The sequence below is a fragment of the Cuculus canorus genome, chromosome 2 (genome assembly GCF_017976375.1).
Source record: "Cuculus canorus isolate bCucCan1 chromosome 2, bCucCan1.pri, whole genome shotgun sequence".
NCBI lineage: Eukaryota > Metazoa > Chordata > Aves > Cuculiformes > Cuculidae > Cuculus > Cuculus canorus.
Window position 1 is genome coordinate 145,631,027 of NC_071402.1, and position 235,404 is coordinate 145,866,430.

At 39.6% G+C, this 235,404-nt stretch overlaps 1 long non-coding RNA gene across 1 annotated transcript; it reads right to left on the minus strand.

The window, feature by feature from the left end:
• Positions 1-100,028: 100,028 nt before the first annotated feature.
• Positions 100,029-234,766, minus strand: LOC128851450 (uncharacterized). The gene is made up of 3 exons (XR_008448837.1): positions 234,624-234,766; positions 108,886-109,137; positions 100,029-104,589 (listed from the first exon to the last, which is right to left on the minus strand). It is a non-coding gene; the product is annotated as an uncharacterized LOC128851450 (long non-coding RNA).
• Positions 234,767-235,404: the final 638 nt, after the last annotated feature.

The following is a 235,404-nucleotide window of genomic DNA, read 5'->3' on the forward strand; positions in this document are numbered from 1 at the left end:
TTCTATTTCCTTTCAACATGCTTATTTTTCAAAACCTAAACAAAAGAGTAAGACAAATTATTCTGCAGCAGTGTATGAGTTGGCATAGAGTAATGGAAGGAGCCATTATGATCTGTCAGACAACTACTTATTTAGGGACTTTTGAAACCACTGGTAATTGACTTAGTAGAATGAAACAGCTTCTCTGGAACTGATGGAGTCTATTGTTTAAGTACTTAGCACATTTTCTGCAAGTCATTTAAAAAATGCTGTTGACCTCGCTTAAACTATTACAGACATAGAGGGATGGCGAAAGCGTGAGGTGCAATAGAGTTATTTAATGAAGTTTTACTAAACTGACTGCATAAATATAGATTTGAAAACCAAGGTAAGGTGGAGTGGGGGGAGTCGATCACACATCTAAACCGCAGTGGCAAGCACCATCAGTAACAGAGGCAGCTGGAGACTGGAAGAAACAGATTATAATATGTAAGGCGCTCGGCTGTGTCAGCCTGACAGCCTCTCTGTCTGCTCCACAGGACTCCTGTGAAGGTTGCCATGGGCTCAGATCCATGTGCCCCTGATGCATATTCAGTGCCAGACCTCATCTCACTATCCAGAACAGGGCAAGTTGTGCAGACATACAAGAATGACACATGCACACAGGCAGCCACATCAGCTGGATGCTTAGTGACATCCAGGGACCTCGGGGACTCAGTCCCCATAGTCCCTGAAAAGCAGCAAAATCCTGAGAAGACATTTGTAAATCTAAATCTTAAAATCTGGGCACCTTGTCAAAGCGTGCTGAACAGTCTGATTGAAGTGGTTGCTGTTCATGGAGACAGATGTGGTCTTGCTTTAATACTGCTACAGTATGCATGTTGCTTTAAGGAGCTCAGGGTCTCCTCAGTTCTAGTTCTATGGTTAAGACATCCTTCTGGGAGTTGAGAAATAGGAGTCTGAATAATCTCCGTCTGAGAAAGGCACTGAAGAGTCTCCCCCATCTCATACTCTAGTCTCAGAATTCAGGTGCAAAATGTTCTGTCCCTATTGGGAATGGCCTGTAATTCATCTTAGAGAGAAAAAGAGGATCAGTTCCTGGTGTGTCTATTGCTTTGCCTCCTTGGCAAGGCAATGCTGGTAAAGACTGGCTGACACATCCTTTTCTAGGTTTTCTCAGAAAGGATGAAGTACACAAGCCCATTGGGTCCTGGCAAGAATTGATCTATGTGATTTATGCTCCTGTGCTCCCACAACTACTCTGGATGTTTGCAAGGGGTGCAGTGCTATCCAGATTGGCTGTTCTTACTATGCATGTACTGCCCTCTTGGTCTCCATACCTGCTGTGGACAGAGTCAAGATTTCCATACTGCTCTATTGCTGTTCTGACTTGATTGTTAGACACTGGGAAACCTTATTTCTGATCTGATTTTGTGCACAGTAATCCAATTCCACTTGAGCATAATTTCCAGCTAGAAAGAAAGGGTGTATGTAGATTTGAACAGTTCCCGTATCTGCCAAAATGTAGATTAAAATAAAACCTCAAAAAACACACAAAATTTTTGAAGGATTGTAACTTTTTACTTGCAAAATCTTTGTGACTATTGAAATGGTGAAATATTTTAGAAAGATTACTTAGCACATTATGGCTATTTCAAGTTCTGGTGCTAAAAGGAACATCATCTTACCTGAAGCATGAAATTGTTCATGGAGATGCATGTGCTTGCTGAAGATGCTGTCATCTACCACTAAGGAAAACAGAGATCCATCTGTCTTTCTCAAGTTCATAGCGTGGCACTGAGAATAGAAATGAAGAAGTTGAGAGGTCTGAATTTGCTTTTACTGGGCTTGTACAAATCTGAATCACTTTGCTGCCATCAGTGGATACACTGATAGAAGAGAATTACTTAGGTTTCTACCTATGCAAAACAAGACAAATGCCAATCTTGAGCTCTGGCTGCCCTTGACTGTCTTTAAAGAATAACAAATAAAACTGACTGGCTCCAACAATTATCTCCAGATCATGATACCTCAGCCACAACAGAAAAATGACAAAGAATTAATTAGTCCGACCAACAAACTTTGTTGATTGCTAAAAGAGAAATAGCCCTTCACTGTAAGACAATGTCAATGTCACGGGTTAAGCCTTGGATTCTTGAGGTAATGAAAGCAATATTTATGGAAGAGGCTATTTATCAGCTAAAGTCAATAAAGGCCATGGCTAAATTCATAGGAGAAGACAGATAAAATAGTACTGGTTTTATGAGCATCTTGGCAACACTGTGCAGATACATTGTGCTGACACTCTACAGATATATTTACCTACACGGAAGTAAATATACATCTATATCTTAAAATTGGATATAAAGCAAAACAAAGGGGTATTAAGAACATGAAGCTTGAAGACACTGTACTTCTCAAGACTGCATTCTGCCACAAGGAAATCTGTGGAAAGGGATAAAAAAAATAGCTACACTGGGAAGACAAGTCACATTCCTATTTTTGGGGAACAGTCTGAGTGATCCACCCCAAATCTTGCAGAAATAGACTTATCTGATGGGGTATCTATACTATAGCAAGCACCAATGACTGACCATCAAGCATAACCATTCTACTTCAAAGCAACTCCAGGATTCCCTTAGGACGTCAATACCTCCACCTCTGTTAAGGGATCACCAAATGTCTGAAGCAGTGGGTTATGGGGGCATAGTATCACGTTATCCATCTACATTACATTTCTGTCACAAAGTTCATGAGCCACCAGTGCACAATGCTTTGAAACTGCTGTTTGCAGACTAACCTCTCGTCAAAATCTGTTTTGTGGGCATCTTTCTGGAAAATGACCTTTCCTTGCAGGGGGAAAGATGTCCATAAGAGCCATCCACATACAGCTCTTAATTTAAAATCATACAGCTCTTAAGGCATGGTCCTGCCAGTTTTCACTACAGGCTGTTAGGAGCTTTGCCTTCCTGAGATGCTGCTTTTTCTTCTCACTATTCTTGTGATTACCCAGAAATACCAATATGTTCTCATGCTGAAATTGGAACAACTGTGTAAGAGTTGTTTCAAAACAAAGGAGTGAGAATGAAACAGATAGAAGAAAGTAAGAGAGGGGAAAAAGGAAAGAGAGAATAATAAAATTAAAAGGACAATATTTTTTTTCTTGACTTTGGTTTGTTTTGGTTTGTTTGTTTGTTGTACGTACCTGGAAGAAATGATCACTTAAAGAAGAACTTTGTATATAATTGGTGAAGAGTATTGAGGGTCCATCAACCTCTAGCAACATACCAGGCACATTTCAGTTGATTTTAAGCCATAAATTATTTGATTTGGAATGAAATAGTGGATGTTCCTTATGGAATCATCCTCAGATTGGCCAGAATTAATTTGTAAATAAAATATTCATTGAAAGAACTTTGAATAAGGTTTATAGGAAGCATAACTTTCTGTCTTGCCTTCTTTCTTTTGTCATTAAATGCAACCTTGCCAACTATTTTCAGTTAAGTCTTAATGACAAGTATTGGGTGTTTCTCAATTTGCAGGACAAGTGAATGTAAATGTATTTAAATGGTTATGCAAATTAAACCCAACCCTCAGGCTGTCAGAGTTGCAAATGTTGTATTTTGCAGCACAAAAGGCTAAGCACCTCTAGTCTCGGGTGAATTTTTATAGATGTGTATTGAGGCGATACCAGCATTATCTTAAGTGGTGGCACGCTAATGTTGCTCATGACTATTTCTTAGTATTAATTAGGGAAGGAGAAATTAGTTTGGAAAAATCACAAGCATAAGTTGAAGCATTAATTTTCATCTCCATCTTCTATAACTACTCTGGTAAGAGTAATTTTTTTTTTGACTCTGCATTCCACAATTGACTTGTCCTCTGCCCCAAATAGCCCTCTGTTGAAGGGTCCTAGCCAAAAAAGGGATCAGGTCTTGGCTGGCTGCTGATGTTCAATTTTATATGCACTAAGTTATCTGGGGCAAAAAATGTACACGTTGAATGTTACTATGCTGACTTTGCAACATCTGTTACTGTTGGACGAATGGTTTGGTGGGATGAAAATGAAGAGTACAATAGAGTTTGTGTGAAGGAGTGTGCAGCTAAGGGTAAAAGAGAAGCCTTAAATAAGGGTAGGAAGGGACTGGAAGAACCTACATGAGTTAGTGAAAACGATTATTGAATTTGAAATTCCACTAATAGACACAGCTTGTTGCAAACACACAACTTTGTATTTGTTTCAAGACAAAGTGAAAGATATGACAAAAGGACATGGGTTAGTACTCAAAGGCATAGTAGAGGATCTTTGTGGGATAAGGACACTCTCCCTTGGGAGAGATGTATGAAAGAAGTGAAGAGGTAGCAGAAGAAATGGAAAAAACTGGGACATTCTCACATAAACTTACGGTTCTTGCAAAATAAGATTGCTCAACATTTTGAAGTTTCCAACCCTAAAAACAATATGAATAGTAACCATAATAATCTGAATTGGAAAAAAAAAATCTGTCTCAATAGGTGCTAATTAGAAAGCAGCATATTATTTGCTGCCTGCCAAATATTGTCAGAGATATAAGGAATATATTAATCAAATAATCCATTATATCTGTTAATTGTATTAATTCTATGGTTTTATCATATGTGAACTATCAGGCTATAAATTATACAGAAAGCTATAAAAACCTGATTATTTAAGTAGGCTTAGGTGGATGAGAAAATTAGGAATGAGTAAGGTTCCACTCTCTTAAAGCTAACAATCATGTGACTTTAGAAGTGGCTTGACCTTTAAGTTCCAGCTCAGAGTCTTGAATTTTGTTAGTAAGATTTTAAGGTTGCATACGATTAATTAATTTCCATGAATCTATTAAAACTTTGTTAAAATGCTCTGTTGATAGTGGAATATATAAAGGATAAAGGATAAACTTGTTGCCTGTATGTTCTCCACTCAGGTAAAAACCCTAAAGAATCTCCTTTCTCTTGGAGAAATTGTATACGTTCAAATTCTACACATACGAGACAGATTTCTACCCCACCTCCTAAATTTCTTAATGACATGGAAGTTTTAAAAAAGGGAATGTTTAAAAAGGGAATTAATTTAAAAATAAAGGAGAAAACTAGAGTAAATCGAAAAGTAAGTACAAGTATATGGGTAAATTCTGGAACACTTCTCAAACCCAGAAATGGAAATGATGTCTGGGAAAGAAGGCTAGAAAAGACCATAATCCTTTACAAATTAAAACCAAAATCACAAAGGCCATGCCAAAAAGCTCTGGAGAAACTAATTTTAGTGACACAGAAGTTACTTCTCCAAACCTACCAGAACAAGAAAGTTAGTATAGTGCCAAGTTAAGTTAAGAAGTAATATGGATATTTGTGTACTGTATAGTGATTGTAGAAAGGATGACTGAATCTTTCCCATGTCATAGTCATTCTTTAAAGGAAATGAGCCTGAGATGTTTCAGATTGATGCAGCAATTAAAGAGTTTTAGAATAATGTGATAGATTTAAAAGTAACAAAGCAGTAGAACTTAGTAGCATTGTCCCTAGAATTATAAGAAAAGGTAAACACAAAACTGTTGAAGTGCTAATTGACACTTGTGATTATTGTTTACATCTGTGTTATTGTCAGAGGAAAGTAGGTGGGAAACATGGCATCAGACTTTGGAGAAAAGCTCGATTTGTGATTTCCAGAGATAAAGATCGGTAAATCTGATTTCCAGAGAGGAGTAGAAATGAAAAATATTGATTACGAATATATCTATAAAGCAGTGAAGAATATGACATATTTGGGAATAGGCTTTTGATGCAAGCCATAGTTTTATTGTAGTTGAGAAAAGAATAAATGAACATGTGAATATGGCTCATCCAAAGGATGTAATATGTGAGGATTTTCAAAAAGCATTTGACAAAATCTCTTTTAAGGAAACTAAGCACTCATGAGATAACAGAGGAATTTTTCTTATGGATTAATGGGTCATCAATGAAAGTTAGAAACAAATGACATGTTTTTACAATGAAGAAATGGAAAAAAAATTGCAAAATCTTCTTAAGATCAGTACCAGAATGTATGTAATTTCAGCATAGTCTGGATCTGAAGATGAGGATGAATGTATTGTCAGTCACTGCTGAGTCTTTGCATGATATAGACGTTTTTGACATACTCTGTTTTGAAGTTGACTCTGAAGAGCTATAAAAGGATTTCACAGTCATGAACAAATAGAGAATAACTTAACATCTCTATATAAAATTCAATGTCAATGAAAGCAGGGAAGCACGCACAGAAAAAGTAGGTTTTGCTCCAGGTACATGGTTACGGGTTATAAACATATTTTTATGAGATATAATCATTGATAGTTCTTGGAATGCATCAACCTAATACTCAATGACAGTGAAAAAGGTAAGTAGAAGATTAGGCAAAACAAGATTTGTGGAAAATAGTTTCTCTCTTTAAGTTAACTGATTTATGCAATGTTTTGAAAAGGAGTAAAGCTATCAAGAACACTTCAGGAAACCTACCCAAAAGCTGGAAAATCATCCTGCTTATTTAGAGAAATGTTATAGCGGAACAGAAGTTGATAATTATTTAATACCACATAAAGATGGGAATGTATGTTTTGAATTCAGATAGGTATTCCTTTGCTTTTGAAAAATTTCTACCCACCCAGTCATTCCTTGGCTTGAAGATGTGTACTTTCTAATGTACACTAAGATTCTTTATCTGTTTTCCAAAGTTTTTCTCCAAAGGCTGGTTGAAGACAGTCAGCATGTGAGAGTGTGAGAGCGTCTCTAGTCTGTGACTCCCATTTCTGGAATGGGACACCTGGAAACATTCTTTGCAGTCTTACAGCTAACACAAAGAAGAGTGCTGGCCCTGGGGTAGTGAAGCCTTTCACTCTTACATCTTCTTTCTGCTGGTGGTCCACTTAGAAATATTTGTTCTAAAGACGACTGACAACGCAGCTATGATTTTAAACCCTTTTGTTTTCTGTCACAAGCAATTTTCCGTACCATCAGGGCCTTGATGGCAACTACAGGCTGTAGTGTCTTGTCCTCTGGTCCCACCTCAGCCCATCCTGGGGGCACCAGTCCCTGCCTCAGCCATGGGACGACATCCCAAGTCCTGCCACTGTGGAGAAAACCACCCTCCCTGGGGAGCCCCCATGGGCTGATGTCCTGCACAGCCTTGGCTGTCATCACACTGGCTGGGCTGGTGGAGTGCCAGATCCTTCTGATCCTTCCCTGCCTGCTCCAGGGAGCCCCTGCCAATCCCAACCTCTTTCCAGGTGGACCACAGCTCCCTGACACCTATATTTACCTTCTCAGCCATGCATATGAAACAAAGAGAGTCAGAGAAAATGTGGATAATGTTACTACGCTGAGAAAAAAATCACATTCTCCATCCTAAGTGCCACCAGAAGTCTCACAGCAGTAGTGAGCTGTGGATATCTGGACCTGAACCTTATTTAGATGGAGGCAAATAGACAGAACAAAAGGGGCATAAAAGCAGGTTTTTGTTCATAACAGGGGAGTAGGCCCTGTCAGTTTTCTTATTCTGCTGCATAAGAGCATTGTGCCTTGTTGAACAGTACCTTGACTTTACCCAAAAAATGACTATTATTTGTCAAAAAGGACATAGTGATTTCTGTGCAGGAATGTATATTTTTGTGCAGCATTCTGAACTTTTGAAATAATATGTTAATATATAACAACTAATAAACATTTCAACTTGTTAGCAAATCCTGATTCAATCATCCCACCGAGATCACAATAAAAATGAGGAAAAGTAACTGGTGCCACTACACCAGTTTTATAATTGTGTAATGCAAAGTTAAAAAGGTTCCCTAATACACATCAGGATTGACATTCTCTTTCTTTACAGAAATACAGATTCTCATAAACTTTCCTGCTTATTTCACTTTAAGAAGACCAAACTATAGAAAAACACTGACCAATCAAATAGTAGTGCAAAGCACCTAGATGTCATGTTTTGTAAAGAAATATCATGTTGTGTAAATAGAGAGATCATCTAAGCAGGAATATACTGAATTCCACAGTGGGTATCCCACCACAGGTAGCAGAGGAGTAAGATATAAATACTAGGATAAATAATTTCTACTAAAATCTGAATGGCATCCCAAACGTCAGAAATGTATTTTAATTCTGGATTTGGTTTCTAAATACCATTTCTTTAAAATAAAAGACAACTTGGCAACTTGGCTTTCAATGTATTGTGGCCTATTTAATAAATAAACACAGAAATCACTGATTGAAGATATTAAGTTAACGAGTGGAAAAGAGGTTTGACGAATGCCAGGAAATAATTTCACAGCTGAGGCATAGTTCTATCTGTGATTCGAATAATTCATAGAAAATACTCTAAAATGCCAAATATTTTATTCCTGGATAAAGATGACTGTCTTATTGTCTGCTTTATAAGTCAGTTATAGATTATGTCTGCTTTTTAATTCCCACAAGGAAATGACATATTTTCATCCCTTTAAAGATTAATATTCACTTTGACCCTGTACTTTATGAAAATAAATTTAAAATCTTACAGTTCTTGATAGCACTACAGCTCTAAATTTGCTGATTAATATCCATAGGGATATGCAGCTTGGGCTGCAAGCTAGTTAAAATAAAAAAGTGTCCCTTGTTCTTCGGTTGCAGCTCAAAGAATAGCAGGTGGTCACTCTTTACCCTGCTAAAGCAAGGCATTCTGTTAGAGAAAGCTCATTTTGGACCAAAGCTGAATGCCATGCCTGAGTGATTCTGTTCCTAATAAAGCAGCCAAGAGTCTCATTCACATTGTTTCATTTGAATGAAAATTAGCTGCTGGCAATGGCATGTGCAGGAGCCACTATTTTAAAATGGTTCTCCAGGTGTGCTTATTGGTGACTCTCGGACTAAGAATTTGGGAATAATTACTTAATGGGTCCACATTTCCACGTTTGACTTTGTCAGTGAGAGTGAAAGTCAAGCAAATTCGGAGAAGAAAGGAGTAAGGGGGGATGGGGAAGCAATATCCTCTCTCTGTGACAGCTACCTTTACTGCCTGGTGAGCACTACGGAGGTGGTGGGCCTATATATTTTCATTACGAAAGGAAATGTAAATGCTCAGTGTGATACCAGTGAAACTAGACAGGAATGCATGCTCAGAGAGCACAATGTCAATGCAATCACAATGCATACTACTGCGACCACTACCAGATCTTGGACAAAATGTTGAAACAAGCTGAGACGTAAAAGCTATTTTATAGGTAACAGATTTCTCTACATGGACTTCAAAGAATTGTCTTGGAAAAGCTGGTTGCTTTTGCCTGGTAGAGCTTTGCAGACCAAGAGAATTTCACGCTATGTCTCTCAGGTTTGGCTGTAGAACAGGGTCTGGGATGTCTCCTTTCAGGTGTGCAGTATGTCAGAGCTCCTCAGGAAAAGCAACTCACATGCTCTAAATACTTAAGGCCACACGTCTCTAACCGGGCCACACTTCTCTAACAATACAGCAAAATGAAAACTATTGGTGTCTAATTCAGCTTCTCACAGGCTGCCTAAGAAAGCTAAAAATTCCACATGCCTCACAAAGCCAGTTTTTAAATTTGAACTATGAATTTTTTATCTTCTGTAATTTTTTTTCTTGTAGAGAGTGCCATTTAAAATATAAACTTAGGAATGGAAAAAACCTCCTATGATGTTCCTATGATGCTTACATTGTTGTAGTTGGTCAACTACTAAGGGTCTCCCAAGTTATTTACTGTGGGGAAATTGGAAAATGGTAAGAGCCCTAATTTGTGTCCATTCTAGGTACCTATTGTATACAGGTCATCAGAAATGTATTCTGTGGATTCTATCCATGCAAAGTTAAATAAATAGAAAAAATGTTGAAAAATTCAATGCTTCTAGCAAGGAAATGTAATATAACAAATTCCCCTTCATAATAACGAATTCCCCTCCTTTCTCCTCATTTCTCCTAACTTTTATTGCTGAGCAGACATCATATGGTAAGGAATAACCCTTTGGTCAGTTTGGGTCAGCTGTCCTTTCTTCTCCCAAGATCTTGCATACTCCCAACCCGCTGGTGAAGGAGGAATGTTGGAGAGACAGTCTTGATGCTGTGCGAGCACTGGCCAGCAGTAGCCAGAACACTAGTGTGTTATCAACACCTTTCTAGCCACCAATACGAAGCACAGCGCTACAAGGGCTGCTATGGGGAAAATCAATTCCTATCTAAAATTTTCTAAAATAGTTGGAATTTTACTTTAAACAAGGTTTGGTTATTTCTCTCCTTGAAAGATTTTCTTTGTAAACATTTTCTTAATACTAAGTTAATTTTACAGTATTTGACAGTTTGCTGCCATTTAAGAAACACATTATAATCCTAGTTAACGTACTTATAATGGCAAGAACAGCACAATCTAATAAGTCAAGGCAAATAAGGAAACTCATTTGTATTTTTTCTTCTAGTCTAAATCATCAAACAAGATTCGCTTCTCTTTTTTAAATTATTTTTTACTTCAATTTAATAGCAGCAAAAATACTGGAGTCTTTGGTAAAGTAGTTTCTGATCAAATGATGAAAAATGCTATGTGAAAACTAGATATTATTACTAAACCAAGATCAAAAAAAATGACTGGTACAAAGAAACTGTGGATTATTACTCTGTCAAACTTGAAATCTTTCCATTGACTTTCAGTGAAATTCCTTATTATCATTCAAAGTTTACCTGATAACACAGACACATTCTTGGGTTCATACGTTTTAGAACTACTGGAGCGATACACTCCATTTCTCCTGCTCTGATCTGCTGACTCATTCATTTCCTCTCACTAGTGAAGATAAGGGGAAGACTGCTGGGTTAGAGCTTTTACTGTTCCTGTCCTATGCATCTGGCACTCCTTCCTTTAGAGATTAGACTATTTCCAGCTGAGGAGCTTTTAAAATAGCAAATTAAAATCTCTTTTTGCTTGATAAAGCATTTGATTACTGAAACATCAGGATGAGGTATAACCTCTAATGTTTTGGGGTTTTTTTTACTCTAAAGTTTTTTTCCCTCTTCTTTAATATCTTTTTTTTAATTATTATTAGGCCTTGAAAGAAATTAAAATAATTTGTTTCCAGAATATATAGACTGCCAAATTCCTTGATCTTCACTGCTGCTCCCCTTCTGAAGATTTTTGCTTTTGCAATTAGAAATTGAGACATTTTCCTCTCTCATGGGTCTTTGTGGTAACTTAAACGTACACCAGCAATAGAACTTTCGGCAGTGTATATATATTCACAGAGGTTTTAACCTTTGTTGCAGATTAACAACTGACACAAAAAAGCATGACTCTTAAATACCACCCACTGTGAAAACAATTCAAGACCTCTTTAAAAGGATTAGAAGAATTGGGGTTCTTCTAGGGTATTGTTCAGAGGGATGACTCCCAGCAGAAGTTGTTGGGTGGCCAGATCTGCTGGCATACGAGTGACAGGTAGGAAGAAAAGAGCAAGATGCCAAGAGCATAGAATGTAAGATACGACTTGACAGGTGTCTAGGGACTTATTCAGTCTCTGCAGGAGTGGAATCAGGAGAGGGGGAATATGAGTTTTAAAGCTTTCAGTTTCATTGCTTCGCTATGGTGCAAGGCTTTCTGGCAGCTGATGGTGTGAGGTAACTGTTGTTAGGAGTCTGAAGATTCTTTGAGTTGTTTGACCCAAGATCAGTTTTGAGCACTGATGTATTTTTCCTTTTGGATTGGTAATCATAAATTTTGTCATGGCTTTACTGTCAGCATTGGACTGTTTTGATGCCTTGTTCTATAAAACAGAGGAAGCTCATGTTTGGAGTGTGAGAAAGATAATTTCTCTTCCCATGGACACTCTACTGATGGAGACATTAGACCTAGAGTTGACCTGAAGATATCCCCCTCCATGACTTTGCCCTTGGAGATCACATTGATTGGGATTATGCAGAGCAATTCCAGAGCCCCAAAAAGCAGATAGAGCCCTCATTGGAGGATTGTCAAGCAAAAGTTACCCGATTGCAGCAAAAATGTGGTAAAAACTCTAATATCACTATAACATTGGAAGCAAAGAAAAGATTTCTTGCCCATAAGATTTACCAAATCCCCGATTTGTTTTAGACTAGGGATATCTAGGAGGAAAATCCTACCTGCCTCTACTCCATGACTGACATGATACTTGCGAGAAAAATCAGACTGCTTTCATGTGGACATCATCTCTGTGGGGCTAGTTTAATATCTTCGCACCAGAAATGCTACAATATTTCTGCTTCATTTTTGTCTCTGTCATGCTGTGCATAGTAGTGAAGAGACTGGTGACATTTGGGTCATGACTTAGAGGCTGAAAACATGAGTTTCACAGCTATTAAATCCTAGCAGGAGGCACCAGCTTCGGTGTAAATGCAAGAGTTACTTCAAGAATCAAGGCCAGCAGCTTTTCTCAAAACAGCAGTGATGTGGCTTGTGTTAATGAGAGATGGGTGGGTGGGTTGGCCAGCTTTATTTTTTTATTAGCTCCTTCATTTTTTTGTGTAGCTTATTGACAAGGTCATGGTGAGACAAAAATTACAGGTTTTATCTACGCATACACACACATGTATACATATAATACACATATACATATTAAAGCTTCCAGTCAGGGCATGATGTGAAGTCTGAATTTCTTTACCTACCAGATGACTTTTCCACTAGTGTTGGATGAAGTCAGAACAGTTATGTGTATCCATTTGGCTATTCATTGGATATTGTTAAAATGCCTGTAAACCTGAGAGGTGTGCAATGGTCTGCTCACACTCTTTACCCAGACAAAGTCCTCATGGCTTCTCTCCTCTAAGAAATACTTTTTTTTTGCAAGAGTTTATCCTTCTCTGTTTCTCTTGCTCAACTTGAAAACAAGATATTGAGGGTGCTGGGATGAACACCTGACCAGGCTGCTTCCAGTGAACAGATGCAAGTTAGCTTTATCTTTTCTTAGCTTCAGATGGTGTGGTAAAATCCTTGTTCCTGGGTCTGTCTGGTATTGCCACACGGATATACGAAAGTTAATTGAAGCTTGCATTGGCATTTGCTTTACTCATATCTTCACAATTACACTTATCTTCCCTCACGAAAGTGGCTGGGTGATATGGCCTAGGGAAAGGGAATGTGGTTCCTCCTCATCAGGCCTATAAGCATGTTTGGACACAATGTGATGGAGAAACTGCAAAATGCCACTGGCAAAGGAACAGGGAGTGAAGGTTTGTGGCATGGTACTGAGAGAAGCTGTCCAGGCCTTAGAGATGATGAAAATGGAAGAGTTTGTTGCTACTCCATAGGAAAAGACTAGCTTGGAAGCAAGAACGTAGGGGATGAGGGAAGAGGTTGTGAACAAAAAATAATCCAATTCATTTGTCCTTGGTTACTTTGATTTCCTATTTGAAAAGTTGCATTACTATGGTTTTTTTCCCCCCAAATAATAATTAGTTGTTTTGTCTTTTGTCCTTGAGGGTTTCAATATAGAGCAGCGGTCTAGACCCATTTTGACTGTAGCCAGCTTCGCATCCTGTCACTATTCCCAAGCCAGATAAAATTTAAAAACCCCTGGTATTATTATGAGGAATGTATCTTTTTCTTGGATTGCAGGTGTTTGACAGCCATTTGTTTTTCGTTTTTCCAGCAAATAGTGTAACTTGATTCTCAGTTATTTGAGAATTATCTTCAAAATAGCTGGAATAGCTTTCTTGCCTTTGTATATGGGCAAGAAGGTGCAATCTTGATGTATAGGTGCAAACCCACACTACGCTAATTTACATAAACTCTGTCTCTTAAATCTGTTGGAATAATTTTGTTGGTACAGAGAAAAGGATTCCAGCTATTCACTGGAGGAATGTTGAAATGGTTATGTTTTGGGTACCCCGTGATCTATGTTGATTGCTTAGTGATTTTTGGGTGAGGTTTAGAGTGTTTGCTTGGAGTTATGACATACTAACTGGCTTAATTTCTCCCTTGAGAAACTACTTTTTTACTTTGTGCTGTACTGGTGCGGCAGAAATCTGTGCAGAGCTACACTTTATCTTCTGAGCAATAATAAAGCAGCCTGGTAGTGGACGGTTATGGTTTGTGAGGGGTTCTGTCTTCAGAACTTACTCATCTTCTCTGAAAAGAGAAGGTCTCTAAAAAAAACTTGACTTTATGGTGCCTAGGCAAAGCCTGTCTTCTTGGGGTGCCTTTCAGGAAGAATTTATTCCTTGAGCAACAGTGTCGCCCTTCAATTTTGTGTTTGGGAAAGAATAACCTGCTTGGACACAAACCTATGGTCCCATTAAGTCTGAGTATTTCAAAGCTAAAGCTTAGCTGAGGCTCAGCAAACAACATATAAAAATAAACCAGGCTCATTTGTGTAGGTTTTGAGATAAAAAGAGACTCAAGGTTATCAGAGAAGATAGTGGAAATCAGGAGATACTCATTGTTTGAATAATGTATTCTGGGACACAAATTACAAATATCAGTAGGCAGGAACAGCAAAAAAGGTGAAGAATGCATTCAAAGATATATAGACATTATGAGGGCTTAGAACATAATACCATTTTATTTAATTTCTCCATTTCCCCTCTAAGATGATAGCTGAAATGTGATTTGCTATGCATCCATTTTCCGTGCTTTTTCAACATGTTCACTAAATATATAGTTAAGGCATTGCACATACAAAAGCAAGAGAAAAGGAGGAAGCTGAGAAATAAATGGGCAGAAAATAATGTGCAGAAGAGAAACATAACATGAGAAATAATATTAGGTCTTCATAGAAGACAACATATTTAAATTAAAAGAATAGTAAAAATAAAATTACTTCAAGCATTGTAAAATTCCTGATTGAACAATAGACTTTTTTACTGGATAAGCTTTCTGGGCCAGGTTGTGGCTTCCACTGTTCCGCTGTACAGAAAGGATGGTAAAAAGCATCCTCAGCTGGGCAGTTGCTGATTCTCTTGCCATATGGGTGCATCATAACATCCAAGAGATTGTACTAGATGATATACTACAGATGTATTACGAAAAGGAAGCAAGGCCAGCTGTGCAATTCTTCCTCAGGACATCTCAATCCCAGCCCAAACCAGAGTCTCTGGAGGGATGCTAGTTTGTTCCCAGAATCATACTGTATCCCTGTTGGACCCAGCTTTCCAGAGACATTTATATAGCAGGATCCTTCTTGCTCCTCTGCCATATGCTGCTTGGTCAGATTAAAAAATCATATCCTTTATAATGCATTGTAATGGAGAATATTTAAGGAGCCAAAAACATTTAGCTATTTTCTCATAATCAGTCTGCCTAAGCAAAGGAAGGGTTTAATCTGAAAATACAGAGTGGATTTGCAGCTGCTCTTTGCTTCAGCAACACAGCCATTGCGAAGATAAAGTCCCTAAGAAGGGGCAGGTAATCAAGTCATCCTTGCATGCATTCTCAAGCACTTTGTTACGGGCTTAGATTTTCAAGGCAGACCTGTGGCTTGTTGCAAAAGGAATTCTATATCCCACAAGAGGGAATGCATAGAGGCCCTCAAAAGGAACAGGTAATCTCAAATGGAAGCCATACTGACCCTTTAACTAGCAGTGGCATTGCCACACAGCTTGCTAAAATGAAGACTGACAAATTGTCTTAGCAGGATACAGGCTTTCAATTTGCTGCAGTCTCATATCACAGCAATTCCAAGTTACAAGGATGAAACATGCACTTCGCAGCTGTTATGGATGGACCTGTCCAAGGCAGGTGTGGGTTCAGCTGGAGAAAGGGGAGAAATGGGGGCTCCTGAATTTACCATTCATTGGCAGCAGGACCCTTGCACATTCCTTCTCCTGCTCTGGGGAAAGGCCGGGAAAGGGTTTGGAAACCTGAGAGCATTGGGATCTTATAATTAGCATAAGTAATTCTGCCAGGCATTCAAATTCTAGAAAGTGAGCCTCTCCAGGTCTACTTGGAAAAGTTTGCAAACTCTTTTCTGTTTTTCTCTTAGATTCAAGAGGGAAAGCAGGTCTGAAAGCTGCCAGTACTTCTTTATTGGAATCAGCTGTTCTAGCTGCGGCTGAGCCCAGCCATATAAACAAAGAGAGAGGGGAAAAAAAGAAGAATATTGTGAAGACAAACCCAAAAATAACTTGTTTAAAATATACTTCTCTCCTTTTCTTGCTCTGTGCCCTTCAGTTGATTTAACTTAATTAGGATCTATTAGGTTTCACAGACTTTTTTTTTTTTTTTTTAAGCAGACATATAGAAGAGTAAGAGATGTTTTGCAATATTTGGCTTTGGTTTGCTGAGTTTTGTTTGCCAAGATAAGCCTCAAGAGAGACAGCACCTCATTTTCACAAATATCCCAGGAGACAGCAGGTGCTTTCCAAAATGTCCACATTTGCATCTGGTGAGTTCAAATAGCCAAATTTGTCAAAGCAGTACTTACCCACTGAATCAATTATCTAAGATCTTTTCCAGCCATGTCCCAGACTAGCAAATATCATGGAAATGGTCAGCTGTCCAATTGCAATTCCATTTGAAAGCATTGGCTGTGAAATAAAACCTGTTGAAGTTGAAGGAAAGATTCCCACAAATCGTGCCTTATCTTTTTTGCTGCAACATGTGATATTTTCCTCACTATTTACAGGATATTTATAGATGACTAATCAGAAAACTCCCAAGGTTAAGGGGCCAAGATGGAGACTTCCGAAACACTCAGTTTACCAGATATTTGTATCCCTTTCTGAGAGAATGATAGCAATCTGCCCAAAGATGGGAATGTAAACAGTCACTTAATGAAGATGGCTTGCACTGATACTCTCTCTGGTCTGTTCAGGATGCAGAAAATAAAGGTGGATTTGTTGGAGGAGATTGTACTGCAAAAAACCAAGTTCAGATTCATCTCATTTAACCTTCGTCATCCACAGAGCAGACATCTGCAGCCATACTGCTCACGAAGGCTTCCATAAAAGATAAACATATTGACCAGATACCCACTATTAAGGGCAACCTGGGTAACAGTCACTATAAACATAGTAGAGAAATCCTTCTTACAGCCACGGACAGTGGTGGTGAGAATCATGGTTAAGGAGAGCTCTTCTGTGTACAGAGTTAAGGCCAAAGACCCACATACTGGCTTGCAACGTCTGCCAAGCAACACGAGTTTTCTGAAAGCCACGACATTTCCTATTACAAAACGTAGGCGGTCATAAAAAAGAATAAAATGTCTTTGCCTGCCAAAAAAAATGGTCAATGCATTATAAAGAGCTTGGCACGCATCTCTACTGGTTGTGGACGTGTTTTGTAATTCTAACTCCCTCGTTAATCATAATTTTTAATTAACAAACTTTCCCCATATGAAATTTTTGTCTGCTATGGCAAACACCTTTGATTGCCAACAGTCCAAGTACATTCCGTCTGTTTGCCACACATGGACAGGCCAGTGCACAGAAACACCATTCATCAATCGATTTCTGTAGGTGAATTGAGCAATAAACCTTCTGAATCACAAGAAAAGCACTTTTGTCTAGAACAAGACCAGACAATGAATATTTGAGCAGAGCTTTAAATCATAGGTGTAAAAAAAATACAAAAAGAAAGGTTTAAATACCCACTCAGGAGCAAAAAGAGGTGGGTACAATTTTGCACAAATGCAAAGTAGCACTAGTCCCCACTAGCTGGGCTTTGGGATGTTTTAGTAGTGGATGCATGGAGAGCAAAACCCTCTTCACTTGATGCAAGCACCAAGACTCTGAATGCTGAAAAGACAATTCTTCAAACAAGTTTAGAAATGAGACAGCCAACGCCTGCTCTTGTCCATGCCTGCGATAGAGAAGCTGCAACAGTGGTATAGTACACCATAGCATACAGCTGAAATGATCTTGCAGTCAAGGTGAGGACATTTTGTTTATTGAAAGTAGGACTAAAAATCTTTCTTCACAGCAGTGTAAAATGCATATTTTTTTTACACTGCAATTTTACCCTCTAATTCAGTGCAGAGCACCATCATGGGCCTATCTATTCACCTTATCATACCTCACAATATCAGCTGAATGAACTCAGCTAAAGAAAATCCAGACACCCATGATTCCTCTCTAATTCTTGTCATTATCTCTGGTGAAAACCCGTTAGATCTTTCTGGAAAATATAGGTTATGATCTTGTGAGTGTATAAGCTCTTGCTGGACACTGTTGCTGTTTGGCTCAAGGTTACCCAAGTGCTGAGTGACTGTAAACACCAACATGCTTTGAGTTGCCAAGTCTGAAAACGAAGAAATGACACAAGCAGATATTTTTTCTGTCTTCTTTCAGTAGACTTGATCTCCCAACCATTTCCAGTTTGTCAAATGTTTCTTTTTGAGAGGTTTCTTCTGTAAGTTCTTTTCTGCTATAACAGCTGCTGTTCTGGATAGATGTCTTAGGACCCCAGGCGTTTCTTGGTGTGGGATGCACAATCTTTGTGGACGATGCTCATACATGGAAGGGAAAGAAGGGAGAGTTGCCAGGTGATAATGAATCCTTAACAGGGGTGATGTAGGCAGGCTGACTGTACCAGTGTCATACAGGTGATTTGTTGCATAAGACCACAGGTGAGTCCTGTTAAAAATGCCATATGCTGAGTCAGTGTGGCAAAGGGGCACCTTTGCAAAGATTTGCCCTCCATTAACTAGACTGGTGCCACCAGAGCTCTTGCAGGTTTGAAAAAGGGATGTTGCTAATTTAGGAACTGGGGACAGCCCAGGCATCCTCACAAGCATCACAGCTTGGCCAGAGTACTTCCTGTGCCTGAGTCGCCAACTTATCTCCCAAGCAAACATGACCCAGCACTGTCAGATTACAAATGCTTATCTGCAGAGGCTGGTGACTAACTGTGTTTTTACTCTCCTAAAGAAGTTATTTTGGGGTTTGGCAGGGGAACGATCACCAACACAGTTCAGGTCCTGGCCCGTGTTTGCTCTCAGCAGTGCTTAAGGTAGTAGATGAGAAGACTGGTTTTCATCATTGTGACTTCTCCAGGAACCCTGGTGGATATTGCTATGATAAACAGAAGGACTATGGATAACTGAAAACCCTATTTCAGAGTTCAGCAGCCTGGGGAAGTCAGAGTGAGTCTGGGAGGAGTGTACAAAACAGTGAAAACTTTGGAGTCTAAAGGAAATTGTGTGTCTGCCTAAGCCAGATAACAAGTTCGGGAGAAAGGAGGAGAGTTTTGTGTGCAGGTTTGACCACCAGCCTTAACGTGAGAAGGAGACTGGGAAATGAAAATAAGAAGCAAAAGGAAGGTAAAGGAACATTTTCTCACGTCCAACCACAGTAATATAAATAGGAACAACTGTTTGTGTGTTGGCAGGAAGGAACACCTAATGGTTAAGCCGGATCAAGATGCTAAAAAGACTCCTTGCTGACAATGAGTCCTGGTTCCTGAGTATCCTCCTCACTTTTTTCCCTGTCTAATCCAAGTCAGGTGTAGGATCTGCAGCAAAATGTAACTTGAGGTGACCGTTCTGCAGAGTGTACCAGCTTCCTGTTTGAAAGTGGTTGTGGCACCTTCAGCACTGGAATGATGATTAGTATCTTTTATGCACCTCTGTACTCCTCAAAATCCTTGCTCAAGGGCTTCTGGCATCTACCTTGCAATAGGCTTGTAAGACTACATGTTTTCAGCCCTGCTAGCCTTTTGCTTTTCTCCTAATCACTGAGTTTGAAAATCTTTATGAGGCAGTTTGAGGGGATAGATGGGAGACTCGCAGTGATCAGAGAGGTAAAGGCATAGGTGGGGTCCCACAGTTTCCATTACCATAATGTATGTGGAAATGGAAAATGTCCATCTGTGCCAGATTACAATGTTGGTAATGACAGTCTCTGGAACATCATGGGCAGTAGAGACAAGAAGGTGACCAAATAGGCCTATCCTGAAAGGTAGCAAAACAGTAGGGGAATTATTAGGGGAATCACTAAGTGAATCAAAAGGGGACCATGTATAACTGTAATATAAAATACTACATTTTAAAGTGACAAGTTTATTCCTGATTAAACCAGGAGTAAGTTTACTACTATGGTATTGAAGAACTTATTCACATCATTTTCTCTTTCAGATCATTTCCATTTAAATGAACCATTAAACAACTTCCCAGTCAAAGGCCTTAATAAAAGATCATCATAACAGTCATGGTCAGCAGGAACACAAAGGCTAGTAATTAACTAGAGTTTGTTAGTGACCAGAGACAGCAGCTTCTCATTGGAGAGCTGCAGGTGATAGAAATGCTCTAGCAGAAGGGCTCACTCCCTGCCTCTGTGGGTGCAGTGGTGGTGGGGTCTTGCCATGAACCTGATCAATGAATGAACCCAATGTGGTCCAATGGAGGAGAAGTCTAGGCTGGTGTGTTTTGTTTTGGCTTGGATTTTTTCTTCCCCAGAACTATTAGTCAGAACTATTACTGAACTTTAGTCAGTTCAGTCTGCAGCCCCACAAGTGCTTGTCATGCTACCATTGGTCAGGTAGGACAGGTACGGGGATCAACCAGCCACGGGCAGGAGAAAGGATCCAGCACATATAGCATAGTGAGCTCCAGGGGAGGAGTATTTGTTGTGATTTAGCTGAGGTCTGTTAACAGAGTTGTAAACAGTTCTATGGCCAGACACAAAAAACCCAAGGCTAACCCTGTAACTCAGGAACCAAGAGTGGGAGGGAAGAGACAAAGAGGTAGTTGTAGAACATGTTCTAACCTGTCAAAGGGATACAAGGCTCAACTCGATCACTTCACTTAGTGTGAGTGGACATGTGTTGAAATATAGATGTTTTCTCACTCTTGGTCAGAAAATGTGTGTGCCAGCCCACAATGATTTGTCAGCGAAGCATTTGTAGCAAATAAGTTCACTGTGCTTTAGCACCCACCCTACTGGCCTGGCTTGGCCCCCTGTGATTTCTACTTCTTTCCAAAAAGATCAAGTCAATGCTCAAAGGGACCTATTTTTTGTCGGTAGAAGATGTGAAAGCAAAAACGACAGAGACCCTCAACAGTCTTTCAGAAAATGATCTGCAGGATTGCTTTGAACATTGGCAGCGTCCTATGCAGCTGAGTGTCAACTCAGAAGGCAACTACTTTGAAGGTGATAATATTTGATGCTCTTCATTTGTTAAATAAAAACAGTTAAAGGCACAGTTTCAGTGGTTTTGTCGGACCCCATAAAGCCCTCTGCAGTTTACACTCCTTTCCTGCTATTTACCACTCTTTGCTGGCTTAATTTTGTCAACACCAAGGGACTTTATCTGCCAAGAGAAACCAGCCTTGAGGAAGGTGGTTCAGCTGCGAGGTGTCCTCAATGTGAAAAAAACAGGTACAAAATTCGTCAGACTTTTGTTTCCAAGCAATAGATCTTTAGTGTCCTTTCCCCCAGATTAAAGAGACCTTTAATACTGAAAACCTTCACTGCACACAGACTCTAACCCAATCAGGGTGTAATGTTTAAAGGTGCTAATGGCCTGCCATTAAAGGTCACTGTTGTATACACTGCAGACCCTAATTAAAGGGTTTGTAGGGTAAGACAGTCTCTTTTGTCTGACAATTAAAGCTCAGATGTTCCTTTGTATTGCAAAGAGGCACAAGGGGAGGGCTTGATACTCGCCTTTGAGGGTCACAAGTTTCCACCAGTTTTTAGGTGAGGGGCTTTTACGAGGGGACAGGAAGTTCTTGTCGAGATCTTGGATTTAGTGTGAAACCTTAGAAGAGATAAGAAGTCTCAGGCAGTTGCTTTTTGGGCAAAGCAGAGAGGTCTGTGGTCTCGGAGTGGCAGACTGCCATTTGTTATCCCTGTTCCTCGCAGACGTGGGCTGGTGAATGATTTATACTGAACTAATCACATCACAAAACCAGCTAACATAAGCTGCCCGTCTATTATTGCCCCAAACAGGACTCTGATTTACAAAGTACACTATTTCTTGGGAAAAGTTATTATCGATCTACAAAGCAATAACAATATTAACGGTACTGGAAGAAAAAAACCTCACAAAACATTTCAATCTGTCTTCAGATACAGCACCGGCTTTAGACGCAGCTTTAAGGTTTCCCGTTATGGTGGAACTGACAGCGATTATCCTCATTTTAAAAGGCGGAATGCAGAGGGGCTGATTTCTAACTTTTGAAGGCTTAGCGCAAAAAAATGAGGTTTTTATGACTGTGTAGAGAACTTATCCAGATTGATCAAGTCTCAGAGCTGTACAAGGAAAGGCTTTCTCACATGATTTATGAAACTTCCCACTTTTGCTGGGACTTAAGTGCAGAGCTGTACAAAATGATTCTTTAGATAATCTACTGAGTAACTAATCAGGGAAAGATGGATGAACATTGGAGATAAAATACTTCAATATGTTAGCAATCAAAAGAGAGGAAAACAAGAAAAGTAAACTGGAAACTATACAGTCCATGTACTTTACCCGAAAGTTGAGATTATGATCATCTGTTGTCACAAGAACACATTTTAGAAAATCTATTTGACAGCCTAATTTGATCTACTATAGATAAAGTGTGATATTCCAAGGAATTTCTTGTGAATGTTTTTTGGTTTTCACTTATCGTGTAATTTATTTTAAAAGCCTACAATGAGTACAAAACTGTGTGAAACAGATCAAGCAATCCAAGCTCCAAGCCTCTCCTATCTGTCTGCAAAGTAAGAAAAAAAATAGAAGAATAAGCCAATAAGACAAATGCAAGCATCCAACTGAGAAAAACCTTGGAAAAAGGTTTTGAAGGTAGAGCATGCCAGCAGACATCCTCCAGCGAGGCATTCCAGCTCTGTTGCTGCTAAGCTGCTCAGAGACTCTGAATGAAAGTAAACACAGACCTGATTTGCACATTCTAAGTCTCTCTCAACCAACCTTTGCTTTTAGGTGATTTTTACATTTAAATGGTTTTAAAAACAAACCCACTGTGATGATGTCCTAACTTACAGTTTTCTTAGACTGTTATTACCTACCTTCATACTGTTACAAAGGAAAGTCCTGTCCTAAGAGCAACTGAGACTGTAAAAGGATTTGCTGCTATTGAAATGTTGATCTCTCCACTCTCTTCCTCTCACCTGCTCCTAGTTCTAGAGCTGTACTTTCTCCTTTATGCTTACTCTGTCATTTTCCAGATGCGTCCCTGAGCTGATTTAACTCCCTTTAACTCCTAACCTTCTCCCTTTTCTTTATCCATCCTCTTTGAATTAGCCTTCTGCCTGAGTAGTGAGTTAAACCAATCGAGAGAAGGCAAAAGGGTTGTGCATACATATACCATATCTAGCCCTAAATAGGAGGTAGTGTTTCACAGCTGGGAAGGGTGGAGTAGAGTGAGATTTCCCCTTCTTGGTAGCAGTGAATTCTGTCTCAATCTATAAGGCTATCTAGAAATTATTTTAGTGTTAAGAAATGTATGCCACTAACGTCTGGGAAAATAATATGAAATATATAAATTGTGCTTTTACATTTCCAACATTTCTCCCTCACCATTTTGAACTATTCAACACCCCCTTTTCCTCTTTATTCCCCACTTGGTGACCACTGTCTGAATAATCACTTCCATACAAACTGCACACAGTGATTGCCCTGTCTGCTGGGAAAGAGGCAGAGCAAAATACGAAGTTGTCCAAAGCAGGAATTTGAAACTGTTGTTCTCAAGGAGTGATTTGATGGCAAGCTGCGCCATTCCCAAGGCATTGAGCAGATCCTGGTAAAGACCAGGGCTCAGTAAACTGCTGTACTGTTCCTGAGCTGGCTGGCCAAAATTCAGTTTGGGGTTGGTATGTGATTTATGAATTGACATAAAAGCCACACGTCATAAGAGAAAAAGAAATTGAACTGAACTTATCCTAAGCAGAAAATATTTGGAGTTAAAAAGCTGAGGGAGTAGTGGCAGTTGCAGCAAGGAGGAAGAAGTTCTCCTAGTGAAGGTTTCTTTGGCATTAGCTCTCTCTTCCCAGAGGTGGAGGAGCTAACAGCTACTTGAGAAGAATTATTAAAAGGGTGGGGAAAGTGTTCTGCTTTGCCTGTGGTGTTCCTGTCTGTAGGAAATGATGGACCCTAATTATGCAGATTTCCTTCGTGAATCATCTCTCTCCACTTTCTCTTACAGGAAATAATAGAAGGTAGTGGTGTTCATTAAGTATGTTGAGCTGCTATCCTTGGAGACTAAAATCTCCCTGGTATAGTTTGTATGGTATATGCAGCGTGAGCTTTCCACATTAGCATGTTTCAGTTCTCCACAATTCACTCTGGACAGCCACAGGAGAAAAGTGTAATTCAGTGCAAGGAAGCGCATGTATATTACTCCAGGAAAATCCCATCTGCTCCTGGGAAAATGAAAAACTACCAGAAAGCTGCCCACATGACATAGCTCCTTAGCCTGAAGTGAAACTGTCAGTGCTCAAGGTGCTCCATTCTGCATTATTTCCCCCCAGAATCACTGTGTGTGTCTTTGTGTGCGTGTGTATTCAGTTGCCCTGTGATGGTCCCCCTCACATTGTGCCAAGTAGTTTCCTGTCCTGGGATACCTCTGTCTAGGGGGACAGAACCACGGGAACACTTTTCCTTCGAGGACAAACAGCTTTCACCCTCTGATTTGGTTTCTCTTTTGCTCCATCTCTCTTCCTGGTACAGAGACAGAAATGGCCTGGAAGGAGAGGGGAAAGTCTCAGCAACGTAAGGGGTGATAGTGTAAGTGGGCAGCTGTACAAAGCCTGGGCATTGTTTGAGATCTTGGTAAATTTTGCTACTAGTAGGACTGAGGGGAGTTGGACTGCCTCCCCTCTCTTCTCACACATCCCCTGGCCTCTTCCTTCGGGCCTGTGAAATTGTTTCTCTTACAGCTCTGATCGCTAAAAAAGTGGCAGTTAACAATGTCTGTTTTCTGATGTAGAACCACATGCATGAGGTGCAGAGGAGGCTCTGCCGGGTCTGGGTGCTTTTAGAGACACGAACTGCTTGTTCTCTAAAAGCAAATCTCTGGAGTGCACTGTTACATACCATCCTGCTTTTCTATATTTTGACTTGAGAGAAGTGACAGTGGTGACATTTGTGGTCACATTCAAGGCTGAGACTGTGACATATTCACAGGAGGGGAGTAGAACACTGAGAGCTCAGTTTTTCATGAAACCCTAAGTTTCTACTTGGAATCATGGATTTAAAACCTTGGCATGTTTTTGATCTCATAAATTCTGGCATAGCGTACTTACAATATCTAGAGAGAACGTCTGGAATTCAGATTGTTTTATGTAGTGTTTAATATAGTTGAGGTAGATGTGAAGCACTAGGGGACACCATAATTTTCCACATGGAATATTGTTCCAGGATGCTTCTGAAACACCCTGGCTCCATCATCATAATACTACACTTGTTAAATAGAAGACGTTAAATAGAAACAGGTGATCACTCAGTGAGAGCAGGATTGGATGGTACTTTGCATTTATACATTACACCCAAAGTAGTTTATCCTGGTTTAGTGCTGCAAAGACCGTTAGAATACAAGTGTTTGTTATTCAAGTGAGGCTGGCATTAATCCCCAAAGTCAGTGTTATCCATTCCAGGCTGTGGGACTGCATAGTGAACAGATGTGCCAGTGCATACGCACAATCTTAATGTGAAAATACAAACCACTTGTATTTTGTTAGAGCAAGACTCTGGTATTGGCATTCTCCCCTTGCCTTAGACAGAGAGTATTTCTAGATTAAAAGGCATCTGTAAACCGTTTTTGGGGGGGGGGGCAGGAAACATTTTATTGGAGTTACATAACTGTGCAGTATGAATATTCAAGCTACATGTTATTAAAGTACATAACTCCTTTGACATTACTGGGTTATTTCCTCCTCTAAATTTAGTATACGGCAATGCTGATTTGCTGAATAAGGAGCAATATTTTCTTTAAGGATCCCAAGATATTTGTTTTGGTACCCAAATCAGTTTCTGATGACTTCAGTGGAGATTGGGTCAAATTCTTCTGTCTTATTTTTTGTGAAAAAGATAGAACCTCTCTTGGCATTTTTCCTCCCCAATTTAGTGAACATATATCAAAAGCAGACGTCCAAAAAGTGCTGAAGGAAGACTAAATGAGGCGGAGGTAACCTGGAGAGTAGATACTTTTATAATCGCTGTATAGAGTTCGGAGCCAGTTTTCCATCCTGAGCTTATTAGGAGAGAGTTCCCAGAAGACAGAAACCAATTAACTCTTTATTTTGTCAGTGATCATTCTAGGTGTTCTTTAATGGGTATTATTCTTGCTAAATTATGAATGAGCTTTATAGTAAGACAAATGCCATTATCAGAGTTATTTATTCATGGGCTGTCATCTGTAACATCCCCACACTAGTTTTTCTCAAAGTTTAGTATCGATTATTTGCTTTAATCAGATGCATCAAGGGACACTCAAAGAATCAGCAGCTGCAGCTTTGAATATCACTGTCTGGGTTTCTGCCAGGTCTAAGTGAGTACTGAGGCCATGTCAAGCATTAGGTAACAAGGTCAGTAAGTGGGAGCTTACCCTCCTTACATTAGGATAAGTGTCTGTGTGTCCCCCAAACTCTAACTTGACTGATGATTAATCAGTCAATACTGACATGCCCATTACTGTTTTTCCACTTGATTCTGAGATTCCCCTACAGCTCCACAGGGACGATGCTCTGAAGAATTGCTGGGAATGCAGAGGGGTCTTGCTCACCCTAATGGTATTGACTGCTGTTTGCTCTGTCTTGCCAGGTAAAATCTTCTAAGTTGAGAGTAAATATTCTCTGCTCCATGGTAGTGAGGAGGCTCAAACCAAATCTAAAATCAGCATTATATTGGACAAGGCAATCTAAAATGATACAATGTCTATTACCCTTTATATTGCTTACAGGGTGGACAAGAGAAAAACATGGTATCAACATCTTGCTTGGCTCAGTGAGTGCTTACTTCTGTATAGATCTATACATGGCAGAGACTTCGTTATTTTCATTCTTTATTCTCTGACACAAAGATTCAGCTTTACCAGATACTAAATCCAGACACACATAATAAGAAATCTGCCCTCCTTTTTCTTTCTTCATTGATGTATGTGTTGTCCCTGAAACACTCTGGTTTGCAAACATGTGACACAAGGAATGAGAAAGTTAAAAGTCTAGGTCTGACTTAGTTACCATAAACTTCTAAATTCAATGAGGAGGAATCAGAATCTCTGGATGTCAATTTATCTAAGAAGGGCATGTAAGAGGCAACAGAGATGCTTAGATGCTATTATTATTTTTATACTACTAAACCGAGGAAGGCTATCACACAGCCCTGTGCACCAGTGCATGACCATCCATATGGTCAAATTGCCAGCACCACCAGCAGCATCCCATCACTCTCCCAGACAGTGCCCATGCACAGTTCAGGGCTCAGCATGGGCCTGACACATTCCCAATAAATGTATGATATGCGGTCAGCCTGCTTTAGGGGCTGAAAGAATGCAGTTGTGGATGTGAAAAATCAGTCGTTGGGTTTGGTCGCATGTTATTCTCTAATATCCTGTGAACTTCTAGAGGTCTAGAACAAAAGGTGAGCTGAATCCTATGGTAAATACAATTTTCAGTGTTTTGGAGGACAGTATGGCACACCTCTGGTATAGTAGGGAAACAAGTGACTTCTTACTTTGGAGCAGTGTGAAACAATAGTAAAGCCCTGCAACATGCCCTTAGGATGGAAATTTGGTATACTGGGATCAGATTAATAAATTATGACCCAGTCCTTAGATTTTTCAGCAGCACATGGGAAGCCATCCTCTGAGGATAATACTATTATCAGTTACCAGAGCACAAATCTAGAGCAATTTCACTGAAGCCTAAGGAGATAACCTGATGTTAAAGCTACTGGAGACTCAGGCTGACTGACCTCAGAATTTTATCCTTATGCCAGCAAGTGCCTTCCAGACTCAGGAAATCTCAATGAGAAACTTCAAATTCAGCTCCATACTTGGACCTGGTTCATAAAATAGACTATTTCCCTATTTTCCACAGTACACTTGTCTTGCCCAAAATATGAAAGAAAAACCATGTGTCTTCCTGTTTAGATTTATTGTCAGGATAATTATCCCTGTACAAATTATCTGTAACATGGTAATTTTGTAACCCTTTTCTACTGTTGCTGTTGAAGATTTCAAAGTATTTTAGAACCATAGTTTATCACAGCTCATTGTATTTTAGCAGAGCCTGCCCTCCTTATCTTCTTGCTGGAGAAGATTGTAAGAGACAGTGTGTACATATTCCTTTTAAAATGAGATACACAATTCCCTCTTTCCCTCCCCACTAACACACTTTCTGAATTCCAAAGTCCCATCGTTTTGTGCAGACCCATCTGCTTCTATTTTGAGGCAACTATTCTTCTGGCTCTGGAGTGCTGGGTAGCACTCCTGTTAAAGTCTGTCACTGTCTCTGGTTAATCAGCTGGAGAAGCTGCTGCTGCTATCTCTGCAGCATTCGGTGCCCATGACAGCCTGGGGAACAAGAGGGTTGGAAGAGAACCTGTTTCTCCCACATGCTAGTGGAGAACAGATCACCCAGGCGCCAGCCTTTTTTTTCCCCCTGCCTCTGTATATTTCATGTCGTAGCAATAAATAGGCTTGATAGAGACACACAGGAATTTAAGCTGCAGCCAGCAAAAAGGGTCATGTATTAATTTTAAATAATTTAAATTAGAAATATCTGAGGTAAACCTAAGACCTCCTGGGAAAGTGGCAGAGGTGTTTAGGAGGCAGGCTGTGTGGTTAATCGGTACAGTCATTTTTGCTGATTAAAATAACACATATTTAAAAAAGACTATTGTGTACCCTTTGTGTGCACGCACGTAGGAATTTTACAGAAACAAAACTGTACGGTTTTGAGATGGATAAATCATTTCTTTGTCCAGCCTTTCTAGTGAAAGAAAAACACATTTGGGAAAGAAAGCCAAGCTTTGCCATGAGTCACAGGCAGCAGAGCCAAGCGCGGAGGGCATGGAGCAGACCAGGCTGCTGCTGCTCCTAGCTCTCTGCCAGCCTGGTGTGCACGGGCGGCTGCTCCCTTACAGAGCCGGCTGTGTGTCTGTGGCACAGCAGAGCCCATGGTCCGGAGGAAGCCATCTCTGGTTCCAGTTTGCTTAGCAACACCACAGTGTTGAGCCTTGATTTACAGGGGGAGCAGCTGCCTGTGACTCGAGGTGGAGTGGGCTGCTGAAGCCAGTAACCTCAGCCAGAGTTTTGTTCTTCATTCTTTTCATTCAAACTAAAGCCCCTACCTGGATTTCACCTGGGTTCCGGAGGAGATTTGGTTGATCTGAAATTGCACTCTGGTGCACATCCATGACTTTTAGCATCTTCATCCTGAACATAGGCATTTCACAGGCATCTAAAACACTTGAAAACAAGATTTATAGTTCCAAAGCAGGTACACACTGTGAAAAATGTCACCCATAATTCTTCAGCTGTGCCTTTTAAAACTGAATTTTAACTGAGCCTTTTACCTCATCAACCTCAAAACAGAAGCCCTGTATCTGCATCCAAAAGAATTTTCTTACTTTCAGTGGTCATTTTTATTTAATTTTTTTCTGGATGAGAAGCAAAGTTTTTCTGTTTTATTTCACTTTCTGCTTCCTGGGGTTTCTTGGGGCTTAGAATACCTGTATAATGAAGATAACATTTGATGAATCAAGTGTTTGACAACATTTTCGTGCTTGTCAGAAAAGGCATTCAGAGAGCTGTTTTTTTGTAAGACCCAATCTGTACGTTCTACAGCAGTAGCTGAACTTTTCTTTGTAACCTATATAGGATGTCTCTGCCTTCCTTCCTGCGTTCTAATCTCTGGACATATACAGTCGTGAAATGTCATGTATGCCATTTACACCTTTATTCTAAATGAGCTGCAGAAGACAGTCTTATCATAGTGGTGTCATTTTCCTTTCAGAGCTTGAAATGCACTGTGTTAATTGTCAGCCATTACTTATTTATGATTATTGCACCAAATTCACATCTGTTTTTTTCGTGGTTCTGAAATTCTGTTCTGGACCATTACTGTTATTATTACTACTACTGTTATTTATTGCTCTTATAATGCGTGCATATGCAAATCATACTTTTCAAATAAAATTAAGACTCTCTTCTAGTTTTGATATATTTAGGTAGTGCTGAATGAAATCATGGCAATAATAATTTAAATACTCCCACAAACACACCCACACAGAAAGACTGCTGACTGTGAAGTTTGGTCAAAGTGTGGTTAGGGGAAAATTGTCAAGATACAAAGGGATTTATGCATGAATTTATTACTTGCACTAGTGGGAGTTCCACCAATAAATCGCTTGGAATGAATGTGAGCCTACATTCCTCAATGCTAGTAGAGCAGACCTTATCTTCAGCAATCATTTTATTTCCACACTTTAATGTTCCCATTCTATAGTGCAGCTCTCTATAATTTTTCTAAAAGATTTTTTATCAGTCTTGATCAAGTGTGTTAGTTGATAAATGGTTGAGAGGTGCAGACTGCAAGGAAAGATGCAATGAGTCATGCTGTCTCCTAGAAACCAGAGAGCAAATAGCTTTCAACAACTATTTCAGCCTTCCCAAGTACCCTTCATTCCAGTAATCTCTCAAGATGTAATATAGACTTCCACATTACCTGTATGTTCACCTGCCCAGCAAAATTTGGGAAGCAACTGTAGTGAAACAAAGTTTGAGTGGAGTCCTTCAGTACCTACTCAGAGAAATGAGACTGATGGTAAATGAAAGCAAGAGGATAATGACAAAATAGGTAGGGAAAGGAACTATTTCCTCAACAGTTTAGTCCAGCCTGAATGTGGGCTTCTGCAAAAAAAGGCGGTTCAGCTCTTCCCCTCTGCCTTTGACCACACATTCCCTTCCCTTGGGGCAGCGCTAGCTGTCATATCATCAATCACATGAACAAGCTGATTTGTCTGAAAGCGTACAGAAAAAGAAGATATTGTTTTTCTCTGTGTTGCGTGGCTATGCCATTGCTACTGCCAGCAAAAGAGATGCATCAAGAACATAAGGCAGGAAGCGTGGGGAAGAGATTGCTTTAGGCTACAGTGTGGTCTAAGATTGCTCACTGACAAACTACAGTCTCAGCTAGAGTGGTTTATTTTGAAGGAACATCCATTTAATTTTACTAAATAGACAAGTTGAGCCTAGAGGGAGTCCGGGATAACATTATGGACAGTTGAGACTGTCATTGCTGCAAGAACAGTTCCTGGGACCTCCCTTCTTCCCCCATGTGCTGCCTGTGTTACAGACGTATTACACATGATGTAGGACACAATATCAAATATTGCAGAGTGATTCTAGTCAGATGCACAGCTTAGTGAAAAGTCAGAGTCTGCTGCATGACATTCAGTTATTACCCTGAGATATGTACAGGGGAAGGCTGGGAATATGCAAAGACTCCTTAGGCCTGAGACTGGAACAGAGATTGAACCTCACTGAAAAGTCACTCCCAAAAGCCCTTATATTGTCTTCTCCAGCTGCTTGTTCACATCAAATGAGTTTTCCTCCTAGGACTCCAGAGAAATGAATTGGTTTTTTTTTAATTCCCATTTATCAGGCGGGAAAACTAAGGAAAAGAATATAAATAATTTGTCTAAAATAATGGGGTAAATCTTCACAAGTATTAACATCACTGGACCCAAAAGGCTGAGATCCTTGTTTCTATGCTCCGATGATCTGACCATGTCTCTCTAGATCCTGTAGCAATAGTTTCTATGGCAATGACCTACAAGAAAAAAAGCTGTATTTGCATATGCCTTTACTGATCTTGCTTTTCCTTCAAATTCTGTTCGACTAGATTAGTAATAAAGGATAAACATTAGAGGAGCCCTGTGTGGAAATTCTGAAGGAGGGCACCAACTCCCTTCTCCTTTCCTATCCACAGTGTTTCTGAGAGCCCCGGTGTCAGCTCCAAAATTGCAGTGACTCTCATGGGTTCACTGAGCATCTTGAGGTATTCTCTTAATGAAGCAAGTCTGAGAATCATAATACTGCTGACACCTGCCTGTGATCCACTGGTCCCTGAGCTGCTCAGAGGTAAGTGCCTTGCTCAGACAGAGTGCCTTCCTCAGGGGTTCCTGTAAGGGACCCTTCTATAGGGGTCCCCAGTAATGTGGCCAAAATCCTGTGGCATGTTCTTCAAAGGTGAAATTATGAAAATGAACTCATTAAGTGGACAGATGACAGAGGTTGAACTGAACTTTCTTTGTATAAGTTGAGCTTGTGTGCATATTTGATTATAGCTAGTTTACCCTCTCTGGTATGAATGTGTTTTATACTCACAAAACAGTTTTTTTCCTATGCTTTGCCTCAGAGCTTGTTATTAAAATCTATCTGCCTTGCATCCCTACCCAGCCTTTTGTGTGGGAGGTGAAGGGAGTCTTCAGTAGGTTCTTGACACTATGGATGAAGTTGCTATGATATGGCAATCTGGAATCTCATCTCAGGTTTCCAGGACATGGGTAAGCCTGATCTTGAAAGGTCTGGGAGGGTGACCTACTCGTCTTCCCTGAGGATGTTTTGTTTCTCACGGAACCAATCTCTTCTTTCTGTTTGCTCCTACTTTGAGGTCGTAATCCCCTGTTTGTGATACCAGCAGGATTCCCACAGCAACAGATTATGGTGTCACAAGCAGAGATTTATGAAGCCATACGACAGAGAAACAGGAAGAAGGGCTGTGTTGTGAGACAGCCCTGTCTGCAAACTGTTTTTGTAGTAATTGCCCAAGTGGGAGGAAACCCATCTCACAGAAGTTGTATTTTAACCATCTAAGTGACTGGTTATCAACGTGTGACTGGGCATGGATATTCAACAGCAGGTGTTCAGCTTTAAAGCCCATTCATAAGTCCTGACTGAATACACTGAAATCCTATGAGGTGATTTCACAGATGTCACTAGCAAAAGGAAGAGAATTCAATAGTATAGACAACAACTATATCAACTGTCTCTGTAAAATGAAGGGAGACACACTGGATGCCACAGAAGGTCACTCAAGGGATATGCTAAGCAGTGACCATCCCTGAGGTGGCACCACCCCTTTCACAGCCTCAAGCCAAGCAGGGAATTACAGAATCTGCACTTTTTTAGAAATATCATTGGTTCTCTGTGAACAACTCTTTGCCTCTGTCTTGGCTGGGTTGCCTCATTTTGAGCTATACTCAACACCTATTTCAGACACATTCAAGACATAAGGTCTCTAAGACAGAACTCTGTGAGGCTTTCTGCCCCTGTGAGTGACCTGTAGAGCTTTAGGTCTTGTGAGTGGTCAGTCACAACTGGTGATGCTTGGCTTAGCTGAGAAATTCACCCTCTGATCATCTGGATTCAGCTGTCCAGTTGGGTCTAGCTCCTGGCTCACAGAACAGAAAAGCGACTTTGGAGTGCTGTGGGGATGGAAGGGATCTGTTTGCCCATGTACATTTTGGGAACTGCGTGTGTGGGATTTGCTCTATGTTTGTAACTCTTGACTGGTCTACACACTCTTCCCTAACTTACTGTTACTTGTCTTTACCTCAAAGTGACCAGAATTTTGTTTTGAATCTAACTTGCACAGTGACTGGCAGGCATTTGATCTGGCATTTTGCTGAATGCAACCAAACATGACTTGCAGAAGAAGTTCCTCAGCAATGGCAATTGTGCCCTTTTAGTGGGGTTTTAGTCCAAGTTCTGGACTTCAGCTTTCACAGTTGTTTAGTTTTGGGTTGAATTAAAACCAGTAGGAGCATATTTTACAGATCAAAAATCAGACACCATAAAGAATAGCTGAATTTCCACAAGAACATCTGAAATGCAAAAATGACCTTGTCTTGCATATGAGATTTCTACCAGCTCAATACAACTGAGACCTCTGATTTAAAAAAAAAAAAAAAAAAAGTATAACTATTTTTCTTCTAGTTCTTTTCAAGAAAAATGCCCTTATGAAAATCACATTGAAAACTTTAAGTTGATGTCAGGTTGTCTGATTTTTGGAAGACCGTTGCTGATTTTTCTCACTATCACAAACTACAAGAACAGATAAAAAAGGTAGAGTCTTACAAGTCACACAAACTACACCTTTGTGAAAACAGATTTTTTTCTGCTGCAGACATAGGCTGCAATTTTACAGCTACATGAGTCAGTGATGTCACTAGAAGGTCCCAGCATCCTTGTGCATCTGCTGTTCATCATTATCCTCCCACTGCTTTTCCTGTAATGCTGGCAAAAGAATTCATGTGAACTCTCTTATGAACTTGATCAGAGAAATGGTGACATAAAAGCAGGAACAAGCAGCTTACAGTGGTAGGTGCAAGATCACTTTTGTTGGCATGAGTTCTGACTGATTCTGACTTGAAGCGCACATGAAATGACAGTTATATTTGCATATCTGTGTGTTGGCTTAAATTCTCCTCATACTGTTGCTTGTACAGATTATATCTATAGGAAGTAAAAATTTACCCAGAATGTTTTACAGGCCTGTCCAAAATACTAAACCTGGAACCAGACGTGTCTGGATTTCAGTCTCAGACCTTCGCTCCATATCCACTCCAGTTCGGACAACATCTGAACATCCATCATTTACCCTGATGTCAGCCTTTGGCTTTCATACAAGTAGGATAAATGCTGTGTAGGAGAGCTTTCAAAGACTTCGGTGACTGCTGATAGACTTTCAAGATAACTCTGATTAGGATACTTGATTTACTACTTCTTGTTGGAATGATATAGACATTCTGATTATGAACAAGCACCAAACAGCTGTGGCACTGAAAGAAATGGGCAGAAGCAGCAGGCAAAGCCAACACATGGTGCTTGATGTAAGTCCCTAAGACAGTTACCAATATATTCTTCAGTGTCATTCACTTTAAGAAGGTCATTCAAAATGCTATTTAAAAAAAAATACAGAATTAAGTAACAATCACAATGACATTTCTTGAGTTCCTCATGTATTGAAAAATAAGTTGTCATGCTACTTTAGATTTCTGACAGTAAAAAAATTCCTCCCTTAAAGAGTATATTAATTTGTGCTCAGGATTCCAAAGTTCATAGTTACTTTCTTTGCTTGTTAAAACTTGTCTAGTTTCTATGAACTATTGCATACTTAGCCACAGAAGAAAACCTACACGTGTTATAAACTATTATTCTCTAAATATTTTGAATGGAAAATTAATAATGAAAAAAAGAAAATGTGTTTTTTGAACATATTAGACTTACACCCACACTTCCCTCGACTTTTATAGTGGAACTCTATTTACTTCATATATCTCAGCCCACACTAGTGGTTTCTAGGACTTGTGAATTGCTGCCATTTGAGGATGTGAAGCAAATTTACAAATGTGATCAGATCATAATGAGTAGGTAGGTTTCATGGTCTCTGTTTAAGAGCTGTGGGTCCTGAGAAGTTTAAGTGACATTCCCAAGGATACAGAGGAAACTGGTGACAGAGATGAGAAGCCCAGAGTTCCTGACCTCTCTATTCTGCTCACTAATCATAAAACCACATCTTCTGCATATCTCAGAGATTTTACCATTGCTGCTGGGGAACTGGCTCTTCAGAGGTGTCTCTCTACTTCTTTGTTTCTGCAAAATTTCCTATGTAGCAAATATAATCTAACAAAGATTTTAAGGTGAACAGTGAAAGCGTCAGAATTGAATTTACGTCACTTTAGCCTTAGGAAATGCAATGCTTTTTTTTTAATTAAGACAAAGAATTAGGGAGTCATAAGAAACTCCCTTATGCCTCTCTCCTGATTGAAAAGGAAATAAGTGCATTGCCTATGAAAGAAGATCTATTTACACGTGAAAATGCTTGTCTATATTCCAAAGAAATTCCACATACATTCCTATATTTTTCCGAGGTTGTCTTGTATTCAGGTTTAAGAAGTAAGATGCATTTCTTTGGTTTTCATTTCCCACAGTCAGGTGTGATGATTTTTCAGGGCTTTTTGACCCAGATTTTTCCTGCATGATGCTAGAGACCTTGTCTTGGGTCCTTGGTGGTTACTACAGGGAGGGGAAAGAGTCGAAGTTCTCTTTCAAATAAATCCTTTCTTGTTTCGTTGCTACTTGTAATACTATTTTTTCATTCTTCACTAACACATATTGAAATAGATGTAGCAAGTGACACCTCCTAATTAGGTGGGAGAAGCCTCTTGGGATGATGAAGTCCACTCCAACCTCTGTTTAACTCAAGCAGTCAGATTGTGTAATCCTTTCCATAAAGTTAAACCTTTTAAAATTCTTTTTTCAGTCTTGCTAAAAAGTTGATCCATAATTTCATAACTCTAAAGGTTCATTTTAATTTCTCACTGCAGTCACTGTTATTAACTTAGAGCAGTGTGAAAATGCTTGAGCTAATTTTAAACAACGAGTCTTTGAAACAATCTAGCTGGGCAACAATGCAAAGCACAGGCTCTCTTAGTTTGCTTTTCAGCAGATGGAGATATTACATTAACAACAAGTATGATTACATATGACTCAATCTGTAAAGTAAAACTTGGTGCTGAGGAGTCCACATCCGCACTGCAAACATTTTGGGGATTTTAACTACTCTGTTTGACTGAGATTGATCCCATGGATTGAACTCCCGTTCACTAAGCTGGTGAGCTGGAGCTCACCACATATCTTTTATCACATATTCTAGATTAATTTAATCTGAAAAGAATCCATCTGGTGCCTTCTAAAACCATTCTGCAAGGTGAAGCAATTAGGCCAGGAGATCTGCTTCAAAACTGATCTGAATCAAAACATTGATGTAAACACACCTTCTGCTTTCTTAGGCTAAACAAGCCACATGCATCTGTGTGGATACAGACAAACCAAGATCACCCTTGCCATGCTCTGAATGGGCACGATGTGACCCAGCTGTGGTAGGGGAGTGTCGTGATCTGGCTGTTATACTCCAAGGAGAGTTTAAGTTTCTCTCTATCTTCTCACTTTGTCTTGTTCTCTGTCTCCTAAAATGAGATCTGTTCTCTATGCCAAAACAAGAGTAATTTTCCTGGCCTTCAAGAAATTTAATATGACTTTTTGGAACAGGGATAAACAGAACTGGTCATGCTATTGCAGATGAGGCTAGTGTTTAGAGCTTGTAATTTAGATTGTGCAAATGCTGATAGAAACCACTGCATCGGTTACAGGCAGTTCCCAATTCAAGGCTATTTCAGCAATTGTATCAGACAGAAGTTTAGCCATCAGCTACAACTAAGACAGGCAACTAAGGCTGCAGACCTGGAATGAAAGAATCATAGCATTCTGTACTGCAGCTCTCCAATTTACTCTGGGCAGCACCTGGACAAAATTGCATGTATGATTAGAACATATCCATAGTCAAGATCATATCAAATAGCAAGGACATATTTCCTATGAGCTATAACTCTATTAATCTGAAAAATGTTACAGAGGAAAATCTGCTGGGAAAAGCACATAGATCTGCTCTTATATACTCTGCACTACTGGGGCAGATTTTAGAACACTTTTCCCTCCAGCTGCTCAGATCTCAACACTCCTGAAGTTTGAAATGGCCCATTGACAGGCCAATTAGGACTTTGATGGGTGGTTAGATTGATGAAAGCGAATATTTCAGAGTTGCACTTTTTCATAGAGTTTCTGTTGTCTAATGGACCCCCCATCCCTGCCCACATAACCCATTACTTTGCATTTATGTACCACAGGCAGAAAACTTAACTATCAGTAAGGAGAGAAGGCAGATGGGAGAGAATATGCCTAGCTGCAAAATAAAAGATTTAAAGGACAAAGAATAATGGAAAAACTTCTATTTTTGACAGCTATGCTTCTTAAATACATAAAAGACTTAAAAGTTGGAAGGCAGCATACTCCCAAACACTTCACAGTTGCTGTCATTGGGCACTTCATGTCAGAAATATGATTCTGACTGACGTTTGTGGGAGTAGCGTTCACAGGAAGAATGATATTGAACAGTAGCTTTGATTTGGCATATCTATATTATACCATATAGCATACTATAGATATTCTCAAGCCAGTTTCTCATCTGCTTTCAGAACAATGTTGTGTCTTTGATAATTAGCCATACTAAGAATTAGAGTTATTTTATTAGGGTACTGTATTATGTAAATGTAGTTCTTCTGCCTGCAGGATCTGAGCTAGGATGTCACAGGCAAGGTGCTTTTGCTTAGGGTAGGTTTGGGCAACAGCCAAAGGTGTAGTATAGCACTGGAGGTTGTGTACATGTCCTCAGCTGGTGATGCTGCAGAGAATGAGAGATTTATCTGCACAACTTTCTCCACGTCTTTTCTTTCCATTTCTTTTTTCAACATAAGGAGGACCTTTGGTCTCTGGGTGGTTTTACCTAGTTTTGAACTAATTCAAACACTTTGGGTTCAAAAGTTTACCTTAACTTTTATTGGTTTCATGTTCTACCAGGATGAAACTGGGGTAGAAGGGAAAGGAAGGGAAAAGAAGGGAAAGGAAGGGAAAAGAAAGGAAAGGAAAGGAAAGGAAAGGAAAGGAAAGGAAAGGAAAGGAAAGGAAAGGAAAGGAAAGGAAAGGAAAGGAAAGGAAAGGAAAGGAAAGGAAAGGAAAGGAAAGGAAAGGAAAGGAAAGGAAAGGAAAGGAAAGGAAAGGAAAGGAAAGGAAAGAAAAGGAAAGGAAAGGAAAAAAGGAAAAAAGAAAGAAGAGATGAGCAAAAATGTTACAGACTTATGAACAAATGTTAGGATGAGCAGAATGAGAAAAATAATAATAAAATAGGTAGTAGAAAAATAATACAATAAATGCACTCATACGGCCAAGGCGAGGGCCAACCTGGCTTTAAGGACAGTCTGCTCATGCTGTCTTTTTTTCAGCTTGAATTGTGTGTTGCTGTGGGTTATTTCTTTTTTTAATTGAGTAATCGAATCGTTCTGGAAAGAAATGGAGAGGCTAGCAATCTTGCAGCTCTCAGCAAATAGTTTCAGAGTGTCACAAAAATCTCTGTCATTCTTTCTTTGATTTCTAGGCACCTCTTAGAAACTTTATTCCCACACTGGTGGTGGGGTGAGAGCCCAGGACTTACGTGCTCTGTGCTGGACTCTGGCCAGTGGTATTCAAACTACACATACTCTTTGCCAGATCTGCTGAGAACCTGTGATGACAATTTTGGAAGGGCAAGATGTCTCTTGGAGTTCAGGGAATGGGTAGATCATCTGTCACTGTAAGTGTGTATGTGATCTAAATAATTGCTTGGCTTCAGTTTGCAATGCAGGTTGAGATGCTGGTTCATTGCACTGATCTCTGAACCAGGGAATCCATCTAGAGAACCTGGGACATGCCCTGCTTCTGTCCACCATATTTTCACAATCATTTTCTGAATTAGAGTGAAGCTCTTAAAAATAAAAACATTCAGAAGCTTTATAGTTGTTTGTACCATAAAATGAACTAAACTTCCATGACCCCCTGGGTCTCATACAAAGAGCCTTGAAATAAAGTTAGCCTGAGGGATGGGTTAGCTGGGCAGTTGCCCAGCATGCTTAAGAGTAGAGTGCACGACTGAAATTCTAGGTTAATGTTTATCCCCAATCAATTAGCGGTTTGGAAAGGCATGAAATTCTGGCTTGCCCTGGGCGCTGTTTGACTAAAGGCCAGCCGTGGCTGGGAGCCCCAGAAGGTTGCAGATCTTGGCTCTGTGGGAGGCTCGGCTATACAGCCACAAACAAGTTTTCTTCCAAAGACCCTCAGTGCTCTGTTCAAAAGAATTTTTCATCCTTCACCTGTGGCCATGAAAGAGGGTTGACAGATGGGCTGTTGTAACGGGTGATTGTGTAAATAGCATGCATTTAGCAGAAATGCTGAGGGTGTGTATTTACAGGGGACTTATATGGATTTTCACTGTAGATGAGCAGGGTTCCCGGAGAGCCACTGCAGGTCTGCGGCATTAATTCCCTATGCAGACTAAAGTATTTTCTTTTTCTTCATTAGCTTCTGTTGGAAAGTAAATACAGCAATCCAGAGAGACAGGAAAGGAAAAGCTTTCAAATAGCATTTGGTCTGGATATTAATCGTCACTTTTTAATAATCTGATCTCTAAAGCCTCAGGCTTGCAATAACATTTGTACCCATATACAAAGGTTTTGGGTGATTCTACCTCACCCCTCTCCCCCCTTGTATCCCTGTGCAGAATATTCAGGGATATAGTAGACTGAGAAATCAGGAGCAACAGAGTGGAGAGGACTGTCAAGTGTATATTGATACAACAGAAGGAAAGATGAAGTAATGTGTGGGGGTGAGCTATAAAACTGGCTGCAGAGGGTTCGTTGGAACCTGAAAGTTGAAAGGAGAACCTGAGAAACAGCAGAGAAAATTGCAATAAAGAGAAGATGAGAAGAAAGAAAATACATCATTTCAACAAAGCAGTGAGGAGCTGACAGGAGGAAGACGATCCCAAATAAAAATAGGCAGAACTGGAGATGAGGTGAAGTACTAGAGGGGCCAGCCTAAAGGATGCTGATGAAAAAGCAGAAGAGGAAATGAGTGCTGGTCCCTAGGTGACCAAACAGGCACGTTGGGATGGCTGGCTATCCTCTCCAGTGCTGGCTTCGGCAGTCTGTCAGCTGGCAGGGCTGGGAGCTGGCGATATAGCACTGACAGAGGGGTGAGCAACACGTGTTTTCACTGGCAAAGGATAGCTGTTCCCAAGGGACTTCAAAGACTTTTTTTATATATAGAAACAGGTCTGGCCCTCAGGCACAAGGCCAACAAGTGAGAAAAGAGTCAGTACATGTCCATGTTAGTACTCCCTTTTAATGGGGGCCTAGACTCTGTGAAAACTCATGCTCTCAAGTCTGCCTAGAGAACCTCCTGTTTGCTATCAAACAAATTTGGTGTGGCCACTAGAGATAAAAGTGTCCCTCATCTTTTCACCAAATCGTGCTATAAGCTCACATTTCTCTTTCCAGCGCAGGACAACATACTCTACTGTCAGTACTGAACAATTACACCATTGACAGTGAGCAGGGCTATTTTTGGAAGATGAGGAAGTTTGCTGGAATCTATACCAAATATGAATGTGTTCAGCCAGCAGAGAAAGTTAATGCCACCCAACTCAGGTGCATCAGCTTTTCCAAGCCTTTATTGCTAGTATTTTGCACCGCAAAGTGTTGGCTCTGCATCGAATACTTAGAGGCAGTGTTACTTTTCTTCTCATACTGTTGACTGTGCTGACAGCAGGTGCAACCCTGTTTCCTGAGAAGATAGTAGAAGTCACAATGCTTGTAGTGGATCTTTCTTTCTCTCCCCAAAAACAGAAATCATGTGAACTGATGACCTGTTTTTGACTGGATGAGGGATGAGTCATCTCATGAAATTGTCATCAAATTAGTGAATCAGAATATCCAGGTCCTGTAGAGGAAAATGAGCCCAAGGAAGAGATCAGCTTTGGCTGATCCCTCAAGACGAGGTCTAGGATTTTGTTCCTGAGCACTGGATTTCAGTTCTGTTGTAGCTCCCAAATGAAGAAAGAGTGTACCCCTTAGAGATAATTGTTCTTCCATGCAATGTAGTGAGCTCCAAACATATAAATGAGAAGTAGAGTCAGTTTTATTGTTGATTTTTCTTTGCTGATTCCAGTCAATTGTTAATAATCATGTTGTCAGTTTTTTTAAAGAATTGGCACCAAAATTTCATTCATTCCACTTAGAAAGAACCACCACTAACCTATTACAAAACCTGTCATTAACTCACAAAGTCATATTCTTGACATCTGTTAAGTAAAGGTTTATTTTACACTTCAAAAGTCAATCTGCACAGCTGACTAAACTTCTTCAGAACTGTACAGTCTGCTTCTGTCAAATATTTGGGAAAATAAAAGTTGGTTTAAGAAAAATATTTGTTTTAGTTGGAAAACGAGTTGCCTCTTATATGGGAAAACGTGACTTTCCTTAAAAATTCAAGAAAGGAGTGGAAGAAAGAAGATGAAGCATTTCCTATGTTCTCTATCTGATTTTATCAGAGTCAGAAAATGACAGCTGAATCAGTTGTCTGCACATTTCATTTCAAGCTCTGCATTTTAACTATAACATTCTGGAAAGTTGATAGGGGTCAAGCTATGCTCTTGGATAGTTTGCAAAGAAAGTTCTTGAAGGTATTTGATTCAGGGTACCAGTGATTTGCAACAAAGTCTATGATACATGACAATTCTGCCTTCTCTGTTATACTTAGCTATGCCCTTAATTCATAACAAGACATTTTTTTCCTTCGTTCAAACCATAAAAACTGTGCCATAATCAGAGGGAGTAGTACATGTGATTGGTCATCTGAGGTACTCAGATCCAAAATTAACTCCACAACTGTTTCAGTAGTAGTCCCTTAAACCTGAAGATATCCATGATTTCAAGCATAGGGTTCATTTCATCTTATATCGAGCCATTAAAATGAGGTGTCTAATCTAAATGGATGGTTTAGCCTCCTTCTGTAGTCACTGGAGCTAAACAGGTATGTGTGCAAGGTATTGTTTATAAGATAGATAGAGTGACTTGCTCTCTCACAGCAGCTGTTTCTTCACATCCCTTACAGACTGAACCTAGGCACCTTAGAGTAGGCATATTACAAGTTAGTTAACTCAAGTTTTGTGAGATCAATCCTCTCTGGTTATCTTAAATTCCAACTGTAGGCAGACTTGCCAAACAGTTCAAGACCTGTCACTGGCCTAAATCTTGCCATAACTCAGACAGATTCTCCTACAAGGATCAGTGCCTTCTAGAGCAAAAATTAGCAAGCCAAGAAATAGGAATGCAGCAAGTGACATTTTTTCATCAGTGGAAAGAACAACAATCTAGGGCAAAAGTTCTTCTTAAGTCTAGGTAGATTGAGTCTTCATCTCCTGTCTCCTGGAATGTGTCTTTAGCAATAACCTAAGTGAGAAGATGTGGACCCCCTCATTATTCCATCCTGAGGCTTTAAATGGCCAGCTTAAAAACTCAATAAGAAAGAGAGAAACGAAGTACCAAGTAACAGAGGTTGGGCTAGGGAACCCTTTGATTTGTTATAGTTTTTTACTACTATATATTCCTGTGAATGATTTGATCCCTGGGATTTAGAGTCATCTCTTCTCCATTTCATTGTTTAAATGGGTCACATAAAGCAGAAGAACTTCAGTTTAAGAGAACAATAGTTCTTCCCTCCAGAAGTCCCTTAAAGGTGTTCTTACTGCCTGTGATGCCTTAGGCAGTTGGGAAAACAGGGCTTAAATTCATTGGACAGAAAAGGGAATTGAACCGGGAACCCCACACTCTAGATGAGTGACCCAGGTCCTGCAAATTCTGGAGAATACTAACGAGTGATAATAGCATTTCCTTCCCCGGCTGGTTTTTAAAAGAACTCATTATAGAAACACTTTTTTTTTTTTTTTTTACCTAGCTGTCAGAGAATGCAGCAACAGGAGCAACGTATGCCCAGACCCTGAGGATCAAGGAAGGAGGATGTGGAACTCATGCTTCTATTGTCATTTCCTACCATTTAATTTAAGAAACTCTAGTTCAGCTGAGCATATTGTTTTAGGTAGAACTTCTTATGGGATAATCCACCTCAAGGGTTTGGGTACATAGTAAACTTGGACATAAATTAAGTACTAGATGCTACAATGCTCCAAAGTACAATGGTCTCACTGACCTAATCTTAGTATTACAGAACACCAGGGCAACCTAGGTAGTGACTTTCCATCAATTTATTTGGAATTTGATCATATAGTTGTCCTGCGCTAGAATTCACTGCAAATTTTCATACCTACTGCATGTGAACTTTGAGCATCTTCACACAATCATAGAATTGCAGAATGGTCAGAGTTGGAAGGGACCTCTGGGGATCAGCTAGTCCAACCTCACTGCTAGAGTAGGTTCACCTACAGCAGTTTGCATGGGAATGTGTCCACAGTCTTCCTGGGCAGCCTGTTCCAGTGCAATCTTATACTCAAAAAAATTTTTCTTCACGTTCAGGTGGAACTTCTTGTGTTCCAGTTTGTGCCTGTTGCCCCTTGTCCTGTCACTGGATACCACAGAAAAGAGTGCCCCAACCTCTTGACACCTGACCTTTAGATATTTATAAGCTTTAATGAGATTGCCTCTCAGTCTTCTCTTCTCCAGGTGAAACGTTCCCATGTCTCTCAGCTTTTCCTCATAACAGGGATGCTCCAGTCCTCTAATTATCTTCGTGGCCATCTGCTGGACTCTCTCCAGTAGTTCCTTGTCTTTCTTGAGCTGGGAAGCCCAGAACTGGATACAGTACTCCAGCTGCAGCCTCACCAGGGCAGAGTAGATGAGGAGAATCAGCTCCTTCACCCTGCTGACCACATTCCTCCTAATGCACTCCAGGATACCACTGGCTTTCTTGGCCATGGGGGCATAATTTTTATTACATTTAATGTTATTACACTTCAGTCCATTGCAGTTAAGGTCTGGAACACTGATTATTATTTGTGTTGCCTTTATGAGGCTTTGGGGGTAAAAAGTGTTTTATAATAAACAACGGGAATTTTCTTTATCTGCTAGTATAGTATTATCCCTGGAACACAGACTCTGGAGAAATAAAAGTGTTTTGGTTTTAGTGCATCCTTTTATACACTGACCTATGTTATCATAATGTATTTAGCATATTTTTAAAATAGACACGCATACATAGGCTGTAGATCAATAAGTTTTTCTTACATGGGAAGACTGATTTTCTGGAAGCCTAAGGCTTAAATATGACTACCTGCTTGGTTTAATTTGTGATGAAGTGTTTGCACTCTAGCCCGAGTCATTTTGCTTGTGAAGGCAGCCTATTCACAGCAATGGTTGCATTATAGTATATGACAAAAGTCTGAGATAGGTTTAATATAAGTTAGAATCAACTTAATAAAAAATGACCCATGGAATTTCCACAGGGACAGAACATAGTCTTTCAGCAGCTGATGGAATAATTCCTTATGAAATGTTATCAAGTGGGACACTGGAACTTCCAAAAGAGCATAATATATTAAATGTCAATCAACATGAGTTTATGAAAATAGTTCTTGTCAAACCAACCAGATGTCATTCTCTGATGGGATTACAAGGTGGGTTAATAAAGGTAAATAGGACTGACACAATATACGTAGATATATGACAGTCATTCATCTGAGCACCCAGCAAACATTTCTTTAAGAAACTGTAATGACTAAAAATCAACATAGCACACAATGAGTTTATTAGAACTGACTGACTGGTAGGTCTCAAAATGTAGACAGGGAATCATAATTGAGTATGCCTTTTGTGAACCTTGGAAGAGTGAGGAGTTGGGCGGCTATATCTTCTTTATTTTTTGTATCTGTATGGCTATAACTACATTAATGGGTCTACTTCTGTGGTTCACCATCTCATGAAGTTGTCTGCAAACTGAGGAGGAGAGATGAACAATTTGGGGAAAAGTACAGAAATGGTTAAAGGACAAGAAAACAAGAATTGTAAAGTCAATGAATTCAATCTGTTTAGTTTATCAAAGGAAAGACTAAGAGATGATATAATCACAGTTTATAAGTATCTCCATGGAAAATAATTACAGGTTCTTCAATTCAACCAACAAAGACATAATAAGACGCAGTATATGGATATCAAAACTGAAAAAAATCAGATTTAAAGGCATTAGCTTTATAAACAAATCAATTGTACCTCTGGAACAATTTAACAACGATTATGGTGAAACCTCTGTCCCTGGGAATCTGTAACTCAGAATAGAATATATTTCAGAAAGGTTGGATTAGATTAGTACAGTAGTTCCTCACAGTTTTATAATCTAAGAAACACTTGGGTGACTTCACTATTAAGCTTAATTATGTTCAAATGGATACCTGCCATTTGTATCTTTACTCAAAATTGGTAGCATTGATCACAATGCCTCTCTCAGATGAGAAAGTGTTTATATGCTGGTGCAGTTTGTGCGTTGCCATAAAACTTAAACTACTCCTTTAAGTAGTTCAAAATGAAATACAGTCTCTGGCAGCAGCAGGATGTACACAGCTGTAGCACGTGTGCCTGTCATGTCATACCCCTAGCAAACATTCAAATCCTGGCATGCATTTTCCTAACAAAAATAGTTTAGAGTAAGTGGTCAAGCTCCAAGACAGAAAAAATTGCTCAGTCTAGAGTAGAAACTCTGACCAGTGGGGATTTAATGCCCTCTTTAGAGAAACTATCTCAATGACACAAGTCTGTTGGCTTAGTCTATCATTTAACAGTTCTTGGAAGCAGATCAATGGCCTGGCAAAAATTTGGACTACAAGTCATCCAAAGGTAATGCCAAACTACATGCCATGTGATGAGAGGATGCAATCTCCATCTCTGAGAAGAATGGGATTTAAGGCAATATTTTAATCATAGAATCAAAGAATTATATATGTAATCTAATGACTAAGAAAACTGGATTTGAGAGCTTCTTTGCTGGTGCTTCTCCTCTGTGATGGCATTGCGGTTAGCAGCTCTGACATAGGGAATGAAAGGGAGCCTCAACTGTGTGTGCCAATTGGCAGTGCTCATTCCCTCTTCCCCCCATCTGCAGAGCCTCACACCTGGATGCTCCAGCCTGTGCTTTGTTTGCTATACTTCTGCCGTTCTTACTGCTGTCATGTGGTTAAAAGAGAAAACATGTGTGTCACATTTTTTTGAGATTATTCGTGGCCTCTTTGCCACATCCTAATTTACATCACTGCATTTTCCCTCTATATTCTTCCCTGAGTTTCAGTTGGTTGCAGTATTTCTTCATATTTGGTTCCTAATAATACACAACTACCATTAACACGTAGACAAAGAATGCAGATGTTTTCAGAAGAAAGGATTAGCCATTATATGAGTTATAAGGTTAACTCTGGTTTCTCCAAGACATAAATCAATCCGCATTCTTCAGGATATAAATCATACACTAAATGTCTGAGACTTAAAGGAGAAACTTACTTCACCAACATGTTGTTGCATAATTGCTTATTGTGGAAGTTTTACGTCTTCCTCTGAAGCATCTGGTACTGGTACGATTAGTTTGTTCTGGAATGGCAGTTCCTGTGCACCTTTGTGGAGCATTCCTGTGACAGTTGAGCAGCTGCTCAATTCCATCTCATACAGGGCAGCCAGGTGTACCACTGCTTTAAGGCTGTCCCACTATTCAGCATTCTATTCTGCTTCCTATACTTGTCTTAAGGAAGGCTAACTAATCTTATATTTTCACACACTTGTGCTATCTAATGCCTTTTACATTGGCATATACAGCTACCCACAATGTTATTGTAACATAGGAGGAAACTGCTCACAGTCAGGGAATATTTAGAAATCTGGTACTCAAGAAAAAATAGAGAGAAAATGGATTGCTCTCCCAACTAATTTCATATCCTGTTTTATCTCTACTTTACTACAAGGAGAGAGAAGTGTTATAAATCACTATCATGGCAACAGTGACCATCATAATTAATTTTGTATAATGCTTTACATTCCAGTCCTTTGTTTTCAGTAGTTCATAAGTTACTAAAATTTTCACTTATTGATTTTGAATAAGGGAAGCAAATAAATAAATAAATAAACAACAACCCCCCCCAACCTATGCTTTTCTTTATTACTAAACAGTTAAGGTCATTGTTTTCAAATGGCTCTGCGACTCAAATAGATGTGGGTGAACAGCTGTAATTGAAACTGTTGTAGACATTTTGAAGCAGATTTTTATTTTTTTAAGCTTGAAGCATGTAAACAGATCATGCTAGAAATATTGAGCAGTTTTTTCAGGGAATATTTTGGGATAAGTACAATAAGTAATGAAAAACTGCAGGTATCATCCATGTTATCTGTCTAGGATGACTGAGATGACCTAAGGAGTCCTGAGAAATTACTGAATAGTTTAACCACAAGGTTAAACTTCAATACCAATGCATGGGTTATCAGCTCATAAATTAACATTTTCTAGACACAAGCAAGGTGGAAAGACATAAGGTGTGTTCACAGCATTTGAAGACATCTAGTTCTGGACTAATTGTCCCAAACTTTTTAGAGTCAGTGGTAATATAATCAATGCAGTCACTGGAATCCACTCTAATGTAGATACACAAAAGAGGTTGTATGAATTTCTTCCTGAAAGTATTCATCTTTGCTGGCTAAAGGGAGATTGAAGAGAAGATCTTAAGTGTCTACATTAAGATGCCTCAATTTTAGAGACTTGTATTAATTTTGATGCACATTTCTTCCATATTCTTCCTTATAAGATCTCTGGGTAAACATTTTTATTGTGTTCAGTTGCCTCTTCCCTATTTTTCTTTTTTTTAAGCTGGAATCTCTTATAATACATGCTTGAATGTTGTTTGATTCAAACAGGAAGTATTTAAGCTTGGACTAGTCAATACAGCTACAGAAATAATTTAGATCTGTTTTCTGTTTTCACTTAGATGGGATGCTCCATACACTTCAGTAAGGATGCTGATGAAGAAACTTCCATGGTGCTCCTGACATTTCCTCTGATGGATGAATGGGTTCTTGGGAATTACCACAACTAAATTGTAAAAAGATTCCAGAGCATCCCAGTCCAATGGGGTATACTGTAAGGCACACACTGGTGAAGACAGAAATGAAGACATGGCAACATGGTAAGATTTCGTAGACTGACAGCCCTTAGGATGTTCATTGTATTAATTTCCTCACTCAGTCCTTCTCTTCTTTTCTTCATCTCCCTTCTCTTTACCTCTTCCTTTTCTCTCCTGTTCTGCAAGATATTCTATTTAACCTCTCACCATTTCTACGCAAAAAAATTCACAAACCCACAAAAAAATCACCACACAAAAGGTGGAAGTCATATAGTTGTGTGTATTTTCCCTATCCTTTGCCTTGTTTGTCAGCTGAGGCACTATGTACAATAGCTGTGAAGGCTTAATTGTATGAGCATTTCTGTCAGTCTAAGCCAATAATTTCAAGGTTAAGCTTGCTCATTAACCTCACCATTGGGGCAGTGGAAGAACAAATTTCTATGTCTGACAGTATCAGCTTATGCTCTTCCTACTTCCTTGTTTAAAAATAGCCTAGCAAAAATTTGAGGGTCACTTTTCTGATCCGTGTCACTGTGTCACCCAGTCCAGGTCATAGACAGCTATTCCAGCCATCCTGAGGGTGTACACCAGGTACAAGTTGGTTAAACGGGCATTGCCTCAGGGAAATGTCAAAATGACCTGAAAAAGAAAGTAGGCAGTAAGGTAAGAAAATACACTGATGGTACAAAGTTATTCAGATTTGTAGGACAAGGGCAGACTGTGAAGTACTACAAAGGCTGAGTAACTGGGCAATAAAGTGATAGACGAAATGCAATACAGATATATGTAAAGGGATGTACATAAGAAAAAGCAGTCCCAGTTCTACTTTATAAAATGGTCTCTTAGGTGTATTAGGATTTGAAAAGGACTAGAAAAGGACAATAAGAATGATCTCTTTTTTTTTTTTTTTCTGAAATGTTTTCTGCACAAACAGCAATTGCATAGGCTGGAGATCCTCAGTTTGAAAAAGAAACTTAGGGAGAATTTAACCAGGTATAGTTATGGGTGACATGAAGACTGATGGCTCACTTTGCTGAAAAAAAGAACAAGGGCCATCATGTGCATCTATAATGGCCAGGTTCAGAACAAACAAAAAATAGTGATTCTCCACATGTCATGTGATGGACCTGTTGGACAGCTTACCAGAGAATGTTGTGCATGAGATTGGTATGATATCAATAGGCAACTGGACAAATACTTGCAAGAATTGCCCTCTGGAGATTACTAAATAGGAAAAACTCATGTAGATCAGGGAATCCTTGAGCTGAAAATAGTTTCAGATTGAATATGTAAAACATTACATATGCTTGCTCTTATTTGGATTTTTACCTGTGGATACTGATGGACACATGACACTCAGCTAGATGGACTGTTGGCCTAAGCCAGAACAGCTGCATTAGCATTTATCTAACTATGGCCTCATGAGGAGAAATTTTCCCTTTCGATGGGTTTTGTAGTAGTCACTGAACTGGCTGTCATAAAAATATGAAGTCAAGAGATAGTCCTTACCCCAGAAATCTTGTCTTAATGCCAAGATATAACCTGTGTAGAGGCAGATAGAAAGAAGCCTACAAGGAACCAGTTCAGCAAGTTTTTCCACACTCCGCCCCTTACCATGTATATATGTGTAAATAGGAGCCAGAAGATAATTAGTTATTAGAGTGTATGTATAGCTGTGTTTTGCTGAGGAGCTTTTAATGAATTTAACACTTCTAATTTTTTTACTTCATTTTTAAACAACCCTATAAAGAATTTCATACTTTAAGAAATTTGTTGATAAGTTTGGGAATGCACTGAGATGAAAAAGCACACTAACTAAAACTGAATATAAGTCTTTCAGGAAATATATCACCTCCAACTACCCAGTAAGACTCTTTCTGTATTAGTCTCAGAAAGACTATATTGTCAAAGAAATAAACTATGGAAATGATTAAAGAAAGACTATATTCTGGAAGAAATAAACTATGGAAATGATTAAAAACCAATGATGCTTGCCTAAAAAGATTTCTAATTAGATCAATGAATATGAATATGATATGACCTGTGCCAAACTACGTATAATTTCATATGATGAAAAAGGAATGCAAAAATGTATGCCTGTGTTAGCATCCCTGTCTGCATGAGTTTATCTGTTTGCATATATTTAGGCATTATTTTTACACTGACAACGCACATGTGTGAGCACTCATGCCTTCCTACATACGGCTGAACTATCCTCTTTTCAGTTTTCTTTCTCTAAAATTTAATTTGCCTTCTGCTTCCTTCACGTACTTCTTTTTTAAAGCAAAAAAACTTTTCTGTTTTACAAGTCTTATAGGATTTTTTTTCCAGGACATAATCAGCCAAATCATTCCATGCAATTTAAAACCCCCAATATCAAAATAAACGTGAAAGAAACTGAATGGGGAAGGAAAACAGTACTGCAACTTTTGTCCTTTGATCAGCATTTTTTCTGTTCAAGACTTCCTGAGTGGTAAAATAGCTCAGCCACCCATGGAGTCAAGTCAGAGGGCAGAAAATTTTTATATTACTCAGATTTCCTCAAGGGGATGACCATGCTGTGACCTCTTTGCATTCTGTAAAGCTCTGTGACTCAGAGATGTTACGATGCTTCTATTTTAAAGAGTTTCTCCAGTGAACGTTCAGGCCTTCCTCTGTGACACTTTTCAACTCAAGGTGGGTAGAAGCATCTTGCCAGATTTGGTAACCTAAGGTCATTCTTGGACTCCCAGTATCAACATTTGATTAGCTGTAATAGTCTATTCTGCTGTCCAAACCGTGCTTTACTTATTTAACTTGACACACTTGAGTAGTCCCACTCATTTCAAGCTCTGATGTAAATGAATGGCTCTACTTACAGAGTCATCCCATCTGTTTTTTTCTAGTACATGCCTGGTAAGCCTTTTTTAATTAATCTGGGGGAAAAAAAATCCTTTAATGCTTGTAAAACAGCAACATGTTCCTGTTAAAAACAAATGGGAAAAAAAAGATAGCTAGGACGTAGACCACAGATATTTTTTTAAAAAAAGAAAATAAACAATAAAATAGGTGAGCAAATCATTGACATTAAATTTATCCCCATTTCCAAGACATAAGATTAAAGCCTCCTAGGATTAAAATAATATATAAACAAATGTAAATGTGAATCTCAGGATGAGATTTCATTGTGACAAGTGCTGTAAGCTAAAATGAACAATTTTTTTCAGTATTGTCCTGATGTACTTCATTCTGTTGCCTTCTATTTTCATGGGTTTGTTACTTAACAAACGTAGTTACACACATCAAAGAGAACATTTAGAAATACACAGCAGATTTTTCTTACAATAACATATATCTAAACTGTGGGAAGCAGAAGAAACCATTCTCATAGTTTAAGAATTAAGACAATTAATACTGTTTTGCAACTTAATGCAGTGTATAAAAGTGATGACTGGGTAGTTTATGAGGAAATGGAAGTAGATGCTGTACACAGTATATGAATAAACTGAGAAACATTTGATGAATCAACTAATTGTGACACTTTCCCACTTTGCATAGCTGTTTAATGATGTTTGCATTGTAGCTTGGCAAAGGGAGCAGTTAAGGAAAACGACATTCAATATATGGGGAAAAACAGGTGAAGTGGAACAGTAAGAAGTAATCTGCGCATCTCACGTAACATGCATATTCCAAAAGCTATGGTCAGTAGGAGACCATCTCACATCATTCTTTTTCCTGCACTCCAAAGAGGATGAAGAATGCAGGGAGCAAGGGTGGGAGCGCGTGTTTGATTCACAACTCATGTATAGGATGCAAATGCATTTTCTCCTGACTTTCCTGTCAGTCTCTGTTCCGGGGCTCTGTGAATGAGGTCATACACACACATAAAGAGGCAACAGTGTCAATATAATTAAAATAAAAGAAGAAAATTCACCATCTCATGCTCCGAAACTGTGTGAACTTTCCACATCATCTTTGGTAAATTGTTAAAGTACTTAAGAGGTAAATACAATCTCTAGAGTTTTCTAAGATGTGTGGGTTTTAAATAAAAAACAAAGGAAATCAAGAACATGACTTCTAAGCAGCATTACGCATCTGACCAAAACACGACGAGATGTCTAAAAGAAGTAATTCAATGCCAGTAGTAAAATGTTTCCTTAGTAACATAAAAGTTGCAGCAATTCACTGGCCTGAGTAGAGACAGCTACTGCAATTGTATGTATTTTTCTGCAACTCAGGGTATGCGGGACACCTGTACAAGTATGACACAGCACCTAGGAGAGACCCACAGCTTTCTGGAGAGGTCTTTGGAGGCCTTATGGGATACCAAGATTTTCTCACACCACCCTAAGTATCTCCCTTCATGTGTCCACTAAAAGGCTTATCATCTGGTCTCCTACCACTGGTCAGTCATCTCTCCTGTCTCAGTTGACTTAGTCTAGATGAATTTTCCCTCTTTCTATTACAGGAATCCAGATGATTAGGTAGACTAGTCCCTGGCAAGGCTAAATCTAGGGAATGCCAATCCCATTCCCTGTGCTAGAATATTATTCAGAAAGAGTTGCCAAATCTGTATGATAACTTCTGTCTATGCATAGAGTTCATTCATTAGTCATGACTTTACCCATGGTTTATCCGTGGTCCAGCCACTCGTTTGATTGCTTGAACTGAGGAGTGGCCGTCACAAATTTCTGTTGTCTTTTTGTGGCTCTCACAGATAACCTACAAATATTGAAAGGAGAGAGGATCTTGTCCTGACCATCTTTCTGGAGCTGCCCGAAAGTAGTTAAGCCAGTCTTCTAAAGTTAAGTATCAAAATTGATTTATTATTCAGGTACTTAAGCAGACATGGATTTTCAGATTTAATAAATTCAGTCATGCCTCACTTTATTGCTGATCAATGTGGCTAAAAACCACCTAAAGACTCAAGAAATGGACAAAAATGGTTTGCAAAATACGGTTAAGATTAGCATCTCATATCAACTGAAGTTTGCAAGAAAAGAGCATGTTTTCCAGTCAGCTTTGATGGTAGAGCAGAGAAAGAAAATTCTACTTGATGTTTCCTGAGAAGAGAATCACAGATTCTGCTGAATTCTCTTTTATCTATTACTGATTGAATTATCCATTGCAAATAGTGTTTGTTGCTAATTTGGCCATTTTGCAGTTCATGAATCATTCTGGAAACAACCCTGATTTCTACAAACACATTTGTTATTTGTGAGTATTCACTGAACAGTCTTATGTGAACAGATTTCAGCCTATATTTTTGTTCTCAAATTGTTAGTGTTATCTATTCACTATTTGAAGTGTTTGACTGGTCAACCAAATCACATACTATTGTCTGCGCTCCCTGATTGGGTAACTGAAACTTTTAAATATAAGTATCATGAATAGCAAATGATGAATAGCAAATAGGATATAACAAATATTGGATTGTCTGAAATTTCATACAAGAAATACATAATTCATATAACTTTTAGGACTCAAATGATTCCCTGAATACCTGGCAGCTTCCAGAAGATCCTGGAACTATGAGTAATATATATCAGAAATATCAGCAATTATACTATCCGTTTTATTAACATAACATTCAAGAATCAGGACTTCTGTGTCTAACATAATGGCAAAAGTGCATTTATCTGCATTTATGAATGTGTAGAAGAGATTCCTTTTTATTTTCCACCAATATTCTAAATACATTGTTAAAGTATGAATGTATAAATCTAGAACATGACACTTTTCAACCCATAACATGATTTCATTGTATATATCAAAATGGAAGAGAGGAAATGACCAGAGATAGGGAAAGTGCTTTAAACTGAGATTTGATGAGGTAAAAGAAAATAGTGTCAGGCTTCAGGAGCTTCATGAAAGAAGATGTTCCACTAATACCCTTTTCTAATATTGTTTCTAAATTCTTGTTTTCTTTTTGACTTCTGTTTTGTTTTCAATGTCTTGATTATTTTTAATTAAAATATTAACAATGTTTGGATTGCTGTTCATTTATTCTTTATGTCTTTAGACATGAAGTGGTCACATATTTATAAATATCCCCTGGCACAGTGAGATTTAATAACTAACATTATTAATGCTACCAGTATTTTTGAAGGAGAAAAGTTAGATTTAAAAAAAACAAACAACAAAACAAAAACCCCAAAACCAAGTGATAGCTAGTTAGTTAACTAATAATGCTTCTTGGTTTGGATCCAGAATGCCAATGTATTTAATGCCCTGGCGTGGTGGGCAGGAGGATGGAGGATGTTTTGGCTGGTCCAGATGCACCGCAGGTCAGGACTGCCCCTCCACCTCTTCTCCATCTGTCTGCATCATTGCCTTTAACCTCGCCATGCACAAAAATTTCATCAAGGACAGGAATTCTTGAATAAAAGCAGACTGGGCAAAGACAGCAGGGAACCTGTGTTTGTAAGTCTGTTGAGTCCACCAGGGGATCAGCCCACCAAGCAGCTGCAGGAAGCAGGGACCATCTAACATATCCCCTAATGAGATCAGCCAGCAAAAAGTAGTCAGGGTGTCTTATCACTGGTATTTGCAAATGCCAACACAGAAGTTCTTTGAGAGATGTAGCATTGTCCTTTACAGCTTTTTTCTCTTCTTTATCTTTCTACTGCAGCAGTAGCAGCTAGCATTCATTTTTATGCAGAATAAGGGCAATGGCACACCCAAACCCGAGAGGTTCCGGTAAAGTAAGATAAGCCAAGTCTAGCCCACAAATATAACAGATCTGGAAACAGGCTTTGGGACATTTGTGATGACTGGAACCATTACATCTGAAAGATTTGGGGGTAGAGGAGAAGACCTTGAAAGGGAAACAGCAATGGAAAGCTTGACTAGACTCAGACTTCTCTCTCGAGGTCCCCATGAAGTGAGTGGAAAGGGTGTCCCTCTGCTAAATACAGGAAGTTGCATATGCAATATATATATAATCAAAACTGCAGTCTGCTATTTCAATCCCTCATGCAATGTTTGGTTTCTTAGCTGCCTTTGGTCAGATTCAGTCTTGTGTGACAGTAAAACACTTTTCTTTAATTGTATGAAAATAAAACATGGAGCCTAACTAAAGATACAAAGTTTTTTTTTTTCTAATTCTTATATGTAAGCATGACGTACAGTATTGCTGTCACAATATCACAGAATCTTAGAATAATGGAATGGTTTGAGTTGGAAGGGACCTTAAAGATCATCTAATTCCAGCCCCCCTTTCATGGGCAGGGACACCTCCCACAAGATCAGGCTGCTCAAGACCCCATCCAACCTGGCCTTGAACACCTCCAGGAAGGGGGCACCCACAACTTCGCTGGGCAGCCTGTGCCAGTGCCTCACCACCCATATTGTGAAGAATTCCTCCTAAAGTCTAGTCTAAATCTTCCCCTCTCCAAATTATAGCCATGCCCCCTCATCCTGTCACTACATGCCTTTTTAAAAAGTCCTTCCTCAGCTTTCTTATACGCCTCTTTCAGGTACTGGAAGGTCGATTTTTATTAGTTGAAGACTATCAGTTAAAAGTATTGTAGAAGACCAAAGTTGTGTGATTATTAACCCTTTTGGCCCAGCCACTTAGGCAGATGACAGTAGCCTTGTTTTCTGTTTCAAGGAGAAAGGGAAGGAAAACTTCTTGGGTGTGTTCTTTGGTTTATCTTCTTCCCTTTAAAAGACAACACAACACAGCATGTTTCCTGGAGGTCACTAGCTATAAATTGCCACTCTCCTGCTAAGAAATCCTTTCTTTCTACTGATTTCCATGACAAAGCAATGTTTTCTCCATTTTACTTGGCCATGACCATTGCTGCTTCTCTAACTCATGCTTTTATACTCACTTTTTCTGCTGCAATAGCTGTCCATGACTTGCCACACCAGCCTTATATTCCTGCAGTTATAACCACTCAACCTCTCAGACCACAGGTGTAAGGTTTTGATCAAGCCTTGCTGTGTGACCCACTGCCTTGGGGAGTGGCTTCTGTTGTTTCTAGGGATCTCACTAAATGTAGTTTAATTACTCCCTTCCTTAAGGCTGACTGGCTGTTTAGCACGACCATTGCTTAAACTGGTTCAATAATTGTCTGGAGACCAAAGAGTCACTTGAGAGCAGTCACTCATTTTTTCCAGTATAACAATATTATTATTTCCTGGCCTTGCCATATGGGCTACATAGGAATGGGACACAAAGCCAATTAACCGAGACAAAGGTTTAACTCAAAGCAATAACGATAGTGCATTTAGTGTACTTTGGAGCCATGATTATTATTACCAAATTATAAATATTAATAACAGTTAAACACATTGTCAGTGGTGCAGCCATTAAACATCTGCTGCCTCTCTTACATGGTGCTTTTTAGCTGGAGTGAAATATCTACTTTGGGGCATATGCAAGTGAACTAGTATTTGTGACTGAATGTAACTCAAAGTTCTGATGATTTGCTAACGGAATTTTGACTTCAATAAGGATAATGTAACACATATACTTTTCAAGAGTGTCTGTTTTTCCAGACTGTTGATAAAAATTGTTGTTATCAATTAATGTAGAAACAGAAGACAAGATCTACTGATGCTTGCACTGCAGGCTCAGGGCTTTAGGTACAAGGGTTGCACCGACATAGTTTGGGCACAGAACTCCCTCATAGATGCTCCACTGGAATGCAGCTATTACCTTCTCCTCCTTCATACACTGTGGTACCAGGCAGAAATCATATATGTGTTTCAGCATGGCCTAAAAATGAGTTTCTTTCATGAATAATTATCTAATTTTTATCTAATAACTTATAGGAGGGTATCCCAATCTTATCCCAAGTTCTGATTTTCCTGATATCCACCAAGATGTCCCAAGAAAAAATTGTCAGATACAGACTACTCTGAGAGGTATCCTTTATTTGTAATCTTATCCTCAGCAGTGAAGACTATAATTATTTTTTTAATCCCTGAGCACATAAATGAACATGTAACCATGCACTACATTTAGGAAGTTGAACAGCAAGAAAGAAACTTTGTTCTGGCAGACTTTATTTTTTAAGAGTTGCATTTGGTGCTTTTATCACAGGTAAATACACCTTGAGAATATGCCAGAGAAAGAAAGGAAATAAATTCATCTGCTGGATCTTTTTCACAGAATTACTTTGTTCAAAGTCTAAGGCCCAGTGGGGAAGAAATTATTAACTCCCAAGGTCATTTAAACATCAAACTGTACTTCTGGCAAGAAAAAGCCCTCTCAGAAGGAACAACAGATGACACCATTATTTTCAGAGCAAGTGTAATCAGAATTTTGTAAAAGCAGAAAGAAAGCAAACAGGAAAAGAAAGGAGGAAGGAAGAAGGGTGTGAAAAGCACAGCATGTTAATATCTGCATTCCTCCTAATTTTGTCGAAGGCAGAGAACAAAACAGTCTTCAGTCCATAGGCAAGACATTATGTGAACAGATATTGTGTTGGACTGGTTTCAGATCTAGAAAGAACAGTCTATTTTGCTGATCAAGTAAAAGGTTAAGAGGTAGCTTGATCTAAAAGCAAGAGACTCTCTTATAGCAAATTCTTAAATTCAGCAGATGAAGTCCCAATAAGAAAAGACCAAAGACCAGGAAATGTTAGCTAGAGGTGAAACACATTTTTAATACGCAAAGGAAATAGCTACTATAATGACTACAAACTACTAGAAGCTAAAATCTTTATCAAAAAACAATCAAGTGACCATGCACAGTTTTTATACAAAGAACTTAGGGAAGTTTTCTTGATTTGAATTTAAATTCAGCTTGGTTTTGATTCAGCTTTGAATCTCACTGTAACTCAATTCTGCTACAAGCATTATATCTTCGGTGAACCTCCATGGACTTCTGTAGGTAAAAATATTTGGACAACTCTAATATTTTAGTTCTTCATTTACATCAAAATCCTGTGTGGTTAATTCCCCTGCATATTAAAAAAGAAGGCTAAAATTCAATATGCAATATTCATTCAGAGGGTAATTGAATCAATGGTATTAACTGTACAGATGAATTTAGCCACTATAGGATTATGGATAAAAACATATTTAGCAGAACCAATAATATAGCAGTTTAACATATTAAATGACAACTAGCAATTTGACATAAATAAAGCAGAGACAAAAGCAGACCCCAGAAGAAGCAGAAAGTGGCGATTGTTAAGGAAACTGTGCAGTTAAACAAGACTATTGCTACACAACTACACTATACGTTGTCAGCTTAGAACTCAGTTGAAGGCATCACAGTGTAAATGTCAAGTCTAAAAAGAACATTGTACAATTTGGAAATTTGTTGCAGTAGTGTTAAGCAATTTTTCAGAAAAGTAGTGGAGAAGGGTAAGCTGTATTCTGGTGGAGGTAAATGCTTTTAATTTTGAGGGTTTTTTTTTAAATATGTTCTGTTGCTTCTTGCAGTGATTTCTGTTTAGGACACAGGGGACAAAGATCACTTACTCTGCATGAAAGAAAAAAAGGAAAATGAGTGAAGGATTTTGTCTCCAATTTCCCAAATAATTTTTGGTATCCAGGTAAACTGAGCCACTGTTCAACATCCACTACGATTTACAGTTCACATTAGATATTTCTTTATACAGTATTTTGTAGATGCCAACATCTGAAAGCCAAACCCAGCAATGTTTTTGGCTAGAAAATAAGAACTTACCTGTGCATGTATTAGGTTTGGTGGAGCTGTTCCCATGAGTACACATGCGGAACGGCTGGCACACAGCACTTGCTGCTCTTGCTTTGCCTTGGAGTAGAAATTCCTGCACAGTAGGTGTTAAGTGGAAAGTTTAAAAAAAAGGTGCCACACTTTCACTGTGTTAATAAGAAGCATTGCTCTATGGTACCAGCTAAAGGATTTAGCACCACTAAATTCAGTCTGAAAGTAGCTTGAGGATAATCTGATAAAGTTAAATTCACTCAATTTATGAACATTTGCATGTTATTTATTCATATCATTTACATGTGTTTGCCCTGATAACATGAGCCTATGTGAAACAGCCGTCAGCAGCCACCAGAATCTGCTTGTTCACTGTTTTTTGCTGGAAGCCAAAAACAACTGTCCATGCCCCATGAATACATGCAGTTCGTTTATCCCAATTAGAAACTAATTTCAGGCAAGTGCCACTAACCAAGAACAATGTGAGACAGAATGAGAGAAATTATATACAGCAGTGCGGGAAAGGAAGAAATAAGAAATGAATACTGAGAGATCCCATGGAAAGTGGTTTTTTTCCAAGTTACAGATAATGTGTCTTTTTGATATAAGGTTTCTATTATCTGTGCGGACACATCAGCTTCAAATTTTGAATTGAGCTGTGATGTTTGTCTCAGAGTTTGCAAAACTCAGATGAGAATCTTGCATAAAAATGTTTTCCTCCCTCTTTACCTGTAGTCACAGATACTGCAGGAATAGTTCTCTTCACAGCCTGGTACCACGGCTGCTTTCTGCACTTGGCCAGCAAGTTGAAGTGCTAAAAAACTTTAAAGTTTCAGAACTAAATACTGTTTCATTCCAATTTGGACTGAGATTCTGGAAGGGTTCTTCTTCACTTAATGGTTGCTGCTAAGTTGAACCTAATTGTCTATACCCTACTAATCCGTAGTTCTACCAACTATGATTTACCTTTTATTGGTTCTTTTTAACATTGATGGTAGTTTTTCCTACTTCAGTGTCTTAAGTTGTGTCATACATCGAAGAGGTCAAGATCTTCCAGTCACTTATGCAGACATGTAAGCAAAGTGAATGAAGAAGGATGAATTTGATAGATATCACCACTCTGTGATGTGCAAACTTTCCTGTCAGGTCAGAGTGAGTGCTACATCGTTTTCCCTTGTCTTCATTTTGGTTTATAATTTTGCATGAAACGTTTGCAGCAGCAGTGTGGAGTTACGGTACATCACATGGAGACAGAATAAAAGACTTCATTTCACATAATTTAAAAAAATAACTATGAACAGCCATTAATCAGTTCTGATTGAAATGAGTTGCCGTTTCAGGAACACAGTGTCACCCGTGTGTGTTGTAATGGAAGTATTAGATAGTTCAGGTTTCATTACAACACACTCTAGTCTAGCAGATAAGTTATCCAAGATATGACTTAGAGTAACAGTACTTTGGTTAATATTAAAACGTGTACCAAAAGGATATTGAAAACATAACCAACCCTCTAATTTGTATACTATTTGATTGATTCTCTAAACAAAACTGTTTTTTAGTCAGCCAGTTCATTAAAGGAATAAACAGGAGATTCTAATCTGGAAAAGATGTTTAAGTGTAATGACTGTGAGTACAACTCTTACTTTGTTTTTAAAATAACATACTAAGAAATTATGATGTGCCATACTATGACACTGTAAACTAAGTAAATATAAAAAATAATACTAAATAATGTAAAATTTTTATTTTTTATCAGAATACAAATGTTTTGGAATTTTGTTTAGCAGAACATTTGCTATTCTTCTCATTTGAAATGAAAAATAATCAAGATCTCAAAAAAAATTAAAGGTGGATTTCCAAATCCCAATCAAGTCCAGTTATAAAGTATACAAATCCTATTAGAAATAGTGATTATCTTTATGAAAAAAAATAAACAAAATTTTAATAAATTTCTGTTAGCTTTCCAGTGCAAAAAAAGTTTAGACAAATAAGATTATAGCAGGCAAGGTAGTTAATGCTAGACTATCAACAAAGGGAGATTAAACTGTATTGAAGAGATCTTTGAAGGAGTGTCCTGTTTCACCAGCACAGTCTGACTTTCAAATGACACAGACTAAGTAGAAGCTACAGATCACTGCACTTGCTTGTCAATGTTGCCTATGGTGACTAACAATTAGTTTTGGGACTTAAATTTGCAGGAAGAGATAATTATATACAGTAACACTCAAGAAAGCTTGTTTGACAATGACGGTATGAATGAAATACTGAGTATGGTATGAATAGGTACTGAGGCAGAGGTTTTGTCCATGTGTGTCTGTCTGTCCCTTCATACCTTCCTGTTCCTTTCTTCTCTCCCCTTCCCTCTCTCTCTTGCCTTTAGCCTTTCTCTTGTTTTCCCCTTTTTCTAAACATTTTTTTTCATGGTAGGGTGCCTTACAGGCTTTTAGGGTAAGATAACTGGAAAGCAAAGTCAAACACTTCTGTCAGACTAAGTATGCAATTCTACATCAGCTTTACACAACATTTAATAAAGTCACTTGGTCATTTTAAAATATATTTTATATCTTGTAAGTGAGTACCTCACTCATTAGGGTCAGAACTGGGTTGGTCCCTTTTGTTGAACTGATTTATGTGATATCTGTTTTCAGTTATATAATTATTCATATATAATGAATGATGTACATTTCTAAAACAATTATGTATCTCACTACTGACACAGAAATTACTGGTAGCCTATGTTAAAATATGCTTTCTTTTATTATGCATGATGTTTGTATCAAAAACCTTCAGCTGTGTCAGAATTAGGCTCAAACAAAACTTTTTTGTTTTAGGATATTTGTGATCGATACAGTCTGTTTATTAGTGTAGACATACGATACGAAGGTAAAGATAAAGTATTTTATTATTTGCTTGGCTGTTATAAAATAGTCAGAAAAAGAGAAGAGTAGAAATGGGTTTTAAAGGCTGCAGAACTACACCACCATGTTATTCCTAGGAACAGGAATTAGCTTTACCTCTTATTAACAACCTCCAGTGTCCCCTGGCTATCAAATCCTGCCTCTCTAACTTGAGACTTTTCTTTTTAGATGCTGTGGACATCAAAAATAATGAAATAGAAATTGATTTTTATTACTAAGATTTTTGAGGGGGAAGTTCACGTTGCATGAAACTACACTAATACCTTCATTAATTGCTTCTTGTTTACACATCAAGGCCACATTGGAGAACTATTTGCTTTACTTAAAAAAAGTAACATGCAGTGTTGACTGTTCAGATAATATTACCTTCTAAGTTCAATTTCAGATGCATTCTTGCAGGACTGAGCACAGTACTCCAAGCCTCTGGTCTTGTGACCATAAGTTTATGAATGTTTTGCCGTGAGAGTTCTGTTAACCTTGAGGCTATCAAACAGTATTTAAGAAGGAAAAGCACCTGATCACCATTGATCATTTGCCTACTTATGAAGAAGAAATGAGAATATGCTAAGGAATGAACAACAACAGAAATAAAATAATTAACAGCTACTTCATTCCCACACAGCAAAAAATAGATGTCAACTGATCATTTTTTCTTGTCTGCATATACTTTTTGAAGTTACTTTTTTTCAACAGCTATCCCCTTTAGAACATGTTCTACAGTTGTAAATCAGTGCCAGTGAATTAAATTTTGCTCAGGGCATTGTGTACAATTACAATACATTTATTAATGTAGGGAAAATAAACAAGGAAAGAACATTTAACATGACATAAGATCTGACTTATTAACTGATTCAGTATAGATGAATGTCAAGAAAATAATGACAGCCCCAGGATCCATCCAACATATAGTTGTTTGAAAAAGCATTGCAGCAATAGCTTGGAATGTGTTGTTCTTTCATTCTGTTGTTTGTTCTTCCATGTGAGGGAAACAGCTTCACCTAAAAAAAAAAAAGAAAGAAAAGAAGAAACATTTCACTTTAAGTAAAAAATATTGCATAAAAGACAATTGCTATATCAGAGGGTCAGGGTAAAGACAGTGATTAACAGAAAGGAAAGTATGACCAAAGAAAAGAAAGACTTCTTTCTAAAAAAGCAATTGCTGAAGACAAGAAGCCTGAAAAGCCCATTGCCATGGTGCTGGATGTGTTGTTGTTTCTTTCTGACCTCACCTTGTCCAGTCAAGATGACTAAAAGCCTTACTTTGTTATTTACTAGCTTTTAAGCATATAGTTTTTGACAGTCTTCATTACTCTTTAATAAGTTTCTTTTGTAGTGGAACTCACCCTTTAGAAACTCAGTTAAGGAACTGAATTGAAAGTGTCATCTAGAGCAGGTTCATTTTAATTCATTTAAATACATAAAGACATTCTGTTTTGTATTGTGGGATTTTTTAAATCCCTGTGGGCTTACAGGCAGAGGAGTATATAGCCTTATCTCTGAGTGAAAAGTCAGGTTTCAGTTCTCTGCAAACTTTTTCCTGTTCAAATTAGGGCGCCTCAATGTAAGAGCTTGTTAATGTTTCATGTTAGAAGGGATGGTTTTGCCTTGGCAGATTAATCTACCAGCAGGAAAATCTACTTCTGTTGTTCTTAATGCCAAGTTTTAAAGCCTGCTTACTTTGTGGGTGGTGTGATTCAAGAGGAAGCAGAGTAGCCACAGGCATGGGATCAGAGCTTCATCCTTATGCACATGAGCAGGTGTGTGGGTGTGAGAGAAAAGAAGGTGCAAGGGCTCTATCCTTCCTCCTTGCACCCAAACAACTCTCCTTGGCGCCCCGGGGCACTGCATTAGTTTCAGACTGAATACACTGTACCAGTATGGTTCCCCTCTGTTTTGACAGGGTTGGGAAGCTTGAAAAACCTGCAAATGTGTTCCTGGGTTGGAAATGAAAGGAGAGGGAGGAAGACGTGTGCAGGTATGAGCCATATAGCCCTAAGAATTGCTTCACAGAAGAACAGCTGCACAAAGCTCCAGAAGCTAAACAGTTTCCCAGGAAACCAATGTCACAGCCAACCCCACACAGTGAATTAGGTCTTTTCCCCTGCACCCCTATGTGGAAAGAGCTGTCAAATTAAAATCATAGAACTATGGAATCACAGAATCACTAGGTTGGAAAAGACCACCATGATCATTGAGTCCAACCATTCCTATCAACCACTAAGCCATGTTCCTGAGCACCTCATCTACCAGTCTTTTAAATACCTCCAAGGATGATGACTCAACCACCTCTCTGGGCAGCCTCTGCCAGTGCCCAATGACCCCTTCTGTGAAAAAACTTTTTCTGATGTCCAGCCTGAACCTCCCCTGGTGGAGCTTGAGGCCATTCCCCCTTGTCCTGTCCTCTGTCACTTGGGAGAAGAGGCCACCTCCCTCCTCTCTACAACCTCCTTTCAGGTAGTTGTAGAAAGCAATAAGGTCTCCCCTCAGCCTCCTCTTTTCAAGGCTAAACAACCCCAGTTCCCTCAGCCCCTCCTCATAGGACTTGTTCTCCAGCCCCCTCACCAGCTTCATTGCTCTTCTCTGGACACACTCCAGAACCTCAACATCCTTCTTGCAGCGAGGGGCCAGACCTGAACACAAGATTCAAGGTGCAGTCTCACCAGTGCCAAATCCAGGGGCAGAATAACCTCCCTGGACCTGCTGGTCACACCGTTTCTGATACAAGCCAAGATGCCACTGGTCTTCTTGGCCACCTGGGCACACTGCTGGCTAATGTTCAGCCGGTTGTCAACCAACGCCCCCAGGTCCTTCTCCTCCAGGCAGCTTTCCAGGCACTTTTCCCCTAGTCTGTAGCACTGCATAGGGTTGTTGTGCCCCAAGTGCAGGACCCAGCATTTGGCCTTGTTGAACCTCATGTCATTGGTCTCAGCCCAGTGGTGCAGCCTGTTCAGATCCCTTTGCAGAGCCTCCCTACCCTCCAGCAGATCAACACTTCCACCCAGCTTAGTGTCATCCGCAAACTTACTTAGGGTGCATTCGATCCCCTCATCCAGGTCATTGATAAAGACATTGAACAGGGCTGGACCCAGCACTGACCCCTGGGGGAAACCACTTGTAACTGGCCTCCAACTGGAGTTAACTCCATTTACTACCACTCTCTGGGCCCGGCCATCCAACCCGTTTTCCACCCAGGAGTGTGTGCCCCTGTCCAGGCCAGGAGCAGACAGTTTCCTAAGCAAAATGAGTGCTTTTGTACACATTGATGCTAATGGTTAGTGTAGACAACAACAGCTGTGACATGAGCCATGTTGACCTGTGGGGTGGGAGTCGGTAGTCTTCTCCCTGGTGGGTTTTCCAATAGGTGCAAAGATCAAAGGAGACAACTTAGTGTATGAATATTTGCAGGCCTGGTCAGCCATCGATACAACCAGGCAAATCCCATGGATGCCAACAGGAATCATAGCATCTTCACCTATCACAGACAAAATCAGCTTTCATTTGGACCTGGATTTTGAAGTTTTAACTATGTAATACAGTGTGGACAAAATTTTAAATGAGGTCCAGTGCCTTTACTCATCAGAGTCCACTCTGAGAGGTGACCCTGTGCTGCTGCAGCCACTGTGCCAGCTGCCCTCAGCCTTGCCAGTCTAAAGGCACCTGGCATGCCTCTAGGCATGTTGCAGCACAGAAACAGAGACAGTCTTTCACACCATAATACTTTACTTTTACCTTGCCTTAAGATTACTAGAGACAAACACTACGTACCTTGTAGAGTGCTTGGTTTGGCAGTTTAATGATTCCCATTTGGGGATTCTGATTAGAAATCACAAACATGTATGTTGATATTTCTACCAATGATGCTCAGGAATAGGACAGAGATGCTTTGGTGAGGTGTGAGATCCAGTAGCCTATTTGCTCTAAGAAAAAGTTATAAAATTCCATTTATGGCTTTGGCAAGAGAAAACGTCAAAGTCAGAATACAGTCTTTACTGTTTGCCTTAGATCACAATTTTCTGTTATTTAGCAAAGCAAAGCAGGACAAAATTGGAATATCTGAGAGTAAAACTTGTGTTCTGGTTGCCTTTGCATGGCCTGTAACCACATAACTATATTGCTTTTGTACTTGGTTCTCTCCAACTGGTTTTCTCAAGAAGCAGTTTCTCTGAAAAATATTGATACAGGGACACAGGGAGGACAGCAGAGAACCTGTTTGGTGTGTCCTTCTCCATCAGCCTGCGCTGTGAGCCATTCTGCTGCTCACTGGATGATGTTTTTCTCACCTCTGCCATCCTCCTCTGCTTACTCTAACTTCCATCCCTGCACCTGCTACCACAGGATATTGCCATCTATGGCTTTCCAGCACTTCATGTTCTGATGAATAGTTGGCTTCTTCTTGCTTCAGAGAAAGTCGCCAACTCTTGCTGAAATTTCTCTCAAAGTCCAGAACAGAAGAGAAAGTGTCTTTATTTATCTTAATGGGCTCTGAAGATTAATGCTGCAGACAGCCAGGTGCCTCATCTCCTCAGGCTGATTTCTGCCTTAGGTTTCATGACTTCTGGCTGGCAAAGGAGAATTTCTCCCAGGGTGCTCAGATCTGTAACATATGATGCTCTTGGCTAACTGCAATACTTGTATTATGAGATCTTATAGGACAACAAACTGTCCCGTGTCTTATATAGATATAAATTGCAAACTCTCTCAGTAGAGTTCCACAGTGATTGAGTAAAATGAACATACTTTAAAGCAACAGAGCCTTCCATAGCAATAAGCTTAGATATTAATCTGAAATTAAAAACTAACAAATGAACATCAAATAAATAAATAAATAGACCCAATGCAAAAAAAAGCCAAACTCTTTCAGACACGCTCCATGACTTAGTTACTCTAAGTCCTTTTTTTCTGGTGAACTTGCAGGTTGCTATGCTAATACTACACAGCATTCCTTTAAGGCTTAAGCATGTACATCTTAAAAGCTGATAACATTTTTTCCCATTAGAAAGGCTTAAGTCCTTTTGTGATATGCTCAGGCATCACGTTTCGTGAATTCGGTTCTCAAGCCAAGTAAAGTCAGATGTCCTAGTACCACAAATCTTAATGAGTGAACTTTTGCCTCACCAAAGCCTGGAAGATAAGAAGAGACGAATACTTTAACATAAAGGCAAACATTTGCTTCAACATGTAAATGTAGTTGTTCAGACTGTAAATTAAATTCAATTAAGTTTAGAGTAGTATCTTAAGCCTTCTCCTAATTATAGTTGTGAGTTTCAACTCGTTAAACTCAGGTAGTACTTTTATGAAGAGGGAATCTGCCAGGAAACTGCCCATTACACAGGCTGATTATCTTGGTTCCATTAAAAAATCACCAAAACTTTGAGACCTGCCAAGATACTCCACAAGAGAAGGAAAAAGGTGAAGAGAGAACCAAGAGTCCTTTTGCCAACCATAGCAAAACAAGATGAGCTGCAGAAAGGAATTTGTATTTGCTGGGTATGCAAAACCTATAGCTGTGCATCCAAGAATATCTTTATTCGGCGTCTGGTTGACTACTGTGCTCAAAAGCCAGTTACTTGCAGTCATCCCCCTTGACAAATGCCCTGGGACTGGCTGATGTCTCTGTGGCATCCACACTCAAAAGAGAAATCTCATGTGAAAAAAACTAAACCTTTCAGCAATTTAAGACCAAATAAATGCTCCCTTTTGTGACAAGTACTAGCCTTGCCAAAACTTCAAGGTTTTATTTGGGAATCATCTGACCTAAAATCAAAATGGAAACCATGTCAGTGAGCAGGAAAAGAAGAAGGGAAGCACGGTAAAAATACCTGGATCAAGGGAAGAAACAGCATAAGAAATATTACAGAGGAAAATGCAGTCAAAATAACATGAAGAGGTAATGGGGGAGTCCCAAAGTCTGGAGGAAAGTATGAATTGGGAGCCTACAGGTTCCCTAATCAAGTGAGAAAATAGCATAAAGAGGAAAGAAACTGAAGATTTATCAAGTTTCTGGCATGAAGGAGAAAGAAAGAGGCATTACAGGCAACCAGAGAAGTAAAAATCAACAGGAGGTTGACACGTCAGGAGAGAGACAGGGAAGACTGCAGCCTTTGGAGACTAAGCCAAGAACACAGCTTACTGAAGCTACAAAATGTGCAACTCAGTGTTTTTATAGAGGGACTAGCTAGTGTTGGCACAAGACAGCAAGTGTTAGCACTGGAAGACAGAAGTGCTCACTGTGTGACAGTGACAAAGTCCCACGCAGCCCTGTGAAAGTATGTCTAAGCTGCGTAAAACCAAGGAGCTATCTTTGAGCTAGTTAGCCATGCCTCAGAAGCAGTCTGTGCATGTTAACATTGCTTTAATTAATTTAACCAGGCTAATACTCCTAATTTGTTGGAGGTATCTGTAAACTACACTTTGCAGGGCTAAGCAGACTCAGTGTATCCTTGTTAGAGTCACTACAGAGACAGCAAAAGAGATCAGTCCTTTCCAAAAACATTCATACCCTTAATTTTCCTACTGCTTGTCCTTGGTCAGTGATTATGAACAGCAGAGCAATAGGCACCAAGCAGAAACTGCCAGCAAGCTGAGGCTGCTGAATAACTGCCCCCTCTTAATTACTGCCAAAGCTAACAACCATGGCTATGTTCATCCCAGGTGGTCTCTCTTTAAGGAAATACTCTTTCACTCTCCTTCTCCCATTCTTAAAAAACATCTAGTTGTGTAATAGAAAAAAGTTGCCCTGATGCTTGCCTACTATCTGCAGCAGACAAAAAATGCTGCTTACATGATATTTGTGTTGTGTTTTCCTGGTGCTCTAAACTTTCTGTCGAGCTTGAACTCCTGCCAGCATATTAGCATAGCAACTTGCTCTCTTCACGACATTCAGCAAGCGGTTTTGTCTCCTGAAAGACTTGGGCTGCAACCCAGGGAGAATTTTACATCATGAAGGAATGGAAAGTTGGTTACAGCAGGAGTAGCAAAAGCTACACACCTCCTTTCCTCTGACCGCAGACTAACCCAGCACGCTGTCTCTATAGTCTGGGTACGTGATATTATAACTGTGATCATGTGGAACCCAATTCTTCCTACAGGGAGGGGATTGTATCAGGTTTTATGGATAAGAGACTATTCATGTGTCTCTTGTGGGCTTGCTGCTGCATGCATGGTTTTAATATACTCATGCTTACGTGACTGACTTTACATACATTGTCGAGTAGAAGAACTAAGGACCAGACATCCTTGAAAAAGTGGGAAGCCAGGCTGGTACATCTTCCTCTGTAGCAATCAAGGCTGCTTTCTTTCCAAATCACCATCACATGATGGGGAGGGAATGTTTTCCCAGGAGAAAAGTGAGGTTTGGGGCAGGGCACAACCTAGATAAATTAGCCTAGCAACCTGCACTTGGTTTGCGGGGTGTAGGTTGAACAATTCTGATCTGTACAAGCGCTGTGAGAACCAAACACCACTGAAACCAATAGAAAGGTTTTCATTGGCTTTAGTGAACATTGGATCAAGGCTTTAAATTGTAGATAGGCAAACACGAAAACAGGAGACCACTGTGGGTTGTTGATGCAGTGAATATTAACACCGTTGGAATAGAAACAACCACAAGGTAGCCTGAGGCTCCACCACCATTGCAAAGTGAGTGGCTTTTATTTGTTCCCTACCTCAGTGGAGTTACTCTAAATCACTGCGAAAACCTCACCAGTGCTCTTTTCTCAGGAAGGTTTCAGTGTAGGTGCTTTTAGAATTGGGCACAGTGTGTTCACCATGCAGATTGTACCAGGAGTCAGATGCGAAGAAACTTTAGAAGTTGTGCCAGAATGCAAAAGAAAGGAAAGCATCGTCATAACACAGATAGTCTGGACAAAGTTTAATTCACTGTTCCCAAGAAAGATAGATTCCTCTTCCCAAAGTTGGTTTCCAGTCTCCTAGGCTCATTATGAAATCGTTGGCAGAGCTCCTTCGGCACACATTGTGCCTGTGACACCTGCTGCTGCATCACTTTAGGCAGTTTATCACTCTGTCCCTTCCTTTAATCAAAAGCTAGTGACAAGTTAGTGATGATTTTAGCACCACCATTTGTTGGGGATGGCATGTTAATTTATGGGGATTTTTTAATTTATATTTTTTAAAAATTAAAGTGACTTGTTGCTAAGCAGTAGGTCTTGTAAATTAATAATAAACCAATAAGAAATAAAGTAATAATAATAACATAGCACTGGCTTGAAAAATGCAGTGCAGTACATCAACAATAATGATGAAAAGTGGACATGATCTCCTAGTGGATTATTCTGGGCCAGAATACATCATCACAACTGGGGAACTTTTCTTAGAAGACTCAGGCCTCGCACATGTGAACCCATCAAGCTCAGAAAAAAACAAAAACCTGTGTAACTCCACAGATTTACCTTGGAGTGATCTTGTCCACATTTGTAATAATACAGGACACCTGCTTTTCAGTGCTGTGCTTCCTTCTTTGTTGTGTTTTCAAATACCCAGCCAGGTCACAGGCACTGCGTGACTTCTTTCAGGCTTATACCTTGAGTCTTACTTTTTCAACCAGACACTCACAGCTGTGGGCAGGTAGCTTAAAGCCTGAAGTTTCAGCCATTAAGAACTTGAAGGACTGTTTTCAAGTCCTGCTGTACACTGGGTGCAGTATGATAGAGTCCAGTCTTCTACTTCCTTTGGCGTATGTAGTCCCACCTAATTTGCAAGACTTTCTGGCCCACACTTCTCTGTCTACATAAAAAGCTAACATTAATCTGGTTTAAATAAATAAGATAAAACTCCCATCCATCTTAATAGTCTGTTCCTTCCCTTATGTTCACTGTGTAAGAGCAAAATTGCAAGCTTCACCCAAGGCTGATGGTAATAAATCTCCAGAAGGGCAGGACCTTCCATTATGCATAGAAAGATGACTTTAATTTAAAAAAAAAAATCAATACATTATTTTCAATCATTAGAATCTTGTGCTAGTTGCAAAATCAATCCTTTTTTTATTAAAGTCCTTACATTCCCAGTAAAATATTCTATGACCTAGAATCCCCATTATGAAAGAGCTGGTCTATGCTCTCAGGAAGCCAGCAACTTGCATTATAATCAAAGATTTTGCATGGTAAATGAGAGCCTGAGTTTTAACTCCTGGAATACCTTTTGAAGGAGTACTGGATTTGTAAATTGGATCGCCTTCAGGAAGACTCTGTGTGTGGGCAGTTGCTTATGAGGAAAATTGGACTTAGGGCATGTAATTAAGATGTTCGCAGTCCATAACTGAAAGTCATTTAATGCCTCTTGGCAAAGTCTATCATAACAAAGAAACCAGATTCCTCATAGGAAAAGGTACAACCTGACCAGATTTACTCTGATCAGGCATGCATAGTGATGAAAAAGAAAGGAAAGGAGTAAATTGTCAAGAATTTGGTTTGCAACAGAGTTTTGGTTTGTTCTTATCTCTACTGAAAGTGACAGCTCTATTTAGTTTTGAATAATTACTCTGCAAGTTGGATTAAATTTTCTTTTCTCCCTCGGTTTAATGTTGCAGCAGAGACAATGTATATTATACACTGGTATAACACATGCCTTTTAGAAAAATCCCTGGCAACATGAAATTCCCATAGGTACTGTGCTCACAAAGCATTAGCATAATGATGTTAGAGAGAGATCTTTGCTCTTATAGAAAAGGTTTATCTCTGTCAAGGGCTTATATGTAGACTGCTGCAAACACTATGGAAATGAAAATCCAAACTGAGACACAATAAAATTCTGTTAGCATTGAGTAAAAGTAGAGTTTGAAAATGAGAAATGAAATTTCTGACACTAGAATAGCCATATTTTTACTATGGAAAGCACAACTAAAGAAAGCACCAGAAAATAGAGATGGAAATTAAGTGCCAGTGCCATATAAGTATGGGACACTTTAAGGCCTAATTCAAATCCTTCTGAAGCCAGTGTTATGTCTAACAGGTCTAATAGCAATAATAATAGTAATAATGGTTGTTCTCCATAATTAAGGATGATTATGAAGCACTTAGGGTAATGCAGCTATTTACTTTCACCACCCTTGTATTTGCTTCTGTGAGAATAGATTCAACTGTGATGAACAGCTAAGGTTGTACATGTTCAGTTTTGATGACTGGAAAGTGCTAATTGATTCTCCTTGAGTTTTCTTCCTTGAGGCTTTTTGGCCTCCATGTCATTAACCATTTTGCCTCATAGGCTGAGTTGTATAATCATACATCAGGTATCTTGATCTAAAGACTTTTCCTCCACTTATTGAGAAAGATCTTGCAAACATTAAAGGATGTTTTCCGCACGCCCTTCAAACTATATTTTATCTGTTCTTTTGCCACAAGCAAGCAAGGTCTCCTCCAAGGCTCAAGAGCATCCACACTGCCCACCTTCCCAGCTCTGCACTGACCAAGACTGAAGAGACCTACAGCATGAGTGGCTGCTTAGAGGATAAAGTCCTGGGTCTCTTATCTGGCCATGCCTAGATGCCAGGCAGAACCATCCTGTTCTCGAATACATCTGTGCCAACACAGATCTTGTAAAGAATTGTAGGCATTATGACAGTCTCATAAAAAACTATGCTAAGAAGAAATCACAAACTAAACATAAGAGTAAGTCTAGAGGACACAGAGGACTGTTGCCAGCCAAGAGCAAAAAACCAAGATGAAAGCATCTTGAAAAGGATTATTTTTTTTTTTCCTCTTTGGATGAATGATATTTCCATGTTCCCAGTAGACTGGCATGAGCCTTGGTGTGTGTGATAAAAGTGACCACTGCAGGAAGAGGGTCAGGAAGAGGAAGATTGATAGATCACTTGCAGATTAGTACAATGAATGACATTTTAAGCTATTGAACCACCAGCATACATCTAAAGACATTGTCCTGGTCTGAAACAAATGTCATCTCCTGAGTACTCAGGGAAGAGATAGGGACATTCTTCCACAATCAGTGGTATACCCCCATTAGTTCCTCATTAATAATGGATTTCCAACAGGAAAGTCAAGTGGTTTACAAGGAAAGTTTGCTCTGTCTCCAAGCTACATGGAAAATTTTTGGTTCCTTGGTTTATGCATTGAGGACTTCCCACAGTGTCCAGTAAGAGGCAAGGCTCTAAGCAAGCAGGTTCTCTTGCTCTCAACTCTCTCACAGATCAGCCAGTTCTACTTCTTTCTGTGAGTTGTTGTTCATAGAAGTGAGGAGAGATATAGGCTTGAGTGACTGTGAAATATTTCTTTACTTTGTAGTAACACAAGGTTTTGAAGAATAAAATTAATGGTAACAGTATTTAAAGCATGTAAACTTCTTCTAAAATACAAACAAGAAGTTATAAAAACAATAAAAAGAAAAAAAATCTTAGCTGAGCTTTCTTGATGAACTTCAGGAGTTTGTGGCTTTTGTTTCTGAGAAGAAAGGCCCTGAGAAAAGGTGCCTAGAAGTGTGGAAGCCCTGATCCAGACTTACGATGCCATAGCCTCCATTCTCATTCCTTTTATCCTTAAAATGTCCTTTTAGCAACTGTGACAAAGTAAGCCTTGAGAAGTAGCCCTATATCTTAATCCAAAGTATATTATATTCATAAACAATTTCCATCTTCCCCTCTTCTTCTTTTTAAGACAGAATAATGTATTACTAAAAGTAGGATTTCTGCTTTCTGGTTGAAAACATTAGTAGTGAGAAAATAAATAGTTCCCTTCATTATCAAAGTCTGAGAGGAATGCAAAGAGAGAAGCAGCAGCAAACATAAGACCTATTTCCAAGGTGTTCTGGAATAATGGATCAGCCTCTGACCTTCAGACACAAGTCAGAAAATCTAGACTTTGGTCTACAAAAGCTCTTAAGTACCGGCATAACTTTGGGCAGGTGAGTAGTCTCTTCACTTGAGATCAGTACGTGGTTAGGTGCTTTTCTGGACCCTGGCTTTTAAAAGGAGTGTAAGGAACAGTTATGTATTTTGTTTTGTGGGAAGGAAGGAAGGAAGGAAGGAAGGAAGGAAGGAAGGAAGGAAGGAAGGAAGGAAGGAAGGAAGGAAGGAAGGAAGGAAGGAAGGAAGGAAGGAAGGAAGGAGGGAAGGAAGGAGGGAAGGAGGGAAGGAGGGAAGGAAGGAAGGAGGGAAGGAAGGAAGGAAGGAGGGAAGGAAGGAAGGAAGGAAGGAAGGAAGGAAGGAAGGAAGGAAGGAAGGAAGGAAGGAAGGAAGGAAGGAAGGAAGGAAGGAAGGAAGGAAGGAAGGAAACCTAGCTTAGGTTAGAAAACAACAAATCCAAACAGAGCTTCACAGAAGATGATAAAAATCCTGATTAAGACCAAAGAGAAATTAAGATCTATAACACACTGCAGAAAGAATTTGGCACCTGTTGGCCTTATATTTTATAAATATATATGATATATATATTATATGGCCACTCTTATGAGAGAAAAGGAATGCTCATTGAGAACTTATTGGACAACAAGATGGGGACCAGTGGGGTAAAGCCCCTCCCACTGTAGGGGAGGATCTCGTTTGTGACCACCTGAGGAACCTGAACATGTATAAGTCTATGGGACCTGATGAGATGCATCCCAGAGTCCTGAGGAAATTGGCTGATGTGATTGCCAAGACAGTCTCCACGTTATTTGAAAAGTTATGTCAGTCAGGAAAAGTCCCTGGTGACTGGAAAAAGGCTAACATTGTCCCCATTTTTGAAATGAGTAGAAAAGATGACCCTCGGAACTACAGACCTGTCAGCTTCACCTGTGTACCTTGGAAGATCTTGGAACAGATTGTGCTAGAAGCTATGCTAAAGCACATGGAGGACAGGGAGGTGACTAATGGCAGCAAGCATGGCTTGACCAGGGGCTAGTCCTGTCTGACCAGCCTAGTGGCTTTCTATGATGGGATAACCACATCAGTGGACACGGGAAAACCAATGGATGTAATCTATCTGGACTTCTGTAAAGCCTTTGACACAGTCCCTCACAGTATCCTTCTCTCTAAACCAGAGAAATACGGATTCAATGGGTAGACTGTTGGGTGGATAAGAAACTGGTTGGATGGTAGCATTCAGAGAGTAGTGGTCAATGGCTCTAAGTCTATATGGACATCCATGACAAGTGGTGTCCCTCAGAGGTCCGTACTGGGACCATATCTTCATCAAGGATATAGACAGTGAGATTGAGTGCACCCTCTGCAAGTTTGCAGATAACATCAATCTAAGTGGTGCAGTTGCCACACTGGAAGGGCAGGATGTCACCCAGAAGGACCTGAACAAGCTGGAGAAGTGGGCCTATGCAAATCTCATGAGGTTCAATGAGGCCAAGTGCAAGGTCCTACACCTGGGTCAGGGCAATCCACAGTTTCAATACAGGATGGTGGATAATGTGATCAAGCGTAGCCCTGTGGAGAAGGACTTGGGGGTGCTGGTTGATGAAAAGCTTGACATAAGCGGGCAATGTGTTCTTGCAGCCCAGAAGGCCAACCGTATCCTGGGCTGCATCAAAAGAAGCGTGGCCAGCAGGTCAAAGGAAGTGATTCTGCCCCTCCATTCCACTCTCGTGAGACCTCACCTGGAGTATTGTGTTCTGGAATACTCAACATAAGAAGGATATGGAGCTGTTGGAACAGGTCCAGAGGAGGGCTACAAAGATGATCAGAGGGCTGGAACACCTTCCCTAGAAGGGCAGGCTGAGAGAGTTGTTGTTGTTCAGCCTGGAGAAGAGAAGGCTCCGGGGAGACCTTATAGTGACCTTCCAGTACCTTCGAGGAGGCCTGCAAGAAAGCTGGGAGGGACTTTTTATAAAGGCATGTAGTGACAGGATGAGGGGGGTTGGCTATAAATTGGAGAGGGGAAGATTTAGACTAGACTTTAGAAGGAAGGTCTTCACAATGAGGGTGATGAGGAACTGGAGCAAGTTGCCCAGGGAAGCTGTGAATCGGATGGAGCCTTGGGCAGCCTGGTGTAGTGGGATATGTCCCTACCCATGACGGGGAGGGTGGAATTAGATTATTTTTAAGGTCTCTTCCAACTCAAACCATTCTATGATTCTATAAACTTGGAGTTTCAAGACTATGTGGGATCATTTTTATTCACATGCCTTCCTTAGTTTCCCTGCTTCCTTAGCCTCCCTAACAGAAATCCTGTCCCTTATTGTCTTCAGATGAGACAATTAAATGAGGTCCTTCGGACAAAACAATCTGAACGCATTAAAATAGAAAATCTGAGTTTATTCTTTTTTAAATTGAACAGGTTAGGGATGCTTAGCTCATATGCCCAACACATATGAGCAGCGAATTGGTCCACTGGAAGCAGAGACGGCCATGCACAAACTGCCTGTAGATATGGATGCAGGAATTTCATGTTATACAGTTAATTAGGCAGCAACAGGGGACATTCCCAGGCACTGAAGCTTGATAATTTATACTATGAAATTGTTAGGATGATGCCTGGCATGTTTTTGGCAACAGTACAAGCACCTCCGCTAACACACTGCCAAGCAATTCCCAGGAACAGTATGGGGAAGGAATTCTTCTCCATAGGCAGTTTGCATTCAGCCACGCTGTTCTGGGGGGCAAGCTACTTCAATAGTACAGATGCAGGCTGTTCTGCATCAGCTTGCCTCAGTGCAGGCAAATGTTCCTGGGCGTGCTTAATTTACTAATACAGATGTAGCCATAGTCCTATTCATGGGCACAGTGCTGATCCAGTTGACTTATTAGTCTATTAAAATCTAGATAGTGCTTGATTCATTGTAAGCAAAATAAATACTTGGAAATGCAGTAGAGGTGAAACCAGCAGGAGCCTGGGAAAAAAATGCAGCTGCAGGAGGATCTGCTTTGAGAATAAACAGTAATAAAAATAGACTGGCTATAGATGTAAGGTCACCTAAGGAAACAAAATGAGAATGTGTTGAGCTGGCACAAGAAAACAATTATGTTAGCGAGCTCTAGAATTAATGAAGTCTGGTCTGCTACCATTTATGTTGCTCTGTTGATTGACTTTGTTTTTTGAAGAGATTTGACTAAATGTTATTTCTATGTTAGATATGTTTTCATAAGATCTCTCTTCTGCTTGGATTCTCTTAAGTTGGACCACAAGCACTTACAATGTTCCTTTTCCTCGGTCAAATCACTTGGATCTTCCTGTATGTTTTGTTTTATTGAAACTTGTAGGGACTTGGTTATCTTTGGGACCTCTTCTCTATCAAAATCAGTCAACAGGTTCAACACTTAGGAGAGTATGAGCCCAAGAGCTGACTGTAAAACTTCATTTCTATAGGACATGGAGCTGCAGATCCATGGCGCATTAGGACATTGTTTACGCACTTAGTACAGGAACAAAGAGACAACGTAAAAACTCAAGTGGAGAATATGTCAAAACCAATACATGACAATTTTATCTAACACCATTCCTTAATACTTTTCTTGTTTAAGTTAGGACAATTAACTAACTTCAAACCACTATTTCCTTATATTCTAATTCATTAACTCCTAGGAGAAGCAACCACACTATTCAAAACATCCCTCTGAATACACCACTGCAGCCTTGAAAAGATTTATTTTCAGCAACACCAGAAAAATAAAAAGATCTGGAAAAAATAATAAAAAATGGATTAAAGTGAACAGAAATAATTTATCAACTGCAGACATACAGGAATGGAAAAAGATGACTACAGATGCTACAAAAGATTCCTTAAAAAATCAAGGAATAAAAGAAAAGGGAATCAAGCACAACTGCTTTACACTAACAATACATCTGTGTGTGTTTGTCATACAAGAAGGTATTACACAATATAATGTAAGGCAGACTGCTGCAAGGGAAACATGCATCATTTTTTTTAAGATCAGATATCTAACTGGGCTGAATTCCTCTCATTTACACTGTGTGAATCGGGAATAGCTTAGTCTGATTTCACTGTTTCAAAACCTGAAGAAGTAGGAAGAAAATCACTGTGTTATTTATTTACAGGTCACTTAACAAGTTTGTGCTTCTATGCAGGAAATGTGCAAGAGGACAACAGACTCAAGAAGTGTCTCTTGGGACAGATGTACATTTTACTTCCTCAAGCTGCTCTAGTACTACTCTGTATATGCTTTTCTAAAATAAGTCCCGTTTCCTTATATTAATTTCTATTTCTGCTGCTTAATTTTTCCCAACATTAGCTTTCCCATTTGTACTGGGGTAAGAATGACATGCCTGTCAGAGTACCGTTGTCCATTATTGTTTTACATAGATAAGTAAACTGCTTATCTGAGGCTACTCAGAGAGTTATTAGAGGAGCTTAAAGTCAAATTTAGGCTTTGTGCTTAAGCAAGTAGACCCAACCTGACTTTAGTAGCATTTCTCTCAACTAAGGAGTTAAAATTCTGGTTCTTGACAAATAGACTGTTCCCTTTGTAGGCATGTGTCACTTCACTTCTGCAGTCTCAGCTTTTTCTGCTTTAAGGCTGAATTATAATATAATTAACAGGGATGTTTATGTGGCCTTTTGATGAAATGAAGCACAAAATTACATATCAAGAAGCCTCAGCTGAAGGTTGGGGAACCTAAATACTCTCTCCATTCCTCAGACAGAGGCCTGGGTTGCAATAATTCTTTTGGGCTTATAGTCAGCCTAGTCAGCCTTGTCTGTGGGAATGAGCAGGAGCATCTTCACTATCTTGAGGGAAGGCCTGTGTTGAGGTAGCAACGTATTGGCCCTATGTGTACAAGATCACAGTATTTCTCAACCTGTGTAACAGATTTGGTCAAGCTTAAGATGATACAGGCTCAGTGGTTCTCCCAAATCCATGTACTTTTCTTCCCTTAACTCCCCTCTCATCTGTACACACAGTTGTTTCTCTACACTATGACCCTGCCACTATGGACTAGAGGTACAGAGGGCGAGAAAAACTAGAAGTCCTCCTACAGCAGTGTCCTATTTCAGTCAGTCAGTTTAACTCACTGATCTGGCAGAAAACTATTCACTGTTTTCTGCTGGGTTAGCTTCCCATCAATTTCAAGGTTGTGCAGCCAGTTTATTTCAGGTCAAACTAGCAACAGATCAACCAAAGGGGAAACAGAGGGATGACCTGGAGGAGAACAGAGCTGACCCTTGGGTGGTAGCAAGTTAGCAGACAGAGGAGGCTGCCTCAGTGGAGGGACTCACTCACTCAGGTCTCCTCATCAGTGAGAGTGAGTCTGGTGTCACGCAGAAGGTAGAGAGATGCAAATAGTGACAGCAGCAGGAAGATAGTGAGGAGAAGGAGGGAAATCTCATGAAGATAAAAATAAGACAGATGAACTGGAAGGAAGAAGGACGCCAAGGGGAAACAGATTGAGAGTTGCAGGAGTTCAGTGCCAGCAGATGTTAAAAATCAGATGGGCTGAGGGAGCTCCATAGGGAAATGAAGGTTGGAAGGAAAATGCATAGGAGAATGGCAGGAACCCAGAGGGAATTGCTGCCAGGTTAGAAAAGAGACCAGGTTGCACTGACAGGCTTCTTTTAAGCTGCTTTTCTCCAATTCTGTCAGTCTGATTTGTTTATTTTGCTCCTGCAATTCTCAAGTGCTGCGAGGTTTAAAACAGAGAAAAAGGATAAGATTGTGACAGACCCACATGTTTGACCCTCAGCTCAGGATATATGCAGCTAAAAGCTGTTACATCTGTGCATCTATCACTTTACAGGTATTTCATTACTTGTGAACAGATATCCTGTATATCATTTCCAAAATACCAGTGAGCACTTAACCCTGGTAAAACAATAGCTGAAGAACTAAACAGGCTCTTCAGTAACTCCTGAATGCATAAGACAGCATAAATGGCAGCTGCAGAGCAGCCCGCAGACACTCTATACAACAGTAAAACCAGAAGGAAAGGAATTTAATTTGTTTTTGAAACATCGAGGCTGGTGCAATGCATATTTAGGGAGAGGAAATGTACTTCCTTGCCTTTGTTTGACTGACAAATATACAGATTGTGCACCATGGAAGCTCACTGATAATCTTCTCTCACGCACTGTAGAGGCTGAAAACCTCCTCTACTTTGAGATTTTCCTACCACTAAATTCCATATGGGTTTGCATGATAATAAGGTTGAATAGCTTATGTTCCATGCTTGAACCAGGCAGATTTGAGTGAAAAGAGCTATGGAATCCAAACATTTTGGAAGAATGAATCAGGTAGCAATTTTTTTCCTGTTTTCAAACACAAATTTATAATTTTTACTATAAACTAAAATTTATCAACTATCTGGAAGTATTTACCCCTCATTCTAAGAGACACTCATTACGTTGCCACAATAAAATTGTGCCAAAATGAAACTCACCTTTAAACCTTCTTCAGAATAAAAAGAGAGAGAGATGTTAATTTGTTCTTTCTTTCTTTCTTTCGGGCTCATCTTTATTCTTGGGTCTTAAAACGGAACAAATTATATGATTCTGGATTTCTGTTACAAGTTGGATTGTAGTATCACGAGAGGGCTTTATGCACAGAACTTCTGAGATTAGCTGTGTTAACTACATTTTTCAGGCTAAGAAAGCTGTGACAAGAGAGGTCATTTAAAATGACATTAAAATCAGTGGTAAAAAAGTTAAACTGTTACTTTTATTTGAAAAAAAGGAAAAAAATCAATTAGTGTAATTGTAAGCCCATCGTAATAAAATGGGTAGTGTGGAATTTTTTTCCCTGTTGTGAAGAATCTGTGGGCAGATACCCTTGGTCAGATGTGGAATTAAATTCAAATTCTGCTTTAAGATCAGAAGCACTGAGAAATGTCCAGGATCAAACAAGTTATGCTCTTCAACTCCCCTCAAACTTACACATTCTTAAAAGCAAGGCTGAAACTAACCGTCCTCTTAAGCTCATTTACAGGGCAGATATAAAACATACAGATACTAATTTTAACACCACTGGAGGTAAATCATGATCAAGTACATCTTTCATGAGGAGTTTCTCTAATGAATTGATCACAAACATATTTTTATTCCTCGGCAGTCTGTATCTCTTGTGCCCTTTACATGAATCTCAGATTCTATCACTTCTGTGCTTTTGAACTAGTGCTCAAAAGGTTATTCGCGTTCTGGAAGTGATATCAGTAACAAATGAGCCAAATTTACTGTATCTCAATTGAAAACCAAACTTTGATGAATTTTGGATTCAAAAGATAAGGTGTCTTTTTTTGTGATTTTCATTCTGGAACAAAATTAAAACCAAGGATCCTTCTCCATCAAAAGAAAAATACTTGTCAAGGATACGGTTGTTCTCATGGATAAGACAATAAAGAGATCTTACTTTGCCAAAAATTCTTTAAATGCCCTTGAAAAAGGCCATAAAAGTATCCAAGCCTTGGTCTTCTATTGCTAATGTAAGGATGATATTACTTTATTTCTCCTATTCTTAACCTTTATGGCCTATTCTGAATATAAATCATCAAGAAGTGGGAATTGCCTTGTGAAATCAAACACATGAAATGCAGTACCTTCCCTCTGGCAGTCACTAAGAGCAGATCTTCAGAAGGCAGAGGCAGATACTCCAGGGAAAACAGTGGTAGCATAATCTACCCTTATGAAAGATTCGCTCTAATCCCTAGAAATTAGAGGTTGACCTAAACCATGAAGGATGAATTTTTTTATCCAGACAAATTTATTTTAGCTATTACAAGCCATTCTCATTATTCATATCCATACCAAATCCTTTTCTAAATGCTGCTAAATAATGTGAGAATGCATTCTGCTGGATGATCCTTAATGTCTCTTTGAATTACATCCATGCTATGGGGTATAATTTTGGCTGGGACTTCTGGTTATTCACATAGAGATAAATAATTGTAGGGAAGCAAATGCGTACAGGAAGGAGAAAAAAAGAGTTTGTTCATATAGTTTTAAACTTCCTTTCTTTTTTTTACCGGCAAGTATTTAGTCATGAAAGAAAATGTTGATTTGTGCATTTTGAAGTGGAGTTCTTTGCTAAACTATATCAAACAAATGAGTTGGCGCTTTTATATCCTCTTTCTAATTTGAGATGACTCTGAGGCGGCTTTGTTTTCAGAAAAATAGGAAGTTTGGGGATTCCTTTCCTCTACATTTGATATTTTTTTGGTTTATAAAACAGGTTGGATGAAGCATATGACACACCATCTCCCTGTGCGATTTTGCTCTGCCTTCATTTGGTCTGGGCAAGCACTTAGGGTCAGTGCAAGGACCTAGGGTTGGTGCCAGGACCCCTAATTATTCATCCTCCACCTGGGACTGCAGCTTGGGCATCTTCCTGGGTACGAACTCAAAGTGAGAAGGGCAAGTCTAACCTTTTCTCTCCCTCAGACAGGTTAAGCAAATTGAAGCCTTGTTTTCTTTCAAGAATTGAGTCTTTTCAAACAGCTCCATACATGTGTAAAGTCTGCTTGGGGGTTTTTTGCCTCCTGTCCCCCTGGAAGGAGCCTGGAGCAGGTTCACCCACTGGCAAATGCAGCTGGCACCCACACGCCAGCAGAGCCCTTGGCCCCTGTGGCTCAGTGCCACGGTGGCTTTTGCAGCCCCTCTACACAGCACTATAGGGGGGCTGTGCTGTCACGTGCTGAGATGAGGAAAAGCAATTTTAATCCACAGCATCAGGCTTACAAAATAAATCGCTCTGCACCACTGCAGATAATTTGCAGGGTATTAAACGGAATCCTTTTAACAGGAAACGCTCGTATTCAAGAAAAGGGCAGCAAAGTGAGGCTGTTGGACTGCCGGAATTGCCAGCCTTGCTTACCAGTACCACAGGGCAAGGATAAACGTTAAATGGATTCAGCGATCAAAATGAAGGCCATGTGAAAGCATCCCTGAAAAAAGGACAGTTTCTCAAACCCTTTTCCTATTGAGCATTCATCCAGATCCCAATTTATTCTTCATTACACTCTCTGGAAAAAGGCTGTCTGGAAGAGACGTAGTAGCCTGAGTGTTGGTGCTGCTCAGTCAGCTTCAACCACATCCCTTTCCCCAGTTTACCTGGGCTGTCTGCTTCCCGTTGGCAGTACAGCAGACTGGAAAATGGCACTCTTCCTCCGCACAGTCAGGGTGAAGTGGAGGGAGTTGCCACCATTAAGGGAAACAATGGGGTAAACCCAGGTCTGCCAGGGCTCCTTGCTGCAACCCAAGGGCACTGAAGGACAGAGAGGAAGGAAAATTGCCCTGGGAAGGGTAGTTGGCACTTTTCCATGGTGATATTGAATTAATCTGCTTCATTAAATGAGGTGAAGTGCTTAAATATTCAAGAGTCAGAGGAAAAGAGGGGAGGAGAGATGATATATTGCAAAAGCAGAATTGTCTGGGTTGGAAAGGCACCCCTGGAATCAAGAGCAGAGTGCTCAGGACCACATCCAGGGCTCCTTACCTAGCTTGCCCTCAATGCAATCTCTGCCAGTATCAGAGGTGGCTTTAAACTGTAAGTGCTGGGTAGTTGTTGCACTGTGCTGAGTGAGTATAAATCTTCCAAGACCTGGGTCATCTATGCTTACATGGACCTCGGTGACTGTTCTGCGAAAACATTCTGGAGCACATCTGGTCTGTTAAGGACAGAGCAGTGCCATTGCCTCCATCAGAAGCCTGGTAAGGCTACAAAGTAGGGCCAAGAAGGGAAAACCTTTCCAGAATGATATTTCAAAATAAGCTTTCTGTTTTGGCTTGGCGTAGTGCTAAACATTAACAATTCTTATGGTTTGTTCAACATGCTGCACATAACCACTATTACAAACACTTATTTTTATTTTGTTTCTATCAATGTTATAATATTATCCACAATCCAAACATGCAAAAGGAAGAGCAGTGTTGAAAATAAATTGTTGAGACATTTTAAATTCCCTCAATGTCAGTTTTAATGAAATTGACACAATTATGTAACAGGTGAAGATTTGGATGAAGATTCTTTTGTTAAAAAGTGCTCAGCAAATCATAGTTCTATTTTAATCCTGAGTGGGAAAAATCTCCCTCAAAGGATGTAGTTGCATTTCCATTAAAATCTTAAAATCCAATCTTATGTTCTTTGGTTAGGCTAAATTCACTCATGTTTCATTTGGATTTCTTCCTGAATGAAACATGCAAGATCTAAGCTCAGCTTCATTGTTTGAAAAGAGTTAACAAAAGTATAAGTACAGGTGGGTGCAGCAGCACTCTCTCATATGAGAAAAAGAAATAAAATACTTTAGTGAATGCCTTTCCCATGTGAGTTAAAAGGAAGATATATGTAAAACTGCTTTCAGTATGCAAACTCATAAATTCAAAAGGAGATTGTTAAGGATCTGAGCAGCCTTCACACATACTGACTTCAATAAAAATTGAAAATAGTTAAGTAAAACGCTGTCATGACCTTAAATACACTTTTTTAAAACTCCCTTAGGTTAAATTCTGTGTACAGCTCAGGACATTCTACACGAGATGTGGAACTGGGTCTGTGCTGCTGGCATCCTACTGCAAAGGGCTGTCTAGCAGAGCTAAACAACATCATGTAAAGAGACCCTGGGTTAGCTCCAGTGTTCAGTTTTTAGGGGAAAAACAGCCATACAGCCTCTGCCCTGTATCTTTCCAATCTGTTTTTGCAGCTATTCATAGAGTAGCCAATTCACAGTGGTAGAAATCAGCAATATTAGACTAATGCCTGTGTAAAGGGTAAGATAAACCACATCTTTTTATATGCTTTACTGCAAGCTCTCTGTGCACAGTTTACGTGCAACATAAGCGGTTAAAGATCCTTAGAGAAAACATCTTTGTCATCTAGCTACTTTGCTAGGAGATAAGGTTACTAAGACAAATAGGACAATACCAGCCATACAACATTAAGGATATGAATCTCAATGGCTTTAGCAAACTTAAGCAAATCCTTTTCAGCAGTCTGACACCATAAATGAAGTGTTTGAGATGGTATCTCCAGCATTAGAAAGAGCAACCCTGACACATACTTTGATTAGAGAAGCTGACATTTCTGTTAAAGTTCATCAAGTCACAGAATCCTCTTAACATATGGTCAAAGATTACAATGTTCTCTTCTGAAAAAGGTGAGTGTGATTGTAGATCTCACAACTTTCAAAGTCAGAACCAAAACTTATTGGGCCTCCTTCACTTTTTTATTCTCAGCAAAACAAAGATGGGTAGAGAGATAAAATAACAAAGAAGGATAATGATAACAATAAATCCCGCATATGCTTTGAAGACGTAAAGTAGACAAAAAAGTACTATAAATGTTGCTATTATACAAATATTATGATACTGAAATTGCTGAGATAGAAGCTGAAGAATATTTTGTTTGATATTATCACTATTCTGGTTAGATGACAAACAAGCCTCAAACTTAGAAATGGGACTCAAGCCATAGTGTGAGATTCAACAAACAATTTTGCCTAAAGCTCAGATTACCTCTATTCATATCTTGTGATTACAAGGTCCAAAGAAATGCCTGCAAATTTAGAACATATGGAGAAGCTAGGCTAGAAATCCTGCCACAACAGAGCCTCCTGAAAGGCTGCAGTGTTGCTGGGTTGTGACTGGATCAGTATACCATCAGATTAATCTTCACAGGACTGGATTAAACCAAAAAGTAGAACATGAACTCTTTTATGTAAACATGTAAAAGGATGTAGTTTTTTGTCAGTTCAAGCTCTGAGTAAAGGATCTGGTCAGTTTTTATTTATTCAAAGCAATTTACCCAGTAATCTCGTTTTGCTCTTTATCTACCTAACATAAAAAAAGACCCCTGTAGGAAAGAAAAAGAAGCATTAACTATCCCATAAACAGTATGTATTTATGTGGGGCTTGGAAATGGTACAGCTCGAAGAGGAGAATGCTCCATTTACGCTATCCACTAGCAGGTTTTGAAAGCTCTCTGTATAGCTGCACATCCTAAAGCATGAGAATAAGGACCGATATTCAGAATTGTTTAGAAGGTTTACGGCTGCTTTCATTGAAATAAATGTAGTGGAAACAACAGAATCTGGAAACGGTGTGAAGGCTATAAAGTTTGCATAAAAAAAACGCTCTGAAGGTGTGCCAATAGAACAATTGTTTGATGTTGCATTACAAATCCATCTCTTTTTTTTCTTTTTCTTTTGTTTGTTTTAAGATTCAGTTTATCCAATGGCTTTTTCATTTAAAGAACAAAAAGTAGGAATTATTTCCTGAGATGAAACTTTCAAAGAAATACTAAAAATCTAATTAAGATTAGATGTCAGTCTGAGATGTGGCTGGCTTTTTTATTGGGATTTACCTATGTTCTTTGCCATCTCAGCTGTACTATCAAAATTACTTCTCACAATGTTTTCATTTCAGGACCAGATGGAACCTGGAAATACAAACCCTTAAAAACCAGGGGAAAAAGCACACTGAAATGAAAGATTTCTGATCATTTCAGATTTAGAAAAAAAGTCTGGCCTCTTTTATGATGACTTAAAACCACTGTGTTCGTTAGGACATAGGATTTGGAGGAGGACTGCTCTGGTAGTCCCATAATGGAGCCAAAGCTCCATTGCACAAATGGGTTTTTTTCATCTTAAGCCCTTGGCATATTCCAGCAAATTTTCTTAAGCAGATGCTGTAAATACTAACCAGAAAGGCACCTGCCATTTTGCCTCTGTTCTTTCTGTATCCCAGTGTTTATCTCAGTGTAAGTGTTTTCAGTGGTAAACTTAAGGTTGCATCCCAGACGATGCAGAAATGAGAGCCAAAAGGGCAAAGAACCTCTTCTCCTTTCCCTTGTGCACTCACTCCTTTAACAAAAAAGCAAAGTATCATCATTCAAAGGAAACAAAAGCTGCCTGTACCTTACTCTGAGTAACAACTAACTGCCTGCAAAAACGTGAAATGGAATGATAACATCTTTTGATCATCACACCACAAAGCATAAAATACCCTTTATTCCCAGTAATTTATTACCTTTGTATTTTTTTTTGGAAACAAGTGTTATTACTGGTGAAAGATCCTAGATTGGCACCCCTTCAAAGAAAGTTTTCAACACAGGAGTCATGGCTCACCCCCTCATTTCCCCTCCCAGACTCTGACGCCAGTCACCCCAGTGGTTTTTCTGATGCAACTACTTACAGGGAAGGGTCACGATGAGGATTTAACACTCAGCCTTGGCTGACTTGTTCCTTGGATAACCAAAGAATGTCATCCAAAACCCATGGACTTACCTTTCTAAAGTTCTTCACAGAACATGACATCTCTGAAGGGTTTTATAAAAAATCTTCAGTTGTCCCTGAAAATTGGGGTTAATGACAATACTTGAACTTTTCTCCTAGAAATATTTGGTGTCATATCGATTTTGGCTCTTTAAATTATTTTTATAAGTTCAGATGTTGAATGCTATTGCTAAGTCAGAGCCATGGTTAAGAGGGCTCTGGAGGGTCAGCAGCTGAAGGTTGGAATCCCAGAACTGCTTCTTTGTGCACTGGGGAATACTGGGGATCAAAAGAGACTGTCAACTAGTCCCCATTCTTCAGTATCTGGGATGGACATTTTGAATGGAATAAGGATGCAGCCACAGAGGATTGCTGGAGCACAAAGGGAATGCAAACGCAAGACACGTTTGTGGGAGGGGTCACTGCATGAAGCATTCAGCTTCTTTTCATCAGCATTTGGCTTTAATTCCAAATAGCATTTTGCCTCCATAGTAATCTCCTTATGGTGATTCCTAAGCATTTTTCATATGACATGCAATGCAGTTAATCACGTGTTCTGAAGGCTTTGATTTTAACCTCTTATTTCTACCAAAGATCTGTGGGGCATCCTTGGCAAAGGCTATCTGGCTGATATACCACAAGCAGATCAAATATCTTTCTAGAGATGTCTGTTGCAAATGGACTGTAATCCTAAAGTTGATGAAGACACAAGAATCTTTCCCTCGACTTCTTAGAGCTTTGGACGAGGTCCATAATACAATTACAGCTTCCAGTCCTCAGATGCCATTTCATACTAACATATACAGGAAACATAACTCCCTCCATTAATTTTGTACATACAGGTGAATGCAAGCAATAAAATTGAGTAGAAATGGAAAAATTATTTCCAAGAACCACGCAAAAAGGCCTTGGACCATGTGCTTTGCTCACAGAAATGTGGCCAGTATTGGAGTGACCCCAGCACTGAATTTTATGGTGCCTTATGCTGAAGGGGATTTTCAAGAGCAAGGTAAAGAAGGTTAGAATAATGGGTCAAAGTGTTATTCAGAGGAAACTCCTCCTGACTCAATGGGAGGTTCCCTTGAGAAAGGGTTCAAGGTTTGGCTCATAAACCCTGCATGTAGAGTTAGCAAAAAAAAAAAAAAAGATTTTTCCTTTTCAGACTGGAGGAAAATGTCTTTTTCTCTTACTAACAAACTATACATACGGACCTTGTTAATTACTGGGACTTCCATAGCATTTATCTGTTCACCAGCATATTTATTTCCCCTAACATCTAATGTATCATTGACCTTTAATACAGTACCAACATTAAACAAACAAACCAATAAAATAACTTGGTTACCAAAACTTATGAATTTTTCTTGTATTGTTGAAATACTTTCTTTGCAATCTCACTCATTTCCTGTCAGGAAAGTTTGGCACTTAGTTTTCAGTACATAAACAAGCCCAGGAGCTGGCCTAAACCAGACATTTTGCACGGCTAACTGCAGAAGATGCTTTAGAGTGAAGAAATTACAATTGTCCCCAAAGGACCTAATCTCTTTTTGTGTATCCTATATCTCTCTACTTGGCTTTTTAAAAAACTCTCTTCATTCTTCTGGACAAACAGCCAAACAAAAGCAATGATGAAGCTTACTATTTTGTGCCGCATTTCTAATGAAATGTTCAGTTTACTCTAAAGAGTTTCTTGATACGCATGTGATTTTTCCTCATGCAAATGAGATGCACCAGTATTGTCCCTCTTTTGCAGATAGGGAAACGAGGTCATAGTTCCAGCTTTATTTGGGAACATATGCATTAGTTCCAGTAGTGAGAAAACCCCTATGTGGAGAACTGTCATCTCCAAATTAAATTTGGCCATTAGCAGAACATTGAATCTGTGTTTTGGGCGGATTTGTGGTAGGTCTTGCAGAGACAACTTGTGAACCTCTGCTCCACAGCACAACATCTTGTCCTTGCGGAAGTGCCTATGCCAGTGTCTGAGCTTGAGTCAAAAAAACCAAAGAATTTTGCTCCAATAGCTTTATTCTTGAGCCTTCACACAGAATAATCTTTTTGTCCCATGTAAACTTTTATCTTTAATTGCCTATTTGTGACCCTTATCCATTTACATGCTATCCTTTGTGTGAAATAATTCTGCCTTTAACTTCTATTTTGCACCTCAGACCAACAGTTTTAAGGCATCCCCCTTTTCTTTGCTTTCTGAGTTATTCTTTAAGTGATGCGAGTTTAGTGCTGATACTGCATTAGTGATCAGTCAAACTTTGCCAAGAGCACACACAAAATAAATAAATAAATAAACCCTCTGGTATATTTTGATATGCCTCTGAAAGGAGGAAAATTCCTTTCACATGGCCTCTTGTCCCTAGAAATCTAAAAGTTTCTTTGTCTTGGCAAATGGCCAAGCAGCACCACGATGTACCATTTTTCTTGGCCAGTGTTTTTAGGCCTTTTGAAACCAGACCAAGTGTTCACATGGTATTTCTTCATTTAACAGCTGCAAGACAGTGATCGCAGCTGCGTGTTCCATGAAACACAGCTTCCATCTATAGTCAGGGACACTGTGTTTTTGGTTTTCTGAGATAGCTGACTAAATAAATTCAAAGTCAGGTTTTATACAAGCAGTGTTGAAACTTCCTATGAAGCCATTTTACTCTACCTATAAACCTTAGTGCTCTAGAAAGCAGATACAGAGGGGCATTTGCAGAGTGAGTGTGTGTATGCATGCTAATTTTCTATGTGTGCAGAACGAAATTAGCATCTCCCTAAGTGAATGCCATGCAAGTGGACTGAAGCTGAACATCTGTAGCCCACCTGGCAAAAATCTTTGCAAGCCCACACTACTTGGTGCCTCCCCTCAACCCAATTCAAGTCCCTTGAGGTTATAGACTTGGCAGCCTGTTTAAATTGACCCTGTTTGGAGTGGTCCCTTACATAATTTTATTTAACTGTTAACTAGACTATTTGTGAGACTGGTCCAATTTACTTGCTGACAAATTGCAATGATGCTTGTAAAAAGGGGAAAAAGGGAATCAGGAAGAAAATGTCAAAACTTGGTTCATGTGTAAGGCAAAGTCAGCCAGGAAATACTTATGGTGGGTCCTGAATGATCAGGCATTCTGGAACTGGAAAGGAGGAACAAATGTTTCCCTGTCTGTTTATGAGGGAGTTTTGTGGTATTCAAGTGACGAGTGGCGAGGGGTTTGTGAGATTAAGATATCTGAAACTAAGCCTGGCAGGATGGAAAGATTCTACCCATGCTTAAGAGACCATGCATCCGTGCAGTAAAATGTGCTCCTTTAAGACTGTAATAATAATAATAGTAACAACAACAACAACAACAGCAACAACAACAACAGCAACAACAACTAGTCTTTGGTGGTTTCAACATGACCTAAGAGTGGAACAAACCCAATTTAAAAGCCACAGTAGGACTAGTACCTCATAATATTGAGGAAAAATTCCCAAGGGGTTTAATGGCTTTGCCAAGTCTAGAGGATCGGGGCACTGGTCAGTTAGGTGAATGTGGCTCCGTGCTAGATTTACTTAGATACAAGGAAGTGTGTTAGGTTTTTTATCTGTTTGTTTAGGAATTGCAATGACCACATTGTGAAAACAGGATTCCTGCCCAAGAGGTCGCCTAATCTGCACACAATAAGAAACAGATAGGTGGGACAAACTGACAAAGACAGTGTAAGGTAACAGCTACAGTTAGCAAAGTAATCACACTTCTCCCTTTCTCCATTTTTTTTAATCTATTTTATTCTTGTAGAACTAGCAGTGGCTCAGGGCTCGCAAGCAATTGAAGTGTGGTTCCTCTACTGGAGACAAACCTGGGAAAAACAGGGTGATGGGATTGTGCAGGCAAGAAGATGGAGTGTGAGCTCTGCTCCGCTGTGCAAGGCAAAGCCCTGCCAGTGACAGGCAAGGCAGCTGAAAGAGCCGTTGAGGGGGGTTCCCTGAGGAACTGAGCAGAGCAGTCGCTGCAGACCACCCCAGCTTTGGCTGTGACAGCAGGGCCTGGGGAGCAGCTAATGTTTCCTGCCTCTGAAACTCTCCTAGAGTTCCCCTTCCTTTAGGGTCTCTGAGGTGTGTGTCTGATGGCTTTCAGCCACAAAAAGATCTAGGCAAGCGGCTCGTTGGGTCAAGAGGAATGGCCACCCTTGTAGCAAAAATGAAGCTCATCTGTGTTTATTGAATTTTTGCGGTGTGTTGTTTTTACTGAGGAGAAGCCATCTCACCCTGTCTGCTCTCCCAGCACAAGACACAGCAGACTTCTTTGGGCCCTCCCACAAACACTCAGTACACCACTCTGTCAGTTGTTTTTCCACTTATGCCTTTGCAATCTTGTCTTATGCTGTAATGGCAAATTAATGTTTAAAAGCAACAGACTGATAAAATTAAAGGAAAAAGGATTACACTTTCTACTAAAGATTTACTTACAAAATACATCCAAAGGTTTACTAGCATGTTCATAGATGTTTAAGAAGGGTGTAAGCTGTCCAGTGGATCAACCGGTTGCTTTTATCCATGGTTCATCACTAACAAGAGTACCCCATATGAGCATGTGTACATCCAACTGTAGCATAGAACCTTGTGCCTAGTATGTGTTCAGATATTATTAATAATTTATTAACCCTTTACAAACCACTTAGATGTGAAGTCTTTCTCTAAAGTGGAAAAGGGAACTGATCAGACAGGGGCTTGTCAAAGTGGCTATTAGGCAACAGACTTCCTTTCTGAAAAATCACATTAATGAACTCACACATGCATTTAGGTAAATTCTGCTCTGTTTTTATCTGGAGATTCCTTTTGTGAATTCAATTTCTTCTTTGGCTTTTTCCGTATTTACTCAAAAAAATATTTGAAGTCTCTAGGGGATTCGGGCTGTATTCTCTGTGAAAAGTTTTTCTACCTATATAATCCGCTAATTCACCAATCCTACATGGCCTGATTTCCTCATGACATACCAGAAACTATGCACATGCACTCAGGGCTGTAATGATTTCCTCATGTAAGGCTGCTAATATATTTGCGGTTGATATGTGCCACTCTACAACAATCCTGAGGGAAAAACATGTTTGTAAGCTGGATGAGTTGGCTTTGTTTGAAGTTCTGTAACCACGAACCAACTGAATCTGTTATGGTTTTATAGAATCACAAAATAGTTTAGGTTGGAAGGAACCTTTAAAGATGATTTAGTTTCAACACCACCCACCACGGGCAGGGTTATCTTTCACCGTTTCAGGCTGCTGAAAGCTCCATCCAAGCTGACTTTGAACACTTCCAAGGACGAAGAATTCACGGCTTCTCAGGGTATCCTGTTCCAGTGTCTCACCATCGTCACAGCAAAGAATTTCTTCCTTGCATCTAGTCTAAATCTACCCTTTTTGAACTTCAAAACAGTTACCTATTGCCCTATCATTCCATGTCCCAGTAAAAAGCCTCTCTCCATCTTTCTTATGAGCTCTTTTAAATATTGAAAGGCCATAATAAGGTGTCCCCAGAGCCTTCTCTTCCCCAGGTGGAAAACTCACAACTCTCTCAGACTTTCTTCATAGGAAAAGCATTCCATCCCTCTGACCATTTCTGTGGCCCTCCTCTGGACCTGCTCTAACAAGTCCATGACTTTCTAGACATCACAGAAGTTGTAGGTATGTCTGCCAGTGGCCAAGGCTTTGGTTTCATCATCCACACCGAACTCAGGGGGGCTGTAATTCTTCCAATCCTCATAGACTCTGACAGAAGGACTTTGTGCTCAGGCAGCATGCCATGGCCTGCCAATGGCGGGGAAGGGATAAGCACACATGATTTACAGTAACTTTTAATGGAATTCACTTGATGGCTTAAAAGCTTTCTGTATAATAATATTAGTTCCCACTGACCCCTAAACAAGCTTTTTTCTAGTTAAAAAACACAAGCACATGAACTGGAAGGCAGCAAAGGGATTTGGTTTGACAACAGAGGTTGAGTTGCACAACTGAAAGGTATTGCTGGCAGCTTGCTCAGGGGATCTACTATGAAGATTTCATAAATCTAAAATAAAGCTCCTGCTTCTACGTTGAGTCCTTCACTACTTCTATGCTACTGAATGGTCCTTTGAAAGCAAAGATATTGATATAGTCTATGCTGCAGGAAAATCAATGAAACTTTAATTAAATAAAACCAGAGCCACTGACACTGGTAGCACTTTTGGAGGGAGCAACAGGACATTTTATGGTTCTTCTGCAACTGGGCTTATTATTTAAAAAAAAAAAAAAAAAAATCAATAGCTTCTTCAGAGCTATTGGGATGGAGAATAAGGACCATCCTATAATTTTGAGTTGACATCTTAGTGAGCTTCAGTGCATTTAGAGAGGAATAGCATGGCACATGTTCTTCAGGGGTGTGAGGGGTTTTGACAGAAGGAATTTTTTAGATTTTTAGATCCATCTTCAGCACAGTCTCTGAACTTCCTTAAAAAGTTTGTGCTGCCATCCTATACTGTTCATCAGTTTTATTTTTCCCAGGCCTAACTGTGAAAAAGCAGCAATGTGAAGGTAGTGGAGTCTGCGAAGTAGCAAAGAAGTAGGTTGTACAGCAAAAATGCCCACCTGAGTCACGCATATATAGAAATAATGGATATGCAACTGAAGGTCCTACATTGTATCATGCAAAACTCGTCTAGAATTAGTTTATTCAAATTCTCAGGTACAATTGTTCAGAAGTCTTTCAAGTAAACATAAAACTACATTCAAAATGCTTATGTGCATAAAATATTAAAAATGCCTGTATGTATAAAAAGTTTATAGCTAAGAGTTTCGTCACAAAAGTTACCTGGTGTTAAATTAATCAATTTCCCTGAAAATGTGTTGTAAAAATAAAGGATTATGTCTTTTACATATTAACACTATGTCATTTTCTGAGAAGCAAAAGGGTGACATATAGAGGAAACATCCAAAATGGAAACCCAGGAAACCCTTACGTGTAAAAAATAAGTTTCCATTTATTCCCTGAAATTCCTAGAAAAATTCCACATCAGCGTTTCCTCTTTCTAGGGGAAATGTTTTTAAACATAAAATATTTCTTCACAAAATGGCAAATAAAAGATGCCTTTGTACACAAATTCACTATAGTCATTGCAGATTTTAATTTGAATTTTTTCAAGTGACCAAGGACTTTGTTAATAAAGAGAAATAATTTTGATTTATAGTCCTTGTACTTCATGGTATTATGATCATCATTTGTAATAGAAGAAAAATAATTCAATTAATCTGAAAATGGCAAGGAGTTTTACACAACAAATGCCATATATCATCTACAACATTATGAGTATACAAGCAGGATTCTTTGAATCTGTAGTCATTGTTCCCATTTCTGATCTTATGGAAATGTGTGGAAAAGGAATAAAGGGAAGAGAAATTTATATATCTAACAAGCAGAAGAGGATCTCTTTTCCCCCTTAAATGAGCAGTTGTATCCAGATTTTGTGAGTGGTCGATACTGGCTGGCCACCAGGTACCCACCAAGCTGTTCCACCATTCCTCCTTCTTAATAGGACAGGGAAAGAAAATTAAGAGAAAAAGCTTTTGGGTTGAGAGTGGGTTGAGATAAGGACTGGCAGGTCACCTATGAACTACTGTCATGGGCAAAACAGACTCAAGGTAGGGAATTTTATTTAAATTATTGCCAATGAAACAGAGTAGCAATAATGAAGAACACATCTAAAACCACCTTCTCCCACCCCTCCCTTTTTCCCAGGCTCAGTTTCACTCCAAATTCTTGTACCTCCTTTCCGAGTGGAGCTGGGTGATGGGTAATGGAGGTTGTGGTCAGTTCATAATGCATCTCTGGTGCTCTTTCCTCCTCATGCTCATCCCTACTCCATTGTGGGGACACTGCCATGCGATAGTCATTCACAAACTGCTCCAATGTGGGTCATTCACATGGACTGCTGTTCTTCAAGAACTGCTCCAGCATGTGTCCTTTCCATGGACAGTACTTCAAGAGCTGACTGCTCCAGTATCAGTTCCCTGTGAGGTCACTGGTCCTTCCAGAAAATCTGCTCTGCCTGAGCTCTTTTCCATGGGCTGCAGTTTCTGTCAGGAACTTGCTCCTTCTTCTCCTGGGCTCTCTGTAAGATTCCTTCAGAACACATAGACCTGCTCTGATGCACAGTCCTCCACAGGGTATCTGCTCCTCTGTGGACTTCCATATTCTGCAGGCAGATAACCTGGACCATCATGGCTTTCTCCATGGACTGCAAAGAAACTCTGCTCTAGGGTCTGCAGCACCTCCTCCCCCTCCTTCTTCACCCCTGCAGCACCTCCTCCCCCTCCTGGTTTATGCTTCTTCTTGGTGTGCGAGGTAGTTTTATTAACATATTCTCTCTCCTTTCTCATAGCTGTTGTGCAGTGGTTTTTACCCCTTCTTAAACATGTCATCACAGAGGTGATACCAACATCACCAAGGCTCAGCTTTGGCCAGTAGTGGGTCGATCTTAGAGCAGGCTGGAGATGGCTCTGCCTTCTGGTGTGTTCTCATAGAAGCCACCCTGCAGCTTTCCCGCTACAAGAACCTTGTCACAGAAACCCGATACAGATATATACACAAATTTAAAGGTATATACTGTTGGGGGAATGAAAGAAGACACTGTTTTACGTTGAAGACTATTTAATATTGTTTAAGATACAAGAAAGTACGAGTGTTTATTTTAAACCTGAGCAGGTTTTCTGCTACTTTGATAGTTATTTCAAAAATGTGAACAGGGAAATCATCAACAATGACAGCAGCTCTTCACCACGTCTTTATTCTATAGGTTCCATAACAGGGGAAGAACAGAGACTGCAGGGTATAAGCCTTTGTTCTAAATCAGTTTTGTATTTATTTTGGAATGATGGACAGTTCCCTAGCTTTTAGCAAGGAAGGGGTCTTTAATCTTAAACACCAAGTATCATAATGAAAGACAGAAGGAGAGTAGTGTGGCACTTCCAGATAAACTTACTTATGCTTTATTCAGATCCATTTATTCTGAATATGTTTAGAGCTACTGTTCTCTTTTCCAAATTATCACAACATTCTGTGAAGAGTTGCTCTATAGGGCTTATTTCAAATGCAAGGACAAAGAACAGGAGCCACCTGTTGAGAGATGGGTCCGTGCAGCCATTTCTAGGATAGGGACTAGCTTCTTGAGTGTTGCTTTTTGTGGAAGTAACCTCAAGGGCAGAATTTATATAAGAATCCATTAGGGACAGACACAATTGGATCTATCCTAGCATATAATGACTTTCTGGGCCACATGTCACTTTGCTTTGCATCTTGCAGGCAATTTGTGAATGGCAGTTGGTGAGACAAGATCTGCTATATATATTTTTTCCTGTAGAATATTGAACACGACACAATAAAGTCTGATTTTAATCTCAAGATAAATAATAAAAAATAACATAGAAAAGCTGTTAGTAAATACTGTAAAAGGAAGTACTCAAAGGCACTTTCTGATAGTGTAGTTATTTATAAACCTCTGCTTTCCACATGCTAAAAGACTCATTAAGGATAGGGATTCTGGATAAGAGCAATAGAGTGCATTGTGCAGTGGATAGCATGAAGTAAATACTCAATAGGCACTGGAGAGTCCTTGTTCAGGGACCAAGCTCGGGAAGTGATGTAAACTGTTCACAGAGCACTTAATTTGATTCTATCGGAGATTTATTTCAGCATGTGATTGATGGAAACTGACTAAGTGGTAGTGTGGCAGAAGTACAAAAGCTATTGAACTATTAATGTTATTTATAAGGACAGGACTAACTGTGATAAGCAAGAACCAATGTGAAATGTTGGTTTGCTTATTTGGACTGAAAACCCTTCTTTTGTGGGTATCCAGCACAATTGCACAGGCTTACCAGAAGCTAAAGACAAGTGCAGACTTACTGGAGTCAGCATAGGCACAACTCTACACTGTACAGTGGACCGGGAAGCAGGTTAGGGCTGAGAGTTTTTACAACAGATTTTGAAAGGATGTTGGTTAAAAAGAAAACACATAAACACAAAGGCTCTAAGCTTCCTTGGATTCAGAAAATGTTGTTCTTCATCTCTGACCTGTCAGCTTCACTGGGCTTTGCCAATTCACCTCTCTTGTTAAGGACAGCAGAAACAGATAAGCAAGTGGAGCAGCAATCAGTATTCTTTGTATTTGACAACTATTTCATCTCCCAGAGAAATCACCCCTTCCTTGGGTCCACACTTCCTGAGTGCTTGGAAATCATGAGAATATAAATACATGCCAATCAAGTGGTTAGTATAATGGCTTATTGTGAAATTATATTTAAACATCAAACTACATTGATTGGGCAATTTCCTATCTAGTTATTCTTTAATTACCACTTCCCTGAACATGCCGTTTAGGAATGCCTCATGTAGAAAGCAGTCTGCAATGTTTTATTCTCTTTAGATCTAATTTATTCAAAATATTCCAACTCCTGCTTATTGGTCAATATATGGCAGGCTCCTGGGCCAGCAACAGCAACCTAAATTGGTGAGTGATTGACCAGCCACAGAACCCAAGGAGGAATATAGATAATTGATCTGTAAATATTTGTATGAAATAATTCAAGAACCTCTTGCTCGTGTTTTACTGCATGACCTCAGTCTCTAACTAATTTAATACCTTTTCACTGAACTCAAGTAGAGGGATCAGACACACTAGCATTCCACTACAAGAATTCCCGTGATACCATTTAACTTGTAGGAGGAAGGAAGGGTTAAAGTCACAGGTGGCCTTGCATTTCTTGGGAAAGGTACTACTTCACGACAAGTCTCCTCAGCAACTAAGCAACACCAACCACTGTGTCAATCAAATTGTAGTGAGTAGAAGTCTGTCCAAACATCTGCCTTTCTTGTCTGGTTACCCTGGATATTCTGCTTGGATTTTGCTGCATAGAAACACTTGACATGAAAGAGCTTGCTCGCTTCACAGGGAAAAGCACAGCAGCTTCTGGGACTTGTGTCTTATTTGCTTTAGCCAGACAGTCATCTGCATGACAGAGAACAATTTTTAATTTGATGCTGGTGCACTGATTAACAGTGCAGGTCCCTTTATAGATATCTGTTTCTTAGGCTTGCCAATCAGCAAGACTAAGCAGTGAGCTTGCAGCAATTTGCTTATAAAGAGTGAGTGGGTGACAGCCTCTTATCAGCTAATGTTAGCATATTATCTACTAGAAGAAAAATAAAACTAAATATTTTGTCTCCTAAGAGTCAAAGTAGGAAAGAACAGGAAGAATGTGTGGCATTTCTACCCAGTGCATCAGGCAGCCATTTCCCAGATAATAATTAGGCCTCTTTCCTTTATTGACATTGTAGGCTGGATTGTTACAGAAAATAAAGTATTTGAAGTAATTCGATATCCATGATCAGCTTTCAAGTTTACTCAAAGTTCATAGAGGCCAAGGAGGGTTTTGTCTTAACAGAGCTTTGAATCAGGAGTTATTTTACTCCATGACATCTCCACTCTTCAATTAGCTGCAATATTTAAGTGATTTTTTCTTATGAGAACAAGCTTTCTGACAGTTCTTGTGGGTCACCAGGTTAAAATAACATCTAAATATCTTCCAACTGGCTATATCCTAATGCTGACCAGAAACAGGACATATAGAGATAATTTTTATTTTCATACAAATTTTTACAGTATTTTTTTTAGAAGCATCCACACAAAAAAATATTTGGTTTGTAGTTTAGGCCCAACGTTATCTCATCTGTCATTACAAGTACAAAACCCCAAGGATCTCTGTAAGTTAAGTAAGATGTTTATGGTAGAAAGATCTCTAAACAGTTCAGGTGAACATAGAAGTAGTACTGCCCCTCCAGCAGGCCCATATGTCTAGATCCCAGACACCAGCTGAAACACAGTCGTCCATTGGCCATGTCTGTTCTATCAGAAGAACAAAATGATAACTAGGCAAAAGCACTATGATTATACTCTTTCTTTTCCTTTCTGATTGTTGGCTTTATCTGGGTTATCAACCGGCTTCAGTGGGGCTATGCAGTAACTGAGTTGAGCTCAGATTCCCCACTGTTGCATTGCGATGGACATGTCCAGCCCTGCCCACATCCAACACATCCAGTATATGAGCATGGGTATGAATGCTACCAGCACTAAACCTGCCTGGACTTAGCCAGAGCAGCCCCAGTATCTCATCGGGATAGCCCTGACAGGCAGGCTTGGTGAGGGCTGGAACTGATGTCTGTGAGACAGTGTGGACATTTGGTGGCTGTCTGTTCTGAGCAATTAATAACCGCTGTGCATAGGATCAAGACCTGCCCTATGGCGCCTTTGCTCACTGCTACTGGTTCCCTGGTGCTGCTTGGACCTGCACAACAGCAAGAATGGGTGGTGCCATTCACTGGTACCATCCAGGATATCTTTCCTGCAGGTGGGTGGAGGAGGGAACCTGGCTTTGTGAAAGAAGCACTCTTCCTTGTTTTGTATCCTGCTCCTGTGGCTCAAGATAACCCCTATTACTGTTTATGTACACACATAAAGTAAAACCTCATTGCATGGTGTCTGAAACATTGGTTTGATGCTAGTTTTTCTTGTCTGGTCCACATATTAGTTTGATCAGGTGTATTTCCCCCTTCCAATCAGACCATCTTGAATGTCTGTTACAGCGATAAAATGTCTCATGCTCAACCAGAAACTGCCGTGTTTCCATTGTGATTACAGTGAAGCTGAGTCATAGTGGTATTCAAAAAAGAAAAAAAAAAAGAAAAGTCAAAAAAAAAAAGTCATGTCTTTAACATTTCAGAAAAAACAGGAATGTGATTTAGAAAAGTGAATTGTAACAATACAAGAAGTCAAAAATAGGTATTTCACCGAGCTTCTTAATCTGAGATCTCTACTCAAAGTAAAATTCTAAGATTTTCAGACTCACATGATTTGACAGGCATGCCATGATACTTAAATAATAAGTATCTGGAGGAATATGAGAGACAGATGATTGAATTATCCTAGGCCTTTAAGATTGCTATCATTTATATTTTTATGAAAACTGTACATTATTTTCTTCAGGTCTTGGACTCTGTGTGTTGTTAGTTGGAAGTTGCGGCTGCTGCCCCTATCTTTGCTTTTTAATAATTCTAATTGGTAAGGCAATAACATAGGGAAGATGGAATGAGCTATGCAAGTGCAAAGCACAAGCCAGGCTCATTGATTTTAGTGGAAATTAAGGCCTACATCTATATTTTATGCTTATATAGCACATTCCATCTTCCACACTTTTCCATTTAGGGGATAACATCATCGCTGGAGAGAACACACCACATTCACTTCTGTATTATTTAGTCATGTAATGTGATAGTGATAAGATCAAGATGTTTGGCACTAAAATCCCAACTGTTTCAGCAAGTGCTTCATGGTTGCTTGGGGTGTCATATCTGTTAACAAGCTTGTTCATCATCTTTGCTTTTTCCTTGTGGAACAGGTAATGAGTGGTAATTTGTGTATCTCTTTCTCTAGTCATCCACTGCCCTGTTGCAGAAACAGTTGATCTTCACTGGATAAGAGTAAATCTTTCCTTGATCTGGGTGTTTTTTCTTTTGGATTTGGTTCTTTGGGTTGTAGTTGTTTTGGGTTTGGGTTTTTTTCCCCTTCTACAGATTAAAATCTACAGATTAATTCACGTAGATTTTTATGCAGAGCTGCAAAACCTGAGACAAAGAACTGTCTGGGTCACGACAACTTGAAAGGTCCTGTCTAAAACAGACTAATATCATTACAGACTACTCACTTTACCAGTCTCTTCTTCCATTTTTCTATCTCTAAACATGGGACAATCTAACATTTATGTTCATTGTAGTAACATTAGGAAATGTTTATGTCACAACACTGTTACTAGCATAACATTGTTTACGCCTGCAAATGTTGATTAAGGACACTGAAATTATCTGGATGATAGCAGTAAGGTAAAAAAGGAAATGAAAATGAGCCTTTAATTACTCTCTCAGTGTGTAAAGGAACACAGATAAGGCCATTCCCAAACACAAGCTATAAACAGGACATCACCCAGTGAGTACAATCTTGTCACATATTTTCTCTCTGGGGATTGCACCTCAGCAAAACCTCATCTTTGTTGCCTGCTGCTGCAGGCTACTAGCCTGGAACCAAATTCTCAAACATAATGAAAAGTATAAAGACAAAGAAAGTTAATGGCTGCAACAGCTCATATGGGTCTCAATTCCACAGATTGGGTGACCTTGTATAGAGCTGATTTCATTACACACAATGGCATGCTACAGCTTCAATTACATGGGTGCTGCTGTGTTACTGCTTTGCCTACTGACACTAAGATATTGCCTGGATAAATATTACCTCCTGAAGGACTGCACTGAGTCAACTGCATGCACTAAGCTAAGAGTGATGAAAATTTCTTCTGGATGAGACAAGTTAACGTTGCTCTTGCTGACTCGAACAGTGAGTGTCCCTAGTGATTCATTTAGTAGAAATGCTGCTTTTGTCTAAAAGTGAGTAACTGTTCCCCTGCTTAGAAGTCACAACCTCTGCTCACTGCTTCTCCTATTTTGGTTGGTGTCTACCTCAGCTTGCTGTGATGCTAGAACATCAACCCATGTGTGTCTTGTCCTCACTGAGAAAGTCTGTCACAGACTACATGACATGCCAAATTCCAGCCACTGTCTTCACTTTCATTCACTTCTTGACAAATTTGAATTCTCAGAAAAGTCAAGAAATCGTACTTAATCTGAAAAGCTGTGGAAAACTGTGACACAGTATCTATGATGCCTGCAAGGGTCTTGAAAAATTTTATATTTATTTCACTGAGTATTTTAAAACTTGTCAGTTCACCACTGTTTCCTTTACAAACTGGGATTTTGTCCCCATCTCCTACTTCTATGTTTTTCACCTTTGAGTGCCTTGCAAGTGCATACCAGCAGTGTACATATAACACATAGAATCACAGAATCATAGAACAATTTTGGTTGGAAGGGACCTTAAAGATCCACTAGTTCCAACCCCCCTGTCATGGGCAGGGACACCACACACTATGTCAGGCTGCTCAACACTCCATCCAACCTGTCCTCGAACACTTCCAGGGAGGGGGCATCCACAGCTTCCCTGGGCAACTTGTTCCAGTGCCTCGGTACCCTCATTGTGAAGAAGTTCTTCCTAATTTCTAGTCTAAATCTTCCCCTCTCCTATTTATAGCAATTCCCCCTAGTCCTAACATTACATGCCCTTGTAAAAAGTTCCTCCACAGCTTTCTTGTAGGCCCCCTTACAGTAACTGGAAGGTCACTATAAGGCCTCCTTGGAGCCTTCTCTTCTCCAGGCTGAACAACCCCCACTCTCTCAGCCTGTTCTTGTATGGGAGGTGCTCCAGCCCTCTGATCGTCTTTGTGGCCCTCCTCTGGCCATATGATTTGTGCAGTGCAGATGCAGTAGTACGCAGTGCAGATGAGAAAGTAGCTTTAAGTAAGTACCAAGTATTTCATTCAGAGTCTGCCTGCATCAACTTTTTCCCTCATGGATCTCAGGAAGAACAGAGGAGAGCAAGAGGTTTGTCATGGGCTCTCCATTACTTTCCTACTCAAATTTCTAGATACTACTCTAGACCTCTGCCAGAATTATTGTTTCTAGTTCTTTGTGCTAAGTCTAGGATGATTGCAATCTGTCACAGGATTAATAGTCTCTAGCCCCATTAAATATATACCACTCATCTATGTAGATTTCAGCAGCATACCTATTGGAGCCGGTAATTGAAGCCGGTTAACATTCCTCAGTTCTCATGCCCCTAACCCTTCCTGGGATTCTGCAGCTGCAACTATGCCAGTCCAGTAAACTGAGTAACGTCAGGGCATGCCCCAAGCACTGGCACACCACCACCTGTACAGTAAAACTATAAACAAAGTATGCGACATGTCTTTGGGCCAGGCAATCCAGTACTTTTCCAGACAACTAGTAGACATGGATCATTACAGGCTAGAGACGGTCTTCAACTTGTGGCTTAGACATAACTGCCCTGCCTAAGAGTTAGAGAAAGGTTAGGTAGACATGGACTGTGCTACATCTGTGCTACAGATGGGCACATGTCAGTGTTTTAGTTCAGATCAGGCACATGTATTAGAAGCTGATTTCCTGATTGGTTCCCAGTTCCTCACAGCCATATCTTGAATAAAATAAATGGTTCAAGTATTCTCTGTCACCCTGGGAGTATTTCACCAGGAAATAAAATTATTCTAAATGTGCTACTGTATTGTAATACCCAAGCTACTATATAAGGTAGATAAAATGAAATAAAGTAGTAGTGTTTAAAAAAAGTGTATATGAGTCTTGATGTACCTTTGAACTTTGGAGGTGACCTTCATTACCACACTGGACTTTGAGGCTTGAATGTAACATTAGATATTTCTTTTCCCTCATGTTCCTCTAGCAGTAGTATCCTGTGTAAGATGGTTTAGATTGTAAAGGGGCCATCTAAAGACTCAAAGGTAAATTTACTAAATTTTAGTGCCCAAAACACACTGGGACTTATCCACAAGGAAAAGCTATCCTAGAATCATAGAACAGAATCATAGAACCATTAAGGTTGGAAAAGACTTCTACGATCATCAACTCCAATCATTAGCTCAGGCCTAGAAACTGTGTCCTGAAGTGCCATGTCTACACGTTCTTTGAACATGTCCAGGGATGGTGGCTGTACTACTTCCTGCGCCACAGCCTGGTCCAATGTTTCACTACTCTTTCAGTGAAGTAATTTCTCCAAATATTCAATCTCATCCCAACTGGTGCAACTTGAAGCCATTTCCTAGATTTGAGGCCTTGCCCTAGATTAGTTCTGCAGAAGATGCAACAAGATCAGCATAAAACATCATGGAATAGCTGGACCATAATTCTCTCTTGGCCACAAAAACCGGGCAGGCTTATAAGGCGATTTTGCAATGATATTATGGTCCTAGTTGGTATTCTGGTACTATAGCAATCTTTCCTCTAGTCATGTATTTGAGCAATCTACTGCTTATAGGAAAATTTCTTAGGAGACTTGTAAATGGGATGTCTTCTCCAGATGATATTTACAACTTGCCCATTTAGCTGAAGTCCGATGCAATATCTGTGAGGATGTAAATCTTTTTCATTAAAATGTTGCTTCTGTATTTTGCAAAATGGACAACAGCAGCCCTAAATTCAGATATCAACTGATTGAAAAAGGAAGCTTTTTTGGAGGAAGACTTGAGTAATGAATATCTACCAAAAGCTTTGGTTAATTTTATGGACACACATCATGTTTTTCCAATGCACAGCGTAGCTAAAAAATTAATTCAAAAGCACATCTTGGGGAGAACATCGCAGGACTTTCCACGATGATCTAAGTGGACATTAAGATCAATGAGATTGTGCCAAATGCTCTGTGACAGATGATGTCCATCTTCCACATATCTACAGTTCTCCTTTTGCCACTCCTCATGTGCCTTCACAAAGCTGATAAGCCATCTGAATGGGTGTATGGAAAAAACAATTAGAAGATGAGAGATATTTAATCTAACAGAACTAGAAAAAGGTTGCCTTTAAGTTGTTTACAAAACAAGGGGTTTTTTGTATTGTGCAAGGTTTAGATACCTTCTTGGTATACTCTGTACTCTGAGAAATTATCACTTAGCTCAAACTCTGGATCATACTTACATGAAACTATGAGAAATCTTGCTCTGGCTGTCCATCTGCCCAGCAGATGGACATGATAGATCTGACTTTTTTTTTTTCCCTGTCCTCCTCTTTCCCCAAATCTAGTTGGCAGATCTTGTAATTTTCTGAGCTGACCCTTCCAAGGGCTTGATATTGAACCTACCATCTGGCCAGTAATGAGGCCAGCTGGACACTAACACCAAGACTCAGTTCCAGATTCACATTCTCTTCATCTGACTCCTTTCCCACCTGTTTGATCTTGCTCCGTTTTGACCCAGTGGACATCATGTAATGCAAATTCACATAAAGTTCTTAGCCAACCTTTTCATTTCTGGGTACACTTCATGATGGCAGGCCTATTGTTTTCCTGTCCCCTCAGGCAACATTTTATTGTTGGATGCGGACCATATTGGATGCCAAAACCAGAAAATCTTGATGAAACTACTGTCACTGCTAATAAGCAGCAATAACTTCCAGTTGCAGCAATAGGTTCAGATAAATAACTAGATCGTTCCCCTTGGAATTTAATTGAACCACTTCTCTAACTCATGTGTTTGATTGATGTGACAGTGTACACAAGTTCTTAATTCATAAGAAGCAAACAATTTTGTGTTGTTAAATTAGAGATCATCCTCTAGGACAATCAGAACAATTGTATCTGACAAAGGATCTTGGTACACTGCATGCTATTGGATCCACCTAGATTGTTAAGTGTGGCAGCTGACTGTCAAAGACGTTTTTATTCTACTTAAGCTTCCTATGGGACCCCACCATGTCTGCCTCTGTCATGTCACTACTATCAATGAAACGGGAGTTAGAGAATCTAGGTGTGAATGGACACAAACAACTGACCATATAGACAAGAGGAGTGAGTTTCTCTGTAAGAGAAGGTAAGCCAGGAGCTGAGCGCAGAAGCAAAGCTAGTAGGGAACAGATCTCACTAGGCCAGCCACGCAGTGCTCCAGCAATATGAACAGGGCATATCCAGGGACAGAAGCTAGCTTCAGCTTAGAGTCAAGATTGCCAAACAAGTCTGTAGTGTTGAAGTCAAGCCAGGAGGCCAAGTCTGCTTGTCAGGGTCAGAATTTACATCAATGGTGTTTTGGCCAGGCATAGGCATAGCTGAAAAAAGGACCAAGGCTTCTGTGCAATATGCCTAATGGTTCCTGCCAAAACACAGAGGGTGAGAAAAATAAGATCTACTATCCTTTGTAAGTTTAGTTTTAGTAATGTGATAGCACAGAGGTCTCACTTTCAAGTAAATAAATAAAAATATGAAGTGGTTATACTTTTTCATGAACATACTGAAATGCGTCTCCTTTATTGCTCCACGGACAAGTGTTTGTGTTTATTAACATGATTTTGCAGACATTTTATCCATGAGAGACTGTAAAGTCTGTGTCCATGCTGTGATGGTTTCCCTGCTCCTATCCAATAACATGTCAGTGCCATATCTTCACAGAAGAAAAAGATCATTCCCCCCAAGGGGAGAATCTTGTTTAACATCTGTTCTATGTCTTCTGCAGCTCCTGTTGCTGCCTCTAACACAGATAAAGCCACTCTCAAGTGTAAAGACCCATTTTGAAAATGATCAGTTTCTTGCCAGCTGTTAAATAAAGTAGAGTACAAGGACAATCCTTCACATGTCCATGGAGATAAGTTAACGATACTATGCTAATTAGGTGTGTGTTGTCCCTATTTAGCAAGCCTTACTGTGCATATACCAAGGTCTGCTCACCCTGAGTCCTCTGAAGCCTTTTGTGTCAGACCATTGATTTATGCTGTTGTTGTTGCCTTAGAAAGCACAGAAGGGTTCATATTGCCAGGGATGTGGGATCAATCCTGTAATTACAGTCCATTAGCAGGGAAGCTACTGTTAGGGCTCTCTTACATTAGAAATAGACCATCATTTCTGAAACTGTCTAAAACAATGAAGTCCATGAAAATAGCTCCCAGTTGTGAGTAAGAGGCTTGTACAATCAGCTGGAGAAGCAATTGCATTGGAGCTCAGGTCAGCATTGAGGAGAGATGGTCCTTGTCTCAGTGCATTAAAGATTATACACTATGGCTATGGCAGGTCCCCTTAATTTCAGAGTGATAGTCAAGGCTGCATTTGAAAGCAATCTGCCTCCAGGTTCTTTTCTCCAGAAAGATTTCCCATCCTATTTCTACTTAGTGCTTTGCACCCAGTCTTCTGCTTTGTCTGGGAGAACTTCAAGGAATTGCTTTCAGATTCACCATTCAGTTTCTTATAGACAGTTCCAGGCCCTACCCAACTCCATCTGTGACTTGAGTGTTGAACCAATGCAAAACCCTTCATCTCTCCTCCTACCCAAATCTCTCTTTATGAATTCACTGTTGGTATTTCCAACTATTTAATTCCAAAAGCTAAGTATGGCTGTAGCTGAATGTGATTCTCTGCATGGTCACATTGTCAAGATTCAACTGCTGTTCTGAAGTGTAATATACTTCTTCTATTACCTTTGTGAGAACAGGTGCCAGCCATCTGACACAGGGTGATGGGTATTTGCAAGCTCAAACAACCAGGTTATTAAAATATTGTTAAAAGAAAACACTGGCTGTCAGCTGTAAACTTGGCTGCCACTGTCTGCCCTGCATCACCAGACACTCACAATGCTAAATTGGAGATATTTCTTTCGGTAAATTATATAGCTCTAATTATATCAGTTCTAATCTCCGCAGTCAACAACTACCAAGCATCTGCATTTTCTTTGTTCTGCTACAGCTCAGCCCAGAGAAACAGCAGATTGAAGACCTGTATTGTTGTTTCCTAAGGCTCCAAACCGTGTTAACAAGCTAACAGTACTATCATGTCCTGCATTTGTCAGATTTGGCCTTTTTCATACCACCTTCTATCCCATGTATTGACTGAAATGCAACACCATTTCTGTGAATATATGTTCAGCATTGCCTTCACCACCTCCTTTTCTCTCATTGCTGAACAACAAAAGAAAGTCTCATAGGGAAAAATCTAAAGATCATTAATAATGCCTTCTTCCCTAGATCCCCTTTTACCCTGCATAACCATTTAACCGTGGTTCCATTTATCTGTTCTGACCAATCCATCTTTTCTTCTGCCCGTTCCCTGTCCAAGTGTCAGCAGTCCCAGGTACAGTAATACTTAAGCCCCCCAGGCTAGGTGGGCCTTAGTAATGTATTTTCTGTTGCTGGAACAGTTTATGCTAATGAATCTCCCTGGACTGCAGCCCAAAGACTGCACATAAAAGAACTGAAATCAGCACTCCCTAGTCTGTAATTCTTAGCTTAGTCTCTACACAGTATCGTAATCTTTCTGGGCAGTTCTTCTAAAGGAAGGGCAATCTCAATCAATGACTTATGGCTTTTTTTCTCTTTCAGCTAGGTCAGCAAGCATCCTTAGCCAACAAAGTGTTTAACCCCTTAGCAGCAAGGATTGCACTGGGTGACATTTCCCTGGCTCTTCTACAAGAACAATGTCAATGATCATTAAGATCATCATTAATGATCATCTGCTTAAAAAACTCAATAATGTAGATTTCTTGGCATGCAGGTACAGCTCAGACCTTTGGGAAACTCAGATCCACTTGAAGAACGTTATCCTTATAACCTCCCAGTAATATATACACAGATAGATTTAGGGAACCTTGGAATTAGCAACCTGAGCCTGTTTCAGTCTGTGCATTGAATGGTATGTGAGCAGTACCTTTTGGAGTACAAGTTTCTTGAAGCATTGTATGGTACTTACAGCAGCTCCTTTCTTTGCCCTATATGTTGCACTTCGTACTTCAAGAGTTTCTTTCCCTGGTCATGGAATATCTAATCAACAACCAGGAAGATGTTCTTCTGTCAAGTTAGCAAATATTAATTTTCTTGCTTCTGTCACCCTCTGTGTAAAATGCTGCCCAGTTACATTAATAACATCTTAATAATTGCATTTTATTCCTCTCCCAAGATGCCATTCTTGTCCCAAGTGACCTTCTCAATTCTCAAGGTAGTTTTTTTTTAAAAAGAAAAATCTACACAAAATATGAGAGACAGTTAATATTAAAGAAGAGCATCAAATATTCTATATTGTTGCATATAGATTTAAGGGCTCTTTTATACCACCTGTCTGAGCAGCAGAAGAGAACCAAGCAACTGTGCTGCATGCAGGTTCATAAAATCAGGGGAAAGACGTGCTGAGTTGCAGTGGAGGCTGGGACTCAGAAAAGACTCTCCATTCTAAAGCTGGACCAACAACCATCTTTTCCATTAGATGACTGCACGATGCTTTGCTGTACAGGTGCTTTGCTGTCCTGTGGTCATGGTGTATCTGCTGTCCCAGGCACCAGGATAGGAGATGACATGGGTGTAGAAATCCTAGCAGGTAAAAAAAAAATGTGATCAAGGCTGAGCAGGTTGATGCTGTGTGACAGTGGGCAATGACCTGGGTCTGAGAGGGCATTAGGGTATTAAATCCAGCCCTCAATAGACAGAGTTGGTCCATATCTTGGGGACCTGTCCTGCACTCTACACTCTTCACAGCAGGATGGGCACAAAGGGAAAAGGATTTACTTCTCCAGGCACAGAATTACTTCTCTGGGCACAGAACAAAACTGAGCACTTCTGCTTCACCTTCTGATGCGCTCCTGACTCTTGCTGTGCTATGTGGGTGACAGAGCCAACACAAACTAGCCCTGAGGACCTATGCATGTTCATCTGCTACATTGGGTCACAGGAAAGTGAGTGAGGAGCCTGAAATGTTTGCACGGCAAGCCTGTACTATAGAGCCTGGGCTGCCTCTGCTGCACCAGCATAACAGAAGTTGTAGCCATCACTTCACGTAGGTGCTGCTATAAGCTCCCTTCAGGTCTGGGGGCTTTTCAGTGAGCTCTGGTATAGCATGTGTGAAACAGATTGCAGTGTTGCAGCCAAATACCCGCTTTCAACCAAGAAAAAGGACAATTTTGAATCCCTCAGGCATGAGCAGAAATTTTCAAAAGTAAGTTATAGCAATCATGGGAGAATCTTTGCTAATATTCCTCTTCACTGGCTGCTGCACAAGCATAGAGGCAGCCCCATTCTAAAGTGCTTCCTCTCCAAGAGAAAATACAATAAACAGTTACAAAAAGCTATCTAGGAATAACAAGGAAACAGCTAGAGAACTGGTTAGCCCAACAAACACTAGTTTCAGCACAGCAGCAGCCTGCCAATTGTCACATCTTTTGCAGTCATCACAGCAAGAGAGGATTTTTTAAATGGATTTGGAGGAGGGGCAGCAACCACAGAGGTGCTTGTTTGAAAATTGAGAAAGGGAAGGAAGGTAAAAACTCAGTAACTATTGAAGTCCAGAATGACATTATGGATGGTCTTGGCTTTTGTTTTTGAGACTGAACTGGCTTGGTTTGCCCCAGGGTTTTTTAGGTGGGGAAAGACAGAATCTTTTCTATTACGTGAAAATACACAAGCCCACATGCACACATACACACGCAAAACATCCTGTTTTCCTTGTTAACACGCTTTCATTGCCTGCACCTCAGAGCTTTTGTTATGGTTACATTTGGTTCTCATTTATCTGTACTGCTTCCCCTTATGCCTCTGTTTCACATCCCTTTATTGTTTGCCTGAGGCTTCTTTTAAGCCTCTCTCTTCACAGTACCATGGAGGCCTTGTGGCAGTCTTTTTCCTCTTTCCCTCATAGAATAGTTTCTATCTATCTTTTCAGCATTCCTAGCATTTGTTCTTATTTTAAGCTTTCATTTTTCTATTATTGTTTTTTCCCCCCACTATTTCTCCCTGTCACTCTGCTTCTGCCTCTTTTTCTATCATGTTCTTCTCCCCTGCATTAAGCATGCCCTTTACCTTTATTTGTCCTCTAGATCAATTTCAGTCTGTCTTCCTCCTTGCGCCCTTCCTCCCTTCTGTTTTTTTCATTCCTCTTCTCTCTTTTTGATCCTTTTTTACATGTTCTTCTTTCCCTGGAGAGTCTGTTGGCATTTTAGGAGCACTTTGGTGTAGAATATTTGTTTATTGTAGGACCAAAGTCCACCTTGACAAAGAAGATATCTCCACTGACTTCAGTGGGTCTTCCTGAGTGCTGCAACTTGTAGGATTCATTTTCTTCCAGGAATTGATTTTCTAAAGGCTTTGATTACAAGGAGAATTATTTACATATTAAACATGTTTGTGGCCAGTATTTGAACTCAGTGTACTACATTGTGATCACTTAGGTCACAACAAACGTCTTTTTTCCTGCTATTTATTTCTTATTAAAAACACATGAAATTATGTTGAAGAAACATTGCCTAAGCTGAGGAGCAGTTGAGAGATCCTTTCTGTTTTAAGAGAGCAAACTTTCTCGACAGAAGCGATGCTACACCAGCTCCGTGTTTGTGAATCAGTAGATGCCGTCAATGTGAAAGAAACCATTTTAATGTTAGCATTTGGGATATTCTAGATTATGCCTGTCTTGATGCTCTGCCTTCACCTTCACAGTGTGAAAACATTGGGACACCTGAGTGTTATTCCATCAACCAGAAAATTGTAAACCACTTCCAAAGACACTGTTTATGTATTTTCATATGTTCTGCATTTTAAATATTTTATTTCTTGTTACCTATTTCTGTTACGTTTCTTTTTTCACTACTGAGGAGAAGTACAGATCCAGAATAGGGTAGGTGGACTGAATATGTGGGAAGCAGTCATGGTGATCTTAATGTGAAAGGTCAGAAATGCTCTGTATTAGCTGTATGAGTTTTATGGGTTGTAAAAGGAACCATCAAATTCAAGTCAGGTTCCTTGAACTGCAGGAATTATGCCTTTTCCCCATTGTTAAACAAAATGAAAAACATGAAAAAAATATACATGTAGAACAGTCAGAGGAGTTATTTAGTTTGATATGTTTTTAATTAAATCCTAGCACTTGATGCGAGTCTCCTTCCTGCATGAAGAAATACATCAGGAAATTTTTCAGTGCCATCATGCTCTGGTTAAGTTCCTGCCTATTTCTGACTGGTAGTCTATTTCCCTATTAAAAAATGTCCATCATCTTTTCCTTCTTGCTACTTTCATGGTGTTATTTCTTCCCAGCATCTTTTCTTTTTCAGCCACAACCAGACAAATTACTTCTCACACATACATGTTTCCCTCTTCCACTTTCATCTCGTGTTGTAGGAACCATTTCCTCTTCCACTGCCATTATCTCAAATGGGCTTCTCCATATTAGTGACTCTTTCATCTCCTTTCAAACATCTAGAACACCATTGAGTCTCTCCCTTCAATAGCTTGCTTAGGCCCTCTGTCACTTTTAAATTTAAATTATAGTTTAAATTATAGCCTCATTGTGTAAGCACTTGGGAGCTATCATTTGCACAGATGACTACAATAAGGCAGACTTGTTCTGTCTTATAAAGCAGTCAAAGTGCACAGGTTGCAGACTGGTTTAGTCCATATCTTAGCCTGATTGTAAAAAAAACATAAAAGAAAGGTGACTTGGAAGAGGAAATCTGAGTCAGTGACCTGCTACCTGTGGGAAGGGTGCTGCTGGTGCAGAACCACCCCCGCCTTGCTTTTGACATCACAACAAATTATCTCACCATTTAAAGCTCAGTTTTCATGGCCTGCCTCTATAGCCAAATCAGAAAACCAGGCACCAGATCTGAGTTGGCAAATAATCTGTGAAATTCCTTACACCAATGATATAGATTAGGATAGCCCATTTAAAAGCCTTGTGTGCCTAAAATTTAGTGAGATGGATCTGGAACACAGCCCCTTGTCGATGATAATTTAGAAGAGGTCACTAAAATACCTACTGGATTTCATTCTCCACAAAGACCATGTCAAAACCACAGCAGCGGCTTCAATGTGAGAGCACGCACGTGAGCTGCAGGTTATCTGCATGAGTGATGAGTGAAACTAATCTATGCAGAGCAGGACCTTCGCACCACTGGAGTCCAGTAAACATCTAACAATGGCCACAGCCTAACACATTTCCTGCAGAACTATCTTTAGGTGTTGTGCCTGTGCCTGAGCTCTGCAGCAGCAATGCCTCAAGTCACTGCATTCCTGAGTCCCGGAAATCTCTAGCACAGCACTCTGCTATGCCTTTCTTGCCTGAGTCTTCCTCTGAACTCTGTTATGGCTCTTACAGGCAGAAATGAGTCCAAAGCATAATTGTGTGAAGTTGCGAGAACAGGTAAGAACACATCTTATTTACCCATCAGACAGGCTCAAAATTAAAATCTGGTATAACAGACAACTATTCTCAGATCTAGCTGTAAATGGTAAATAAATCCAGCTTGTAATTTAATGATCCTTGTGTTTGCAACCAGCAGTGAAAACTGCCTGGGGAACAAAAGCTGAAATTGTATGTGGAAGACAGAATGAAGTCATTGGCAATCATATACAGAAAGCACCTGGATTTTATCATTCTGACCTGGAGATACATACAGTTGTGTTAGTTCTGGCCTGAAATCCCCCAGTTTGTGAGGGCTGGGCTTTAGGATCAGTCTGCTGGATATTAGATCTGTGCTGCTGCTCATTTCATGTTCATACCTCACATTAGACACCCTACACTGCACAGAGGCACCGTTACATTACCCCTCCAGTCCCTCTTGCTCCCTCCTCCCACAGCTCAGACTGAAATCATCTTCTTTCCTTAGAATTCATTTCAAAACAGATTCATGTGGTGCCTGCTATTCCCCAACAAACAAATGAATTAGCTGCTGTGATTTGGAAATTTGCATGATGCACTGTACTTAAAAACTGTTAGCTGTGAACTTATTAATTGAAAACCACAGGACGATAATAAGTGTGTCCTTCAGTCTGAACATGAATCTCTTGTTATAATGAATTTGTAAAGCAATAAAGATGTGTTTTTCAAGGAAAACAACACTGCCTCAGGGCAGTTAAGGTCATGCCTTGCAGGAAAAAGAAGTGCTTTCAGGGAGGGGAGCACTGGGTCCCCCCTGCCAAAGCCATGGCACCCTGGCTGCAGGGCACGGGCAAGGCACAGGGGTGCCGAGGGGCAGCCACACTAGTTCTGCCTCTCCTGCTCTTCTCCAACAATTCTGCCTTCACCTGCAGGATGTTTCCCTCCACCCTTTCCCTACAGCTAAGGTGCAGGGAGATGGCTTTTGCCTCCCTCCCACACAGCTTCCCTGCTTCTCCCTCCACTGGCAGCCCTACGCATGGGCCAGAAGAAATGATTTAGCCCTCATGTAAGGTCGCCATTCAACTGATTCATTTTTTCTTGCAGAATATTATTCCTATTGATTTATTTGCTCTGGTTTGGCCATACGTACTCACATGGGTTTCCTTGCACCTTGTATTTATTACAGAGAAACTGTTTCTCCCCTCTTTCCCTAAGAAAATTCTTAAGCAAATGTGATGCAAAGACTAAAGACTAGCAAGCCTATGTTTTCTTTACTGTGTATATGTGAGATAGCTGCCATATATAACTAGTTCTCCATAAATATTTTCATGCCTAATAGGTGAAGTTCGGGCCCATGACCACATTGACTCACAATCTGCAATTGCAAGTCTGCTCCGGAAAATTGTACCATATATGTTCAATATTGTAACATATGGTTTCATACCCATTAGGATTCTGAAACAGGAAAGAGTTAGTCAAACCATCATACCAAATATTTGGTATGAATTCTGGTAGAATAATCCATTGCTTTGTTTTCTGTATTTTTCCTTTTTCTCTGTTTTCCTTCATTTATTTAGAAGGAAAGAAAGAGACTGCCTCTAGTGCCTGAATTTTAATTCTGTGCTGCATTGTCCTTGGGTAGAACTGAGTGTTTCTAAGAGGCATAACACATTGTACAGCAAAACCATGAATGTAGTGCCAGTGCATGAATGTAATGCCAGGATTCATTGCTGCTTTCCTTATCAACAGCTGTTATATAGTATTTTTAAAATATATTGACAATACTAATATTTATTCTAACTTGAAAATTATGACCCTCGGAAAAATACAAAACAACTGTCAAAGAACCATAGCATTTGTGGGATTTAATTCAAACACCTATTTGTATTTCTATTGTTCCCAATGACAATAGTAAACTACTACTGCATTGCACTGCTAAAATGCATTGCAAAGCCAGGGATTTGTTTTTTTCAGAAACATATCCTAGCCATGTGAACTTGATGCCAACGTTGGCTCTGAAAGGCAACACATATACATTGCAAAAAATATTGTCTTGTGAAAGATCCCATTTATGGGGTAGAACAAGGGCATGAGACAAGGAACTAAAACTTTTATAGGCAGAAATAGCTGAGAAAAATATAGCTCAATTTAGAAATAGAGATTTGCTTTATGTGCCTTATAAAAAGGATTTTCGTGCCCTACCTTCAGCCTTTTCTCATTTACCTGGTGTTTGTCAATGCAACATTTCGCACCACTGTGATTTTTGATCTAGTGTTAATGTACATGAATGACTGCAGTGGTCCAGCCAGCAAAGCCAGGTCTGCAGGGAGTTCAGCAGATGCGCTTCAGCCAGGGATCCTTCTTCAAAGGGGACTCCAGGTCACTGGATTCTTGCTATTAATAATATCACAGCCATCATTTTTACTTATTTTCAGCGAAGTAAAATGAAATCAGAATAACATTTCTGGCTAGTTAAAACATTCTTTTCCAGCCTCTTAATTTTGTATCCTTTAGACATTTTGCATCTTGTATCAAAACCACAAACTTGGTATTTGAAAGCTCACTCGCTTTCACTAATCTTTCACGAAGAGGAATTATGATATTTTTTGCTCTTAAATGTAGAAGAGAGTGTCTGCAACAGATCTAGCCACAGGGTAAAAACACTACAGCTCAAAAGCTGCTGTAGAAAAAATTGATTTCAACATGTAGTCTATCAACTAATTCTAAGAACATTAGAAAGAAACAAGCTCACATATACTGTCAATATATTATAAAAACCCAACCAAAAGAAATCAGGAGCATGGTGATCAAATTTCTGAGAAAAAGTGTACTAGTCTCTCCATAAAATTTTCATTCTTGTTAACAGGCACTGCTATTTGTCCAAAGGACAATGTTTAAAAAAGCATAATTTAACCAGAATGGCAGGAAAATTATTTGAGCTCACTAAATGAATGCACATGGCTAAAAGATGAAAAAATTAAGCTTGACATTAAAGATACATCAGAAGTTAAAGGGCAAGAAGATCTAATAAATCAAAAGAATATTTTTATATCAGGAAAAGCACAAAAATCTCTTCCATGTCACAGAAGCATGGCCTTTGTTATGATTTTCTATTTATTTTAAACTAAGTAATATCTTACAGTTATCTCATAGAGCTCATAGAAAATTGGCAAAAGTAGACTTGTGGACAAGAAGATGGACTGCCAAACTCTTAAGACATCTTTATTAGATGATCCTTAATGCCTGATTCTAGATAGTTAATGCAAATTAAAGAACGTCTTAATGAAATGGGAAGGCAAGTCAGGCAATGAATAGATGAAGAAAGAACTTGGAAGGACACTGTCCTCGATCCAGATTAAAACAGCAAAGATTAAAATAATGTCTCTTGTTGAGGCAGTTTACACCATCAGCATTATCCTATTTTACCATTCCAGTTGGCCTATCTAGTTATGTATTTATATATCACTAATATGTACCAACACTTTTAAGAGGCTAAAAAAGAAAGAAAATCACCAGGAAATATAAAAAGAGAACAATCAAAGCAAAGAGTCAAAATGTGGCCCTTACACATCCAGCTCTCAGTCAAGCTGCAAGGGATTATTCTTTTAATACAAAGACATAGAAATATTAGCTTTTGCATCTATCAAAACCACCTATCAAAACCACCTTCTCACATTACATCCCTTCCAACTCCAGTATTGTTAGAAAGTGTGTCTTAATGATAGGCCTTCTTAAAAACTTCTTGAGTGATATAAGGAAAACAACTAACTAAACAGAAAGGAACCAAATTCAATTAAAAAAATCCTTCTCAGCTCATTTAACATGTCAGAAATAAATGGCTGCAGCATGACCAATGTCCCCTTGGATTAATCTGGCTATACAGGCAGGGCTGTAATGCTCACTTTATGAATCAAATTTTGAAGCTGCAATTTAATCCTTGGTAGGAAAGAAGCTGTAATGTTTTGCCCTTAGAAACATTAAGGACATACCCTTTAGTCCTGGCACACCAAAGGCTGTAACCAAACAAGACACGGAGGAGATGGACACGAGCATCACGTGTTCTTCAGTGCTGAAGAGCAAGCGAAAAAAGACCTCTTTGTCCCACTTGGACAGACTGCCACTGACAACTCCTTAACTTAACTACATTAACATCAGACTGAATGTCTGCTGCAGCTAAACATTTCCCTGACTTGGGTGTGCAATCCGCTGGCTGTGTCTGTAAGCAAGGCCACAGCAAGCTGTGGGTACAGATCTCCCCAACCCCAGAGACACTGGGGAAATTATGCATGTGTGCATCTTCTTGCAGCTGGGCTGAGGCACTAAGGCTGATTTATCATTTCACAACTATTTGCACAGTAGAAGTCACCAGGTGCAAACTAAGCAAATTGTGTGAGAGCATGTGTGTGTGTCACCAGCGAAGAAGCAATTGAAATTGCAGAGAAAACCTATGCCACCATCCTACTCATCATAGCTGTTTTAAAATCACTGTTCTACATTAGTATCAAGAGGTCTCCTTGGAAGCATGAATCATGTACTCTTTGCGACTTGTGGGCTTCCTTTCTTCTGAATCACAGCAAGTTTACCATGTGGGAGAGCATACCCCTCCCTATGGGGGCCAAAAAAGGGTGAGGGAAGGAGAAAAATGGCTTAGATTAAGAGAAGAAGTCTCTGAAAACAGACAAAGAGGTCAGCAACTTTCATTCCCTTTTTCTTTCCTTCCAAAATTTAAGAAGGTAAATAAAGGAATTTCAGTGCATCCACTAAAGAGAGTTTACAAATTTCACCCCACATTCTCCACAGAGGGCACTGTGCTTTTGAATACAGAAACCATCCTCTGATTCTCTCTCAGATCAGCTTTGCAAATCCTTGTTAGTTGCATATTTATCTTCCAACAATAAGTAGCAATAGGTGGAAAAAAAAGCAAGGAGTTCTGCTTTGTTTAACCTGAGAATTACAATATGCTTATCCAAATTTTACCTACATCCTCCTACAAATATGTGAACCTCCAGGCATGGGAAATATTTAGACACCTACTACTGAAATTAATGGGAGCTGTAAGCATGAAGTTCCCAGGTCAATCAGGTATCGTAAGTCTGCAAAATTATGTTGAAAATCTCCCAAGAACAATTTTTCTCACTCATCGTATTTACTACTTCCCAACAGGTAGGTAATATTTGAAGCCCAGGCTTGCTTGTGGTATGCTGATATCCTGTTTTTTTATGAGAAAGAACCGGAAGACAGGGCAGGGTATTAGATGGGATGGGGGGAGGGAGGAGGAGAAGAATCTTTAAAAGTAACTGAAAAGAGTCAGCATCTTAAAATGCTTGATTTGGGATTGTCTCAAGATTCTGGGTAGATTTTCAGTTGTTTGTAATTTTCAACCCAAGAGATTAAGCACTCCTTATTAAAAGGGAGGTTTCTCTGGAAAGTGCAAGCAAAATGGCTTCTCAGACCCCTTCTCATAATGTAAAGCACATGGGCATGCTGCTAAGCTCATGCACTCCCTTTCTGCATTCAACGGTTCTCCTTGCAGATGCATGAATTTTGGGAAAGAATGAGGACTACAGCTTTCAGCCTAGTAGGATCAAGACAGCTTTTTACATGCTCTAAATCAAGAGAAGAAGGTTCTTTTCCATTTAAGTACTCCCTTCAGGAAAAATGGCTTTAGGATGACTTCTGCATTTTCTAAAGCTTAAGATGATCCCTTGGAGAAAAAGGGTACAGTTATAAGGAAGAATAAGTACTGTGAAACAGTTTGCTGTGAAGGTCCTTAGCAGATGAGGGAAACTGGCTGGTTTACATGTAATTCTGCTGTGCTTGGCTTATGGCTTTGGTTGCACTTCTCAAAATAGAGACAAATCTGTGGTTTGATTGAGTGCTTCCAACACCGAACAAATACTGCAAGATATAGAAGGGCACACACGTTTTAGTGCAATGAAAATACATCCAATTGCGCTAAATACTTTCTTTGTGGTCCTCCTCCACAAACAGTCATGGGAATCTTTCTCCCCCACCAAAACAAAAATGATACATTCATTGCAGTATGAATGTATCATACTGATGACAGATGATACATACAACTGATGACAGAGCTGAGCGCATATGGACCACACAACTCATAGTTATGATGACGGACCTGTGCTTCCTCTGGGCAAGGAAGCAAGTTTGTGGTTTGCTAGTTGTTTGGTGAGATGCCACCAAGTGAACCAGGCAAAGGTTGTTGGTGCAAAGGTGCCTGGAGCTACAAAGCCAGAGTTAGTCTATAGTAACTCTCTCCTCCCATTCTGTCCCTTGGCCTCAGGGCACCAAATGCAGTCCCCCAAATGTAACATCTTATGCAGATAGACAATTCAAAATGTGTTGCATCTTTTTATGAGCCTGTGTTGGACATCTTGAACACCGTTTATTGAACCCAAAAGTTGAGACAAGCCTATGTTTCTCCTGTAGAAAACTTGGGCACTGACCCAGCAGCCGAAATTCAAACCCTGGAATTTGTGGCCATGGAAATAAACCACAATCTTTCCAAATGCCACTACTGCATGTCCTCAAGGGCTGTGTAGCATTTCCCATACTACTTGCTGCAGAGGCTGTGTGGGTTAGAAATGGCTTCGGGAAAATCAGACAGTTGCCTTGTAGTTACAACATTCTCCCCAGGTACGTTCCTGTGCTGCTGACTAACATTAGGAGACCATGCAGGAGCAGCTGTCTCTCCCTTATTGCCCTTAACATGTCCACTAGAGCCACTTGAACTCAAACAGTTGTCAATAGAGAGCTTCAAACAAGCTTTCATGTGCCCCTGCCCTCTGAGCCTTAGAAGTCGTGCCCAAACAGTAGCTACAGAGAAAGAGAGATGCCTAAAGCAATCTTTCTGCTTTTGCGTCATGTGGATTTGGAGCACAGTTAATTCATGGGCAATTGTAACCTGTCTGAATTATCAGCTGAGGTAATCGGCTGAGAATTCCCATAAGGCTCCCTTCTTTTATCCGTTGAGAGGTTTATTTCTCAAAAAGCCTTCTACAACAGCAATGATGGCTATGAACTCTTCACCAACCCAGTCCCCTAACCAAGGTGTCTTAAGAACGAATGGGGCTCTTTGTATTCCTTACATCTGAAGGACATCAAGAGTCTGACTTTCAGTGTGGGTACAAAGTGACTTGTTATTGCATGAGCACAGTGAGATCAGTTCTTCTTATAACACATAGTTAAGCTATGGAAGGCAGAGTGGCAGAATGTTGTGGGTGACAGAAGTTTCTGGGTTTAAAAAAGATTTTTAGAAAAGTGCTTAAAATGCAACATCAAGGCCCATCAAAAAGGGAGAAAACTTCTTTGTCTAGGACATGCAAATTGTATGCCTTGACATACAGATTGATGGAGAGTGGAAAAATATACCAGGGAAGTATCACTGTATCCTCAGCTTTGCCTAACATTTTCATCTCTGTTGGCCATCAGCCTCTGGCCATTTTTGGTAACATACTGAGTAAGACAGACATTTAATTTGAGTTTTTTGTAATCATTCTCAAGTTCTTTCTCTTTTGACTAGCATTGTACAGCAGGAGGGAATGTGATACAGCGGGAGCCTTCCAAACAGACAGCCTGGGTTATGGGACCAAGTCATAAGAAAGGACTAATCCGTTTTGAAAAGCTGCTATTCAAGAAGGAGAAAGTATTCCTGCCATTAGGCCAAACTCTTCTTAGATTTTCAGGTTGTATATAGAGGTGGGCATGAGTCAAAATCCCAGGTCTGAACAGCCCAAAGCTGAGATTTGAGATTTCGTGGGTTTATGGCGTATGTAATCATTTTCTCATAGTGCCTTCAGGAAGGCTTGCTAGAGAGTAGGATTTTAATTTTCTTTCAGCACAGCTCCAAAAATGCATCTGACAGTGTGTAAATTAGCTGATGTATCTCACCCTTCAGCTCCACTGTCCATTACATTCGCCTCATGGGCTAGAAAATTTCTGCTGGAGAACCACCATATCTTGTTGAGCCAGAGATGCTATGCTAATGTACAGATACACTGGATGTAATAAGCTCCAGTTTTCACATGCTAAAAATTCTAGAAATACTTGTAAGGGTGCATAACAATGTATATAAGTAGAAAAGTGTGGGAAGGCCAGGCACATCGGGCAAGTGGACGTAAGAAAGAAAGTGGTTTCTACCTATTAAATGTGAGATCCATGGGAGGTCCGAACAAATATTTCTGATTTTCTGACACATAAAGGTAGGCTCCAGTTTCCCATGTTAGAGATGAGTTTAATAAAGTGAATAGTAGAGCCGGATTAATTATATTTTCATCTGTAGGTATTGTACCAGCTGGAAATGCCATCTGATAAAGGGTCTGATTCAGCTACGAACCTTTCTTGAAAGGGCATAATAGAATAAAAGCTATCTTCAAAGGACAGTGCTGTATTTATGTACTGAAATTAGAAAGGAGATAGATACTTCTGTCTTTGCTAGTTTATGCCACATTTCTCCAGCAATCCAGCAGCTTGGCTTGGTGTGAACAACGTCCTGGTTTTGTGTCTCAGGGTCAGTGGCCCTGCCTGTGATTCATGGAGCCTTTTTAAAAAATGTAATAAGCTAACTGTGCGAGTTACCAGATCTTAATTCTGCACAAGGAGATGAGCCTTGTTCTCAGGGAGAGAAGAGACTCTTTTGAAGCTAAGGAAATAAAAGGCAGTGAAGTGTCTTTTCATTCTAGTCTAGCAAAGCTCAGTGTTAGCACACTCAGACCTAGGTGGAATATCTACCTTTGACAGTCTTGGGACATCAGCAAAATTAAAACTCTGAGCACAGAGGGTTTTTCTTTTAATTGGGCTGACTGCCTCCATTAACAAATTGAAAACAGACTGAATGTAAATGTAAACAAAAACCTGCATGTAGAACCTCTGGTACTGTACAAATAGACACCAAGCAAACTTCTCAGCATAAATGCTCTTTCTGCACTACCCCCTGCACTCTTTTTACATATATACAAATATATAAAGAGAACCACGTATTTTCATTTGCCTTTTTTTAACCTTTGAAAGCATGGGCTTTTATCCCCATCAGACTATTTATAATGATGCTCTAGGTTTGGTTGCATGTCCCCTTTGGCTTTTCTCCTGAAGCAGAGAAACATTTGCACAGAGCACACCAGGTGTTACTTTCATATCCTCAGACATACTGGAATATATTAACACAAACACTAAATCAAAACACAGAAAAATTAATGATCACTGCTAGGCTAGAGAAACCAAACTCCTTATTACCAAACAAGACTTGTGTGTATTGTTTCTGTTATCTTACTTACTAGGTTATTGTAAAATCAGATACCAATAGCTAATTAGCTGTTCTAATTATTGGTTTGAGTTTGCATTAATTATGCTGAAATGCCCAACTCTCTCTTGCTTTAATCAATATAATATGTCAAAAGGTTGCTTGGGGTTGTAAGATAATGAGATAACTAACACAGTATCCTGCACACTTCATTATTATAGGCTTCAGCCAAAAGAAATATCAGTATTTCGAAATTATCCTCACTTAAAGCATGCAGTCTGAAGCCTACTGCTTATCAAGCAATTGTTCATCAACCCTGTTTCTAATAATACAAGCATCAAATAAAATGTTGACAGAATAATGTAAATAGTTGTGTCTTCTCCGAAACCCTCAAATTCCTGAACAATACAAACTGCACCATTATTTCAATGTGTGGATTTAATCTTTGTCTGGTTTGGCCTCTTGAGAGGAACATGTAATCCCCTAAGGGCACAATTTTGGCCAAAACTAACTCTCATTCAAACATGACTCTACTACAATCCAAGTCACTTCCAGGGGACTATAACCTGCCCTTGCTTGTAAAACTAGTACTTTAAAGCAAGGGTTACTTCTATAAGCAACATGGTCATTTACAAATTAAGTAAATTCTTTAATTTGCTCAAAAGCTGACAGCTCTCTCTCACTTTTATCTGCTACCTTAAAGCCCTTAATTATGAGCGGATTGAAATTATTTTAGTATAAAATACAATTTTATGTAGTAATAACATAAGTGAAGGATAAGAATCAAGAAAAATATCACTGCAGTAGAAGAGGTGGAAACAAGCCTGGTGAAAGTGATCTTTATAGCTCATATATTTATACATGATAATGTTCATAGTGTTATGCAACACTAGCTCTTCAGCTGTACAAATAAGACAACTAATTCATGCCAAATCCTCCCAAATTACTTAAATATCCAAAGGGTTATTTCAGTGGAACTTGGGCATCTAGGTCCAGAAGAATGATTCTCAGAATGCATTATTTACTTGCATCCGTGCCAATAATGTTCCCTAAGAGACAAAGGCTTTGCAGGTGTTCAAAATCCCTTCCACTTTGGCCAGTGTTAGCAGTCTGTCATTTAGGCCATGCTTAAACACATTCTAGGTCTACTGTTAAGCATTTCCTAACTAGATTCTAAAAGGGGATGATCCCATTGCCGTGTACTGATCACACACTGGAAGAACCATTTTTTTACACATAGTGTAGAGACACTTGATTATTGGTGTAATCTGTTAAGAATAATATGAAATTATGGTGCAACTAGGCTGGGACAGGGGCAGGAGGGAAAGGATGAAGAATGTCTGTTTTGGTGAGAGAAAGGTTCATTTAGTTGTGAAACAGAGGACTTGGCTACAACCGACTAGAGTCCTACTGTCTTTCCCTTGCCATTCCTGTTCGTTCATTCATCTTGTAAACTCTCAGTCAGCATCTGTCTGCTTTGAACACTGGAAGGATCCCATCCATGTCCCAGCAGGAACAGAAGTCCAACTTGATCTTTGGACTCCACACAAAGAACCAAATACTTATGGTAGTTGTGGTCACAGAAAACATGTAAAACAGTTCGGTGCAATCCTAATTGAACTCTAGATTCTGACTGATCCTTTGTCATCAGAAGAAACCAAGGACCAACATGCGAGTCCAGATCAAAATTGCACTCCTGCTACGTATTAACTTAGGGCAAGGTTTTCCTCATATTTTTCTTATGCTATTAATCCATTAAAATGAGAAGAACATGGGAAGAAAGGTGGAAATAAGGACCCACATTTAAAATTGTAATTGGATTCTTCCAGTGACATAGAGCATCTTGTTTACAAAATAATCAATGATGCCTTTGCTTTTAGAATGAATAGAGATTGAAGGTATACAGAACCTCATAGGAAGATCAAGGGGTGAGATATGGTTGGCAGCAGAACTGAAAAAAAACTTGTCTTTTAAAAGAGTACAATCAAAATAATTTCCACATAACACCTTCAGCTGTGACTGTGAAAAGCAACAGTCTGGATTCATTCTTTCTCTATTGAAAACCTGCAGATAGTTATGGCAAACTATGGAAGAGCACAAACATAAGAATTAAGAACTGGATGCCCTGAGAAGGCCTGGGTCTTTTCTTGAAAGGAGCTGAGAACACTTTTGAAATAAACACATTAATTAGTGCTTTGTCATGAGGCTCATAGAGGGGGGTGGGTGGCAGATGTCAGAAACACACAGACATCTCCCAAGTGAGGAGGAAGAGATATTAAAAAAGAAAAACAGTTGAGGGTTATAATCTGACAGGTAATCAAGAAATTGGAATGTCTGAAGAATGACTGAACTTCGAGGCCAGATGGGATCCAGCATGCTGGAAAAATATGACATTCAGAGACATGGGGGAAAGAGTAATAAATTCAGTGCCCTGCAGATTTATAATGTACATCCATAATGGCAGCACCTGTGTATGCAAGAGTACTGTATGTATCCATTTCATCATTTATGACTTCTGAGAGCCTGGCAAATCTACTGTGCTTTTATTTTTGTTTCCAGCCAAAAAACTTACATTATTTCTAATTTTTAAAGTTGCCTTTCTTCCTCAGCTCCTCATCATTTCACTCTGCACTTCATTGCTCTCATCCTTTGTCCTGACTGCCACTTCACATCTGAACAGCAAATGAATCAACTTACTGCTTTGTTGGTCGACAAAGTGAACAAAATCGGTCCTAACACTTATCATTATCCCCCTCCCCAAGTCACAGCCTTCCATGGCGAAACGTTCCCATTCAGATTGTTTGCCATGGTAGCCAGATTAATTCTTTGTTCTTAAATACACAAATAATTTCCTTTTGTTTGATGAACGACACCTTTGCATATTTCAATAAAAAGGCCTGGTGTCTTTGGAGCACATTTGCAGGATATATATGTTATAATTGTGGCATTAAAATCAATATAGAATAAAACAAAGGAAACTTGTTGCATACCATGCAGCATATGCAAGGTTGAATGCTTCTGAGATATGGAATGAGGATGAGGAATTTGCAGCCAGTGTAAGATCAGAAATTCATACTGTGCTGGCCAGTGCTGATAAGAAAGCATGATCTCTTTTGCTTTTTTGTTGGAGAGGAGACACAAAATCCAGGATTCTCAATACAGAGCACTTTCAGTGGTTCTCTGAAAAAGTTACAGTTTTACCTCAATTCAGATAGTCCATTTGCAGAATAATGCTATACATTGCTAGTGAAGAATCTAATTTTGCAGGAAGGGTTTTGACTTTTTGGGGTATTTTTTCCAGTAAGGAGCTTGAGACAGGATGTCCTGCCAGAGAGATGCTAGCTGTGGGGTGACTGGATGAGAAAATGTTATACAATTGCAGGCACAAGGTCTGGTTGTATTTTTGTCTTTTTTAATTCAACAGACAGAGCCTTTTTGTTACCCCAGTATTGTGCACCTTTCTGAAAACCAGCCAGGGAGGTAGTGTGGGTCCTCAGCTTGAAAAAGGAGGACACTCGCTCCATCCTGCTCCAGAAGCTGCTGGAGAAGAAGCAGGAGCCAGTGCCAACGGAGTGTGGGAGCTGTACCCAACACAGTGCGGTGCCCAACAGCAGCCCGACGCTCAACTCAGACAATGTGGCCCTAGACACATCTGTGCAAAGACATCTTCACTTATAATGGAGCTACAACACTGCCTGCTACTTAGCCAGCTCTGTTTAAAGAGGCTGGATCCAGTACTAAAGCCAGGCTGATGGTGTAGAATTGGATCTCTAAAGTATTTGTTTAGCTACTTAATACCTGTTGTAGTTAGATGGTACCATCTTTGAGGAGTTACATCTTCAATCACGATCACTTGATAAAGAATCTCCATATCATCATGACAATTATTTAATAGTCAGTTTTCATACATCTCAGTGCCTCACACTTATCTGTGCAGGATTCCCAAATGACAGGAAATTCTTACCACTGTTCAGAAATGTAGTACTAGATCATATTGGGGAACTACAGGCCTGTCAGTCTCACCTCAGTGCCAGGGAAAGTCATGGAACAGGTAATCTTGAGTGCTATCATGAAGCACACGCAAGAGAACCGGGTGATCAGGCCCAGTCAACATGGGTTTACAAAAGGCAGATCTTGCCAAACTAACCTGATCACCTTCTATGACAAAATCACTCAACTACTGGATGCGGGAAAGGCTGTGGATGTAGTCTTCTTGGACTTCAGTAAAGCCTTTGACACAGTTTCTCACAGCATTCTGCTTCAGAAACTGTCAGCCTCTGGCCTGGACAGGCGCACACTCTCCTGGGTTGAAAACTGGTTGGATGGCCCTGCCCGGAGAGTGGTGGTCAATGGAGTTAACTCCAGCTGGAGGCCAGTCACAAGTGGAGTTCCTCAGGGCTCAGTACTGGGTCCAGCTCTGTTCAATGTCTTTATCAATGACCTGGATGAAGGCATCGAGTGCACCCTTAGCAAGTTTGCAGATGACACTAAGCTGGGAGGAAGTGTCGACCTGCTGGAGGGTAGGGAGGCTCTGCAAAGGGATCTGAACAGGCTGGACTGCTGGGCCGAGACCAATGGGATGAGGTTTAACAAGGCCAAATGCCAGGTCCTGCACTTGGGGCACAACAACCCTATGCAGCACTACAGACTGGGGGAAGAATGGCTGGAGAGCTGCACAGAAGAGAAGGACCTGGGGGTGCTGGTTGACAGCCGACTGAACATGAGCCAGCAGTGTGCCCAGGTGGCCAAGAAGGCCAACGGCATCTTGGCTTGTATCAGAAATGGGGTCACCAGCAGGTCCAGGGAGGTTATTCTCCCTCTGTACTCAGCACTGGTGAGACCGCATCTCGAGTACTGTGTTCAGTTCTGGGCCCCTCACCACAAGAAGGATGTTGAGGCTCTGGAGCGTGTCCAGAGAAGAGCAACAAAGCTGGTGAGGGGGCTGGAGAACAAGTCTTATGAGGAGCGGCTGAGAGAGCTGGGGTTGTTTAGCCTTGAGAAGAGGAGGCTGAGGGGAGACCTTATTACTCTCTACAACTACCTGAAAGGAGGTTGTGGAGAGGAGGGAGCTGGCCTCTTCTCCCAAGTGACAGGGGACAGGACTAGAGGGAATGGCCTGAAGCTCCGTCAGGGGAGGTTCAGGTTGGATATCAGAAAAAAATTCTTCACAGTAAGAGTCATTGGGTACTGGAACAGGCTGCCCAGGGAGGTGGTCGAGTCGCCTTCCCTGGAGGTGTTTAAGGAACGGGTGGATGAAGTACTTAGGGACATGGTTTAGGGAGTGTTAGGAATGGTTGGACTCGATGATCCAATGGGTCCTTTCCAACCTTGTGATTCTGTGATTCTGTGATTCTGTGATTCTGTGATATAGTTGGTTAAGTCCATTGTCTAAATTCATACAGGAAACCTGCATCTGAGCCAGGGTTTAGAGCCTGTCTCCTTAGTCCAAGTACAGTGCACTAGACAGACTATCTTTCTCCTCTGGAAGGGTGACTAGAAAGCCTCTGAAGAAAGAAACATGCAGCAGCAAGAAAAAAATTAAAATCTAGTCAGAGTCAGGCTTAGGGATATTATGACATAATTATGAAAAGTCAGCATGAATTCACAAAAGAAAGCTTGTACTTAACAATCCACTGGTGGGATTTATCCAGGGTAGATAATAAAAATAACTGATAACAGGAATCTATGCATTCTGCTTAACTAGATTTTTACATAGAAAAGTCAGGCTCTTTGTCTTATATGTTTGATTTTGGGGAGTGAAGGAATGCAAAAGAAATCACCCTTTAACATCTGCCTATGACAGCTCTCCACTAGAAACTACAAAGTCTTCTCTCTCACATAAAGGAGATGGGGATGAGAAGACAGCTTTAAACATCTGGTAGCTTCAAAACATGATCCAAAACATAGAAGAGAGGGAGTTGCTCGTGGGACCATTCATACTGGGACTCATCAAGGAGACACAAGCACTGCTTGTGGTCCCAGAGCACATTCCAGATCAGCCTCTGTGCATCATGGGCAGTTTGCCCTTGGCTGGGGAGGTACCTGCAGCTGCAGGAGGACTGGAGGAGCCTGTCCATGCTGTGAGGTCATGCAAGAAGAAATCAAAAGGGCCAGAGTGCAAGAAGATCTTAATCTGGATTCTGAGGTAAAGAACAATAAAAAATGAATTTCTATGAACTTATCAGCAGCAAAAGAAAGGGAGAAACTTAGTGAAATTTGATGAGGGAAATGATGAATTGCTTAATGCCTTGTTTGCTTCAGCCTTTAATAGTAAGACTAGTTGTTTTATAGGTACTCAGCCCCCTGGAAGAGCGATTGGGTGAGTTTGCAGACAACACTAAGGTGTGTGGGAGTGTTGATCTGCTTGAGGGTAGAAAGGCTTTACAGAGGGATCTGAACAGGCTAGATAGATGGGTCAAGGCCAACTGTATGGGGCTCAGCAAGGCAGTGTGTTGGGTGCTGCACTTGGGCCAAAACAATCCCATGCAAGACAACAGGCTGGAAAGATGCCCTGCAGAAAAGGACCTGGGGCCTTTGGTCAACAGCCAACTGAACATGAGCCAGCAGTGTGCTCAGGTGGCCAAGAAGGCCAATAGCATCCTGGCTTTTATCAGAAGTAGTGTGGCCAGCAGAAGGAGGAAAGTGATTGTTTCCCTGTACTCAGTGATGGTGATGCTGCATCTTGAATACCATGTTTAGCTTTGTGCCCCTTAGTACATGAAAGACACTGATCTGCTAGAGTGTGTTCAAAGAAAGGCAACGAGGCTGGCGAAGGGTCTAGAGAACAGGTCTTATGAGGAGCAGCTGAGGGAACTGGCTTTTAGTTCAGAAGGCTGAGGGGAGACATCGCTCTCTGCAACTACCTGAAAGGAGGCTGTAGTGAGTTGGGTATTGGTCTCTTCTCCCAAGTAACAAGTAATAGGACAAGAGGAAATGACCTCAAGTTGTACCAGTGGAGGTTTAGTCTAGATATTAGAAAATATTTCTTCACTGAAACTGTTGTCAAGCGCTAGAACAAGCTCCCCAGGGAAGTGATTGGGTCTTCATCCCTGGAGGTATTAAAAGACAGAGAGATGTGGTGCTTAGGGATGTGATTTAGTGGTGGACTTGGCAGTGTTAGGCTTATGTTTGGCCTGGATGATCTATAAAGTCTTTTCTAACCTAAATGATTCTGTGATTCTGGAAAAAACAATGTCTTCCCAGTCTCCCCTTTCTTCCTATTCTTTTTCCCTAAATTTGCAGTCTCAGCCTTCTCGGGATGTCTGATTTCAGTAAGTTATGAACTAGTCTGAATATTTTTATAAGAGGTAACTATGAATTCTAACAGTTTAACATGTGAGGATGTGACTAAAAGAGAGTCACAAGGCTTAGTGTGAGGATCAATTTTCTTCACTTTATATATCAGTGACCTGGAAGAAATAAGATGCAGTAAGTATATATCAGTGACCTGGAAGAAATAAGATGCAGTAAGTGGATTACGTTTGGTGATGATATAAAGTGAAGGAGCAGTCAAAACAAAGAAGGAGGGCAACAAAATTCAGAATGTATGGTGTAGGACCTGGATACACATAAGCAGCTTATAAGTTTCAAAGTATGTAAGGTAATGAGTCTGGGAACGAAAAACAAGAAGAAAGAATATCCACTCAATAGCCACATGTTACGAGACATGCAGTATATAGGGTTAGTGGCGGATAAAGCTCTAACATAATAAGCAAAAGTGCTGAACAGCAGCAAGAAAGTGGAAGAAAAATCTCTAAACTGTAAGATAGAGAAAGGTAACTGTAAAGCACACACACAAAAATCACTCAAATCCTGCAAATGAGGCTGGTTTTATGACAAAATATTGCATATTTCTAACCAGCTATGAAAAATATGTTGTTGAAAAAAACCTGGTAGAATAGGCCTCTGCCAGAAACTGACAGCTGCTGAAATATCTTGATTATCCAGGGACTGGAGATGAAATGCAGGTTTGTATGGCTGAGGATAGAAGATTAAAAGGAAACCTTGCTGCAGTACATGCAATCCTAAGGGGAAAAGACAGGAGAGATAATACAAGGCTCTCAGAGCTGGTGACACCAGCAAGGGCAGGGAGGAATGGCCGTCAGTGGAGAGCAGGCATCAGCAAGGCTGGACAAGACTTCCCTGCATGGGGAACAAATTACACAACAGACCGAGGGCAATAACAGGGACAATAACAACATAGATAGTTTGATGTGTGTTTACAGGGCAGAACCAGTTACAGGGTACAACTCTAACCTCTGAAAGGGGTCAGTCACATGCTCGCATGGTTGCTCTCCCATACCGATGCTCTCATGCTTTTTGGGCTTTACCAGTATCCAGCAGAGATGAATAAGGATCTTTCTGCCAACCACAGCAAGGGCTGGATTGGATCCCACATGGAAAGTAGACTTTCTGTCGCTCTGTTTTTCCTTACAGCAGCCACTAATTAGCTTGCTCACTTGTACCCATTTGTTGGTCCTTCTGTGGTGCTGGGACCGGGGTAGGTGCCTGCAGCCACTTTGGGAACTCACTGCCCTGACTACCCCCAGTGCTCGTCTTTCTTTTCCTCTCTGTGTGATCTGTGCTTGCAGCTCATTTATTACAGCTATTAAGTTCTCTTGTTCCCTGCTCCCCTGGTTGCTGGCAGCTATCCCCTCCTCAGGTCTTCCCCTGCCACAGGAGCAACCATGTCCCCACCTGCCCTCCCCTGCAGGTGCCTGAGGATGACCCAGACCGAGTCTGCCCCTTTTTGCTCTACTGGCAGTTCACTGGCATTTCTCTGGTCTCATAGCCCCTGCTGGGTAATTGCCCTCTCTAAATGGGACCTTCTGGGCCATCTCTGACACATGCTTGGGTGACTCTTGAAGTCTGTTGCCACCTGCCTCCAAAGCTGCTACTGTGTTAATGCCATACCATTTGATTTGCTGGCCCAGGGTGAGGCAGGCTAGAAGGGTAAATTCATGCATACTCCCTCACTCGCTGCTTCCAAAGAGGAAAACCCTGCTACACAGATCTCATGATTTTTTGGTCCTAGCAGAATTTTCTGAGCCCACAGTGTCTGAGTGGTTTGGGAAATTCCATAGTTTTCCTCTCAAACTTGAAATAAATGTTAACTGAGTGGTGAAAAGCAAACCAATGACCACATCGGTCAGAACAGATTCATACTAACAATATTCAACCTTGCCTCATCACCCTGAGTTTCTTATTTGTATCAAAACCTTTTAGATTCAAATTCTTTAGCTGATACTCCATGATCAGTTTTGCTTTCCTAAGTGTTGATAATAATTCCAAGCCAACAGGTCTGTCCTGCAGTGTGAAAGCCCATCCATAGTTCTCACCATGACCAGCCCAGTCAAATCAAGCCTTCCCACTGGCTTGCAGAGAGCCCTCAGAAATTCAACAGTGTACTACACAATGCGAAATTGAGCACAGAGGGAGTCCTAGTACATAGAGAAGATCAGGCACAGACCCAGTTTTTTCCCTTCCAGCATATTCTGAGTCAGTCTGAATGCGTCACAAACCACAGAGTCACAAACTGTATTTCATTAGCAATAATACTACATTAAATGGAATAATGTGTGACCTTCCCTATGACAGATAAAGCTAGAAATAGCTTTAGTGGGACACAAGTCGTGTCCCTCAGGGGTCCATACTGGGACCAGTGCTGTTTAATATCTTCATCAAGGATATAGACAGTGAGATTGAGTGCAGCCTCAGCAAGTTTGCAGATGACACAAGCTGAGCGGTGCTGTTGCCACAGCGGAAGGACAGGATGTCACCCAGAAGGACCTGGGCAGGCTGGAGAAGTGGGCCTGTGACCTCATGAGGTTCGACAAGGACAAGTGCAAGGTCCTATGCCTGGGTCTGTGGAATCCGCAGTTTCAATACAGGATGGGGGTAATGTGGTTGAACACAGCCCTGTGGAGAAGGACTTGGGGTGCTCGTTGAGGAGAAACTTGACATGACCTGACAATGCGTCAGACAATTGCAGCCCAGAAGGCCAACCACATCCTGGGCTTCAAAACAAGTGTAGCCAACATGTTGAGGGATGTGATTCTGCCCCTCTGTTCCTCTCTTGTGAGATCCCACCTGGAGTATTGTGTCCAGTTCTGGAATCCTCAATGTAAGAAGGATCCTCAACAAAGATGATCAGAGATTTGGAGCACCTTCCATATGAGGACAGGCTGAGAGAGTTGGTGTTGTTCAGCCTGGAGAAGGCTGTGAGGACACATTATAGTGACCTTCTGCTTACTGAAGGGGGCCAACAAGAAGGTTGGGAAGGGACTTTTTACAAGGACATGTAGTGGTAGGACTAGGGGGAATAGCTATCAACTGGAGAAGGAAAGATTTAGACTAGAGATAAGGAGGAAATTCTTCACAATGAGGGTGGTTAGACACCGGAACAGGTTGCCCAGGGAAGCTGTGGGTGCTCCCTCCCTGGAAGCGGGCCTTGAGCGGCCTGATGTAGTGGGAGGTGTCCCTGCCCATGGCACCGGGTTTGGAATTAGATGATCCTTAAGGCCCCTTCTAACTCAAAACATTCTATTTGGAAATAGTCCTTCAACATTCTATTTGGAAATAGCAAATTCCCTAGGGGGTATATATGATTAAAGTATGACAAATTTATAATGTTTTTGCTTTTGACAGATATTTGGAAGAAGCTGGGAGCTGGTCTATTACCACTCTCTCTAAGTAGAACTCCACTTTTACTTTTTCCATCAGCAAACTTGCTGATAAGCCAGAAAAGATCAGAGAAATATATACATTTGGGAGAAGATTGTACATTATTATTGGGTCTTTGTTCCAAGCAATTTCTGCATGCTAGTGATCAAGGTGAGCCTCCCATAATGCACCTACTAGTAAGCAGGTATTAAAAGAGTCTTTCTAGGCATTTCTCTTTGAGACATCAAACTCTAAGATGAAAAGATGACCCAGGCATTTGCCAACTGTCACAGACAATGGTGTACTGTGATTAAAGCTATATATGTTACCTGGACAAAACTGCATCAAAGTGATAATTAGGGAACATGAATCCTTGACTGGCCGCCTCTGAGGCTAATATGCTTTCATTTGTGTTAAAAATCCTTGCTGATGCGGAGATTCAGTGTGAACTAAAAAGATATATTTATATAATGGACAGTATTACTGCACTCCAACATATTTTCTCTGATATATTCTCTTTATGTAGAGAAACAAAATTTGTGTTTATCTCACAGTGCCAAGACATCCAATTAAAGAGTCTTGTCCTAGAAAATCACCTGTAAAATGAAAGAAAATTGGCCTGATTCATTTATTCCTGATGATAGGTACTTAACTACTAGTTTTCAGAGGCTTCTAATCCTATAATATTCCCAAAAGGCTTGCTGTAATTGGGATAGACTGTACTTATATGAAGAAGAAGGCAAAAACATCACTCACATTGTACATGAATATAGATGCTTTTAAAAATACTATCTGCTTTACTAAGGCAAGCAATTGACGGGTAACAGATCAAGGAGTACCTAGAACAAATACATGTATATTGGTGATAAAGCAGGCAAGATACAGAACATGCTATATGTTAGGGATGCTGCCTGGTTGGCAGCACCATGCGGTCTGAATGCTCCTCTAGTTGTGGAGAGTCTGTCAGGATTAGAGCAGTGCCTCTTCTTGCCTTTATCTCCAAAACTGACACATAACCAGCAGTGGTACAACAAATCAAGTCAGGCTGAAGTGGGGGGGGTGGGCATTATTCCTGCACAAGAAAACAGCATCCAGCTATTCTCCTATTGAGCCAAAAAACTGCATACACGTAAATGTAAAAGAAACCAGACCTATCTATATGAGCCAGATTGGTTTTGATACTCTTTTATCTAAGAAACAACAAAACCCCTTTGTTTCTCAGCTGAGCATGGACCATTTGGAAGCCATATGGACATCTAGGTTTCATTGCATATGCAAAAGACATTTTGCAGTAACAAGTTTACACTCTCAATGCTTCTTCATAGAGTGAGTGTGAGGCTGCAGTGAGAATAAGTCAGGTTTTCTTTAAAGAAGAAAACAAAACTGTAGGACTAATGCTACTAAGTGCATTACATTTAGTGTTCCACTTCATCTGATATAAAAGTAGGCAAGGGTAGAAACGGTCTATTGAAAATGACTGCAAAGGTGCCAGCCCTCCAGAAACTCAGGTGCTTTAATTTATTGCTTACTTGAAGAAGTGATTAGGGTTCTCACTTCTTGGCTAATGCCTCCTAATGGTCACTTTATTCTTGAAAATTGTACAGTACTGTAACAGTTAGACACTAAAGTAATTGTGCGAAAAGTTTTATCAGGAATGGCTTAGTTAAAATCTAAGGAGGAAAAATGCTTTCTCTCAAACTATGAAGGTTTATGCCCTTTTTTTTCTGGAGAGAGGCAGAATGGAATAATTAGTTTCATAGTGTCCAGACAATGCAGGTGATGTGAATGCGTAAGTCAGGCCAAGAGCTGTGACTATGAAAGGCCAATCTTCTGGCCAAACAAAGCTCTGACAATATGACCTCCCAGTTTTTCTTTGGATATTTCTGTTGGAATGCAGAGTTTCTTTCATCCTTTGCAAAAGGTAGATTCAGTTTGTACTTGAGAAAACTAGAGGCAGCATTTTCTGTTATTCATTTTTTTCCATTTACACATACACTGCTTGCGCTGCAGAGGTGTTAGTTAAAGACAAGATGAGTGAACAGCTCTGGAGTACCCAGCCCTGGGAGGATGCACATGGAACTCCCGGAGATGCCAGGACTAGGGGGAGCATGGATCAGACAATGGTTCATCTTTTGTCAACAAAAGCTTAATTGGATTTAAGCTGTACTGTCCTGGCTAAGCATGGAATTATCGCTGAGGAAGGAGTTCAGTACTTAGCCCATCATTTCACTAACAGAAATCTCATTGTAATCAGAAACGCATCATTTCCAGTGTAGGTTTATCAGAAATCTTTGATTTGTCTATTATGGTTGATTCCCTACTTCCACTGATGAAAGAAATGGAGGATTTAACTCCACAGAGTGCTGACTCAGCATCATCAATAACAGAGCTGTTAAAATCAGTTCCTTCTAGCTGAATGATGTTTCATTCACAACTACAGCCTGTTGCGTGAAGATCATTCTGCTTTTAAAAACTTGGCTGTTCTGTACTAAAATCGTCCCAGTATAAACAAGCTGTTCAAACCTGTTATTGGTTTCGTCAATGTGTAAAATCCCTTTTTTTCCACATATTCACAATAATTCAAACTTCGGTGTCAATCACTTTTTCATTCCCAGGAAACAATATTGTACCATGGAATACATTTCATTCCTGTCACGGCACAAAGTGAACTGTTTGAAAAGAATAAATAATACTTAAGGAAATACATTTTGCCTGGATTCTGTAGTATTGCTTTTAAAATTCTATTTAATTTTATTTTCTTGTAGGAGAAATTGTATTTTCTCATACAACTTAATTTTGTGATGCTGCTGTTTGCAGGCAGAAGCTATTTAAGTGGAACATTGCACCTCACTTGTTTAGAGCTTTTAATGAAGAAAAATGTGCAAAAGCATTACTTTGCAAAAACAGATAAGTAAGCATACTGCCTATCAAATGATGTCACCCATGCTTTGCAGACAAAAAATAAATGACTGCATAAGCCTGGTACAAGAATCTGCAATTCACAGAGCATGAAATGTCCTGGGGACTAAGAATCTGTATTCTGCATTTCTTCATACATCTTACTAATTTTCTGTTTGTTTTACTCAACTGCAGAATCTGCAGTGTATTGCAAAACTCTAGCTGCAAGGCCCCTTAAATGTATCTGGGATCAATCCCTAACGAGATATTATCTCATTAAGACTGGCCCAAACCCCAACCTGCTCAGTGATACTTAGATTACTACATTAAGCAGACAGAATACAAAGTCATTAAACCAAGGTACTCAGCACAGAGTATGCATTGCTCTGTAAAGAAAAGAGAGGCGGGAAGGCATTTGCAGCTTAACTGCTCTCATGAACAGCCAGAGGAAAGAAAATCTCTATTAAAACTATTAAGCTACTCTTACCCAGCATCAGTCTGTCGCTAGTTCTCTGTGTTACTCATGGCATCTGGCAGTGTTTTCATTTAAACAGGGTTGCTGTTTGTTTTTCTTACCAGCTCTGCAAACCATATCTGCTTTTGTTTGGGGAAAGTAAGACTATTTGGTGATGCTTCTGACAGAAAGACAATAAGCAGTTTGTATGCATCCCATGTACGTGGGCTCTCTTCTGCGCTGTGCCTGGGTAATGACGCTGTGCTGCAGAGGGGAGAGGCAGCACTGTGGCTGTGCCTTGCAGTAATTCCTGAAATGCTGAAGCCAGGGCACAGGCTGCCCTAAACTCTAGGCTCAGCATCCAAAAAGGTTGCACAGTGACATTTTCTACCAGCCAAAAGTTACCTGGAGTACTGGCTCCCTTGGCTTTTTCCTCTTGTGATCTGACACGTCCCCTGGGTCCAGATATGGGAAAAAGGTGGCTTAGAGCACAACTGGCAAAATCTCAACCCGATATCTTATTTAAAGGAGAGGCTAACCTGCGTTGCGGTAGACAACAGCAACCACATTCTCCTTTAAGGGGCCCTCTCTGTGTGAGAGACATTTCACTTATGAAATGAAGAAATTTAGGCTCCTCTGTTAACAACCAATTATTCTGAGTAATGGGCAAATCATAGCTACAGCTCTAGAGCTCCCTCCCCACCTCACCATGGAGGGACAGTGATGTGAAGCTCATGAATCATGAAGAGAAGTAGGATGCAGAGCAATACATTTGACCATATATATCCTCTAATGCCTTCTAAACACATAGTCGAGTTATCTCTTCCCATGCCTGTCTGAGCAAGAGATGTGACAGCCCCAGAGTGAAAAGAGATAACAGAAAGGGTAGAAAATAAATTAATCCAATTCTAACCATACGAAGGTACGCAAAGCACATAGCAGATCATGAAAAGAAGAGCATTTTGCTTTGTAAATTCAAATCAGAGGAGCAGAGTTTTTCTGCTTTCAAGAACATTGCAACACCGCTCGTCTCCCACAGCACGCTGAAAATCAGCATGAGAGGAGGAAGTAAGGGCCAACACTAAAGCAAAACCTTGCAGCATCCAGGTGCTCAGGAGGGAGAAATTAGCTTTTGTTTATGAAGTTGGTAGTAAAAGCTTTGTAATAAAAATGTTACTCTCTTAAAAAATTGCTAGTTTTCCCATGCCATTATTTCCCAGATTTGTCCTTCCAACATTAAATACATTCCCTAACAAAACTGGACGCTCCAGGCTTTTTGTGGACTATTTTTTATATGTCCTGAAAACTAGGATGTCTGATATAATTCAGACAAGATAACAGTTGTGCTTTAAATAGCACCTCTAATTCTAAAGACTTTCCATTACTATTGTTAATAAGCAAATAATGTACAAATATGTGAAAATTGGAGTATTTTCTTCTTTTTTCTTGTTGAATTTCAGTTGACTAACCTCAGGAAAAAAATAGTGAAGTGTAGCATCATATTTAGAGGTGATCCTTTCCTCATGATCTTCAGAGTGCTTACTTGCAGGTGCAGAATGAAGATCATAGCACTCTCCTGTGCTATATTGTGCTACGGATTGTATCCCTGAACTGCTTGTGGAGATACCAAATATTGTAAGGGAAAAAAACCCTGAGAGTTCTGCCATTATGCTTTTCTGTGATATGCCTATGGAAGAGACCAAGGAATTTTAGCTGTACTGAGGGGAACAATTCAGTTAATCGCTGGTTTGCTCAAAAAAATTCATCTTTCTCCAATCATACGAAGTTCCGTAAAGATTTTCCTTGTGTGTCTACATTATCCACTGCATAGTTTGTGCCAATATTCCTTTGCTGCTTATTTATGAACAGTATGTTTCTAATATTCAATAGTTAACATTTTTTTCCCTAGAAATATTACACACTATTTGCTTCAAAGCAAAGTTTAAGGGCTTGTTTTGATGAAATTGCCTTCCAGGAAACTCATTTGTACACACCTTCTGAAAAAAGGATCAACATGCTCTCATACAGATAATGTTAATGCATTCATAAAGGTGTATATGAGTGTAAATATCTGAACATACAAATAACACTAAAATACTAGAAACTCCAAATCTATCCACCCAACTATTGAAAATTATCTGTGTTTTTGCCTATATCACTAAGCAGGGTGTGTCTCTGTATGTAAGACAGTTTTTCACCAGAAGGGTTTTCCATTGCAGCAGGCTGAGGCCTGGGGAAATTTCCCTGCATTTCATCCAATTTTCCCCACAAGTGTACAAGTGAGATAACTTGACTTAATGATGTCATTTCAGTGCCAGCCTCTTCAGCGGCAATTACCAAAGGGAAAAAAAAAATACTAACAAAAGAATGAATTCTCTGGGTGCTTTTGTTAGTTCTTCATTATTTTCTCTTTGAAAACTATTCTTCCATACTTCATCTTGAGACACCTTTTCTTCTAGCTGAATAGCACTATTGCTTCTGCTGAATACACGGACATGACCACCCACACTTAGAAAAACCTTACCTCTTGCTGAGTTTCTCTGAAGTGGTAGGCAGCAGGGCTCATGCAGCAATAAAACTTCTTGATCACAGGGGAAGGAAATAACGCAAGGCTAGGAATCCTCCTGCTGTTTCCATATGATTTCCTAATTTCAAAATAGGCTGAGAAATAATAGGGGGGCAATATATTGTGAGAGTTTCCTCTGTGCTCTTCTGCAATTACTCACCTAGTCTGTTGCATCTGCAAGGAACTCTATTAAACTGCTGCCCCAAAAGCAGCAGCTTGGCAGTCAGTCCAACAAGTAGGAAAAGTTTATTCTCCATTACTTTGAAAGGAAGTTTTCCTCTTGAACCAAGGAAGTGGAATCACAGGGGGTACTGTCTCTGTCTCTTCTTTTTTTCTGTCTCCTCGACAGGAACAAGATCTTGACTCAGAGCATGTGAAAGGTTATGGTTGTTTACACTTATCACTCAATTTGGTCCAGTATTAAGGTGAGATCCAGCTGTGATGATTTTGAAACGTGTCCACGCACATGGACAGAACAACATTGGCAGTTTTGGGATTGGGATATGAATACTGAGTGTTCATTTATCACTAAGAATTGTTGCCAGATACTACATTTCAAAGCTGGGATAAGACATTTTGAGTCTGCAGCAGTTAATTTTGCTCTTATACTTCTTTCCCTTCTTGTAAGCCTTTTTCTATAAAGGGTCAACTTGACCATTGACATCTCAGCATAAAAGATCATATTTTTATTTAGTTTCTGGTAGAGTAATAATTTCAGGGATACAAAACGAAAGCTAGGCAGAGTTTGTTTTACATTACAAATACCACAAAGGTAGCCAAGTTACCTAGAAAAATAATGATCTTGCACATCACTTTTTAAAGAAATAGCTAAAATAAAAAGTGTTATAGTACGTATTGATTATGAAAACCAGGGCAAGCTCAGATTTACTCCTTCATCCAGAGGACTGTCAGCTTTACAATGCATTTTGAACAACCAGAGCAAAATGAACCAAGTCCTAAATTACCAGGTCTGTCATACACACATTTGAAATATCTCTGTTCCAATGTACCATTTTCTGCACTTTGGTATAGTGAGCTCTCTCAAGTCACTCCACCAGCCACAAATCACATTTTGGTTGGTTTTAATTTTTTTTTTTTTTTTTTTCACTTCAGAACAGTCTATTAGCATTAGTTGAACAAGCATTTTTTGTGGTTTCCTTTTCCTTTCTGTATCTCTAAATTGTTTAAAGAATAACTAGCTGAAGGAAGTGAATGAAAACTTATGTCATACTGTGTCAGATGATTAAGCATTCTAGAATTTTTATTTCAAAATATAGCAGATTATTGTCCCTTTAGACAATGGATTTTTACTGTGTTACTACCTAATGACAGGGCAAGTGGTCTTTAGAGCTGAAGTAATAGAGGGACACTGCTTTTAAATCCCATGAATTGTCTGGTAGACTTGTTATTTGCTTTTGCCTCTCCCTCCCCAGAGTTTCATAGCCTTTGAACACCTCAGAAGTGCTAATGCTCTACTTCATAGAAAATGTCCTAAATACAAACTCACCTGCTACAACAACAACCTGAGTCCCATTGCTCCCTGGTACCAGTCTTGCTTCGCTATTTATTTTAAGCCTGTTATGAGAGTGGGGAGGCAGCGAAAGGTCAGGAGAATGGTGAATATATGTACTTAGGGAAGTCACAACTGCTAGGAAGTTGAGCTCAGCCATGCCAGCCTCCCCCGCAGCCTCTCCTGGTACTCTGATTTCTCACTCTCTGGGTAGGTTGGACTCTCCCATCGTACATTTGCACAGGCTGAGTCCCATCGTGGGACTGTTGCTCAGCAACAGCAGTGAGAACAATTTGTTTTTGGGCCATTCAGAAGATGATTACATTTGTGGCATGTTCCCCCCCCCCCCCTCTGGTACCTATTCCTGGATATTGTAAATATTCATCTGAGTTTTGCATGTACAGTATTTTCCCCTCTAGGTAGAAGACATACCATCCAAATGAGCTTTTAAGAGTACTTTACTCTGATGCATGCCTACATTTCCTCTCATTCAGTAGATATAATGTTGCACATGAAAGGCCATTGTTGGGCTTCTGGGGATTTTGTTTTGTTTTGTCTATGTCAGATGAATTTCAGCTGGAGCAGGGCCCCCGCTTCATTGCTTTGTTTGAGGCACACAAAACAAGTGAATGTTTTAAATAGTTGTGAACACCTGAATGACTTTAAAGCATTTGAGTAAAAGATTCCGATCTCTAGATTTCCAATTTCCTCCCTAATTGTTTCTTTATCTACACACCTTTCAGCATCCCATTAGAGAAACATTCCCATGCTGCCAACTTAAAAGGATTTATCAATGGACTATAATGCAATATTTAAACTTTGTCATATATTTCCCTGTATTTTCACACACAGAGGTAATTTCTTATGAATCTTCCAGCTTTCTTCCCACTAACACATAGAGAACTCAGTAGCAAGAGTAAATTTCCAGGCTTGTTATCATGACCTACCACCCTTTTGTCAGCGTCTTCCCCTGCTGCCAGGAGAACAGATAAAACACTCCTGATCCCTTTGTCTTTAGGTGCCTCCTTTATGCCCTGCAGACCAGCGTACAGACATCCACCCATCCATACCGTGCTCAGTGAGGCTAGCTTTGATACCGTATTTACAAACACTGCATGCAACCTTCCCGTTATTTCTTTCCCAACGATACAATGGAATACAAGAAGGTTGAGAGAGAAAAGAGGGAGACAAAAATAATTGAGAAATCGAGTATTACCTGCTAAAACACAATATGGATGTTTGTGTGAGTTTGTATTCAGTGACACTAGTTCCCAGCCCACGGAGGCACGTGGGCAGGTTACTAGTTAAATATTTAAGATCAGCAACTCTGTTACTGCACTTTCAGTGAGATATGTGTTTGTGTACTGTACTGATTCAGTCAAGCATAGTTTGTTCTCGGCTGCTGTAGATGTACGACCCGAATCAGGCATCTTAGCACCACTCTTGCTACACCTTTCCTCTCTCAGCTTATTTCTGCCCTTGACTTCCGTCCGCAGGGCGCTTTGTTTGCCTTAGAAATACCCTCGTGCTCTGTGGTCCCAATGGAGAGGCAGATCCAGTGGTCTAGTACGGGGGCTGCAGACATACTGACTGCCGTTTACTGACCACCCAGTGGCCCTGAGCCCTGTGCCACATTGGAGACTCAAGCTAATCCCTCTCCACAGCACAGCACAGATCCTTGTCCGTGCAGGCTTGCCCTGAGACCTCTGACAGGGACCTGCACTGCACAGAAGAGACCTTTTGCATATTGCAGCCTGCGAGACATGTCTATACAATGCTTGAAGCAGGCAGGCACATAATACACACACACACACACACACACACTAAGTCAAACATCACTAGGATAAGCTGTGCTTTAAACTCTCCTTTATGCAAAAAGTGCAAGCACTTACACAACGCTGACCTAAATACCAAATCATATTTTTTCTCACATTCCTCAGTGAAAGCTACATTTAGCCTATAATTGTACATTTTCGTTTCTTAAACATTTTTCTTTTTAAAATGCATGTGAAATGGTAATCAATAAGGTGATCTTCATAAAAATTACTAGATATTGATAGTCAATTCAAACTAGATATTTCCTCATTACTTTGAAGGAATGAATTACCAACTCCTGTTGCAGTGAACTCCTTGATAAAACACACATTTATCCAGGCCCCACAGGGGTCATTACAATGAGATTTACCTCTGTGTGTGTGCATGTCTATATTTAAAAATAACCCCCTCAAATACCTCCTTCGGTCTTTCAGCAGGGAACATATCAAACAGCAACAGCAAATCTCATACACATATCAGTATCATGCTAACATAGTTGAGTTTCACTGAACCTGATGCCAAATTAACTTTTACAGGGCAATTACAAAATCTTATAATCATGCAAATTAGTAGTAAGCAGCTTACATCTTCCAATTAAATTGCCACCTGCTATTCCAAGATCCAAGTTAGCCATGGTGAACTTTTCCTCTTTCTATTTTAAAGAGAGACTCTTAATGCAGAGTTGTCAATGTACGGATTAATCTTGCCAGGGACAGGGTGTCCAGCTTGGAGTGAGCATAGGCAAGTTACTTCAGCAAAAGAAAGAAAAACACGTATCATAGAGTGAAGGGAAAAGGGAATTGACCCTAGAGTTCCTATAAACTGTGAGTGTCCAAGCACATTCCTGAGCTCAGGGTCATATCCTGGCTGCAGCGTAAGCTCTTACCCAGGCACCATCTGTCCCTTCCCTCTTCTCTCTCTCTCCCTCTCCTTCCTTCTATAAAACAGAAGCAGAAAAGCTGTTGCTACCTGGGCCAGGGTTGGCCTCTGACTCCTGGAGATCAGCACAATGTCCCCCAGCACAGTGACTCTCTCTTTGCCTAGTCCACAAACATCCAGATGTCCTGTACAGTCTCCCTCACAGAATGAACATAAGTTTTCTTCCAGCTCCCTACAAGGTAGGCAGTGTGATGAAGTGACCAATGAATGTATTTCACTTTAAGATAAGGCAGTAAGGTGAAGTCATTTAATGGATTTGCAGAAAAAACCCAAGTTTTTAAAAGTCAAAGTCCTAGGTTTAGCACAGCAGAAGTGACATTTTGCATTAGTTATAAAGTACAAATTTTGTAGAAAAAGAGAGATTTTTCTTGCTAAAAGCAGAGAGAAGGATGCACTGCTTGGGCTCCTAAATGAAAAAAAAAGATACCAAAGCATACTGTGGCCTAAAGAAGTAACTATGATGGTACAAATCAAACATCTCAGAAGAAAAGTCAGGCGTGAACTACAGCAGATAATGAGGACCATGGTCAACTCCAGATGATGTTGCAGAATTAAATTCTTTCTTTACCCTCTCCTTTTCTCCTTCTTACCTCCCTGCCCATCAAAGGTTCCCCACACAGTTTGACTTACACAGCTGGGACAGAATCTATGCACATGTAAGGCACTGCTTTCAGTTTCCAAGAGGTCAGTTATCAATGGTTTGTAGCCAGTTCTTAAAAATCGATTTAGATAACATCCATCCTGATGAGATTCATGTGATTTTGACTGAAAGTTGTGCTTGTACTGAGGTACAATTTCTTGAATTTTTGAGAAGTCGTTACTAGCCAGCAGCCCAGGTTCTTCTGAAGGGCAGCTTTCCAGGACAACTTGGCACATCTCCCCAAGTACTGAGCACTCCCTAGGCTGAGCAAGCTTGATGGCTTTTCTGGAGTGACTCCTTACTTATTCATCCCAGTGTAATGTTTATTTGCTGATATGCAGCTCATAAAGTTGCTTGTAACTACAAGGAATTAGGTTTTGCTTTTGTTGTTTTAAGTAAAAACTAAACTTCTGAAGAGAAAAAGAAACAGCTACTGAGCTGTAAAAATGAATTCATTACTTCTGCCACTAACTTCACTGCAGTTGTACATAACCACAGCCATACAGCATAAGTCCAGGACAAAAACCAAAGCATATCCCTGCAGAAGAAAACAGAAACCATACAAGTCTTCATTCAGACTATGAACTCCACTGTCTTCTCTCTTCTGACACATGACAAATGCAGAAACATTAGCGTTTGAGAATTCTCTTTGAATGTTTTAAAACATCTCATTCTCAAGGATTTACCAGTGGGGTTCCAGCATGACAGAGATTTTGATTTGCGGCAGAAAACACGAATTCTTTTGTTGTTGTTATACAACTAGTTTTGATTGAAGAACAGAATACCAAATTAGTATTGGAATTCCTATCTTGCCTTACAGTCCAATACTTCTATGGATGAGCCAATATATTTGCAATCAGTAGCAGTTGTACTTTGTTTACAAGCAGTGTATCAAAGTGCCTTTTTCATACATGGAAACAGGAGAAAGAAAAAAATACAGTTCTTTCACCAGAAAGTTGTGAAAGATTACACAGCTGCAGTGTCTTGACGTTACAAAACTGCCAGTTTAACAAGCAAGATAAACAGTAATGCTGATGTATTTATAGGAGTTTAGACATTTATATTGCTTTTTAAAAGAAATGTAATGAACAAATCCATAAATATGGGCATCATAGGTTTATTGCCATCCTAGTGTAATGGAAGCTTACAATATAAAAATATGCCAATAAGAAATTCCTGTGATAATGGCATTGGCAAGAAGCTCTTTGGGCAGGGACTGCCTTTTTGGAGGGGATGCGTGTGCAGAGTCTAGCACAAGGCAGCAGTCATCTGAATGGGACCTTGAGTTGCCTTGGTACTTAGGGATGTGGTTTAGTAGTGGACTTGGCCGTGTTTGGTTTACAGTTGGACTCAATGACCTTAAAGGTCTTCTCCAACTTAGACAATTTTGATTCTGTGATTCTGAAAATATTAGAAAACAACCAATGAGGGAGCAGACAGCCACAACAGCCTGTGACAGGAAATATGTCATTATCTTGGACCACAAAAATAAGTTTGATTAATGTTTGTTTAATAGCTAGGGCCTAGTCTGAGGATCCTGTATTCATTTCAATAGATTTTGGAGCAGGTCATTGGCCATCACATATGGCAAATGTGCTGGATAAAGCAGCTCAAGTCTATGAACTGCACCACAGGAAAACGAAGAAAGCACAAGGATCTGTGGGCTCAATAGCCTTTAAGGCAATGAGATATTTTCTTATGTAATTTATGAAAAGGTATGCCAAGCAATTAATTAAATTCTTGCTTCTCAGTGTGTGTATCCGAACAGCAATATATTCTGTTCTACCACTGACTGGCAAAAAGAAAGACGTAAAATTTACCACCGAAAAATCATTTCACTGTCCCCAGTCATAGGTAGATGGCAAATGTTTTCATTTTGTAGTGTTGTCATAGTTTACCAAGTGGAGCAACTTTGCCTTTTCCTACAGGCCAAAATGGCTTTACACCATTTCTGTGATAAAGGGAGTGCTGAGATATAACACTGAGCTGTCATCACCGCATTCTCACCCCTTTCCATGTTACGCAGCACTGTTCAAGGGCAAAGCTATTGACTTTCCCACTTGACCATCCTGGGCTTCTACAGTGTAAATGAAAAACACATTAAGGGTTAAATGCAATTCCTCTGCCAAGAACACTTTTCTGACTCGGGACTTCCTTTTGAAAGTCCTAGTTCTGAGAAGAAAGTAGAAGAGAGTATGCTAAATACTTTACTACTTAATTTTGGAAATATCAGGATGATGCTCTCCAAAATAAATACTGGAGAGGTTCTTAAGCAATATGTGCAACGAACTGTAGCTGGAGGCTGGCTCTCAGCCACGGTTGGGTGGTGTTTGGTTCTGGTTTCCCAGCCAACCTCTCATGACTAAGTGTTAAAATGTGGTGTGAAAGAGTGATGAGGGAGGAGTGATGAGGGAGAAGTGATGAGGGAGAAGTTGAGATTACCTCTCTGACACAAATTGCCCTGCTAAGGTCAAGGCAAATATTATTAGAAGGGAAAACCAATTAGAATCCAATACTAAATGTAACCCAGTGACATGAAGTTTCCTTTCAACCTTTGAGCCTTCATTGAGATTGGTGATACCCCTCTTAAAGTGCTCTTGCTCATACTTTGTCTAAACCCACTGCTCCACAGACATAACCTTCTAATTATTATTTTTGACTTCTGAGTCCTTTGATTTCCTATGAAGCTGGTGAAAGCCACTCTCGCTGCAGCTCCTGCCTGGTACAACCTGCACAGCCATGTGATGTGCTCGGTCAGCATTGCCTCCTTTCTGTCACTTCCATCTCTGAACACAAGCCCAGGATCCTTGAGATGCCACGGCTGTTACATCTGTATGGGACTTGCAGATTGCTGTACACCAGTGCACGTGTTTGTTTTCAAAGTCAACAACAAATGTAACATTAAACACCCTTGACTGCTCCACTGAACAGCCTTGTCTGCTTCATGTTGCAAAACAGACCTAATTCTCATTGTAGCTGGTTTGTGATTGAACTAATGGTGCATGCAGAATCATAATTCAGCAAACTGAATTAAATTATCAGTCTTTTACACTCAACTCTCATCACTGCCTATACAAAACCCAAAACAGTGTACTTGCAGGAGGGTAATTTTTTCATGCAGCTTAGAGGGAGGTGGATGGGCAAAGAGGAGGTAGAGATGGCAATTCACAGAAGAGCTGAGGGGCTGGAAATATGCAAATGACAAGTCTAAACAAATCAGCAACCCTCCAAAAGAGAAGCATCAGTGGACTGTAGCAATAATTTCCTCTTGTGGATCCCATTTGTAAGGCACTGTCATTCATTACCCATATAATTTAATAAGGAACATGAATTATTTATTTGAGACTATTTTCCCCTTTTGGGAAGAGGGTCCTCAAGTAGTTCCTGGGTCTTTCTTTTCCATTCTTTTTCCAATAAGAATCTGACTAAGGATCTCAGCATGGCAATAGAATTTTTTCTTTCAACAGAAGGAGACAGACCTAGTATCCTCAGTGCACTCCAAATGGCTTGTACTGTCACGTGGTCCAAATACCTCCATGGGAATGTAGCTTCAGTTTACCTGACTTACTAGATCACGCACCTTCACCTGACCAAGGAAAATTCTTGGCTTTCAGGAACATGCAGAAAGGTGTGTTTATGAAGCTTCTTATTCCTCCCCTGAGGAAGCTGTTTAAAGATTACTGCCAAGATTTTCTTTGTTTGGCTAGGTTTTTTTTCTTGCTTCACAGGAAAGTTCCTATCCTTATAGGATGCACTTTGACTAATCTTTAGGGCCAGAATACATGCCAGAGGATGCACAGCTGACCCATCCCAAATAAGACTGAGACCAGGACAAGCACTAATCTACTGTAGGCTTTGTACAGCAAAGGAGAGTTTTGGTTTATCAGACGTTGTCTACTACACAGAATCAGCTCTAGAATGTGTCTAGCCAATACATCTATTTTTATAGGCTCAAAAAATCATCGGATTTTCTCAGTGAAGGAGTTAGGTTTGAAACTTGGTTGAGTACAGAAACATAAGAAAGAAAGAAAGAAAGATGCCATTCTTCACTCCTACCTCTGCAGTGCCAGCGACAATCTCATTGTTCTTAAATAAACAACAAACACAGCTCCTATACTGATTACAGTTTATTTGTTCCTGGAAAATAATCCTCTTTGTGAAAACTTAATTCACTTCAGATATTCTTTGTTTCTTTTCAATAGGTTTTGGACTGGACCTGAAGCACACTGATCAGTTTTCACTGTAGGAAAGCTGTTATTTGGGAGTGTTGCTGAGACCACAACTGTGTTACTCCAACTTGGAAGGATCAGAAAGCTGGAGACCTGCAAAGCAGGATCAGTTCTGATACTTTCCTACCTGAAAGCTGTTTGTTACTCTTGTTCTTAAAGATCTGTACAGCTGAGCTTTTCACTGACCCAGGAGACTACCTGTTTCTTAACTGTTTGTAGAATTTGAGAGTGTTTCTAAATGCCTGATCCCATATTTTCTTTTAGTAATTCAACCTATTACTTCATGTCCAAAGCACAAGACTATATTAATTTTTCCCAGCACTAGCATTTTACATACCTAGGAGACTGCCGCTGTGTTTTCCTCTCCATTATCTGTTATCCACCCTAGATATCATCTGTTCCTTCAGACAATTTAACAGGCTGAATTTTCTAGATCTCTAATCATTCTTGGTTCCTTTCCTCTGGACTCTTTTCCGTTGCTTACCGTCTCAAGGGGCTCCAGACTGGCAGGTTACTACTGAGTCCAAATAGGGTAGTGTGGAGCAGAAAGACAGCTTGTATATCTCTGCAAAGAAGAAATGGGACAACAGAATGGAATTATCGACCTATGTTCACTTGCTGATCCACTATAATCTCCTGCTCTATTGAACTACCTGCTCTATGCTGTGTATTTTTGCAGATGAGTAGCTGGTGTACCACCCAGTACTTTCACGAGAGAAATAACACACTGGTCCCTAGCCTGTAAGGACTGTCAGGGGCTGCCATGCAGTAAATATTCTTGGAGATTCTTCTGGATTTCTATCATCTGTATAATCTCTATTTCATCATCTGTTAAGGAAAATACCAAGCCAAGAACAGCCTCTGTGGAGCCCTGTTTGAGGCATCCTTCCATTTTTAGCCTGCCCTTGGGATTCAGGTCTGATCAGTATTTTGTTGACCTAGTGCTAATGCCCAGGCAGGAGAGAACAATTTTATATAAAGTTCTGACACAACCTCTATTCTTTTCTGTTTCTATTGTGTCCTCTAATACAACTAATAATAAGGCAATGAAATCATTGCCTCCAGCTGTTTCCCAGTGGAATTTACTGAAAGGGTAGTGAAATGATCTCATTTAAATCGTTTTCTACACAAAGCATTGAACTGTACCAGCCAACACCAACACTGGTTCCAGTGTGGTCATAGTGCAATTTCCTTCACAGTCCTGGGCAGTTTCAGGGAGTTTACAGATGGATGTGGCTTGTTTGGTTCCCTCTAGACTGGAGTACATATGGATCCCAAATGTCAGAAAACGGATCCTCACAGTTTAAATAGTTGTGGATACTCAAATTCCCTTGGAAAGTGACAGTTCTGGAAATAACATTTTCAGTACCAGTAATTTAGTCCCAGAATGGCATTTCCTGGCATGTCCACAGTCTGGATGTGGTTAGCTTGAAAGAGATGCAGAAAAAATATTGAAGTGAAGATACTATTGTGCTCAGAGGTGCCCCATGGGAAAATATCTAGGTTTGTTCTCTCACATTTTAAAGCTCTTCCTTTTTATTTAAGTAGTGGTGAGATTGATACAGGTAATGAAACTCAGGAAGGTTGCATGCTTATATGAAATGTAGGACAGCTATTTGGATGTGTTAAAGCAGCTGAGACAGACAGCTAACACAATCCACTGTGAATATTTTACTTGCTCACTGTGGGAGGATAAGTCTATCTGGACAAAGCTCTTTGGCTTCCAACTCCAGTGGTGGCACACAGCAGGAGCACTGCAAGGGCTTAATTGTCCAGCTAAAGCCCCGTGGTGGCTAAATGTGCTCAGCACTTCGCACTATCAGACAACAGCTGGCAGGAAAAATATTTGAAAGATTTTAAGGATATAATAAATTATGTTTTCCTAAAAAACAAACAGACTTAAAATGCTCCGAAGGACCTGAAACCAGTGTTAATGCCAGGACAGCCAACAACAGCAGTTTGAGAAGCCTGGTTTCCCTGGGATGCTCCTGAGCACCTAAGGAATACCTAGCAGATTCCAGTACTGATGTAAGCAAACATAAGTACAGCAGGTTCAAAATCAGCAAGGTTCTCTCAAAAAGGGCAGAGAAGAAAGAAAACTCTACTAAAATTCCTGCTGATATCAAAGAAAGATCCAAAGAGATTTCTGCCACTTAGCTCATTCTGTACTGTCCCTTTCTATAATGGAGCCAAGAACAGAGATATATGTCAAATATAGACCAGCTGCGCAGAAACACATGCAGATACCAACACTTGATTCACTTTTCTAGGTGATGCTTTGTTCCCAGTAGGACTGGACTGACGCTAGTTCCCAGTAGGACTGGAGCCTGGAATATAATTTTGAATGAAAGATTAGATTTGAATGTGTGTGGAAGAGAAAACAAGAGAAATCTCCTTCATGTGCTACCCAAATTGTTTGTATTTGGACTGACTGATGTGCAGAGCAGATGGCTAAATAATTTCCAAGCTTCCCACAGGAAGCTGAATACTCTGTGTTTGCAGGCATGCACATATATAGATACAGCCCATCTCTATCTACCCTTGAACTTACTGTGAGATGCTTCAGTAGATTTACAGACTGCTCACAGGACATCTTTGCATCCTGGCTACCCATATACAGGAGCCTTCCCTGGGTCTTCTATGCAATAAACAGATCAATGAAATTGTTTACTATACAGAAAATCAAAATATCTCAGTCCAAAAATTGATATATGTTACCTGATATATAGGCTGTGCCAGTCCTAAATGTGATGCTTGCTTTGCTTTAAGTTCATACAAATGTCAGTAGATATTTAACAGATTTAACCTTTTTTTTTTTTTAACTGCATGAAGGAAATGCTTTTCTTCCTTCTCATTTTAAATATTAGCATTGAGTGACATTTCCTCTAATTTGCAAATAAAATATGGCAGTACCATTACTCAATCTGTGCATGAGAAAATGGATGCCTTGCCCTCATTGCAGAAGTAAAGGGTGACTCTTGGATCATCCCAGTAACAAACTATAAAGAGAATATTGCCCTAGTGAAGTAGTTTGCTTACATCTTTCTGGGTTTTTTTCCTATGACTGCTGCTATGACACTGAAAAGGAATGAAACTGGTAAAAATCACTGTTTTCTGTACTCATGTCTCAGTCTGTGATTAGAAGAGGCAGCCAAAACCCAGCATTTTTTTATAGCACAAGAGCCATCTTGCTTATAAATGGGGCCCATTGCATGTGAGATGATTATGTTCTTGGATTTCAGAATTTGGGAAATCCTGCTCTGGATCAATCCTACAGTCTTTTCACAGCAGCAGTTTGTCAACCAGTCCCCCATCCCAGTGCCCACCAAATGTTACAACTGTTTTACAAGAGGCATTTTCATATCTTAAATTCAAACTGCCTTCTTGAGTATTCATGTTGACTCACTTTTTTTTTTGTTATTAGTCTTTGTATATTTTTTTGCAGGTGTTTAACATACATATATATTTTGTGTAATCTTCGAAGAACTGCCTTTAGGTTTAGTACTCATTTTTCCAAACCTGAAGTTCCACGGCTGATTCCATGAACATGATTGCCACAACATGCACTCCAGTTTTAGCTGCTTGAGTTCTTGTAAACTTGTCATTATTAGAGCATCTCCATCTTATAGAAGTGTCATCTTTAGACCTTTTGTTACCTGAACTGTATCCAGTCAGAGAGCACTTCTCCACCCTTTTACACCTCTAGAAACATGCCGTCCGTGTTATAAATATCTATAGAGCTGGAAGGAAGCAATACCAAAATCTCCAAGACAACACACAAAGCTGCAACAAATCAAAGGCAAAACAGCAATGGTTCGATTAGACTTTTAAATAGAATATTAAAATGAGGTTTGTAGTTAAATACAATTGTCTCTGAATTTGGCAGGGAAATCATTAACCAAATGATGTTAAATTTGCACAGATTGTTGAATAAATGAGTAAGACTTGCTTTACATGGCAGCAAACCAGCCAAGAAACATGCATACAAAGAACTGCTAGCAGTTGACATGAGCAAATAAAATTCATGAGGATAAGAGTATTTTTTAAAGATCAGTAACTGAACAGTTACTATTATCATTATCTAGTACTGCACATGGAGCCCTCTTATAGAATCATAGAATCATGAATCACTAGGTTGGAAAAGACTACCAGGATCATCGAGTCCAACCATTCCTACTAATCACTAAGCCGTGTCCCTGAGCATCTCATCCACCTGTCTTTTAGATACCTCTGGGGATGGTGACTCCACCACCTCCATGGGCAGACTCCACCGGTGCCCAATGACCCTTTCTGTGAAATTTTTTTTCCTGATGTCCAGCCTGAACCTCCCCTGGTGGAGCTTGAGGCCATTCCCCCTTGTCCTGTCCCCTGTCACTTTGGAGAAGGGGCCATCTCTCTCTTCTCTACAACCTCCTTTCAGGTAGTTGTAGAGAGCAATAAGGTCTCCCCTCAGCCTCCTCCTCTCAAGGCTAAGCAACCCCAGTTCCCTCAGCCCCTCCTCCTGAGACTTGTTCTCCAGAACAGGGAAGGGTGGTGGGGTACAGGAACATGTTCCTTTGTAATAATCCAAAGTTTCTTGCTTGTTTAAAGAATGGGTGCTCTTAGCTGTATTGAAATTAATCAAAGCTTATAGCTATATATATATATATACAAGTTCAAGACACCTAAAAGCTACCTAATTTTAAATATGTATTTGTCTTGATATTTTGGTATAGATGCTTTCTCTGTCTGATTTCGAAGATCCAGAGAAATCCAGGTATCTGGATGAATGGATGCAAACAATGCAGGGATTTTTCTGAAAAACAGAATAATCCAAACAGTACTTTTGCAGCTCAGTTTATGATTTGGCTTTAGCTACTGCTAGCAATAAATATTCAGAATATTTTTATAAATTGAACTGTGATTTCTTCATCTTAATGAAAAACATTTTTCTAAAATCCATCAACTTCTGGATATTTGCTTCCTGGAGTTATAGTTTAGTATACTGTAAGTGTGTGTGAGAAAGCCAGAATAAACAGCATCACGCTATAACCTTTCTTCCAGAGGTAAAATGTAATTTTAATTAAGACTTAAAAACAGGATTATTTGTTATCATGTATTATATCAGTACTCATTTGATTGACATTGTACTGAAAGCAAAGAAAAAGGAAGTCTTTCATCATAGCATGTCTAGCCTACAACTGAAATGAGATCCCTGAGACCCCAGTTCTCGTCTCTCGTCTCAGCACATAGAGCGCTTACTTATGAGGCAGTCCCAGTCCAGGTCATAATTTCTCAGTCAGAGCATGAAAAAAATTGTATTCAGACCCTCTAGAATTTAGAACCAGCTACAACTCTGCTAATATACCAAACAGGTGAGGAAAGTGAGAGGCACATGGTAGCTTGTGTGGACATAGCAGAACTTCATCCTCCTTGAGACTATTGTTTCATCCTTGCTACCCACAGGGAACCATCTCCATCCCACACTGTTCCCTAAATCCCCATCTGCAAGAGTGATGGCTGGCATGGCAGAAGCAATCTAGTAATTGAACAGTATGCACAGCCGTGGGTGGGCATTTGAGCCTTATTCACTGGTACAGATATGGCTAAAATAGGCAGAAGTGGGAGATGGTGATGACAGATCAGCATGAGCTTAAGTCGAGACCTGACATGAGAGACCAGTGAACGTATGAGCATGCAGTGGTCCATGGAGAAACAGTTTCCATTTGGGAACTGGAAAATCAAAGAGAAGTATGATCTAAATCTGGCATTGGCTGAGGGGAGGGGAAGGAGGAGAGTTCAAGTAACTGAAGGCCAGGCTAGAATTTGGAGGCGGTTGAGATATACAACACAGAAACACGTTTAAAATAACAAAGCAATTCTCAGAAGTGATTTCCCTCTAGTAATTCCAGCAATGAAATAACCACACTGGTCACTGCCTATGATGTGATCTCACTCCCAGAAGTACGGTTCCAGTCTCAAATACCCTCATAAAGTGGTTATGTCATGCGAAGCTTCCAATTTTACATTTGAAATAGTCTCAATGAACAGCCTCTTCATCAACACAGACTAATGAAACATATTGGAGAAAAGACCTTCCCCAGTTATTAATAAAACTAACATAATGCCCCTAGAGGAATTTAAGGAGTTTGGGGTTATATTTAAAGTTATGCTATATTGAAAGGCATTAATATTTCCACTCCACGGACTACAGCACATCTAGTTGCAATCTAGGCTCACAAGTTAACTCACTAAACCAGTTTAACTCCAGTGAGTCCAGTGGAGTTGTGCCATTGATGGATTTGGCCTCCTGATTGTAAAATACAGTCTACGACAGTATGAATGATATGAAGTTTCAGATTCATGTAAATATCAGGCAACAGCAACTATATTCCATTTATTTCAGAGTTCACCTGGGGACTTTGAGAGAGTAGAAGTCCTGTTTCCCTCTGAACAATACTAGGATGATTGTAATATCTTAACATTAAAAAGAAAGAAAAGAGGCACATAAAGTGCTAAACGGTAAAACAGAGAAACGACAAACCATGCTAGGGAAATGGCACACAATGGGCCAAATTTATTGAAGAATACACAATAGTATGAGAATCTGATATTTATTTTCAGTGTTCAGTATGCAGGATACATTTAATATGCTTAAGATGCATTATTCAATCTGCAGCAGCTGTCTCTGTATAGAATTCTGCAGAAGAATAAAAAGGAGCAACATGCAATAAAACAACCACACTAGGCACTTTGCTATGTCCCCTGCTAGCTGTCACAACACTCGTTCCTTCTAGTCAAGTGGAGAACATAGCTGAGATTTTTCCAAATAACAGTGTTAAGTGTTTTACAGAAAAGGAAAGACAAGCAAAGGAGAGTAATCCCTTTGTGTGAAATAATGTGTACCCACCAACATTTCCGCAAAAAGAAATAACTATTTGTTGTTAAACTATCAACTCAAGACAATGAAACATCAAAGATTCAAACCTAAGTGAATTGTTAGGTATTCTCCCATAGAAGCTGGATCCATTTCAGAACTAGATCTGCACTGACACCCTGCTTCTGGAAAACATCATTATACATTTATGTTTTGCCTTCCTGGAACAGGAACGGATGTAAGCCTGAGTCTCTATGACTTAAAGGAGTAAACTATTGTCACATAGACCATAAAAGAAGTAGAAGAAATTGAAAAGATACTGTTGCTTCTGGCTATTTAGTCACTAAATCTGGTCTTTATTGTGTCCACTTTGCATCTGAGGAAGACCAGCATGCTTTCCAATCCTTTATTTCTCTTAATGCCCTCACACTGCCCTATCCATATGACATCTTTGCCATTTGTTCTATTTCTGTCATTAACTTATTAGTTTGTCTCTGTCTCTTCTAGTCTCATTAGATGTATATACTCCTCTGTCCCATTTAAGAGTCAGAAAACAGGAACCAGTGGTGAAAGCAGGTGTCAGATTTTCCAGGTGGCTTTCTTCTGCTCCAGTCACTGTGTTGTTGTGTTTCCCTGTTTTGTCTTTTATGCTCATCCTTGCTAAGGATGTTCTTAAACTGAAACACAGTGCTTGTTTACAGGGAGACATACAGGAAAATTAGATACAGATTAACCAAAGCCATGGAGATGCACTTTTGCAGGTAGCAGTGCAGATGTTGCAGCTCCCAACAGCCCCCAGCTGGTGGTCAGAAACAGTCATCCTGCACGGGGGGTGTTACGGCTGTCTAACCCATCTGAATGCAGACAAGATGGGTTGTCTTGCGTTCCGGAGCATGTTATCCTTCCCAGAGCCTTTGATTCTGGGAGGCACAAAGCCCAGGGTTTTCAGGTCTGAACCTAAGCTTGAAGGTGTCCGCAGGCAGTGGGGATGCAAGTGGACAGAAGCAGGAACCTTCCCAAACAGCTGGGTGCATGGATAGGACCTGGGCTCCTGAAAGGCAGTAGGTATTAAAGATGGATTGTATCCAGGGCTTGTAGCTGAATGCAGCTACTATTGGACCATAGCTGGTGGGATGAATTTACCAATTTCTCCCTCAGCAATGTGAGCTTACTGTGAAGACTTCTGTTGTTCTTCATGGGAACCATACGTTAATGCATGCCAGGTTTCTTTCAGAGGGCAGTCCAAAAGAAACCTCCTTACTTCTTTTGATTTGAGCCAAAAGGAACCATGAAGACAAGAGAGGCCCTGTCCTCCGGGGAAACAACAGAGTATGGTGGGGGACAGGAAAAGGGGTATTTCTGGAGCATGGGATGGGATATTTCTGGAGCACAGGATGAGCATGAGGGACTCTACAAGAGAAGAAAGAGCCTGAAGTATCAAGAAACCATTTAGAAGTGCAAGGATCAGAGGTTCAACAGAAATTACAAAAATATTTTGGTGTAGTAACCGAAATAGACTGTAGATTTTGTCACAACTCAGAACATCACTGAGTTGCTGACATTCAGAGGATCCCTATCAGAATGCCCCTTTCTTGCCAGGACACAGTGCAGGAAGAAGTTCACTTACAAACTCTCAATACACTACGTTTCATTCTAGACTTCCTCCATGGTAAGTTAGTTCCTACAGCTTTTACTCAAATAAAACCTAGTTTTCAAGTTCAAAAATTGCTTTTGGTCTTTTGGGCTGCTTACTGCAAGTTTGTACAGGATGGAAAGCTCTGGTGAACCTATAATGCCTTCACCCATGAGTGTCTTTAGACTGAATTTAGAAGTACACTCAAACCTTTCAGCTGGCAGATGAAGAACAGCAAAGAGCTGAAGGAGTGATCATCTTTAGTCGTCAGAGCTGCCTGCAATGAACGTTTGTCTGTGACCTACATTACTTTCAACTCCTGTGTGGACTTTCTCATTCAGAGATAAAGTCAGAAAGATCAGAGCAGCACCTGGGCACCAGTGCCATGCTCAGGCAGCACAATTAGAGCTTGCTAGCTTCTGGGTATGTCGTACCAAACATCACATCTGCTCCTGCACACACTCCAGCTGGAGTTAGCAGATACACACATGTGGCCAGGGTAGCCCTAGAGCAAGGCATTTCTCAAACTGCTGGCTCACCCCTGGTCACCAGGCACCACATTAAAAATCCGCATAGGCCAAGTAAATTAGAATGAATAATGTCACATCTGTTCTAATGTTGAATTAATGTACCCATACAGTAATTTAGTGCTTAGAGTGTTAGCTAATCCTCTGGCTTTTTGGGTTTTGAGAGTTTTTCTTTCCTTTTGGTTAATTTTGATTAATTGCTTTTTACTTTCAGTTGTTGTGGGCAAAACAAGTGGAATTTGGCATTCTTTATATACTATATATACACATATTTGGAAAAGATGAAATTGTTTCCAGGTCTTTCTGAACGAACATAGATAAAAATCACATTTCTGCAGCATTTTGACTTACGTCTAATGAATTTCATCTGATACATTTTTATAGAGAAAAGCAAAGCCACAGAAAATGCAACATTTCTTTCTTCTACAAATTGGAAGGAAAAAATTACCAGGCTCACTTAGATTTGCTGAAGCTGTAGCTTTTATAACACATAAATGACTGACAGAGTAAAGGGAGACTGCACAAAGTTTCACTGAGTTTCGACAGAAGAACAGATTTATCCCTGGCATAACTCAAGCAAAGTTAAGGGAAGAGTCTGGCTTGGAAACTGAGTGGATTTCTACAATTTATGGTTTACAAATCCACCCTAATCCTTGTCCTTCCTATATGTTATGGGCTACTCACAGGCAATAAGTATCTGTCACATTGCCAAAGAACAGTTGTTTATCTAATTTTAAGTGAGTTCAGGAGTCCTTTTGTTTGTTTTTACGGGAGGTATGATGTATGCAATTACAGGGGCAATAATACGCATGGTTAAAGTGTAAATGCTCTGCAGATCAGACAACAGCAAAACCATCCCTCTTCCACGTGTGCAGCCACCACGGCTCTCACATTCAAGACATTCAATGACATCTCTCAAAAATGTGCAGAAATTTATCTTTACAAAAATTTGTGGCCAAAACAGGTTAAATCATACCCCGTAGTGCCTCTAGTATTAGTGTGGCAGGAAGGGAGACTCAATTTCTACTTAACTATGGGATGATTTATGTCTTGGGAACTCCCTCAACTCTCCTTTTCTTCATTCGGGCTTGAACATTTTGTATTATTATCTGTACTGACTCTTTCTCTGGGTGGAGGACACTGACCTCCTCCCTCACGGGGAGTCTCAATATTTAAGCAATCAGAGGTGGTCCTTTTGAATCAAGCAACAAACTGATTTTGATTGTATTTTTGCACACTCAGTGTACACACTGGATCTTCATCCCCATGACGTGTGATCTGTTTGGCACTCTTTCACTAGAAGTGTACACATCCTGATTTGTCTTGTCTTCACTGACATATTCTCTCCCCCAGGATTTTTAGGGCCTGTAATATTTTCTTCTGATCAGATTCTACTGCTTGATTTATTCTGCAATTTGCTATCATTTCTGATTTAATAGCTCTCTCCCTTGCACCAGCCCTTTTATTTTGTCATTTTTTTTTCTCACCTCTTTACTGTTTGACCTTTCCTAGACCTTACTTAAAAGATGTATATCACCTTTTCTATTTCTATATTGTTCTTGCTGGCCTTTTTCACTAGCCCATCTTTGACTTCATAGTTCACTCAAAAAAGGGGGTTAAGAAAAGTGAGGGTGAGACAAAGCTGAACTGATTTCCATAAGACTTGGTTTTGGCCCACTAGAGTTCAACAATAACTGAATCTTGTTTGGACATCAGTCCTGCAAAACCTGGGAAACTGGAAGAGGCCACAAAATCCTGGAATCCTACCCTAGGAGTACTGTAGTGTGCATAATTATAATCATATTTGCATTCTTTTAATAGTATCCAATCAAATTTTAAGGTTCTTCTGAGTTACACTATACTATATAATACTATGCATTAGACTAGGTGAAGGCGGAAAACATAAGACTTTAAGTAGAAAGTAAGGATGGATGCCAGGGTTTGTCTCACTGTTGAAAAGGAATGGATTTTTACATTCAAAAAATAACCTTCACCCTGAAGAAGTTCCACCACATTTAGGAAATTCCAGTTCTCAGTGTTAGCTGTGCCGACACAGCAGAGCAGCATGAGTGTAGCAGCCTGACGCAAACAAGAAGAGCATTGTGTACAGACGTAACTGGAAAAAAGTTCTGTTGCCATGATGGATTTGTATAGCAACAGCCAAAGATGATAGATTTCACAAGTTGGTCAAGGTTAAATTGGTAAATTATGCAATCAGTTATGGGTTAAATATTAACAGAAGACACTCTCCAATAAGAAGGACAAAGTTGATTACATTCTTGCAAATGACTCCCAGATGTTAAAATGTGCTTTTCAATGAAAATAATTATATGATTTACAAACCTGAGCGCTATGTTAAAGTAATGATAGTGAAAATTACTGAGTTAACAATCTAGGCTCACAGTGATTTTGTCCCTCTAAAGGCAAATAAGAAAACTTATTTTCTCTCACATGTCCTGAGAGCCATTGAAGTGAAAAAATCCAAATTCAACAAATTTCATACTTAATGCATTAACTATAGTATTTTCACTCTAGCCTAAGATGCAGTTACTTTTGCACTTTTTTTTTGACACTGTGATTCATAAGAATTTTTTCTTTTTCTGCGGCTTGTAATGTATATTTTGAAACAGAGGTGAAGGCTTTCAAAGCTCTTTAACTTTGTAAATGCAAACGTTAGCAGCACTGAAGCACTTTTACTGCATACACCTTACCTTCATATTTCTGTGAGAAGCTTGTCTTTGTTTAATATGTCCTTCTTGTTCATTATTTTTTATTTTTCTTTGAAGAACTAACAGCCTCATGGGCCCAAAACCATTCATCCTTCCAGCCATTACCAGTTCATCCTTCACATTCTAGGTACTACTTATAAACTATTAGACTAAAAATAACATTTGGGCTCTTTTGATTCAAAGTCTGTAATTTAGAACTCTTGGGATGATACTCCCGGCTTCAGTACTTGCTTCTTTGCTCTTCCTGTTGGTTCCAAATTAGAGATAAAATTGTCATCTAATCCCACGCTAAGATTTGCAAAAAAATATCAGATTAATGGAGCTTCTGGGAACTGGTAACATCATAACTCCTTCAAAACAGAATTAAAATAGACACATTGCCATTCAATAGCTTCCATGTTAAAGCTGTGAGAATTACTTTTGAACTGCTGGTTAGCTAATTAATAGACTCATAGGTAAATGTTTGCCCAACAGTTAATTCCTTGATTGCTTTTCTTTTTTACTTGTAACAGTTGTATGAATCTCTGAGTGACTTCTCAATAATGAAATTTGCTGGCAAATGTACTTCTTAATTAGATGTCTGAGATACACATACTGATCATATCTCGGATAGGGACCCCACTCTGCCACTGAATACATGCAAAGTTGTGGTGGGTGCTTAGAACTGTTATGGGAAGAATGAGGGAATTAGATTTCTGGAAACACTTATTAATTATTTGTAGTAATTAATGGTCCTATCAATAGTGCAGACCAAATTTCAACTGCACAGCAATCATAAGGCAAAGACTGCCGCACATTTTTTTTGTCTAAAAAGATTTCCTCCTCTTTTTTTTTTGTTTTTGTAGATCATCCTTGATGACTGTTGTTGTGATGGTTTTTAATGCCAAGAATAAGCCAAGCAAAGACAGAGAAATATAAACTGTGTTTTAAAAGATAAAGTTGTTCTTCTCAGAAATGTGGTTTGCTGAGGAAGTGTGCATCTTTCAAATACTTTGTGTTGACCATAGACTAGATAATGTAATTTCAAATATTGAAAAATTATCCAGGTCAGTGCTAGTAACCTCCTGCCATCTTTTTAGCCACTGGAGAAAAGTAGATACTATAAGATAGTGATTCATTGGACTTGGCTTGGTGTTTAAAATGCCTCAGCTTTGGGGGATCTTGAAATAATGTAAGTGTCTCTTTTGAGATGGCTCCTCTTCTTCCCCTTAAATAGGAAAAACATCTGTGAAAATTAGATCACATCATTTTTTTATACCTACATTAGGGAAAAATGACCCAAGATCCCAGCTGGAGCAATGAGGAAGAGGTCTATGCTTCCTGAGAGCTTCAGAGGCCACAGGGATGCCCCTGAGGTCAGGGAGTCTCTGAATCTCCTGGACTGTTATTGGAGAACTAGTGTCTGAGCACAGCCTGAGAGCCCCATGGAGAAATTCCTACTAGCTGAAAACCCCACTGACTTCATCTTGCAGTGAGGAAAATGTTGTATTCAAATTGATGCATTCAAATGAACAGATAATTTAGTGGCAGTGCTTTTGAAGTGGTATCATCCTCACCAATCTTAAAAATCTCGTTAGTTACTTGACAGAACAACTTATATTTTTCTTTAAGTGCTGACAAATATATTTTCCAGCCTAGATCAAAATGATATAATTTTCCCTTGAGTGCACGAATGTTTTATTTATATATATATTTATTTTTTTAAAACCTATCTGATATTTAAGGAGTTTATGAGTTTTGCTTTCGGTTTGTTTTTTTCTTAGTAAAGGTTTCTTTTAATCAAATATGAGTATTAACTATTTATTAGCTATGGTCAAAAATAAACTTTCAAATCTGGAGGGCAAACACATTGTAAATCTCTCATAGTTTAATCCTGGATTATGCAAACACTCAAATACAGGGAAGCTTATTTAAGCGAGAGGAGAAGCAGGCCTGGGAGGGCCTGGGGCAGCACTCCCTCAGCTCCAGTTCCAGACACCTGCAAATCTGGATCTCTGCTTAGGCGATGGGTGCCAAACCTTTTGCAGACCAAGAGCTAAGACAAAAAATACTCAGAGCCCCTGTCTGCAGCACTGGTACCATCACTGGCAGAAGGGCTGAGGTTTTGCTGCAGAACAAGGGAGCATTGCCCCAGGTATTCCCAGTGATACACATATTTGTCTTCCGCTGGATGCCTTCACTCCCTCAACTCAGAACTCTAAAGCGCTTGCCCTTTGCAGCCCACTGCCTCCTGCCTTAATGCACACCACGTTTGTTCCAGAAAAAAAATGGCAGCTTTTGACACTGTATTCTTGCAAAGTATCCATAAAAATGTCTGGGGACACAAATTACTACACTTCCATAAAAAAAGTGGTGAACACCTGTGTTGAAAAACTTGCTGTGCTTCAGAAGAAGGCTTCCTTAACCAGTAACGAAGAGTGTGGAGGCACCACCATGTCAGTGCTCACACAAGGGCTGCAGAAGACTGAGAGCTGCACAGTGATGCCCCTGCTTTTCTTGCTTCCATTTTTGCAGGTTCATTACCTGACTGCTGAATGTTCAGACACACTATAGCAGGGCTCAAGTTCCCGATTTCAAATGACAGAATGTAACTGGTGGTTTTGACTCCTGTTGTTTTGGGCTTAAAATGGGGTACCTTAAAGAGACATGGTTTTCAGAAAGTACAAACAGCACATTTACAGGGTGTCTCAAATCTAACGTTCAAATGCAAAAGTGAACAAAATCTTTGAGTTTTGAAAATTTTGGCTTAAGTGTTTAAGGCTGGCTGTCTCAGATCCATGAAAACATCTGAAAAAGGTATGACTGTTGTTGGCTGTAGTGACTTTCTGTGGATTCAGATGTTTTGCTAGCTTATTTTTAAAATAAGTTAGATTTTTTCTCACCAAAACTTTCAAAGGAGTTTAGAAGAAAGGATGATTAAAACGTTCAAATTTTGTTTACCTTTAAATGGACATAATACTGAAGATTAAATTGTTCATATTTGCCAACAGCAATACAAGAAAGGAAAGCAGAGTGTCATTCTTCATAAATTCATGCTGAAATGAAAAATAAATTTTCAGTGATCCAGGCCATCAAAATGCAGGACAAGAGACTGCCATTGAAAAAAGTGATCTATTAAATTAACATGCTACTAGGTATCATTGTCACTGTATGGGTAGCGTACCTTTCTCACAGCCAGCTCCTTGTGGGTTCAACTCTCATGCTCGGACTTTGGCTCCCATCCAGTGTGCTGAAGTAATAAGCAATGTGTGGCACCTTTAGAGGTGTCATCCTTCAGAGAAAATGTTAAACCTACTGTCCTTCTGACAGGTCTACAGTTGGAAATTAAAGATCCCCCAAGTACCCTTTGAATACAGTGAGTAATAATCCTGGGGCTCTGGCCAAGATTCCCTCTCTCAATAAAAGTATTTGTAATGGATGGGGTATATTTCACAAAATAACAGAAGTCATACAAACCAATGGAAAAGCCTCATTAAAAATATCTTAGTCCCTTTCTGTACTTTTTTTTAACATAGCAAGTCACCTATCAGACTAAGTTTCAATAGCATTTTTAAGCAGCTGCTGTAAATTGCCCATACAGGGACATTCAAAAGCACAAAGAACAACTCCTACTACTCATCTTTGGGAAACAGCTAACTCTCCGCAGACACCTTTGAAAAACTCAACCCAGGTGCAGGGAAGGTCCATGAAGAAAGTTTAACAAGACTGCATTTTAGAACAAACCTTCAGTGCAGAGCACCACAGCAATGCTCACGGCCTGTTAAGTGTGAACATGCTGTGGAACCTGTCAGAACCTTCAGGTGCAGCTCCTGAATACCAAGAGCTGAGAAGCTCATATTTCCAGATGTATTTTTTGCGCAGTTAACCAGGCCAACTGGTATTTGTGTGCAATTAAATCTACTTTTGAGGCATTTTTGACATAGCAGGAATCATAGCAAAGTTATTTAGTGGCAATGGGCACATATCGTGCCAGTGGCATATGTATTTAATTGCAGAACAGATTCTTTACCATCCCTAAATTTTAGCATGTGGATCAAGTGAAGCAAGACATAGCGTGTTCTGAGCTAAATTCTCTATCCTGCGCTAGCTCCGAAATGGTAACCTGAACTAATGTAGTTTCCCATGCCAGGAAACAGTAAACTATTTGGGAAGAGTTAGAACAACATCTCATAACCTGCCCACCTCTCCCATCTCCCAGGTGATTGCCTGTCCACAGCTCCTCTATGAGCAGAGGCTTCCTTTGCCTTTACTGTATGCCACCCAAACTGACAGGGCAGAGCAGAAAAGAGGTGTAGGACCCCAATGTCAAGGGGAGATTTCTTGACACAAATCTTTAAGATAGCCATGCACTGATCACATTAAAGAGAAAGAGCTTTCACCTGTTTCTCTCTCCCCTGTTTTCTAATTGTGATAGACTCCTGGCTCCACATAACAGCTTTGTGATGACACTTCTTGTGAGTCACATGCCCTAATCCGGACACTAAAAATCAGCAATCTGTTTTACAGTCATCCTAAGCTTACTGACAGTGAACAGAAAGAAAGCACGTCTAGGCAACAACTCATCTCCTGAAGGGTACATCTAATTGAGGTCAGAGACACTTGACAGCTGACAAGGACCTCAGACGAACTAATACAACCCTTACATACCCAAATCCTCCCTATTTCAGGTGAGGAGATCCTACTGATGTAGAGTGAGGAAGGTTGGAGCTGCCAAAACACAACAGCCTGCAGTGTGGCACTGGAATTTCCTTTGTGGACTTCATCGTCCTTGTCTTTTACCACTTCTTCTTTATAAACCCAGAATGTACTTTGAAGCCCAAAAGCTTGTGTGTATTACAGAGAAACTGCTGTTTGCGTGTACTGTCAGAATCGTCTAATTTTGTTTTAGGTTTTGTAGTATGTTTCCTTCAGGCAGACAACAAAATGAACTCCCCTGATGGTGTCTTGGCGCAGCAGCAGTTGTACGTAGTACCGGTTAGACGTGTGCCAAAGATTTCCCGTCACTGCCCACTCACTCTCATGACTATATTTTTAATACGGTTTTATAAGATGTGTTTTTGTAGTTTCTTGCTCCTGAATAAGTTTCCCCTCTCTCTGCTCACTAGCCTCTGAAGAAAATGAATGGTAGGAGCAGAAAATGGCTTTTGTCTCCCTTACACCTTTCTCAGTTCAGTTCATTTCTTCTGTTCATTTCTCATACTTTTAGTCTCAAATGCTCTTCTGAACTCCTCACTCCAGTGACCTCCTTTCTTAATTTAATCTGGACAAAGCAGTGAGTTCATTTCAAGTCATAAACCTTGATTTGCTGTGTGCTCTTGGCAAATGTGAATAAGCTCACTGGCTCCTTTTAATCAGCTATCATAATCATATTTTTAGAAAAAAAACTGCAGCAATTAGGTCACCAAAGCAAGTAGTCTCTTGTGTTCCATTGAGAACAAATCCGTCCCCCTCTGATTTGCTGCATAATTTAATTATTAAAGCTTGATATCATTTTGGTTTCCATGTAAGGCAACCCCATAAGAGCATTTATATCCTTTCGAAGGCAAGGTTACTACTGCTAGAACCAGTACCAGGGGGCCTGGTACTGCGCTGTATATGGTAATACTACTACTTCCTACTACTCACATTGCAACATTCATCTACCTTCCCGGCCAACAACAGCACTCTGCTGGCACCCAGCCCACTCTGCACTGAGTTAGTGTGTTGAGGATCTGGTATCAATTAGTTAATAATTTAGCAGTGGTTTGAAGATGTAAAGCAGCTGCTAAAAGCTAAACCTTATTATTGTGTTAACTAATTATTTTTCTTCTACCTCTTACATTTATTTCACCTCAAAAAAGATTATTGTATTATTAACCGCTTTTAACACCTCCTTGTCTTGACATTTAAGTGTCTGAAATGTTTTGGTGTAATTACACTGTTTTGTATCACAACACCTAAGATGTCTTCCTCTGTATGAAAATTCGAATACCTAAATTTTGTTTTGAGAACCCTAACTGTTTCTATTAGCTGCTTGAAAAAGCACAAGAAAACAGTGTGGTATAACATCTGACTCATCTGGCTGGAGCAGCTTTCCAGATATAGTGATTTTAAAAGTTTGTGAAAAGTTTTTGGACAGTGGGTTGATTTTCATTTCCAAGCTCTGCTTTTCATGGTTCCCTTTCAGTTTCCCTCATAACCCCAGGAATATCTGATACTTCTGGTGCACTGGGAAAAATCTCTCCCGAGTCAAATGTTTTGAGGATCTGATTGGCACTCAAATTGGGCTGCTACGCACAATTAAAAATCCTGTATTTCAAGAAAGACTTGTAGCAAACACATGTAGCTGGAGATCTAAGAAGCACAATAATGGAATTCAGTAAGACAGTTCCAAATGTAGTTGGTCAGAAGAACGGTGTATCTTTGCCTCCACCTTAATACACTGTGTAAATTGATCTAACTCAAACACATTTCATCTGACACATGCAGACAGAACAAGAACTAACTGCAGCATGCTGAAATAATAGGACCCTGCTCACTGAATAAGCTTGCGTAGGTGTTGCACTGCACATAGATAATAAATTGCAATTATTCTAAAAGATGAATTAGAATAACTGTACTACCATATTTAAGATGTTGATTTCCACTTTTTTGCAGGACCGGAATATGCAACTGAAACAATTTGAACTTAGAAATAATGTCTTATTCCAACAGTAGGAGCTCATTTAAAGGCTAAGATGACCTGTAACATGGCCTTCTCTTGAATTTCATTTAAATTCCAATAAGCTTCACAAAAGAAACTTAGAATTATCTGTCTCAAACTTCATAGCCTTTCTAGAGTTATAAATCATTAGATTCCTTCAGGCCTGTCAGAAACACACCATTTATGTAACAGCACTTCAGCTCCTTCTGGAACAACTAATTAGATGTCCTTTTTACGTACTTGTCTTGTCCAGCCTGTAGCTATTAGGACACTCACATGTTTTCAGTCAGTGTGGGGGCACTGGAGGTATCTCTGTGGAACTCCACCAGGATAAAAATAAAGTTGCTCTTAATATGTGACACATCATTTGGTATGGCTGTTCCAGACACTCTGGCAGAGGAAAATAATGCACCCTTTGTCACTTGGGGCTATGTTGTGCCATGTGGAACTATTTTAGAACTCCGTGCTTTTGACTTGCAGCTAATCCCATTCTCAGGTATGAATACAAAAAGTGCGTGACTAATGTGCAAATCATATATAAAACCTATGAGCTAGCGTGTGCACTAAATGAGGATATTTGCAAGTCTCCCAGACAAACAGAAGAAGCTCTCCTGCTCTGCCTTACTTGGAGATAGTTGAGCAGACAGTGCAGAGTGGAGCTCTCTGCCTTTGTGCACAACTCAGTAGGTCAAAATGGTCCCATCAGCAGGCACAAACTAGACCCTGAGTTCAAATCTGGCAAAAGCAACACTTTCTGCCATGCCTGTTAGCGTGGCAGAACTGAGGATGTTCTCCAGTAACACCTAGGGAACTTTCAGGGGAACAGAGCTTCTTCTGAACAATCAGGCAGCAATGCCTGGTGATGAGGTCTGGCTATCAGCTAGTAAGAATCCAGGGATGGAGCTTATGTCTGAAATGAGTCTTTAGCATAACAAGCAGCAAGACAGCATGAGCCAGCAATGTGTCCTTATGGCAAAGAAGGTTAATGGTATCCTGAGCTTCATTAGACAAAGTATGGCCAGTGGACTGAGGAAGCAACTCTTCCTCTTCATTCACTACTGGTGAGACCATAGCTGGAGTATTGTGTCCAGTCCTAGGCTCCTCAGTACAAGAGACACATGGACATATTGGAATGAAAAAAGAGTCATTAAGATGGTTAAGGGACTGGAACTTTACACCTACGAGGAAAGGCTGAGAGAGCTAGGACTATTCAGCCTGGAGAAGACAAGGCTCAGGGAGCAACTTATTAGTGTATGTATCTAAAGGGAGGGTACAAAGAAGATACCTTTTCAGCAGTGGTCAGTGACAGCACCAGAGGCAACAGGCACAAACTAAAACATAGGAGGTTTCCTCTAGGCATCAGGAAACACTTTTTCACTGTGAGGATGACCAAGCACTGGAACAGGTTGCCCAGAGATATTGTAGAGCTTTCATCTGTGGCGATATTAAAGAGCCAGCTGCATGCGGTCCTGAGCAACTGGTTATAGGTGGCCCTACTTGAGCAGGGCAGGGTGGACTAGATAACTTCCAGAGGTCCCTTCCAACCTCAACCCTTCATCAATAAGAACCACTAAAATACAGCACTAATGAGGGAAAAAACAGACAGACCTGCCTAGATTTCTTACATTGCTAGTATCAAACAAAGTAAAAGCAGATACATTTGCACATGCCAGAGTTGTTAATTAACAGACAAACAAAACCAGAATCACAGTGAGATTAATCTAGTAGTATACAGTATCCTGCATCCTTTAATAATTTTTTTATGTTTGTCTCAGTATTCCCTTTAGGACTTCCTCATCTCCAGGGCTCCTTCCAGCTGCTAAGAGCTCTGCATAGCCTCCTCAGGCCCTTTCCAGAAAGTGTTGCCACATCTTGCTATGAACTTGCCATTCTCCTTCAGTGATTCTCCTTCAGTGTGAGCAGCAAGAGATGCAGCCAGCAGGATTCATGGGTGTTTGACCTCTCATGCAGTCTGTGTATCAATTCTGCTTCAAGCTCATTCTCCATACTGTGCTGGGACTTCAAAGCCATAGTCTGATGTACTGCATTGATTTTGTCTCCAGAGACTATGAGAATATTTGCTTTCTCTGGGAATATTTTTTTACTGTGGCAGAAAATCAGACGTAGGCAGATATAAACAAAGAGCTCTGGAAGAACATCTGGGACAGCAGACTGCCCAACAGAGACATATCCTGGCCTAATTCCACTCTTTTGCCACTTGAAACCCATCCCTAGAGCCATAAACAAAGTAAAGAACAAGAACATCAATGTTTTTCAAGAAACTCTTATCCTGCATCTCATAGTAATTGCTGCGTGCCTTTGCCTGCAACCTTATTTTGTGCAGAACCTTCATTTGCCCTTAAACATCAAACGATTCCCAACTTTGATGGCGTTTGAATACAGATCTGGTCTTTGCAGCTGAAACACACCTCTAGCATAATGATGAAAAAAAAAAAAGGTAATGTATTACAGCAGAACACAGACAAAGTTCTTCCAGAAATCACTCTAATCATGCTTCCAGCATGAGGTCATGTACAAATGTTCCCCAACATGGTGAAAACTTACAACACAATGTAAGTTTATGAAAAGACTAACTCCATTAAGCTTGTAACATTACCAGGTCCCTACATTTGCCTCTTAAAGCAAGATTGTGTGTTAAGAGACTGGTTTGTTCTATAGACATTTTTAAAGGGTAATACTCTTACACGGTTATTTCTGCCTCACCAGATCCTGAACAGGAAAGCAAATTGCAGCGAGCTATTTCTGGAAGAGACAGATCCATGGTGCATTTTTTTCTCTGGAAAACTAAATCAGCTATACACTTCATACTCCAGAAGTTGCCCAAACATATTTTAGTATACTGCTAAAGGATAGGCATGGCAATTGACAGATGGTATAAGAATGTTATTGTGTTGGTTTTGCCACCCAGTCATCTTAACCATAGATTAGAAAGCCAGTGATTTAGGCAATGCATGAATACATAACTAAGAAGATGGCATGGCATAAACATCAATAGTACTTTACTTGAAGATACATGATATAGAGATGCATTGTACACTAATATTCTTCTCCAGTGTGATCTATCAGTTTTAACCTTAGTTGCTAAGGCTGTGACATTTGGCTGTAAAAGGTCAGAGGTGTCCTTGAGATATGGATCTCTAATACACACAGGAGTAAAAGCTCAGCAGAAAGAGAAAGGAGACCCTTCTGAGGTTGAATTGCAAGAGTTTTCTTCTTACAAAAGGAATTCTTAAGGAGTATCTGATTTTTATCATGACTGGGGTACAACAGCAGAAGCAATGGGACTAATTATAATGGCAATAACCACAATAAGAATAAAATGAGAACAATACCGAAAAAGATAAAGAAGCATTTCTTATTCAGCAAACGGGTTTGTTTCACTAGAGGCTTGTTTAAACTCTTGGGCAGTGAGAGAAGACGATTACTAGTCTACTTCAAATGTTTCCTGTTGTAATAGTTGTTCAACAATGTGAAGTTTCTAACATTATAAATGAAGAATTATTCTGTGAGAATATAAATTCCTACAAGCTTATTCATGACTTTACACTTGTCAGGTCTTCTTACCAGTTCTTGCCTTTCCTCAGCTGGAGATCCAAGCAAGAATTACGGGTATATATCAAAGGTCAGAGTATTTTCCTTCATAAGTGTAATGTTTGTACCATCCTTACTGGCAAAATCAGTCTTTTGAAAGCAGCTCAAACAATGAGAAAAGACAATGGTTCAGTGTGAAGTTATTATTAATGTTATGTTCTTTGACATAAGAAATGTCAGATTGTACTGGTTAGTAGAAATGGAGCAGAAAACTAGACAATAAACCCCAAGTCAACTTTGAGGAAATTAAAATATGGTCATTATTGATGGATTATGAGAATATTATTTAACTTTATTTTATTTATGGTCAAGCGATGTTTTCTTGTAGAAAATACAAAGAAGGAATACAAAACAAGATGCAGCTAGAAGTTAAAGTAGCAGGGGAATTTCAGGGGACAGTTGCTGCACTACTTTTGCATGCTTATCATATCAGCATAGGGTATGCCACCACCTTTGGCGGTGTTGAGAAGGCCGGGGGGGATTATAAATTAATTTCTTCTTCCTGTCATTATTTCACATTCAGTGTAAAGTCTCCATCAAAAATTGAGGTCTTGGTGGTGGTAATACTATTTTTAGCTTTATAAAATTTCAGGTAATATTTTTATATTTAGCAGACACAATTTAAACAGTGATCACTAAGAATTAGTCATATGTCTAACTGAATAGAGTACACAGCTGAGTCTTTATAATACTCCCAAAGATATCCTGGTCTATAACAAGGTGAGGATGGTAGGTGCTGTCATTATGATTTCAGTAGACAACACTATCATATTTACTCTCATCTTTTACTCATCCTTTGATATTTTTTGATGATTGCTCTCTGACTTTTGGCCTGCAGACATTTCCCATTCTAAAGGGAATGACAGAGATAGTAAGAAAAAGGAAAAGATAACAGGAAGAAAGCAGTCAAGTAAAACCAGAAAAGAATCTGAAAGGTAAGAGTGAAGGTTTAAAAGAAAATTTGAAAATGCAGCCAAGCAAAATAAAATACCTAAGATGCATCAGTTTGAAGGTAAATGCAAAACCTTCACTTTAAAGACATTTAACAAGTACAGTGAGACTGTGGCAGAGAAAGAAAACAGGAGAAGGACAGCAATGGAGAAATTGTGTTACCTTGTCAGAGGCTTTTCTTACAGTACATTTTGAATCCACACTTTAAGGATGACTGGTTGCAATTCATAAAATAAATATTAAAAAAAAAAATGCCTATTTCTGAGTGGAGAGAGCAAGAAAATATCTCAGCCCAAAGTCTCTTAGGAGGCGTATCTCAGCCACAATATGTTTGTTGAAAATATAAAGGGATTTTTGACAGAAATTTTCAAACTTTTTTTTTTTTTTTACTTAAGGAAAACAAATTCATTGAAAAAGATTTATTTCCCTTAAGATGTTTGTACCAGTTATAAAGTATGGAATTTCTGGTAAAAATCAGAAAGTACCACCTATTGCAAGCCAAGCATCCCATATCCTAAAGGAGTACCCAGCCTTCTACTTATGTCAAGCTGAGAGAGAAAGCCTCTAGTTTCATTTGATTTTGAACAGGAACAGTTTTGAAATCATGAAAGCTTTTACAAGACATGAAAAATATTTCCTGTCCAGCTCTGTTGTGAAGATTCCTGTATCACCAAATAAAATGATCTATAATGGCTAAAATAGCTTCATTAGTTGTGTTTATTATTGTGCAAATTGCAGAAAGGCATGGGAATCAAACATGCAAAGGTGGAAATTCCATTACCTACTTTCTAGCACAACATATGTTCTCAATTTAGGCAAATTTTACCATTTCCCAACTACAAATTGGATGACATACAACAAAAACTGTGTTTTAACAGCTTTAGCATTTTATGGACATTGCAGCCATGCACCAATCCTTTACCTTAAGAAAAAGTAAGAATTACGAAGAGCTTGCTATAAAAATATCTAATCACCAGCACCCAGCTGGAAATTGTGCAGCTTACTGCATAGCAGACTAGACTAAGACACAAAATACATGAACGCTTGTACTTGAAGAAAGATGCTTTGCCCCCTTTGTTTCCATGTCTACAAAATGGGGTAATAATACTTATCTATCTGATGTGTAATTGAGTGATTTGGAAATAAAAGCTAGGTGTTTTCTGCAAAGTGCAGACCACTTGATATTGCTAACATCATGAGTAATAATAATGTAACTTAACAAATGCAGTACAAAATATTTAAGCAAGTTTCAGACGATCAACTCAAAATACCAAGACTGTATGATGTAATGATGTAACTGCATTGACAACTTCTAATTTTGGGGTCCTGCTTCTGTTAGATTTTTAGTTCAAATAAAGCACATAGTGAAGCTTATTCGTATAAAAAATGTTCCAGTTTATTGAGATTTTGGTTACAAAACCACTGACATCTTCCTTAGCCAGAGCAGGTTTTGCAATCTTCATTAATATCAGGACTGATATTTTTATGTACCTTTGGGGTTCATCTCTAGTCAACTGGTCAAATGCTAAGCATGATGGCAAAATGCAAGATCTTTATGTATTTTGCAGTGCATAAATAAGGTTCAGATTAAAACACTTATTGTGAAAACCTGAAGAAATTGCTCCTTAATTCCAGATCGTTGATAAAATCTTGGCTACACTTAAGTCCACTGGAGTTTTGCCATTGATTCAACAGGGCACAGATTTAGAATGGACTTTGAAACAATCAGATTAGAAACAGCTACTTTTCTGATTTCCCATATTTCACATTGGAAGCTGTGAAAGGACATTTTGAATATTGAAGTAATTTAAGCCAGCCAAGAAGGATGCCATCATTATATTTGTTACTTCAGTAAAAGATTGACTGTCTGGAAAATGATACGAGGCTGGGCACTTGTTATTTTTGCATTAGTCCTTGGAGATCTGACACATAATCTGTGGTACGAATCAAAGGCGTATATGTGCACGCTATACTCTGTATGGTACCAGTTTTCTGTTTATCACATTCAAACAAACCCTTACACCCATATGCAGCCCTGTTGATACAGCACAGTTTCATATGGCTTAAATGAATTGTAACTGACAACTGCACCAAAGAGAGAAAGGAAACACATAAATTATAAGGGAGTAGTTTCTATAATTAATATTCTTTTTTTTCATCTGTGCATCTACCATATATTTTTCTTAGCACTTTTCACATCAGTAATACTTTTGTTATGATACCACTAACAAAAGGAATCAACTTTTTTCACTTTTGTATATTCATTTCTCTATTTTCATTTTTCCCAAGAACAATATAAGTGCTCTCTTGCTGAGAAGTTCAAGCCCAGGTACTACCAGTTATATGTTCTCTTTTTGCTTTCTTCCAAGACAGTCAGTGATTTTTCCTGTTTTCTCTTGGCTACTTTCTGTTCATCTTCTCCTTGTGTACTCACATAATCAAAGCAATGTTTATTTCTCATTCAGGAAATCTCTCCTTCTTCTCCTTTAGTCAAGGCCTGCCCCAAGGACAATGATTTGAACAGTAGAATCTATTGTTTCAGCCATCTTCTTCCAGGGACAATCTTAATTGCTTCTCCCACCTAAGTGACAGTGAGTTTGCATACTCATTACTGTGGCCCATGACTGCCCAGGGATCAAAAGCACTTCTGCTGCATTTAACCACATTCTGCTGCCCTCTATCATATTACTATCTAACCCCGTGGGCTAAAGTCCACCTTTATGCATACATTCTTGTTCTGACAGTAATTAGGAGTCATATGATCATACCAAGAAATTTTTATTTGAGAGCCCAGCAACGGTTTCATATATAGATCTACTATTACTTGGGTAAGGTCTATCCAGTAAACTGGAAAGACCTCAGAAGATCAATGAAATTTTTTTTCACACACAGGCACATGTATACAAAAAAAAAATTGTGGAAAACATCATAATGATCTTTGCAATCATATATCCTTAAACAAATCGGTTTCTCTATAATCGCAACCACTGTTGCATACGTACCATTTTGCACTGAACTCTTCTCCTAAATGCCCCAAACTATTTAGAATAATAGTCCACCTGTTTGCCCAGTTTTATTCTTCAGAAGGACTGATTGAGATAATTGATTATGGGGGCTGATAAAGGGGGTGGCAAAATGAGGTCAGTTAATTGCTGCCTGGGGAAGAGGATGTAGGAGGTCTCTTTTGTTCCAGGCTAAGACCCACTTGTAATAAATGACATACAACAGAGATGCTCAGAAGACACTCTTTTAAGACCCTTTCCACAAGGGAATAACAGATGTTCTTTGTGATTTATGGGTCTAGGGTTTGGGGTCTAATGCTGTAAAATGTCTGTGCAATCTGAGCTAGGCGTCACAAATAAGTGAAAATAAATATATCATGACTGAATGTATTATAGTTCACATTATTAACAGAAGAAAATGTGAAATACCTTTCAGTTCTCCTTTTGCATAGCTGAAATGTGTGCAGAGCTCACATACTTTGAGAATTTCCACAGCCAGTGTTTTTCTGAAGAAAACAGTCCTCTTCCTGAACACTACTGTCCCTTGGGTTCCCTGCCTTTAGATTATGGGAGATCTCACATCTGTTCTCAGACTTGCCAACTCTAATAAAATGTATTTATTTCAAGCTTTGCTGATGACTAAAGAGAAAACCCTAATAACTATTGAAATGGAAATCAACAACTGTTCCAGGCCACAGTAAATGGATTTGAGGACTTAGTAACCTGGCACCCCGGAAAATGTCTTCTATATAATGCCAGACAAAATGAGCATAATTGAAAGCGTTTGGTCAGCTCTCATGGATGCATCTTCCCTTACTGAGTACATACAAGTTTTCTTTCTCATTTTTGCTTTCTTTTCTTATCTTTTCTAGAGTAAGAAAAATACGGGAGGCCTAATACAATCTTTTCTCTTCTATCTTCCCTCTTCCTTTCCCTCTAGTAAATGCCCCTGATGCAGCTGTGATTTACAGTATTGAGGACAGCAGGTTATCTGTACTCCACACACTGTTGTTCCAAATGAGGACAATGAGTTTTGGAACAGCACAGTCCTAAAGCAAACAGTCCTGCCTAACAAAGCCATGACAAAAATAACCAGCTATACCTTTGGTATTGAAACATGTATGCATTTTCTTTTCCAGCCCTTAATGAACATTGGAAGAAAAAAATCAAGACTAATCGGCTTTGAAATATGGCTGGGAGAATGTTTAATGTGTTTTCACTCAAGTTCAAGTGCCATGGCTAGAGAATGGTATTTGTAATTGTATTCATATGCCTTACTTCTTACTCCCCTGATGAAAGTCTTATATTGTAAAGATTTTTATGTGAGAAATGTCTCAGTTTATCTAAAACTGCAAGGTAAAAAATATTTTTAGATCTATTTCTCCCCTTCCCCCATCTCCCTTCTCACACACATAATTAACCAGCAATCAGGTATAATATCCTGACATGTAAGTGCCTTTAGTTTCATGCAGGTGCAAAACACCAAGGTTGCACACAAAATCAAGCCCTAAGGATTAGTCATTCAATATAGGACACAAAGGCTGCCTTTTCTTGCCCCTCCAAACTGATTCCTCAAATACAGATACTTCTTTCACATATAAAATCTAATAATGTAATTATATTCTGACCCCTATGTTGTATAATGCAAAAATAATATTTGTGGGTATCCGTTATGAGTCAGTTTTGGCATCAGTTTGGTAATCTGGCGACAACAATACAGTGAAGAGAAAATTAACTCTGGAAGATAAAGTTGTTACAGGAAAAGCAGCAGAAAAATGGAAATTTACTTCAAACAAAACTTGGGGAATAGACTCCTTTCTGACTTAGAGGCACTAAGTTATTTTTTCAGTTGCAAGAAAAGAAAAAGATATAGCTTTGGGAATAACCTCTGTGTTTGAGAACATACATAAGACGAGGAATGGGGAAGGATCTATAGGGATTTCTTGTTTTCCCATAGTTAGGGTACAGATTACTTACCTTTGTCTTCCACTGAAACTGAATTGTATTTTGAACTTAAAAGTAGGAGATAGAAATCTTATTCTCCTGCACATACACTATTATCTAAAGGTGGTGAATAATGCTTCAGAAATATCTTCACTCCTGAATAATCTTCCAATATTCAAAACAAAAATCTTAGGTGGAACAAATGATTCAAGGTACACAGCCAGACAGACATTCCCCAAGGGAAGGAGTTGTGAGGACAGGGGTAGTACTGTGGCCTTTGTGAAAACCAACTTAACCCTGCAGAGTTGCTGGTTTATAGGGTATAGTAGTTACAGAAAGAGATTATTGAGTTGGCTGAATAGCTGGGTTAAAAGACTCGCTGACATGAAAATAAAACCAACCCAAAATCATCTGTATTGTGGCCATAAAATAAATACAAAACACGGGCATTGTGAGCAGATCTGGATTTATAGTCAGAAAGGTCACTATGAATTTTTTCATGGCCACAGATCATTAATTTGAAGTAACTTTTCTGAGGGTTTGTGAAGGGTCCTCACACTCAACGTAAGTTGGACAGTTTTACAGAGACAAAAAAATCAGTATCACACAATGAACTCTTTTCTGTCACTTTTCTGACTTAAGCAGCTGAAATTGCCGCCTTTCTGCAGACACGTTTGCATGGAGTGGAAGCAAGCTCTGACTCGCTCAGTGCTGAGTTAAATAAGCACAGAAAGGCCTAAACCCCGTAAGATCTGGCATGCCCATATTTAATAATGTGTTTAGAGAGCAGTGATTGCAGCCTGTCCTCTATTATGCTCCGCTCCAGCCCCAGAGCCAGAGCAGTTCCAGAAGCAAAATGGAGCACTGACTACTCAACAAGAAAGTAAATATTGAAAACATGCCTTTGCCCGCAGTATAATCTAACCTGGCTGGTATTGAGACAGATGAAGAGGGTTTACACAGTGCGTTCATCTGGCTCTGCTGGGCTCCCTGTCAGGAGGGCAGTAATGCACAGCAGCAGGGCAGTGCCAGCAGTGCGTGCCCTGGCAGAGCCTTGATCCCAGCCCGGGGAGCCTTGATGGAGGTGAAGAGAAGGGTCTTGAGCTTTCTGGGCATTAGAGTGTTTGCATTAAGATCTTTAAGCTCTGAGGCTGAATCTTCTTGTTTGCCTGCAAGAAAAGTTAAACTATCTCGGCATATGAGAATTTGGTACAGCATTAAATTGCAAATCCTAAGCTTGGAAGGGCTCTTCTGTGGCAGTCTCGGGGAAATATGGGCCACCCCATGTGTCAGCTTTTCATATTGCAGCCTTTTCCTTAATACCCTTTTAACTTAAATTTCATGCTTCCCTTGAAGCAATTTGCCCCAATGCCATGTGCCAAGGTCTACACCTCTCACTCAGACACCCAGGTATGACCTGCAAGAGCTTCCAAACTAAAAAGCTGCAAGGAGGCCAAGAACCTACAGCCTTGAAATGGCAACACACACTGCCTTAGAAGATTGGTGCCTCTCAGAGTCTATTCTCTGCACAAACTAGAAATATGTTTGTTCTCCTGAGCCTGGCATCTTGGAGGCACTGCCAGGCTCTTCGGAAGAGCACTCTGCAAACACCTCTGTAAGTCTCCCCTGCTTCGCCTATGCTCCTTTCTCTATTAGGCCATAAATGCTCTTGAGCTGCTGGAATCTGTTTTGTAAATAGACAATTGAAATGAAGATGACAAAAACCCCTCTGCTCAGTTTTACCTTGCCAGAGCCCAGAGACAGCTGTCTTGATGGGCTTAATCCTGTACACCATGAGAAGCTTCTGAAAAGTGCTGAGTACCTTCATCTGTAAAGAGCTTCATTGGAGATAAAGGTAGCAAAGTACCTTCAGCACCCCATTGGATGAAGCCACATGTTATTGGGACCCCCACTGATTTCTGTCATCAGAGCAATTGGTTTTGAGAATAAATAAGGAAAAAATCTCCCACTGACACCAGTGGGAATCCTTGGCACATACAGGGAACGAAACATTATGGTTGAGATCTTCTCTGGCTGTGGGAACAGTCTTTTATTCTGCTTATGCAAATTATATATACAAATTATGCAAATAATTAGCAAGTCATTCTGGTTGACTGTATAATAATAACAATAATAATTATTATTGTCATTAGTAATGTTGATGCTATTTGTCATTATTGTTGTTATTCACACTTATTCTGATTGTGTCTCGAGGCCGGCCAAGAATTGTGTCCATTAGTGCTGTTTGCAGAAGAGCTGTTGCTGCCCCAGAGAGCTAGAAACTGAAGAAATGCCACCAATGCAGAAGAGAAGGGAGACACGGAGGGCAGGACGAATCTCTCAAGTAAGTGTAATCTCTCAAGCCTCCCGTAAGTGTTTCTCATCCGATGAAGTTAGGCTGTGTAGGGAGGCAAGAGGTCTGAGGAAGTAGCTGGGCAGAGAGCTGCAGTAGGGCTGGTATAGGCAGACTCTGAGGGAGGGAGTCAAGGCCATCAGTCCTGGATTTTCTTTGTATTTTTTCTCCCAGGTCATGCGGTTGTTAGTATCCCTGTGTATGAGAGGTTCATTCACTCCTAAGATATGAGTGTGTAAGAGGTCTGTGGGAAGTGCATAAAGTTGCATTTTACCAACTTTTGGATCACTGCAGAAATCCTTCAGCTGCTAAGTCATCCTTGTACAGACTGCTGCTTCTCTGCCACTAGGTACAGCACATCTATTTACCTGTCATACTTATCCCCAAGAAAACTCAATGACAGCAGGGTTTCTCTTAACCTGTTGCATTCACACCTAAAGAGAGAAGGGGAAAAACCCAACCCCACAATTAACGAAAGTGAGAACTGGCCTTAATCTTCTCCTTTCTGTTATCAAATGTTTTCCAGGTGTTTACTGATATGGAGAAAGAGTTGTTGTCAACCACTGCTCCCTTCCCAAAGTGATTGTGCCTCATTTCCTTCCTATGATCCCTGAGTAACTTCACAAATCACTCTATATAAGTAAATAAAATGGACCACAGCTGGTTCTCCAAGCTTCATGGCAGGTTGCATGGCCTCGCTAAAACCCACGTAATTAAACTCTCATCCCACAAAGCAGGCTGGCCTTGACATTACTGAGTGTTAGGATCCAGCCCTGTCCCATGCACAGGGCACACTAACACAGGAAGGGGCTGCACTATTTTAGGCTGGTGCCTATTCCCATGCTTTGGCCTTGATTAGTTTATTTATAGAACCACTAAATGTATTGCCTTTGACAGAGCCCCACTGCTGTTTCTCCTTCCTGCCATTTTCAGAGTGTTTGTTCATTGTTACTTGAAATAAAGGAAAAAAAAAAAACCCAAAATGCAAGAAATGCTCTTATTACTCAGGTTGTGGAGATAATTGATCAGCCTTCTTGCATTTTGGAACATCTAATGGCTTTTCACCAACAAAGCTTTCAATGATAAGAATGTAAATCCAGACAAACTCCACTGAAGCCTAGCCTTTTATTCCAGTATAATTTAAAGCATTGTGGTAAAAGATTAGAGGAACTTTTCAAATCTCAGAAGTCTGAATTTCTCAAAATGACATACATGGCTGTGATTCCCTATGTGAAGTACAAATCATCAGGAATGTTTCTGTAGAGCTGACAGATGCCAAAACCCAGGTTTTTTGGTCTATATTTCAACTGTTACTCCTATCCTGTTATAACTTTTGTGTAAGTAAATAAGAATAGATGAACCTGCTTCCCTTAATTTTTCAGTGTCTCTACATTTTCACCCTTCATTAGCTTGTGTGTTCTCTGTTCTCTCCCTCTTTATCATAACCTCTTATTAGTGGAGTACAAAGTCATTTATTATCAGCCTGAATAAAACATTCAAAACTACGATGTTCCAGTGGATTCTACGTTATGCATGAACTAGCTTGTACAAAATGTGTAATACATCATTATTTTGGTACCTAAGAGCATCTAGAGTGAGAGAAATGTGTAACGGCATTCTTCTGACAAGGTTTCTCACAATCAGAGAACATCTAATCTATTTATTTATATCAGGTACACTGTGGGAAGTTCACAATTGTATATAGTAACCTGTCATTCACAAAAGTCTTAGTTTTGTTTAGGAGGATTCTGTGTATGTCATGACACATGAATGTGAGGAAGTAGTTGAAAGATTCAGCTTCCACTAGAATAAATCTGAATAGCCTTGAACTGACACGTGTAAAAAGACAATTGTTTAACAACTTCCTTTCTAACAAAAGACAATATTCCAGCCCACCTTAAAATACAATACTCCATACAGTAGAGACACAATGCAAGTGCTCCTAGCAAACTAAATAGTGAGGATAAGAACATTTGGATAGCTGGTCTTATTTTGTTGATTTCTAATTTTCCAGATATGTTGGCTATATTGTGGCTTACAAACGTCTGAGTTAATTTCAGTCTCCATTCCTATTATCCCTTACTCAGCTTCCTGATAAGCTGAGTAGGTTTCATAGTCATACAGAATGTTTTGCTTAATAGACTAGTGCTTATATCGGCCATTAAAAAGTTCTGTGTCAAGCAGAATGTCTCAGTTTAAAAATTCAAAATGTGAAGGAAAGACTGTGCAGAAACTCTCCCTTGAATAAAACGAGCAGAGGCACTTCCAGATTGCCAGACTCCCACAAAACACGGAAATGCCCGCATTCTGTAAAAGCTACTCTACCCATTCCACAGATTTCTTCAATAACTGTTTTTATTCAGTGGTAGGGGAAAGAGGCTGAGAAAGACAATGATACTCAGCAGACACATAATCCATTTTATACCATCTACAGTTCTCACCATGATCTGGGGGTGTCTTGGCTGCATGGCTTAGTGTCATTTCCATCTCTTTTACTGCTCCTATTAGTACTATTGGGTTGAAACAAAGTTGTTTTAGGGAGGAGACAGGAAGGATCATCAGAGCAGGAAATCCATCATGATGTTCCGTCCATTCTATTCTAGTCATACATAGAGAAGGCTCGAGTTTAGCACTGATCCACATAGCCTGTGCTTCTTTAGGGGACTGTATTATGGCCATGCACCCGAACAACTTCCTTGGTTACAGTATGGCAGTCAGTCCATGACCAGTTCCCCGAAGAATTCACATCTACTGCTGACTGTTTCATGCACTAACTCTGCTATCACCCAATGGCCTATGCAAACAGATTCCTCTGTCCTTGTCCATTTCTTCATCTCATCACTTTCACCTGTGAAATACAGTTCTGTTTACTTTTGCCTCACTATTATCAAAAGCTATGTACATCAGTTGAGCATCAGGGGAATCACATTTGTCCACTCAAATGGCTCTTTTTCTATAAACCATAAAAAGGAAATGTTTGTATTTATTAAGTCATTGCGACATGCTGAGCTGAGGAATGTCACAAGTCCTGTGTAACTATTAGCCTGAAACAGGGCTAATTCTGGAATAGTATGGAAAAAAATTATCAAGATCCTTCTGACTGAATCCTATATTTGTGAAAGTTCTGTGATGAGATGCTTTACTGTCCAAATGGCAGAAAAATTGAGAACAGTACTCACCATACGGGAATTGTGGCAAGTAGATGGTAAGTTTTAAGGTCAATTACAAATCACAGTGAATACATTTGCATATTGTATAATGGCTGAAAATGAATGTGCTTTTGTGAGCACCTACTCAAGATCCTCACACTCCAATTGTCTTTGTCTGCTCCATTTTACTACCGTATCTGGTAATAGAATTATGCTGTGAACAATATACATGCTGAAGAATAACACATTGAAATTAATTCCCACAGTGGTGCTTTCACCACACCTTCACCTTCTTGGCAACAGTGAGTCTCTGTAGTTTATCTTAGACACTACTCTGGGAACAGGCTTTTAAATTTATTTTAAGCAGCTTGAATTAAAAAAAAAAATCCTCTATTCTTTTTCAAGTTGCCTTACTTCTACTGTTCTCAACTCTTTAATTTTTTTCCAAAAGTACTCAAATATATTTGAAATAATAATTCTCTACCCTAGAGCATTTTCTCAAGATTAATAGCATAACTGAGTATTATACCATTTTTCTGGGCAACAATCAGGAGCTCATTTCATCCCTGAAGTTTATCAGTTCATTTCAATTCAGTAGGACTTTTGACATAAAAAGCCATACAAAGATTCCCAAACTATAAAAGAGACAGACACTCTCAGGTACCTGTCATAGGTAATCAGAAATCATGCTCAGAATGTGTAGCTTTGCCTTGTACATCCATCTGTCAGGAAAGTTAAGTCTTGGACACAGATCACTGCTTTATAAATGGATCACCTGTTGTCTAAAATACTGAAGTGGAAATAAATCTTATGACATATCCTGAGACTTTCTTCTGTTGATTTTCTTTCCTAAACCGGAACAAATCGAGGGATTATATCTTGTACTTCATAGCTAGAGAACTTAAAGAAAAAGTCTTAGAGATCTAATAAACACAGATGTCTCCTGGGAAAGAAACGGAAAAGACTCAACCAATAACTTAATTGCATAGTTAAGCAGAAAGATCTGCCTGATCACAGAAAGGGATGACAAAAAAATGAAACAAAATTTACCAATGGAAATGGTAGCAAAAAATTATCATGTTTTGCTAGGTCAGTGACAACTCTTGCTATCATTGTAACTCTTCCATAGTGGATACACAGGAAATGCTTATATTGGTTCAGGATACATATACTGGCTTTATCAACACTTCAAGTTTTAGATGTCTTGTGCTCTTTTGATTTTCCTAAGCGAGGAGTAATATTTTCCATGAGCCCACTATGCAACAAAGTGTAAAATGTGTCATCAACATGAAATACTGGAAATTTTAAGCATAAGCTAAACACTACCTTAGTCCTTATCTTTCAGGACATCATTCTAGATAGGTACATTTGACGCTTCTTGGTCACTAGCTCTCCCATCCTCACTACAAGGAGATTCAACTAATGGTTCTGAAAACTGCAATCAGTGCAATGCCAGCAGCTTTAGCAACATGTGCGCATCCATGATGAGGATACAACCGACCTTAACTCTACTTTCAGACTCTTCTAGTGACTTGCTGAATTACTTTGCAAACTGTTATTGCCAATGGGATATAGAGATAATGATGTCTACCCACCTGGTAATGAGATTTGGGGGCTACTGATAAAGTGCAGACCACATTCCAGGTATTACCAGCACTTACGTGACTTCATTGGAGTGGGGTGGTTAGTTTTTGCAGGGAGCAGGAGCTGGGATGGGAAGCAGTAATTGAAGTAAATGCAGTTGACACAGAGAGTTGTTTAATGCAGTGCTCTGGGCGTTGAATGGTATCACAGAGGGCTTTATTTGCAGCTTGTGTACCTCATCATGTCTCAGAAAAGAAGGCAAGCAGCTTAATGTATGAAAATACTTTATCTCCAACTTTTTGCTTTGCAAGTGAACTTCAGTCTTCTTAATCTGTAGCTGGATGCTCTCTGCTTTGAGTGGGAAGGTGTGCCAGATGACCTCCAGAGCTCCCTTTCAACCCAAACTTTTCTATGATCCTGCTTTGGTACTGTTGCCTTAATTTCCTCCACCTCTTTATTGTTGCTCTTATTACAACATTTTATTCTTCTTTGGAATCTGTAGTTCTTTCTCGGATATATTTCCTTAATGTTTTGGGTTTGTTTTTTTTTTTTAATGTGGGTTAACTAGGGATTGCAAGAAAGTTATGAGTGTAGTTTCTTTTAAGTCTAGGTCATCTTTTTTAGCAAAACGTACTCCAGACATAGTCCGAGGCAAAGGTGCTGAATGTAATAAATAAAGTTCAGAACAGTGTTGACAGTGCAGCTGCCAAGGACAGTTCTCTTTCAGGTTTTGTTTTCTATTCATTTATTACGTGTTTTCAGTGGAAACCCAAGAGCATCTTGCCACCTGCCTCATTATTGTCCATAATCACGCCAACTGTTTTCTCTTCAAGTACAGACTCCTATCCAAGTTCATAAATTACTTCTTGCAAGCATTAGCTTGCTCATTATAAAAATGCAGAAACACTCTTATGCCAGAAAGTGGGAAGCTCAACCTCTCTGCATCTGACCCCAGTATTCGGCTGTCGTTGTTAAGATTTTGAATGCTGGAACCAGATCTGAGATGAAAACTGCGGAGTTATTTAAAAAGGATGTAAACTAGCGAACACGATAGGTGCAATCTTTACTTTTACATCAATTTTGTGATGATTCCAGCAGGAAAGACCTTTCTCTAGAAGTCAGCCAGTTGCTCTTCCATTGCAAAAGCATGTTGAACTGGCATATTTAAAAGAAAATATTATCAAAGAGGTTTTGCTTATCTGGAAAATAATTCTAATTTAATAGGATGTCAGCATGGCAGGACTTAAATAATTCTCACCTGATTACAGAAGTCTGTGAAATTTTGCATTTGATTCAGAGTTTTTTTATCATTTGCAGGGTCTTCAGGTATATGGATGTTCTCCGATTGGATGATTAAATGCTTATGTTGACATAGATTAAAAAAAACATTGTTCTGATATGTTTATGTCTTTCATTTTTACTACATGCAGTAGAAAGGTTGAAATACAAGCAGATGTAAAAAAGAGAGTGTTTTAAAATGAAAAAATTAGCCACACTTTTGCGGGAAGAGCCTGAGGGTTTTTTGTTTTTTTTTTTTATCTGGGAAATTTTTTTCTTTTAATAAACCTCAAAACCTGCCTAGTCAGAGAGAAGGAAAAGAGAAAGCTTATGTAAAGACTAGTTTGCCTAACAATATGACTTGTGCTGTGGAAGTGGCTTTGATGCACTAGTTTCCAGTTTTCACAGTTACAGGAAGGAGCGAGAGGCTACAACTCATCATTACACAGACAGAGCAAACTCAGCCATATCCACTCCTCAACTGGTATTCCATAAAAGCAACTAACATTTCAAAAACAAATACATCAAAGAATTGGAAGTGACAATTGTCATTGATGTAGATGTTTAATTAGTCACAAATCAAATAAAGTCACTATAGCCACTATCCATCTAGAGGCTTGGAAGAACAGCCAGCCATACATCTTGTAACTGTTTTATTTTAATAACTCAAAATACTTTAAAAGAGTACAGTGGTCCATCAGACAGCGGACAGCATACATATTTTGGCAAATATAACTGGTAATAAGCTCATTCCCAGGGTATTTTGGCACAAGACACAAAACTTAATGGCTTTTCACTGTACTTTATCTCTGTTCTAGTATTAAGACATGACTAACTAGGCTTTTTATTAAACGTTGTCCAAGTCAAATTCTAACATGGGAAAGCACCAATATGAAGCGTTAAGCACATCCTTCCTGTCAGAATCCGTGACAGCTTTGTGAGTATTTTATCCATAGAATGGCTTAGCCAGGCAAGGAAGGAAAGATATGTTCAAGTTTTGCTGAATTTTGTTTTATTTTTCTGTTTGAATTCTCAGAGGTCCTAAAGCACAGAGCAAGTTTTCTTTCCTGCAAACAAGTGTGAGTGCATGAAGTCCCACTAAAGATCTAAAAGGGAAAACCATGAAGCATAAAGGCGATCAGTGTCAGAGTAGGGATAGGGGAAGAACTAGAGGCTAGTTATGCAGTACAGAGTGCTGTGACACAGAGGGAAGAGAGATAGACTAGTGGAAATCAGCTGGTGTTCTCATCTGTGCATTACTTCAGACGTATTGACAGAAGTGGACATGATGATTCATCTGTGAGAAGATAGCCCTGTAGTAGATACAGAACTCAACCTCATTAAGATAGAGGTGCATAGGATATCCTTGAGGCAGCCAACACAGAATATAAAATGTATCTGGAAGAACCATGCATAAAGGAAGTAAAAAAAAAAAGATAGAATTGAGAATACTTTGATAAAATAGAGATTTGATAATGTCACCCTTCAGGCTTAAGGGTATTAAAAGATGGTCTAAGATGTATTAGATCTTTGTGTTAGCAAACCCAAAAGGCTTACACATATTCATTAGATATTGCAGCAGATGTAGCAAATGCAATCTTACTGGGCCCTTTGAAAAAGCATCTGACATGATGAGTTTTCTTGTTTCCCAAGAAAATCACTTACAGACAAAAATCAACACTGATGTCTTATCATCCACTGGGTAACAGTGTCATTGACTCCAAAGTGACATCACAAAGACAAGGATAGCTTAGAAGGAGGACAGAAGTATGCAGTTAGAAAAGAATTAACCTGTTCTGGAATGCTAGAATGGCAAGAGTCACAAGCTATTTTAGAATACGATCTGTGCACATCAAGGGTTAACTTCTCTCTGCAGCTACTAGTTGAAATGAGGAGATTAAAGCTGCTTCCAAAAAGACTGTGACTGATGACCATTGAGCTCTGATGTTTGACTGATTTTATATTGTTTGCTGAATTCTTTATTTAACATTTATTGACCAGAAGAGGAAAGAAAAAAATGCCTGTTTTTTAATCCCAAATTTATGCACACTGTGATCTTCAGAAGAGACGAAGTTTTGTGGAAACCAATCAGGTATTGGTCAGTATTAGTAGATTTTCATGTCAAAACTTTTTTCTGGAAAAGAAACAGATTAATACGGAGCAGGCATTACGCAGTATAAAAATAAATTTCCTGTTATTAGAGTAGATCACTATTACAGGATGTTTGCTATGTAGAATAAACCTTTGGGGATAGCAATCATATTGGACAGAGAGCAGATTGTGACAGCAATAATAAAGTGTACAGAACAACAGTGTGGGAAAAGGCAGAAGAAAGAAAAAACTACAGCAGTGTACATTCTGTATAACAGATTCACATTGAGATGTAACCTTAAATAATTACAAGAACTGGATGTGCTTTCTCTTCTTTTCCATACTTTTCCTTGTCTGCTAGAATGAAAAAGAAAACACACTTTTACAGATTCATTCCACTGTACTTTATTTATTTCCTGATCTGTACAAGACTCAGAATCCATGTGCAGTAGTGACAAACACTACATATCATGCTATTGATCAGTGCCAGCATATAAACCCACCAAGACAACAAACTAAATGCCAAACCCCTTCTGACAAAGCCTGAGAGGAAAGTTGAATTGGATGCCAGACTCTGAAAGCATCTTATTTGTCTTGTTGAACGCAGAAGATGAGACCGAGAGATCTTCACCCTGCTTGGCTGCCCCCAGCAACAAGATACGAGCACAAATTTCTCAGCTGGCTTTTAATATCACTGCAGAACTGCAACCACGAGGCTGAGGCAGTCACAGCAGAGCAGGACTCCAGCCATGCAGGACTTTAGAGAGCTATATCAGCAGCTTGACTTTGAGGCCAGATGCAAACAGGAAACCAGTACAGCTGTTTGTGTCTGCTGGTACAGCTATTTTCTTTATCTGGGGTTTTATTCTTATATTCACCATCCCAATATCAGGGCACTTCTACTCACACCATCTAAAACAATCACCTGCATCAACTCAAGTTTCCAAAGGACTCTCAGAGGTATCTTAGGGAAAGCAACATGCAGTAATCAGGCCTGGGATCTTGCAAAATCAAGACAAATATTACGCAGTGTCATAGTTTCATGTGACAGTTGTAAATGAAAAAAAGCCAGCTGTAATGTCAAAGCCATCTTCAACACATGACCTTTTGGACCTGATGTAGAACAACCAACGCTCTTTTGCCATTTAGTGACATGCTCATGAAGTTTAATCACCTACCACCTTCTGGTGTGGTATTGATACCATAAACACTTTCTGGCAGTAACTCGGGACCTTTTTTTGTGAAGACGCTGGGGCTAGTGCAATGTAGAACACTCTAGGTGAAGATTTTGGCCTTCAGTAATATAAATTAATCAGGAAGGACTGTGTCAGTCTTCTCTGGTGCTCTGGTGTGAGTTTTTGCCACCTCGGGCAATGCCTGAAGCAGATGGAAAAGGCAGGCATCATCACAGAGTTTCCATTAAAAAAAAAAAAAAAAAAAAGCACAGACCTGTATTTCCTGACTGATGGCAACAAAACTTAGTGGTTCTGCCGTCTCTCTAGGCACTTTCATTTAAAAGTAGCACTGTTTCAGCAATTGGAGCTGTTTTTATGAAAGACCAGATTGTGACTAGTCAATGGGCAGGTGCTTAAACTGCATGAAGATCTATAAGAGAAAGTCTCAGTTCACTGGCTTTGGCCAACTATACAGATACATAGATACAACTCAGGCCAAGGAGGAGATGGAGGAGGTGTGTTCTTTGGAAGTTCCAGTATCATTATTTCAGAGACTCTGAACTGAACAAGTCAGCCCTAATGATGCAGTCTGTCCAAGGCATCTATTACAGATCAAGAAAAAACTTCTGCACACACTTACTCTGTCAGTCTTCATTTGTCTTGAGTTATCACAAAACACTTCATTGATTTTTCTTGACGAAGGTTTTGGTGTTTGCACTGTTGAAGCATAATCTCCACTTCTCCCAGAAATGTTCCCATAGTATCAGGGTGAAACCACTGTTACCAATTTCATACTATGCCAGAAATCTCTATTTGAAGTGAATCCCTTGCTGATAGTGGCACACGGAAGTGCTGGTGCAAGGACAGGAGTCAGCAGGTTGGATTCTCCAGTCCATCCATGTTATTCTGTGTTATTCCAGCACTGCATAAAAGCTTTAACTGGCTACTTGGCTCTAGTCCCCTTTGCAGGGCCGAGATGCCAAGGCCCCTGTTGCTCCTTGGTCATTGCCAGGAATGGGAGGTGTGGTCATGACTGCCATGACCACCTTCTTCTCAGTTGCCTGAGCCAGCTGTGTTAGCTATTTCTCGGCACTGTAAAACAGCCTGAAGCCTGCTTTGTTTCATGCCAAGGGCTGGCATAGACAGTGCCCAGCACATGCAGAATAAAGTGCTGACCTTTGCCATTCTGTTCTCATAACTTGCAAATGAGCACAGCTTAGCTGGTCCAGGAGTCTGGCCAGCATGTGACAAAAGGGAATGAGGAGTTAAGTGTTCCTTTCCCCTCTAAAATATCTGAAATTTATTTGGCCACTCCATGGCTTGAAGCCACTGCACCTGTGAGTACATCCCAGGGGGTCACTGTGGCCTGTCTGCCTCAAAATGTCAAAAAAATTCGGCAGATTCTACAGTGGGAAAGTGAAGAATAACAGAGCCTGCACCACTGGATTTTCATTTTGGATAGTAAAACACTATTTATTTTTCTTTAATTATAGAGCAATCATGCTCCTCTGAAACAGGGCTTGCAGATTTCAATATAACTTCTATCTTAATTGGATGTTTGTGAATGTAAAGGTTTTTACCATGACTTATGGAATGAAACAAAAACATCATTTCTACATTAATTTAATTCTCTTACTTCCATCCATTCTCCTACAATCAGGTTTCCTTGATATGCTTAATCTTTTGCAATGGTTTCCATGGCAACTCCTGTTCATTGTGGTGCCACCAAGGACTCCTGTAATCAGGAAGCCCAACTTTGCCAAGGGATTGGGTTTTGCCTTTTTTCCCCTGGCCCTGCCACAGCAGACCCCAGTGGCAGCACTGTTTCCACCTGACCACCCCACCTTCCCCACGGTCACACGCAAAGGCAAGGGGAGGAAATACACAATGGGATAGCATTAGGGTTTTATGGCTATTGCTACAGCCAAAGCTTCCTTTTCAAGCCCTGTTATGCATCACTGGCTACTGCTGTGTTCCTAGTAAATCCCCATTAGAAAGGTGAGGTGCTCATAGTTTTTCGTCCTCAGAAATGCAAAATGTTTCTTTGCTGTAGTGTCCAAACCTACAAAATAGCTTGTCTACAAAGCACAGCATCGTCTGTGTGGTGTTCAGTAACACAAAGCAGCCTGTTCTGTACAGCACAATACCACAGCTGTAGTATTACAGTACATCAATTATCCCATACTGTACTGCATACATCTATAGTAGCAACATACAGACAGAAATTAACTCCTGCTGTGCGGCACAAAGCCATAGACGTAGTATACAGCTGTACAAAATAGCTGATGCCAGGCTAGGCTGGCTCCAGCAGTGCTTGGATTATACATTGCAGAAAGTGTACTTTGTTACTCTAATTTCCTTCCTAAATTTACCTCTCCCTCCCCCCGCCCAACCAGTCCAGAGAAATGGACAGTGTGACTGACAGATCAAACATGATTATTAATCACTGCAATTACTTTTCTTGGCCCAGTTGCAGAGCCTGGGGAGCTAACTACAGTTTCTAGAGCACAGCCTTAACTACAGCGTGTTTCTGAGCCACCATTACCTCATTGTAAGTGATGTTTAACCAGAAAGAATTTTGAAACTTTTTTTTCCGTGAAACCTTTCAAACTACGTATGCTGCACAGATCAGCGTGAGAATCTCTGCATATGTATCTCTGTGATTCCAGTTGTACACTGACTTTGCCAGAACCTCAAGCATTTAGCTCAAGCTGACGAATAGGAAAATGGTTTAACCACAACGATATAATATTCTACTGCAAAGTAGATCATTCATACTTTCTTTAAAAAAACCAACAATACTACATTCAGCCTATTGCTTCTGTTCAAGTCAGCATTTTGTTTACTAATGATACCAGCTTTGAATGCCCACATGAGGAGTAATAGAATTTTCTGAGAAACACCTCTTCTAAAGTGTGTCAGCTACATGACAACTAACTGATGACGGCAAGGTAACTGAATACAGAAGGTGACTTGAAAAATACCGTGTTTCTTAGCAGAGCACCGGCTTCTCGTGTCTAATCACCAGCTTTTCATGTCCCGTGTGAGAAGCCAAGGTACAGTCCCAGTGCTTGTCTCCTGTCCCAGGTACTCCTGCCCTGTCACATGCACCCAACCACAGGAGCATGTAACTATCCCAGAAAACTAACTTTTGTTTGTAGGGTTATTTATCTCTCAGCTCAGTGAGTTGGTCCAGCTTACCTTGCCAGCACACAGGTCTAGTGTCAAAAAGAGGCAAGGAGCAAGAGTTAGTGTCCAGGAGGGAGTGACATGGAGGAGACTTTTCCTTTCAGGCCTCATTTTATGCATTGTTTTTATTACTGTATACACTATACTGCATATTATTTAGAAGTAAACAGTAGAAAGGAAAACTTCTGTGATGGCTCCAGCTACACCTAGAATAGCAGAATCTTTTCTTAGATCAACCTCACCTCCTTTCTGCAATGACTCACAGCACTGCTTTACAAGTAGGAATACATCTCTATTTTCCTACTTCACAGTATGACCTGAGACAGAGGAAATGCTGAAACCTGCTTATGACTTAAGTTAAATTTGTACCTGGGCTTGTTCACATTGTAACAGAAAAATTGCAGATGTGTGGCAACGTCACAGCCCTTCCCAGGTACCCAATGAATGTGGTTACCATGTGGTTGTGGAAGTGACTGGCATTTTTCAACCTCTGCTCTTCAACTAACCGCTGGTTTGCAAGCTCAGTGGAAAAAGGCTGATGATTATAGAGCCAGCTGGGTGAGGGAGAAGGTGGGAACAGCTTGGACACTTTTTAGCCAGCCTTCCTTAGCAATTGTAATTAAGCAGAAGGAAAGCTAGTTCTGGTTGTCTTTGTACAGGCAGTGGTAGGCAGTTATTGCTAATTGTCAGCTACCTGTGAACACCTGAATTAAAGTTCACAGCCACTTTGGGTTTTTCCAGGGCTTGAGTAGTCATTTGTGAAGTTGAGAGGTGGTGAGTGCTGCAGAGGCAGAGAACTGTTCTCTGTCCATGGGTAAAAGCAGCTGACAGGAGCGTACAGAAAAGTCCTAGTCAAAACAAGGCAAGGAGGGAGAGCAAGAGCAGCTTAGCCCTTTCTGCAGCACAGTTTTGCCCCTCCTGTCCCCCACCAGCTGTCATGGGAAAGCAGCTCGGGGCTTTGTCATAATCTGAAGGGAAGAAGAGCTACATCTTCAGCTTTAGGGCATAACACATAGGAGAAATGTAACCCACACTGCAAAATTTATGAGGAGAGAAAAGTTACACAATTTCGTGCTTGGTATAGTGAACTTATTCACATCACCTGCAGAAGGTGCCAACCTTTGTCAGACACTCCCAACTTGTGGTAAAATGTTATTACAGTATCTCCAGTTACAGAGAGCTTTAATGAGCCATCAGCTTTTCAAAACAACTCTTACTGCCATGCTTGTGTATTTGTTGTCAGGCACAAAAGATGCCATGGTAGCATAGGATGTATATAAAAGAGTAAGAGAGATGTACACATCAGAGAGACAGAGCAGTAATTACTCCTCTGTGTATGAGGGGTACTAAAAAGTCTTGAACAGATGAGTCCCTAGAAATAAGCTTGAAAGGAAGAATGCTGAACTAAAGTTGGTAGAAATCTTCTGAGGTAGGCTTGCAAGCCAAAAAAATTGAAAAAAAAACAAATAAGCATTTGGACAAAATATCTCTTCACAAAAAATGTTCTCATTTTTGTCCAACTTACACTTTTATCTTCAAATAATTGCTAGTTTTATTTAGGAAATAATCTGCAGGCTCTTTCCTGCCCTTGCTGCTGTGAAAATAGTGAGAATTTTTGTCACTATTTAAATGGGACAAGCAAATGTCCTAGAGTTTGACTTACAGCAAAAAAACATGTAGACCTCAATGTCTAGCAGAGTTACTTCTAGCTTTGACCTTTGATTTGGAGTTGTAAATATTAGTATTTAGCTTATAAAACTTCAATTAAAGCACCATGACTTCTTTTATGAAAAATATGTTTTTAATGATTACAGTCATGATATTTTATCTGCAAGAAGAGAACTCAATGCTGGAAATCTGACCCTAGAAAAATTAGTAATGAATGTTCCGGTTAATATTTTCCAAACATTCCTCTGTTGCAGTGCTGGCCTAGCTTTTTGGTTTTAACACTTGCATTTTGGATGAGGTACAAACAGAAGAACATTTTTTCCCTAAAATGGAACCTTTGCTACAACACAGCAGAAGAAATCAACTCAGAGATTTTTATGATCCCCAACTACAGACGACCATTCAGACTACAGGTACAGGAGCTGTCATTCACATAGTCCTACCTGCTAGTTTGGTTTGGTTTTCTGCCATGGCCATAATAGAACCTTGTCTTTAGCTTTACGTCCCTGTCTGGGTTCCCTGACTAGCAAGGTGCCCAGCCAAGGCCTCAACCATGGCTGGGGAAGCATTTTGTGTTCAGACCTCTCTGATTTGAAGAGCCTTGTTATAGACTCACAATACCAAATTTTTTGATGTATTTGTTGCACGTCCCAAATCCTGACACACCCTCAGGGAGAGACTTCATGCATAAGTCTTGTGCACACCTTAAGGAAGATCTCTCTTCACTTTTGCTTTCCATTTTCCTGGAATTTCCTGCTGGGGTAATTCAATGGGAAGACTGACAGCAGCAATAGATCACAGGACTAGATAAGACTGTTTCTTGTTTGTTCTTCCCTCAGCCAGCACTGATAGTCACATTAGCTGTCCTCTTTATCTCCAGCAAAGGCACAAGGGAAGCCGCAGGCACCTTATACTGCAGTCTCTCCTTTCCTCCAAAGATCGTCCCTTTGAACACTTCTCTGCAGAGAAGGAATCCAGCCCATTGACTAATTTATCAATGTTTACATTACAAATATTAGCTAATTAAATGCTGACACTTCTTTACCCTTTACTGCATATCTGCAGCAAAATTTTGCTAGCTGGATAAAAAATTTCAAAGGGGCTAAGGGGTTTAGTTTTCCAGTCACTCATTCCATTTGGTGTTATCTATGTTTATTTTTGTTTCTCCACCTACAGATATACAAAGCAATGAAAACAAGCTGCAAATCCACATACTTGTCTTCAGAGTCTTTGATCCTTATGACAAATGTACGGTTATTAAAACAGTTATCAGACACTTACAATCTAAGTGTTGCTAATGGATTTTTTTTCTCCTTCTCCTTTCCCCTCTTCATAATTTATGCACCATTTGTTCACAGGACTGCAGCTCCAGCTGATGCAGCAGTATAAAATAACTTACCTGAAGTAAAATAATAACAGATCTTTGGGGAGATCCTACCAAGAAAGGAGCCAAGATTAAGGAAAGAAGAAGTTTAGATGGCTGGACTGAAACAAATCCAAGCAAAATATGCACACACCAGCTACTTCGTTCCAAAGGAGGCAGGTGGCAGGCTTACATCCTCCTGTTCTTCAGCTACCCATTTCCTTTTGTGGTCATTTTTCATATGAGTTGCTTCCTTTTCTTGCAAGCCAAAATCTGAATATATTCTTTCTGTACTGTGCTTGCAGTTTCCAACCCAGCTTACACATAAAACAATCCAACCGCAGCTTCCTACATTCCAAGTTTATCTTACTTCTGCATTTGTTTTCCTCTCCTTTCTCTTGGATACTTCAGCATTAGGAGGATGTGAGCAAATCAAAGGGAACCGAGAGAAAACAAGCTGAAGGAATTGAGAGCCTAAATGGAGTCACATTAAAATCTGGTTAAATTATGACATAAGGGAATGTGATATCTGTCCAATATTCATCTATTTGGCATGAAGCAACAATTGGAAGATTCTACCCAGACTCTCAGTGTCTTAACATGGTGTTAGCACTACAACTGAATCACAGATGTACTCAAGCTATCAGTTCAGGAGAGTTCTGTCAACCAAGCATATACAGAAACTTCCTTCTGCTTCTCCAGTGCCTAGGAAACACATGCTTATCTCTTTTGTCAAATCCTATCAAACAGGTCTTGTTCAATATAGTCAGAGGTGATGAAACTCAGACTATTTTAAATGATAGGAAAATTATGTGTATTGCTGTTTGGATATAGCAAGCATTCAGAAGGGAGAGCAAATATTGAAAGTGGTAAATGAAGGTATAGCTGGGGGTAGACTAAAGCAAAACAGTATGTCATGAGAATATCAAAACCCAAAACTTAATAATGAGATAATCATCAATCAAAGTCATATCACGTCATGAAAATATTTTAAACTAGAAAAACTGGAATTACAAGTATAAGGCAGTATTTGTTATTACTTTAAAATTATTACTATTGTTTTGAACAGCACAAAAAGAGGACAGGGTGGAAAAATACATCAGGTCAGAATGATAATGCAAATGACTACTCCATATACAATACAGAATAAGATCCATAATTTGCCAAAGGACAGAGTCAATGCCTTAAAAGTTGTTCTTAGTTCTAGTTCATTGATTTTATTATCAATGCAAAATAGCTGGGGCAAAAATAGCTGAGACTTATGTCTTCAGACAGAGCATATGTTTTTTGGATATACAAAGTACCACACAAAAAGCCTGCAACTCTATGCAACTTTTTTAACAAATTAAAAGTCAACTACAACCACCTTCTAAACAGTTCCCTTCCCCTCTGAGGTGACACACAGCTGCAAACAATGCTGCCAATGTTCAAAGCAATTCCACAGATCACTTTCTGAAAGGCTGTTGAGGATCTCTGTCATTTTTGCTTCCATGGCATCTACCAAAAAAAGTTTTCCTTTGAGCACCAACTGGATCTTCGGGAAGAAGTGGAAATCACAAGGAGCCAGGTCTGGCAGACAGGGTGGGTACTCAAGCACAGTGGTGTTCTAATTAGCTAAAAACTCCTTCACAGAGTGTTGTTAACCCACTGTTCATTCTTGCACACCGACATTTTCTGACTGAGGGTAGGAAAATGTACATATTTGAAAATGTGTCCACTCGTACCGAGTGAAGCAATTGAGCTGAGCCTTGTCTCACTGTGTCAGATTAGAACATGTTTTGTAGTCATCTCATTGTCTCTCCCTGCCACTTTTGTTTCCCAAGCTATAGGGTTGGTCTCATTTTTTTGATGTCAGACCTCGTATATGTTCATCTCCTAGGACATGGAAGCTATAATGATATTGTAGTTACAGGTTATATAAAACTTGTTCAGCTTTATGATACACGATATACACTTATGTAGTTGAATAATAAAAAGATGCATCATATTTGTGAAAACACTTTTTACCGTAGCCTACAGAAAGATTCATAAGAACATACTTTCAGGTGTTCTTGCAAATGCTCATAATACATCTGAGTGATAGCTCCTTCTGCCTTATATATTAAGGCAGCGTCATTTCAGCACAGACACATCAAGGAAGAAATGAGTCAGATATAAAAAAAAGCCAAACCAAACTCAACTATTCCAAGTGTTGCAGAGCGATTGAAGGCTTGTTGGCACTGTATTTGTATCCTATGTTCTCCAGCATCACCCTAAACCTTCCCCATATGTGCCAGACCAAAATCACTAGTGTACTATCTTCCAATACTTCCATTCCATGTGCTCACATTAGCTGCAGCTGCCTTACATGTCCCAGTATCCACCAAGCTCTGTAGTGCCTCCAGAAGATTTCCTTATCCTCCCTGCCTTCTATGATGCTGCCAAGTCTCTCCATCCTTTCTTCACAGAGCCGGGATTTGCCTTTGTTATCCCAACTACAAGAACCTGAAATACTTTCTCTTATCACTATGAAGCCTTTGGCAGACCTTGCCACTAAGCAGGGGATGGAGGGTTTGATAGTGGAGAGCTTCATACCTGTTCACTGTCACCACCTCTCTGGCAGGTAGATTGGCTTCATGCCTACGAAGGCACAGCTGTGAGCAGGCTGACTGGGACAGTGGCGGCTGAACTCTCTCTCCTGAACAGGATGCTTCTGCATTGGTAAATATAGAATTTGTATGCATTTGATATCTGTGAGACATTTAATCCTTTGACAAGTTTGCTAAACTTTCATTATAGCTTATAAAATTCCTAGGGGAAGACATGAGGTGACAGACAGACAGAGGGGCACAGATGAGTAGTGATGTTATGTATGTCTCCTTTCCTTAAACAGTCAGGGTAGGAGCCCAGGAGTTAAAACAGCAGCGCTACCCCTACCACACAAAAGCAGCTACAGAAATGGTATAGGAGGTTTCTGCAGAGATTTCTGGCTTCTTCTTCCCTATTTCTCAGGAAAAAAGAAAAGTCTTTTTTCCATAATTACTTCTATGTTTTCTAGACCAAAGTCCAACTTATCTGGACATCATTCTCTCCTTATTTTCTTCTTCTCTACTGAAGGAACCATACAAATACACACATGCATATAAAATGCATATGTCCCATTAGTCACTAATTGGTCAGTAATTTAGCATAGTTATTTAAGACCTAATTCAAGATATTTTTTCCGCAGCAAAGTATAACTATTTTCACCAGAAAAAAAAATTAAAGTAATCTGGGTTGGCAATTTAAAGTTATTACTGGATTCATTAGAGCTTCAATATCCTACCTACTGCTGAGCTGCTGACAGGATGAGATTTAGTTGAAATCAGTGGATCCAATTAAAGCCAGAGGTCCACACATCAAGCACTTCCAGAGTACAAATTATTGGTGACATTTCTAAACAGTGATTGACAGCTGAAGCCAGTGCACGTTTCCTATACCACTTTGCAATGTCATTATGAGCAGGAGTGGACTTTGCAACCTTTCCATGGTACTAGCAAAAAAAAAATAAATAAAATCAGCTTTTTTTTTTTGCTCTCTTTCATTTTTCAGCATACACATTTTTTTTCCAGAACAATTGGACTCCCCCAACATAACTCAGGACTCGAATTTGCATTACAACTTATTGATGCTGCAGTTCTCAATGGGTCACCCTCAGACCTTGGGAATATTAGATTTACATTTATGCAGAAGAAGAAGCCTACTACACAGGTGCTGAAAGCTACTCAGCTTCTATTATCAACGTAATATTGTGAAAAAGAACAGCTGAGATTGTGTGTGTTTATTCATAATTTTCCTCTCCTATATTATAACTTCTCTCAACATTTTTCTAATCTAATTAAAATTCACTTTGGTATGTCATTTATTAGCCCAACTGATTCCCAATTATATTTCTCTATAAACCTTGCCTGTGATAAAATATTATAAGCACATTGCAAATATAAATAATTAATGAGACAAGCATGCCTTTCTTAACATGGGTTATATGTTATCAACTGATTCACAGCTCACTTTTGGTGCTGCAATCGCTTCGCTTCCAACATCTACTCAAGTATCAGTATTCTTGGTGCTGTTGCAAGGGAGCAGATTTAACCGTCTTGGATGTTATACATGGTAAGATAAAGAGACATGCATGTATGAGAAGTCAAGGTCAATTATCTCAGTGTGGGTTTTCTCTTATTGATATAACAAATTGCCAGAAATTTAGGCCCTGATCATGTAATTATTTTGTGTGCAAAAATCACATGGACATCAAAGTGAATTAGTTCAACACAGGGAGGGACTGCAAGATCAGGCATCAGGCAAAACGTTTAGTATTTCAAGTGTATCATCCTTCACAATGCTGGACCGTCAATGTAAATGATACATTTTAGGAAAAAAAAATCAACCAATTCCATTTCTGTCCTGATATAAATAAATATTGAAGATTCCATGAGAAGAAAGAAAGCCCTGAGGAATAAAACTTGATTGGTAAAATTTTCCCTAGGCTGTTGCAAGAGACACCCCAAAATACATGTTCAGTAGATGAGTTTCCACTACAGACTTCATTATAGCTTGTAGTGTGTTGACCCTGTCTGGATGCCAGGCACCCACTAAAGCCACTTTATCACTCTCCCTCCTCAAATGGATATGGGATAGAAAATATAATGAAAGACTGTGGATTGAGATAAGGACAGGGAGATCAGTCAGCAATTATCATCATGAGCCAAAGAGGCTTGACTCACGGAAATCAGTTTATTACCAGCCAAATCAGAATGAAATATTGAGAAATAAGCCTTAATCTTAAAAACACACCTCCCTCTTTCCCTCCACCCCTTCCTTCTTTCTGGGCTTAACTTTTCTCCTGGTTTTGTCTACCTCCTTGCCTGAGTAGCATGGGGGGACAAGGAACGGGGGTTGTGGTCAGTTCATCATACATCTCGGCCACTCCTTGCTGTTTTGGGAAGGACTCCTTACAACCTTCCCTTGCTTCAGCATGGGGTAACTCCCATGGGAGACAATCCTCCATCTACTTCTCCAATATAAGTCCTTCCCACGGGCTGCAGTTCTTCACAAACTGCTCCAGCATGGATACCTTCCACGGGGTGCAGTCCTACAGGAAGAGACTTCTCCAGTGTGCGTCCTCCATGGAGTCACAAGTCCTTCTCCAGCATGGGCTCCCCTATCCACAGGTCCACAAGTCCTGCCAGGAGCTTGCCTTCCCGCAGGGTCACAACCTCCTTCAGGTGCAAACATATGCTTCAATGTGGGGACCTTTATGGCCTGCAGGTGGATATCAGCTCCACCATTAGCCTTCACCAGCTGCAGAGGCACAGCCTCCCTGACCGTGATCCCTGACCTATTTATACAGTAGGATTGATCATCTAAGTTTAATGGCATTTGTTTATCTTCTCCACTGTATTGCCAAAGTTTTATACAGTGGGAACATACATATTTCCCTTTTGCAATCTGGCCAATAAAAATAATAATTTTCTTCTATTGATTTATGAAAGAATAAAGTAGAGATTTTCCAAATAACAGTTGAAACTAAGTACGAATAATTGTGTTTATTTTCACTGAGCTTTACAATACTTTCTAGTCAAATCTGCAAACAAAGTCTCATTCTGTTTGAGTCCATGAAAATCTCAATCCTTGTGAGGACAAACAAAGCAAAAAGTGTTTCTAAGTCACATTAACTGTTATTATATTGGTATTATATTGGAAACTCAATGTAAGATGCCACTACTAAAGACATGATTGAAAAGCATACAGAGGGGGTCAATAAACCTGAAAACATAATTCTGCTGTTAACAGTTTGCCGTTAGGAAAACTGTATCCTTCACCACCAACAAAACCACAGGAATCTCTGTCAGTCATGCACAGGAGTCTTGATCCTCTCTGTCAGTCCTGTGGTACTGCAAGATACGCCTTTGGAAAATTGAGTTGGTTTACTCCTAGAACACATTGCTGTAATAGTCCTATAGTGTCCTCAGCATATCAACACAGTCTTTGTGTATCAGCCAGACCAATGATCCTGTCAACAGAACAGCAATAATGATGAGATGTCTAAAACAAGGTAGGAGATTTTCTTTATGTTTAGCTAAACTCCAGGTTCATCAACTTCTTCCCTCATTTTGAAGCTCCGTGGCTTTGATCCCTCTGGCCTACTGGGCCTCACAAAATGATATGTTCTTCAGTGTCCCCTCTAACGCTTTCCATTATACCCTTGACATACAGCTGAGAAGAAAGCCCTTAGTTTTGTCTTCAAGCTTTTCACAAAGTTGTCTGCTTCCCAGTCTTCTTCTTCAACATGGAATTATTTCCTTCCTTATGCCCTTAAAGACCCTCATGTCCACACATTCCTGGCTCGTAGATCCTTGCTAGAAAGTTCTCTCACATGATATTTGACTGTAATCTGTTGTACATAAATATCCTGGGAAAGAACAGAGGGAGGCTATTGATCTGCTTGCTCTATATCCACCATTCCATCTGGGAAGTATAAAATTCTGAAACAGTATGTTTTGTTTCCTAAAGATGCTTTTGATTTTCCTAGCTGTAGTTGCACTACTGAGTAAACAAGTACCTCACTGCCAAAAATCCCAGCCAAAAGTAACTGTCCCATATACTCTTGTTTGAGCTTAAACTAGACAGAGGCCTGAGAACTCTAATGTTGCATTCTACAACATGTGGCCATTGCTGTAGATTTCAGATGACACGTCTGTTGGATTAAATATTTCTCTTCTCAAATCCTTCTAAGAAGGATGTGTCTAAAACATGTCTGATGTCACAAAACTCTATGCCCTTAGGTTAGGTTATGTTACTCTACCATACATTACGGCTAAACCACGACTAACCCTCAGAAGAAATGGCTGCCAAGCTGTCCATAGGAAAAAAATACTTTTCTATAAACAGTTCTTTTCTCGTATTCTGTCACTTAGACTGGCTGCACAACACAAGCTCACTAAAAAGCTGTACTGGAGGAAGTTTGAAAATTGCCTCCAGAAAAATCCTGCAGCCTCTGCCCTTTCTTCTCCCAGGAACCATCGATGTTCAGCTGGACAAGCAGTGGTTTTACTTATTTGCTCGATCTTGAAACCAGATGACAAGAATGAAAGAGAGAGAGAAATCTTTGCTGTCCTCCTCTCTTCCTCTAACCCATCCCAGAATCCATCATTATTATTTTAATAGTACATCCCTGCTTGTGATCCAGGTAATGGAAACAGCTGTTAGACCTTTCTCATCCCTCCGCACCAAAGCTGCATTTACAGAAAAATAAATCCGTTCTAGTGTAGGACTCAAGTCCAGAGGACTAAGAAATTGTTCTCTTCCTCCAGCTTCTCTAAGCTCTCAAAATACTGGACCAACCTTCATCTCCTAAATCCTTTTTCACCCTTCCAACATGATAATTCACCTTTTCAGTATATGCACAGGAAAGCACATTCAGGTCTAAGTCTCTGTTTATGCCATAGAGATACTATTACTGCTCCCATGGTCCCGTTCTGCAGTCTTTTGGGATCAAATATGAGCTCACACTGTCCGCTCTCCAAGACAGCTGCTGCTGCTACTGTCTGTTTTTATAGCAGAATGTATTTGCTTGGCTTCAGCACTGGGCTAGCCACATCCTCAAAGCTTAAAATTGTGTTGGAGCAAAAGCAGAGCTTGTTCCCACAGACCTGCAAAAGATATTCTGGAAATACCCTTCTATCTTCTCATTCTCCCGTGCTGTTTTCCTCAGTATGTGTTTTTCTCCTAACAGTTTCATAGCTCTTGAGTGGGAAACATCCCAAGACCTGAGACCCTGATTCCAGCTCCAGTATTTTTTCCAGATATTGTACAAAGCAATAAATGGGTTTATGAAAGTCTAGAGACTTTTCTTCACTTCTTTGCTCTAGGCAATATTTAACAAATAAAATCTTTTCCTCCTTGGAAATGCATCAGTGTTGTATGTTTCAGAGGTTTTCAGTGACCAGAGCTTTGTTTTTCTCCTTCCACTTGCTTCTTTCCTTTTAAAGCAAAGCAGTCAATTGATCTTATGAAATTGTAGTCCCCATTAAGAAGATTGTCACATCCGTTATGTCAATTCGTCCCAGAAACATGAGGTTGCTACACCTTTAATTGTACGTATGGATGTCCCTCTCCTTTTCCGAGATGTTTCCTTCAGCTGTTAGTTCAACAGCATCACACTCCTAGTGAGCTTAGTCCCCTCACATCTTAGCTTCTACAGACCCCTTTCTGGACCTGTACACAACATCATTTCCGTGGCCCAGAGATTGAAATGGCCTCGCAAGGTGCTTAGAGTCCCCTGGTTCAGGAAGGAGGAAGGCTCTGAAAACTGGGAATTAAGCCTTTCCTCCTTGTGACCTGCTTATGATTATGACCACTTTTCCCTGTGAATATTATTTCTAATACGCTCTCCTTTTTCAGATGGTACTAATTGCATGGACAATCCTTTATTTAGTGATGTTCCTCATTAGGTGTGTGTTGGAAGAGTCTCTCCAGTCATTGCATACACATTTAAGTTCACTATTCAAGAAAACCAGTGTTAAGTACTTTTTCATATAAGGGAACTCACTGCTATCTAAAAGGGGAAGCCATGCTCTCCTGAGTCTTGAGCCACCACTGGCATTTAACAGGTTCATTAACACTGAAGCTACTCAGTAACTAAGATGAAAATAAGGTAAGCCAAAGAAAACCAACAGTTTTGCCCAGACTTTGTGAGTTAAATCATCTCAGTGAAGAGTTAAGTGGGTGCCAGAGCTGGTGTGAGCCGGGGAGGAGAGAGGGAGGCATGCACAGGGCACAGGTGAGGCTTAAGGACCCAGAAGCAGAGGGGACAGGAAAGAAGGCAGGGAAATTACATCTCTCTCTCTTGCAGCAGGAAGCATCTCAGTTGTCCTCTTATATTCCCCTCTAGATGCATTTTCAGCCTGTTCACCACAAAACCTCACCAGCTGAGGCAGTGGGAAGGTGTAGCTGAGGACATCAGCATTAGTCAAGACAAAATGTGTCCTTATAACTTAGCCCTTAGGTGGTCAATCAGATGTTAAGCGAATGCCACTTCAGCTCTTTGCATTGTTGGCGATTTCACTTCCGTTAAAGCAGTTAAAGGAAAGGTCATACTGTGAAGTTGAGTGAAGTTTCTTTTTCTTGACAAGGGCTCTGTATTCCCATAGTTTAGACAAGTTGAGGTATGTGGATTGGGAAGTGCATTTACACTCCTGTTTGGTGAATTATAGTTACGCAGTAACTATGCCATACATCGTAGAGGTGACCGGTCCAGTACCACAAAGAGACAGTAGACAGTTTGCACAGCAGAATGTTTCATTTTATTGGAAAAGACTTCTGAATAACAAATACAGTAATGGAATTCAAAATCAGATCCTAACTTGCAAACAAGACAAAAAAGCTACGTTTGCTGGGTAGTTTATTTCCAATAAATAATTCAACCTCTTCTAACAGCAAGTTCTGCATTCTAAAACAGAAAATTGGCTTTACACAAATGATTCCCAGTGCAGTATTTGTTCACTAGCAGAAATCATCTCCATTGAATTCTGGAGGGTAGCATAAGTTTTGCTGAAATAGTTCAGATGTCCTGAAAAATGCTAACTGCAAAATCTCCACTGTTCTTTAAGCGTAGGTTGGTACATAAAATAATGAGAGCTTCAAGCATCTCCTTCTCTCAAAGCTATAATTTACGTCAATAGATAGGAGGAAATTAGAGCAAAGCACGAATTATCCTTTCACTACAACACTGCTTTCCAAAATTTATATTTCAGTCATCCGTACCATGAGTACGGCTCTCAGCAATACAAAAGTCTTTACAACTATGTTGACCAACAAGTGATAAAAGAATCCTTAAAACTTAACACTATAAAACCAATCTGTTTAGAGAGCTAAAAGTAAATTTTCCTCTAGGGATTTGTTATGAACAAAATCTTCTGGTATAAATGCAAAAATACAGCACAGGCTTCCCTTTTTTTCAGCCTAGCCTATCTCTTGGTGTACCCAGTATATGTTTTACCACAAAAAGCACTCCTATGTAACTCACTGTCCCCTTTTGGTAACTTTCTTTCTAATATAAACTTGACTATAGTTTCTTGAGTTTGTGCAAAATAATGCTAACAACATTTCCTGTCAACGGGAAAGTCATGTCAATAAATGTATTAAAGATGTAAAAGCAACAGTGTTGCTAGGAACCAGGAACTTAATGTTCTCAAGTTTTCACTGTCCAAAAATACAGTCAGCTCTGAAACAACTGAAATTCTCATTTATTCCATCAGCAAATAAGCAACTTGGCACCAGCTGCTCAAATGGTGCTGGCCTTAGTCAGTTTTAAAAAGAGCTCTTGGACGTGATCTACCAATAAGCCAACAATCAGATGTTTTACAGGAAACTATTCCATTGACAAAAATTAAGTTTAGGAAGAAAGAGTTGGAGGACTGGAACTGGCTGCACTTTGCAACAAAGATGGTAATAAATCTTGACAATAAAAAGGAATGAAATACTTAAACCAGAAAAGTGAAATCACTAAAAATAAAACTAGAGACAAATTACATTCATCTCCCAGCTCTCATTCAGATATCTGACTGGAAAAATTTCCTTCCATGATAGCTACAGCATCCCAAGACACCTACATCTGCCTTCACCCATGTAACTTTGTCAATCAAGAAGACAAATAATGAACGATGTTCCTTTCCTTATAATGTGTGCTTCAGTTCGTATCCAAGACAAAACACTGAAAGTGGATAGGAAAACAGTAGTTGTGTCTAACAAAGATGCCCTTTTAGGATTCCTTCCAGACTCAGAGCCACATATGGAGAAAAAAAAAACCAAAACAAACATCAAATACATGAAAAAAAACATTTCCAGCCCAGACCACAGAATGCCTGTTTTTCCACACAAGGCAACAGCTTGGCTCTGACAGTGCGAACACCCACTCTTACCTCAGACAGCCAAGGACACAGGACATGAGTGATTCTTGCACTTTTCATGTGGGTTGTTAGCACCTTCTGAGAGAACAAGCCTGGTCCTTTCATCACAACTGTGAAATAAACTTTGTGCCAATCTACAAGAAAAAGAGTATCCACCAGCCTTGACATCTCTTTTCTTCTGTCTTCTGCATAAGGTATCTCACCCAAGGTGAAACATAATTTGCAGTAAGATTGCAGCATGAAGGTGTACACAGTCCTTCTCCTCCTGCTTTGCCCCTCCTCCTGAGCATGAGATACCATGGAGCTCCTTCAAGCACAACTTCTTCTGCAGCATCCTGGCTCATGCATTGCCCATGATATACATGCAACAGCCTTGCTTTTTGCTAAACCTTGCTATGCTGGAGACATCCCAGTTAACATCACAGGATCTAAACCTCTCCAAGAAGCAGATCAGCACAAAGCAAGTGCCTTGCTTGATTCACAGAATCACCTCTGCAGAATTAGCACAACACTGCACTTGACCTCATTAACATGCCCTTTTTCACTGCTGAGAAGCAGGGCTAATTACTGTCGATGCAATACTGGCTGATAAAGTCATAGTGTCTTGCTGTTCTGGTGCTGTTTTAGTTGATAACCAGTCTGGGATTCTCCACAGCACACTGTATTGGATACAGTGAATGAAATGAAAAATAATGAAGTGAAAAAACTTCCTCTGCCTTTTTTTCATACTTCATCAAAGGTTTGGGTCATATGTGATTTCAATACAGGGTGAAGGGTTGAGGTCGAGTTTCACTTGCGACAACTCAGCTCTTCCTCCCCTAATTGCTCAAGCTATACGCTTTGTGATTAATTCTCTCATAAGCGCTTCAAGGTCTTCAGGGATTTTTGGCAAAGATGACTGTATTATCAGCTGATCTCGCGTGGCTTAGGTGCTCTCATTTATCACGATGCCCTTTCCCTCCCTTTTCAAGGTTTTTATAAACTTTTCCAAAGCATGAGGCGAATTGTTCCAGTTGTGACAACATCTTTTTGTCTGGTTCTATTCTTTCACTTGATCTCTTCACTTTTCTTGTCAATGCTTAAATGTCACTGCAACACATTGTTCACATGCTCTGAGATTCTGAGAAATCTTTCTTCTTCTTTAGTGTTTCTTGTGTTGTGTCCAGGTTTTTTGTGTACACCATTTGCATTACATACATCATTAGGGGCATGCACCTGCTCCTGTTGAAGCCAGTGGCAAAATTCCCACTTACTTCAGTAAAAGCAGGTTTGGACACAGTAGTATGCCAACTGATAAACTAACTTTCAGACAAAACCTGAAGAGATAGGACATTTTCTAGAAATATGATTGGCCATTTGAACAAAGGAGGATTTTTCTAGTTGAAGCTGTCTTTTTTTATATATATACTTTTCTGTGTATAATCAATACCTCTTTTATTTATCCACTGCTGAAGACCTGAATGAAAATATACTCCATAAAACTGTTAATAAGTAAAATAAATCACAGTCCAGTAACTTTTCAATAAAGTGAACTTTATTAATGTAGACACTATTAACACTGTAGACTAGAATTGCTTATGAGGTAAAGGGATGCCTGCTATTTGAAATGAACGAAAGCACATTCATGGATGGTCAATACTACATATTCTCCAAGTAATGTCTCTGTAGTAAACTGAATTTCATCAGTGTAGAAGGATAGGGTATTGAATTAATAATTTGATGCAAGAGAAAACAGAACAAAATTGTAGAACATGTGGGGAAAATTAAAACATTATTTTGGCCCCTGTGGCAATTTTCAAACAGAGCATGTATTTTTTTTTTTTGCAATGGTTTGGGGACATAGCATTAAAAATATGGATTGAAATGTCTTTAATGTTCTGCCATGATTACTATTTCGACCATGTGGAGATGCTTCTTCTGTGAGAGATTGAATGAGCTCCTAACATGCAGTGATTTAAAATAGAAAATAAGCTTCATCTTCCTTTAGAGTCAACTTCAGTCTCTCCTTTCTGTAAGTTCTGGTGTCTTTCTGCAAGTATTCAGATTAATCAGGACACATTCAAAGTTTGTTTAAAAACTAAAACATAACACAATCCACCTTCTTTCCATACTGGAGTTATTAGTTTAAGTTGAAATCTTCAGCAAATCAACATTGGTCAACATTTTCTGAAAAGTGAAAAATTTTTGTACCAGTTCTTGCTTGACCCACAATTGGCTCTATTGTCAGTCTTCTAATCCCAAACACAAATTGCTGCTTTCACTGGCTATGGAACTGTAATATAGATTAATGTCCACTGAGCTGTAATTTCAGACCCAATGAATCTCTCTCAAGATGTAAAACAGATTTAAGTCCTAGCCTCCAGAAATTGTTCTATTAATGAATTTCTTCCCCATCCCTTGGTCAGAAGTAACGAACCCAATCTGGCAATCTTTAATCAAATTCTCATGGAGCTCATTAAAGAAATTGGAAATTTCTCTGAGGGAACTATAGGATCAAATGCATTCTTTGTATTACTGCTACTACAGTGAGTTTTACACCTCAGCTTGTAGCTCCTGTTGATATGTGTATGATCGCGTTGTTTAGAGCATACCACACACAGGCAAAAATGACAACAGAGGTAAAAATGAAAGAAACACTTCTTGGTGTTGAGCAAGTATGAGATAAGGCGGTATCATTTTAATTTGTGTCAGTGTTGCACAACCCCTAGGGTTCCCCTCACCAAGGAATCTTTCTCGCCAGCCTTTTTACACCGATAAGAATCTAGTGGGAGTTTAGTTGCCATGACTGCACATCACATCCCTTTTCTACTTGATATTATGCTCCATAGTGTTTATTACAGCGTGATTCAGATATCAATTGGACTAGGTAAGAAAGTCTGAATCTTAGCCTTAGTGATTTGAAAGGTAATTGGCATGGAGAGTATGAAATGGATCTTCACACCCTCTGCTAGTCATATGTTTCGTTAATGACTTGATCAGTGCTTTGGCAGTGTGCAGGATTTCAGAAGACATCAGCCTAGCTCCCTTGTTTTGGTTTTCACAACAAAAGTCACTGAAGTCTCCTTCCCTTTCCTAACAAATACCTGTGGGACATTAAAAGCATAAACACGAAAGTACCATAAATTGCTTCTATAATGCTCTTCATTGTAAGATTACATTCCATACGAGGTTATTGCACTTTGACTATCAGCTACACTGATCTTCCTGAGCAATGCAGTCAATTTTACTGTGCACTTCACACACAATACACTGATTCCTTGGCTCCTGAGAACAGACTAATTGAGAGGGTGTGCTATATTACAGAATACAATTTGCCTAAAAAGATTACCATCTAGCTCATTAATTTTGCATTACATACTATGGTTCTATTGACGTTATCACAATGCTTTCTACTACTGCTTACTGCAATCACAAAAATGCACAGACTTCACATAGCCATTAAGGTGATGAAAAAGATTTTAGAGATGTTATTATTTATTTACTTTGTAGCAATGCCTCCAAGTCTTGGTCAATATTGAGACCCACTGTGCCAATACAGAAAATGAGTTCCCTATCCTGAAAAATTTGTGAGTCCAATTACTCCTAGGAAGCACATAAGTATGACACAAACAAATAAGAAGGAAAAACTAGTTACTACTTGCATTTAAATAAATCATATATTTACACAACTGGAGGCCTTGTGCATCTTATAAATGTACATTATAGGATAATTACATGAAAGCAGATAAACAATAAGAGTGAGCAACATCAGGGTGGAAGTCATTGGCATGGAGACAACTAAGGGAAGACTGGACTGGTGAGAGTTTTCACTCCAAAGGGACAGCCTGAGGGAAAATAATTCAAATGGATCAGATAGAAGTTGAGCTCATGAGTGAAACAAATGCTGCAGGGTTAGCATAATTACATACACTATTTCTGAATGGCAATATTACAATAATTTGTGAAATATCTTAGAAAGGAACTAGATTAACTGAGTACGAGAAAGTTTATGTGAGCATTAGTATTCTTAGAGACACTCTGGGAGAAGACAAGAAGGACATTCTATCAGCAGAGGCTTGATGAAGTCAGAAGGGATCTTGGTTCATTCTGTTCAAAGGCCAGTGCTGACCTGGTTTGAGGGAAGCCCTTCAATTTTACTGAGACTTCTGAAATTCTGAGGAAAATGGCCTTTTATTTCAGAATGAAATGGTAAATAGAAAGCAGAAATCTCTCTTGAAAATGAATCATACTAAGGTTCTGCTTGAAAGAATCAAAACATTTTGTTACAAAAAATTGGGGTGAAATTTTGCAGCACAACTGTATGTGCCCAGTACCATCTGAGACACACACGACACCATTTGGAAGAATCGAAGTACCTGGCAGAGCTCCTTCGATTGCAGGAGTGCTGACATTTACAGCTGAGTTTGAAAAATTGCTCCCAGATCTCCCACGGCAAAAGGTCTGAGGCTGTGAGATCACCAGCTTGGAGGAGGACATCCGAGGCTGCCAGACAGAGCCCTGCAGGACCAGGATCTGAATAACAGAAGTGAAATCCTCAGGGCTTCCAGGCCCCTTGCTACAGAGGCAGCAGACTGAAGCAGCGAGATCACGATCTGCCATTCCCCAGCTCATCACAATAATTCTGCACTGTGTGCTAGAATTTCCAGGTTACTTCTGGTTTGATCTTTTCCCTCTGACTGCAACAGTATCAAAAGATCCAATGGACAACACAATGGCTCCGAGCTTGGTTGTTTGCTGTCAGTCTAGCATGGGAGAGCACCCCTGATGAGGAGGTGATGCTCCTGCATCTCCTGGGATCCCTGCTATGTGTTAGGAGCCATTGCAGACAGAAGAATCTCAGCCAAAAAGCAAGATGAGCCTGAGGACTTCAAAACCCACCTGCAAAACTGATCCAGGGCTCCTGTGGTTCACGCATATATGGCAGGGAGCCTGCAGACTCACAGGAAACCTTGCTGCAGGGCCCTGGCAAGGCAGGTTCTCAAAATGGCAGATTCTGCATAACACGGCTGCTTTGAAGCCCCTAGCAGCCCATAAAATGAGCTGGCAGGAACTCGGGCACGTTTCTATCAGAAACCCACCTGTGTTTCTCTTGTAGTTCATCAAAAACAACATACTTCCAGAAGACAATCTGGATTTCGTAATAGAAACACAGCTGGAATGCCCAATACACTCAAACAGGAAGGTCAAGCAGTGAAGATAAGAGCTAAGGAAAAATTATACCATTTAATCATCTTCTCCCTGTGGCTAGACACAAGCAATAAAAATATAGTGAAATAAACTGTAAAGAAGCAACAGAAAGGAAATACATATATTTAAAACTACCATTCATCCTTATAGCTTTCTATATTTACAAAAACCCCAATAGCTTTATAGTTCTACCATAAATTCTTCCTGCAGTACAATGTTGGGCATTACATAGCATATCTTACCCATAGTATCTGGTATTGAGTTTGATTTTCCCCTCACTAGTGCTGTCTTTACTGAGAAGAGATGCACCTCTGGTGATGCTCCTAAAGACATTTGTCCTTCTGTCTCACAGATATAGTTTTATTGAAGTTTAATTGCAACTCAGGTAGTTTCAGACCAAAATCTGCCTCACAGCATGTGTTGCTTCTAACGCAGGACATCTCAAACCTGAAAGCTGTGCAGCAGGAATAGACAAACGCCCCAATCGTATTATTTGCAGTGATGAAGGGTCAGATTCAAAGCCCTTTTATTAATATTGAGTCTTATTCAGGGCTCTACTGCTGCAACCTGTAAGCAAGGAGAAAGATGGAGTGAGTAAAAGATGAAAGTAGCTCTCCTGAGGCAGATTTTTATCATGAATCTCACTGTCTCTGATGCTTTTTCAGAAAGCCCAGATCCTGCTGTCAGTTGATTGTAAAGGACAAATTCTTTTTTCTTTTAAAAAAAGTTATCATCACTGACAATTACAAAGAAGTCTTGTAAATGTGACTGATGTGCTCCTGCAGGGCTCCAAGGAGGAGGCAAGGGAAAAAAGTTGAGCAGTTATTTCTCTGACAACCTCATTCTACACAAAACTCATGGTTTTGGAAGGACTTTGGTCTACAAACAGGTATCTACAAGGAACGAAGCAAAGTGTAAATGTCATGCCTAAAAGTTGAAGAGTGCGGAGAGTCACTCCTTTAGTGCTGAAAACAGAAGTTTTGGCACAGTTGCTTGTACTATCATGATCGATGCATGCAGCTTTTACCCTGCTCCAAGCTTAACTCCTGCACAGCAGTCAGCATGATGCAGGGCTGGGTACTACCAGGTTTTAATCTCACCTTAGGTCTTTGTTATTTGGAACCCTATATTTGCTGAGATGGATTATGATAATGTTGTGCTCTAGCACCCTACTCAAACACAGAAAATGGCATGCAAAAATCTGTGAAGAAAATGCAAATCCACCTTACAAATAGGCCAGACACATGGCACCATATTAGGAGGTCTATTTCTTAGCCATCAGAGAAGTCATTTTTGAATTTGTTGACATCATACACAGTATCCATATAAAGCCAGGCACAGAATCCAGGAACAAACTGAAAAGGAAAAGCAAGCTGCATTTTCTCCCAGCAGCGATTGCAGCCACATGGCAATCTTGGCTGCCATGCAGAAAACATTCATTAGCCTATTTAACCGAAATTAACTATGAAAATGTACTTTGAGTTTTCTTCCCTCGTATTCATAAGATGTCTTTTAACATAAGTGTTTTCTAACCAATTTAAAGCAATTTTTCCTGTAAATGGTATCATTATTATCATTATTCTGGGAAAGGTTAGGTCATGATTTTCCTGAGTCCTCAGAATCACATTTTACTTGCTAAAATGTCAGAAAAAAACCCCTCATATCTTAACTTCATGAAGTTGCACTAAAATAACATCAAGAAATCAGGCAGAGAACACTCTACCGGACAAAAGAGAAGAGATAAACAGTTATTACAGATACATACTCCCACAGATGCCTTTCTTCTCAGACAAACTGAATCAATATTCCAGATTCAGTAGCAAGTAATTCAAGTTACCTGACCCGACCATGTCTCAAACCATGGTCCAGGTTCCACTAAAAATATAAACAAAGTTGTTTAAGTTTTGGTCCTGATTTTAAGCCACTGAATCAAAGTACCTCTATGTCAGACTTTGCATGCCTCCTCTCCATTTCTATGTGATGAATCAATTCAACCTTTCCTGGGAGTGTTGAAATCTATATGCAAATCTGTATTTACGACTGTCTGTACACCTCAGTTACACATATATTTCAATGAGGTCTTTTTGGAAAAAAAAGCTTTGAATGACGTTTTTTTCACACTCCCTCTGAAGATAGTGGAGAATTTTTGTTTCAGTTGAGTTGGGGTTTCATCCTTTTCTCTTTGGTAACCTCCCACTTATTTGTCATAAGAGGACATAAAAACACCTGTGCGGGACTAGACCACAGGTCCATCTCACTCAGCATCTTTCCTCTAGCAGTGTAACAACAAGGCAAGCACAGCAACACTTGCCCGAAATACAATCCAACAGTCTGCAGCACGCAGCTTCCTTAGCTAAGGATGATGTCTTTGAACTTATTACCTGTCACACTATGGATTTTTGCAACTGCTTTTTGAACTCCATATACTTCTAGCGTCTGCAATATCCTGTGGCAAGAAATTCCCCAGCTTGCTTAGATGCCATAGGAACCCTCTTCTCTTTTATGCTGAGCTTTTCTACTACTCAGTTGTAGGTATAACTGGTCTCCTAGTTTTTGTGCTGCTATTAATAGATTCATGCTCCCCTTCCCCGTCTCTCATGATTTTATGCACATTTGTTACAGTCCCCCTCAAGTGGCTTTATTTCAGTCTGAAGAATTATTTGCACTGGATACCGAGTTAAAATTTAAATGAGGGAATTGGAATTGCCCATATAATTCAAGATGCAGATAAATAATGAATTTATACAGTAATTTTCTCTCTTTTGTTTTCTTTTTCCTAGCACTTCTTAACACTTGATTTATTTTTTCCCTACTAATGAAAACTGAGCTGACGTTTTAATAGAAGTGTCTGTTAGAACTCCACAATTTCACTCCTAAATTCCTCATCACTTTATAGGTGAAGTTAGAAGTTTTTTCCTGTGTGCATTGCTTTACCTATATTGAATTCATGTGCCATTTTACTGTCTAATTATTCAGTATCATAAGGTCCTTCTACAACACTTTATTCATGTAGGCTGTCATTTCTACTACCTTGAATAAAAGTCCCATCACCAAGCTTTACCACCCCATTCTTTACTTCCTCAATAACGGCATATTGTTTAACCTCTCTGGCTTGCAGTTTCAAGTGTTAAGTGTAAGAGTTGTGTATGATCACAACACAGTGCATCAGGAAAGAAAGATTTAGAAGAACTGTTGCACAATATTTCTATCCCTTTTATTACCTTTTCCTCCTCCCCATCTGTCTTATATTCCCCTGTTTGCAATACTCTGCAGAGAAAAATTATGTCATTCAAGAAACTTACACTGATTGCTGCTCTCAGAAAAGAACATTTGGATAATTAAAAGGTGACTTGTCTTTGTTCTGGAGCCTTTTCTAACTGAGCTAGAACTGGGGGCAGTTCTGAAAAAGAAGTTTTAATGTATATGTAGAGAGAATCATAATTTTGTTCATTTAGTGTGCTGTTCTGACAGAATCAACTGCAGTTTTCTTCTTGCCGTCTGGTGGGCTGACAAAAAGCTCTCCAAGGCCAGAACAAAAAATGCTCCAGGGATCTGACAGTACACAGGATTTATGTAGCAGCAGGCCATCATCCTATTCAGCAGCATTTAGCCAGAGTACTTTGCCTTGCCTCTACATCCAATTTCCATCAGTCAGAAATGTCAAGGGACCAGAAGGATTTAAAAGCAGAGGGTAACTTTATTTGAGGGTTGGCTTAGTCATTCACAACATGCAGGAAGTATGTACTTTGAAAGGCAGGAAAAAACAAGGAAAGTTGTTTTCAAATCTGACTGGCAACAGATTATTCAAAGAAGTTCCAAGAAACACAATCTTCAAGACTCCTGTTTTCCCTAGGTCCAATGATAATAAAATGTTCCTTTTAGATTTCATCCCCCGAAGTCCTCTCATTGAATATTGGACTTTGATTAAGCTTTATCCAGACAGAAAAACAGAAAAACAGAAAAACTGTGAATGTCCCAGGTCAGACAATACATGATTTGGAACTCATTTTATTATTAATTATAATGTGAAGAAAACTGTGCCTGTCCTTATTTCATATACAAAGATTTAATTTTTTTTTTTTCCAGCAAGGTCTTTGCTATTGCTCTTCAGGTTGCTTTCTTGCTCGAGTGAATCGTTTGTAGCTAATGACTCCAAAGTTTTCCAAAGAAGAAACAATCCTCCATGCTTATCCTACAAGAACAGTGCCAGGATGATATCATTCCTTTATTATATAATATAACGGTTGTATAAGTTTCATATAATCAGACAACATATATACAGCTTATGAAACCAGTTGATATCAAGAACAGCTCAATATTTTACGTGATCACCAACTCACTGTAGTTTAAGACCTTTATGTCCCTCACATTTCCTAAAAACAAGCACCTTCACCTCAGTGACACACACCAGTTCACCTCTCTTAACAGGATGACAATTATTTATATTATAAAAAATGAGAGAGACCTCATAGGAATTTCAATTGGTCATGCAGTTTTGTCAGCAGTTGCTCATGAGTATTGCTAAACTTGTGCTTTCTATGAGCATCCTTGTGAGTATTTACTTTAACCTACACATTTTCACTGGAAACAAAGGTTGTACCAGAGTTGAAAATCTGAATTTTATTCATAAGCAGTTTTTGCAGTCATCGTTGAGCCTGAAAATGATGCTGAGTTTGCTGTAAGAGTGCAAAATAGCAATTTAAGCAAAATCACCGTCATGCACAAAAAAAAAAAAGTTAGAAATGTATTTGTATGAATAGTCAAAGAACTGAAATGAAAATTCCTCTTTTCATGTATTAGGCTTCTCAAAGATTGTCTAATGAAGATTATAGTGATTCCCTTTTTACATTATGAATAGATGTGTTCCAAAAAATAATTTTGCTGTGTTTCTTCGCAAATATTTTTTGTTGACCACAGGCTTCAGCAGCTACATCTTTTAACATTTCAGCAGGCACCACATTTTAATTCTGTTTTCCTCCCAAGAAATGTCACTTCCAGAATAACTTCATAGAAAATATTATTAAATGCACAAAAAGATGTCTTGAAGCATACATATGAGACTATGTAAAATAAATCCTCGAGCTCACCTGTATGTTAAGAAAACCCATTGTTTGTTGCAGGCAGACAGACTAGATTTTCCCTCTCTCCTTTGAGGACAAAAAAGGAAAATGGCAGCTGTACCTAGCACAAGGCATTGCCATCTGCATGCATTAGAGTAAAGCCAATTTAATTCTTAGGATAATAGGACTTTCCAAGCTTCCAAAGCTACAGGCAAAAAGAATATATTCCACTTTGTTTTCTCAGATCCTAAAACTGATTTTCCTCCTAGCTGAAATGATTGCCTTAATGGTAGAGTATTGATATTAGTATGCTTACTTTGTAAGCACATGTTTTGAAACAATATCTGAATAAAGAATTCTGTAAAGGAAATAATGAAAGACAGGTAAGGTCATCTGTCACTTTTTGAGCCCTAGGAAATCATATCATTCTCAGAAAATCGGTTTCTGTATTAAAAATGTACACAAGAAAATGAATGACAGAGGATGAGAGAGAAAACAAGAGAAGAGCTACTTTGTGTTTCCTTTTGATAAAAAAAAATCTGTATCAGTCAAATGAATTTTTTGCTGTGACGCAATTCAGATGAGTCATAATGTTGATTCTTATACCAAACACATCTGAGAATCTGCGAGATAGCAAGTTCAGACCCATAACGGAGAGAATTATTTATCAGTCTGAGTTGAATAAGACATCATTCATTTAACAGAAATTAGAAGTAGCTGCCTTGGCAGAGTTTGCCTGTGGAATTACAAGAAGATGGGCAAGAATTCTTACAAAGCTGAAGAAGTCTGTTTACTGACTTGAGCAGACTTTGAAGGGAGTCTCTTTGCATTCTGCTTGCAGTGCTCTGTGCACAAAGTTATCCTTATCTTTAAATGAACAAATGCTGAAAATCTTCTACCCTAACAGTCTGTCTCAGCAGAGAAGGATAAATGTGCTCAGCTGAATGCACAGTTAACTCTCTTCAGTAGTGCTTTACACGTGGACCATTATTTTCATCTTCATTTTTAATTATTTGTTTTGATTTGGAAGTTCACTTGCCTTCATAAGGGACTTAAGGATTTTTTGTATTCTTCCCTTGGCCTCTTTTAATCCTAATGAAACAATATATTAAAATTTAAAAATTAAATATGCTCTATTTTGCCCAGTGTATAATCCCCATTTTAAATGGCTGCAATCATAAGGCAGTTTTTTAAGATGTAGGACTGAATTTGCATGTGACTGTTGCTACTTTTATTCCCTATAAAAATGTTATTCAGAAAAGAGCTATATATTCTAGGCAGATAAGTGCCTAGTTTCATTTTATAGTATTCATGGCAGAAAAGATTATATTTAATGTTTCAGTCAGGCCTCTAATATGATTCATTGTTTTCCCTCATTCATAATTTTTTTGAAAAAGACCCTGTGGACTTAATAATCTTAATGCTTCCGTTAAAACCTTTCTGAAGGAAGCATCCTTTCTTCCATTTTAAATTATACATTTTGAGTTTTACCATAGCTTAAGCTGCTATTTGATAAGCAATGAAAAAGTATTAGCTGATCAAAACACTTCCAATTTTGACATATTGGCAATCGTGAGAAAAGTAACTCTTTAAGTCCAAATTGCAGAAAAATATTTGAAAAATAACACGAACTTAAAAAATCATATCTTGTATGAACAGTACTAGATGAGGATCAGCATATTAGTCTTATCTATAATATTAGCTCTAGAACTTATAACCTAGTATAACACCTTCTTTGTTCTATCAACAAGCATTAAGCTTAGGTCAGGATCCTCGAAGAGACTTTCATGAGGATGCTTCATTAGCGGTTGGAGTCCATCTTTTGTTGTTGCTGTTACTCACTATATTTATTTAACTTCACTCCATTTCTAGCCATTGACATACTAACAACTGCAAAACCAGTCCTGTAGCCCATAGCTTTATCTTCAATATTTCTTTTCTTCTTCACTTGTCTTCTCAACTGGTGGTTCCCTGTGCAAGTCAGAGAGATATAACAGAGACACAAACCCAGCTGCAGCTCCAGGTCAAGCATTCCTCCTCTCCCTCTGTTGTCCCTTGGCCCCTCAGCACAGTTTGCAGTGGTGCCAGCAATGTACGCAGCCATGGGACAGGAGGAGGACGACAAGGGCAGAAAATCACAAAGGAGTGAGTCACCAAAGAAAAAGTGTCAAGAAGGGATAAATAGAATAGAAAAGAGAGAGGAAGAACAAGAAAGACTGTGGTAATTTCTCAGAATATAGGAACATCTCTCATACTAAAATGGAAGGAGAAAATAGATGATGGGTTAACAGGAATGGATATGAGAGTTTCACCACAATACGTCCCAAGTGTAGGAGCTTTGTCAAAGCCCTTCATGCACTTCAGGGAAATAATGTCTCCTCTCTTTAAGGATGATGGTACTCTGCTCAAAACTCTGATTTTGATTTTTAAGAAATAATGTAGTAGGGAGAGCAGCGCAAGAGTTCTATGAGCAGCAGGAAAAGATCTTACAAAATGTTGGTCCTGTACATGCTTCTATAACATTCCACTACGCTCTTTTAATGGAGCACGAGCCCAGCCTCAAAACTACTACCCCTTATAGAAGGGCAGCAGCTATTTTATCAATGAAGTCAGTGAAGAAGAAGCAAGCCAAAATCCAAAATGTCAGACTAAAAGTCCTCTCAGTCTCTCAGCATGCACTTTCCTGGTCCTCACAAGGTCATAATTTCCCTATGTTAGCTCCCCGGTAGCTAAGCCTGCATAAAGATCAGATTTTAGGCATTAAACATAACTGTAGGGGAAAAAAAAATTCTTCAGTGACAGCAGAACAGGGCTCTCAGAATTATTTTAAAATCAGACATCATCTCTTTGTGTCTACCAGCTACCTCTTTACTTGTTAAAGAAGTCTGATCTTAACAGCTTGTTCCTCTCTTATATCCTCCCTCTATACAGTTCATTTATTTTGACCAAATTATGGCTAACTGCATATGATGTTTTATATGCAGTAACTTTTTCACCTGATTAATTTTGGCTAGAATTATGGGAACTAATGAAACATGTGATTTTGAAATAATAAAATCACTTTATATCCTTAAGCAAATCGAATCCTTTCCTTCTTGCAAGAGATCATCATGCGTGATTCCACCTGAATGACACTTATTTTTCTATTCAATTTTTGCTATGCCCAGCACAAAAAACCCACCTTCCTTGACTCTAAACATCTTTTAGAACAGCCTAAAAGAGAATACAATTTAGATCTTTGTTTCACATGGTTAAATTTTGGTGCAAAATTGACTGCATTACCATTTTTTTCCAGTGACAGAACGCAGATATTCATATTGTCCAGAATAATATGTAGAGACTTAAAATAAGTGACCGAACTTTCTTATCAAAAGCAATCTCATATTTACAGGCTAATCAAAGTGACACTGTCAAGGTTGTTAAGTATAAAAATTTCCAAAAATTGACAGTTTCATCTGAAAGTATTTACCTTAAAGAGACACTGTCAGCTTTAAGAAATCACATTTAAACTTGATCTGAATTTAATTAGTAACTTTAAAGAGCTTATGGTTTACTTTCCTTTAATTTTTGGGTGGAGATGGGGAGGAATTGAGGGGTTAGCTTTCCCGGCTTTTATGATACATCATCCTGTAAAATTTCCAAATGTCTAACCAGCAAGAGTGTAATCCTTTCTAAAGCAACTTCAGACGTGTTTTCAAAGGTAATTCTTCACTTAAAGATGCAGATTTCAGTGGCAGTAGAATGGATGCTTTTTGAAATGGCAGGAGGCGCTTATATAAATTTTAGATTTGTAAATACTTTTGCAAATTGGGTCATTGAGTGTTTAAGAACCTGTGCCACTGACAGAGAGTGTGAATAGTATTCCTGAGTACTTTTAGTGCCTTTAAAGTTTTATTCTCCTGAAAAAATCTTTTCCCTGTGGCAGAAGTGACTTAGACTGGACTCCTGGAGCTGCTTCTCTGAGCAGTTACATGCCTTCACAACCCGAATGAAGTCAGTGAGTTAAAGCATCCCTCTAAATATTTCATCTACACTGGACTTTTTTATAAGATCTAGCTATTCAATGTAACAAAGGACACACACTGATAGAAACCAACACTATGATACAAATGCCAAGGTAAAATATTACTCATGTCCCCAAGTCTGTTTCCCAAGAAAAGTTTAGAAAATTGGATACAATTTTAAGGGTAAAGTTCATGCTACACTGGATGAAATGATGTCTTCAAATAATTACTTACAGTCCTGTTGTACTCTATTGTGTAGGTTCACACAGAGGAATATGTCCTATGTTGAAGCAATTTCAAAGGAAGCTGATGCACAGAGATGACCATTAATGCTAGGCTTCTTTTATGTAGTCAACAATATGGCTGAATCTGTGAGAATTTTTGGCATCTATTAAAAAGCATGAGATTCAAGTGGTAATCTAGGAGCTGAATCCATCACTTACTTTTTCCTGTTCAGAGTCGCAGTTGTCTACAACTGTCCTCTAACACGTGACATTGTAGTTCTAGGAAACTTGCTATGAAAGCCTTAAATTACTCAAATTTGGGAAAGAGGGAATGACTGCAGAGGAGGTGAAATTCATACAATGTAAACTCTAGCTGTGTGTTCATTTTTGATGGCAGCTCTCCCAGCAAACACTTACTGATTCCCTTTTCTCACCTTTGGTATCTTCAGTTCCTCCATGGAACCTTGCACTGTTTTCAAACAACATAATTCCGCTGGATTTGGTGCCTGTGAATAGACCCCCATTGGTCAGCGAAGTCACTAAGGTCACCCAGAGAGGGTTGCCATTCAAAGAGTTGCATTTTGCAATAGAATAAATATCCTGTTTGATATGTATACTAGACTCAGATTTACTAGGATCAATTTACTGTGAATCTCTGGTTTACTTTGGAAATAATCTGAGGTTTAGATGGCTACCAGCTCAGGACATCGCATGCTGCTCCTAGTACTACTGCTGAATTTAACCAGTTGGGTAGTTGTTGATCCCATACATGTCTTGCAAGTCTTAGCATGACAACTACCAAAAACTCAGAAAAGCAGATAGTCATGAATTAAAAATAGCAGACTACCATTTCTCACTCTGCAAGCTGCCTGATTGTTTCTCATTGTGCCTAACAACTTTACAACGTTAATGCTGCTTCTGACTTTGGTTTCTCATGCCTGGTGTATTATCTACCCACCAGAGGAGAGATTTGGGCACATTGTAAGTGTAACCCACTTTCAGGGCAAACCTTTCTCAAAGGACTCTCAGTCCAGTGCCAATACAACAGGTTTGCAAGCCAGGCAATTATTCTGTCTCACACTTATTCTTTAAAACAAGTTTTTCATGTCAAAAGCGTTACCACACTGCCCTTATTTCTGGTGACGTATTATCTCTGCTTCTCTCAGACAGAGGGGCTTTATAAATGTTCAGCATCATCTCATATATTCTAATAATAATGCATGTTTCATTTGCCACATTGAAACAGAATTACCTCAACCTACTTTATCAAATCTCTTTGGAGAATCTGACTTTAACCTGACATGTTAGGCCCATTAGAGACTGTAATTATTTAGGGCTAGTTTTACAGGTATGAAAGTAGGAAGGATATGTTGAGTTGTGACAGATAGTATCAGGGACAGACTTGAGGTTAACAGAACGAGGGTGTCGGGCATATTGTTACCTCTTTAATAGAATAATTAACACTTAGCCCAATCAATCTTGCATTTTTGAATGTCTTGCTGATAGGTCATGCACTATTACATCACCACGTGAGAGACTGCCAATGCAAATAGGTCACTGGAAGTCATCTCTGTGGCATCCTACTGTAAATCTAATATGGTTTAAACAGAACAGAAGTGTGCTTGGATGAATAACAGATGAAGAATCACAAGTTCAGAAAACTGTGTTGGCTAAAAGGAATGTTTTCTTAAGCAGGATAAGCAGCACAGCACTGACCCTACTACTGATATCTGGGTACTGATATAGCTGGAGGTCTCCGAATCTAATAACTGTAGAAATATCTTTAAACACTAAATCTCATTTTGCAGTTCAGTCCACGGGTTAACAAAGATTCCCCCTCACCCTCCCCAGATCCCATTTATTAAAGAACAAAGAGGCGGCAAGTCCAGCTTTATTTCTTCAAATATTACTGGGTGGTGAATTTAAATGACAACCTTTTCACACAGACACAGGTTCCTCACTTCCCAGCTCTCTCTGATGTAGCAGTATGAGCAAAGTTCATCCTAATGGCTAAGGCATGACTGCAGGGAAAAGTGATCTGTTCCCTCTTGGGGCACAGGTACCCCAGCACGTGGCTGCATTACTGCAGCGTAAGGAAGGATGGGGGTCTCCAATATGTTTGAGACCTAGGGGAAATCCCCTGCATGCACGTTCTTATTTCGTAGTGTCCTGCTGTGAATGCAAAAAAATTTCTGCAAGTCGCTGCCCCGTTGTAGGTCATCCATGGGCTGCGGTCCCTCAAGAAGGTCCCTGACTTTGGTTTTAGTGTTTAGTGCCCTGTACTAAGACTGTGCTCCAGGTGCTGATTTTTTAATCATATATGTTTAAGCATGTTCACCATGTGCTTCTTTGATGGTTAAATGGTTAATTTATGTATGCAATGGTTAAATTTTTCTGCAGGTGGAGTTCCTACACTGTTTCCCTGTGCCTCAGGGCAGGCTGTCCCATGGTGGTCCCTCCTTGCCTCCACGCACACGACTGCCTGTTATGGCCCCGGCTTCTGACAAGGTTGCTTGTGTGCCCAAGCAATCTGAATGCTGTCGGTTGAAAGGAAGCAAGATCACATCTTTCCTACTCTGCTGCTCGTCTATGTGTGCAAGTCCTCAATTAATATCAAAGAGCACATGCTTATAACAGGCATAGAAAATTAAGATTTTCAGTATCTGATAAACAGCCTAATCAGCTTAATTTGAAGTGTGCATTATTCACAACTCTAAAGTTCAGTTTCAGAAAGAGATCACACAGAACTGCATCTTGTGCTGTAATTTTAGTTTCCGTCATTGCCACCACATGGAGGAACACGTTTGTCAGCTGCACCATTTGCATGAGTTTTGTGAAATCTTTTATAGCTGAAATGTTCAAAGCTTAAAATTCCCATTCCGTATGATTTTTTTTTAAATAAAACCCTAACCCCTGCATTTCATCTAGAATGAAATAACAATCTAAAGTCTTCCAGAGAAATTAAAACGTATCTTGCCTTCCAGAAATGGCTGCTCCTGACTCCCACATCTCCTAAGTCAGTTCCAGAAATCATGCAGTAACATTAAACACTCACACTGCCTGGATCCAAGGTTACTTGGAGACTCCCAGCTCAGACTGTCTGGTCAGACAGGTCTGTTGTTAGGTGCTGTGGCTGTCAGGCCTGTCCTTTGCTGCAGGAACATCAGTGTTTGGCACAGGAGTTGGCTGCAATGCAGGATCCAGACCTCTGAATTTGGCTCAGGAAGTCAAGGGTTGAGCAATCTGCCAGGGCTCTGACAGACATCTCCGTGCCATTCCGGAGCCAGGATGCTTTCATAAAATATTTTGGTGTTTCAAGTCACCCTTGCTCTTAAGAGCTGGCAAGTCTTTATAGATATGTGATTTTCCCATTTACCTGTGGGAAAAAGGACAAATTGCAAGTACAGATTTACTTCCCTCGACGTGTGAGTCCTGAACTCCACTCAGAGGTTGAATTGGTTCCTCTCTTTTCATTTATTATCATCTTCTGAAGAACACTTTTAATAACAACAGGCTATCTGCAGTGTCTCTCATTTAAGTAGCAACTATTGATTGACTAGTTAGAACTTCCGTGCTTTATGAATTGTTCTCTGGAGGTGACGAAATGGGGAAATCAATGTTTCAATTTGCTTTTATATTTCAACCCCTAGTGCAAGTTAAACTTTTTCTAAGCAAGATTTAGAAGATGAAGACATACTTTAAAGTATCAACAAATTTTGTGGGTGTAGAAGGAACAAGCATATCATCAGATGTTGTTTATCAAACATGATAATCATGACAAAAACTAGTAGTTTAAGCCAGTGACAAGAACTTAATCCAATTAGAGTTCTTTATTGAATAAGTAGACCAACTTATATCTCAAATGATTCTAAAAGCATTTTAGAAAGGCTCAAAACCAAATAGCTTGAATGAGTGGTGAAATACTCTTATTATTGTGGCTGGCGAAAAGCACCAAGGCACAGACTTCACTCCCTGATTGCTATTATTGCCATGGCAATAGTGATTTACTCTATCAGCCTAAGTTCATCCAGAGGCAATAAAGTATGGATTTACACAGATTTGCAGTAAAAATATAGTGGAAAGTAATGATGTATAGGCATAGAAGCTGCTGTTATTTGAGTCACTATTACAATTTCTAGGAGCCAGAGTAGTACCACATGATAATTTACCTACCCTACCACAGCAGAAAACCTCTTTACACTGAGAATGAGGTACAGCATAGGTTAATCTTAATGGCTTATATTGATAGATTAAGTGGATACATTTTGCCCATGCATCAGTTCTGAATTCCAATGACCGGGTATACACTATGAATTTTGTAAATTTTGCTATAGAGTAGATACTACTTGTGTTCAAAACATTGAAAAAAAAGCACATGTCATGCATAGTTCTATGTCAGAAGTAAAAGAAATGCACTTTGAGGTTTCTACATATTGCCAAGAATATTTGGAATAAATGGACCTTCAGTCTTATGAAATACAAATTTTTCTAAAATAAGAGACACGTATAACTGATGGCCATACCAGGCAGAAGCAAATGATTATTCAGATTTTAGAATAGCCATAAAGAAATGATCATTTCCTCATTTTTGAAGAAAAACTGGAGAGAAGGGTGGTATATACTCAGCCATTATTTCAGCAGATGGGGCACATTACATTTGTGGTTCAGATCTTGCTCTAATGTAAAGACAGTGCCTCCATCAGCTTTAAATGCCTAGTTCAACATCTTTTGAAGGTACTGTTTATCCTGAAAGATCAATAACTTAATCAAGTGTTTATTATTGTGATGATGATTATTATTAAAAAAGAATTACGAGCTCTTGCTTAAATGAACACAAGTTCTATTTATATCCGTGCTTATTATGAGGGGTGTAAAAGTTAGACATTCTAATGAAGCAGCAGGACCATAAGCTGCCAAAACAAGGTTTAAAAATAAAATTTAAAAGGTACTAGGAAAGAGGAAATTTTAAAAAGCAAAACTAAATAAAATACTCACTGCAAATTACCTATAAAGCAATCTAGGATAATAAATACTGTAGGAGATAGAAGAAACAGCATTTCTTCTCCCCAGTCTAATTCAATTCAGAACTAAGAATTACAATTACAGCTGCCATTATAAAAAAGCATTATAGCTGAAAAAAAGAAAAGAATGTTGTATTCATAGCCAAAGTTAAATAGCAAAACCATAGGTTGCTGGATCCTCAGGTCAAGATCCAAGCTTAGCAGACGTAGCTTCAGGTCCTGCCATATACTTCTGATATAACTCTGAGAGTCTTCAATCCATATTCATATCTCCCCCTTCAAGAACTGTATCACAGGCCAGGGTAGTTCAATGGTCCTATTGTTTTCACAAGGAGTGTAAAGAGCCTTATTTTCTCTTGTGACCTGACCAGCAATCAGATGTATCTTCTGAGAACCATCTGTCCTCATTAGCAACGAGAAAGACTTGTCCTGTCAAACAGGAAGCCTAAAGCCAACAAGAAAGCTGAGTACTGCAAGTACCTGACCAAGCACCTACCTGAAGGGTTCTCAGCTATACACCTATCCGTAAGAGATTAAAAACACTGTGGTTATTTTGACCGTAGAAATTTTTTGAAGTTCCAAGAAGACAAGGTGTCAGCTCCTCTTCTATCATGCGCTCAAGGAAGAATGTCCAGCCTATGGCCCATTGCTTCATCTGGACCATCAAAAATATTCCCATCTGTTCAAAAGCCTGATTAATGTCACTTTCTTTCCAGATGATCTCCAAATATAGGTGGGACCTTAATCATTCCAACTGTCTTTATGCTAGTTTTTTACCAAAGATCCCCCTAGCTCCCCCAATCACCCCCCTTTGCTGCCACTGTCATGTAAAATTCATTAATCCAAAACCATTACAGACCCAAGATGCCTGAAGCTGTATGTAAGTGAGATGGCTGTGAAAATAAGCTGAGTCCTGTTTTCTGGTCCCTGTTCACAACACTGTATAGGCATTTTCATCCAGTGATACATGCAAAAGCAGACACCACAGATGGGTCCCAAACTGAAGTTTCCTCCCTTGCGTAGGCTCCTTACATCACTGCAGCAACAGAGTACACTACTTATTTTTACTCTTGCTTTTATTCTGGTCCAATTACTCTTGCATCATTGATGTCATGACAACCAGATTCAAAGGGGGAACAGCTCCTTCATAGTCTTGCCTTGAGCTTGATGGTGCACTCCCTTGGGATGAGATCAGATCCTCTGAGAACAGCCACTGCACAAATCCCCCCACTCCTCTGCATGAGTACTTTGGCACTGGTCAGCTTTGGGCTGTGCATAGCAGAACATGCCCTAGTTAGGTTAAGATATTAAGGACAATCTTTTTGGTCATGGAAATTGTGGAAATAAACCGTCCTCATGCTCAGCAGAGCCAACCACTCAAGTCACTCTGGGAAATTATTTGATTATTCAAAAGAATGCAGCAGAAGCCCAACATGACTTTTACATGATTTTTAAGGTCTCTCCTGTCAGTCAAACCCTATGCATATTGCAGGGTTGCTTAGGCATAGTGTTTCACTTCTTTTGCCAGAGCTTCTGATCAGGTGCAGAAGCCTCTATTAGGATGCCTGGGGAGGTTTTTTTGGCTCCCAAGTATATACATTTAGTGATCCTATTCACTTTCAAGCTTTATGCAGAGTGTTAGAGAGCAGTTTGAATTTTTCCTTGAGATTTCAGTGGAACAGCTCTCAGAAAGCTATCAACACCTTTTGTGGGTGCCCACTGTGGTCCCCAGATGCTGCTCAAAGAGAAAACAAGTCCCTCACAGGTGCTATATCTGTGTTAGATGCCTGTGTTTAGTCACTGAGCCACTGAAGTGTGACTAAATCTCCATTTAACTGGAATTTAGGAATGTAGGTGAGAATAATAATTCCCAAACTGTAAGGATGTTTTGAGAATAAGCTTACTGAAGTTTAATTCATGCTCCAAAACCAGAATGAGAGAGCCAACGAAAAGAGTTCTTTACTACTTTCACGTTACCTAATGAATTTTCAAAGGTCAGGCCCTTTATTATTATTAATGTACTTTTATCCTCTTACAATTACTGAGGCAGAAAGAATTAGACCAACATACATCAATTGGCTGCTAAAAATGTTGTGTATTTATTTACCCTTAGAGACATGTATTTTGCATGTATCCAGGGATAACATTTTAAATACCTTTGTTAGAAAATGTTGGAATAAGAAACCTATTCACACTTACATGGCTGACTGAAATACTGAATTCTCACGGCATAAACTGTCAACTCACATGGGCTGGCCTAGCTGCCAACCTACATGCTGCTGCGCTGGCCATCATGATGGTATGCAGAGTAAATGGATAAGAAATTGAGATAGTAGGAAACTTTAAAAAAAAAGACAAAACAAAAATGGGGAGGGGGAAAAAACAGGGCTGAAATTACAGAAATCTTTCTTCTGTGATGTAGAAACTTGCTCTTTTTCCAATGTGCTCATGTTTTGATCCCAGTGCTGTGTTATTACTGAGCCTGGGGAAAAAGCAGATTTGAAAGACTGCAGTAAGCTATCTCCATTAGTGCTAAATGTGTTTCAGGGCTCTTGTTTCTGTTACAGAAACAGAAAGGAAGAATGCTTTGTCACGTGGGAGGTGTTGAAAGGTAGGTTTGCTTGGGCATGCAAAGTTGTATTTATGCCTACAACTGGCCTGATGCTCTGCTGAGGAAAGCTTCAGTGGAGCTGGTGAGCTGAGTTGTCTGTACAGACAACAGAGGCTCCTAAGCACATCTCCTGCTTTGTTATGATTTGAGCACACAGTTAATTTTTTTAACCTCTCATAGAAGTGCCATATCAAGATCATGTGGCGATAAGTGGACCCTTTTTTTCCATTCCTATTTCAGTGGGGTGGGTTTTTTTTTTTTATATATACTCAAAGAAAAATATTGATGGAACAAAAATAATTTTCAGGCTGAGAAGGTACAGAGGCACACAAGCCACAGGCAGCCTGGCAGATCCACCCACCCTTGCCTTGACCAGGGTACCTCCCTCAGAGCTGAAGGACCCATGTTATACTTGCTGAGGATCGCAGCTAGAGAATCCAATGTCTTGTGGAGTAAAGTCAACTGCAGAGGGTTTTATGGCTCAGTTTTACTGTTTCCCTTCACTTTCTATGGCCACCACTGCCATCAGTAGTTTAGTGGTTATGCTCAGCACTGCTCTCTAACAGCAAAACATTAATTGCCCACTCAGATACCTTAAGAAGGAGCCATGGCCTTCAATATAGGGGCAACACCAGCAGTGAAAAGCAGCTCCTCCCCAACACTCTTTCACGCTCCCTTCCCTCCACCCTCTCTACATTACAGTAAGATTTCTCACTGCTAGGTAATCTGCACAGCTACCACCACTTTAAAGTGCTGAGGGTGGTATAACAGAAGGAGGGCATGCTATCTTTCAGCACATGACTACAGTCCAGCAGAGATAATCGTTTCAAACTACCTAGGAAAAAATAAGCAGTATAATAATGTTAGTCAGGTAGCTTTTTCTACCTTATCAACACCTGCAGACACAAACCTGCACTGACAAATGCTACACCAGAGGGTAGGATAAGTGGAATTAGAAAATATTACCTTCAGGAGCTATTGGGCTTCCAAACACGATATGCAACAGTAATGTAGATAGCATGGAAAAACAGACAATAAGCACAGCTTCGAATTCAAACATGACCTTCAAAGAGCTTTTTCTTAGAAACACAAAGTAAAAGCCCTAAACCTTTGAAAGAGCATGACCAAACAATAAGCCCCCAACATTGTGTGCACCTCTGAGAATTCATTCTCAATAATGGACTCTCAGGAGTCTTTTATCAGTGTTTTAAAGACTTTATTTATCAAATTTGAAAGATACCTTTTCTTTACCCCATTTTTATCACAGTCTCAAGGTATCTTATCAATATTCACTCAGCAACCACAAGCATATTTCTAAGCGACAGTACAGAACAGTATGTGATAAACTGGAACATTTTTGTAGCTCAGACCAATGTTCAAGATAAAAGCACATAGGCTCCTGCAAAAGCAGCAGGGCTTTGGCTGAAATGTCAGAAGCAACTATTTTGTGGGGAGTGATTTATTAAACTGGCACTTCAAATACTGGAAGAGCTGTTCTAGTGCTCCAAGCTAGGTTTGAAAAACCTAGGCTTCCTTGAACTGTAGGTTCAAAACTGGCAGAGTCTAGTAACACTCCTCTTACACTTCCAAGTGAGACAAATTGTGCTCTGTGAAATTTAAGGCAGGATATTTCATAAGCAAGATCTTCCATAAAGTGAAGTTGTGTTTGCAATTCACAGACAGTAGAAAGTAATGACAATTTTTATTGGGGAAACGGATGTTTCCAGACATTTTTGGTCAAAGCTGAATAATTGCTGTTCTACTTCAGTAGTGGGTGAAGAAAACTCTTACATGAATACAACTTGAGAATTCTCTAGTGTGAAATACACTTCCAAGAAAAGAAAAAGAACTGTAATCATTAAATGCATTCTTTCTTAAGCAAGTAATTCATGTAACTAGATGAAGATTCTACAATGAAATAAACTGCCAATAAGATTTTGTAACTATAACTTCAGCAAAGAAATCGGATGATGATTGATTCAGAAAATATTAAATTTGTAGTGAATATTCATTGCCAAAGGCACGTACTGTGTGAATGTATATATGACATAGAAAACATTTGTAGCCTACACATAAGACAAATGAAAAAACTTGGAAGATGACCAAAGAGAACAACTTGTGAACAAGCAATCAAAAAATCATGTTGAAAAGATGAGTTAAGCAATGCAAAGCCTTGTTCATGACCAAATCTTAAAATCAACCTAACAATTAATCCTGCAGCACATTAACCTGACAATACTAGTGCTAGAAGAGCAGCCAATGAAAGAAGACCAATAGCAATATTAAATTCTGCAAAATAGACAAAATGTTACCTTGTACAAAAGCCGCAGACAGCACTTTTATTTAAGCATTCCTTTTATTCATCTGTTAGATAGGCAAGGCAGACTATTACAAAATTGATCTAAGGCACATCATGATTCAGTAACATGACTATTATAGGACATTTTTGGTTTGTTACTCTTGATCAATTACTACGTGCTCTATATAATAGAAATCATAGGCGTGTTGACCAAAAGGAAAAAAGAATTATTGAAAGGGATATTATAGAAGCAAAACTTGACACTAAAATGCACAGTCATTTACAATCAGTTTTTATACAGTGTGTTTACATCTTTTTTCTGTCATTATTGTGGTGGAAATAGCAGTGGTGTAACTGTTCTTGGCCTCAAAAATGTTAAGAACTAGTGCTAGAGCTAATTACATAGCGCTAAACACCTCTAAGTCTCCTGCTATCATGATATACAACGTTTTTCCTTGGTAGTACTTTTTTTCTGAGGATAAAACAGGACACAGAGTATCAGTGGATTACAGAAATTGTAGAGCTTTCTGATTCTGAGTAAAAACTTCAGCAATTACCTATGTGCAACTCATTTACTGCAAGCCTGTTAAATGCACGGTTTAACTCCTGTGCTTGGGAAAATTGGGAGTGGGAGGAGGTGGCTTGCTGGCTGTGTCAGGGCTGACCAATCTATAAAAATCAATTCATATCATCAGCTTTAGAAAGGTAATCAAGTGTTACGTCTACATTCCCCTAACAAGTTCTAATCTACTGAAGGTTTAACTACAGTTGATTTAATGAGGCTACTCTGAGAACTGGAATGAACTTTGGAGATTTTACTTAAGAAACAGTAGATGCAGGAGCACTTGGGATTTGATAACTGAGGATGAGAAGCCCTTGTTAATCATGTCTTCCTAGAAGCCAATAATTAAAATCTCAATTTTTTCCTAAAGGAATTCTTGCTTCACTGTGTCTGCAAATACAGTCCCTGACAATTGTCATATGACTTTCAGGTTAAATGTTTTCATCTCTAGGACAGTAATTAAACAGGTCTTTTATTTTTCTAAAGTCTGCTAAATTAATTAATTATTAGAGCTCCCTGAAAAGGGACATCTACTGCAGAATGAATCTGCTATAAAGAGCTAGGACCTGTTGTGGCTTTAAAAATAGATTTAATTCTCTTGGAATGAAAAAGCTGTTCTGTTCTCATAAATCACCATTTTAGAAAGGGGTGGGAGAGCACATCAACACAGTCTAGGAAATTTTAGTTTGGGGAATACACTGGGTCATTTATTTTGTTGACTCTTTTGGTTTCTTTCTAAATACTGCCTCTACCAAAGTGTGCAAAACAAAAACTACACAAGAAATACGGTATCTTGTGCAACTTGAGTTTATTGAGAATGGAGCTGAGCCATTGATAGTTCCTGTAGAAATGCTTCCTACATTAATTCCATCATTCTTATTAAATATATAACATACTCTGGTGAGAGAAAGAAATAAAGGTGACATCCAACCACTGCACGTAGATACATGCAACAATGCTTTACACTTAGCAAACAGGTTAAAGAATTTTTTTGTTTTTCTGTTCTTATCTTAAAATATGTCAGTTACAGGAAGAAACAATAGGGAATTATTGAATTAACGGTTTAGCCGGCGTTGTCTTGAAGCTATCCCGAGTTCACACTGTAATATAGGAACCTACAGGTCACTCCTTAGCTGATATGAAGGAACCAATATAATCACAATGTGAAAAATAAAAATTAATAAATGAAACAAATAATAAATTGGTTCCCCATGGATAGCAATAAGCAAATGTCTTTCCTCTGCACTGTTTCAGATTCTTTCATAATACCAGTCCACGATGTTCAAGGTTAATTTTAAAAAGCAACTGGTAATAAAGACAACCTCAAACTAAGTTCCTTTTGTCATAAAATTTGCTCTAAGCTATATATAGTTTTCCTTTGATTATCGAAGCAGGAAATAAAAATGCAATTAAAAGAAAAGAAAGAACAGCAAAAGCAAATACACTCATTTTATTATCCGTTTATCTTCTCACTTGTCATTTATTTTCCCTTATGGAGGCCACAAAGGTTTTCAATATATTTGAATCTCATACTCACAGTCCTCCAAGGGCATTAACCATTAGGAATCCATCTGCTTCTGTTGTCATATTGAATATGATTACATACATGTAAATTTCTGGTGCTGTGAAACATGCATTTGATTTCAGCCAACTGTGCTTTCAAACACATTCCTGAAAACTAATTCATAAAGCAAAGGGCACACCCACCTTTTGTGTGTGTGTGTGTGTACCACCAGATGGGGAATTACTCATATTGTAAGGATTAATATCTTCCAATAATATTAATAGTAAATTTCCCAGTGGGATATTTAATACATTCACATCAGCACATCATAGTGGAAAGTGTGTGGCCAATAATCACATGGGGTTAATACACACAAGCTTTGATGATCTTGAAGCCAGACTTTCAGCTGGTGTTCATTGAAATGCATCTCCATTTAATTCCATGAAGCAATGCCAATCGATACCAGTTGAGAATTTGGCCTTTCATCTGCTTTCTTTGACAAAGCTGGAGTCAAAAGTGCTAGAATCAGTTCTTGGTAAACTTTTAATCTCACTGATACTAAACTTGATCCCTCATAACCAGATCCTTCATGAATTCCAGAGACTTAATCTTTGTGAAATAGTTTTTCATGAATAAATACTAATGACTTTGTGGCACTGAAAAGGGAAACGAAAAAAACATGTTCTTGCAAGAAAAAAAGATGTGCTAGAAACACTAAATAAATTAATTTCAGCTTTTATAAAAATTCCTAACTTTTTAATTTTAGCAGTTGAGAAAGAAGAATAACTTCTGCCTGGTCTTCCTACTATATCTGGGAGTTGTTCAAAGAGATAGCCAGAAAAGTGTTTTTTAAATTAAAGGCATATTTTGCGAAGAATGACATTTTAGGTACAATAGTCACTCATAGCAGACCTCAGCTTATTCTGAAATATAAAGAGATTTATTTTCCCCTACCATAAGGAATTTGAAGTGTATGGAGCAGAGTGAAGTGTGTTGGGCAGAGTCTCAAGTCAGAGGTCCTACTTAATATATGGGAACTCAAGAATGCTGTTGGAGGCAGCTTTTACAGTGCATCACAGAATCCAAATACTTGCAGTCAGGAGAAATGGAAACTGTGGCAAACAGAAATGGAAAAGACCAACTGAAAAAACCTCATGGGGAATGGTGAAAGAAACAAATAGTGGGCAGTAACCGCTGGTCCCAATAAGGGCACCACATAGCACAGGCAGAAGACATGGGAGCCACTGGGAAAGTGGGAAGCCAAGCAACTGTGACAAAAAGCTCAGGAGTGACAAGCTGAAAATAACCCCTCAGCAGGACCTTGGTTCACCTTGAAAAGTTACTGAGAGAAAGGTGATTATGACCTTGGTCTGATTTCATACAAGGAAAACTTATCATCTCATGAACTATGACTTCACCCGAACTCATGGAAACAACTCAAATTCAGCCAAGCTATGAGTTAGTGACCATTAGTTTGCTATTGGCCTCTGAGCTTGAAAGTAAAATATTTGCTTTTAATCTGTTGCTGTTGTAGGTGGACTATAAACATAATGAGGGAAAGTGAAGAGAAAAGATCAGAATTTTCAAGAGAGATCTATTTCAGATTAAAGGGTTTCAGAAATAAAAGCAGATGCTCTGTGAATAAGTGTAGAAACTATATAATGTTTGTAACCACATTATGGAGGAACTGACTGTCTACGAAGACCTACTCATGAACCGGAGCGTGTCACTTACTCCTGTTGATAAATTGACTCATCAGCTACAAAACTGCCCTTCAGCTCTTTTTACTCATCACCACTAAACATGTAGAGGTGGCAGGTGTCATGCATTTCAAACAAGTCCATTCGAGTAATAAGAAAGTAAGCTAGAGCTGAATATTGCTACAGACTTAAGCTATAGAATAAAAACCCAAAATGGTAAGGGAAGTCAGAGAAGACAGGTAGGTGGGTGGAGGGTTATGCTGCACTAATCTTCCAATTCTTCTAGAACACAATGGTGTGATTATCTAATAGAAGAGGTAGATAGAAACTCAATTTCCTCTTCAACAGGACAAAGGCCTTGGAGGACTTAAACTTAGCTCCTTCATAGTATAAACATGTCAAGTATTTAATTGTTAAAAAGATAATGCTTCTTTCCTGTTTGTAGTTTTAACTCTTGGAACTAAACTCATGATGCTTCCACTTGGAAAGAGAATCAGAGAATGAGGTACCAAATACCCTACTAATGACAAAGACAGCTGGAAATGCAAGTACTTAAAACCAGTTATTATTTATATGTGTTTTGGACTGGATTGCTTTCCAAAAGGTTATTTCCTTGATAAAATTATAATTTGCTTCTATGAAATGATCAAATCACTGATGAAACTCACTTAAAAGAAAGTTACAAAGGTTCAGGAAAAGTTGCAACATTAAGTGTCTTTTGTTAAGTACTGAAAGCACAGTAAACCATGTAAAGACAGGCGATGCTTATCCTGATCAGCTTTAATGGATCTCAAGAAAGCTTGGGCTGCTGCAAATTATTAAGTTAAAATCATGCCAACATACTTATGGTTCTGCATATTAGCAGTGTTAACTACTCACAAGATTCAGGAGGGATTATTACCTGACATTTTCATGTCCTTCCTGAACTCCAGAGTGTGACAGTTTGAATTAAAAGAAAGTTATCTCTGCCAGGAGAGGATAAAACAGAAGTGACAAATACTTAATCAAACCAGAACTTGGGATGTTGAATTGGGTCTAAAGGTGATTACCGTCACCAGTGATGGAATGTTATCCACCTACATGTTACATCAGTGAAAAATAATAAGTTATTATTTTGAAATTTGTGAAATGATTCATCCGAGAATCTTATGTTACAATGACAGAGGAGAGATTTACTGCATTTGTATTAGAAAAAGGCTGCATATTTCAGCTTGGACTCTGAAAATCACTACAACAAGAGATAAGAAGCTTAGCTATGTCACAGGTAGAGGGAAATATTAAAAAACAGACTGTGCATTTCAGGTTCAAGCTGAATTGGGAACAACACAGAGACTGCAAAATTCTTGCAAGCTTTTTCAAACTGCCTTGGCAAAAATCCTATCAGATGAACTGATTATTGTAAGCTTTCTACATCTCCTAATTAGCAGCAATTACATGAAATGAAGGGATTCTGTGGGGTTTCCCACATTTGATCAAAAGTATCTTAGGAGAATGGCTACTCGGTTATGCCTAAGCTAAAAAGTAGTTACTTCCTGTTTCTGGATTCAGTTCTGAACATGTATGAAATCAGTGTTTATTACTGAAATGTTGGATATTTGAAGTAAACAAAGTAGTACCTGTGAGGATACCTTCACCACTATCATCCTCTCGTTAGTTATTTCCTATTAATCTGCAGTATACGAAGTGTCTGAGGCATCATTCCCATTTATTAAAATTCTTTATCTATATGGTTGGGTGATAAAGAACAAACATATTGTTCCATCTCTTACTAGCTAATAGCCACCGAGACTTACACAAACGGTATTTGTTTCATGTCATTTTTTTTTCCCCACCAAATATGTCCACCAGGATAGACTTACCTTCTGATTTTTGTTTCTAATCCTGCCAAAAAATGCAACTCCTGCAGTGCACAGGAAACCTTGAGTAGTATATATTCCATAACAAAACTTCAGTCTTCAGCATAGAGCTGTAGGAAGCGGATAACCTCTTCTATGTAGCTGGAGTGCTGGTGACCAGATGACTCATGGAGGAAACCCAGTGTTGACACAGACATACAATGCTGTTGAAAACATTTTGTTTAGCAATTGTTTATTTACCCAGGAACTTGGTACCACATTAGCACTTTTGTTCTGACTTGGGATTCACTGATTATTTCCAGAAACACTGACTGGTATCGCACTAGAAATGCTTGAAAACAAACATGCATAATAGAGTCCCATTTACAACTGGGCTGTCTGCTAATCACTTGGTCATGCTGTGCATTTAAGCAGCACATGAAGTTGGGAAAAGGTCCAGGAGTTCAAAATACTTGCGCCACAATTTTTTATTGGCTTTTCCACCAGTAAATGCTTTCATCTAAACCTAGCTACTCTGTTTCTTTGTCAACTACAATTTGGCACAACAGTGTGGGTGCAAGAAAGTTTGTATTCTCCAAATAAAAATTTGTGAGTCAGTCATTAAAAGACTATGTTTTAAACCATTCAGTTTGTGTTTCTAGTGATGTGTAGGTGCTCCTTGCGTTCTCACAGTATTTGGTAATAAGCCATAAGGCACAGATGAAGGAACCTAGTGAGCTAAAGAGAGAGTCTAATAGGATATCACAAACACTGTTTCTCCCACTTGAGCATGATTTTATATGCC